We start from the raw sequence: 228433 nt of genomic DNA, 5'->3' as shown, positions 1-228433 counted from the left end.
TCACCAGCACTCTCAAATCTCTCTGCTGTATCATGTTGTGTAGAATTACACCTTTTACTGTAACCACTGATTATCATTTCCCAACCCCATAATATTGTACATTTACATAAAGTAGTCCCTGACAACATATTCCATTATTTTATAGGGTTCAGTGCTGATATTTTGTTTGATAATATTCTAGTGATGCAGCTTGGGATGTTTTACTATGTTAAAGGTGCTGTGTAAATGTTGCTACAAAATGAATATGCTAAGTTATAATGAGAAATTTACAACCAGCCAACCAAAATAATTCTGAATCAACAATTTTATTAGACATTTCATTTTAATATTGTTTCTTATTGCTTAAAGCATCTCAATTAGCAAGAATAAACTCTAAAAACCCACTTTACCCATTTTGTGCATTCCATTCAAAACACATGGCTTTTATTTATTATAAATTCAAATAATTCAAACACACTTAAGATTCTGTAAAGCGCATTGACAGCTGCTGTTTGCACAAAGGATACCAAGGCTGTATATCTCAGTTTCAATCCGGAATTCAAACCCACTAACAGGAAACAGTACCAGCTGATTGGCACTATGCCAGCCTTATACTTCCATACGGAAGTGCATTGCGTAGGCTTGCAACTTACTGCCAATTTACAGCACCTTTGAGCGAGGAAGCTCAGCGTAAGATAGCACACCTGTAGTGGAGCCCTGCTTCAATAAAAATTCAAGTACACGGACCGACTGAGTGAGACAATTCTGGAAATAGCACAGCACACGTGGATTGCAAAAGGAAAGTTGAATTATTATCCAACCAACACTAGAAACAAGGACATGATGCACATGGGTGGTGGCAGAGGGAACTTTCCCATTAGCTTCTCTCCCCTTTCAGCTATTCCCAACACATGTGCAACATTTTGTTCACATTAGCCTTGCAATGCTTCCCCGTCGTAGTAAATACACCTGAAATTATTTTCTCTGATGCAGCAGGCTAGAACAAGTGGGCAAAACCTTGAAGTTACACTTGGGCTGCTCTGGCGTGATGTCAGGAAGCACTTCTACAGAGTAGAGCCAATCTGGGATTCTCTCTCTTAGAGCTATTAGATTGGGAATCACTCAAACATTTCAATACAAGGACTGATAGTGCTGGTAGACAAGGGTATCGAGGTGGGGACCAAGCCACACCATTGAAGTTAAGGTGCATGTCAGCTGTGATCAAAATTAAAGCAGGAACAGACTAGAGTCCAAACGGTCTTCTTGTGTTCCTCTGTGAGAATGGGAACACACTCAGCCTTCAAGGTGCACCACAGACTCAAATAAACTTGGTCTCCTAGGGTTAGCCAAAGGTGTGTGGTCTTCGTATATTGGACAGAGACACAGTGATTACACTGCATCCGCCTCGTAGGGTCTTCCTGAAACCAGTCCTTTCCATTCTACGGAGACACAAGAGGCTGCAGATGCTGGAATCTGGACAACAAACGATCTGCTGGAGGAACCCAGCAGGTCGAGCAGCATCTGTGGGGGGAAAGGAATTGTCGGTGTTTCAGGTCAAAACTCTGTATCAGGATAGGTGTTCTGGGGTTTTGACCTGAAATGTCGACAATTCCTTTTCGACCATAATGCTGCTTGACCCTGAGTTCCTCCAGCAGATTTCATTGCTCCCTTCCATTCTATCTTGTTTACGTTGCAATTATATAATTAAATCTTTGCAACTCAACTACGACCTGTGGTATTCCCACTCTAAACTGGGACCAGATTTTTATTTTATTTCAAAGTGCTTCTGACATGAATTTAATGATGAATTGTAGTCAACTTAAAACTGACGTGGGGAAGTACCCTGTTAATCCTCAGCTTTCATCAGCTGTGACCAAAGGCACCTTCTGGTTCAGTCATTTTCAAAAAATTCCACTGACACACAAATACCTGTGTGACAGGTAACTGAATCTATCGAGCGGCTCCTACTGTATTGCAAATGGAAACAGAACTGTCAGCTCGGATACGTTAAAACTGATGGGAAACCAGGGGAGGACCTCAGAAAAAACACAAAAATTTACAAAAAGAAAATACCTCAACCGAGTGGAAGCTTTCACAAAACAAATCTTGTGATCACCTATTGTGAGGGCATATTCTAAACTTTAAATTGCTCCAAAAATTACTAGGAAATGAATCTTAAGCAAGAAATTGGTTATATCTGTCACATCTATTGAGCAACACTGTACTCAAACTTTACCAATCTGATAACCCAAGAGTTTGATTAGATAATATACAAATGAAAATCCCGCAATGTTGCAAATCAAGACCGAGTATAATTACAGAGGAAGCAGGATTGAGGAAAACTCAGTACCCATTTTAAAGGTGTACACTCTGTCCTTGTTTTGTTAAATACCCATACCCAGCCTTCTAATGAAAACTGCCAATGTAAACAACGTAATGTAATTATATCCCCTACAAGTGGTAGCACAGAAACATAAAAAGCTGCAGATATAACATGAGAAGTTTACTCATCCAGAGTTCATTGAGAGTATCAATAGAAGAATTTATAATAGAAAAAGAGCAAGCAGAAGCAAGATTTATAATATAAATATATTTTTTTAAATTTTGCAGATTCATTCACAAACACACCAAGTCCTGCATGTGTGAGCAAGCAGCCATAACCCCTGCTCTCAGGATTTCAATTTAAGGCTTTCATTGTATTCTGGAATATACACATATCTAATATAATAAAACCTTTAAAAATATACAAGAAACACTAGTAACAACTTTGTAACTTGAAGTAAAACTTCAAAGTGACAAATTTAAGAGGGTGTAAAGATCAGAAGACAAAGCACGGAGATAATGTTTGTAACAATCCCATCACATCATAACTTATGGGCTCAATGAAGAAATTTTATATTCACCTTGAAAAGGATTCCCATTATTAGGAAGCTACGATTGAATTTGTCAGCTGCCACTTGACTGTAGGAAGATGTTTAATCTGTGAGATACTAAATGTTTAACATTTGCCCATTTTCTTTGGGCTTTCTAGTTTATTTGCAGAATTCCTCTAAGTGCATATCACACTGCATTTTGTGCACGTGTCAAAAAGGATGAAGAACAGGTCTTGCAGAGCAGCCATTCTTCTATATTTGAACAGCGTTTCACCCAGTTGCACACTCACATCAGCCCGTAGGGCAATTCCAATCCATCAACAAGAGATGAGATCAAACAAAAAGCCCAACACTGGGAGCGTAGCCAAGCCATGGAAAAGAGATAATCCCAGTTCCAGATGGGACAGACAGTGTTAGAAAGGCTACAACACTTCCCAAACACTATAGAAACCCAGTACTTTTCTTAAATGAACTTCTTATTCCTGGTGGCATTCCTCCTTTCACTTTAAGTAGAAAGAATTTAGTTTGGCAGCAGATTGAAGTGAAACTGCAGTGAAGTGCATGCAGACAGTTGCTGGATAAGCAGGGCAGAAATTCTGCTACCAATGGCATACACCGATCAGCACGAAGGCGCCTCATTGTTGAAATGATGCAACTGCAGAACCTTGATGTGATATTCGTATATCTTTAGTGCTGGGCCCAGTTTAATTGCCAGTCCTGTCAAAACATCATTCCTCTTCATTAGAAGTAGGGACTTGCCGTCAATCTCCTGGAGTAAAGAAGATTAAAATTTGTCTGTTGGTATGATAATTTCAATACAAACACACAATAATGCATCTTATTGGAAGATGAGGTTCCTCGTGTTTACATTGAGCTTAAATGCTTATTCAATGGCCCAGTTTTCTGTTTCAGCTACAGCATCAACCAGAGTCTCTGAGTAAAAGTCCAACGTTCTCCTCAGTCATGGTGTGCAGCAGTTGGTGCTGCTGCTTCACAGTACTGTCAGTGCAGAGTTTGCACTTTCTCTCTGTGATCATGTCAGTTTGCTCCTTGTCCCCAATATCTGCTGGTAGGTTAATTGGTGACTGTAAATTATCACTCTTGCAGGCCAAAACAAGAACCAAAGGGGGACTATGTGAGAAAGAAAAAGCTGCAGGGATACAGGGAAATAAGGAAGGGGGAAATGGGATGGTTCCCTGGGAGGCAAGATGAACCCGGTGGGCTGACTGACCTCTTTCCATGTTTTTATCACATTACAGTGGTTTCCCTTGGTGTATGCAGCAGGGCAGCTTTAGGATTATTACCACCTGCCCATGGCTTTGAAAAACTGTTTTTATCATTTTATCAAGTCCCTTGGAAAAAAATGCCTGGGTCTCACCACCGGCCAATTAAACCATGGTCTATGGATTCATAGGGGCCAGTCTCTGTGCTCTTGGGACAATCAGCAGTTCAAGAGTTCGCTGCAGAGAAAACAAATGGCAGGAGGATTTGTAAAGGTCTGTGAAAACAAGTTACTTACAAAAGCTCAGCTTAAACAGAGTGCTGGTGTTTCAGAATCATTGCTATACAGCTCAGAGCAACAAAATGTTTGACGAGCCCACATTACACTGTGTGTACACGTTTACAAACAGCAACTGAACATCACACTTTTATCTCAGTTAGAGATGCTGTGCATGGCCAGTATCAGTAATAGATCATGAACTGGGAAAAGCAGAACACAGGCAGCGGCAGACAAATTCAGCCTGCATTCGGGAACAGTGACTCTCAAAGCTGCTTTCTGGGAGGTGTGCTGCAGTCGGTGGTACTCTGCAACTGCTGGGTTCACTATCTCTAGTTCTTGATGTGTGGGCCATGGGCAGGTGGTAATAATCCTAAAGCTGCCCTGCTGGATACACTAAGGGAAACTACAGTAATGATCTGTTTTTAAATAAATTGCTCCTCTTGACAGATGGATATGTTTATGCTGGAATCTGGGGTGTTCCCTTGCATATTTAGACTTGCACCCATTTTAATTAGTTATGAGCCAATTGTTTTGGTGGCACCCTCCTTGTTAAAGATTATTTTGCAGCAAACACTATTTACTGGTTTTAACAAAAATATAACAGCCCACACGTGGAATCCATTTAGCAAGAACAGTCGGTTGTAAATTAACTTAGACCTCCTTTGGGGAAGAATTCCATTGCATCTATTGGGAGCTCAGCAAGTGTTTTATGGTTAAAGGTAATTTACAGAGTTTATGTGCGTTCTTCAACATCTTGAAGAATTAATTCAGAAAACAGAAACACCTGCACCATTCTTAAATTTAATATAAAAATCAAGAGGTTCACACTCACTTGGTCCTCAAAAGCAACAGCCTGTTCTGGGAATCCTGCCTCTTTAAAATAATTCACCACGTCGGCGATGCTCCATTCAGTTGGGTCTACGGACTTCCCATCCTCTTCTAAGCTGCTAACAAAGAAGCCAAGAATAACTTCCTTCCTCATACCCTCCTGAGTTAGACTCCATCACAGTCTTACAGCTCTTGCTTCTCAACTAACTGAGAGGTGCAAGTGAAGGAGATGAGGAAGTGGTTAACATTGTGGAAGCAGAGATAAAAAGGATCCAAAGGTGATGGAAGGGGTTATCAATTAAAAAAATCTGTCCATGTTAATGATCCTAACCCTAATGCAGCACAGATAAAGAACTCAGAAGGTTCAGGGTTACTTCCCAGACACACATTCATAGCTCCCATGTGGCTGACAGTCTGTCTCTCGCTTGGATGTCACTCAAATATGCCAGTTGACACTGAATCAAACCCCAGATGTTCATTTGCATCTCCATCTGGCTCAGGGTCAGGTTTCAGACTTTCAGTCACAGCCTCCACTTGGATTAGGGTCAAACTCTAGATGTCAGGGCACATTCTCCATCAAGCTAAGGGTCCAAGGCCAAAGTGTTCAATCACAATCTCTGTGTGCTTTAAAGTGAGTAGTTCTGTTAACATCCATGAATTCCTTAGGAAAATCCAACAAGAAAGAGATACAGAAAACACAGAAACCATACAAAAGAGAAAGAAAAATATACAAAGTAACATTCAATAGAAATTGATTACAATTTGTGTAATATTAATTTAGATTACAATGTGGACCTCTCAAGTTGTTCATAGGATAAACCAAATTAATTATTTTACAAAAGGAATGCTTTTGTAAATTTGATTTATTGTATAATGTTTAGCATGACGTCTTTTTAAAGTGAATCTTCGATGTTAATTGGTGTTAATGAAGGAAGACCGTAAATTTCCTGTTGTTTTAAATATACCTTTACCCGTCCAAAGTACGATGGACTCAGTAATTCGATGTGGTTTACCACAAAAAACCAGGGACACTGCTCTGGCTGTTCAACTGTTCTCGACTCATTCACTGTTGAATTTACAGTGACAGAATATGCAATGTGTGGACAAATTTTTACTGGATTATAGATGGGGTAGTGGCATTGAGATAGGTAGCAGCAAAAGTACTGGGAACCCTGAAAACTCTGAGAGTGTGTTACTTACAGATGTCTGTCTGAGGGGCCATTCTCTTCAGGGACCATCTCTACAGGAGAAGCTGATGGCGTAAGCAGACACGAGGCCCCACCAACCTCAGGAACTGTCCAAGAGTAAAGTACAAATATCAGACACTATGCAGCAGACATCTGGTGAATCATAATGGTACACATCTCTGACTATAAAGCCTCAGGTAGTCCAGCAATGGGAGTGTGAACTGCCAGAGACAGCTGGGAAAGCCATCCACTGAACATGCCAGCTTAGATCAGGCAAGGACATTTATTGAAAGACTATGAGGGAGAAGGCATATTCAGATTTTGTTTCATTAAACTGAGTTGATTTAACTGTCTTTAAATGTTTTCTAGTCTTTTCAAATTTACTTAGCAAAATTTAAATATTTAGTGTAAATTTTGCGCTTTATGACTTGGTCTGACAGCTTTGACAACTGATAAGCTTTGTGATATGGCTTAGCTGAATGTCACAGGATTTTTCTGGGGAGATCTTGCTATGTACAATCAGATCAGGGCCAGGCAACACTGAAGAAGTTTGCACCAGAGTGGTTCAGCAAACAGCAAACCAGAACATGATTGCCAATAACTTGCAATGTATTGTAAAGTAACAAATAAATGGACAAACTACTAATCAGAACCACACAAATACAATATTTCAGATTCCCACTCCAGTGGAGATAACAGAAACTGGGTTTGCACTCCTCAGGACTGGGAAATCTAAGGGGAGATTTAATAGAAGGGTTCAAAAATATGAAGGATTTAGAGCAGGTAATGAATTTCAAGGCCATTTTCTCCTTTAGGGCAGGGCAGCATGCTGAAGGGTTATTGTGCAGTGCGTCAAAGAATGCTTTGGTTGTGGCCGTGCTGCAGCTGAACCCAGCACTGCCAGAGGTGCAGTAATGAATGTCAGCATCCTTGTATGTTTTGTTGGTGCATTGCACTATTGCAGTGTCCATGAAGAAATGTATCACATGGGTTTGTGGTGGGGTCAGGTACCGTGGGAGGACAGAAGTTTAGTAGGCATGTTGGTTAGGGACTACAGTGGGGAGTTGGGACCAGGCAGTCGGGGCGGAAAGGGGACAGCGTTGTGGTGACAGTGAGGGTTGGGGTGGGGGCTGAGGGAGGGAAGATAAATAAGTGATCCTACCTGTGGGGCTTTCAGTCCTGTGCTGGGACTTGCTCAGGGAGCAGAGCTTTGACATCATGGGTGCACTATAAGACCTAATTTCCTCATGATGATCTAAAGCACCCTTATACGGAGAGTTACGCAATACCACATGCATCTGACGTGGAAGGCACATCGATGGCACAAGTGCGACTTGAACCTGGAATTGTCCCATCAATTTTCTTAGGTGTTGCAATTCAACTTAGAAATCACCTGAATAGCATTTTGTACACATAACATTGAAAAGAACAGTGCTCTGCGTTCAAATTTCTAGTCCAATGTTTCCATTGTAGAAAATAACAGATACGTGAAAATGCTGGAAATACCGCATCGGTGAGAAGAGAAACAGAGCTGACGTTTCAGGTCAAAGACCCTTCATCAGAACTGGGAAGGAGACAAAGCTACTTGTTAAACAGCAGCCAGAGTGGTAGAAGGGGGAATGGGGTAAAACCAGGCTGACCATAGGAATAAGCTGTGAACAAGGTCATTTGGTCAATGAGTGAAGGAGTTGCGAAACGCAGAGCAGGAAATCGTGCCCGGCAGGTCCGTCTGGAGAAGCCACTTTAATTCTGCATCCCACTCCCACTCTGATCTATCGGTCTGTTTCCTCCCGCACTGTCACAACGAGGCCCAACGCAAGCTTGAGGAACAGCACCTCAGGGCAGGTCACAGCTTTCTGGACTCAAATTAATTCTACAACTTCAGATAACTTAACTCCTCAGTTCAGATGAAGGTCCCGACCCCAAACATTGACTGTCCATCTCCCTCCACAGATGCTGCCTGACCCACTGAGTTCCTCCAGCAGCTTGATTTTTTGCTCTAGATTCCGGTTTCTGCAGTTTCTTGTGTCTCCAACTTAATGTCTCTCTCAGTAGCAGCTGCCCATCTGTAATATGGTTCAGCTTGTTTGTTTTCTTCCCCCTTTTTTCCCTCTGGGAGTGGAGGACACGCCCAATTTGACCTGCCCGGTATGTCTTACTAAGTTCTTTTGTCTATGTTCTCACTCTCTAACTGGTCTAATTCACTCATTGAGCAGATGACCGTGTTTGCAGCTTACCCCCATGGTCAGCCCAATCTTACCCCATCAGAGACATCCCCTCCACCCCCACCATCTTTGCAGTATAACAAGCATCCGTGTCTGATGAAGGATCATTGACCTGAAAGACCCGTTTCTTTTCCCACTGATGCAGCCGGACCTGAGTATTTCCAGTATTTTCTGGTTTTATTTTAAATAACAGATACAGATTTAAGCTAATTGCTCAAGAGTAGGGGCCTTTACGCAGTGAGTTATGGTGATCAGGGATGCATTGGCTGGAAGTGTAAGGAAAGACTCAGTGTGAACTTTCAAAAGGGAATGGATATCTGTTGGGAAAATTTGCATAGTTTTTGGGAAAGGACATGAAGGTACTACTATGTTCTGCTACAAGGGGCCCCAGTGTTAGCAACCTGATGTGCAAAAGCACAATAACATACAATAATATATTAGATTTCAAAACATAAAAGAGGCATCAAGTCTAAGAACAAAGACATGAAGAAAAATGTTGATGAGTGGGTTTGCGCAGCTAATTATAAAGAAAGACTTGCACTTTACGACATTTTTCACAACCTCTTTAAGTCTCAAATGCTTTAGAAGCTATTAAGTGTTTTTTGAAGTGTAGCTACTATTCTAATGTCTGTTAAGTTATACACATTAAGATTTCACGAACAGCAATGTGAATAATGACCAGATCACCTTTCAGTGATATTGACTGATAGATAACATTGGCCTAGACAGTGGGGAAAAAGTCTTCAAACTGTGCAATGGGATCTTTTATGTCCACTTCAGAAGGTAGACTGGGCCTCACTTTAACATCCACCAGGAGGCACATCTGACAGTGCCAAGCTGGGGACAGCACTGGGGGCGATAAAGGAAACCAGGAGCAGGAGGACACTCAGCCCTTCAAGCCTCCCCAAACATTCAATGTGATCATGGCTGGTTCGCCCTCAGGCCTCATCTCCTCCTCTGTGCCAGTTCCCATCGCCCTCAATTCCCCCATCTTTCAAAAAGTTATTCAGTTCTTCTTTAAGTATCCCCAAGATCCGGCCAACACAACCCCTTGGGGTAGAGAATGCCAGAGATTCACCACCCTCTGCGAGAAGTTGTTCCTACAAAGCTCAGTCTTAAGTGACCAACTCCTAATCTTGTACCTATGTCCCCTTGTTCGATATTCTCTCACTAGTGGGAACATCTCGACATTATCATCTCCCCCTCAGCATCTTATGTGTTTCAATAAGATCATCAGTTATTCATCTGGACTTCAAAGAGCACAAATCTAATGTCTTTAGCTGCTTGCGATCGGACAACCCTTTCTTCCAAGGAATTAATCTCTTTTGAACTGTCTCCAATGCCAGTATATACTTTCTTAAATAAGAGGACCAAAATAAAAGTACTCTAGGTGTAGTCCCTGTAAAATTACATTAGGGTTAGGGTTAGACGGCATACATTTTTTTGCTCAAGTCTATGAAATGAGACACAAGTCACCTTCTGCTACACACTGACCTCAGGCTGGCACTATTGTAACTAGCAGAAGTGCCAGCCTCCAAACACTGTGCTCAAACTTAGCTGTGTCAAGGGGAGGAAAAACACCAAAGTCACCGGAAAGAATAATACCACGAATCATGATTTTTATTAACAGACGCCTCTACTTTGGAAGTAGCTACCTCCAAAACATTACCTAGGTAATGCCTCAGGCAGAGAACACTGTACTGCACTGGCGATGGTGAAAGAGGCACAACTTGCAGGGCATTAATCAAATTGATCAACTGGAAATCAAACTACTGCTCTGCACACATAATTCAGCCACAGTTTTTAAATCGATAGTTCAGATTATAAAAATCTTATAATTTCAGCCAAATATTTCTTCCCAACTCTCCTCCAATTGTCTACAATAGAATTAAACATGCCACTTTCTGTATTACTGTGCATATTAACGCAATTGAACTGCATCCAAAACTAATAAATTACATACTAGGGAGCAATGCCTGTCACTTTACAGAACATGCTACAGAAACACAGCTTTATTTTACTCTGCTACAAAGCTGTCTTTGGTAATCGGTGATTAACCCTCAGCTCCAACATCTGAAGAAGCAGGAAGTAAAAGATCAAAAACCATTAGGAGTTCAGAAGCTTCTAATAATAACAGGTGATCCACCATGCCCGAGGAGGCATTATGTGCAGCTGGCTATACATCACATTGAAATACCATCTAACACAGAAACACTGAGACCAGAAACAGCTGTGAAGAAAAGGACAAGAGGAAAACTGCCGAAAAATATAGCCCCTTTCAATGCAATTGTGGCGACTCACTGTCTAGCTGGGCGAAACCAGCTCGGGCAGTCGGGGCGCGCGGCGTCGGAGCGACGAGGCCCAAGATGGCGGCGGGCCTCGTCTTTCCGAGCGACGGGGAGAACCCACGCGCGGGAAAGTCCTGATGACGTAGGACTACGTCATTACCGGTTGTTTTGGGCTGGGAACAGTTTCTGTTTGGCAATCCTCGAGTAGAGTCTTGTTTTTATTCCGCGGTAGCAACCGCTACATTGGTGACCCCGACGGTCCAAACGGCTTTTGGACCCGCGAAATGAACGACAGCACAGCAGCCAACGCAGTGGCCCTCAAGCTGCCCACCTTTTGGACACTTCGGCCCAGCGTCTGGTTTGACCAGGCCGAAGCGCAATTCCACCTTCGGCAGATCACCTCCGACTCCACGAAGTACTACCATGTGGTTAGCTCTCTGGACCAGGAGACAGCCGCCCAGGTTGGAGACTTCAATCCAGTCGCCTCCAGAGGAAGATAAGTACTCAGCTTTCAAAGACCTTTTGATTCGGACCTTCGGCCCTCTCCGTCGTGAGCGCGCTGCACGCTCTGCTTCATCTGGACGGCCTGGGGAACAGATCCCCATCCGCCCTAATGAATGAGATGCTGGCATTGGCCGAGGGACACAAGCCATGCCTGATGTTCGAACAGGTCTTCCTCGAACAGCTTCCCGATGACATCCACTTGTTGTTAGCTGACGCCGACTTCAGCAACCCCCGTGAGGTGGCTGCCCGGGCAGATGTCCTGTGGAGGCCAAGCGCTGAGAGCGGCTGTCCGTCAGTCAAATCACCAGGCCGCGAGCCCAACGCCCGCCTCGCCCGGCCCCAGCAACCCGAGCAACCACGCCCCAGGAACGCAGACAACGACACGGGTGACCAGCTGTGCTTCTACCATCAGAGGGTGGGGGTGCGGGAGGCCCGTCCAATGCCGCCCACCCTGCAAGTTTCAGGGAAACGCCAGGGCCAGCTGCCACTGATGGCTACGGCGGCTGGCCGCCGACAGAGCCTCCTATTCGTTCAGGACAAGAAATCTGGACGGCGTTTCCTCGTTGATACTGGAGCGGAGGTCAGTTATTTTGCCCCCGACAGGCCGCGACACTCGTGACAGGCCACCAGGTCCTCTACTCAATGCCGCCAACCGGTACAACGATACGGTCTTTCGGCACCCGTACGCTTCAATTACACTTTGGCGTGCAGCTGTTTTACCTGGACCTTTACTCTTGCCACCGTCGCCCGAACCACTCCTAGGAGCCGATTTCCTTCGGGCCCACAGCCTGTAGTCGACCTGCGAAGGAAGCGGTTAGTCCACTCTAGCACTCTCCGGACCTATCCCCTGGGAGAAATCAGCCCACCAGCCCTGCGCCTGGACTCCATTTCCCTTTCTGGCGACGATTTCGCCCAAGCTCCTAGCCGAATTCCCATCGATTTTGGCACCTTCGTTACAAATTCTAGGCCCACACACGGGGTACGACACACACTCATTACCACAGGGCCACCCCTTCATGCCCGAGCACGACGATTACCTCCAGACAAGCTCTGCCTGGCAAAGGAAGAGTTCCGTCACATGGAGGAGCTGGGGATTGTTCGCAGGTCAGACAGCCCCTGGGCCTCCCCCCTGCACGTGGTCCCCAAAGCCACCGGAGGGTGGAGGCCCTGCGGCGACTACCGCAGGCTGAATGACGCCACCACCCCGGACCGCTATCCCATCCCTCACATCCAGGACTTTGCAGCGAACTTACACGGGGCCCGCATCTTTTCCAAAGTGGACCTCGTTAGGGGATACCACCAAATCCCGGTCCATCCGGATGACGTCCCCAAAACTGCGATTATCACCCCATTCGGCCTGTTCGAATTCCTTCGGATGCCGTTCGGCCGTAAGAACGCCGCGCCAGACCTTCCAGCGGCTGATGGACGTGGTAGGCCGAGACCTGGACTTCGTGTTCATTTACTTGGACGACATACTGATCGCCAGCCGTAACCGCCAGGAACACCTTTCCCACCTCCGTCAGCTGTATTCCCGTCTCCGTGATTTCGGCCTCACGATCAACCTGTCCAAGTGCCAATTCGGACTTGACTCTATCGATTCCTTGGCCACAAAATCACCAGCGACGGGGGCAACACCCCTACCCGCCAAGGTGGATGCTATCCGCCATTTTGCCCGCCCTGACACAGTCAAAGGCCATACAGGAATTCCTTGGATGGTCAACTTTTACCATCGTTTCATCCCTGCAGCAGCCCGTATCATGCGCCCTCTGTTCTTGCTGCTGGCTGGTAAGGGCAAGGACATCACCTGGACTGACGAGGCTGCGGCTGCTTAGTTAAGGCCAAAGACGCCCTGGCAGACGCCACGATGCTGGTACACCCCAGGACTGACGTCCCGACTGCCCTCACGGTAGACACATCCAACACCGCGGTGGGTGGGGTACTGGGAACAGCTACTCGAAGGCCGCTGGCAAACCCTTGGCATTTTTCAGCAAGCACCTTAGACCGCCCGAACTGAAGTACAGCGCTTTTGATCGGGAATTTCTAGCGCTGATCTGGCGGTCCGGCATTTCCGATACTTTCTAGAAGGCAGGCCTTTCGCTGCTTTCACCGATCATAAGCCTCTGTCCTTTGCCTTCTCCAAGTCTCCGATCCCTGGTCAGCTCGTCAGCAGAGACATTTATCCTACATTTCCGAGTTCACAACTGACATCCAACATGTCTCCGGAAAGGATAATGTCATTGCTGATGCACTTTCCAGGACCAACCATCCACAACCTATCCTTGGGTGTCGACTACACGGCCCTAGCTGACGCACAGCAAGCCGACGACGAACTGCCCAGCTACAGAACCGCAGTCTCGGGTCTGCAGCTCCGAGATTTCTTGGTTGGTCCAGGTCAGCGGACCCTACTTTGCGACGTTGCGACTGGTCAGCCCCGCCCTATAGTCCCGGCAGCCTGGCGGAGACGCGTTTTTGACTCGGTACATGGGTTGGCGCACCCGTTCATCAGATCTACTGTCCGACTGGTCGCCAGCAAGTTTGTCTGGCATGGCCTGCGCAAACAGGTCAGTGAGTGGGCCAGGACTTGTCCGCACTGCCAGACGTCAAAAATCCAGCGACACACCAAGGTCCCACCACAGCAGTTCGAGCCTACCCGTAGGAGGTTCGACCACATACACGTCGACCTTGTGGGCCCTCTGCCGGTTTCAAGAGGAGCTCGGTACCTCCTTATCGTCGTGGACCGGTTCACGAGGTGGCCTGAGGCAACCCCCCTGACTGACATCACCACTGATTCCTGCGCCCGGGCGCTGCTCACAACTTGGGTCTCATGTTTTGGTGTTCCAGCCCACATCACCTCAGACAGAGGCACCAAATTCACTTCCAGTCTCTGGGCTGCATTAGCGAACCTGCTAGGGACGCAGCTGCACACCACCACGGCCTACCATCCTCAATCAAACGGGTTGGTGGAACGTTTTCACCGCCATCTGAAATCGGCCTTGATGGCCCACCTGAAGGGTCCTAACTGGGTTGACGAGCTGCCTTGGGTCCTGCTCGGCATACGCACTGCCCCCCAAAGAAGACCCTCCGCACTTCGTCAGCATGAGCTTGTATACGGGGCGCCACTAGTTGTCCCCGGGGATTACATACCTGCCCTTCGGGGACCAAGGGGAACAACCGCCAGCAGTCCTACAAAGAACTGCGCGAGAAGCTTGGCGACTTGGCCCCGATTCCCACCTCACGGCACGGTCAAGCCCCATCCTGCTAGCCCAAGGAACTACGAGACTGTAAGTTTGTTTTCGTTCGCAGGGGCACACCTCGGGCGCCATTGCAACGACCATATGAGGGACCGTTCCGGGTCATATGCAATAATGGATCCACTTTTATTTTGGACATTGGAGGCAGGGAACAGGTTTTCATGGCGGACCGCCTCAAACCGGCCCATTTGGATCTGCAACAGCCTGTCGAGGTTGCCACGCCGCGACGCAGAGGCCGCCCCCCCTAAGCGGCAGCTGGCACAGCCCACGGGACCTTGGGGGACTGTATCGCCGGTTCTGGGGGGGGTTGTTGTGGCGACTCACCGTCTAGTCGGGCGAACCGACTCGGCAGTCGGGTTGCGCGGCGTCGGAGCGACGAGGCCCAAGATGGCGGCGGGCCTCGTCTTTCCAAGCGACGGGGAGAACCCGCGCGCGGGAAAGTCCTGATGACGTAAGACTTACGTCATTACCAGTTGTTTTGGGCGGGAACATTCTCCCTTAAAGGGCCCGCGCAAGGCGGGAAAATAAACCAGTTCTGTTTGGCAATCCTCCGAGTAGAGTCTTGTTTAATTCTGCGGTAGCAACCGCTACACAATAAAACATCTCAATGCACATCAAAGGAGTGTAATCAAACAAACTTACACCTAAGGAGAGATGGTCAAAATCTTAGCCAAGACATGGATTTTAAGAGGCTGCTTGAAAAGATGGGAGGAGTGGTGAGGTTTTCAGCTGCTTAAGACCTCAGTGGCATAAAGGAAGGCCACCAATGGTGCAGCAATGGAATGTGCTTGGGCCGAAATGGAGCAGGGCAGTGACCTTGGGAGGGGTTCTAGGAGGTTACAGAGATTAGGAGGGGATTTTGTAAAGGAGCAATTTGAAAATAAGGATAAGACATTTAGAAGTGAGTTTTCCATTCAACTACTCCCACCAGGGTTAACAGCTGCAAGTGCAGTCGACTATCAAATGAACTGACAAGGAGATCTACTCAGCAGGAGGCTTGCCTTTAGGTCAGGAGAATCTTCTATAGTTTCCTAATGTGAAAGGCAGTATTAGTTGTATCAGCATGGAAAGTTTCCTGACAGGTCTTCCAGCTTCACCCATTGCCTGAAGCTGGAATGACACTGTTGGGAAGGACCGGAAAAATTTGTCCATCCTGGGTCCTGTCTATATGGATATCAAGTTGGGTTGTTTGGGAGAAGGGGGTGGTGAAATGGCATGATTCAAGTCCTGGCAGAGCTGAGCTATGACTGGTTTATGCAAGGGCCACTGCCATTAAAAGGAGCAACAGGTGGGTCAGCCAAGGCACAGTGAATCCAATGGCTCAGTGAATTCTGACTGGCAGCATTGCCTGTCTGTTTGATTTGACCCCAAAAGTGAAGCACAAACTGAGATATAGTCTCTAATGTATATATAGACAACGGAGCAGCCAACTTAAACTGAAAACAAGAACTTCTGTGGTCTACTTTGACTGTGCAATATCTCACTTAAAATATGTTACCACAAGATATACGAGCAGAATTGGGCCATTTGGCCCATCGAGTATGCTTCGCCATTCAATCATGGCTGATTTTTTTTCACCCCATTCTCCCGCCTCCTCCCCATAACCCTTAACACCCTTACCAATCAAGAACCTATCAATCTCTACCTTAAGTACACCCAGTGATTTGGCTTCCACTGCCTTCTGTGGGAACGAATTCCACAAATTCACCATGCTCTGGCTGAAGAAATTCCTCTTCACCCTTCCCTGATATTGCACTGAAGTATTGACCTTAATTGAGTTGCAAACTCTATGTAAAAAAGATATGCTCAAGTTTCTGAATGAGGATTTCAACCTGCAATCTGGATGTTCTCAATCATCCTACAACAGAAAGGTGCCTCTCAAGCTTCAGCAACATCCACATCACAGCTAAGACAGATGTTATTCCAAGTGGAGGGATTAATTAACCTTTCAGACTCCACTGAATAGCTGGTTGCAGTCTAATCTTTCTCGCCTTCTGGTTTCTTGTTTGAAAATTGACTAAAAATTGCTGGTACAAATAATACCATTTACTGGGCAACAGGTGGCTGGGGGAGTGGCTGAAAGGATACGAATGAATCAAGCCAATGTATAGCATTAGAGCACCAACTGGTCTGAGGTGGTTCACTAGATGACAATGGTCAGTGATATCATTCCCACATTAATACCATCGACAACACACTGATAACATCAGTTGGCTGCTTTTTGTGCAATTTATACTTGGTACATTATTCCACTTCCAATATAATGACAACACTAGTGTTGTCCTTTTTAAAATGCCATGCCAGGTTTGTATTCCTCTCAATCATCATTATCAGAAACAGTAAACACACATTGAAAATTCATATACTCCTTTGGTTCAATGTCCCTCTATTTAGAATGAGTGGGATTGATCAAAACCAAACAAGTTATCACTGTACACAACATAACAAAAGCTAGCTTATTTGCCTGTGAGACAAAACATAAGCATGTTTCCCTCAATACTGCAATGCAAAGTAGAATGGAGGGATGTAGTTTCTTTGGAACTCACTTTATCTTGGACGGTGGCTACAGTTCAATCTTTGTTCCTCCAACACATATCCTGATATTACGCAATTACACAAGCAAATTCTGAGCTTTTTATTCTGTCAGGTGTGTTTTGCATAACCAAAGAGAATAACTACCCCAATCTATGGCAGCTCTTAACAACAATTAGCACAGGTTCATAGACATTAATTTCTGTTAACTCAGAAGATGCAAAAATAACCCTCACAGAAATACAATCAAATGCAAAACAGGGAGATTAAAAGTACAGCAAGTCAAAGATATATGAGAATAGTACCTTGCACAGAATTATGACTTTGGGCTGAGAGCATCCATCACACTCAGAATCGAATAATTTTATAGCTATGAAATATGACACAATCAAAGATGTGCGTTTCTCCAATAGTTATATCACACTTCTAACAGTAAAATGAACCAAGAAAGGTATTCCTTTCAAACAAAAATGATTTTTTATAGCACCTTTTGCATTTCCAGAATGTCCCACAGTGTTCTAAAGTTAATTAATTTCTTTGCCAGTGTAGTTATTTGTCTTTTGGGTAAACATTCAAACATTGTGACCAATTTGTGTGAAGGACAGAAATGTAAACAGCAATATAAAGAATGATTCCTTGTGTGACTGGCTGAAGGATCTGTGCTGGTCAGGCCAGTGGGACAACACCTCCAAGTGCTACCGTGGGTACCTAGACATTCAGCTAGGGTAACATCTCATCAAAAGGATTATCTGCCCAACAGTGCACCATTTCAGAGCACTACAGAGCAGTAACAACTTATATTTATATTACACCTTTAATATTGTATCCTGAGGCACATCTTAGGAGTGCTTTCAAATCAAAATTCACAGGGCCATAACACACTAAGGCAGATGACAAAAATTTTGATCGAAGTGGTAGATTTTATGGAGTAACTTAAAAGAGGAAAGAGAAATACAGAGGCAGACGGTTTAGGGCAGGAATTTCAGAACAGAGGGAGGCGCAGGATTAGAAGACCACAAAGATCTCACAAAGTAATGGGGCTGAAGGAGGTTACACAGATAGGGAGGACCAAGGCCACGCAGCAATTGGAAAACAAGGCTGAGAATTTTCAAAATCAATGGGTTACTTAACTTGGAGTCAATGCGACTCAACAAACTCAGAGTTAATGGGTAAACAACATTTGTCTCGAGTTAGGACATGGGCACCAGAGTTTACAGGAACAAATTTCCAGAAGGTAGAATGAGGCAGGCCAGTGTAGACTGGCTCATTATACCTTCTAGTCAAGCCTAGAGATAATAAGGGCTTGGACCAGTGTTTCATTGGCCGATAAGCAGAGATGTAGGTGGGCAATATTCCAGAGATCACCCTAGTCTTCTGCAACAGATGTCTAATAAAAGGTGGCCTTTGTCATGTGGCAAATGTATAATCAACAGTGTCAGCCACTGTTGTGTGTCCAAGCTCTGCAACAGAGATGAACTTTCTGACTTAGCACCAATAATTCTGCCCACTGCACATGGCTGATACTTTGATATTGAGCAATAAGTTAAAAAAAAATTATTAACTGTTGTTTTAAGCCTGAGATATTGTCAGCAAGGTTGGTGAAATCAGTGTCAAGCATAGAGCATTTGCAGCAGAATGCCTACAGCCCAATAATGCAGAATAGTCCATATATACATCGGTTGGTCATGTACTTAATCACTCAAAACAACTACAACATGGCAACAAACTAACAGCTGTTACCCATAATCATTGAGGGATCTCTCAATTGACCATCATAGATTTGATGGAAACTCATGAAATACCAATATGAATGTTGATATAAAAAGAGCAAAGATTAAAACTAATTGGTGAAACAAAAACAGCCACAACACAAGAAGAATCTTTTTCTATACAACAGCTGTTTACAGTTAGGAATGTACTGATAAGGTGGTGGATGATTTACTCCTTGCATTCAGAAAGTGAATTGCTTATGTATTTAAAGGAGAGAAGACTCGGTACCGAATTCGGTGGGCCAATTAACCTCCTTTTGTAACGTACTGTTTTATAATAACAGGGTTTTTAATCCAAGTAATGATTGGCAGTTGGCAGAATCCCCCACTTCCCAAAGGAACAAGCACAATGCTCACTATCAGATCAACAGTGAGCAATGGTATAGAGAACTGCAAGTCAAATACAGTAACAGTTCACATCACTGTAGTAGTCAATGGTAAAAATTATATTAAATACAAACTTAAGGTACAGAAAATCATGAGGGGCTTAGACAAGGTGGATGGTCACGGTCTTTTTCCCAGGGCAGGGGAACCTAAAACTAGAGAGCATAGATTTAAGGTGAAAGGGGAAAGATTTAAAAGGGACCTGAGGGGCAACTTTTCTTTTAGATGAGTATATGGAACGAGCTGCCAGAGGAAGTGGTAGAGGCGGGTACAATTACAATGTTTAGAGAGGTTGATGGATAGAAAAGGCCTAGAGAGATGTGGCCCAGATGCAGGCAAATGAGATGAGTTCAGATACAGTATGGACGAGTTGGGCCGAAGGGCCTGTTTCCATGCCGTATGACTGGGTTGATATCCAAAATGCATGGACAGCTTGGGTGGTGGCGAGACCTGAGTTAATCAACCTTATTCCACAAAAATCAGCCAGTGGTCACAACCACCGCACAATGTGAGCACCTCTGGTAATCTCACAGCTGGGAACATTCAACAGCATGCTCGTATGAGGAACAGCTCAGAAGGACAACTGGCAACAAAGTTTTCTGAAAAACAGGGTGGTCAGGAAATGATAAAAAAAATTAAGCGATATTTCATTTTAGAAGATCAATAGCTTTTCTGAACCTCCTTTACACAACGTTTTAGTAGCTATCAATGAGAGCTGTCGTTTAGAATGACTCTTAGATTTGAAATTTATTCATCGCTCAATTCTATATTGGTTGGTTTATTTGGGAATTTTGCGAAACAGAATTATGACATGCAGTTTGGTTGCTGTTCATTTGACAGAAGATCATAAGAACTAGGGGTGGGCCATTTGGTTCCACATGCTTGTTCACCAGTCAATGAGATCATGACTGATCTTTTAGCTCAGAACCACTTTCCTGCACTAACCCTACAACCCTGGATTTCCTTAATATCCAGAAATCTATCATTCTCCGAGTCTCCGCAGCCCTCTTGGGTAGAGAATTCCAATGATTTGCCAGCCTATGAGTGAAGAAAAATCTTCTCACCTCTGTCCAGAATGGCCAACCCTTGAGTTTGAGACTGAGAGCCTTGCTTCTACACATCCCAGACAGAGGAAATGTTATCCTCACACCTAAAATTCTGAATTTGTAAATTATCTGCTATTGTCACAAATTCAGAAAACACTTCTCAGAACTGTAAATAACAGCTATTAAACATAATAGAATCACCGACAGAGCAGAATGCTTCATTCAGCTTCTCAGAAAGGTTTCAGACAGTTTCACTTGCTCTGAGCACAATTTGTTTCTGATGGCATACCACTGTGCTGTGGGACACTGATTTGGAAACACTGAACCCGTGCTCACAGAAAGCCAGCCACCATTGTCAGATGAACTAGGGTGCCACAAATGTGATATCTATATTGTATAATTTGTAATTAAAAAGAACCGGTGTTTTCTGATATTGGGTCATATTAATTCATTTAAATTGCAAATACATCAATGTAAATGCTTTTCTTCTTTTTTGTCCATTGTGAGTACAGTAAAATTCCGATAACTGCTATCTGAACTATATGGTAATCCCAATGGTTTGGCATCTGGCTCACCAGGTGATGCATGTTGCACTCCCCTTCCACTTACCAGGGCTCCGGTTTGTGTGCTCCCTGGTTCTGGTTCCCACGCTCCTTTGAAACTTACTGGGGCCTTGTTTAGAACGCTTCCTTTAAACTTAACAGGTTCACTGGAAAATCTATCATTCTAGAACATAGAACAGTACAGCACAGTAACAGGTCCATTGCCCATGATGTTGTGTCAAACCAATTAAGCTAATGACACCTAATCCCTTCTGCCTGCACATGGTCTATATCCCTCCATTCTCTGCATATTCACATGCCTATCTGAGAGCCTCTTAAATGCCTCTATTGCATCTGCCTCCACCACCACCCCGGCAGCACATTTCAGGTACCCACCACTCTGTGTAAAAAAACTTGCCCCACACATTTCCTTTGAACTTTCCCCCCTCACCTTAAATGCATGCCCTTTAGTATTAGAATTTTAACCCTGGCAAAGATACCGGCTGCCTACTCTATGCCTCTCATAATTTCATAAACTTCTACCAGGTCTCCTCTTAGTTTCCGCCTCTCCAGAGAAGACAACTCAAGTTTGTCCAACCTCTCATTATAGCACATGCCCTCTAATTCAGGCAGCATCCTGGTGAACCTCTTCTGGACCCTCTCCACAGCCTCCACGTCCTTCCTATAATGGGGCGACCAGAATTGAATGCAATACAGATACAGCCTAGTTTTATAAAGCTGCAGCATATCTTCCTGACTCTCAAACTCAGTCCCTCAACTAATAAAGGCAAGCATGCCATATGCCTTCTTTTCCACCCTATTGACTTGTGTGGCCACTTTCAGGGAGCTGTAGACTTGGACCCCAAGATCCCTTGGTATATCAACACTGTTGAAGGTCCTGCCATTAACTTTCCCTTTACATTTGATCTCCCAAAGTGCAACACCTCACACTTACCCAGACTAAACTCCATCTGCCATTTCTCCACCCATATCTACAACTGATCTGTATCCTGCTGTATCCTTTGGCAACCTTCAACACTATTCACACTAACCCACCCATCCACATTTTCATCCAAGTCACTTATATATATCACAGATAGCTGAGGTCCCACTACGGTTCCCTGAGGAACACCACTAGTCAGGGACCTCCAGCCAAAATAAGACCCACTGATCACTACCTGACTTCTATGGGCCTTCCAATGGAGTTATCTATTATTGTGAGTGATTTGAGGTCATGGATTAACCCGGTTGGTTCGGGGTCATCAGTCACATTGGGGAGTCAGTGTCACTGGTCCCCATGGGTAAACCAGGCCACCAGTTAACCTGTGTAAGCTGAGGTCACTGGTCAGTGCGGGAGGATCAGGGTTGCTTCTTGTGCACAACTGAATATCCTGAATACATTGGCTGATTTAAGATGAATTCAACTGTGCTGAAACTTCACCATCCAAAGACTTCAGTCTGAGAAACGCAGGCAACCCCTCTGGCCACTCTGCAGCTTGGCCAACACTACTCAGCCAGTCCATGTGTGAGGAACAGCCGCAGGGTTGAGCTCTGATCTGGTAGCTTGCAGGATTCCATCCTGATGGCAGCATTTTTGTGCATCTGTTATTTAAATTTTACAAGCTCATACTCGTACTTAAGTCTGGAATAGCATTGGGAGGAACACATAATCTAGGCTGAAAGCAGTATAGTACTGAGGGAATATTATATACTTTTTGGATTAAATCAGACAATGCTGGAAGCTGTCAGCAGGTCAGGCAGCATTTGTGGAAAGAGAAATAAATTTAATGTTTCAGGTTGGAGACGCTTCAGCAGAACAAAGGGCCTTTGACCCAAAAGATTAACTCTGTTCCTCATTCAACAGATGCTGCCTAACATGCCAAGTGTTGCAACATTTTCAATTTTTATTTCAGACTTCTGGCATTTGCAGTTTATTTCCATCTTTTGTGTGAGTTATTAAACAGAGGCTAATGTTTATTCAGAGGGATGTAAAAATCTCATGGCAAAGAACAGAGTTTTTCCTGTGGCCTGGCCAACATTAATCTCTCAACCACTGCCACAAAAAATCCCAGATCCATTGGTCACCCACCTTACTTAATGTTTATGGTAGTTATGTGTAGTTATCTACCCTGTTTACATGTTAGTGTTTGCACTTGAGGAGGAGTATTTCATTTGGTGCAAAATGCTGAGAAACTAATAAAGTCCAAAATAAACTTGAACAACAAATTCAAAATGAGTTCATCCAATCAAAGCTCCTTATTTTTGGAGTTGGGCTCTTGGATGAATTTAAGAATCATTTAATTTGTAAATAATTTGGAGTTAGCTGTGGGGATGATTCTTTTTGTGCAAGTGTGGAGATCAACAGACAGGCAGCAGGACTATCCCTCTCTCTCCGCTGCCAAGAATTACTTTGTGCAACATGTGGTTTATTAGCTAATGTTTAACTAGATATACACAACTCAGGGACACACAGGACTTTGGTGTTGCCAGACTAGCAGATTTTCTGGACTAGAGAAACAGAGGACTGCAGATGCTGGAATCTAGATGAAAAACACAATGATGCTGGAGGAACTCAGCAGGCCAGGCAGCATTCGTGGAGAAAAGCAGGTGGTCAACGTTTCGGGTCAGGACCCTTCTTCAGGACTGAATCTAGGAAAAGGGGAAGCCCAATATATAGGAGAGAAAAGCAGAGCAGGGATAGGTGGACAAAAGAGGGGAGGTGGGGTGGGCACAAGGTGGTGATAGGTAGATGCGGGTAAGAGATAGTGATGGGAAGGTGCGGGGGAGGAGGGGAGAGCAGACCCACCGGGGGATGGGTCACAGGTAAGGAGAGGAAAAAAGGGTTAGAAAAAAAGAGTGAGAGCCTGGGAAAGGGAACAAAAGAAGAGGCGCGGTGAGGTGGGGAGGGTGTGGGTGTGGGGATTACCTAATGTGGGAGAATTCAGTGTTCATGCCGTTGGGCTGCAAGGTTCCAAGACGGAAAATGAAGTGCTATTCCTCCAGTTTGCGCTTGGAATTCCCCTGGCATTGGAGGAGGCCGAGGACTGACATATTGGTGATAGTGTGGGATGGGGAGTTGAAGTGATTTGAAGAGATTTTCTGGGCTATTGGACGTTATTCTGTTAATACTCCCAACAGACTTTTAATTCAATTTTTTTAAAGATGTTACACAGTAGAAGTTTTTCGAGGCTGTGACAAGGTGATTGAAGGTAGAGCAGTGGATGTTGCTTTTGTGGATTTTAGTAAGGCATTCAACAAGGTCCCTCATGGGAGGTTCATCCAGAAGATTAAGATGCACGGGATCCACAGTGACTTGGCCATTTGGATTTGGAATGGTGATTTCGGCAGTGCAAGAGAGGACTTGGCGAAAGTAGATGCGTGTGGGTAAAATAACATCTGACAAGTACAAGTCAATTAAAAGAGTTAGGAGTTCAGGGACAGCATGTTCTGGTAAGAGTGAAAGGAAAAGATGACAAGAGTACTGAATCTTGGATGACAAAGTTTATTGAACGTTTGGTCAGGGGGTAAGAAATGAAGCAAGTGATAGGTATGGGCAACTACAATCAAGTGAGTCCTTTAAGGAATATGTGTACGGGAGTACTTCAGAAAGAAATTAGGAGGGCAAAAAGAGGCCATGAAACATCCCTGGTAGGTAAGGTCAAGGAGAACCCCAAGTCGTTCTATATTAGGAGCAAGAGGGTAACTAGGGGAATAGTGGGTCCCTTTCTTGACCAAAGGGGCAATCAGTGTGTCGAGCCAGGGGATATGATAAGGTGCTAAGTTACAACCAGTACCAGAATGTGACCAATTTTAATAAGAATGAGTCTAATCAGGAAAAGAAAATAATCACAGACAAAAATGTAGTTGAGCCAAAGAAATTTAGCAGAGGAACCAGTGCAAAAAGCAGCACTTGGGCCACGGAGACAGGATAGATAACCAGCTTATTAAATTCACAGCACCTGCCCAAACTTTAAATTCCTAACTCAGTGGTTTCATGACAAGGGACCATTGAAACTGCTGAGATAAATTAACTCTTCACAGGCTAAGACTTTAATCTGAGATCTTCAAAATATGACACAAGGTGTGGCTGTCCTGTCTGCGATATGAAAAAATGCTATCAACTGAATCCTACAATTCTAAGGTTAAATATAAAACCTCATCGTTGAAACACAAATAAAAACTAGTACCTACATATTGCCCTTCACAACCTGAGCTTTCCACAGCTGATTATGTAATTAGTTTTTGCTTTATAATCACCATGGTAATGTTAGAAACACAGCAATAAAATTGTGTGCAGCAAGATTCCACAAACAACAATTTGACTACAGGCAGATATAGTTATGTTGATGCACAGTCAACAGGGAAGCACTTCCCCATTCTGCGTCATAACAACGTTACTGTCTCTTTTATATCCACATAAAAAGCAAGTCTCATCCAAAAGATAAACTTGACACTTCGGCAGTACAGCACTGGGAATATCAGCAGAAATCTCACACCCAAGTCTCTGAGGCAGGATTCGAGTGCCACAACCTTTTGACCCAGAATGAGCCCAATGTGTGTAAAAAAGATAACAAGGCCCATTTACCTGCTGGAGAAACAAGAGACTGCAGATGTTGGAACCTGGAGTAACAAACAGTCTGCTGAGGGAACTCAGGGGGTCGAGCAGCATCTATGGGAGGAAGGGAATTGTTGATGTTTCAAGATTTCGACCCAGAACGTCGACAATTCCTTTCCTCCCACAGATGCTGCTTGACCCGCTGAGTCCTATTTACCTTCTAGTGCATCAACCGTGAGTCATCTTGCAACTTTTTGTTCTGTCTTTCTTTAAAACAAGAGCAACTACAGCTAAAAAGAACTTTAGCATTCACTACTTATTTTAGACAGTCTGAAACCAGGGAAGGAATGATGTAAATGCAAGACACAAGAAAGACTGCAGATGCTGGAAATCTGGAGTAACACACAAAATGCTGGAGGAACTCAGCGGGTCAGGCAGCATCTGTGGAGGGAAATGGACAGTCGACGCTTTGGGCCGAGACCCTTCAAGGAACAGCTTCTACCCCACTGTGATAAGACTATTGAACGGTTCCCTTATACAATGAGATGGACTCTGACCTCACGATCTACCTTGATGTCAACTTGCACCTTATTGCACTGCACTTTCTGTAGCTGTGACATTTTACTCTGTACTGTTATTGTTTTTACCTGTACTACATCAACGCACTCTGTACTAACTCAATGTAACTACACTGTGTAATGAATTGACCTGTACGATTGGTATGCAAGACAAGTTTTTCACTGTACCTCAGTACAAGTGACAATAATAAATCAATACTAATAAAGACTGGCTGATGTAAATGGAATGATAGAAGTACAAGGCTCCCTTCCATTGCCCTTTAATGACACACTGTGCATGTACAATGGGGTTGAGGCAATGCAGACTCTTGCATTTCATCAAGTGCATTGAATAACCAGCAGCTTTGAAGAAAAGTCGTCCAGCTAAAGGATTAATGTCCCCGCAGGTGAGACATGGGTGCAGAGCATCTCCTGCCCACCTGTAGACACGCCCACTGCCCTTTGTCCCGCCCACAACCAGAGGGCGTAGCCCCGCCCCTTTGACGCGCACGTCCCGCCGCTCGCGATTGGCCGCTCAGGCTGCCACTCAAGCCATTCCCCTGCCCAGGTGGGACGATCGTCGCCAACCAACCCGGTCGCCGCTGCATGCGGGAGAAGCGGCCACTGACAGGCCGCCGTGAGGGCAGCTGGCCGCAGGTGAGCGGCTCCCGAGTCCACCGTTTACCTCATGTGGCGCCAGTGACCCTTCCCCGGACCCCGCAGCGCTGACCGCCCGCCCTCGGACCGTCCGTCCCGCTACCCGGCGTGCGCAGCGGCACCCCGCCATTTGCGCATGCGTGGGGAAGAAAACGCGGGCTTCTCCCACCACCGGCGTGATGACGCCGGGGTGGTGTTACGTCAGGACGCACTCAGCCGGATCGAAGGAGGGAGCGCGTCTCCCTGCCCCCCAGAGGAAGGGGACGGTACTGCAGCCCCACACTGCTGGGTCCTGGGGCCAGACACTTGGTGAACACCCAGCAGAATTACTGTAACCCTCGGCAATTTGGCCACAATTCTCCAAGTGTCATAGACTTTGCTGTGGTTCGGCAAAATATAACTGCAGTCAGGACACAGATAATGATTCCCACTCTTTTTTCCTAGACCGCTACTATTCAAAATAAATTCACTTTTATACAGCGGTCTCCAGCTACCTTTAAATATTTTACAAACATTGTCGCGTTTGACTGTAGGAAATGTGGCCCTAACCTCAACAAGCACCTTTGGTCTGATAAGTAAGTTTGCAGACAACACAAAAAATTGGTGGAGCTGTAGATAGCGAAGAAGGTTGCCTAAGGATAACAGCGGGATATGGATCAGCTGGGAGGTTGGGCAGAGCAGTGGCAGATGGAGTTTAATCCAGACAAGTGTAGATAGTGTGTTTTGGGAAGTCAAATTCTGTTAGGATGTATAAATGGCAGGGACCTTAGGAGCATTGATGTACAGGGAGACCTTGGGGCACAAGCTCCATACTTCCCTGAAAGTAGCGACACAGGTTGATAGGGTGGTGAAGAAAGCATTTGGTGTGCTTGCCTTCATAGGCTGAGACATCGAGTATAAGAGGTGGGACGTCATGTTACGGTTGTACAAAACGATGGCTAAACCACATTTGGAGTACTGTGTCCAGCTCTGGTCACCACATTACAGGGAAGATGTGGTAGCAATAGAGAGTGTGCAGAAGAGATTGACGAGGATGTTGTGTGGAACAGAGGGCTGTAATTATGAGATATTGGACAGGCTGGGTTTGTTCTCACTGCAACATAGGAGACTGAGGGGTGACCTTATGGAGGTTTATAAAATTATGAAGGGTAGAAAAAGGATAAAGTCTTCTTCCCAGGGCAGGGGAGTCTGAAACTGGAGGGCACACGTTTAAGATGAGAGGGAAGAAATCTGAAGGAGATCCGAGCAGTAAGCTTTTCCACGCAGAGGCTGGTGGTTATCTGGAACGAGCTGCCAGAGGAGGTGGTGGAGGCAGTTGTGATTACAATGTCTGAAAGGCATTTAGACAGGTATGGATCAGCATGGAGGGATACAAGCCTAATGCAGGCAAATGGTATGTGCGTAGATGGGCATCACAGCCAGCACAGACAAGATGGGCCAAACGGGCCAGTTTCTGTGCTGTACGGTTGAAACAGCAATTTGTTTTCAACTGTTGATTGAGAGAATGTCATCGGTCAGGACACCAAGGGCGATTCCCTTATTTTTTTTCTTTGAAATAGTGTCTTTGAATCTTCATCCCCACCTGGGAGAGTGGACAGGACCTTGGCTTATCACAGCATCTGAAAGACAGCATTTTCTGACCATGCAGCACACCTTCAGAGGTGCATTGGAGTAGCAAACTAGATTTTTTTTTAAGGCTTAAGCATCCAGTTTAGAGTTATAGAGTCATCCAGCACAGAAGTGGCCCTTTGGCCCACCATGTCCGTGCCGACCTCTTGCCCATCCACACTCATCCCATTTACCTGCATTAGGAACGGACCTCTCTGTGACTTGCCAATTTAAGTAGCTGTCGAAATGCCTCTTAAACATGGTAACTGTATCTGATTCCACCACCTCCTCTAGCAGGGAATTTTGGATAACAATGTTCTTTCACAAGAGGTTATTTGATGGGAAAGAGCAGACATATTCATTCAACATCCCAGTATTCTCAAGTACCAGCCATCCTCAATGGTGAAGGTGCCAGATGTGATGTCTGTCCAAACTGCACCAGGCCAAGAGACTGATTAATCGTTATGTCTGTGTGGGATTGAGAATTAGTGCCATTAATTTTGTCTCGATAATTCTTGTTATAATGAGCCCCTTGTGTGTGCACTGGTGAAGGTAGGCCTGAGAGGGAATATCAGTCCTTAAACCTTACAGTGTCAGTGAAGTAATGTCAATAAAACACAAAGCACTGGAGGAACTCAGCAGGTCGAGCAGCACCTGTGGGTGCGAAAGAATTGATGAGACCCTGCATCAGGACTGAGAGAGGAGAGGGGAGGTAGCCAGCATAAAGAGGAGAGGGGAGGGGTGAGACAGGGGCCAGGAGGTGATTGGTGGACCTAGGAGGGGTGAAGGATGACGGGCAGATGGAGCCAGGTGGAAGGAGCGGAGGGTGAAGATGGAGGCAGCTGCTGGAGGGAGAAGTGGGGACACAGAGGCACCCAGTGATGGAATCTGATGCAAAGGAGGTGATAATGGGAACCATGGGGGGGGGGGGGGGGGGGGAGGAAGGAAGGTGGGCAGATGGATCCAGGAGGGGGAGGGGGACAAAAGTGGATGATTTGGGGAGATGGAGAGGGGGTATCGGGAAGGGGAACAAGAGGCTGTTGTTCCATTTCCCATATCCCCTCTTCAGCCCCCCCCCGACAACAGGGACTGTTGAAACAATGTGGAGACTATTTCATCACAGTCCTGATGTGCCCTATAGGTGGCGGGAAGGCTCCATCTATGCGGCTGGTCTAAATTGAGGTTCCTGTCAGTGTTGAACCCAAGATATTGATGATGAGACTCTTGACATTCAATGGCATCACCATTGACAAGGGTAGGTCTTCAATGCCTGGCATTCATGCAACTATCAGCCCATGCCTGGACGCAGCCAAGGTCTTGCTGCATGCAGGCATCGACCGGTTCACTCACTGAACAGCTGCATGGGGAACTGAACATTGTGAAATCAACAGCAAACAACCTCACTTCCTACCTCACGATGGAAGGGAGGTCACTGATAACGGTTTGTGTGACTCAGCCTCCCACTTTCACATCAGTGACAGAGCGAAAGAGAAGACAGATAAGGGAGAAATAAAAATCTACTCATTACAGCTGAGAGTCTCTGACAGACGTTCCTTCTCCCAGTTTACTGGAGGCTGGATTACAGGGACAACTAGTCCACAGGAACAATCTGCACCACAGCAAAAGTAGGCAAGACATGGATCAATATTTTGGGGCTGGGGACACCTTGCCCCTGGGGCAGTCTGCACCCTCACTGACCGTCTGCCCCCTCCGTCCTTCAGGCTGCTTCAGCAGGCAGTGCTCTGCTTGCCGTACCTACCCCCCTTACTCCATCACCACCTCAGCTATTTTGTATGTTCGGTACATAGATTCATAGAGCAATACAGGCCCTTCGGCCCAACGAGTCGATACTGACCACGGTGCCCACCCGTCTTAAAACGTGCCAATAATTTTTCAGCTATTTAATCTTCTTCTGACTTCCATTTAAGGACTTTAGAGATCCTTTGACCACACTGTAACTGTTTTGCATTCTTCCCAACCCCAGTATCTGACGAAGGGTTTACACTAGATTTAATAATAACTTTCCTTCCGTATCAGCCAACTGTTCTTGGTATTTTTGGCATTTTCTCCTTCATTTCAAATGTTCAGCATCGTTTTTGGGGGGTGGGGGGAGGGGACGAGGTTGATAGCCGATGCTTTGCACGCAAGTCCTTCACAGGAGCAGAATCACAGAGAAAATGCTGTGGGATCCACAGGAACTGGAGCAGGTAGAAGCTTGGTCAAAGAGGTGGATCTTCAGGGAAGAAAGTCTGTGAGAGGAACTCCAGAGCGCAGGGCTCGGCAGTTGCTGGTAAAGCCAACAGCGAAGGAGCAACAGAATGAATTGGGTGAGTAAAGATGTGTTGAAGAGAGACTCAAGGCAATGGAGGGGATCTCAACACGGGAATGAAGACATTGCCTGAACAGGGAGTCAATGGGCACAGGGGTGACTGAAGGATGGACAAGAGGCAGCAGAGTTTCCAAAATGGAAGGGTGGTGGTACAGCACTGCATCAGTCAAGTCTGAAGGAAACAAAGGCAGCGATGAGGGATTCACTGGCGGGAGGGAGAGACGGGAGCGGAGACAAGAAATCACAGAATTATACAACACGGAAACAGGCCCTTCAATCCAAGTCATCCAAGCTGGCCCAGGTGACTTCCTGAGTTAGTCCCAGTTGCCTGCGTTTGGCCCATCTCCCTGCAAACCTTTCCTATCCATGAACCTGTCCAGATGGTCTTGTTTTAAACATAACTGTACCCATCTCTACCACTTCCTCCGGGCTGGTTCACATACCCACCACCCTCTGTGCGATAAAACTTGCCCTTCAGGTCCCCTTTAAATCTTTCCCCTCTCACCTTAAACCTGTGCTCGCTAGTTTTAACTCCCCTACCCTGGGAAAAGGTCTACGACCATCCACCTTTCAAGATTTTATAAACCTCCACAAGGTCACCCCTCAGCCTCCTTCACTCCAGGGAAAACAGTCCCAGCCCGTCCGCTCTCTCCTTATAGCTCAAGCCCTCCAGTCCCGGCAACATCCTGGTGAACCTTCTCTGCGCTCTCTCCAGCTGGAGATGGAAAAGAGGCAGAGTTTCCAAAATGGAAGGGTGGTCGGTCAGCCTGCATCAGTCATGTCTGAAGGAAGCAAAGGCAGGGATGAGGGATTCACCGCCGGGAGTGTGAGACGGGAGTGGAGACGAGAAGTACCCCCAAGGTGTAAACAGAAGGAGAATTAAGAGCAACCAGGAGGTCTACTCCACAAAGTCAGAGCATTGATTCCAAGCACCACTCCAGGATCTGGGAACAGCAGACTGAAGAGGTGTTGCATTGCCTGAGTGGCATCCACCGGCTGTCAGATTGGATTCCCCATTGCCCACTCAAGTGCGAATGGAAGATCCCTTCCTGTGTTTAGCAGTGGAGAAGGGAACTTCCAAGTGAGCAGAGCAACACGTCTCCCACAGTGAAATCCTCAAACCAGATTCAAAGGTCCGGAGGGGGGTGTTACAGAGACGGGGAGGGGCGTAGGGGCCGGAAGTGGTTACAGAGACAGGGAGGGACGTGGGGGCCGGAGGGGGTTACAGAGCCAGGGAGGGATGTGGGGGCCGGAGGGTGTTACAGAGTCAGGGAGGGGTGTAGGGGCTGGAGTGGGGGTTACAGAGCCAGGGAGAGGTGTAGGGGCCGGAGGGGGTTACAGAGACAGGGAGGGGTGTAGGGGCTGGGGGGGGGGGGGGTTACAGAGCCAGCGAGGGGTGTATCAATCACTACTGAATTTCTATGTGATGGTGACAAAGGTAATCCATCACTCCCTGTGATTTGTAACCTCCCAGAAGAATTTGACAGGGTTGGCCACAACATCCTGTCCGCTATCATCCTCCAGCTAAATACCGACACAGATAAGATGGCCCCAATAGCCTCCTCCTGTGACCATCCTACAGTCCTCGATTCTCCTTAAAACCTACCTTTTTGATGAAACTTTTGGTCAGCTGCCCTAATACCACCTTACCTGGGTCAGTGCCAATTCTCTGTCTAATGACCTTTCTGTGAAGCACCTTGTTTTTCTACAATGATGGCTCGATAAGTGACAACTACTAGTGTTGACATCGGATCTTGCTGTCACTGTAACAAATATTACCCCATTTCAAACAGTCGGGCTGATTTGGCATCAGAGATTTCAAACAAAGGGATTCAAATCCTTGTGTCAGGAGCTGCTTGTTGACAAACAGCTTTCCCCATCCCACCGCCAATTTGTCCAACACTGAAGGACAACTTGTGCATCAAGGGTTTAGGAAAACAAATTGAAGTCAATTCCACAGACTGAAGAGTTGATGGTCAGAGGAATGGAATTATGGTGAACTTGAAGCTGCAGAAGGCAAGTTTTTTTTTACCATGTAACCAGTGAACCTGGGGAATTCTCTACCACAGAAAGCAGTCGCAGTGGAAGTGTTAAATATGGAGTCGTGGAGTCGTACAGAACAGAAACAGGCCCTTCGGCCCACCAAATCCATGCCAACCGTTGTACCTACCTACACTGATCCCATTTACCTGGGTGACCCATCCAGTTAATCCCATCCTCCACTCATTCTCTGGATCCCTGCAAAATTTTACTCCTTCAGGTATCTACATTATGCTTTTAAAGACAGTGCATTTCATTTACAAACAACGTTTTTACGTAGAAACTTGGAAAGTTAGAGCAGGAGTGACCTCCTCTGCCTGGGTGATTTGAGTACTTGTCTCGACGCTTCTTAAATGTTGTGGGAGTCTCTGCCTCCACCACATTCCAGGCTTCAACCACCCTCTGTGCAGAAAATATCCCTCTCAGATCCCCTCTTTCCTCTCATCTTAAACCCACACCCTCTTGGCTGAGACACCCCAACCATGGGAATTATTTTTAAACTATCCATATATCCCCCTCATAATTTTATACAACTCCATCAGGTTCCCCCCTCAGCTCCAGGGAAAATACACCTGACCTTTCCTTATATCTGCAGTGCTCCAGTCCAGGCAACATCCTGCACTCCCTCCAGCACAATCACATCCTCTCCGGAGCGTAACGATCAGAACCGCACACAAATACTCCAGGTGTGGCCTAACCAAAGTTTTGGCTTCCCGGAGGTGTTAAGTATTGTTCACAGATCTAGAAGGACAAAGAGATTTGGGGAGAAAGCTGGAACAGGGCACTCAACTTGGATGATCAGCCATGGCAGAGCAGGCTGGAGGGATTGACCGTCCAACTCCTGCTCTAACTTTCCAAGTTTCTACGTAAAAATGTTGTTTGTAAATGAAGTGCACTGTCTTTAAAAGCATAATGTAGATACCTGAAGGAGTAAAATTTTGCAGGGATCCAGAGAATAAGTGGGGGATGGTATTAACTGGATGGGTCAAATGGATGCCTTCTGTGCTGCGCATGCTGATTCCACCACGACTGAGAGTTTAGTTCAGGGTCACGCCAGGAAGGAGCTGGCGTGATCCTGCTCGATGCCAGAATTTCAAGTGGGAACAACAACACGAAGCTGAAAGTGTCTCATCCCTCAATTAAAAGGTGATATAGAATTGGCCTCAGTTACGTTGCAGTTATTTAAGATGTTGGTGAGGCCGCACTTGGAGTATTGTGTACAGTCCTGGTCATCCTGCTATAGGAAAGATCTTATTAAACTAGAAAGAGCGCAGAGGAGATTTACCAGGATGTTGCCTGTACCTGGGGACCTGAGTTACAAGGAGAGGTTGCGTAGACTAGGAGTTTATTCCCTGCAATGTAGGAGATTGAGGGGTGACCTGATAGAGGTATACAAGATCATGAGGGGCATGGACCAGGTGAAAGCACATAGACTTTTTCCCCAGGGAGGGGGAGCTAAAAACAAAGAGGGCTTAGGTTCAAGATCAGAGATTTAAAAGGGACATCAGGGGCAGCTTCTTCACGCAAAGTGTGGTGCACATTTGGAATGAGCTGCCAGAAATAGCAGTTGATGCGGGCACATTAGCAACATTTAAAAGCCATCTAGATCAGTACGTGGATAGGAGAGGTTTAGAGGGCTATGGGCCAAATGCAGGCAGATGGGACTAGCTCACTGGGCAACATGGACGAGTTGGGCCGAAGGGCCTGTTCCCCTGCTGTATGATCTCCACTTATTGGTGACATCATCCTGCCCTTCTGAGAGACACCCGTGTGTCCACTGACATGGCACGCAAGTCTTTGCTCATATCTTAGCCCTGGCAAGACAGACGATTATGGGATGAAGGTCCCATGTTCCCTGCAAACCCAGTGCACAAGGTAGATTGAGGAGAACCATTCATTCAACAATCCCAATCGAACTCGTACACGGGAACTAATGACGGCTTGATGCAGTGAAAGGCCTCCCACACCACATCATTCTATTATTCCATACACCTCAAAAGAGAAGCAAAACGGTTACAGGTAGAAACAAGTTCAGTCGCTAGTCTAGGAGGCAAAGCCCCATCAACAGAGACACAGCCAATCATAACAGAGGTGAACCAACATCTGGACAAACTGTGCAAGTTCACTTCAAAAATAGTAGATCAGAACATTCTTGCCAGCTACAGCTTGCAATGTCCTTTGAGCGATAATATTCTATTTCCTGTAGTTAGTGGTTAACTTGTCTGCATGTCCATGGAAAATTAGACTTGGAAGATCTCAAGTCTAATACTTGTGTTGAAAACATTTGTCATGAAAAGTAGGGAGGATTCTCCAAATAGCAGGAGGCACTTGGTAGGGTTGTCAGTGTTACACAATGCCTCAGCCACCAAGTTGCACAGATTGGCACTGAAGATATTTAAGGTAAAGTGTAATTTTGAACACGTGACGTCAATAATGTGAAGATTAATTAATTTTAACTATAACAAGGCCTGCTGGGAACTTAAGCTGTTATGAAAACATAGGCATGAGATTAAAATTGAGAACATCTCTGGACCTCCTCCACTGTTGAGATTATCTGAAGTGGACAGTTACCGAACTGAAGACACACAGGGACAAAGTCCGAAAAGAAGGGCTGAGATTGCCACCATGCCTTTCAGGTTGGTAGATTGGAACCAGTGGCTCACCCTGAAAGCAAGAATGGAAGGACGTTCGCCACTGAGATAGTTAGAAATGTCACACCAAGTTCCTAACAGCAAATCTGGGTCCGAGGGTTGTGGCAAGGTTATGGGATTGGTCACTGACTGGTTATGTAACCTGTTCTGAACTGTGGTGTCTTGAGGGATGCGGAGAGGCTGGGCTGGTGGGAGATGGGAATTGGGAGCAATCTTGCAGAGAAACAGTGGACAGGTTCAGGAGGAATAGGAGCTGGAGGGTGGCAGGTATCTTCACCTTGCTCAGGGGAAATGATTCACCAGAGGCCAGAAAAGTGACATCTCAAGAATTTCCTACCTTCACTGGTCTGGGGTTCGAGCTGGTGGCAAGTCACCTGATCGTGTGCAGCAGGGGGTCTCTGTAAAGGAGAGATATTCCCGTCAGAACAAAGCCCAAATCAGCACCAGAGACAACACGTGGCAGAATTCTTATAACATTCTCAACTCAGGAGGCCATTTGGCCCATTGTGTCTGAACTACCCCACCCTAATCCCACCTTCCTGTTGCTCTGCAGGTCACAGCTCTTCTACTGCATAACCACACACTGTTCAAGTGTGACCAGGTTTCTTCCCTCCACCACCCTCTCCAGGACCCCCAGCTCCCTCTGGGGGGTGGGGGAGGGAATAACTTTCTTCATCTCCCCTCAAATCTTCCTACAAGTTAATTTAAATCTACACTCTCTTGGTTTCTGACTCTTTCCTGTTAAGGGAAACGGGACATTTCCATTTGCTCCATCCAGGTCTCACAGGTTTATACACCTCAGTTAAGTCTCCCCTTGGCTTTCTGTATTCCAGATATCACATGCAGCCTTTCCAATGTTTCTCCATATCCAGGACTCTCCAGTTCTGGCTATATCCTTGGACATCTCCTTTGCGGCCTCTCCAGTGCAGTCACACCTTTCTTGTAATGTGACCACATCTGTACACGGTACTCAAGCTATGGCCTAACTAGTTCACATTCGTATTTTGCGACCTTTTCATATGACATAGAAGAACGCCACTTTGGCCCATCAAGTCTATACTGACTCATGGAGCAATCCAATTCTCCTAATTTTCCGTAATGAACACATCTCCCCATTATAATATTGTAAACTTCCCCATATGCCTTTTAAACCATCTTATTCCCCTGCCCTGCTGCCTTTAAGGACCTGCGGACACACACTCCAAGGTCCTTTTATCCCTCCACACTTGACAGCGTGCTGCCATTTATCAGAAATCAAACAAAAAAACACTGCAGATACTGGAAATGAAACCAGAAAATGTTGGCAATGCTCAGCAGGTCAGGCTGCATCTGTGGGAAGAGGAAGTTCAGGTGAGTTAACAGTTCAGGTCGAAGACCCCGAGAATTCAGCCAGTTCTGACCGAGGGTCTTCAACCTGAAATGTTAACTCCGTTTCCCTTCCACACAGATGCGGTCAGACCTGCCGAGTGTTTCCAGTGTTTTCTCTTTTCATTTTGCTGCCACTTGTCGTACATTCCCTCACTCACTTGCACCTCCCCAAATCAAACACCTCACACTTCTCTGGATTAAATTCCACTGGCCGCTTTTCTGTCCAATTTACCATCTTCCTGCAGTCTAAATCTTTCCTCCTCACCGTCAACCACACCATCAGTTTTTGTATTGTCTGTAAACGCCTGCCATGCCCTCCGCTTTTAAGTCAAAATTATTAGAAAAAGTAACAACGTCTCCCCCCCCCCCCACCAAAGCATGGAAGCCCCAAGCTAACACTCCAACCCCGACACGACTCGTTGGGTTGGGGGTGGAGGTTGGGGGGGGAAATGGCAAAAGGACCCAGCGCTGGTCCCTGGCGCGGAAGGGGACCCCAATTTGCGACAGACACCGAACATTCTCTCAGAAGGTGAAGAGAAAAGCCATTCATTGTTTGGGAAGATCAGAGTGGGAGGGGCACACACAGTCCCAATCTCCCTCCTGTTAGGCTATCCAATGCCATGTCTCCCCCCTCCTGCACACTCCCTCCCCCTCCTCCCCCGTCAGGCAGCATGCACCTCACCATCCCGTGCCAGTCAGACACTGCCCACCCCCCTCCCTGCTGCATCCCACCGCCCCCTCCTCCCTCAACCCTGACCTCTCCTCCACAGCCATCAGGTGCCTTTGACCTTCTCCATCCCTCGCCGCTGCTGATGGCTCCCCCCGAACCGTGTCAATTGCCCTCTCCCCTGGAGGGAGCGAGAGCCGCAGAATCAGATAAAACACGGGAAGAAGTGCTGGAAATGATAGAAATGCACCCACAGTACTCACATTCTCCGTACACTGGGACAGTCCGACAGTATCACTGACCACCAGCCCGAGCTGATCGACTGTCTCCAGGTCGGCTTCTTCCTCACCTGTGATACAAAACAGGACACAAACCAGAATCCGAGTTAACATTTCAGTCCAATCTCCGCAAGTCTCAGTCGAACGAGTTTCAGTGATTGTGAGCTCTCTGCAGGTTCTCGACACAGAGCTCAAACAGGGCAACTGCAATGAATCCACTCTGAGACCTCAGCGCTATTGGGGATGAGCAGATCAGCCTCAAGTTCAACAGCACACTTGTTCAGTCACACAGTGGCTCAGCTGGTAGAGCCGCTGCCTCACAGCTCCAGGGACCTGGGTTCAAATCCTGACCTCCGACGCTATCTGCACGGACTTGGCACGTCCTCCCTGTGACCGTGCCAGCTTCCTCCCACATCCCACAGACGTGCAGGTTGGTGGGTTCATTGGCTGCTGTAAATTACCCCTTATGTATGGGTGAGTGGTAGAATCTGGGGGGAGTTGAATGGGAAGGTTGGGAGAATGAAATGGGATTGTTGATTGTTTTAGGATTAATGTCAATGGGTGCATGATGGCATGGATTTGGTGGGCTGAAGGGTCTGTTTCTATGCTGTACGAGTCCATTGATTCTGCACATTCTGAAGTCTAAAAATCAAGGGCCAGAAATGTAAGATCCTTCCTATTAAATGCACCACAATATGGAGTAATGGAGACTGATATCACAGGTATATCTAACATAGAACAGTACAGCACAGGAACAGGCCCTTCGGTTCACGATGTCTGTGCTGAACATGATGCCAAATTAAACTACAAGTCTGCTGCCTGCACACGATCCATATCTCTGCATTCCCTGCACGCCCAACAGCCTCTTAAACGCCACTATCGTACCTGCTTCCACCACCACCCCTGGCAGCCTGTTCCAGGCACCCACCACTCTGTGTAATAAACTTGCCCTGGACATCTCCTTTGAACTTTTCCTCCTCTCACCTTCAATGCATGTCCTGCAGTATTTGACATTTCTACCCTGGGAAGTGAAGGGGAATATTTAAGAGAGGAAAGAGTAGAAGGAAATGCATATGAAGCTTCAGTATACAGCATCCACCCACCCAACAGCGTCTCCCAAACCCCAGCCTCTATCAGCAGAAACATGATGGTGGCACCATTAGGATCTGGGACTCACTGTCAAGGCCAGCATTTAACTGCCCAGTGAGGAGATGGTGGTGAGCCACCTTCTTGAACTGCGATGCTTTGGCAGTGGATACGGAGTTCCAGAATTCAGGCACAGCAATAAACACAAAGGAACGGCGATACATTTCCTGCAGGATTGGGTGTGAATGGATAGGAACCCTTGTAAATATTTACAGTATGTACTTTCTCCAGTGCCTAAAACCTGCTTATAACAGAGACCAAATCCATGCACCGTATTCTAAGTACAGTCTAATCAAAGTTTGGTGCATACTTAAAATAACTTCATTAACCCAGGCTTGGATATGCATTTTTATGACTTTATTCACTTGCATGGCTAATTTACTCCCTGGCCCTACACTCATCTCTGGAGCATCTGGACAGTAAAGACCCCGATGTTAGACTATAGTTTATTGACTACAGCTCAGCCTTCAATACTATAATTCCAAGCAAACTCATCTCCAAACTCCAAGACCTGGGACTCAACACCTCCCTCTGCAACTGGATCTTTGACTTCCTGACCAACAGACTGCAATCTGCGAGAATAGGCAGCAACACCTCCACCACAATTATCCTCAACACTGGTGCCCCGAAGGCTGCGTCCTCAGCCCTCTACTCTACTCCCCATACGTGACTGTGTGGCCAGATTTTGCTCCAACTTCATCTACAAGTTTGCAGATGACACGACAGGAAGATAGCCTAATGGCATGGTGTCAGGACAACAACCTTTTCCTCAATGTCAGCAAAACAAAAGAGCTGGTCATTGACTTCAGGAAGGGGGGCAGTGTACATTCTCCTGTTTACATCAATGGTGTTGAAGTCGAGAGGGTTGAGAGCTTCAAGTTCCTAGGAGTGAACATCACCAATAGCCTGTCCTGCTCCAACCACGTAGACACCACGGCCAAGAAAGCTCACCAGTGCCTCTACTTCCTCAGGAGGCTAAAGAAATTTGGAATGTCCCTTTTGACCCTCACCAATTTTTATTGATACACCACAGAAAGCATCCTATCCGGATGCATCACACCTTGGTATGGCAACTGCTGTGCCTGAGACCGCAAGAAACTGCAGAGAGTTGTGGACACAGCTCAGCACAGAAACCAGCCTCTCCTCCATGGACTCTTGTCTACATTGCTCGCTGCCTCGGTAAAGCGGCCGACATAATCAAAGACCCCTCCCACCCTGAACATTCTCTCTTCTCCCCCCTCCCATTGGGCAGAAGATACAAAAGCCTGAAAGCACGTACCACCAAGCTCAAGGACAGCTTCTATCCCACTGTTACAAGACTATTGAATGGTTCCCTAGTATGATAAGATGGACTCTTGATCTCACAATCTACCTCGTTATGGCTCTGTACCTTATTGTCTGCCTGCACTGTACTTTCTCTGTAACTATAACACTTCTGCATTGTTATTATTTTCCCTTGTACTACCTCAGTGCACTGTTGTAATGAAATGATCTGCATGGATGGCATGCAAAACGTTTTTCACTGTACCTTGGTACATATGACAACAAGAAACCAATTTACAGGTATGTACAGGTGGAATGAAAAAGTACAAGCAAGTTTTTCATTGCACCTGTGCATACGTGTACAGGTGCAGATGGCAATAAAGTTGACTTTATGATTTGTGAATATATTTCCTGTGCCCCATTTGTCCTTCTACCCCAGTTAGAGCTTTATTTCCCAGGTAGTAAGTGACACACGTACTCCAGAGAAAAGGTACCACCAAAAACATTAGTTTCTAACAAAAGAGATTGCAGATACTGAAATCTGGAGCAACAAACAATGGAGGGACTCAGCGGTCGAGCAGCATCTGTGGCGGGGGGGAATGGAACTAAGATAAGGTATCTTTATTAGTCACATGTACATCAAAACACACAGTGGAATGCATCTCTTGCGTAGAGTGTTCTGGGGGCAGCCCGCAAGTGTCGCCATGCTTCTAGCGCCAACATAGCATGCCCACAGCTTCCTAACCCGTACGTCTTTGGAATGTGAGAGGAAACCGGAGCACCTGGAGGAAACCCACACAGACACGGGGAGAATGTACAAACTCCTTACAGACAGCGGCTGAATTGAACCGGGGTCACTGGTGCTGTAAAGCATTACGCTAACCACTACACTACTGTGCCTGCCCTCATGTTTCAGGTTGAAACCTTGCATCACCCAACATTTCCTTCCCCCTCCACAGACGCTGCTCGACCCGCCGAGTTCCTCCACCAGATTGTCTGTTGCTCCATCTGATGAAGAGTTGCGTAAATGTAAACTCCTTCCTTTTCACGTTCAAAACAACGCAACTGGTCCAATGTTGATGAGGAAGAGACTATCACTGGTGTGAGTAAAACTGAAATGTACTAAACATAGTGAACTGATTAAGAACCATGCGATCGGGTCTTTAAGGCAGCAGTGGGTGTTTGAGGAAGTGATTGGGTCCTAACCAGGTTATCTGGAGTCTTGCACTCTATGGAGATAGAGGGGGACTGGAACTAAACCGGGTGTGATTATATAGGGTGTGAAAGTGTAGGTAACTGAAATTGGACTGCAACTTAATCCTTAACATTATTTTTGAAAATGCAGATTTTTAGATGGTGTATTTTTCTTTTAAAAGCACACTTGTAAATAGCTGCCGTCTTCACAACCTCGCAGAGTCCCAAAGCATTTTACAGTCAAAGGACTTCCGAAGTACAGTCACTCCATGAGTGGCACACAGGTCAGACAAACAGCAATGTTATAATAGCTTAACTTTTCATCTCCAGACGGGGATCCAGAAAGTATTTGGTCTGTTTAGGTGAAGTCAACTGAGGGATGACTGTTGTCTAGAAGCCTGCACAGACCCTCAAGCCTACCTTGTGCTTCTGTGTGAATCCCCCACCTCAAATCCCCATCAGGGCTCAGAGTAATCGAGTGTTAAGCAAAAAACTCCAAACGGAAAATGTTAAAACTCAAAAGGCTGCCCTGAAAGGTTCCGACACTTAAGCTGTCCCTGGGTAATGAATAGGTTCCATTTTTACAGACTTCCATAAGTCAATTTTGTCCAAAGTTGGAAAATATACAAAAATCATGCGATATGGTAACCATATCTTCACAGTATTGTAATGAACGGCATCGAAAGCACACAAAACTGATAAGGAAGAGCAGTTACTAAAAGTGCAGATAGAGGGAAAACCAGTTCTACTGTTCGTAGGAACAAACATATGTACAGTACGTACATCGGAGTTTTGAATTTAACAATATTATGGGAGCTCGTTCGCATGTGAGGGTGTCCGTAAATCAGGAGTTCATAACAGCCTGTAACAGTGTGGGCCGATGCACCAATCTAGTTTTGCAACCAACGCAGCAATAGGTCCATGACACTGATTCACCCAAATACTTGTCAATCCACTCATTCTGTGAGTCTCACAGGTGCAGCTTATTTTGTAGTAAAAATGTTCAGCAGATTGAAAGCCAGGATGCCAATTTCAACAATAGGTTTTATAAACAGGGAAGCAACTGCCGTTTATTTTGTTCTTAAAATCTTTGGTATATTTTTTGAAGATTGATGGAATTGATTTGCTAATTCAGATTTTTCTGCTATATGTTGCCTATTACAAAGAGGATTACACTTAGAATGACCATTTACTGGTCTACTGTGATCTGGAATTAAGGCCAGATCTGGCTCGAAGCCCCACGAATCCCATTCCACGACGATCCAGTGTCAGACAGGATCCTCACTCCAGGGTTGGACAGCATCGGCATCGCACAGCCAAACTCGCTGTACTTTTACGGATTTAATTGGTGGTAGAGTGCAGAAGGTTGTCTAATGTTACAACAGGATCAGGATCAACTGGGAAAGTGGGCAAAGGAATGGCTGATGGAAATTAACTCAGACAAGTGCAAAGTGATACATTTTGGGAAGTTAGACCAGGCCAGGACATACACAACGGCAGGGCCCTGGGGAGTGTTGCGGAACAGAGAGACGTTGGGGTACAAGTACACAGTTCCCTGAAAATGGCAACACAGGGTGGTGAGGAATGTGTATCGCAGGCTTGCCTTCATTGGCTGAGGCATTGGGTTGGGATGTCATGTTACAGCTGTACAAAACGTTGGTTAGGCCACACTTGGAGTACTGAGTGCCGTTCTCGTCACCACACCACAGGAAAGATGTGATTAAGCTAGAATGCGTGTAGAAGAGATTCACAAGGATATTGCATAGATTGGAGGGCTTGAATTAGGAGAGACTGGAAAGGCTAGGTCTGTTTTCCAATGAGCAAAGGAAGCTGAGAGGTGGCAGGATAGAGGCATATAAAATATGAGAAGCATAGGTAGGGAAGGTAGCCAGTGTCTGGCTCCTATGGTGGGGGTGTCTAAAACTAGAAGGCATTGGTTTAAGGTGAGAGGGAGGAGGTTTAGAGGGGGTCTGAGGGGTAAATATTTCACACAAAGAGCAGTCGGTAACTGGATTGAGCTGCCAGACGAGGTGGTGGAGGCAGGAACAGTAACAACATTGAAGAGGCATCTGGACAGGCAGGTGAATGGGCAGGGCACAGAGGGAGATGGAATCAGTGCTGACAAGTGGGATTAGTATAGATAGACACGATGGTCAGGGCCTGTTTCTGTGCTGTACAACTCTATCTAAGTTACCTTGGTGGACACCAGGCTCCTGGGAACGCTCGTCACCACAGGCCTCCTCCACGGGGACAGGTCCATCAGAAGAACCAGCCTCCCCTGTGGTAGCTGGGCAGAGACGCACATCCACGCTCGCCCGCTCCTCCGCCTCATTTCCCATCTCAGCTTCGGTGATGGCCTTGGGCTCATCATCGGGGCAAGGCAAGGGGCTCCGCTCCACGGCCAAAGACACTTCAAGCTGCTCTTCAGTGGAGAGCTCCGCACCGACACCTTCGGTTGGGCGACCTTCAGCGGCAGGTGATTTGATGGGACTCCCTTCCTTATCATCATCCTCACTCCCACAGTCAGTGACGGCTTCCACCTCATTCTGTGCTTCACTCCGCGTCTGTCTCATCGACACCTGGTCTTTTGGTGGATCCACCTTTTCTTCATCACTTCCTTCACTGTCGGATGGGTCAGCTCCTTTCGTTCTCCTGGTCTTCTGTAGAAAGATAATGTAACAATATTAAGGGGAGAGAAGGATAGAGGAGCCCGATACTAACTGCCTGCACAGTAAATTAGTCACAAGCTACACTGAGCTACAAGCTTGACTGAAGTTTAAGGGGTGTCTTATTTAAGGTGTTTAAGGTGATTAGAGGATGACGATTGTTGGTGAGAACTTACTTCCTGTGGTAGGTGAACCAGAATGGGGCGTGGGATGGGGGAATAATTCTGGAATTAGATCTGGGGCATTCAGGAGCACACAGGATACTGGGAATCTGAAATAAGCTCTTTCTCAAAAAGCTGTTGCAATTGGTGGATTTTTAGTAGTCGAGAGTACAGTAGGGGATATAAAACCAAAAGAGGAAGCTGGAGTTTAAATACAAAGTGGCTCAGTGCTGTAGCTAGTAGAGCCACTGCCTCTCAGCTCCAGTGACTCAGGTTCAGTCCTGACCTCTGGTGCTGTTTGTGTGGAGTTTGCGCGTTCTTTCTGACTGCGCGAGTTCCTTCCTCTGTGTGGTTTCCTCCCACACCTCAAAGACGTGCGGGTCGGTGGGTTAGTTGGCCACTGTTAAATTGCCCCTGGTGTGTAGGTGAGTGGCAGAATGTGGGGAGAGTTGATGGGAACGTAGGGAGGATAGGTTTCCGGGTAAATTAGTGGGAGACCGGGAGCTGTCACAGACTCACCGGCCGAGACTGCATCCATATCATAAAGAAATACGGTGCAGATCACAGAACAAGGGGCGGAAGGGCCAATGCCTCTCTTATTTTCAAGCTAAAATGGTTTACCAATGCATGATCCTCCTCTCCACCCCATCGCCCCTGCTACTCATCCCCCCTCAAAACAACGTCATCACCCACAGCACATTACTGCTCAAACACTCAACAACATCATCAGCACCCATCTGAAACCCAGGAGACAGGACTGTAAATGACCAGAGACGGGTTTGCCCTCAATGTTCCTCGCTCATTAGATTCAGGGATCCAATTCTACTCGTCGTATTTGTATTACCAAATGATTTTCACAATTGAATTGGACGTTTTTTGAAAGTTTCAGCTCCCCAGCACTCGGCTCCTGATGAAGAAAACCTGGATACGGGGAGACAGGTTCATGCTTATCTCTCTGGCTCAGCACTAACCCTGATCTTGAGCCCTGTTAAACTCTAAACACAGTTTAGCTGAAGCCCACTGGGCCTAAAACAAATCTAAATCAGTTTAATAAAGTTCGACATTAATTAAATACAGTCCAGAATTAACTTCTCACTTGTGTGTGTACATCAGCAAGAAACATCTCAAACTATAAAAGTTTTCCTCTAGTGAGGAACATTAAAACACAGGACTATGAAAGCCTCTATTATATGTACATAAAAAGATTAGCAGAAGGGATGGGTCCCTTACAGAGTGTCGGACAAATTCAGACAAATCTGTGGTCTCGCTTTTCATGGAGGGCATAAAAACCTGCTCAAAATGATGGAGAACATCAGGTCTGGAGTGAATGGGGGCTGAAAGTGGTTGGAAGGTATTGATGAAATTAATGGGACTGAAAGCCAATAAATCCCCAGGATCTGCATCCCAAGGCTTTGGAAGAGGTGACTACAGGTGGATGCACTGGCAGTCATCTTCCAAAGTACCATCAGTTCTAGAAGATTGGGAGGCAGCAATTATAATCCCTCTATTCAGGAATGGAGAGAGACATAAAATGGGGAAGTTAGCCTGACATTAGTTGCAGGGAAAATAAGATATCTTTATTAGTCACATGTACATTGAAACACACAGTGAAACGCGTCTTTTGCGTAGAGTGTTCTGGGGGCCAGCCCGCAAGTGTCGCCACACTTCCGGCACCAACATAGCCTGCCCACAACTTCCTAAACTGTATGTCTTTGGAATGTGGGAGGAAACCGGAGCACCCGGAGGAAACCCATACAGACACGGGGAGAACGTACAAAATGGCCGGCCGGACAACGGCCGGAATTGAACCTGGGTCGCTGGCGCTGTGACAGAGTTATGCTAACTGCTACACTACCGTGGATCTATTACTTAGGAAGTGATAATGAAGTACTTAGAAATTAATAATACATGTGGGTAGAATTGATTTATAAAAGGGAACTAGTGTCTGTCTGAGGTTATAACTAGCAGAATAGATGAAGGGGGGACCTGTGGTTGTGGCCAATGCATTTTCAGAAGGCCTTTGATAAGGTGCCACATGAGAGGTTATTACACAAAACTAGAGTACATGGGTTTGCTATTAATACGTTGACACAGACTGACGATTGGTTAATGGACAGACACCAGTTAGTAGGACTAAACAGGCCACTTCTACTGTTGGGAGGCCGTGACTAGTGGGATGGGGCAGAGACAGGGGCTGGGTCTGCAGTTCCTCACAATTTGAGTCAAGCACTTGGATAAGGGGACCAAGCACAACGTATCCACATTCACTCACACGCCGGGTGGAAGTTGGGCTTGTGAGAAGGATGCAGGGGGACTTCAGAAGGACATAGCAGGCTTAGTGAACAGGCCAAGACACGGCAGATTGAATGTAATGTGGCAAATGTGAGATCATTCATTTTGGTAACAAAAACGGATAAACAGAGTATTTTATAAATGGTGAGAGATTGAAAGGTATTGGTGTTCCAAGGGACCCGAGTGTCTTTGTATGTAAATCACTGAAAGTTAATACGGATGTATAGCAAACAATTAGGTAAACAAACAGTGTGTGGGCCTTTACTGGAAGAGGATCTGAGTACAAGAACAAATACTTCTCACTGAGACCACACCAGAAATGCCATGTACACAAGGAAGGGCATATTTTTGATAGCGTACAAGCAAGGTTCACTGGATCGATTCCTGGGCTTGGGGGGGCAACGGGGGGGGATTGTTCTTTGACCAATGGTCTCTAGAGCTTAGAAGAATGAGAAGTGATCTTAAAATATCATTTTTTGGTACTGGCAGGGTAGAAGTGAAGTGAATGTTTGCACTGACTGAGATATCTAAAACTAGGGCTCAGACTCTCAAACTAAATAGTGAGCCATTCAGGAGAAACACGGGAAGAAACTCCTTCCTTCAGAGGAAAATGAATCTGGAGTTCTCTACCAAAGGGCTGCATGTATGTCCGAGACAGAGCAATGGATTTTTTGGATGTTAAAGGAATCAAGGGAAAGTGCCAGTGAAGTACAAGATTAGCCGTGATCTTACTGAATGGCAGAGCAGGTGCAGGGGGTGAAAGGCCTATTCCTGCTCGTTACATTGGAAGATTTTTCTACTGACGGTTAGGTCATTAACCTGAGCATAGAACAAAGATGACAGTTAACAAACGACGTGATGAAGGAGAAGTCTTTTTAATCCAATTTGGTCCAGCAGGGAGGGCCTTAAAGGACAGCTGAGTACGTTCAATAGCAACTCCCAAACGGAGAAGTGGACAGACCCTTGCAGATGTTCCTGTGAGAGGGCAGTGGGGAGGAACGAATGGAATAATTCCTTCACAGAACCAGCGTGGCTTTGGCGGGCGGGACATCCACATTGTCTGACTGTTCCTAAAATTAGTTTGATACAATCCCACTAACTCGTGGGCACAGTCCAACAATAATTAGCAGTCAGATGAAGTCCAACAATAACTACCAATCAGATACAGTCTAGTAGAGAGTAGGGTTTCCTACAATTTGTCCCAACCAGTGGGCCAGTTGTGGCTGTCGGCAAGGGTTTTACACAAACTAAGAGCATTAGTTAAATGTTAATCATTTGGTGCACACCGCTTGATACAAACAGGTGAATACAATCTGATACCAACCATTGGTCAGACACACTGTGATGTAGCCTTTACTTAGACACCGTTCACAGTTAGCGTCAGACCCACCACAACACTACCCATGAAACACACACTGACATTGACTACATTAACAATTGTTTAGAGATCTACAGACACCGACAGCTGGTTAGACTTGTTGCAAAGAATTCACCCACAAAAACAGGTCCACACCAATTGCCGACATGGCCCGTAACTAACCAAGGCATGACTAACCGTTGATAAATACGGTATAAATGAACACATAGACAATAAACTGACTAACCAGTGGGGACAGTTCATCACTACAGTCAGACACAAATTGGTTTTACAAGCACGCACGTTAACCAATTTGGAGACCAACTAACGGACAGAATCTGAGAGACAGATAAGGATCAGTGTTAGAAAGGATTTCACACTAATTATTAAAGATGGTCTGACAACAACTCATGGGCACAGGAATATTGATTATTAACAAGATAGAGCCTAACATGGACTGGTTGACACAATCCAATACTATTCGCTGGTAAGGTTTATTCTGGTGAGCACTGCCCATGACAAATTATTGGTCTCAGTCCAATACTGACCATCAGCCTGGCAGTAAACACTGAACACAGACAGGTACCGTGGACAGGGTCCTACACCCACCACTCATTATAGTTCACCCTACACCAACCAGTCAGGCAGCACTCAGCAGCAGCCATTTTCTAGTGAGGAATCTACACTAATTATCAGGAAGAATGCAGCACTGAACATTGGTCGGACAAAGCCCAACGATAACCGTGATGCAGGGAATTACCAACAAAACTTTGGTAAAACAAACTGTTGAACTCTGCCCAACAGCACAACGCAAACCATCGTTTAGACACAATTGTCAGTAATTAGTGGGCTCAGTCCATTGTAAATCATCAGACCGGCATCAGGCAAACCCAGAACCACCTAGTTCACAGCAGGTACACCTGCTCCCATCCACGCCCTCCGCGGGGGCACCCGCTCGCTCCTGCACCCTCCCCGGGGGCACCCACTTCCACCCCAGTGTGCTCACACTGCTGGCCATTCCCACTCACACTCAGCTGCACCCATACCAGGCACTCCTGGAGCAGGCAGCTCCCTCACACTCAAGCCCACACCCGGTCCATTCCCTCCTGCACACTCACTTCTTCAGCAGGCAGGCCTTCTCTCAACTGCTTCCAACTCATTACTTCCCGAGAGCTTCTGCGCATCGTCCCCTAGATCTGAGGATTCTGCAACCTCTCACCGGTTAAATACAAGTGACCCTTGCGTTACGAGGGACGGGGGAGCTCCCAAAAATGGTCCCTATTGCGATTTTCCGTATTGCAAAACCACGTCATCTGCCCACGCGCCAAGAAAGGAAAGTTGAAACAGAAGTGTTTATTTACTCTTTTCTCCACCTAATTTCCACAGGAGTGAATTTTATCCCGTATCTTAAATTTCTGTGCAGTGATTTGTGAATTCTGTCAGGGTGAAGCTCCGTTCCCCGACCGACCCTAACGCGAGGTCACCTGTCACACATTTTTGTGTTTACTTTTCCTGCCAACATGGATAATTTCACATTTCCTGACATTACGTCCCACTTGCCAGATCTTTGCCCACTCTTTTCATCTCCTTGTGTCCTCTTCGCAATTTATTTCCCTGCTTATCCTTTGTCATCAGCACATTCACCTTGGTCATTGATATAAACTGCTGGAACAGGCTGCAGCACTGCTCCCTGTACACACCACTTTCTATCCAGAGACCCACTTGTGCCGACTGTTTCGTCGGCCAGTAAAACCTCTACTTCTGCAATAATCATTGACGTGAGACACGCTTACAACCCCCATAGTGGGGATCTCATGCCCACCCAGCACACTGCACCCGCCGGCTCCTTGTACACCCACTCCCAGCTGTGCCGGGTGCATCTGCTCCCAGACTGGGCCCACCCTCTCCCATCTGCGCGCGTGCACACACACACATACTGGGTGCACCTGTTCCCCCATTAGGGTCCCGTGCATACCCCCCCCCCCCAATCCACACTGGGTGTGCTTCACTACAGCCCAGTCCCACCGGCATGCACCCCAAGTGCAGCCACTCTCACCCACATTCCCACCTGCACCCACGATGAGGGCACTTGCTCCCAAACAGCCATAGGAGCTCCACCCTTACCCCATGACGTGCCCTCACACCAGGCACGTCCACCCTGGGCACAGTACTCACGCCGCTGCCCACGTCAGACTGTCAGACTCCCAGCCCCACCCAGTCACCGATACCCCAACTCCTCCTGCACTGGGGCACCCAGTTCCCCACCCCCCCCTCCCCCCCCACCCCCCCCCCCCCCCCCACCCCCCCCCCTCCCCCACCCCCCACCCCCCCCCCCCCCCCCCCCCCCCTCCCCCCGCCCTCACCACCCCCCACCCCCCCCCTCCCCCCGGGGGCACCCAGTACCCCCCTCCCCTACCCCGGGGGCACCCAGTCCCCCCCCCCCTACCCCCAGGGCACCCAGTTCCCCCCCCCCAACTCCCTACCCCCGGGGCACCGGGTTCCCTCCCACCCCCGCTACCCCCAGGGCACCCAGTACCCCCCCCTCCCCTACCCCGGGGGCACCCAGTACCCACCTCTCCCCTACCCCGGGGGCACCCAGTCCCCGCCCCCGGACACCCACCTTGCGCTCGGGGCCGCTGTCAGTGACCGGGAGTCGCCTCCTCCTCTCGGCCGCCTCGCCCTCCGCCTCGGCCGGCGGCTTCCTGCTCCGGGCCCGGGCCACCTGCTGCTCCAGCACCTCCTTGTGCCGGGCCCGGGTCACCACCACGCTGGGCTGCTCGGCCGGGCTCCGGGGCTTGTCGCGGGCCGGGCCCCGCTGCCCGGAGCTCCTGTCGCGGGCCGTGCGGCCGCCGCTGCGCCCGGGCCCCGGGCCCGGCTCCGGCTGCCCCGGGACGGCGTTGCGGTACGAGTGCGAGCCCTTGTAGCGGACCCGCAGCACGGAGCGGGAGCGCAGCAGCCGGTCGAGCTGGCGCCGGGTGCGGCTCGGGGAGACGCCGTGCCGCCGCTGCACCATCTTGCAGATGCGCTCCTGGTCGGGCCGCGCCTTCCGCGACCGCAGCCACTCGATGGTCTCGGCGATCCAGCGCCTGCACTCGGCCTCCGACATCGCGCCGGCCCCGGTCCCCGGTCCCCGGTCCCGGTCCCGACCCGCCCGGCCTCCGACGGCGCGCAGGGCGGAAGCTGCGCTCCCTGCGCCCCGCCGGAGGGGCGGCCGGCGGGCGGGCGGCCGGGCGGGCTCGGGAGGCGCTCCCTCACCGCGGGGAGGGGAGGGGAGGGTTGGTGGGACGTATCCCGGGACCCCCCGAACTGGGGGCAACATTCCGGGACCCCAATCTGAGGCAATATCCCGGGGCGCCCGAAACTTGAGGGCAGATATCCTGGGACGCCCCCCTCCCCCCGCCAAAAGTAGGGGTAGATAACCCGGGACCCCCAGAACTGGGCAATATCCCGGGGTCCCCGAAAGTGGGTGGGCAGGTAACCCGGGACTCACTCCCCGAGAGCTGGGGCAACATTCCGGGACCCCAATCTGAGGCAATATCCTGGGACCCCCAAAATTGGGGACATATCCTGGGACCCCCGAAACGGGGGAGGGGGGGTGCGGGGAGGCAGATATCCTGGGATCCCCATAACTGGGTAAGATATCCTGGGACCCCCAAAACGGGGGCAGATATCACTGGATCCCCAAAAGTGGGCAAATAACTCGGGACCCCCAAAACTGGGACAACACTCTGGGACCCCAATCTGAGGCAATATCCTGGGACCCCCCCTGTAACTGGGGGCAGATATCACTGGACCCCAAAACTGGGCAATCTACAGGCACCCCTAGAACTTGGTGCAGATAACCTGGGGTCATCCCAGACTGGGGTAATATCCCCAGACCCTCAGGACTGGGGACAGATATCACTGGACCCCCAAAATGGGCAATAAACAGGGACCCCCAAAACTGGGGGCAGATAACCCAGGATCTTCAAAACTGGGATGATATCCCGGGGTCCCCTAAATATGGGGGCAGATACCTTGGATCCGCCAAAACTGGGAGGAGATATCCCAGGACCCGGAAAGGATCAAAAACGTTGGGGGTGCCAAACAAGGGTAAGTATCCAGAAACACCAAATATGGGGAGGTAGACAGGTGCCCTGACCAAGGGCAGACAGCCTGGAACACCTCCCAAGGGGAACACAAACAAGAGCAATTATCTTAGGTCCCTAAACCCAGCAGATATTAACTGTGTCCCCAAATGGGGACAAACAACCTGAGACTCCAAACAAATCCACACATGGGCAGAAATTAATTGAGAGCCAGAAAGGGGCAGATTGTGACTGGAATTAGTGGAGGGAGAGTTTTGGTGAGGAGAAATTGAGGGTAAAGGTCATACCAGGCAGTGAAATGGGCAAAGGCAACCAGTTTGTCCCCTTTGTAACTCCCTGGTCGACCTTCCATCTCCAAATGTTTCCCTTCTCACGGCACTATCCCAAGCAACTCAGGAGATGCAACAGCTCTGCTTTTACCCTGTCCGTTCCCACCATCCAGGGTTCCAAACACACCCTCCAGGTGAAGCAGTGATTCACTTGCATTTCTCCCAGCCCAGTGTCCTGCATTCACAATGTGGCCTCCTCGACACTTGAGGACCAAACGCAGATTGGGTGACCAGTTTGCAGAGCACCTGTGCGTGGTCCACAGGAGTGAACCTGAGCTTTTGGTTGTTTGGCACTTTAATTCACCATCCCACTCCCACTCTGATCTGCTGCTGTAGCCTCCTGCAAGGTCCAACAAAGGTTTGAGGAATGGCATCTCATCGTCCATCGGGAAACATCGCACTTCTTGGGATTCTATATCAAATTCAACATCTTCAGATAATTGAAATTCTGTTTGTATCAGAACTGGCCGGTTCTGCTGTAGGTTATCCATAGAACATAGAACAGTACAGCACAGGATCAGGCCCTTCGGCCCCCCATGTCTATGCCGACCATGATGCCAATCTAAACTAAGCTAAGCACAGCTCAAACGCTATCTATAAATTTGCGGATGACACCATTGTTGGTAAGATCTCAGGTGGCGATGAAGAGGTGTACAGGAGTGAGGTGGATCAGCTGGTGTTGGTAAGATCTCAGGTGGCAATGAGGAGGTGTACAGGAGTGAGATGGATCAGCTGGTTGAGTGGTGTCGCAACAACAACCTCGCACTTGGCGCCAGCAAGACTAAGGAATTGATTGTGGACTTCAGGAAGGGGAAGTTGGGAGAACACACACCAGTCCTCATAGAGCAGCTTCAAGTTCCTGGGCATCAACATCTCAGAGGATCTATCCTGGCCCCAACACATTGATGCAATCACGAAGAAGGCACACCAGCAGCTCTACCTCATTAGGAGTTTGAGGAGATTCTTTATGTCACCAAAGACTCTTGCAAATTTCTATAGATGTACGGTGGAGAACATTCTGACTGGTTGCATCACCGCCTGGTATGGAGGCTCCAATGCACAGGATTGCAAGAGGCTGCAGAGGGTTGTAGACTCAGCCAGCTCCATCACGGGCACAACCCTCCCCGCCATTGAGGACAACTTCAAGAGGCGGTGCCTCAAGGAGGCGGCATCCATCATTAAGCACCTTCACTATCTGGGACATGTCCCCTTCTCGTTACTACCATCGGGGAGGAGGTACAGGAGCCTGAAGACCCACACTCAATGTTTCAGGAACAGCTTCTTCCCCTCCACCATCAGATTTCTGAACAGACCATGAACACTCCCTAGTTATTCCTTTTTCTTGCACTATTTATTTATTTTTGTAATTTATAGTAATTTTTATGACTTTGAACATTTCACAACATATAAGTCACACATCATCATAATAAACCTGATTCTGATCTGAACTAATCCCATCTACCTCCACATGGTCTGTATCCCTCCATTCCCTGCCTGTTCAATGTGACTGTCTAAATGCCTTTTAGATGTTGCGTAGCTGCTTCACCCACCTCCCCGGCAACACATTCCGGGCACCGACCACTCTCTGTGTGAAAAAATTTATGCCCCATAAATCTCCTTTCAACTTTGCCCCTCTCACCTTAAACTGATGCCTCTGGTATTTGAAATTTCCACCCTGGGAAAAAGACTCTCATAATTCAGATACTTCGATCAGGTTCCACCTCAGCCTCCAATGCTCCAGAGAAAACAATCCAAGTTTGTCCACCCTCATAGTTAATACACTCCAGTCCAGGCAATATCCTGGTGAACCTCTTCTACACCTTCTCCAAAGCTTCCATAATCTTCCTGTATTGAGGTGACCAGAACTGCACACTCCAGATGTGGCCTAACCAAAGTTTTATACAGCTGCAATGTGACTTCCTAAATTTTAAATTTAACACCCTGACCGATGAAGGCAAGCATGCCACACTCCTCCTTTATCACTCTATCTACTTGTGTTGCTACATTCAGGGAACTGTGGACTTGCGGCCCAAGATGCCTCTGTACATCAATGTCCCTATGGGTCCTGCCATTTACTGTATACTTTACTCCTACAGTTGACCTCCCAAAATGCAACACCTCACACTTGTCGGGATTGAACTCCATCCGTCATTTTGCCGCTATCCACATCTCCAAATTTTGTGTCACCTGCAAACTTTCCTAGTCAGACCACCCACATTTTCATCCAAATCATTTTTGTATGTTACAGACAACAGAGGTCCAGCACTTATCCTTACAGAGCACTGCTGGTCACAGACCTCCAGCCAGAAAAACACCAGTAACCTCTGTCTTCCATGGCCAAGAAATTTTGGGTCCAATTTAGCAATTCACTGTGGATCCCATGTGACTTAATCTTCAGAACCAGCTTTCCACGAGGGACCTTGTCATATGCTTTACTAAAGTCCATGTAGACAACATCCACTGCCCTACCCTCATCTATCTTCTTTGTCTCTTCCTCGAAAAATTCAATCAGTTTTGTGAGACGGGATCTCCCCCACACGAAGCTATGCTGACTTTCCCTAATAACTCCATGCTTTTCCAAATGTGTACACATCCTATCCCTGCCAATCTTCCCCAATAATTTGCCTTTCACTGATGTAAGCCTCTCCGGCCTATAATTTCCTGGTTTGTCCCTGTTGCCCTTCTTAAACAAAAGGAACAACATTGGCTGTTCTCCATTTTTCTGGGACCTTGCCTGTGGCTAAAGAGGGTACAAAGATTTCAGTCAAGGACCCAGCAATCTCCTCCCATGCTTCCCTCTGTATTTTAGATAGATCCCACCAGGCCCTGAGGAATTATCCAGCTTAATGTTTTTCAAGAGACCCAACACCACCTCCTCCTTGATATGGACACAACCTTGAAAACCAGCTCCCTCCCTAATCCCATCGTCACCCATGTCCTTCCCTCTTGTGAATACAGATGTCAGGTACTCATTGAGGACCTCACCTTTTCATCTGAATCATTAATTTGATTGTTCTCTCTCAGACACTGCTTGACCTTCTGGACATTTCCAACATTCTCCTTTTGGTTATGTGTCTCAGTAAAGTCTCTGACCTGCATTGCATACGTATCCCTTTGTTCCCTCTCTCTCTCTCTCTCTCTCTGCCCTCAGTAACCTTACAACCAATGTCATCATTGACATCACTGCAACCTTTACCCTACCACAGATATTTCCTTTGCTCCATCTCTCTGCAATTTAATACTGAGTTGTTCTTCTCCTCTTCCCAGTTCTGATGAAAGGTCATTGACCTGAAACATTAACTCTGTTCCTCTCTCCACAGATGCTGCCTGACCCGCTCAGTGTTTCCAGCATTTTCTGTGTTTTTGTTTGGATTTCCGGTATCTGCAGTTTTATGATTTCCCACTCTTACTGATAATGAGAGTTGGTCAGGAAGGACGAGGGCATTCACACTTGTATAGATTCCTCTGGTCAGAGTCAGAACAGGGACAAGTGGTAAAAAGACAAAATTAAAAGTTCTTAATTTGAATGTAGAAGTCATTACAAAGTATGAGTTAGTGGCCCAGACAGAAATAAATGGCTACTATCTAATAGCCATTACAGAGGCATGGTGGCCAAGTGACCTAGACTGGGAATTAATTATTCCAGGATACCTGACCGGAGTATTGTCCTCTCTGAAGGGAGAGCAAAATGGAAAAGGAGATGGATCTTGATGATAAACTATAGCACAGTGGGACAGCTGGTCGAGGTGCTGCCTCACAGCTTCAGTGACCCAGGTTCGATCCTGACCTCCGGTGCTGCCTGTGTGGAGTTTGAACATTCTCCCTGTGACCAAGTGTTTTTTTCCTGAATGCTCTGGTTTCCTCCTGCATTCCAAAGGCGTGAAGGTTGATAGGTTAATTGGTTGCTGTAAATTTCCCCCTAGTGTGTGTGTGTGTGTGGGTGACTGGTAGAATCTGGGGGGGGGGTGAGTTGATGGGAATGTGGGGAGAATAAGATTAGTGTAAATGGGTGGTTGGTGACCAGCAAGGACTCGGTAGGCCGAGGGCCTTTTTCTGTGCTGTACGGCTCCATTGAAGACACAGTTGGAGCTTCCAATTCGCAGTGGGACTTGTCCATAGGCCCCCAAACCGCTGTAGTCATCTCGGGCATGGTACATGTCAGGAAATAGAAGAACACATAACCAGGGTATTGCTAATGTTACGGGGGGGGGATTTAATCTACGTACAGACCTGGCAAACCAAACCTGCGGTAGTGGTGCAGAGTGTGTAAGAGATGTTTTTTATATCATCGTTCTGAAAGAACAGGCTATTTTAGATCTAGTATTATGCGCTGAGGGAGAGTTAGTTAATAAGTGGTCTTTGGGGAAGAGTGATCATAATATGATAGAATTCCATATGAAGCTTGAAGGTGATTTAGTCATGGGATCATACCGCACAGGACCCTGTCCTTTAGCCACCCTGGCCATGCCACCATCAAGTGCCCATCTATACTAATCGCATTTACCAGCACATGGCCTGTTTCTATGCCCTGTGGTTCAATGAAAGACACAGCTGGAGCTAACAATTAGCAGCCTATGCCTTGACGATCCCTGTGTTCACCTATACACGTGTTAATTGTTGTCAGCGTGCCTGCTTCCATCACTCTCTCACGCAGTTCATTCCAAACTCCAACTATCCTCTGGCTGAAAATATTCTTCCTTATAACCCCTCTAAACCTCTTACTCCTGAGCTTAAAGCTATGCCCTCTGGTCATAGGCACCTCTGCTATGAGTGAAAGCTTACTACTGTCTACTATGCCCCTCATACTTTTGTACATCTTTCTCAGGTCCTCCCTCAGCCTCCTACACTCCAGGGAAAACAGAACCAGACTCTCCAGTCCCTACTGAGACGCTCCATCCCAGGCAACATCCTGGTGGAATCTCCTCCACACCCTCTCCAGAGCAGTCATGTCCTCAGTTCAATGTTAAAGCTAAACAAAGCAAAGTGAAGCTCTGAGGCATGAGCTGGCTGAGGTGGACTGGGAATGTACTCGACAAGGTGTGACGATAATTTAAATAATGAATTCACAGTTTACAAGAGAAGACAGTATGTGATCAAAGGAAAAGGCTGTTAAATTGCTCAAAACAGCAGTAAGCTAAGGACAGGGAGCAAGGAAGTGATAAGGAGAGGGAAGGATGAATAGAACAACACATGAAAACAGACTTAAAACATTTATAGATGCATCAAAAGGAAAACCATTGGCGACGGTTGGTGGTGGTGTTGATAGTCCAACACTACAGAATGATGATTAGCCGTAAATTGGGGAGGGCAACTCAGATGGAATTTAATCCTATTACATGTTCGGTGATGGACTTTGGAGAGGTCTAATAAGGGTAGGGTATACGCCATGAATGGTAGTGCCCCAGGGAAGACTGAAGAAGAGAGGGACCATGGTGTACAAGGATCCCTGAATGTGGCTGCACGGGTGGATAGGGTGGTGAAGAAGGTATACAGGATGCTGGGCTGTTTCTGTGCTGTACCGAGTTAATGTGTGTCCCTAACAGACTAAATCAGGAAAAAGTTGCATCAGGGAATAAAGTAGCAGTGTAAGTAAACAAATACCTTCCAAGGTGACTGTGGAGATCTTGGATCCTCCAAATCCCATGGATTCCGGACTGGTTCCCACAGATTGGAAAATAGTAAATGTAAGCCCAGTGTTTTAGAAAGTGAAGACTATTATTAAGAAAGCAGCGAGTGGTCACCTATTGGAGCAACATCTTCAAGTGGTGCTGCAGTAAGGCCATGCCCAAGGTCTCTCCCGTCAGACTTCTTAAATCAGTGGCCTCCACCCCATGGACAATGCCCGTGAATATCGCCATCCTCCCTGTGTTCCTTCAGCTTCATCAGATCAAAATCCTGGAAGTTTGGCAGGTTGTTTCAAAACCAGGTGTTCAGTAGTTGAAGAGAAGGCCTACCGACAGCTAACGTGTGCTCGGTCAATGACCACTGGCTTTAGTATTTTCTTGACACTGAATGAAGCTGCAATGAAAGATGGGAGGATATTTCTTAGATTGATTTTCAAGATCTTGGAGTCACCAGTAAGGCCAGAATTTATTTCCCATCCTTAACTGCCCTTGAGAAGGTGAGCCACTACAGTCCTTCTGGTGAAGATGCCTCTCTCAGTGCTGCTGGGGAGGGAGTTCCAGGATTTAGACCCAGTGAGGAGGAAGGAACGGCACTACAGAGTGCAGCAGTTTGGGAAATGTCTTCCACGATGCAGCAGTTAATTGCATCTACCAAAAATGTCTTAATGTGGAGCTCAAATAGCATTTAATATGCCAATGTAAATTGTTCGATTAGGTCTTGAGATGAAACATAATTAAGAGGTTATCAAATAATTATCAGGATAAGAGCATAGGGGAAGGTAGAAGAACATGACAGAACACTCAGAGTGCACCAAAGGTTGTGAAAACGGTGACATTGTTGGGGTGTACACTTTGATATAATATCACAGCCAACTTGGGTGCAGGAAGGGGAATGGCCAAGGAGATCGGTCTGAAATTGGTCCCCATTGTGCGTTATGCTTGTGCTGGGTTCAAGAGTCGCAGAAGGATCACAATCTTCAGTTGGGACTCCCATGCAGCTGTCATGGCCTACTGCAAACATCTGGAGCAACTTCACCCAGCTGCCAGCATGTTGCCCCACAGCTGTGAACTCAGCCCCGCAGCTGCTGCAGTGGTGCGGCGGCAGAAATGGCAGATCAGGTCCACCAGCCGACCAATATCATTCCATCACCTGAGACCACCATCGAAGCCACCACTGACCTTCGTGTCAGAGCGGCTGAAGGATGAAAACTGTTGGGTGGCCTTGGTGGGAGAGGGAGAGAGAGTTTACAGCTCTCGCCAGGGCAGCAGATCACAGTTTCCCCAGTGTGGCCCAGGAGCGCCTTCCTGGCCCCAAAGGGAAGCTTGACACTCATCCTGAATGGCGGCGGCTGGTCTGCGGATCTACCCCAGCTCGGTGGGCTCCCCGCTAAGAATGGAAATTGGGATCCAGGTGACAGAACCGAGCTGTCGTGCCTGAATAGACACCAATAGGAGAAATATCTCAAGGCAGCAAGTTGTTGTGATTGGAATGGGCTGGGAAAGCGGGTTGAAGAGTAACTTTCAACGAGTGAATAAGAGAAGTACTTGAACACTAGACAGGGCTGTGGGGAAAGAGCAGTGGTGTCAACTGGGTAACTCCTGGGACACCCTCAGTGGGCCAAACAACCTCCTTCCATGATTCTAAGTTATCTGGTGGTGTCTTTCGCCACTGACCGTAATGCAAAGCATTTGTAGTAGCTGTTCGCCTATTGGTCAAAGGGATGGAGTTTGAGGGAGGTGGTGATAGAGGGAGGTAGTTGGAGGACCTGATGAGGGGCAGAGGTACAGAGGGCATTGAGGGAACTGAACACAAGAATTAAGAACACAAGAAGCAATGCTTGACCAGCAGCCAATGTAACTCACGGATATTGGATCAATAGGGTGACAAGACATGGGATACAGGCATCAGTGTGTTTGAAAAGCTTTCATGTACAGTGTGGAAGATCATTGGACTCATCAGATCCGGAACTACCAGAAGCAAGGTTGAGGGTTTCACTGTCAATTGACGGGTGCTGCAACCCAATCCCGTGAGATATCTCTGTTCCTGTGGAGCAGTGATCTGCTCAGTCTGCAGTCTGGCTCACATTTAACCGAGCTCCGACAGACTCGGCCTCAGATACCACAGCAGCAGGACTTTGAATGGCCTCGGCCTGTGTCTCTGTGCAAGCGGAAACCTGACCCATTGGCTGCTGTGTTGTTGAAAGTTGTTGGTGGCTGTCACGGTGTGAACCATCTCCAGAGTACAAGTGAAACAGACCCCTCCATGTTCCTCTGTTTGACCTTGCAGCATGGGCAGTGGGTTGAGCACTGTCTGTGAATCTCCAACAACTCTCTCCTGATCACTCCTCTTCCATGGTCATCCAAACCATCCAAGGCTGTAGGGCTGTGTGGATTCACCCTCCTGTCAGCCAGCACTGTACATTTCCCCCCAACTGCACCCCTGAGGCACCAGCATGTGGCCTGGATTGGAGGACTTTAGTTCTGGGGAGGGATTGGGCTTGTGTTCCCCGAAATGAAGGAGGCTGAGGGGTGACCTGATGGAGAGATCATGAGAGGCACAGATAGGGTAGGGAGTCAAAATCTCTTCCCCATGGTAGGGGCATCAGAAACAAGAGGACATGGGTTTAAGGTGAGAGGAAGGAGTTTTAAAGGTGACCTGAGGGGAAAGTTTTTCTTTTACACAGACTGGTGTTGGAACCAATTACAACCACGATGTTTAAGAGGCATTTAGACAGATGCAAAGGGTATAAAGTGGGTGAATGGGTTTAGCGTAGATAGGCAAAATGGTTGGCATGGATATATGGGCCGAAGGGCCTGTATCTGCGCTGTACAACTCTATGGGTCACCTGTCCCTCCAATCACTGCCCCTCTGCCTACCTGCTCAGTGAGGACGGACACACAGAAAACTCCTTGTGTCCGTGACCCCCCAGGAGTGGTGTGAGGTCTTCACCTGGCCACCCTGCAGTGATAAGGACAAGAAATGACCCAGCTCCACCCTCCATCAGTGCGTTCTGAACCGTGAGGTCACTTCAGTAGCAAACGAGACTGGTGTTGAATACATAAGAATAAATGGAAAGCAGGGAGATGCTGCTCCTGCACTGCCCTCCCAGGACGTGGGTTTCAGCTGACTCACAGCCCATGAGGGAGAGGACCCTCTCCTCCTGACCATCAGTCTCCCAGGGTGAGGGACCCCCCTCTGCTCTCTGCACCACTTTGGTCTTTGAGATGACAAGTGGGATCAGTGAGATGGACAACTCACTTGATGTGGGCTTGTCGCTGTCAGGGAGGATGGGGAGGGAGAGGAGCCTGAATGTGAAATGGTGCTGGAGCCCAACAAAGCACCTCATGACAAGCCGGAGAGCCATGCAGCAGGGAAACTGGCCCTTTGGCCCACTATCCGTGCTGACCATCAAGCACCCACTTACATTGTTACATCCCAACTTCTGACACCCCTCCTCACCTGGATCCACCTATCACCTGCCAGCTCTTGGTCCACCCCTTCCCCCCACCTTTTTATACCAGCTCTCTCCCCTCTATCTTTCAGTCCAGACGAAGGGTCTGGACCCGAAACGTTGACTGTCCATTTCCCTCCACAGATGCTGCCCGACCCGCTGAGTTCCTGCAGTGCTTTCTGTGTTGACCCATTTACACTATTTCTACATCATTCTCCCCACATTCCCATCAACTCCCACCGCCCCCCCCCCCACCCCGCCAATTCTACCACTCACCTTCACACTGGGGGCAATTTACAGCAGTCAATTAAGCAACAGACCAGGACATGAGAAGAAACCAGAGCACCCGGGGGAAGCCCACACAGTCACAGGGAGAACATGCAAACTCCACACAGACGGCACCTGAGGTCAGGATTGAACCCCTGTCACTGGAGCTGTGAGGCAGCAGCACCACTGTAGGACGAAGCAGTCCCACCTTCACCAACCTTGAGCTCATGGGCTTTATCCCACCCCACACTGCAGGACACGTGGCCTCTTGGAGTTCCATGCGACTTCCTGCCAGGCACACCTGGCTGTTGCTCTGGATGGCTTCATGAATTCTGGTAAGATCAGATGGAATTTAATGCTGATCGGTGCGAGATGATTCATTTTGGGGGGGGTCCAACAAGATTAGGACAGGCACAATGAATGGTAGGGCCACAGGGAATGTTGAGGAACAAAGGGATCTTGGTGTACAAGTCCATAGATCTCTGAAGGTGGCAGCACAGCTAGATCAGATGGTTGAGAAAGCGTAGGGGATACTTACCTTCAATAGCCAGGGCACAGAACACAAGTACAGAAAGGTCTTAGTACAACTTTATAAATCTTTGGTCAGGCCACAGCTAGAGTATTGTGTGTAATTCTGGCCTCCACGCTATAGGGAGGACGTGATAGTGTGGAGAGGAGATTCTCCAGGATGTTGCCTGGGATGGAGTGTTTCAGTTATGAGGAGAGACTGGACAGGCAGGGTCTGTTCTCCCTGGAACAGGGGAAGCTGAGGGGACCTGACAGAGCTATAGAGAGGGTAGACATAAGAAAACTTTTCCCCATCGTAGAGTTGTCTAAGACCAGCTGGCGTAAACTTAAGCTGAGTAAGGGGTTTAGAGGGGATATGAGGAAGAATGTTTTTACCCAGAGGGTGGTTGGAATCTGGAACAAGCTGCCTGAGGTGGTGCTGGAGGCAAAGACTCTCACAGCATTTGGATGAACACCTGAGTGGTCGAGGCGTAGCAGGCTACAGACCAAGTGAGGGTCAATGGGATTAGTATAAATAGGTACTTGAGCTTCCAGAGGTGTATAAAATCATCTGGGGGTATAGACAGGGTGAATGCAGTCTAGGGCACAGGTTTAAGGTGAGGGGGGAGAGATTTATAGGGACCCAAGGGCAAACTTCTTTGCGCACAGGGTGGTACGTGTATGAACGAGCTGCCAAAGGAAGTGTTAAGGCAGGCACAATAACATTTAAAAGGCACATGGATAGGAAAGGTTTAGAGGGAATATGGGCCAAACACGGGCAAATGCGACTGGCTTGGTGGGCACCTTGGTCAGCATGGATGAATTGGGCTGAAGGACCTGTTTCCATACTGTATGACTCTATAACTCTATTTCCATCTGGACAAAACAGGAAATGAGTTACCAGCAAGTAAACACAGCCTGAAGTTGAAACACCCAACATTGAATTCAGCAAATGGAACTCACATTTCCCTGCCTGAAACTTAACTGTTTTTGTGTGCTGGAAAAGGTCAACAGACTGTTGTTAGGTTAAAGATGGAATATAAATGTGAATTATTATTGTTGTCTTTATCTTACACATTCTGTGTGTAGGATGAGTGGATGACTCTGTACCCAGTTCTGCGTGGGGGCCTTTGCTTTGAAGTGGTGAGAAAATCAATGGAGGGACTTGTGTAAAAGTGCTGGTGGATGGGAGACACTGTAATGCATGTACGTGCTTTCTGCTCACGTTTCTCTCCTCTAGTGTGTCTCATCCTCTATCTGCTGATCTTCTGTTGGGTGGAGAACGACTACATTGTCTTCACTCTCAGGACAGCCAGCTCTCCCATTAACCACTGCATTCCCTGCAAGCACATCCATGATCTGACCAACCAGAAATGGGTGAGATGGCTCCAGCATCTTACCTGCAAAAAGACTCAATGTCTCTTCCCTTGACTCAAGCTGCTAATTCCAAAAATGCATTGCAATTCCCTTAGAGATGCAGCAATAGTCTCCAGTAATGGAGCATGGCAGATCAATGCTTTTGAGCAGTGAATATCTTTGAAACTTGCATGTTTGTGAAATGTTGAGGATAATTTTGAAGTGGTTGATTGACTTGGTTTTGAAATGCCAGTAAGTCCACAGGAAGGCTGGTATCATCATCATCATCCGGGAAAAACTGCACTATTAGGTCAACCGTTGAACTTGTTTAGGAAGTCCAGAACATAAGCTCTAGTGGCCAGGATGGTCCAGAGACGTGTTCAAATCCCAAAGATGGACCAAAGCCACTCTAGTTCAGTACTCCTTCCATATCTGACCAATAAGTTGATTGACAGACTTTATCAGTGTCTAAACCCAATTGATAAAGGAATTATGGTGGAAGATAGTATCTGTGCTGCAGAATTCCCAGCCTCAGGATTTGTCCCCTAAGGAAGGACAAATGACCATGGCCTCAACATAAGGGATTTGAGGGTGTTGGATGGTACTGGGGGAGTGTAATAGGATCTCATGTCTGACAATGTGTCAACTTTGTCTCATTTGGTGGTAATTTTATATCTGAGTGAGAAAGGTTGAGAGTTTAAGCCTCATTTTGGATACAATCAAATAAGGGCCACGAGAAAATGTTGGAAATACTCAACAGGCCGGGCAGCATTTGTGGAGAGGGAAACAGAGTTAACGTTTCATGTCAGTGAAATTTCACTGATTCAAAATGTTAACTCTTTCTTTCTCCACGGATGCTGCCTGATCTGCTGAGAATTTCTGGCATTGTTCCGGTTTCAGTTTTCCAGTATCTGCATATTTTGCTTTTCCAATGATCAGGGCAGACTCTCCCATGCAGAACTCAGAGTGCTGAGGTGGGGAGGGGGGTGCTTTTCAGTAAAATGTTAGAGCTTTTGGCTAAATCATTGGTACATTCAGAAGACGTGAAAGACACTATGTAAATGTAAATCTCCTCTCTGCTACTGTGCCTTATGATGGAAGGTATGAAGTATTCTGTTAGTTGCAAACCAGAAGTGTCCTGAATTGAAAATATCTGTGTTGGGAGAACCTGCCATACAATTAACCATGTTTAGCCAATCCGTCCAATGACCAAGAGCCATTAAGTGATGCTGCAGCATCAGTGCTGGTATAATCATACAGACCTGGTTCTTAGCAGGTCATTAGAGAATCCTCAAGCTCTTCCTCGCTTAAAGATGGAGACTTTCTGTTCAACTAACTCTTGTACTCTGACTTGTGCCTAATACGTTAGAAAATAAATCCACCTAAGATTTGCTGGCAGCAAGCTTTACTTTATGGAACAAAAAGCTTAATGTAATTTGGTTTGGGGAATAATTGGAAACTGAAAATGTTGCAAATCCTCAGCAGGTCAGGCAGCACCTGTGGGAAGAGAAACAGACCTAATGTTTCAGGTCAGTATTATTTCATTATACTTTTACATATTTCTTATGCATCTTACAACAGGGAACAAGGCCATTTGGCCCATCATCTATGCCAGCTCTGAGTTATTTCCCTGCAACCTATTCTCTCTCATGTGCCCATCAGCTCCCTGTTTACACTGTAGGTTATTAATAATTACTGTAGACAATTCACAGTGGTCAATTAACCCACTGACCCACTCTTCTTTGAGGATGTGAGAGGAAACTGGAGCACCCAAGGGAAACCCACGTGTTCACAGGGTGAATGTTCACACAGACAGCACCGGAGGTCGGGATTGAACACAGGTCGTTGGAGCTGTGAGGCAGAGGCTCTGCCAGCTGTGCCATTTATTCAAACTTCAATCTTATTCCATCATTCATGGGTGATCGAGCCCTTAACTCGATCTACCAATCTTCTCAGCAACACTAAATACCATCACCTAACGAAAACCTCAGTTTTGCATTTTTTTTTAATGGGATAGCACAAGATTCTCAGCACATTTTGAGGGAATGTATTCCAGATTCCTACTGGCTTCAGTGGGATGAAGTGTTTCTTGACATCACCCCGAACAAGAAGGTAATAGGGGTAGGCACTGTAATGTAGCGATTAGCATAACACTATTACAGCGCCAGAGACCCAGGTTCAATTCCGGCCACTGTCTGTAAGGAGTTTGTACGTTCTCCCCGTGTCTGCGTGGGTTCCCTCCGGGTGCTCCAGTTTCCTCCCACATTCCAAAGACGTACGGGTTAGGAAGTTGTGGGCGTGCTATGTTGGCGCCAGAAGCGTGGCGTCACTTCCGGGCTGCCCCCAGAACACTCTACGCAAAAAGATGTGTTATACTGTGTGTTTCCATGTGCACGAGACCAATAAAGATCTTATCTCTTATCTCACACATCCTCATTCTCACATGTTCCCTGGATGAAGTTTGGAAATAATCAAAAGTATTGCAAATACTGACAGTTTGGAGAGAGTCCACTCTGAAATTATCCTTGGGGCTGTATCTGTTCTGAGGCTCAGAGGTGCCCGTTGCAAGTGGGTTCAGAGGCCAGCTTGTGAAAGCATCAGTAAAAAGGAGATTGCTCTACAGGAAGCAAACTATACCAACAAACATGACCTCCTTAACAATCACTGTTTTAAAGATATTGGCTTCTCCCCAAATCCAGTGCAATCACACTCCATTGTAGCACACCCTGTCTGGTGCTATTTCAGCACTATGCAATTAAAAATGCTCTTCGGACAGAAGACTCACTCCACAAATTGACTGCATCATTCCCAGAATTCGATTGGGCTCTTCCCAGCATGAATCCTGTTTGTGTGACTGGCTTAATTTCAGCATCAGATGTGCAACAAATGACATCATTTCCCTTTGGAACATTGCAAGTGAAATTAGTTGAGTTATTTCAGGAGTGGAGTTGGAGTGAAAGATGTGCTATCAACGATGGGATTCAAGTTTTAAGGGCATGATGGAGTGAAAGGCAGTTTGAACGGCTGTCTGAGGCAAGGTTTACGTGAAAGGTTATGGTAGCAGATCAAGTTCCTTTTTCTGAGGTTGCATAGTGAAGTTAACGAAAGATCTGGTGTTGGGTAATCGAACTCATTCCGTGCATGCAGCCTTGACTTAGAAAGCTACACAGAGCAAGTTGGTAGGTCCAGGGTAAATGGAATCCAAACAGGCAGGTCAATGAGTGCTGCAGCATTCTCCACACCCAGCAGAGCAGGTGACTGAGAATTCACACCTGAGGGTTTCTGAGAGCAGTGGACACCCCTGATATCAGGCCATTCCTTGATGGGTACAAATCCTACAATTCCCATGGCGCGTCTTCACTACATGGGCTGCAGCAGTTCAAGAAGGCAACTCACCACTGCCTTGCCAAGGGCAAGTACAGATGGAAATTAACCATTGACTGTATCAGCAATGTCCACATCCTATGAGACTATTTTAGAAAATGGTAATGCTAATATCATTCAGTTGGCAAGGGTTGCTTTCTGGTTTTTTAAGGCTTTGTGCTTATTTTGGTTTGATTTCACTCCAAGATTGTTTCTCCAATTGGCAGTGCTCTTAAAGGGGCAGGCACTTTATAGGTTCACGACAATAGCCCCAGGATGGAGTAGGAGAAACATCGGGTGGCACAGCTGGTAGAGACACTACCTCACAATGCCAGAGACACTGGTTCAGTCCTGACCTCTGGTGCTGCCTATATGGAGTCTGCATATTCTCCCCATGACCACGTGCATTTCCTCCAGGTACTCTGGTTTCTTTCTACATCCCAAAGACATGCAGGTAGGTAAGTTAACTGGCCACTGTAAATTGCCCCTAGTGTGTATGTGAGTGGTAGATTCTGGGGAGTTGATGGGAAGGTGTGGAGAATAATTGGATTGGTGTAAGTAAGCGTTTGATGGTCGGCGTGGTCTCATTGGTTGAAGGACCCGTTTCTGTGCCGTGTGAGTCTTTTTACTCTAAATCATTCAGCTCAGAACATTGTAAATCTTTGGAATTTTCTGTCCCAGAGACCTGTGGATGCTGAGTTCTTGAATATATTCAAGTCTGAGATGTTGAACCTTGAACAAGGGAGTAGAGGGATTAGGCAGGAAAGTGTAGTCATGGTAGATCAGTCGTGGTCTTGCTGAGTGCTGTTGCAAACTCAGTGGCTGGCTGGTCCATTCCTGCTCCTTTATCTAATGTTCTTAACTCCAACGTTTCTGTTCCTTTCATAACAGGAGGGAAATGCAACATCAAACACTTGACTTTGTTGAGAGATACCCAATGAATAGATGGACCCCATCCAGTTTAGCTTGCCACATTATATAGACCTTACCTCAATGTGGAATTTGTGTATATGGACTAAGGAATAGGATCTGAAGCAATTGTGTACTCTGGCTGTTCCCTAGCGTGAATTGTCTTCAATTCAAGGACTGAGCAACTCACTCACTGTGTGACACCACAGGATGCAAATCTGACGCAGCAACAAATGTAGTCTGAAATGTACCAAGTGGGTGTATTAGATTCCAAGGCACCGTTTAAACCTATCACACTTCAGCTTACAGAACAGGAGCTCCCTCACCTCCCAAATCTATTCATTAACAATCCCATGGGTTAAATGAACACTGCACACGAGCGTGAATCCAGCAAAGCACAGAGCTCTCTCCTAAACAAGTCAATTAAGTTCCAGCCATAATCCTAACAATTTTCACAAGATTCTAGCTGGCCATGATCAGCTCCAAGTTTCAGTAATTACTCTGTGCACACTGAAGTCTTTACACACATGTTGCTCAGCTCTTGTTTAATCCTTTTAAGGTGCACACTTCTGATTGCAATGAAAGTGATAAACTTACAAGCTTCATTGTGTAAGTAATTCTCTTAAGTTTTCTTTTAGGTTTCCTATCCATCTCACACTTTCAGCTGCCAATATCCTGATGCAGGATTTCATAGCTCTTCTTTTGGAAGGGTGCTAATCTCTCAAATGGCCCTGTTCTGCTTGGCTAACAATAACACGTAACAAAGTTGCAGTGAGGTTCAGTACCAGTTACTCCGCAGAGCAACACATTAAACATATGACAATACGGGCCAAACTAAAGTCCACATTATTATTTAGCTTGTTCTGTTAACACAATCACTGCATGGAAACAACATATTACGCCCAAAGGACGGGTGCCAGGAGCTACAGCTGCTTTAAATCCTACCCCATGCTTCGGTCCAGTTACCACTCAATTACACATCTGGAACACATCTGTAGCTCTCTTCTGTAGATGGCAGGAAATTCCTATGAACTAACAAGATGCTGTGTTTTTTCATGTTAAGTCACAGCAGGTAAATGAATTGAGGAATAGGAAGGATGTGCCCCCAGGCATGGTGCTTGCTGCACACATGTGGTGATCCATCCAACATTCGGTATCTTCCAATACTCACATAATGCAAAAAACAACAGTGAGTTTACCCAAGCAAACCTCCTTCCAGGGACTTCTGATTCAGGCAAAGGACAGATTGATCTGTGGGGTCAAGGGGACAGATGACCCACCTGCCTTTCTGGTTTTAAACCCAGTTGTCTGTCTACTTAAACAAGGCTGATTAAAACAGAGAATGTATCTGTGATTAGAATAGAAACAAAAAAGGCGAGTTCTCCTTTCACTAGGGTTGTTTCTCCTTGACCCAGGCATCACTCTGTGCTTTTCTTGGAAGGGGTTTTACCTGGAATCACTTTTGCAGTGACAGGACTCATTATAACTTGAGTCCCAAACATTTTTCCATTCAAAATGAAGGCTAATAACAAAAACTCAGACCCCTCCCCCCCCCATTTTAAACGTCACAGAGTTGCATTTAGATTACAGTGCAGGACCTCAGGGTCTATGGAATTTCTCATCAGGTAACTACATTTTTGTGAATGCAGTCACAGATGAGACACAGAAGATGACTACCCACAAGAGGTCCTACAAACAGCAGCGGGATAAGAACCAGACGATCTGGATAATGAATGTGATGTAGGAAGATGACACTTCCTAACTCAGAAAACCTTCTCCTTTCTCCCACATTTCTGAGTGACATCACTATTCATAGCAGATGTCCTCCCTTGAGTGCTAATTCCTGTTTTGACCATAATTTCTCAAGGGTTGGAGACTTAGTGAAAGTCAAAGTCTCCAACTCCAAGGATAACCTCACTGTGGCACAAATGGTAGCTGGTTTGTGAACACCAGGCATTATCTGATTCTGGCTCAGTTGATCCAAGGCTTATTCCAAACCCTTTGATGAGGTTTTCTCTTGGGGCAGAATCATCAGGATGTCGGGAAAATCGCTTTAGTCCTTGACAGGTCTGACTTCTCTTCACTGTACACAAGTACTGGTGTGAGACACTGCCTCACCAATCTATTCCCTTTACTCCCACTGGTGATACCTTCCTACTGTGGCCAGCGCATTCCAGATCTTCAAGATTTGTTGCCAACATAACCTTCCTTAAGATCTGATGAAAGGGTCACTAACATGAAACATTAACTCTGTTTCCCTCTCCACAGGTGCTGCCTGATCTGCTGAGTATCTCCAGAGTTTATTTTGGATTTCCAGCATCTGCAAGTTTTGATTTTCAACGAACATTCCTTAAGATTCAATAGTCACATCAGATTCACTTTTGGGTCTTCAAACACATGTCATCTCTTTGTAAGTAATACAGTGCAGGAAGGCAGTGCAAACAAATGTGATTTAGCTTCATTTGTACTCATAACAACACAAGAGGAAGCCATTGGGTCCATGGCAGCTCCTAACAGAGGCCCCCACTAGTCCCATTCCCCTCTCCTTATTGCCGGTAGCTCTGGAACTTATCTATCCCTCACACATGCCCATCAACTTCCCTTTGATCCCTTTTGCCATTAACCCACACTAAGGGGTAAATTACAGCAGCCAATTAACCTATCAACGCGTCTTTGCAGTGTGGGAGGAAACTGGAGCACCCGGGGGAAACCCACACATTGAAGGGTTAATGCATTCAAACCTTGCTGTCACTACAAACCAGAAAACAAAAATACACTGACGGAAAACTAACAGATGCAAGATCAGCAGATGAAGGGTCTCAGATTTGAAATGTTAACTCCGTTTCTCTCTCCACAGATGCTGCCTGACCTGCTGAGTGTTTGCAGCATTTTCAGGTTTTATTTCAGCAGGCTGAAGTACTTGTACTTCTATAAAGGTAGTATTTTCCAAGGTATGTGAAAAACTAACAATGCAGAAAATACAGCTTTTAACTATTTCCTTTGTCTGCTAAGGAACTATTGCCACTTTGAGAAGCATAATTTGCTAGTAAAGATGTGCAAAAAGAACTATCCTTTGGAATGAGGTTAGCAAAACAGCACTTTGCAGAGAGCCATCAGCACGTTTGAAGATTTAAAGGTACTGGTGGCTCCCTTCCCCTGCCTTGCAACCATCCTGGAGATTCATGACTTGAATTTCAATACTGAGCTTTCAGTACAGAGATTTATTATTCCTGACTGTTCCTGACAGATTGCACTTTCAGATCTGCCTATTTCTCATTTACATTTTTGCTCCTTCAGCTCACGCCTTCTTCAGCAGGGAACACAGCACAGATTGGAGCCACAACACTGAAGGTGAGATTTATGTGGGGAGGAAATGGAGCCAAATCCCTTCTAAAGTACATCTAATGCTTGGATCCATAAAACAGATCAGCACTGGGACACAGTGTCGGAGGGAGATGAAAATCATCAGAATGGAAAGGCATGGATGGGCCAAATCACTGGGACTTTATGTTCTTCAATGATGCATGTACTTTAATGAGAATTGTATCCCCTTATAAAGAAATAATTTGTATTTATATGCCATCCCAAGAAGCTTCAAAATGCTTTACAGGTGACACAGTACTTTTTGTAAGTGTGGTTACTGTTGCAATGTTTAGAAAAAAAAAGTTGGCTGCCTATTCCCTGCACCCAGGGTCTCACAATCAGCTAGGTGACGATGAACAGATAATCTGTTCAGTGAATTTGGCCAAATGAAAGTCAATGGCCAGTATACTGAGGAGAACACTCTATGAAACAGCACCTTGAAATTATCTACCTCTACTAGCAAACCCAAAGAACTTGTAACAGTCTAAAGAAGTACTTTACCCATACTGCTAAATAAATATGAATTCATCATTATTAACAGTCTGCACTGACAAAATACTATATTACCACATCTTCTGACCAATTGTAAATGCAGAGTTTAACAGTATTAAATGCAGAATCCTTTACTTTGCCATTCTTGAGTGAATGTGTGGGGGAAATCAATATGAGAGACTAATCCTTCCATGTTATGCCAGCTCTGAAGCTGCCTGAAATGAGCTGACCCAAAATGTAGGAAGTTCAAGCTCCCAGTTCAGCTATGTCAGGTCAGAAATGGAAAAGCATTCCCTTCACTCAGAGATACATTTTAGAAAAAAAAATTAAAGGGCTTTAATGTATAGGTAAAATATCTTTTAAAACACAGAACATATATAACATTCGGACACATTGAGATATAAATGGTTATCGAAGGTTGGCAAAAAAAAAGAGAGCAGTTTAGTGTGTCGTTGGTAGTAGTGACTATCTGGAGAACCTCAGGGTTTTCAGGAGGAGTCTGTTTATGGGAAAGAGGGCTAGGCCCTTCCAAGTCATGGCAAGATAGTACTCCACCTGGTGGAATGCACAAACTTAACATAAAAGCTTTCAGTAAATACAACTGTTTAGGCTCCCATCCAAACAGTGCCTCCTTTCTGTCCCAGCTGAGTATTAATTTCCCAGTCACTTCATTACTTCATCTCATTTCGTTCTCTAGAACTCAGCAAATTCTTTAGAATATTTCTCTGTGAGAGATATGCGGATTGGCTCCTCTTCATACTCATCAAAGTTGCTGGTGTCTCCTGGGCCTTTCATCTTGGGTTTAAATGGAGGTTCCTCCTGAAGAAAGCAGAAACTGATTAACTGCAACTCTGTACACTTCTCTGCAAATATAATGAGACCTATCTACTAAAATCCTCAGACTAATCACAGACATGGCACAGCAAGTGCTCCTCATCGCATGACCTAGGTAATTACACTGAATATGAGTCAGCCCCCCGACGTGCCACACACAATCAGTTCCAACATTCCAACAAAACACAACGGGTTCGACAATTTAATCCCACCTTTCTGCCAGGATGTGAACCTCACCACCCAGTGACGTGACACGCCACACACTCTTCACTATCAGAGCCTTAATACTAAAGTTCTGGAGACAGGTATTATTCCTTGCTCCCTTGTAATGTAGAAACACATTAACATCCCATTCCTGTACCCTGAGGAGTAATGTTACCCAAAAAATACATCAGTCCTTCAGTCATAAAGCACGAGAGTAACTTTGGATGCCTGAGTAACAAAACCGGCCTGAAGCAATAACAAGGCAGTGGGAAACTCCATTGGTGAGATTGGATTCTACATTGAAAGGAGTTTATATTGGGACATGTTTTAGTGAAGCCAGTGGACAGTGCAGTTTGAACTTGGTAAATGAACCTGTCTGTGCGTAAGAGTCTGCACATTCTTCGGCAAAAGAAAAATCCCCAACTGTCATGGAAACTCTCATACATGGAAGTAGATTTCCTCATGAATTAGGTGCCAAACTAGAAGAAAATACTGGAGGTGATCTGCATAAATACAGAGAAAGGAGCTGGGAACCATAGATGGTGGTAGGGGTATATCGAGAGAAACAAGATACAGTGGCAATGCCCGTCTGTGTGTCTGCCCATGTATATGTGTGCGCGCACACGTGTGCCCATCCATGTGTGTGCATGTCCATCTGTGTGTGTCTGTTTCAGTGTCCATGAGTGTCCGTTTGTGTGTGCGTGTGTGTGCCCATTTGTGTACGTGTGTCTCTCTGACTGAATTTTCAGAAGTGAGAGAAGTTTGAAGTTTCTGCTGACGTACACCACTGTGTGTGTAGCAAATAGCTGCAAAAAGTACTGTCACTGGACACCCCATCATCTGGTGAAATAGATCTTGACTGACTGGAGACACAGTACCGTTCTTTTGTAGATAGAGATCCAGTCTGTGTTGACGAACCACTTATGGTTTTTGATGTCGTTGACACCATTTCGGAGATTACCAAACCGTTTGGTCAGGTCCACCTGCAGCAGGTTCCGGAGCAGATCCTTCAAGTCTGTACTGAAATGTGACGGAAACCGCACCTGATAGGAAACATTGGTTTGGTACAGAGGTTCAGCTGAGAGGCAGAAATAATGAACTTTCTCATTCGGCATATGCATTGAGATATCACAATTAAATGCATCACATAAAAGGAAGTTACTCTCATGTTAATTCCTCACAGTCTAACTTATTAAACAGAAGTAGCTCATGTGGCCCATTGTACACACGTTGGTTCTTTGAGAGGGCTACCAGTCGGTCACACTCACCCACTCTTTCCACAAAACTCTGAAAATTTCCTCTCACAACTACTTATCCAATTCTCTTTTGAAAGTTGTTATTAAATTTGCTCTCACCATTTTTTCAGGTAGTCCATTACAGCTCAATTAGTCCTTCAGTTTATTAAGCACTGCGCCAAAATGTAAATTCTCAGCTAATTAAGGCAAATAGGATGTTGGCCTTCATTGTGAGAGGATTCGAGTACAGGAGCAGGGATGCTTGCTGCATTTGTACAGGGCCTTTGTGAAACCAGCCCTTCAGTATTGTGCACAGTCTTGTCTTTTTTTCTGAGGAAAGATGTTCTTACTATGGAGGAAGTTCACCAAACTGACAGCAGGACTGACATATGCAGAGAGATTGGGTCAGTTACACTTAAATTCCTAGAGTTTAGGAGAATGAGAGCTGGTCTGGGAGGTTAGGTCCCATGGAATCCAAGGAGCGCCAGTTGGGTGGATTCAAAATTGGCCCAGAGGTAGGAAGCAGAGGGTGGTGGTTGAAGGTTGTTTCCAGCCTGCCATGTGGGACCTTGGCGAAGGCCTAGCTAAAGTCCAAATAGACAACATCCACTGCCCTACCCTCATCTACTCTTTTGGTCACCTCTCCAAAAAACTCTAAAAGCTTCGTGACTAGTGATGTGCTGCAGGGCTTGGTGTTGGGGCGCTTGTTATTCATTATTTATATAACTGATTTGGAGGCGAATGCATAAGGCTTCATCGGTAAGTTTGCGGATGATATGAAATTAGGAGATGTTGTTGATAGTGAAGAAGGTTGTCGTAGGTTACAGGGGGATCTCGATCAGTGAGGGAAGTGGGCCGAGGAGTGGTAAATGGGTTTCAATACAGATAAGTGTGAGGTGATGCATTTTGGGAAGTCACACCAGTGTAGGACTTGTACCATGAATGGTAGGGCACTAGGGAGTGTAATGGAACAGAGGGATCCAGGAGTACAAGTGCATAGTTCATTGAAATCGGCGTCACAGGTAGACAGGGTGGTGAAAAAGGCGTTTGGCACGCTGGCCTTCATCAATCAGGGCATTGAGTATAGGAGTTGGGACATTGGTTTATTATTGTCACTTGTACCGAGGTACAGTGAAAAACGTGTCTTGCATACCGATCGTACAGATCAATTCATTACACAGTGCATTGAGGTAGCACAGGGTAAAATGAGTGAATCTGCAGAGAGCAGCTTGCAATGAGTTGTTTTGCTCTGGCGCCATCTTGCATTAAAAAAAATTGGGATATTATGTTGCAGTTGTGTCAGTCATTGGTGAGGCTGCACTTGGAGTACTGTGTACAGTTTTGGTCACCCTGTTATAGGAAAGATGTGGTTAAACTGGAAAGAGTGCAGAAAAGATTTACGAGGATGTTGCCAGGACTAGAGGGCCTGAGTTATAGGGAGAGGTTGGCCAGGTTAGGTCTTTAGGAGAATGAGGGGCGACCTTATAAAAGTCTTTACAATTATGAGAGGCATAGATAAGGTGGATGGTAACACACTTTTCCCCAGGGTGGGCAAGTCGAAAACTAGGGGGCATAGGTTTATGGTGAGAGGGGAAAGGTTTAAAAGGGACCTGAGGAGCAACTCTGGTTGGTGAATGGAGAGTGATGACTATGGGTGGTGAGTAAGTGGAATGAGCTGCAAGTGATGTATGGAAGTGGCTGAGGCAGGTACAATAGTATCATTTAAGAAGCACTTGGATGGGTACATGGAGGAGCGGGGCTTGGAGGGATATGGGCCGAACACAGAAAATTGGAACTAGCTGGGTGGGCACCATGGTTGGCATGGACTGGTTGGGCTGAATGGCCTGTATCCTTGCTGTATTGCTCTATGACTAAGATGAGAGGTGATCTCATTGAACATAAACAAAAATCCTTTGGGCTTGACTGGGTTGAAACTTTGCTGTCTGGGGTGCCTACATCCAGGACACCATCTCAAAATAAGGGGATGCCATTCAGGACAGAGATGAGGAGAAATTTCTTCACCCCAAAGGTGGTGAATCTTTGGAATTCTCTGCTCAACAGGCTCAGTTGCTGGGTATATTGACAAAAGAGATCATTAGTTTTTGAGATATTAAGGGAATCAAAAGATATGGGGCTAGTGGGACTGAGGGAAAAGATCAGCCATGACCTTACTGCATGGCAGCAGGAATCTCACCTTTTTCTTACCATGTTCGATGTGCTTACTCTTAAATGCCTTTGAAAGGCACTCAATGCAGGGACAATTAGGAATAAGCCTTGCCAGTGACACCCAGCTCTCAAAAATAAATAAAACAAACCTTTATAATGAAATGTACAACGTAATATCACTAACTTCCTTCTCTTCACATGGTCTCTAATTAGGGCCAGATTACCGTTATCAAAGTCTACAGCTGTGTCCTTATCAGAAACAGTGTGACATGGCTCATAGTATCATTCTTCAGTGCACAATATCAAGTGTAGCATAGGGCAGCACAGTGGCTCAGCTGGTAGAGCTGCTGCCTCACAGCTCCAGTGACCCAGGTTCAATCCTGACCTCTGGTGCTGCCTCTGTGGAGTTTGTTTACTGCAAATTATCCCTAGTGTAGGTGGTTGGTAGAAGAATTGGGGGGAATTGATGGGCATGTGAGAGAGAGTAGGTTATAGGGAAATAAATGGGGAACCTCCATCCTTTGTCCTCTGGTCCACTTGCTTCCCACCCAGATCCATGACACCTCTGATGCCCTCAGCTACTTTGACGGTTTCCAATTTCTTGCTCCCATCAGCTCATCTTTACCATGAATGTATGATCCCTCAACAACAGGATGGTCTGAGGCCCCTCTGCTTCTTCCAGTCAGATTGAACCGCAGTCCAGTCCAGATGAAGGGTCTCGACCAAAACATCCATTTCCCTCCATAGATGCTGCCTGACTTGCTGATTCCTCCAGCATTTTAGTGTGTTGCTCACTTTAATTGTCTATCCAACTTCCACTTCTGAGATCCCACCACCAGCCACATCTTCTCCTCCCCACCCCTTTCTGTCTTCCGCAGGGACCATTGCCTCTGTGACTCCTTGGTCCGCTCATCCTTCCACACCTACTCTCCCTTACCCCTGGTACTTTCCCTGCCCCCACAGTAGATGTAACACGTGTCCTTACACCTCCTCCCTCACCGCTGTCCAGGGACCTAAACAGTCCTTCCAGGTGAGGCAAAGGTTCACATGCATCTCCTCCAACCTTGGCTATTGTATTCAATGATCCTGATGTGGGCTCCCCTACGTCGGCAAGACCAAGTGCAGACTGGGTGACCATTTCACAGAACACCTATGCTCGGTCTGCAACGGCCATCCCGAACTCCCAGTTGCACGCCATTGCAATTCCCCTTCCCATTCCTACACCAAGCTGTCCATCCTTGGCCTTCTCTGCTGCCAGGATAAGGCCCAACACAAATTGGAGGAACAAAACCTTATATTCCACCTGGGTAGTCTATGAATATTGAGTTTTCCCAATTTGAAGTAACCCCTTTTTTTTCCTCTTCCCTCTCCTTCTGATCCTCTTCTGGTCCTCCCATTTTGTCCCCTTTCCACACACCCCTGAGCCCCCCTTCACCCATCTTCATCCCCCTCCTGGTTCCATCCACTCACTTTGCACACAGGACCCACCCCCAATCTGGTTCCAACTGCCATTCACCTCTCCCCTAACGGTTCCCATTCTCACCTCCTTTACTTCTCCGAATCCAGCTCTGGTAGTGCTTTGTGTTCCTGCTTATCTCCCTCCAGCCGCTGTCTCCTAGCTTCACACTCCCTCCCAACCTTGTTCCATCTGTTTCCTTCCCCTTTTTCCTCTCTCTGTCTGCCTCTATCATTCATCCCCCTCACCTCCCCTACCTGCCTGTCATCTCGCACCCCTCCTCAGTCCACCAATCGCCCCGGCATCCTTTCTCATCACACCCCTTCCTGCCTTTAATACTCTTTTTCCCAGACTGATGTAGGATTTTCAACCTGAAATGTTAACTTTGCTTCTCTCTCTACAGGTGCTGAGTGACCTGCTGAGAGTTTCCAGCACTTTCTATTTTTATTTCAGATTTCAAACATCTGCAGCTTTTTGACTTTAAAGTGGGAGGAAGGCATTGGTGGGACTTCTCTGAGAGCTGGCATTGTCTCAATTTCACCCAGAGAGTCGTCAGTGTATGGAACAAGCTACTAGAGGAAATGGTTGAGGCAGGTACATTAATAACATTTAAATGGCACTTGGGCAGGTACAGGGATGGGAAGGTTTAGCGGGATATGGGCCAAATGTGGGCAAATGGGACTAGCTTAGATGGGAATCTTGCTCGGCATGGACCAGCTGGTGCCGTATGACTCTGTAATGCCTTTCTTTTATGTTGTAAGAAAATATGAAAACTGAACGATCTAGCCAGATACTCTACTGCAATTCTGAAGGACTGCCGCATTGCGCCAACAAATTTCATGACATATATCAGTGATAATAAACCTGATTCTGATTCACCTTAAAGTAATACTAAACCTACCCCTGCAGTTCCAGAGGTTTGGCACAGGGACTTCAGCCAAAGTACCACCCTACCCTATCCCAACAACACTGGAAACAGAAAACTTGTCAGCCATCTGTCTTTCTGGGATGTTAGTTTGCATAAAACAGTCACCACCTGTGCTTACTATACTTCATACTAACTCATTGTAGGGATGTTTATGATGTTGAAGTGTGTTAATGTACTGATGTATACTGTATAAATTCTAACCTTACTTTCATTACACAGGAACAGAATCACTTGTCCTTGAACAAGCTGCTTACCTTTCCAGAGACTATTTTCTCATAAATCTGAATGGGCTGGTCTGCAAAAAATGGAGGATACCCAGCAGACATTTCATAGATTAGGACCCCCAGCGCCCACCAATCCACAGCTTTGTTATAACCCTGAAAAAAAGAGAATGTGTGGATGAGTAACACAGATTCAGCTCACATCGCTAGTGAATTAGCTAACATTAACCAGAGCAATAGTTGGGTTCTACAATTGACTTTGAAGGGCTGGTGTGGGACCGCTGGAAGGATATAGGTGCAAACGTTACTTGAGGATTGGGTGAACTCAGCCATGACAGGTTCTACAGAGGATTATCACAAATGCAAGGGCGATCAGTGCCTACACTACATTTCCCAGGCAAGTGTCAACAACCTTTGGAATAGGGATGGGGAAAATTCAGTCTAGGAAAATGGCAATTCTCTTCACTGCAGGTGCTGTAGCGCCATTACGGTCGGGTTGATATAATTCTCGACTAATCCCTTTAGGCAGTTTCATTTATAAAAATTTACATAAGATTTCCTAAAGGAAACTCATTAAAAAGATGTCAACCCCAAATCAGTAACCAGATTAAAGGCGCATCCTTTGGTGTAATCATCCTTTCCCACTAGTGTCACAGTGTCTGAAACTAGCACCTAGATTTGACCCTGATTTACAATACCATGGAAAATGAATAAGCATGTTATTAAAATTCCTGCATTGGGCACACACATTCAGCTACCAAATGTAATTCATGATGGCAGAGATCTTGGTTAAACTTTTCTTCAACACAATTAAATATCCATGAAGTGACAGGGATGTTGCAAATATCCACTGATTCACTGGTGTCCTTGAGGGAAGGAAATCTGCTGTCCTTACCCTGTCTGACCTGCATGCAACTCCCAACAAACTAATGTTTTCACCATCGTCTGAAATGACCTAACAGACCAAAGCGCTTAGGGGCAGTTAGAGATGTTCAATAAATGGTGGCCTTGCTAGCAATGACTGCATCCCATGAATAGACTAAAAAGATGTCAACACTTTCCGTTCAGCTTTGCTCTGTCAATAATTGTAAAATGACAATTAATTAAATCTCAGTGCACAAGACACAATGGATCTCCTAAATCATCTGATACTTGCACTTCAGATTCTAATCACTTCCTAGTGCATCACAGAGCCTCACTTCTGTAAATATCACCCCCATATGTGTAATAAAAATATTCTAAAATCATTTTAGGTAGTGACGTAAATTGTTTATGTCGTTGTACAGCTCTGTGTACATTTCTGTCTACAGTGAAATACGTGATTGTAATTGTAAAGTAAATAGGAACCTCATGACATGGTTACTATATATATATAACTCCAGCACAATGTTGATTTTACTCATTTTCAAGAAAAGTTTTGTAAATTATCAACCATAGCTGTGATGCTGCATTAATAGAACAATGTCTGAGAAATAAAGATATCAGAAACAGCAAATTTTGTAGAGTAATTTGGGGAAAATTTCTGGCGAGTTGGAAGGAGTCAGAAGATGCTGCAGTTTGTAAGGGAATATTAGCTGCTCCTTACCTTGCTAAGGATGATCTCAGGAGCTAGATATTCAGGAGTTCCGCACAGTGTCCAAGTTCTGCCCTTTACTCTCTTAGCAAAGCCAAAATCCGTCACCTAGAGATGAAACAGATTTTAAGATTTGCTCAGACAAAACATTCTGGAGCAGTTGCATGCATCTCTCTTCACCCCTTATTAACAAACTTAGATCCATTTTAAAAATTAGCCTTTTTGGACCAGATCCTCTTTTTAGCAGGATCATCACAATGTATATATCACCATAAAGTTTGCGCTGCCTTGCTATAGAATTCCATTGGCTTACTTGACAGGATTCACTTATTTTATGTTTACATTCCCATGTTCAAGGTTTGCTACCTTACTTTTTCCACATTAAAATCCCACTTGCTTCTCCTTAGCCGTATCCATTCAATTTGTTCTGCTGTGGAATTTCCTTACCTTTGGCATTTAGGACCAAATTTCTGCAATGAACAAATCTGATGAATGATAAAACCTACCCCGTTTCTCCCATCCCAATATGGCTGACAAACAAAGTATGATGGATTAACCAGTTCCTCCATCTCAATCTTTACTACAAACATTGTAGAGATGCAGAAAGGGAAGTATAACCTGTCCATCTCGTGACACATATAAACCTATCTTAACAGGATTGCAATTTTTTTTGTCTGTAAGTTCCAGCACAGTCTAAGTGGCACACTGATACTCTGGCAGTCTCCTTTTGTGTGTATGGGGGGTGGGGGGGGGGGGGGAGGTGGAGTGGAGTGCTCGATCTTCACTGGCTTATATATGTGTGTGGTGGGGAAGGGGGAATGGATTGTGTCTTCAACAGTATATGTGTGGTTGTGGGCTTGGGTTGGCACGGGTGTGGGGTTAGTGGAGGGACTGGGGGCCTCCATCAAACTGTGTTTGGTAAGTGAGTGGGGTGTACATTTAATGGGGTGGCAGGATTTAGGTACAGGCGTCATTTCCTTCCACATTAGCACTGCAACGGTAAAAGTTAGTTGTGCTGGAACTTGCAGAGAGGGGTAAGCACAGCCTAGTCCATCACAGGCTCGTCACTTCCTTCCATCCAGTCCATAGAACGTAGAACAGTGCTGCACTGGAACAGGCCTTTCAGCCCTTGATGTTGTGCCCAACTAACTAAACTAGTAATTAGATGCCTTAACTAAACTAATCCCTTCTCCCTACACAGTGTCCGTATCCCTCCATTCTCTGCACATTCATGTGCCTACCTAAGAGCCTCTTAAACACCCCTGTCATATTTCCCTCCACTACCACTCCTCACATTCCAAGCACCCACCACTCTCTGTGTAAAACACTTGTCCCACACACCTCTTTTGAACTTACCTCCTCTCACCTTAAATGCATGCCCTCTGGTATTAGATATTTCAACCCTGGGAAAAACATACCGGCTGTCTACTCTATCCATGCCCCTCATAATCTTATAAATTTCTATCAGGTCTCCCCTCAGCCTCCGCTGCTCCAGAGAGATTCCATCTTCAGGAAGTCTAACAGTATTGTCAAGGATGCCTGCCACCCTGGCTATTCCCTTTTCTCTCTTCTACATTCTGAGAGGAGGTACAGGAGCTTGAAAGCCTGGGTGTCCAGACTAAAGAACAGCTTTGTTCCCCCACTGCTGTCAGACTCCTCTCACATCCCCTTCCCAGTGGTGCAGCCACATTCTTTGACTCCTAATTCTACTTCTCTCTCGGTTATACTGTTATTGTCACTTTGACATTCTTTTTGCACTACCTCAGTTTGCACTACAATCTTTGCACCATTCTGCTATTTTGCACTTGTCATTGTATTCATTCTTGCATTTATTATTACCATGAACTCTGTGAGCTTTAGGCGAGCAAGGAATTTCATTGTATTGACTTATACACCAGGCTGCAAACTGAAATCTGACCCACCAACAGGCACCCCAGGATCCCCTAGGAATCCTGTCATCCCATGCAGCCCTGAGGTAGAAACCATGTTGGGATTGCAAGGGTGACTCGAGACACGGAATATCTTATAAAATATCTCAAGAGATGCAAACTGATTGGAAATTGATAATGCTTAAAAAAATGAATTGTGCAATTTAATTTCTAGGCCATACAAATATACCACATCCTCTGTTATCATCTGAGACAATACTTCCTGAATTTTACTTTATCAGACCTTTACGTTGGTTCACGAGTTGTAAACAATGGTTCATTTTGCCTGCTTTACATTTGCCGTTGTATTAACTGACACGGATCATTTCTGTTTTCAGAGATCATGTGCAGCACTAAAAACAGTTTGTCCACAGAGGAAGGGGAAGTAATGCATAGAGAATGCTGTTTGGAGAGGAACTATCCTTGGTGGGTAACAGAAGGTCCAATGACGTTCACTATATTTGTAAAACAGCACTGGGCATAGTTTGGTTTCAAAGGTCTGAAACTGACTAAATGTGCGATCATTACCCCTTGGTTGCATTCACGACTCTTGGTATGTCAGCTGAGTCAAGGTCCCAGCGCTTGGCTCTTAAAGCCTCTAGTGAGAGCTGGGTGAGCTGTGAGGAACTAAGCTGGTCAAACTACCTTTTTGCATTGTTAATCACACACATGGGTGCCACTTTTAGGGTGTACTCTATACCCATTTGGGCCCATCATCACTGAATTAACCGATGTGAATCTATTAACAGTACTAAAAAAAGTAGCACCAAAAAATAATGATCAAATCTGGGCCCTGTCATCCATACACATAGGTAGTTAACAACAGAAAGGACAGCAAAGGCATTCCAAGGACTGAAATCCTTTTAGCAGATACAAGAACACAGATGTATTAATATCTGTCAATGTTTACAGAAAAATGTAATAGAAAATGTGCAAATTATTTAACAAATCTCATTAAACAGGAAGCAGAAATGATTGCAGGAAGTTAACTACAGGTAGGGGGCTGACCACTGTGTAGAGTTGTGAAACAATGATAAAATTCATCAACTGTTAATCCCATTGTAAAAGTGGATTAGAATTGTTCTAACACAGCAGCAAACCTTTGATCTTTTATTTTTTGACCTTAATTCACCACAGGGAATGGTTAGGTCTTTTAACATCACCTTGCACAGGTCCTATCCACCCAAAGCACACATTGTGGGCTGCTGTAAACCCACATCTCCCAGTCACACAGGTGAATGTTACAGAAAGTATTGAACTTATCAGACCAACACTTTCACACCCAAATCGCACCAAACATCTTTTGCCTAACAGTGTACAGTAAAACCCCAATAATCCAGCACTCTCAGGACCTTTGGTGCTACTGGATTATCAGATTTGGATATCTTGTTGGACGTTACTCATATTAATACCCAAATACATTTTTAATCCTTTTTGATACATTACGCAGTATTATAATACATTTTCCAGTGAACCTGGTAAGTTTAAAGGGAGCATGGGAAATGGGAACCAGATCAGTTGAACTGCAGCCTTTGAGTTGAGTGGTAGCATGGGAACCAGGGCCCCAGTGAATCAGGTATGTGGGAGCTGGGGCCTCGGGGAGTTGGAAAGGAGAATGGCAAATATTACCTGGTGATCCGGATGCTGAACAGTTGGCTAGCCGATTATCGGAGTTTTACTGTACTCCACTCCTTTCCAGTGATTGCTCTTTGACACAGAGCTCCTGTGTGCAGTGTTATTTACACTGTTACTCTGAGTGCTTCCCTCCCTTGTTCAAATACTTCGGAGTGCACTCCATACCAGGTCTTTGTACTGTACCTAGGCTGAACAGAGTATTGCAGATACTCCATTTTCAAGGTGTTCTCTGTACTTGATGCACGAGCCACGTGCAGGCCACAAACAAGGCATTCCGCCATACCTGGATGTAGCCGGTTTGGTCAATCAGTATGTTTTCCGGTTTCAGGTCTCTGTACAGGAGATCTAGCGAGTGAAGGTATTCGAAGGCGAGGACAATCTGTGCTGCATAAAATCGTGAGTGAGCTTCACTGGAAATAAGAAAGAGGTAATTAGATTCAGTCTTGACAGCAGCGGGGTGACAACAGCCTTGTTCAATACGGTGGGTCTCAGAGAGAGGTAAGAAACCGAGTGCACACTGGTGTCCAAGCTTTGTCAACTGAAGAAAACCTCTGGAAGAAAAAGAGTGTAAAATAGAAGGGCGAGAAGAAACGGAAGTGGCTGCATTAAGGATAATCCTTTGTCCAGCAGAATTTATTTAGAGATGAGCTATGTAATGCGCTGTATGGATAATGACTGTCAAGCTTTTGTGGACATTTCAACAAGGCCATGTAATTCTCACGTACTGTGTACCCATTAACATTTGAGCATGTTACCTGCCAAAGCAACCCTTCGTTAGTTGTACTGTAACTGACAGTGCTGTCTGGTTTTTGCAGCTGCAGATAAAGGGACCACCTCCATTTCAAATTACAAGAAAACTCATTCCTATTTTTATCATATTCATTTCCTATTCATTACTCGTCAACTTCCAGCTTGCTGCATGTCTTGGGGCTAACTGGAGCAACACGGTTAGAACATTTTAAGATTAGGTACTTCTGGAAAGGAATAAGCATGAGAGTTGTACAGAGTCAATCAAAGATGGTGGGGTGGGGCTTTGGGAGGGAGAGGAGGGTGGAGGAGAGTGAGTGGAGGTGATTGGAGAGAGAGTGTGGTGATGAGGGGGGAGATTAAATACAGGCAAAAAAAAGACATGAAAAGAGTGAGATGGAGAAAAAGAATGGGACCTCAACGGGAATAATGTGCAAAGAGTGAGAGCCACTCAGTGAAGTGGAGAAAGGAAAAGGACGAGAGAGAGCAGGGGGCTGCAACAAAAATTAGAATGGGAAGGAAGCAGAGAAACAATAGCAGGAAAGATAGAATTCTACTCACACGCACCCATGTTACTGAGCTTCAAAGTGTTCCACACTGTGAATTTTTAAGTTTGTTGGCACAGTTGTGGCAGTTAATTTGGAGGCTTTCTGCTCCACCATTGCCCTACAAAAGTCTTGATTTGAACTTATTTGTTGGTTCCAATGAAACATGATCAGACTGAAACATCATTAAACTGAAAGGTTAACTCTGGTTTTCTTTCCTCAGATGCTGCCTGACCTGCTGAGTACATCCAGCACTCTCTGTTTCGGTTTTCCAACATTTCCACTTATTTTTTGTACGTTTTATAATTGGCAGCTTTGGCCAGTTCACCAGGTGGAGCCCCCACTCCTTTCCCAATAGTATCTTTAGATAATTAATGTCTCTCTCAACCAACTGAATGAGAAAACAGAAGATAAATCCAACCTCTCCCTTAAAGGACGGCACCTCTGGCAAAGGCAGAGAAGAAACATGAAACCACGAGAGACAGCAGCATCAAATGGAACACTAAGTGATATAAAAGATGACAGTGAATTAGCAACTCACTTTCGACATTTATCAATTTCTTTTCCACAGGCAGATGATTCTCCTATACTTGTCTTTGGGTCAATAATAAAAGTTAACATGCTGATTAGGGAAGGGATCTAGTGTAATAGTAGGTAAATCACTGTAACCATGAGCACAACACTTGTTGTAAAAGAAAGTGTCAGGCAGTAATTGCAATATTGTCTGCAGCTCTAGCTAGCTTTTCTTAGTGGGCAAACATATCAAGCCTTGTACCTTTATGTTAAACATTTGTCAATTTGGTTTTAAAAGTGAAATGTCTCATGTGTGAAGAGGAAGAACCAGCTTCACTGACAGATTTTGGTTACCATGCTGAACATCCAGCCACTGTTACACATCAAATATCTGTTTCACTTGGGGAAAACAATAACAGGCAAGTGCCTTTATCAATAATTTTGATTTAAAAGTGCATGGAAATATAAAATCGAAACAGAAAGTGCTGGAAATACTCAACAGCTCAACAGACCAGCATCTGTAGAAAAATCTCCGTGGCCTCCTGAGTATTTCCAGCATTTTCTGTTTCGATTTTATATTTCCCTGCTCTTTTTATATCAAAATTATTGATAATGGCGCTTGCCTGTTGTTGTTTTCCCCGGCATTTTCCATTTTTATTTTAGGTTTACAGCATTTGCAGGAAATACATTTTAATCCTGTTAGCATCAGAGAAGGAAACCGGAGGTTAGTTGTTCCTGATGCTCAACGTGAGTGCATACTGTGCTGTCAGTACTTGACACAGAGGAAGGAGTCTCACTGCTTGCTTCTGTGGTCAGTTTCAACACTGGTATTTGATTTATGGGCATAACATCAGTGTTGAAGAGCAGAGAGACCTTTGGGTGCAATTCCATGGCTCATTGAAAGTGGTTGCACAGGTAGATCGAGTGGTTAAGAAGGCTTATGGAATGCTTGCTTTCATTAATCAAGGTATTGAGTATCAGAGTCAAGAAGTTATGATGCACCTCTATGGAACTCTGGTTAGGCCGCATTTAGAGTATTGCGTACAATTCTGGTCACCTCATGATAGGAAGGATGTTGAGGCTTGAGAGAGGGAGCAGAGGAGGTTTACTCGGATGCTGCCTGGAATAGAGGGCATGTGCTATCAGCAGAGGCTGGACAAACTTGGGATCTTCTCTCTGGAGCGGCGGAGATCGAAGGGTGATCTTTGGAGGTGTATAGAATTATGAGGGGCATAGATAGGGTGGACAAGCAATATCTTTTTCCCATTATTGAGCGATCGAATACCAGAGGGCATGCATTTAAGGTGAGAGGGAGTAGGTTCAGAAGAGACATGAGGGGTAAATTTTTTGCTCAGAGAGTGGTGAATGCCTGGAATGAGTTACCTGATAGGGTGGTGGAGGCAAATTCATTGGGAGCTTTTAAGAGGGGCTTGGATTGGCACATGAATGAGAGGAAAATGGAGGGATGTGGGCATTCTGTAGGTAGGAGGAATTAGCTATGTCGGCATAACATTGTGGGCCGAAGGTCCTGTTCTGTGCTGTACTGTTCTATGTTCTTGTTCTAACGCAACTCAGACTGAATTATGCACCATTATTTACATATGCTGCTGTGCATTTCTGTTTTTAGTTTTAACTTGAATTCTGTTTATTTCAGGGATTTCATTTTACCACAGAGCTCTCAGTCAAAGTGCAGTAGGAACTAAATTTGAATTTTTAATTTCTTGGAAAAAATAGCAAAGCCCTTTTCTCTGATTCTATACAGCCTGTGACCAACCCACCATCATCCTGCTCAATTCTTAATTTTGCCTTTAATCCCTCCTCTGTCACAGATTTCTCACAAGCTTCAACGTGTCTGCTTCAACTGTCAGCTGAGCTTGCATGCCTTTGTGTCAACTGCCTGAAATTCCTTCAAAGTTGACATTAGATATGGTAGGAATCAATTCCAGTATCTTTAAAAATACAAGAGAGAGCAAACAATCTGACAGATTGATATTACAGAATGTATTCTAAAAGCCATAAACTAAAATAACTAAATAAATAGATTACAACAGGATCTAGATCAGCTGGGAAAGTGGGGTAAGGAACGGCAGAATTTAACTCACACAAGTGAGAGGTATTATATTTTGATAAGTTAATCCAGGGTAGGCCCTCACAGTAAATTGCAGGGCCCTGGAGAGTGTTGTAGAACAGAGTGACTAAGAGACACAAGTACATAGTTCCCTGAAAGTAGTGACACATGTAGACAGGGCGGTGAAGGTGTATGACACGGTTGCCTTCGTTGGTCAGGGTATTGAGTGCAGGAATTGCAACAACATGTTACAACTGTACAATACATTGGTGAGACCACACTTGGTGTGCAGTTCTGGTCACCTAGCTATAGGTAGGATGTCATTAAGCTGGAAAGGTTGGAGCAAAGATTCACTAGGATGTTACCGGGACTGGAGGACTTGAGATGTAAGAAGAGACTGGATAGGCTGGGTTCCACTGCCACCCACCTCCCCCCCACCCACCCACCACCCCCACCCCCCCAACCCACCCCCCTCAGAGCATAGAAGACTTGAGGGGGTGACTTTATCGAGGTATATAAAATCATGAAGAGCATAGATAGGATGAATGGTCACAGTCCTTTTTCCCTGGATAGGGGAGTCTAAGACTAGAAGGCATTTAAATTGAGAGTGGAAAGATTTAAAGGGGACCTGAGGGGCAAGTTTTTCCACACAGAGGGCAGTGGGTATGTGTAAGCAGCTGCTAAAGGAAGTGATAGAGACAGGTACAATTACAACATTTAAAAGACATTTGGACAGGTATGTGGATAGAGAAGGTTTAGAGGGATATGGGCTAAATGGGACTAGATCTTGGCAACCTGGCATGGACGAATTGGACAGAATGGCCTGTTTCCATGCTGTATAACTATATGACTATGACTCCAAATAAATCAGCTAAGCAATTCAGGAATAAGTTCTTTAATCGAAGCTTAGCAATTTGGAAAAATATGATGTGGCAAAAAAAATTAGTGGCACGGTTGAATACAAGGAGAAGCTAAAATACAAAAGGCAGAAAGGAACAATTGAATATGGGGATAGAATATACTACACAAGGTGAAAAGAGGCTTACATGCAACATAAACGCTATTGTTAACCTACTGAGCTAAATGACCTGTTCCTGTGAATCGATAACCTTTTATAGAAACTTGGTTTCCTAAAGTGTAGGTCCTAAAGTGGAAAGACTATACCATATTTCTTCTAAAACTGCTAGTGAGCAGACTGAAAAAGGGTGCAGTGGAGATTCACCAGGATGTTGTCTAGGATGCACAGACTAGGTTTGTTTCCTTTGGAGCAGAGAAGTCTGAAGGAGGAATTGAGATATACAAAATTATAAGGGGCATAGACAGGGTCGATAATAGGTGACTTTTCTCCATAATAGAGGCATCTAAAACTAGTGGGCACTATTTTAGGATAACGGGTAAGAGGTTTAGAGTGGATATGAGGAGGAATTTTATCACCCAGGGGGTGGCGAGAATCTGGAATGCACTCCCAGAAAGGGTGGTGGAGGCAGAGACTCTCATAACATTTAATAAGTATCTAGACAAGAACTCAAATCCTCAAGGTGTACAAGACTACAGACCAAGTGCTGGCAAATGGGATGAGTATAGCTGGGCACTGGGCTGGTCAGCATGGATATAAATTTTAAAATTAAATTTTACTTACAGCGTGGTAACAGGCCCTTCTGGCCCAACGAGTCCACGACGCCCATTTTAAACCCATATTAACCTACCCGTATGTCTTTGGAATGTGGGAGAAAACCCACGCATTGGGTCAAAGGGCCTGCTTCTGTCCTGTATGACCCTAAGACTTGATGACAGACGTCATAACTCTCATGGAGACATGAAAGTACTGATGCAGAGTCTTGACCCAACACACTGCCCATCTCTCTGGCTCCACAGATGCTGCCTGACCCACTGAGTACCTCCAGCAGTTTGTTTTTTGCATCATAGCCCTCACCTTTCTCTGACTTCTGCTCTTTATGACACATGCTTTAACTTGCAAAGCCTAAAATGTCAAATTGATATTAATTGATATCAAAAAGCTAATTCAGTGTCTGATCAACTTGTAACTCCTAACTGCTTACATAATAAGGACTGAATGATCCAGCTGTAGTAGATCAAATGTTATAAACAGGAAAAATATTTGCTGCTTGTTAGTCACCTGACTAGTGCTTAGTCACAGTTTGAAGTCTGTTTAACTTTGTACATTCTGTCATATGAACTGGATGTGTTTTAACACAGAGGTGTCGTGCAATATTCAACTAATCAGAATCCTTCGTGATGAATTCATTGCATAATTTCTTACAGGTTCATGACACTAACCTGAACCTCCCGCTCCTCCTTAAATGTGAAAACATCTCGCCGCCCTGAATATATTCCATCACCATATACAAATTAGTGTTATCCTGAAAAGGAAAAGAATACAGATTAAAAACAAATCCATCAAAGCACATACATTGTGGATGAATTCACTCCTCCTCTTTGCTAACGAGACACAAATTAGCAAAGCATCCTGATGGCAGCACTGTGGTGCAGCTAGTAGAGCTGCTGCCTCGTAGCTTCAGTAACCTGGGTTCAATCCCGACCTCTGGTACGGTCTGTGTGGAGTTTGCATGTTCTCCCTGTCTCCATGTGGGTTTCCCCTGGGTGCTCTAGTTTCCTCCCACATCCTAAAGACGTGTTGCTTGTTAGGTTAAAGACCACTGTAACTTCTAGTGTGTAGGTGAGTGGTAGAATCTGGGTGGGATCAATGGGAACGTAGGGAGAATAAAAAAATAGTGTAGATGGATGCTTGTTGGCTAGCATAGACTTGGAGGGCTGAAGGGCCTGTTTTTGTGCTGTATGATCCTATGACATCCATGTAGCCTTTTCCTTGCTAACAGCATGAGAATAGTCCTGATGAAAGGTCTTGGCCCGAAACATCGACTGTTTATTTCCCTCCACAGATGCTGCCTGACCTGCTGAGTTCCTCCAGCACTTTTTGTGTATTGCTCCAGATTCCAGCATCTACAGAATTTCTTGTATCTCCAGCATGAGAGTAGGGTAGGAATGAGATGTTAGAAGACCCACACCTACAGCAGTCACTTGGATTATAAAAAATATTACTATGGTGGAAGTGGTCAGGTGTGGAACTGGACAGTTGTGCAAAGTGAATTAACTCAATGGACTCTTCATGGTCTTCAAGTGTTGGTTTGCATACATTTTAGGATAACGGGTTAGATTAATTGGTAAATTGGTTTATTATGTCACGAACTGGGGTACAATGAAAAAATGTTTTGCATGCCATCTATACAGATCATTTCATCACATCAGTGCATTGAGGTAGTACAAGGGAAAACAATAACAATGCAGAACATCGTGTTACAGTTACAAAGAAGGTGCAGTGCAGGCAGGCAATGAGTTGCAAGGCCATGATGAGGTAGATTGTGAGGTCAAGAGTCCATCTTATCATATAAGAGGTCCGTTCAATAGTCTTATAACAGTGGGACAGAAGCTTTCCTTGAACCTGGTGGTACGAGCTTTTGTATCCTCTGCCCAATTGTGGGGTGGGGTGGTGGAGAAGAGAGAATGTCTGAGGTGGGAGGGGTTTTTGATTACGTTGGCTGCTTTACCGAGGCAGCGAGATGTGTAGATATGGAGGGGAGGCTGGTTTCTGTGATGTGCTGAGCTGTGTCCACAACTCTCTGCAGTTGCCATACCAAACCGTGATACATCCAGATAGGATGCTTTCTATGGTGCATCTATAAAAATTGGTGAGGGTCAATGCAGACATGCGGAATTTCCTTAGCCTTCTGAGGAAGTAGAGGTGCTGGTGCACTTTCTTGGCCTTGGTGTCTACGTGGTTGGACCAGGACAGGCTATCAGTGACGTTTATTCCTAGGAACTTGAAGCTCTTAACCATCTCCACCTCAGCACCACTGATTTAAACGGGAGTATGTGCATGCCCTGCTTCCTAAAGTCAATGACCAGCTCTTTTGTTTTGCTGACATTGAGGGAAAGATTGTTGTCATGATACCATGCCATTAGGTTCTCTATCTTCTTCCTGTACTCCGACTCATCGTTATTTGAGATTCAGCCCACTATGGTGGTGTCATCTGCTAACTTGGAGTTAGATCAGAACCCGACCACACAGTCATGAGCGTATAGGGAGTAAAGTAGGGGGCTGAAGATGCAGCCTTGTGGGGCACTAGTGTTGCTGCCTATCCTTACTGATTGCGGTCTGTTGGTTAGGAAGTCAAGGATTCAGTTGCAAAGGGAGGTGTTGAGTCCCAGGTTTGAGTTTGGAGAGGAGTTTGTTTGGAACTATGGTACTGAATGCGGAGTTATAGTCAATAAATAGTAGTCTGACGTAGGTGTCTTTGTTATCCAGATGCTCCAGAGATGAGTGTAGGGCCAGGGAGATGGCGTCTGCCGTGGACCTGTTTCGGCGGAGGTGAATTGCCATGACCAGCCTCTCGAAGCACTTCATGAAGGTGGATGTCAGAGCCACCAGGCAATAGTCATTAAGGCATGTTACCTTATTTTTCTTTGGTACTGGGATGATGGTACTATTCTTAAAGCAAGTGGGAACAGATTGAAGTAGGGAGAGGTTAAAAAATGTCTGCAAATACCCCCACCAGCTGATCTGCGCAGGATCTATGGACACAGCCAGGGACACCATCCAGGCCGGATGTTTTAATAATTGTTTGGGCATAGTTTCTATAAATCTTCATAGAATATGTCCCACTCATTTCATTAGAGTACCTACTAAATGGCAACAATAAACACATAGGCTGGAATGTTGAGCCAGCTCACGAGAAACCCACTGGCTCTGTCCAGTCCCTGGGTCAGTGCATTCATAACTTCCATGTCCATGCATCGCAACACTAAAGTACTGAATGTGCCGGAGATGATATATCAATGCACATGACCTCCTGTAGCGGGACCCATCACTGACTCCAGGAACTGATCCAGATGGGCAACACTGGATGCACTTTGTACCTGGGTTTACCCTAGTCATGGATGAAGTACCTACCGTGGCCCCATTCGATTGAATGGAGTTACCAACCTTCATTAACAAAGTTTTCTGTCTTTTTTCTAATTCACTTTATGTTTTCAATTGATTTTCTATGGGCTAATATATTTTAAGTACATTTATTTTCCCTTCATTATATGTTTTTAAAAAAATATTAAATATATTTCAAATGTTTTTGAATGGCTTGATTTTCAGTGACATTTAGAGGCAGCTGAAAAGGCTTTTAACAGCACCAGGTGACAACGTGCTGTCAGTGCAATCCATGGGCAAGAAGAAAGTGCTAAAACAGGACCTGTGCACTTCTGGAGGGGATCAGACTCAAACACAGACAAGGGTTAGGCCTTGAAAGCATTCTCCCCACCGTAGTCAGGCACCTCGTGCTTGGGGTCTGGTTACCGCTTGCACACCACTCTGCTTTGTGGAAGTCAGACCCTGAGAACATTGGGAGTCCCACAAAAGGGAAGAGTGACTATGGGAGTAGTGCTGGGAGTGTACCCGAGATGCATCTTGAGTACAGTTTGTGTTATTACATCAGATTATTAAGTATGGACATAACATGTGTATGTTTGATGGTGGCCCAGATGCTCTGGTGAAAATAACAAAGGAAGTTTCACAGCAACTTTCAGAGTCTGCACATGTGGAATTCAATGCAGAAATTCAGAGGTGCCTGACAGCAATCTCCTGTTCTTCTCGAGGAAGTGTTATTGTTTTCAGTATTTTCATTCTTATTAGGGAAAGCAGTAAACTGAGGAGAATATCATCATCTAGAAATTAGATTTCACCTATTATTCTGCTGTTTTAAGAGCAAGCTTCAAACTGCACCCCCTGAAAAAAATAGTCAAAAACATGTTTTAACCAGGGCGGTACATCCAGAAAGAAGCACTAAAACAGGAACTGCATAACTGTGGGCGAGGCGAGGCTCAGATCAATAGAGTGATCACCTTTAAAGCCACACTGCACGTGGCAGATGGATACCTGTAAAACAACAATCACTACCAGTGGACCACAGATGAGAGGGAAAGAGCTCCTAGATTTTCACAAAGAAATCTATAAGTCCTGCTGTAGAAAATATATTCCAAGAGGGAGTTCTTCTCTGCAGAAGAGTTGATAGGAGACTTGCCTGGGCCACTGATAGGCAGAAGAGGGCTGGAGCTGCCTCCCCCAGGAGTGGGAATCTATGCACCACGGACCAATGCCAAAGGAAATCTCATAGCCTCACAATAAGCATCAAGATGAGTTGTACACCACTTAAAAATGCTGCTTTTATGTAGACATGCTTATCCACACACACACACACACACACACACACACACACACACACACACACACACACACACACACACACACACACAGAGGTCAAACCTCTAAAAGGTAGGATAAGGAAGATGTTACTCAATATCATTCATTTCCTCTGTTTAGGTTAAGGTAGCGAATTGGAGAAAAGCTGCCAGATGGGAGTGTGGGGTAGATGCAGAGGGCACTGCGCGGTCAGTTTCTCAGTGCTGGAGGAGACCACCTTCCTTCTCATGGGCAGAAGAGCCACAGATGTGCAAAGCATCTCACACACTGAGGCTCGGGAGAAATCTGCCAGGTGGGATCACTAATCATGCTTCTTTGATGCATCCGGCTTGATTTGATTTAAGCAGACGCTGTCAGTGCTGCTGGATCACCATAAAGATGATTTGATTGCAGCCTATGTGCAACTATCTTCTGCTTGGACCTGCAGATTATCAGGAAAGGCTCTCACAAGTGGAGGAGACAGAAGAGGAGGAGTGGTGGAGGAAGAGAAGGAGACAGAGAAGAAGGAAGCACAAAAGGAGAACCAGTGGAGGAAGAGGAAGGGAACGAGGATGATGATGATGAAAGTGTGTCATTGTGCCTGACACTCTGTAGCACCGCATGGAATGAACAGATATTGTCAGAGGGGCATGCTTCATAAGAGATATACCAGGCATTGGTGCACTGCAGACTGGCATCTGGTATAGGGAACCTAGTCTAGGGGTTCACCAGAGTAAATATCTCCACATCCATAGTGTCCCAATGGACTCAGATTAGTAACCAGATAGGGAGGTTTTCTTGACAAGGCTGACTCAGAGGCACGAGATGGTGAGCACCAGGGCTGCCGCATTTTACTGTCAAATAACAGTGCCCACAATGCTACTTGCTCTTCGGTGAAATCAAAATGAACAAAATCATTCTCCAGAATACAATGAAAGGATGACTTCTCTGATGCAGCGCTGAGCATCAAATTGGGAGTTTCAGCAGAGATCCTGGGGTGAGGACGTTGAGAGTCAAAGTGATCTTCAGCTCCATGAAGAGGGCTATCTAGGCTTGGAAAGCCTCAGCCTGCAAGTATGTTGCTCATTGAAGAAATCCATATAAGACATGTCAATTCTGAGGACTCTGAGGGAATAGGGTCTGTGTTGAAGGGCATGGGTGTGCCTCCTGACCTAAGATCTGGGACTCATGCCCAGCACTGGACTAGTGCAATCAGTGTCACCACTGAAGACACCATGGAATGAGTGCTTCAGCAGGTAATTGCTGGAAAATAAACTTCATAATCCATTGTAGCACAGTCTTTACACTTTTGAAGATGTTTTACAAGTCTGCAGTCCATTGGGAAGCTGCCTAGTCATGTTTCCCAACATTAACAAAATGTCATTTTTAAATACCAAGAAAAGCAACAAACTAATGCAATGTGCTCCTTGTTGAAGTGCAATGGCTTCACAACCATCATAATTTGGAGCCCAAAGCTCCAGACCATGTTGGTATGGAGATTCTACTGATGTTGACATCATGTGTATGACCTGGTGCAGGGAGAAGGTTAGGTACACTATGAAGACCTCGATCACAACTGCCCACTCCAACTTTGCGAATGGCATGATTTCACCCAGGAGTGAGTGTTAGTGTGATTAATCCAAGGTAAAGTAGAAACTGAATAAAGAGAGTGCTACAGGAGGTTGTTTCCACTGGTAGGTGAGACTAGAACTAGGGGACATAGCCTCAAGATTCGGGGGAATAGATTTAGGATGGAGATGAGGAGAAACTGATTTTCCCAGAGGGTATTGAATCTGTGGAATTCTCTGTCCATGGAAGCAGTAGAGGCTACCTCATTAAATATATTTAAGACACAGTTAAATAGATTTTTGCATAGTAGGGGAATTAAGGGTTATGGGGAAAAGGCAAGTAGGTGGATCTGAGTCCACGGCCAGATCAGCCATGATCTTATTGAATGGCAGAGCAGGCTCGACAGGCCAGATGGCCGACTCCTGCTCCTATTTCTTATGTTCTTATGTACATGATTGAACTTCTACGCCCAGGCATTTACAGATTACCCTTGCTGCAAAATATCCCAAAAATGTTATGCTTTGTTACATGAGATCTAACCAAGTTCTTAATGACATACTAAGCCAGAATTATGGTTTGAGGCAATTTTAAATTTTATAATTCTCATTCTTGCTTTCAAATGGTACCATTCCCTCTCCCTCTCTATCTTTTTTATCTCCTGTAACTGAGCAACCCTTTGAAATAGTTGTGCTATTCCAATTCTTCTCTGTTTGTAAACCCCCTATGTCAACCACAGAACAAAAGATGACCATGTCTTCAGCTGCTTAGGTTCTAAATTCTGGTCTCTCTTAACTTTCCTCCCTTAAGATACTGCTGAAAATCAATCCCTCTCATCAAGCTCCTTCCCAATATCTCAAGTGGCTTTGTGTCAAACATGGTTTGGCAACACTTCTGTGAAGCCTCTTGCAAGATTTACAAGGCACTATATAGATGCAAGGTGACATTTATTCTCTAGCATTTTCTAGTCAACATCTTATGACAAGATTCTAACAGATTACAATCTGATTTCTTTAAACTGGCTAATCATATCCATAATCATGATATAGCTATGAGTTCAAAGATTTGATAGGTTCATTCAGGCTTGCTTATGCTCCAATATCTATAACCACTACCCATTACCTATTTCTTTAATTGCCCTTTCTTCAGTTGAAATATAACTGCACATTCTTTCCCTCATGTGTGAATGCAGGATGCCTTAATGATCGCCTCTGAATGTTTCTTTTTGTTGACTTCCACATATACATCAGGCTCATCTCCTGCTCTTTATATTTTAATTTGCCTACTCTTGCCTTAGTATCATCAACTTGTATCCCTAATCACATTCCTCTCCTTAATTCTTTATCTGGCACTGTCCAGTTCCCAACAATCTAAGGCTGTAGTGAAAGAATGCAGCACTGTTATACATGATACTCATCACCTTGACAAAAATATTGTGAAGTCCTGATGAAGGATCATTGACTTGACACTAACTGTCTTTCACTCTATGCTGCCTGGCCTGCTGAGTGTTTCCAGCATTGTCTGTTTTCATTTCAGATTTCCAGCGTCTAGTTTTTATGCCATTAAATTACTGTCAGAGATCCTGCAGGACAGAAGAGATATTAAACCAAGGCACTCTGATCGTGCAATGTGATCTTAATCATTCCTGTTAATCATGTGAAGAAAAACATGGAGTTCTTCAAGTGGACTGGTCAATATCTTCCAACTAACCAATGCCACCAATAAATCTGTTCATTATTGTTTGTGGAATACAACTGGCATAGAATTGGTGTTACTTGTAAATACATGACAATCACTGCAATCCAAAAATATTCAAATGGTTAAAATATTTGAGGTAATTTCAATGTGAACCAGACTAAGTTACGTTATCTTATTATTATTACATGGTAATTTTTCTGTCCCTTTTTTCAGTAGCAATCTTAAGGTCATTGAAACCTGAACATATCTGAAGACTTCTCTTCTCAGCAGTACCCCATTGTAATCCCTCCCCTCCCATTGCTTATTCCAACTGTTATTCTATGGTCCCTGCAGAAGCCCCAAGTTTATCAGTACTAGAGAGAATTAGAAAAGCAGAATAGTTCACACATGACACTCAACACTCACCTTGAACGAAAATACTAGCCGCACCAGAAAAGGGAACCTGACAGCTTGAAGAATCCTTTTCTCATTGAGCGTGTGCTCGATCTGTTTCAGTTTGACCACCTGGGTAACAAAGAAATGCAATTACTGTATCAGCTAAAAACACAACCATTCTAATCTGATGTAGTAAGTTTATGAAGGAAAAAAATGCACTTGTCACCTTGTTTACCAGATTAGAAAACAGGGTAGTTGGGTGGGGGAGCACATTGATTTGGCAGATAACCATTTGAGCTTAATTTATTTTAATTCTATTAAAGAGTCGGTTCTAGCCACTAATGGACAAACTAAATATGCTGAATTGATGGTCTCTTAACACAACTACCAACATCTGGGTCTCCTAAATCTTCCTTTTTTTAAACACAGAGGACTTTACATTATTGGGGCAACTCACCTTCTGCTTCCCATCATGGTTAATGTAGATTAACAAACTTATACCTGTTCATGGCCTTTGGGATACACGCCTGTGTTTATGTAGCATCCGTTCAAAACAGCTCTATCTATGTACGTATGCTTCATATTTAGGTCATGAATAAATTGGTGTATATAGGTACATCTACATAGTGTGCTGAGTCTTGGATTTGCTTGAGAATTTGTTACGATTTGCTATGGGAGGTAGGAACTGAAGCTCTCGGCTGTGAGAGACGCCCAAAGTCCTATAGTTGCCCTTCTGTCTTCCTTCAATTTGAGGATGAATGTGTAGCATTGATTGGGACAACACACCAAACTAGTTGGCCATAATCAGCCTGTGACCTTCAGTATCACATGGAGTGCAATGCAACAATGACAGTGGCTTGCAAAGCAAGACAACTAATAAATATTTCCAAAAGCAGAATACCACATGGACTAGAAACCTGAAAAAGAGAAAATAATTGAAATATTCAGCCAATCAGGCACATCAGTAGAAAGAGAAAACAAGTTAGTGTTTTACGTTCAAGATCTTACATAAGAACTAGGTTACTGACTTGAAATGTTAACTTGTTTCTTCCTCCAAAAATGCTGCCTGACCTGCTGAGTATTTCCAGCATTTTCAGTGTTGATAGTAAATATTTTCCCCTCTGACTGGGGAGTGAATCAGTAAGTGTGCTTCCTGTATACTGCACAGTCAATCCTCACAATACCTCACACATTCCTTCCCAAATGCAATTTCCCATCTTGTTTGTGGTGAATCTGCTTGCTGCTGAAGTGTTTGTATGAAATGTGCATGCTGTTATATAGCTCAAATCTAGGTCATGCGCTTTCATTTTCCGTACAGCATCGAGTAAATACAACATTATCAAAGTAACTTTGAAACGCAAAACACAATACTCCATTTCGCTGTCACCATAGACTCATAGAACAATACAGCACAATACAGGCCCTTCGGCCCATCAAGTTGCGCTGACCTTTAAACCACACCTAAGACTATCTAACCCCTTCCTCTCACATATCCCCCTATTTTAAATTCCTCCATATGCTTATCTAACAATCTTTTGATCAGCCTCCACCACCACCTCAGGCAGCGCATTCCACGCACCAACCACTTTCTGGGTGGAAAAACCTCCCTCTGATATCTCCCTTGAACTTCTCACCCATTAAAGCCACGCCCTCTTGTATTGTTACGAATTGTTCATACAGAATCTACTCAATCCAGCCAAATCTTGGTGGCTTGCTTTGCCATTCATCATCTAACACTATTCCTCAGTACTTCAGCATCCTTCTTACATTTATGCTTTCCCCATCTTGTCTTATTGAACCTCTCACCTGCCTATCTGTCATGCTCAGCCCAACTCCATCCATGTACTTTTCCTCTTATGCCTGTTCTCAGTCTTACAGCTGGACAAGGAGTGCAAGAAGGAACAGAAACTGCTCTGTTCCTCAATTTCATGCTACCTATCAATGCCTACCATGTAGAGCATCCTTACACTGCCAACTACGTGACGTACAAGGCAGGAGGACGACAACTTAAGAGTAAATTCAATGTCATATCTCTGTGAAGTATAGGAGAGGAAACTTTCTAGTGCATTAATCAAGCTCAAAATTATATTCTGCAGCTCGGATTTCTCTCCAGGCAGACACCTTAACAGTGGATCATGACTTTTACACCTCTTCTAACTAAACCAGACTAATGAAAGGATATTAAGCTACCTTGGAGACCTTCATGGACTAATGTTTCTGCAATGTAAATAAACAGATATCAGGTAATAATTGCATTCAGTATGAAGCTAGATAGAAAGAACTAATTCAAGAACCCAAACTGTCTTGTACAATAATTGCTATTTGAGAATGAACGGCAGGCTATGGTCTAATCATAGGAATTATCTCTCCTTTAACCCCTTGAATAGTAAGATGAAGTTATCAGTCTATGTACGTGTTGACAGCTTGTAGTTCTCAATGTCCATGAATCCGATTCACAAAAGAATGATTTATTCAACCTTGTCTCTACAATTTATTTCAATATTCTTTTGATATGAATTGTGTCTATATTGTTGCTGTTCTCACCCTAACAACAGCATTTGTACATTAGTGGAGAGGCTAGATGAACATAGTGGCCATCCAAGCTGAACCTCCCTGGCTGTAGTGCTCCAATTCTTCGAGTTAATGAAAAAAGGTAAATTCAATCTGTTCACCTTCTGTTTGTCCAGTATCTTCATTGCATAGTGCTCCTTTGTAGCTTTGTGTTTCACCAACATCACTCTGCCAAAGGACCCTGTACCAAGCGTTTTTGTTCTTTCAAAGTCATCCAAACATGCCGTGTTCTGCAACATAAGCAAAGGCAGTCAGTGATCACTTCCAAGTCTAATGCTCCTTGTTACTTTCCAGCATCCCACTCCTACTCTGCACATGATCTCCTGCACAATGGGCCTGCTGGGTAGGGCGTTTGTGACTCAGAAACAATGCCAACAATGTTAGAAGAACTGAAACATATTATTGAAACAGTTAACACATGTGCAACTGGGAAATCGTAACATTTACCAACTTTGAGAAATACTAGACACTTTCAGTTTGTGAGTTACACGTTAGATAATAAAAATGTGCAGTTCTGTCAAAGTAAGATTGAAAATGTAGCTATAGGGATTCAAGGGACTTTTTCCCCCAGAGCTGGATATAGAAAGAAGTAGTGCTGAGAAAGGGAATAATCGTGTAAAGCATTAAAAAGAAATGATAAGAGATTGCCTTATCAGTGATACTGACTACGGAAGCAGCAAAGTCACATGAGTTAGCAAGATCTGGTGGCCACAAATATGTTGGCAGCATATGGTGACCACAAATATGGGTGTGAGTTCACATGTAGAGATATGTTTAGAGAGGAAAGGAAGGTGTAAATTCGGGACAGAGGGCAAATGTTGAGATGAAGGCACATTCACTGAGCATGACTAACTGCTCAGTGTAGAAGCTGAGAGAGGAAAGCAGAGATCTCATTGAGAACAATTTAAACATTTAATATGTGAAAAGATACGATATAGGTTGCAGGAGCAAATTCTGTCTTATTTTTCCTAGTTTTAACTTCTATCTTCTGTGGTTTGTTTTTTTATTTACATCCTGTTCATTAATCGAATGGTTTGTTCTCCTGATACACCAGCAGATGGCTGCTCTGCATCAATATATGCTGCTTATTGTTTCATTTCCTCTTCATTTTTTTTCAATTTAATTTTAAGAAATTAAAGAAAAATAGGGTTAAAAATGACTTTGTTTGCTAAAAAAAGCATCAGTTTTCCTATCCTATGTGTCTCATTAAATAGTGACTTCACTGATACAAAGAGGTGTGCACCAGGCCATAGAATCCGAGTTGTACAGCACAGAAATGGGCGCTTCAGCCACCACGTTCACGTCAACCCTTTTGCCCATCTATGCCAATTCCACTTGCCCACATTAGGACCGTATCCTTCTATTGCTCTGAAATTATCAAGGATTCCCCTATAATAGCATCATACAAAAAGCACGACTATGCAAGGCATTATAAAGATGAACCCTTTTGCTACCACTGTAGCCTTTACTTCCTCTCTTGGCCATTTTGCCGTCCACCCTCAACAAAAAGCAGACATTCAAATTACAAGGACATCAAGGGGTATGGGGAGAGAGGGAGAATATGGTGGTGAGGGCAAAGCTGGATTGGCCATGATCTTATTGAATGGCAGAGCAGGCCTTCATGACTCCTGTTTCTTATGTTCCTTTGTGGGTTTTACTGAAACCCAGCCAATCTTGCTCCTTCTCAGCGAAGCTTAAAACATCTCCCACCATTATATGGCCAGCATAAGAGACTTTCGTTTAATGACTTCACTGTTTACTATTCCTTAAACCCAATCCTAAGATCCTTCATGAGACTGCCAAAATACATTCCTCCCCTGAACTGCCTGAAGTGAATCCTCAGTCTCAGTGACAGCATCCAACTCAAATCCCCTTATCTATCTTGTCTGATTTTACTGCAGTCCTTAAACCTCTTGGTCACATAAACACTTGTCCTTATTCAGATACGATTGTGCTATCTTTTGTGGAATCCATAAATCCAGGATTACAATCAATGAGAAAGTTGTATCTGACTGCTTCCTTAATCCTTTCATCCTCCCACACTCTCCTACAGCTTCCAAGCTCACACCCCATATCTGTCCTGTGGCGGGGAGTGTGGTTGGGGGTGAAGGGTTCTCAATCAAATCAATTAGACCTGCACTTTTCCGTTCTAGCTGACTACCAACTGGACCTTATTCACTGCAACATCTCTGCAGCTGTCTATCTGCTTAGCCACTGGATTCTGCCCTTCTGGTTAATGCCAGTGGCTTGAAATAATCCCCCAAGTGTGTACCCTTGCTACCAACAGCTGAGTTTTAAAATCTCTCCAGTTTTACATTCTAAAGACCTGAAACTAGTCAAAATTATCATCACATGACCATAGTCTTGTTGCATTATCCTTCCTCACTTCAAGGACCACCTCCCTTTCAATAGCTCACTTGTTTTCAGGTGTTAAAAAACTGTTGCTTGTCATCCTAACGTTGCTTTAGAAAGCTCTAAAAATATGGCAAAATTCAACAGTACCATTTGAAAAACAGGGTTATTAGGTTCCCTTATGTAATACCATGCTGTTTCAGAAACAGTGGGTGTTACTGAAAAGCTCTAATTGAATTTCGCACAGCTTCTGGCACCCAGACATGCAGCTGTGACATCATCAGCCAGCTCTCAAAGGCACTTGTGCACAATGTCACCAACTCTCTCCCAGCTGTTGGAGATTACTGTTTCAATCAGCATGGCTAGAGTATTCCCGAGGACAGGCAGCAGGCACCCAGGTTTACTAGTGGGGACTTTGACAGGTTTGTGAATCACATCACCCACAAGAGGATGTATTGTACAAGGGGGCCTTCCAATGCTACCTGCAGTCAATACTGGCAGGAATTGCCAGGGAGGTCCCTACTGGGATCAATGTTCCCTTCACTGCTGACCAGTAACACAAAAATATCATAACCTCATGATATTGGTAAGAGTCCACATAACTCCAGACTTCATCACATCTACAGCTCTTGCCCGTACCTCCATTCACATTCTGTGAAAACCTTATGTTTTGCAATATACTCATTCTCTCATTCACACAAGTTGCGTCTTTATTTCCCTCCTCCCATTCCCTCTGCCTCTATACCATGTCCCTGCAGTTCTGTCTGATTCTCTCTTTCACTGCTGCTCTGTTTGATTCTCTCCCTCCCTGCTGCTTTGGCCTTTCTCTTTTCTTCTCTTCCTTTCTTTGCTGCTCTGTCTCCCTCTACCCTTCTCTCTCCTTCCCTGCTGCTCTGGATGCCTCTTCCCCTCTTTCCCTGACTCCATCACTGACCCCACTCACTCACACACAGTGACAAAGCAATGCGCTTAGTCCCTCACTCCATTATTCCCCTCTACACCTACACACTTGCACTCACTTCCAAGACTATTCTACACAAACATCCAAGAAGGCCACAACATCATGTCTACCCAACTGTCATGTCGTAGTTGTCCTCTACTGGAGATGAAGGTCACCAGGAACAGGTGAAATGTGCTCCAGACCCAGAGGGGTATCCCCCTTGGCCACAGCAGATTGAGTCCTTTGGAGGAGAAAGCGTGGAGCTGATGGATGGCAGGACAGGTGAGCCCCAGGAGATGTAGAGCTTGTCCAAGATCTGCCGGGTATGATTTCACTGCATCTTAGCACATCACTCATTGGTATAGGTGTCTTTACTTGCACGGGCTGTATTTATAACCAGAGGCTCATTTCCAACCACACTCAAATAACAGCCCCTTCACACATCAGTAGGCCATGAAATGGGGACAGTCATCAAGTTCAAACAATGGCCCATTGTGCACACATCACTGAGGGGCATTTGGACCAGCAGTCACCCTAATAGTCAAAAGTTTATACATTCTAGCATTACAGTGTCCATATATCCATACCTCCCTCACAGCCCAACATTCCTTCTCAAATGGACATACTACATTCTGGGTCTTACATCAACACAAAACTTTACATGCATACAGTCCTACGTAAACCTGTTTAACATAGACATTACTGCATGTGTTCAGATCTTATTCTCATACAAATATCATAAGGAAGCAATAGCTGAGGATGCTTGTGGAATGCCAGGCAAGGCTCAGGAAGCAAGGGGCTCCAACACTGGGAGAACTCCTTCTGTTTGGCTGCATTAATGTTTGCGATCAGGTGCATACTCATAGCCATAGGTGACTTCAGCCTGCCTTGAACATTCTTAGCTCTCGCAAACTTGTCCAGTCGTGTCAGCCAATCCTGGTTTATAAGGTTCATCATGATTTCATCACTCTGACACAATTAAAGATTGGCTTCAAACATTTGGCTTCCTAGCCAAACAATTGGCATCCTATCTGGATGCATCATGGCTTAGTATGGCAATTGTTCTGCCCAGGACTGCAAGAAACTGCAGAGAGTTGTGGACACAGCTCAGCACATCATGGAAACCAGCCTCCCCTCCATGTCCGTACCTCTCGCTGTCTTGGTGAAGCAGCCAGCATAATCAAAGACCCGACCCACCTGGGTCATTCTCTCTTCTCTCCTCTCCCATCAGGCAGAAGATACAGGAGCCTGACGGCACATACCACCAGGCTTAAGGACAGTTTTTATCCCATGGTGATAAGACTATTGAACGGTTCCCTTATACAATGAGATGGACTCTTGACCTCACAATCTACCTTGCTTGACCTTGCACCTTATTGATACCTGCAATGCACTTCCCTGTAGCTGTGACACTTTACTCTGTACTCTGTTATTGTTTTTACCCTGTACTACCTCAATGCACTGTGTAATAAATTGATCTGTACAAAAGGTATGCAAGACAAGTTTTCACTGTAGCTCGGTACAAGTGACAATAATAAAGCAATACCAATAAATATCCAGAAATCAACGTTTACAAAAAAAATGTAGGCTGCAGTTCACAGCAAGTGTTCTCATTGGAGTTACGAGGGTTGCTTGGTGATGGCATCTAATAGTACGGCTAATGTTCCCGCAGGACCACTAAATGTAAACAGCATTCCTTCTCTTTTCAGGTTCTCCTCAAAGAGGCAAAAGAGGGCACCCTGAGTTCCAACTTGCTGTCCCAAAGGAACGGCCAGACTGAGGTGAAGAACAGGAGGAGGAGATTATGGCACCAGTGCAGAAGCCATTGCAATCTGGGCAATCCCAATCCTACTGTGTGCCCTGTCCCATGAGAGTCCAGTTGACAGTGCAAGAACTGAGACTCCTGTCCTCTCCCAGGATGTCAAGGTCTCTCCTGTAGATACTAGCTCAAGCCCACTTCCCCAGACTGCAGGCACATCGGCTGATAGCTCGGAGACTGGAGCAGACCCACCAAGGTGGATATCCTGAGTGGAGATATGCATGTCTGAGCCAAGAACAGTATGGTGGTAGCTGGAAATGCACAAGAACTAAGAGGCACTAGTAGCGTGGAGTCTTTGATTCATTGCTTCAGTCTATTTCCTTTGTACCCAATACAATAAAACTCCGTTAATCTGGCATGTTCAGGAATTTGGTGGAGCCAAACTTTTAATTAACACTTTTAACAGATGTTGCACAGTAACATTTCAGTGCAGCCGGTAAGTTTAAAGGGAACGTGGTAAACAGAACTAGGTAAGCTTCGAGGAAAGTTGGCCAAAAGACCCAGGTGACTACAGGCACTGGGGCCCAGTGAGTGGTCAGGCAGCACAGAAACAGGAGACCCGGTAAGTGGAAGAGAGCATGGGAAGCAGGGCGTGGGCGAGGAGGAAGTGCAAATGAGGAATCATCGGGATTTCCAAATGGTCAGATAGCAGATTATCAGAGTCTTATTATACTTTGTTCCATTGTTCCATTTGTGCACCTCATTCTGAGTGAAGGTACTTAACTGACGGTAGATCCTGCTCACCTTTCAGTTCTTAACCCCAACTTAACCAAGGTAAGTCAACCAGAGGCCCTGGAGTGTTTGTGCATCTGTTACTTCAAAACACAAAATGAATGTCTATGCAAACAGATGCAACTTGCACCTTATTATCATGTTCTACAATAGTATAGAGTTCTTGTGAGCTGTTTGCCCATTCCATTAATAACTTTGGCATAATGATTCAAAGGAGAGTGTAATGATCCTAGGTGTGCAAAGCCAACCTTGGGACCATATCATGAGGCCACATGGAGTGACCCAGTTACTTTAAGGAATCTGGGAGAGCAATCAATACCATCAATGGTAGCTTGCTGTAATTGGGCTCCCTTGCAGCATAATGAATTCATGTTAGCAATAATAGGACACTCATACAAATGGTTCAAAGACTTATTACAGAGATAGGGTGCCCTCCAAATTGTACAGTAATACAAAGTGATGCCATGAATAGTACAAACCCAACAGCTTTGGAAATGCGAGAAGAACCTTGTTAATGACCAACCGACAGATGCCAAGCACCTGAAAGCCAGGCCATGTCTCAAGTCCTTCTGTTTGAGAACTGTCTGCTGTTGTAAAGACATTTTTTGAAGAATCACAGAATGATAGAAGTAGATACACATGTTTGGAATACATCATTGCACATATGCAATGTCCTGTGCCTTTTTCAAAACCTTTGTGGATGGATTGTTATCTGAGTGTGCCTGACAATCTATGAAGATGGGTCTGCAATTGAATAGACTGCTATGCCCAACAGACTGAAATGTTAGAGATAGGCTGCAACTTCAAATGAATCCATGAGACTGCCCAGTGTACGTCGCAGTCAGATGGAATACTGACATTTGCAGCCACTTCCCAAGTATTCCACTGAATCAGGAGGAGATTAATGAGTGCTCTTATAAGCTCATTGAGTAGCTCTGGTGCTATGTATTGTTCTGCTCCTCAACACCATTAGTGCACTTGATTGCAAATGTTCTTAAATGAAACATTTAAGTAAAGTTTGTAAATAAGAAGAGCTACTTGCCATGAAGGTATTCTCAGCCTAAGATTAATTCACAATGCAGCAGCTGTTTGATGATGATAAATGGACTTATTCAATTAAGGCATTATTTTTTCTTTTAAAAAAAATCCTTGTTACAATTCCTGGCAGAGATTGAGAACTGACATAGTAGCTTGAGCCTGCTATTAATGGGATAGGAAATGTGCGTCCAATTTAGGCTAAGTAACTTTTTGGAAATCATTTATAGTTGCAGCATGGCTGCAGTGTAAGCGGGCAGTAATTGATTATGTTACATGGACTGAAGACAATTCTTAAAATACTCTAGTGACTTAAATGACCTTGCATATGCATGAATGATCAGAGAACAAGTATATAGAAGGGGTGAATGTTATCTAGTTTATGAGATCTAAAGAATTCTCTTTGGGCTCTTGTTAAATTTGGGAATGAGTGACTCATCACCTTCCTTTTTCTATTTATTCCAGCTCCTGATGTTCTGAGTCTTGGCTGTTGGTCCTCCCCTTGTCCAACTTTGCAAGTAATGTCTGAGCTCGTCTGGCAGCCAGATATATGCAGACACAGCCGGCCACAACAGTGTACAAGATCCTAGTTGGTGAAAGGGAGCTCAAAATGCAACTTGCCATGGTCACCACAGAACTCCTGGTCATTTACAATGCATTTATTTACAGTATTGTTTACTGGTGTGTTTTGGAGCTCCTCAGTGAAGTGCATAGCCATTTGAGCAGGGAACAGCCCTTGCCCCACAACAGATTCCATCCTTCAGGACAGCGTGGCTCCTGAAGGATGAAAGAGCGTTTTGACTGGCTGAATTGTGAGCTACAAACAAGATGCTGAAGGAACTCAGTGGGTCAGGTAGCACCTGTGGAGGGAAATGGACAGTCAACGTCTTGGGTCAATGAAGGGTCTTCCTAAGACCTCAAGTTCTTTCCCTAAGCCCTCTTACCTCACATTTTGCCAAGGCCCTTCTTAAAACACACCGCAATTTTTGATTACTTCTACCAAACAGCTCTTCCCTTGGCCTGTCCTTCAGTTTTTCCTCATTCCCGTGAAAAACTAATTATAAAATGTTGTCCCTGACACCTTATGGCTCATTTTCATGGAAGTCTGCCCAGATTTGGATGTTCAAAGAAACCATCACTGGCCCTTGTACCTGACCTTGCTTACACTGGTATATCTGCAGGTTAGCAAGTTGATGCTTGCACAAAATACTAAGTACATTTTCCTTTTTTACATGGATCCCCATAGCTGGTGCTAATGAGCTGCCTCCGGTTGCTATCAATGTTCCAACGGGTCTCTCAGGCCTTCAGAGAAGGCTGGCTTTCTTTGGTCAATACATTCAGCTTACGTTGGGTGCATGCTGTGTTTTTCCGCAATGAACCAAAGGTTAAAATCCAGACAGAGGTCAGATAAACTGCAGCACGTATCTGGGGCATTCATACCCAGTTAAATCTAGTGCCAGAGGGGAGGGCAATTCGAAGCATTGTATCTTTCCCTCCTCTCTGATTCTGAGCTCTGATTTGATGGACGTGGGGTGGGTCTAGTCTTACGAATGTTTCTGTTTGCTTTTCTTTTCCAATCATGCCATCTTGGAGATGTAACCAAACACGGAGGTAGGTTTTAAGAAGGGTTTTGGCAGAAAGAGAGGCAGAAGGATCTAGGGAGAGAATCTGTGGTACCTTTACAGCTGAATGCACAGAAACTAAAGGTGAACAAAGGGAGTAAAGATCGGAGAAAAGTGCCATCAGTCATCTTCTTCATCTCAGTCAGAGAAGAGTTGCTGGTGAGCAATGAAGGTCTGGGCCACCTGTCTGGCTACAAAGCAAGTGGAAAGGACTTGTTCCAGTTACAGTGGTGTGATGAGGATGGTTATTAATGGTCCAGATCAAGTAGTCAGAATCTACTCCTTTGCCTATCCCCTAGCCTACAATACAACATATTTTTAGCAGGTCAGCTGGTCCAGATTGCCTGTGGTCATCTGTGGCCCTGTACCCAGTGCCTGGCAGCCAAAGGTATATCAAGGCTTACAAACATGACCAATAGAAAGCTTTGTTGATGCTACAGCATGAATCTCTTTCAGGAACTGTATAATTAACAAAGCATTTAAGAAACCCTATTGGCTGAGCATAGGCTGAGAAAGAACATCAAGCCACTTATCCATAGTGCCAAGAGGTTGAGCTATGTAACATTAAAAATATTGTTATAAATTTATGCTTGTCTGTCAAGTTTTCCTCTCATTTTGTTTGATTTTCTTTAACAGCTACCATTCCACATATCCAGGTTCACATTCATCATTAATCTGTAATGCTAGTAGTCATCAGACCTGGCCACGAGGCATTTTTCTGAAGATACTAGTTCCATTGCTGCAACTCCAATATTATGATCATTGACTAACTTCAAACAAAAGCCGTAGAGAACAGCATTTATTTGCACATATGGGCTCCTCTTCCTCCCCACTGCCTATTTCTTGCTGACATTTTTGGATATCTACTTTAGTCATTTTGTTGCCTTTCCTGTAAATCAACTCCTCTAGTTTATCTTAAAATATTTCTGCCTGGGGTATTTTCCAACCCGCTTATTAACTCACCATACTCTACATCCTGCTGGGTTCCTCCAGCAAAGTATACTATTCTTATCCAGTGTAATAGGCTTAACTGTGGTATTTTCTATTTCCATCTCATTTCCAAATTTTTCTTAATACTCTCAGCTCCTTGTTCTTAGTGGTTTGACAACATATTAAGTCAGAAATAACTTGCATTTGAAAGGGGCCTTTTGCATATACAGAAAGTACCAAAGCACTCTACCACAAATGAAGAACTGCACTTTGGAAGTATAGTAACTTTTGTAAGAAAATAGGAAAGTTGTATGAAAGCAACTAAGATAATTTGCCAGTTTATCCATTTTCATTGTGTAGATTGAAGGATAAATTGGGCACAACATCAGAAAATGGAAATACAAAATGGAATCATTTACATCTGCCTGACTTGCATGTGAAGCTTCAAGTCCCATTTCAAGGACCACATACACTGAGAGTGGAATATTTTCTATCATCATTTTCAAATCTCAGTCTAATGGGTGTGTGCAAACCTAGAGCGAGGCTTGGAACCCTAATAAGGTGACTGGAGGCAAGCCCTTCCAGTGAGAGAGGCTAAAATTTATGTTTCTAACAAATGCTGATGGATTGCTCATCACAAAATCCAGTGCAAGGCCAGGATTTAGTGCACATCCCTATGTGACCCTCTGAAGGTGGTGAGCAACCACCTTGAACTGCTGTGGTCCATCAGGTAAACGTATTCTCAAAGTACAACAGAGTTCCAGGATTTAGACCCAGTGATGCTGAAGAGCTGGTAACATACTTCCAAGTCAGAATATTATGGGAATTAAAGGAGAATTTGTAGGTGATGGTTTCCTATGCTCCTGCTGTCCTTGACCTTGGTGGTAATTACTGTATATTAAGGAGGTGCTGTTGAAGGTTAGATGAATTGCTGTACAATACTTTGCAAATGGCAGACATTGCACCAATGGTGCATCGCTAGCAGACTGACTGATTGCTCATAAAATCATATTTTTATGGTACAGAAGGAAGCCTCCTTCTTACTCATGAAACAACTTGCTTTTACAAATGCCCAAACCCTTGAAATAGTGCTATTCAAAGGGACAACACCCAAACCGCATTCCGTGATCTGCAACTTCTAATACCATTTCATGAGTGTCTTAGTTGCTTTGCCTATGGAGTTCATGGTCATGCTCGTGCTCTGTTTCCCAGCCTTGGATTCATTCTAGGTTGTTGCTGATCTATGCATCATCTCTGTTTGTTGCTCACTGCTACATTAATGAGCTAACTCAAACCCAACCTGAAAGAGAAAAGATGTTCATTTGTTTTCTCCTTCAGCCAGGAGCAAGCAGAATGGGCATGAGCACTGCACTGCCCAATCTGCAGACATTCATAGACTGCACCTATGTCATAACATAGTCTGCCAGAGTGCCTGGCTGTGGCCTCAGAGGATTTCTGTGGTCCTCTTGCACACGGATTATACCTCCTGCAAACACTGTGCTGTACCAGCTGACCTGCTGGAAATTTGTTGCATTATTTAAGGAAGCGGCAAAGGAGTAGATGATGATTGCTTGATGTGGGCCACTAATAAGAGCCTGTCCCTCCAATTCCCGTGGAAGCACTCTCCTGTCATGCCTCAATGATTGCAGCATTCTTTAATTCAGTAGCAAAGCTGCCCTATAGTTGGAAGTGTGCTGCTTGTGGTATGGCCCTCCAAGAGTCATTGACCTGTACAGCATGGAAACAGGCTCTTCGCCCAAACTCATCCATGCCGACTAAGACCTCCTGTATGCCTCCTCATCACCATCTGAGATGACACCACTGTTGTTGGGAGAATCTCAGATGGTGATGAGGCAGCGTACAAGAGTGAGGTAGATCAGCTGGTTGAGTGGTGTCGCAACAACAACCTCGCACCCAACGTCAGCAAGACCAAGAAACTGATTGTGGACTTCAGGAAGGGGAAGTCAGGAGAAGACACACCAGTCCTCATTGAGGAGTCAGTGGTGGAAAGGGTGAGCAGCTTCAAGTTCCTGAGCATCAACATCTCAGAGGATCTATCCTGGCCCCAGCACATTGATGCAATCACAAAGAAGGCATGCCAGCAGCTTTACTTCATTAGGAGGTTGAGGAAATTTGGTATGTCACCAAAGACTATTGCAAATTTCTACAGATGGAAGGTGGAGAGCATTCTGACTGGTTGCATCACCACCTGGCATGGAGGCTCCAATGTGCAAGATTGAGAGAAGCTGCAGAGGGTTGTAGACTCAGCCAGCTCCATCACGGGCACGACCCTCCCCACCATTGAGGACATCTTCAAGAGGCGGTGCCTCAAGAAGGCAGTATCCACCATTTAGGACCCTCACCGTCTGGGACATGCCCTCTTCACGTTACTATCATCGGGGAGAAGGTACAGGAGCCTCAAGACCCGCACCAAACATTTCAGAAACAGCTTTTTCTCCTCTGCCATCAGATTTCTGAACGGTCCATGAACACTACCTCGTTATTCCTCTTTTGCACTATTTATTTATTTTTGTAACTTATAGTAATTTTTATGTCTTGCACTGTACTGCTGCCGCAAAACAACATATTTCGCAACATATGTCAGTGATGATAAACCTGATTGATTCTGAAGTTGCCTAACTGAGCTAGTCCCATTTGCCTGCATTTGGCCCATATCCTGCTAAATCTTTCTTTTCCATGTATCTGTCCAATGTCTTTTAAATGTCATAATGGTACCTGCCTCTACCACTTCCTCTGGTAGCTAATTCCATATACGTATTACCCTCTGTGAGATAAAGTTGCCCCTAAGGTACATTTTAAATCTTTCTCCTCTCACTTTAAACCTATGCTCTCTAGTTTTGGACTCTCCTACCCTGGGGAAAAGAGACTGTAACTATTGACCTTATCCATGCTCCTCATGATTTTATAAACCTCTATAAAGTCGCCCCTCAGCCTCCTATGCTGCAGGGAAAAAACTACTATCCTATGCAGTCTCTCCTTATAACTCAAACCCTCCAGTCCCGTAACATCCCTGTAAATCTTTTTTGCACCCCTTCCAGTTTAATGACATCCTTCCTACAGCAAGGTGACCAGAACTGTACGCAATACTCCAACTGTGGCCTTACCAACATCTTGTACAGTTGTAACATGAAGTTCCAACTCCTTTATCAATATCCTGACCGATGAAGGCAAGTGCGCCAAACGCCTTCTTCCCCATCCTGTGTTGCCACTTTCAAGAGCTGTGTGATGTGCTATAAACTGTGTGAATTTCCAACGCTTCAATAAGGAACACTGTGTTGAAACTGACAATGTCAGTGGCAACCTGGCTTTACACAGGATAAAATAACAGCACTGTTTTTTGTACCCTACTACTGAATTTCTTGCTTGATGTCACTTCCACAAACAGCATTTGCAACACTCATAAACCTGTTTTAACATCACAAAAGTGAAGGGAAGCGATTTCCAGGTCCTCCTACTCTACCTCAGTCACCGCTATAGCATTTCAGGCATCCATCTTTCTCCAATTACAAAGAATACGAGTGCTCCAGATAGGATTTAGAAATTGCCATGACTGGTGAATTATAGTTTGGTGGGGGGGTGGGGTGGGGTGGGGTGCGGAGGTGGAAGACTGGCTCAGCTGGTTGGTGTTACTTTGGAAAGGTGGAGGCAGAGGGGATATTTAATGAGGTATATAAAATTGACAGACAGGTCGAGTAGGTAGGACATATTTTTCTTGGCATAGAGGTTAATAACCATCATAACAGATTAAGACAGGCATGTGGAACTCACAGGTTGAGACAGAAACCTTCACTGCATTTAAAGTACCCAGATGAGCATTTAATGTGCTCTAACCTACAAAATTACAAACCAAAAGATACAAAGTGGGATTAGTCTCACAAGCTCTCAAATGGCAGCCTCCTCGGCTATAAATTTCCATGAATTTTGATCGTCCCAATACAGTACCAAGAATGTAACTCCTTCAGAAATGTCATCCTTCAGCTGAGAAGCTACAACAGAGGCTTATTTACCTACTTCTTGATTCAGATGAATGGTAAAGACCCAGTGTTAATCTCTAACTTGGGAGTTCTTAAGAGAACTAGCAAACATTCCTCTCTCAACCAACAACTTCAGGAGAACAAAACAGGTGCACTGATGACTCATTTTGTGCTGTTCATGAAATGCCACAATTGCAACAACATTCTGCAATTAATTATTTGTGTAAGACAATTTAATGTTTTGATATGACTGTTATTAAATACAAGTTTTAATACACACAAAGTAGAGACTTTCCAGTTGACCAGAAAGTGGGTGTAACTTGTGAAAAATAGGTGGTGAATAATTCCATCAGATTTCCACTTAACATCAATTTTTCACAAGTCTTGAACTAAAAGCAGGTTACACTTCACCAAACTGAAAATCAGGTACTAATGATATATTTGGACGCCAGTTTTTAAATGGCATTAGTGTGTTCAGTTCTTTAATTAACTGTATAAAATGTGTGCATGGATTTGCTAAAGGATTCATTTCACAAAAAAATGTATTTAAAAAAGTTTCTGGTAAGATTTGTACTAGTAATGAAGCTTCTTCTGATCCCCCTATTTTTCTGTTTTAACTTGATTAGGCTGGAGGCTTTGTTCCAGTGTTTCAAGAATGCCACTTTTAGGCAGCTCCATAATAGTGATCCAGTGGGTTTTCATTTGAAAGGAGAGTAGCGGCAACAGAAATGGCAGGCAGATCTGGTTGGAGTATAGGCAGATTGTGCCCACATGCCAGCATCCTCTCACCAATTTCTGAAGGAAGAGTCACTATATCTGGCTCTGCTTAAATTCTTCAGTATATTGGTTTAATAGTGATCCTTACTTTCTGCCTCTCTTGGATCAGTTCATTCAACATAAATAGAAAGCAGGCTCCTGGAGAAGTATCACCATTCAATACAACCTTAGCTGGCCCTCTACCTCAAGTCCACAATTCCACCCAACTCCATAGCTCTTGATTCCCTTACTGTCCTCAGCCTTGACTGTACTCCATGACCATCAATCCACAGGTTTTGGGACAGAGAATTCCCACAGATTCAGAACCCTCATCTTCATCTCAGGCTTAAGAGGCCGAACCCCCTTCCTCAGCCAATCCCCCTTGCTCTATATTGTCCAGTCAAGGGGCACAGATACTCAGCTTCAACTTGTTAGTTTCTCTCAGAATTTTATTTTGTTTCTTTGAAATGAATTATCTAAATTCCTTTGGAGCCATCTCAGGAATCAATTTAGTAGATGTAAACAGCATTGCTGCCAAGGGAAATATATCCCTCAGTGTGGAAACCAAGTCTACACACACTACCCCAGGGGTGGATACATCACAGTCTAAACTTCCATTTGTATAGATTACAAATCTGTATAGATTACAAAGAGGAACATCCAGCACTGATGCTCACTTGTACCAAACTACCAAGCTGAAAATGGCCCCTTTGTTCTTACTCTCTTCTGTTCTCTATCCATGCTCATATGTTGCTCCCAACCTGTAAGTTCTTATTTTGCATTTCATCTTACCAAATCACTTTCAAAAATATGGACACATCATATCCACTGCTTTCCCTTTTCTAACCTACTGGTTATATCTGCGTGGAACCCTATTAGATTCCTCAAACAAGACTAACCTTTCATAACAAAATATTCATTCTGCCAAATCATATTTGATTTCCTAAATGTTCTGTTATCCAGGCCTTAGGAGATTCTTGAATTTTCCCGACAACTGATATCAGAATTACTCGCCTTTCCTTCATTCCTTCTGTATTCTTGAATAGATGTACAATATTTGCTTCCAATTCATTGGGTCCATTTTGGAAGACTACCAATTACCTTGCAGCTACTTCTCTGGATCACAGGATGCAGGTCATATGGAGATTTTTTTAAGCTTTTAGTTCCCTTAATTTCTCTTTGTTAATATTTATTTATCTTAAAAATTTCTTTACCAGTAGAAGTACCAGGAAGCAGTAGAGACTACCTCATTAGATATATTTAAGACACAGTTAGATAGATTTTTGCATAGTAGGGGAATTAAGGGTTATGGGGAAAAGGTAGGTAGATGGAGCTGAATCCATGGCCATATCAACCATGATCTTATTGAATGGCGGAGCAGACTCGACAGGCCAAATGGCCTCCTCCTGCTCCTATTTCTTATGTTACGTGCACCCTCAGTTGACCTCTGGCTTACAATTCCCAGTATATTCTTTGTATCTTCTACCATGAAGATAGGTGCAAAGTATTTGTTTAATATCTCATCTAGAATGCTAAAACCCATTGCTTAATGATTAGGAATGTTCCAACAACCTCCACATTTAGTCAAAGCACCAACATCCTGATCCTATTGCACTGATAGCCCACAGTGATTACCGATTAATAGTCCCTGGCGAGCTCACGATGTTGGGAGTAATTTGATCTTTCCCTTTTCAAAAGAATTTTTTGTTGCTCAGTCACAGGAAAGTACCTATATATATATATCTCATTCTGTAGCAGTTTCCTGTTTGACATGCTGAGCAGGAACAATTAAACACTACCCCTATTCATAGAAACAACCAGCAGGTAAAAGATATCAGTATTTAAGGGAAGCGATTTTTTAAGGATTGTAAACACGTGTACAATTTTATGCAACAACCAACAAAAAGCAGTTGCATGGCCTATTAGTTTGTATAAATATTAAATATTCCCATTAGTATCAATGAACTATGTATATAGGTCTGCCTGCATTTTTCATCCACTTCCTCATACTACAATTCCTCTGTCAATTGGAGACAGATCATACATGCATTTTTTTTTAATGCTAACAGGAAATCTGATGTCTTAAGTATTGGACTGAACTTTAGTCCTATTTACTGAAACTCAGCTCACTGCTGCAAAACAATGGTCCTCAAAAAGAGCTCACCAAATGTGCAGCACACAGCACCAAATTCTACACATTGCCATTGATTATGTAATGTTGTGCACTGATGACCAGGATTTCTGAAACAGCTAACCCAGTATTTCTGCAGGCAGTGGTAACTGGCAAACAGTGACACACAGCACACTTCCAAAGCTAAAGTGTTCAATATCTGTGGATATTTGCTGTAATTATTGCATGGTTCAGGATCTGGAGTATGGACTTTGATCCTCACTGCAATCCCATTGTAGTCTTAAATGTATTAGTGATGCAGCAAGTTTCTTGAATAGCATATCACATTGCCGATTCGATAAGTACTATTGTGTTTACAAAAACTGTACAAAGAGGCAGGAAAATCAAATGAGCAAAAGCTCTTAATGGCCAGAAGATTGGGCAGGCTTCCCTCCACACACTGCCCCTGTCCATTATTCTACAGTCCCTCTACCAAGCAGTGCCTCAGAAATTTATCTCATAATATTTGTAGCTGTTTTGTTTTACAGATCTTACTTAGGATGCAAGCAACACCTGGCTCTTCCTTTTAACTCATTTTATTCTGCTAGTTACTCCTATTCAGTAGATCTTTAAGATTGCTCTTAGCTAATGTGCAGTCTGGAGTCATCTTGTATTCCGCCACTAACCTGATTTGTGTGCACTTTAAGCTATTGCTTTTATGGCCCCAGTGCGAATTCAGGTCCTGGGAGTATTTTCTGCTTACAATTTAGTCTGATATGTTTAAGTTTGTGTGCACAAGAAGTGTGCTATCGTGAAGCATTACTTACAGTGACGACCTTGAAATAGAATCACCCTTGCCTTTAAGTCAGGGGGTCATAGATTCAAGTCACACTCCATAAAGTACATATAGTTACTGAGAGAGTGCTGCACTCTCAGAGGTTCTGCCTTTTGATGAGATGTTAAGCTTTGTCCTGTGCCCTCTGAAGTATGCATAAAAATCTAGACACACTATTTGAAGAGCAAGGGAGGTTCTCTCCTGGTGTTTTGGTTAATAATTTTTCCACACTCAAAATCATAAAGAAAATTACCTGGTCATGTACATCACTGCTGTGCATAAATTGGCTGCCATATGTCCCTATTATGCAACTGGACTGTTTGGAGGTCATGAAAGCTCAATATAAAAGAAAAAGGCTTGCATTTACAAGGGGATACCGTCATATCCTAATCACAATCAATGTCAGTGAAATTGACCATCATTATAGAAACGATGTAAATAACAAAGGAGTAGGAAGCACTTAATTTTTCCCCTTCAATACTTAGGCCAAATACACCAAATGGGACACCAAGATTCTAGTGCCCTGCAGGGGAGGCACCCCAGTGGCAGTGCTTATGAGATGGACTTGCACCAGCATGGTGTCTTTGACCCAGGCAGTTAAATGAATGGAAGTCCTGCCCCAGTATACTTCTGGGAGCAGAATAGGGGACTAGGAATCTCCAAACTGGGACTATTAAAAATTATTTTGTATGAAATGGACATCAACGTGGCTACCTTTTTTTTAGATACACATTTCTCTATGGCATGAGCCTTCTAAGTTCTGTCAGGATAATTCCCAGAGAATGATAGCACTAGCCAATAAGCAGCCAGAGCAAGTGAGAATTGGATTTGGTGCCAAGCATCACATATAAATATTGTCTGCATTCCCCTACTTCATTCTGCATTACAACAGAAAATGTATTACTCCAATTTAGTTTGCTTATTGTGTACCAGAGAATATCTGAATTATTGTGAAGTACATGACCTACCCATGTTAAGCTCTCTTGAAATAGATCTGTGACTTACCTGTGCTGGGGACTCCCATTTCAGTAAGAATTCCTCTCTTGCTTTTTCTAAGTAATCTCTCACTGCAATAAAAGAACAAAAATATTTCACTTTGTTCAAATGTCATAATTTACACAGCTGCTGGCCTTCAGGATCAATAATTTAAGTGCAGGTTCTAGTAAATCAGAATGATAATTAACAAGAATTGGCTGAGTATTTATTTTTAAGAACCCACATATAGTCTCAATCCCAGATCTCATGAACGTGGCTCTGGCTAAGAATGACTTTAAACAATCAAATGCAGATCACTGTTGTTGAGGAATATGGTGACATTTCAATGCACTGGCGTCACTGAGTGATAATAAAAAATTCCCAAAGTGTGTTGTACCAGCGAATTAAAGCAACAACTTTGAATGTGAATAAGCCAGCCCGCCCTTTGTGCCAACCTGGAACAGATCCAATTACAGAGGAGTGTGAGAACCTGCAGAATTGAAGAGTACTTGATCAATTCCACTGAAAGACCAGTCATGACCCGATTTTAGAGCAGGTTAAAGTAATTGCAGCAAATCATGCAATGCAATTCATACCAAATCAGAGAAGACAACACTGGTTAATCCAACACCAAAGGCGGGAGACCTCAAGATTTAATAAAATTACCTTATTTACTTCTACAAGGAAACATCTTATTTACTTCTACAAAGAGAATTCCCAGAACTCGCCACACATAAGATGAATCATGAAAGACACCGAACCCCACCCTGAGACCTTGGGTAATACATGGATTTCAATGCAGCTATGAGATTGAGGATATACATTAAGACAAATTCCATTCAAAATCCACTCTTAGTGGAACTTATCAGTCAGAGGTTGGCCATCCAGGGCAAGAGGTCCACATGGACATCAATTTCCCCTCACTCACCACCAAGTGGAAGGGGCAGCCTTCTAGCAGCCATAGGAATAGAGCCATGAAACCACCATGGAGGGCAACACAATTTGCAAGCACTAAAGTGTTTAAAATTTACTATGAATTATGCAATAAATGCAATTTCATTATATTAACATTGTTCTAGATGAAGAGCCTTCATCAGTAATTTTATCTGCAATTACTATCAGTAATTTTCATTTCATTTTTGTACTGAAGAAAGCATTTTTGTTTAACATTTACATTCCATTTGGAGGAAGAATATTGCAGAGCAGTGGGGATACGCATTAAAGATAGAATTGTTAACTAATGCCTAGATTCAAGCAAATTTGGAGCTCATATATAGGGAGATGAAAAATCAATGTAACACAATTGCTAAGTTGCTTTCTATCATCAAAATTAAAGACCATCTCAGACCTGGGGAGAAATTATGGGTGGAGAAATTACCATCTCCCATTGAGGATACTCGAGATTAACCACACACATAAAATGCAACGTACACTGCCTCCTCTGCCTCCAACGGTCAGAGGCTTTCATTACAGTTAGAACTTTCATGATTGACATATGAATGTAATAATAATGTATAATGAATGTATAAACATATGACTTTTGTATCATTACAGAAACTAGGGAGCCTAAATTTAGACCTAAGCATACTATTCACATAGTGAGGGAATCCCATGCAGTGGCATCTCACATCTGCAGAGCCCCTTACCAATGGAACAATTGGGTTACAGAAATCAGACCCCCGTAATCCATGGTCCATTAGTCATTAAATGGCATCATTCTCAATGCTGTTCCATTAGTCTTTTCCTGAAGTAATGGTCAGGCACTTGGATATTAGTGTCAGCAGTGCCCACACACCAGTGAATCATTGATGTATCACTTTTAAAAAGTACCCTAAATGTGCATTAGGTTACAAGGTTTGACTCCTCCCTTCCCTTGGATCACATTACTTCTGTGGCTGCCTCTCAGGTGCAAATCCCAAATAAAAGTCCATCGTTCAAAAAACTTGTAAGCTCACCTCTAAGTCTGAATGATCCCATGTCACCATTAAGGTTAAGTATTCTACAACCGAAAGGATCAGCATTATCTCTTCATACTTTGGCACAGCACATTAAATAACAGAAAGTACCATTAGGTCACACCTTATGCAGGTGATCAGAATCTTCAGGGCAGTTTAGAGCCTTAGAGATACAGCATGGAAACAGGTCTTTAATCCCATCGAGTCTGCACTGACCATCAACACTAATCCTACATTAATTCCATTTTTTTAATCCTCCCCACATTCCCATCACGTCCCCCCAGATTCTATCACTCACCTACACACTAGGGGTAATTTACAGTAATAAACTAACCTACCAACCTGCATATTTTTGGGATGTGGGAGGAAATCCATGCAGTCACAGGGAGAACATGCAAACTCCACACAGACAGCGCCCAAGGTCAGAGCTGAACCCGGGTCTCTGGCGCTGTGAGTGGCGCTATGAGTCTGCAGCTCTGTTAGCTGCTCTGCCCATTTAATGAAAGAGCAAAAATATTGCAGATGCTGGAAATCAGAAATAAAACAAAAAGTGCTGGAAATACTCAGGAGGTCAGGAAAGACTGCTGAGGGGGATATAGAGTTAACTTTCCATGATCTGATGTCATTATTAAAATCTTGAACCTCAAAGACTACTTCTGTTTCGCCTGCTACAGATGCTATTTCGAGCATTTAGTGATTCATTTGCTTAACAGTAGAGCTGTATACCGTGAGGGGGCTGACTCTGTCTGGAGAATGATTAAAACGGGAGGTGAGATGTGCCTAGGCTGATGTTCATGTAGCCTGACGTATTAAACAGCCATCACTGAGGGTTCTGTACAGAACTGACAGAATATTGAGACAAAACAAAATGAACACATGCTGTAGATTCTTTTAGCAGTAGATGTTTGGATCTAGAACTGATAAATATACACTGGGAAAAATGTGTGTCAGATCATGAACATTTCTGTAATTTCAGGCTTGTGCTAGTGTGGTCACTTGGACAATAGAAGAATGCAGCTGATTCTTTGAGATATGGGCCACGACTACTTATCAGTAACAAAAGTGTTTGTTGTATAGCAGGTTACCCATGATTAGGCTGGAAACTGTATTTTTAATAATTTTTCAGAAATAGTCTTTGCTGGCAAGGCTAGCATTTATTGCCCTTCAGGACTGGTGGTGAGAGCCACTTTCTGGAATCCTTACAGTCCTCTTGGTAAAGCTACTGCCAAAGTGTTGCTGGGCAGGTAATGTCAGGATTGAGACCCTACAACAACAACAAAGGAATAGCAACACTTAGTGTTATGTCAGGATGGTGAGTGCTTAGAGGGGAACCCACAGGTAGCAGTGTTCCCTTATCCCTCTTGGAGGTAGAGGTCATGGGTTTTGGAAGCATTGTCAGCATACCCTAAGTGAGTAATAGAAATGCATTTTGTAGACAGTACACTCTGCAGTTACTGTGTGCTGTTGCTGGAAGGAATGATTGGTTAGGATGGTGAATGTGGTGTTGATCAGGTGGGCTGCTTTGTCCTGGATGATGTTGAGCTTCTTGTGTCTTGTCACAGCTGCACTCAGGCAGGCAAATGGAGAGTACTCCATCATGTTCCTGATGTGTCTTGTAGATGGTAGAAAGATCTTGAGGCTACAGGATGCAAGTTGTTTGCCACAGGATAGCCAGCCTGTTGTGGCTGCAGTATTTATCTGGATGGTCCAGTTCAGTTTTGGGTCAATGGTGACGTCCCTCCCAGGGTACAATATTCAGGGACTCTGGGATTGTTTTGCCATCAAATGGCAAAGTTAGTTGGCTGGAATCTGTTACAGATTGTCATTGATTGGCATGTGTGGTGTGAATGTTACCACTTTTCAGTCCTTGCCTGAATGTTGTTGAGGTCTTGCTGCATGCAGTTTCATGTTCTGAGGAGTTGTGACTGGAATTGAACTTTGTGTAATTATGAGTGAACACCCCATTTCTGAATCTCATGATGGAAAGAATGTCATTGCTGAAGCAGCGGAAGATGCTTGGGTCTACGACTCCACTCGGAGCAACTCCAGTGGTGATATCCTGAAGGATTGATTCACTTTCAACAGCACACGCATCTTTCTTTGTGACAAGAATAAGTTGAACCATTGGAGTGTTTTTCCCCTTTATGCCCATTGACCCAAGTCTAACCTATGGACTTTGAAGCCACATTCAGTCAAATGCTTCCTTGATGTTTGGGGCAATAACTCACTTCACCTCTGGAATTCAGTTCTTTAGTCCATGTTTGGACAATGTCTGTGATGAAGTCTGGAGCAAATGGTCCTGGCAAAACCTGAAGTGAACACCAGTGAGTAGGTTATTGGTGATTAAGTATCTCTTCATAGTACTGTTGACAACATTTTCCAACACTTTGCTGTTGATTCTGTGCAGACTGATTAGCCTGATGAGATTTGGCTTGTATTTTTGTAGACAGGACATACCTGGATGACTTTTCACGTTGCCAGGTTGATGTTAGTGCTATAACTGTACTAGAACAGCTCAACTAGAGGCATGGCTTGTTCTGGATCAGGAGTCATCAGTGCTACAACCAAAATGTTGACTGGTACCACAGCCTTTGCTGTATCCAGTGTTTTTATCTGTTGCTTTGGTATTACATGGGAAACATCAAATTTACTGAAGACAGGCTTTGGTGGTAGTGGGATCTCAGGAGAACGTCAAGGTGGATAAAGCACTCAGTCCCCTGGCTGAACATGGTTGCAACTGCTTCAGCTTTGACACTAATGTGAAGGGCCCCACCATCACAATGAATGCGAATGTACTTGGACCTGGCTTTGCCTGATAGCTGTTTAATTGCCCATAATCATTCTCGGCTTGATCTGGCACTACTGCAATGCTGTGAACTGATCTGTTGCTTGTGGGATCTCTTGGCCCTGTCTTTTGCACAGCACTTAGCACACATGTAAACTTTTGTTGCAGTTTCTATTATAACTAATAGTCAACCTCACTGCTATTGCTCTGGAGTCACATGTCGATCAGAATGGATATGGGTAGCAGATTTCCTCGTCTTAAGATCATTAGTAGGCTGGATGAGTTTAAGGACAATGCAGTAATTTCAATGTCATCACTTCTGAGACTATCCAGATTATTTAACTAACTGAATTTAAATTCCATATCTGCAGTGATGAGATTACAATTCACATTTCTGGATTATTAGGCTGGTAAGCACTGCCCTGCCAATGCTGTACATCATGAAAATCTGTTAAGTGGTACCTTGCAGTAAATCCAGGTAGAACCACCCCGCCATGGAGTTCTTCCACATGTACCTGATTCATGCTGATATTGTTGGCCCAGATGCTGTGTTGCTGTCCTGTTCTTCTCCTGATTCTCTTGTATTCCCCTGTTGCTCCTCCTCATGCTGTTTACCCTCAGCTCACCGATTTGCCAAGTTGTGTAGATGGAGTAGAAGGCTCCATCTGTTAAATACTGGAGGGTGTCATTGGAGTGTTACAGAGAGTGAATTTTATCTTGAGCAGCCCCATAATAGTTTCCATTAAGCTCTTTGTGCTGCTGTGGTTGGTGAGTATAAAGGGTTGAGAAGCTAGGCAAGCATAGGATAGCCCTTATCCTCCCATAGCCACCCACTGGAGCAGTGTGGGTACTGAAAGTTGATTGTCTGTTGTGACTGGAATGAAGGACTCGTGTGAGCTCATTAATCATGAACAAGTTCCTCTGAGAGCCGATGGCAACCAGAGTGTTATGGATCTGAATGCAAAAGTTGCGAGCGAGTGTGGGTGGTTCTTCAAACTGTTCAACTGTACAGCAAATGGCATTATGAAAACCCTGAATTAGTTTGTGGGGGACTGATGACAAAGCTTTGAAAAAACATGACTGAATTTCAACCAGCAACGCTAAAATATGGTGCTAGTTAGGACTTGACACCTTTAGGTGCATGTTCAATGCCAGAAAATGCGTCATTCATGCAAAATCTGAATCACTCGAGGAAGTGCCTAGTTTAATTTCTAGAGTGAAACAAATCAACCCGGAAAAATTATTTCCAGTTGGATTATACTGCAAAAAAAAGCTTTATGAAATTGAATTTCTGTGTTATCACTAGTGATATGAAGAAGTTGTCTGCCTAATCTTGGATAACATGAGCAACTATTCTCATACCCAGACTCTAGGTAATACCTCTGACACCTTTTGTTCAAGCTGGTAATGTTTTCGTTCCCCAGTCAGATGATGATTGGTTCAAATCCCATTCTAAAAATTGTCTACATAACCTAGAAGGTGCAATAGTGAGGGACTGCTGCTTTGTCACGTACCTGGATGAGATCAAGCTTACAAACCTCTGATTTAGTTAGATGCTAGAGTTCCTTATTGAAAAGGAGGATCAAATATTTAAATTTTGGTGGGTAGGGGAGCAAACTGAGGAGCATCAAGAAAGCAGGTACAATCTAGGAAATACACAGTCAAGACATCCAGCAGGACTCATTTACTTCCACTACAAGCTTTGGTTTTCATCAGAGTTGACAAGTACTATAGGCTCAAATTCTCAGCATCCAAAACTTTAGGAAGCCTTTGGAAGACACCACTACTCAGACACTGTTACTGCGAAAGGGACTGACAAGGAAGATGCTGCTTTTTCTAGCTACAGAGTCTCAAGCTAGGGACATGTGTCTCAGTATAAGGGGTCGGCCATTAGGACTGGGATGAAATTGTCTCTTACAGTGTAGTTCGTAAATGTTTGAGATTCTATACGTTGGGGGGCTTTTGATGCTCAGTAATTAATTGGCTGAGATTGACAGATACAAAGGAAATCAGAGGGTCTGGAAATTTGGGAACAATGTGAACTTTAGGCAAAGCATGAACCATGATTTTATGAATGCAGGAAAGAAGATCAAGGGGCTTTATGACCAATAGCTGCTTCAATTCTTTGAACTACACCCAATAGCTAATGTTAACTTTCTTCCAATTGCCACCTTTATTGCTAGGTTATAGCCACAACAGATGAGGTAAAATAACAAAAACTTCCTCGATAACACACACATCAATTAATTGTAAAATAGAACAACTATCATTTATATAGCACCTTTAAAGTAGGAAGTATCAGTGTGTCACACAAATAATCCACACCCCCTCCACCCCCACAGACACTGCTGCATAGCTATGCTGCAGCATAAGTAGGATTGAATATGCAGGCAAAGGAAGAGAAAAGATTTGTTTCTTTCCTCTTTTGCAGGTGGCCTCCTACAGTAGCAGCTTTTGAGCAATGTGCAGTGTGTATTCAGTAAAGCAGCAGGGATCACAGTGACAACTACAGCAAATCACTAGAGAGGTCATTGCACATCTAAAATTAGAACATTTGAACTGAAATCCATCCAAAAGCTTTGACTCAGTAAACAGTTCCCAGCGCACAGCGACAGAAGACATCAAAACTCTACTGATCTCACACCACCCACTTGGGAATTAACACAAACCTGGGAAAGCAGCCACCACACTGATTGCAAGAAGCATTGAGTTCATTAAATAGGCCAGTCATGTACTTTCAGGGAAAAGCAAGTGGATCAGAAATTTTCAAAGCTCCCACAGGATTAAACAATAAGATTTAATTTGGGGCAAAAAGAAACTATTCCCATTCTCCGTCTCAGAAATACACCTCCAGTCAGAATGTTTGAAGCCAGGAATATCCCAGGAAGCAAGTCCCTCAAACAAGGCAGTGCTGCTGCTTACACTGTATACAATATTTCCAATTAATTGGTAATTGGCTTATTATTGTCACGTATACCGAGATACAGTGATAAGCTTTTGTTTGGATATCATCCAGACAGATCACTCTATACATAGGTACATCAAAAGGAAAACAAAACAGAATGGAGAATTTAGTGCTACAGTAACAGAAAAAGTGCAGTGCAGGTAGACAAATAAAGGGCAAGGGTCATGAGGAGGTAGATTGAGAGATTAAGAGTTCATCTTTATTGTATAAGAGGTCCATTCAAAAGTCTACAACAGCGGGATAGAAGCTGTCCTTGAGCCTGGTGGTATGTGTTCTCAAGCTTTTATATCTTCTGCCTGATGGGAGAGGGGAGGAGTAAGTGTGGGAGGGGTCCTTGATTATGTTGGCTGCTTTCACAAGGCTGTGGGAAATGTAGACGGAGTCAATGGAGAGGAGGCTGGTTTCATGATGGGATCTCTGTAATTTCTTGTTGTCTTGTGCTGAGCAGTTGCCACACCGTGATGCATTACATAATGGATTTCATGTGTTTTGAGTCTTTGGCAAAATAAAAAGGGCAACAGCTTGAATAGACAGAATAGGATGGGAACCAGAAGCTAGGGAGTTCCAAAGTGGGTGAGTAATTTTGCAAGATGAAAGGATCTGGGAAGAGGATCTCAGGGAGCAGTTGAATGGGAGATCATTGACAGAAGTGAGGGAAGTAAAGATTTGGAGGGAGAGAGCAGAGATGCTCAGTGGACCAGAACTGGAAGTAAGTTCTGAAGTATCCACTGTTCAGGTTCAGGAAAAAGTCTGTTAAGGAAAAGTCTAGGAAACGGTGAATGAAATTTGGGGATGGGTAGGAAGTGGGGCAGTTTATTGTCAGAGCATTCAGGTTTACATTGACAATTTGCTTTTCTGTGAAAATGGGAGTTTGCAATTGCAAAGATTTTGGCAAGGACAAAGTGATGGTTGGTTCAAATTAAACTACCTGCGGTATGCAGGAGATCGGAAGATTTAAGTCTGCTGATGTGTTGGAAGAAACAGTTACAGATGGTCCATTACCTGAGAGATTCACTTCCATCTTTAAGTATCGGAACGCTTCATCCCGTATTGAATGCCAAGCCTCACTCTAATTGCAGCTTCCATTGAGTTTGTGCTACCAGTTTTTGTCTGAACCTTGATGCAAACAGGCTTGCACCAATGTTAAAAGATAAAGGATATTTCCTTTCAAGCCCCTTGGTAAATCCTAGTTAGTTCAAGCAACCTGATTAATGTCATTTTTTCGCTCAAGATGATTCTTATACCTGCCCAGCCCAGGAACAATTTAAGAAGTTCTGTAAATCAGTATTCACCATATGAACTGGCAACTTGTTTACTATTCTCTGAAAAAAGAACCTTCCCCTGATATGTAATCTAGTTATGGCCATTCATAAATTGGGATTGGGATTCCCCAGTCCTCCGTAACAGGTAGTTGATACAAGGTGTTCACAACTTAATCAGTGATGGAATAAATGACTTGTTCAGGGCATGGATCATTTTTACTTCCAGAAGAATTTCACCTTGTATTTTATTTGATTCCACTTTCCACTGTAGATGTCTCTTTCGTCCCCACCCTAAGTATTCTATTCAAAAGGGAAGTAAAAACTTTCCCTGTGCCACCACTTAGAATGGAGCAATGCCCCTGTGTTCTGCTCTACAAACATTGCAAAATTTATCTTTTATTAATAGTTAAGTCTCAAGTGAGATAAATGACTGAGCTGCAGAGCACAAGATATTCACAAAGCACAGCATGGAGCAGGAATTATGGAAATTCAATCACAACTGAACTTCTGTGCTTTGCTTAAGCTGTCCTTTGAGGCAACTCCCAGGAGCAAATCTTAGTCCCATTTTGATGTTTCTACAAAGTGTTTTACTAAATTACTTGGCCCTACCATTTTCAACTGCAACTGTTCATGAAATGGATATTTCAGCTGCTGTTATAAACACTGAGCACACATCGCAAGAGGATTCTGGCATTGCTGCCATCTGGTAGTCAGTAGCACCAGCAAGGCACAAACTGCAATATAAAAGCAACTTTACTGTGCAGGAAGTAGCATTCAGCAGAAATATTAGGAGCAAGTTGCCTGATAAAAGGAAAAAAAATTGTACATATGAACAGTCAGCATCATTATTAACCCTAGCAATAAAGTCATCAAATTATACAGCATGGAAACAGGCCCTTCGGCCCAACTCATCCATGCTGAGCAAGTTGTCCACTTCAGCTAGTCCCATATTCCTCTAAACCTTTTCTATCCATGTAGCTGTCAAAATGTCTTTTAGACGTCGTAATTATAGTGATCTCTACCATCTCCTCTGGCAGCTTGTTCCATATACCTGGCACCCTATGTGCGAAAAAGTTGACCCTCAGATCCCTTTTAAATCTTTCCCCTCTCACCTTAAACCTGTGCCCTCCAGTTTTAGACTCCCCTACCCAGGGAAAAAGACTGTGACCATTCACCTCATCTGTGCCCCTCATGGTTTTATAAACCTCTATAAAGTCACCCCTCAGCCTTCTATGCGCCAATCCAGTCTCTCCTTATAGCTCAAGCCCTCCAGTCCTGGTAACGCCCTCTTGAATCTTTTCTGTACCCTTTCTAGCCTAATGACTTCCTTCCTATGCCCAGGTGACCAGGACTGCTCACAGTACTCCAACTGTGCGAATGACGGTGGGCCTATGCTGAGCAATAGCAGGACCTTTCATGTGAGTGCCAACGTTAAGGCTGAAGCATTGGCAACCATATTATGTTTCCATATCTCCTTACAACATAGGTGGTGGCTATTTGGCCCATTGAGTTTATGCTGGGGCTCACAGAGGAATCTATTTTCCCCCACCAATTTTCCCTGCAATCTATTTTCCCCACTTTCCTGTCAATTCTACCACACACTAGGGGCTACTTACAGTGGTCAATTAGCCTACCAATCCACACATTCTTAAGATATTCGAGGAAACTGGAATAGTCAGAGGAAACCCATGTGGTGACAGGAGGAACATGGAAATTCCATGTGGATGGTGCAGGAAGTCAAGATCAAATCTAGATAAATGAGAGAGACAAAGGACTGCAGATGCTGGAATCTAGATGAAAAACACGATGATGCTGGAGGAACTCAGCAGACCAGGCAGCATCCTTGGAGAAAAGCAGGCAGTCAACGTCTCAGGTCAGGACCCTTCTTCAGGATGGATTAAATCGAGATCACTGGAGCTGTGAGACAGTAGTTCCATCAGCTGTGTCACTCTACAGCCCTATATTAAGCCTGAGATCAAGTTGATGATCCATCTTGGCTGTCCTGAGATCCCCATCATCACAGAAGCCAGTCATCAGTCAATTCAATTTGCTCCAAATGATACCAAGTAATGGCTGAGGGCAATGGATATAGCAAGACAATATTCTGGATGTAGATCAGAAGACCAGCACTCCAGAGCTACATATTTTCCCATACATTTACAACAGTGGCATTTATTTGACAATATGGAAAATTGCCCAGGTATGTCCTATCCACAAAATGCAGGACAACACAGTCTAATTCACTTCTGCCTAACCTGCCAATGTTCCATCAGTGAAGTGATAGATGGTCTTGTCTGCAGTGCTACCAAGTACAGGCGAACCCCGTGTTATAGCTGTTGGGTTACGGAAATTCAGCCGAACAGAATTCACAAGTCATTACCAAAAAATTTGAGATATGGAATCAAATTTGATCTCACTGAATTTGTGTGAAAAAAAGTAAATCAACACAAAATTTTTTTTTCAACTTGAGTTTCTTGAAGTATGCACAGATGACACAGTTTTGCATTACAGAAAATCGCCACGTGAACCGTTATCTAGGAATGTAACTTGCTGTAACGTGGTGGTGGCCTGTGTCACTTGTTGATAATCTGGTCATCAGTGCCCAGTGTGGGTTTTACAAGGAGACCTCAAGTCCAGACTTCACCACAGGCTTGGTCTAAAGCTGAACTAAAGGGCTGAATTTCAGAGGGGAAGCGAGACTAACCGCTTTTGACATCAAGGCAGCATTTGACCCTGTGTGGCTTCAGGGATGCCTGGATAATGGGGAACCAAGGGAAAACATCCTAAAGATTGAAGACATACCTCACACAAATAAAAATATTAGTTGTTAGAATTCATAATCACAGAATTATTATGGCACAGAAGGATGCTGTTCGCCCCTTTGCCAGGTCCCAGTAGAGAAATCGCATCTACTCACCATTCTGAGCATTCTGAATGGTCCCACCACCCTGCACGGTAAATTCCTGGTGATTTTCACTTCATGTAAAACAGTCTCCTTGTACAGTTCTGCCCAAAATTTAAATCTGAGCCACCTAGTCCATGAACCATGTACTGGATTCATGGAAGCTGGAACAGCTTTTCTTTATTTACCCGATCTAATCCAGTCACGATCTTCCATACTTCAACCAAATCTCCTCCCGATCTTCTTTGCTCCCATGGAGAACAATCTCAGTTTATCCAGGAGACGAAATCCCTGTTCCTTCAAACTATTCTCGTAAATCTTCTGTGCATTTTCTTTCGGCTTTCACAACCTTTCTGAAGTGGGAGGTCCAGAACTGAATGTGATGTTCTGTGTACAGTTTCAACAAAGTTCCCGGCATTTGTACTTTATGCACTACTTATGAATCCCCAGATCCTGTATGCTTTACTCACCACTCTCTCAATATGCCCGGCCATTTTCAAAGATTCATGAGCATATATACCCAGGTCCCTTTGCTCCTGCACATTCTTTAGGACTGCACCATTTTGGTAGCTTGTTCTTTCTGCCTGTGCATCATTTCACACTTCCCTACATTAAATTTCATCTTCCACTAGCTTGCTCATTCTATTAACCTACATCTCTTGCAGTCTATTATGATCGCCTACTGCTTACTATACTTCCAAGCTTTGTGTCATTTGCAAATTTTACCTTGCACATGTTTGCCATTCATATGTCTCATTAAAAAGGGGTTTGAACATTCATCCCGGGTATAATCTGGTCTACCTCTAGCTTCTGAGTTCTGTCTTTTAGCCAACTCCATTGATACTGGGCTCCTCAGTTTTGCTAACCAACTTCATATGGAACTTCATCCAATATCTTTTTGGAAATTCAGGTAAACAATGGATTCCCTTTATCAGCCTTCTCTGGCAACTTATCAAAAATTCAATCAGGTTAGTTGAAAATGATTTCCCTTTGAAAAATACGTGCTTGTATTCCTTAATTAGCTCAAACTTTTTAAAATGTCTATTAATTTTCCCTCTGTGTTTCCTCCACCATAATCAAGTTTAAAAGTGACTAGTCTATAGTTGCCAAGGATGTCCATTTTCAACAAGGGGAGGAAGGGTATTACACCTGCCATTTCCCAACCCTCTGGCAATCACTGCTGGGTTGCTGAGGATTTGGAAGGTTATGGAAAGGCCTTCCCTCAACCTCTACTCTCTATCCTTCAATAACCTAGGATGCACCCTATCCAGATCAAGTGACTTGTTTATTTTAGGCTTAATCAGCCTTTCTAGCATTTACCCCAATTTCTACCTCATCCATTACCAAGGAAGAGGATACGGACAAAATCTCAATGAAGGAAAGGTAATAGCAGTAAAGGCTGATATCTATCCTTAATACTCATCAAATATTCCAGCTATGCCTTTTGACCCAATACACATATCATTTAACATGCCTAATTGGCCCACCCTTCCTCCTTCTACCTGCCTACAAATATTTGTTGGAAGGTAATCATTCCAATCCCAGGACACAGCATCATCAATCAACTGCTTCATCATTGGCCTTCCTTCTACAAGTTTGGTGAAGATTGTACAATGTTCAATTGTTCACACTTCCTTGAAAAATGATGCTGCCCATGCCTGCATGCAGAAAGACCTGGACAAAATTCAGGCATGAACGGATAAGTGGCAAGTAACATTCACACCACACAAGTGCTAGGCAATGACCATCTCAACAAGAGAGCCCCTGCCCCTAACCACCTTATCCTGACATTCAAGGACATCATGATCATCGAGTTCCCCACCATTAATATCTTGGGGGGTTACTGTTGACAAGAACCTCAACCAGCCACCTAAGCACTGTGGCTTCAAGGACAGGCCAGAGGCTTGGTATCCAATGGAAGAACTCACCTCCTGATACCCTAAGACCATTCCACCATCTACAAAGCACAAGTGTGGAGTGTCTTGGAATACTCTTCGCTTACCTAGATGAGTGTAGCTTCAAAAACATTTAAAAAGTTCAAAATCATCCAAGACAAAACACCGTACTTGATTGACATCCCATGAAAATTCCTAAACATTAGTCCCCCAACACTGGTGCAATTGGCTACAATTCCTCCCACTCTGCCGCTTGCAAGGACACCATCCCATTTTCACATTCCTCCATCTCTGCCACATCTGTTCTCGAGAGGCCTTCCTCTCCAGGACATCTGAGATGGCATCCTCTTTCAGAAAATAGGGCTTCTCCCCACTGTTATTCATGGAGCCCTCACCCACATCTCCTCTATTTCCCGAACTTCTTCCCTCCACCCATTTCCTCCCTGCTCCTCGCTCCCCCCCCCCAGCAGAATAGGAATAAAGTTCCCCTAGTCTTCACCTACCACCCCACCAGCCTACGCATCCAACATATCATTCTTCACAACTTACGCCATCTACAATGGGGTCCCACCTCTAACCACATCTTCCTCTCCCTCCCTCACCCCCGCCCTCCCACGGCTTTCTGCAGGACATTCTCTCTGTGACTCCCTGGTCTGTTCATCCTTCCCCATGCACTCTCCCCTGTAACTGCAAAAGGAATAACACCTGCCCCTACACCTCCCTCATAAACACCCCTTCCAGGAGAGGCAATCCTTCACATGCGAATCCCCGGCGTTACTTACTGCATCCGGTGCTCCCATTGCGGCCTCTCCTACATCGGTGAGATCGGACACAGATTGGGTGACTGCTTCGCCGAGCACCTTTGCTCCGTTTGCCGTAGCCAACTGGATCTCCTGGTTCCCAAGCCATTTTAACTCCCCTTTCCATTCTCACACCGACATGTTTTTCCTTGGCCTCCTCTATTGCCAAGTTGAGGCTAAATGCAAACTAAAGAAACAGCACCTCATATTCTGCGTGGGTGGTCTACAACCTGACAGTATGAATATTGAATTTTCCAACTTCCAGTAACTGCTCCCCCTCTATCCCCTTTTCTCCTGCCTCCTGATCCACCTGTTAACGTCACCATACCTTTTTCTCCTCCCCCACCCTCTCCATCTGCCTGTCACCCAGGCACTCCTTCCACTGGTTCCCCACTTCCCTCCCTTTATTCAATGCTTCAGCTTCCCCTCTTATCAGATTCCATCATCTTCAGCCCTTTGTCACTTCCACCTTTCAGCTCCCAGCTTCTGATGCTATTCCCACTCTCCCCCCTCTCCCATTTGACTATCACCCCCTCGCCTGGATCCACCTATCACCTGACAGCTCTTACTCCATCCATTCCCTCCACCTTTTTATTCTGGCTATCTTCCCTCCATCTTTCAGTGCAGATGAAGGGTCTTGACCTGAAACATCAACTGTCCATTTCCCTCCATAGATGCTGCCTGACCTGCTGAGTTCCTCCAGCGCTTGTGATGTTGGAATACTCCAGATTCCAACATCTGCAGTCTCTTGTCTCTCCATTTGGCCACAATTTACACCATCTGGACAATGCACCACAGTTACTTGCCCTAATTTCTCTGACAGCACCTCTGAAACCAGCAACCTTTACCAGCAAGGAGAACAAATGCAGTTGGTCAATGAGAAGACTACCACCTACAAGTTCCCCTCCAAATCACACCCAGAACTGGAAGTTTATCGCTGTTTCTTCTTCACTTCTGGGTTCGTATTTTGGAGTACCCTACCCAACAATAACATTGAAGTACTATCATCAGATGGGCTACTAACCTTTGCAGGGGTATTTAGGAATGAGTTGCCTGTGATGCTCAAACGAGAAATGTAATTGTTTAAAAACTGGAGCAGTTAGGGGCTCTTTTAAATACTTCATTTCCAAAGAGTTTCATAAATGGTTGATGTAGAATTGGAGAAGAGGAGAAACAGAAAGGTTACCAAAGCATTGTTTTTGACAAGAGAGATGGAGAGGTAATAGGATACAGAGATGGAATTCCAGAGAACAGGATCAGATAGCTGAAGACCAGATCATAAAGATATGGGGAAGGAGAATGTGGGAAGAGCTGCCCTAAGGAGCATATGGAAGATTATGATTTTGACAAAGAAAAATATTGAGTGAGCGGTGTACATGAACCTGTCTACATCAACGGTGCTGAGGTCGAGAGGGCTGAGAGCTTCAAGTTCCTGGGCATGAACATCACCAACAGCCTGTCCTGGTCAAATCACATAGATGCTATGGCCAAGAAAGCTCACCAGCGCCTCTACTTCCTCAGGAGGCTAAAGAAATTTGGTTTGTCCCCTTTGACTCTCACCAACTTTTATTGATGCACCATAGAAAGCATCCTATCTGGATACATCACGGCTTGGTACGGCAACTGCTCTGCCCAGGACCACAAGAAACTGCAGAGGGTTGTGGACACAGGCCAGCGCATCACGGAAACCAGCCTCCCCTCCTTGGACTCTGCCTTTACCTCTTGCTGTCTTGGTGAAGCAGCCAGCATAATCAAAGACCCCACCCATCCAGGTCATTTTCTCTTCTCTCTTCCATCAGGTAGAAGATACAGGAGCCTGAGGGCACGTACCACCAGACTTAAGGACAGCTTCTACCCCACTGTGATAAGACTATTGAACGGTTCCCTTATACAATAAGATGGACTATGACCTCACGATCTACCTTGTTGTGACCTTGCACTTGATTGCACTGCACTTTCTCTGTAGCTGTGACACTTTACTCTGCACTGTTACTGTTCTTACCTGTACTACATCAATGCATTCTGTACTAACCCAATGTAACTGCACTGTGTAATGAATTGACCTCTATGATCGGTATGCAAGACAAGTTTTTCACTGTACCTCGGTACAAGTGACAATAATAAACCAATACCAGTCTGTTCAATTATTAAGCCCACTCTTCTGAGAGATCACATACAATCTATCTTGCTTATTTAAACTCCTAAGACTCCTAAATTTCATCTTGCAATCTCATGACCCAACGTACATCTTGGAAAGCTCCAGACCATCATATGTCTCAGATTATTTCTGTGCACCTGTCATTTCTGTGGTCCCAGAATCTCAGAGACCACCACTACCCACACACGATTCAGTTACATCCAACTATATCTTCACACATTACAACTTATCCATTCCCTAGCCAGATGGTTGTCAAGATTTATATGAAGATATTAACACCCCATTAAACTGGTTTACAAGGAGGATGCTCACTGTACCCTTGACTTTATTCACCTTAAGTCTTGCTTTAAACTAATTTACAGATGCTACAATCAATGCAGCCAACAAAGCTCCTTACATAGCCTTTGACCCACTATACCCAGGCTCCTAGAGTAATTGTTAAGCCGCAAAGATTTGCTTTATCTCTATCATAAATTCCTCTCAACAATTTAACGACTGGAATCTTTGGGCTCCTTACTTACTCCATAGTCAGAAATCGGTTTGCTGCTTGTGAGTGACAACATAAATTTCAACCATGTGTAGTTCTTTTTTTAGTACAGCAGTTATCTGGCAACACAATTAACTAATAACAACACACTATTATTTATCTGTGTTTCACTGATGTTACAAAGAGTCATACCACATGAAAACTTAGGCCTACTGAGTCCATGCCAACCATAAAGCACCTGTTTATACTAATACTACACTGATCCCATTTTATTCTCCCCACATTTCCATCCATTCCCCCCATATTCTACTACTCACCTACACACTAGGGACAATTTACAGTGGCTAATCTATCAATCTTCATGTCTTCAAGATGTGGGAGGAAACCCACACGGTCACAGGGAGAATGTGCAAATTCTGGACACTGGAGATCAGGATTGAATCTGGGTCGCTAGAGCTGTGAGGCAGCAGCTCTGCTAGCTGCACCACTGTGCCGCCATAATCCACTAGATTTCACAAATTCCTTTGTCACCAAACGTGAAACTACCTGAAGCAACATTAAGGCAATTAGTAATTGTGATGTAACCTGGGGTGGGTGGGCTTCTGTGTAGCAAATGCAGGCCCTCTGCTCAGATAGAGCTCAACCAAGTGGCTCATGCTCTGAACAAATTATCTAAAACATTTTGCTGAGATTCATCTTATAGTGGAGGGATCTTTTTTTAAATTGGAGGCCTGTAACCAGTGGTGTACCTCAGAGAGGGGCGCTGGGTCCTCTGTTCTTTGTCATATTTATTAATGATGAGAACGTAGGTGATGTGAAAGTTTGTAGATGAAACCAAAATTGGTGGTATAGTGGACAGCACAGAAGGTTGTCCAAGGTTACAACAAGATATAGATTATCTGGGAAAGTGGACAAGGGAAAGGCCAATGAAATTTAACTCAGACAAGTGCAAAGTGATGCATTTTGGGAAGCTAAACCAGAGCAGGACATACACAGTGAATGGCAGGGCCTTGGGAAGTGTTGTTGGACAGAGAGGCCTTGGGATACAATTACATAGTTCCCTGAAAGTGTCAACACAGACAAGGTGATGAAGTTGGTATATGGCATGCTTGCCTTCATTGACTGAGGCATTGTGTACAGGAGTTACAGTTGTACAAAATGTTGGTCAGGCTGCACATGGAGTATTGTGTACAGTTCTGGTCACCACGCTCTAGGAAGAATGTGATTAAGCTAGAGAGGGTGTAGAAACTCTTCACAAGAATGTTGCCTGGATTAGAGGGCTTAAATTCTCAGGAGAGATGGGATGGGCTAGGTTTGCTTTTCCTGGTGCACAGGGGGCTGAGAAGTGACAGAATAGAGATATATAAAATTATGAAAGGTACAGATCGGATAGATAGCCATGCTGGCGGTGTCTCATACTAGAGAGCACAGGTTTAAAGTGAGAGGGAGGAGGTTTAAAAGGAATCTGAGGGATAAAATTTTCACTCAAAGGTTAGTTGGTATTTGGAATGAGCTGCCAGAGGAGGTGGTGAAGGTAGGAACAGTAACAACATTTAAGAGGCATTTGGATAGGTACCTGAATGAGAGGGATATGGAATTAATGCATGCAAATGGAATTAGAATAGATAGGCATGATGGTCAGCATAGACACAATGGACTGAAGGGCCTCTTCCTATGCTGTACAACTATATGACTCGATAGCTCTATGACCATCTGGACTACTGATCAGGACTTACAGTATTGATCAATATTACAGTCTGTGCCTAAGGGTGCAAATGCCACAATATGTTAACTGCATTCTAACTTAGCTGATGATCTAAATTCATCCTTACAGGGAAACACTGAACATCTTTTTCCAAATGTTCACTGAAGATCAGAGATCTGTCAGATGCAATCACAATGTGATACTGATTATTAAACTATCCTTTTGAAGTGGAACGTACTATGCACAAAATATGAAGATGTACATGGGCAGTGGCAGACAAATGGTTTTCTTCAATGATGAGACGGCCGAGGCAACAATTCTGTCAGGAACAAACGATGATAATGTCACTTTCACCCTGTAGTTACAAAATCAAGTCCTTGGTTTAGTTCTCAGTTCTGCTGGAATAGTTATGGTTCCTGGATATGTTTGGAAGTAAAATAGAAATCCTCTGGAATGTTCAGTTCTACTTGTCAACACCTTCAACGCTTAATACAATACCGCAGCACTGTTTAGTAGCTGAAAAGAAAACCTTTATTGACTATGGGGTTCAAGACTACGCAAGAACAGAGGAGTATGTTTAGTTCACACCAATGCCCTTTCTTATGGTCCTGAAGTGTTGCAGTTAGACTGTTATGACAGATGCCACAGAATTATAAATACTTTTGCAGACCTTCTTGATGATTCCAGAAATTAGTTCCTGTAGCTGTTTTGCAAGACTCCCAATTAGCCAAAAAAACACTTGCAATACCAAAGTGAAAGATTCACAAGCTTATGGAACTCTCCCAGTGTGTGGTTAACAAGTGAAGCTACAATCCAAAACGCTCTCCCTTAAATGCAGAATTTCAAACAAAGTCCTATTAGCATCTGATGAACTAGTGCATGAATAATGTACAACTTGCCAAATGCCTAATTCAAAACTCAAAAAAAACTTCTGACCTGAAACATTAACTCTCTCTTCCCACAGATGCTGCCAGACTTGCTGAATGATTCCAGCTTTTTCTGTTTTTATTTCATAATGCCCGATTCAATTGTCTGCCTCCACCCTTTCGCTATATCAGAAAATATATAAAACCTAAACTCAGGAGACCACAGTACACCCAGCTTATTATGCTAACTACCAAGTGAAATACAGAATCATTCAAACCAATAAAGCAAACAGGCACCGTGAGTATTTCGCACTATGGGAAATCAAAGGAAATTAAGAAACTAAATTAACTTCTCTTTAATTCAGTTTTTCAGCTAAATCATGTGGTTTGAAAACTGAAGCAGAAAATAATCACAGCACAGGTTACAACCGATTGCTCTCATTCAAAGTCTCATTATTAGTACTATAATTAAATGGCAAATTGCTGTCCATGTTTTTCATTCCAATCACTCTTCTAGTCACTGAACTGAGGAGGTGGGGGGGGGGGGAGCGGGGTGTTAAACTTTCCTGTTGAGAACAGTGTACACCACTCCACCTTAACATAACTGATGTGTTTTAATTATTGTCCCTGGACTCTTTCTTTTGAATGTCTCCCAATGCCAAGATTTTCATTGGAAGTCCTGCCTATTCTATACTATCTCAGCACATCAAGGAAGGATGGAAGAGAATGCTTTTCAAAATGGAATATAGTCGCATGGAAAATGCTGCCTCTCGTGTTTGACTTGATGTGGCTACATGTTGGAGATTTGACAAGGCAGTACCATCCCAATATAACATTCTTGGATACCAAGACTAACATGTTGAAAACTGATTATGGGAATCAGTAAAGAAATGAAATAAATGGGCAATATGAATATCTTCAGAGAGAGGTACTCTGGCAATGAAATTTATAGCTGAACAGCAGTAATCTAAGAGGAGGAAGTGCGTGATGAGGGAATCAGTGAAGAAAACAATGGGTAGTTATGACATGAATAAATAAAGATGTAATTCTCAAGCAAAACTTTAACAAACATTCAATGGTCAGTGAAGATGTTTATGTCAACCTCCTTTGTCCTATTATACAAGTGCATACCAAGTTATCAGTACAGTAATGAGCACTCCAAAAATTGCCACCTGGCTTTTGTTTTGGCAATGAGACGTTTTAGTAACAACATGGCTGCTGACTTTTTTTTCTTACGCATATACATAACTTGACTTTTTGCAATGCCTCTCCTACTGTCCTGGCTAATATCCTATTTACTTTCCAATGGGTAACGCAATATGTTTAATGCTTAAAGTAAGTAAACAAACACAAATATTTGTAAAAGCCCAATCAGAAGCTGAATGAACTGATAAAACATTCAACTTATCAGTTCCAGGAAAATAAATTAAAAAGTGTATAATAATCTGAATCCATTACAGGTGTCAGATTAAGTAGCCCTTGAAACAGCTCTCCTCTTGGGCTTCAGCAAGCAATCTGGACTGATACTGCAGTACAGTATTTTGGGAGCATATTATCCTGGATGTCAGCTTACATTAAAGATGCTACAAAATACAAGTTATAGTTGCTGTTACGAGCAGATTGTGTGGAAATTGAGACATACCCATGTTACGGCAGCGTATGCAATTCAAAATAATTTGCAATGTCATGTGTTTTGAGCCAACCTGAGAGATGTGATAAAGCACTGTTGTAAGTACAATTTTTTTTCTTCTTTATCTTGGAGCAGCACAGCTGCATGATAGGATCTTGGCTACAGGTTATGTTTTAAACTCCAATATTGTTTATTTATTGATGTTCCAAAGTCAATGCAGACTCTTGTCAATTCAGACGTACCACGAACGAGCATCATAAAAACATAAGAAAGAGAAGCAGCAATAGGCCACTGGGCCTAAGTGCCTAACCCACTATTCAATAAGATCATCACTGTTCTTTCATTCAGCACCATTTCCCTGCTCTAACTCACTATCCCTCAATTCCCTTAATATCTAAAGGACCTGTTCATCTCCATCTTCAGTAGAGAATTCCAAGGAACAGAGATCTTTAAGAAGGGGTTCCATTTTACACTAGAAAAAAATTAAAAAGGTAAATATATCATAATGCTAGAATAGCTTCAATGGATCATCAACGAAGGGATGACAAATTATGATAGCTTCTCAATTTCTTATTTTGCTTAGAGTTTCAATAACAATGTAGTTCAATCAAACATGGCAAAGAATGGAACAAATACATTTTGAAAGCGAGAACTTCTTTAACATAAAACTCTCAAAACAAAATCGAACAGCTGATGGCATTGTAGGATATATTTCCTGAATCCTAATTCCAGTGCAATGCAGCAGAGGAATAAATCAACTAACAAGAACCACAAACAAGAAACAATAGCTTTAACATTAGAAGGCAAGATCCAACCTTTCTGTATTCAGATGGTGTACACTGTGCTCACTCAACAGGAACATTCAACTAACTGACAAGTCAACAGGGAAGGTACAAGTGTGGGAGGAATAACGTTGTTTATTAAAAGTATGATACCAGCACAGGGGTTATAACTAACAAGAAAGACTGAACAGGCTGGAGCTCTTTCAGATAGAAAAGTGAAACCTGTGGTGTTTAAATTTATCAAGGGGTTTGATCATGAATATGGAGAGAATACAATTCCACTTGCAGGGAAATCCAAACTTACGTGTTTGAAATATAAGACGGTCAGCACCGATTCCACAGTGGAATTTGGGAGAAACTTCGTTACTCAGAGAGTGATTAGATGCAGAACTTGCAATCATACGGAGCTGACCTGAACAGCACAGATGTATTTAAGATGAAGCCAAGAGCATGAGTGATAAAGGAGTAGAAGGCCATTTTGATGAGATGATATGAGACTGCAAGAGGAGGCTCACATGAATATAAATGCCAACATAGAGCAAGTTCACTTGAATGGTTATTTCTGTGCTGTAAGTTATGTTGCTTTGCTTGGGGCAGTTATTGTTAGGTCAGTTCCCATCATTTCACAACTCTGCCCAAAATCACTGCCTGCGGTCTTCCCATGCTGGTAGTTAACTGATGGAGAAGCACTCTCTTGCTAACCCAGAGCATCCCAGACTCCAGCACCATGGTCTGGACAATGGGAGGGCCTCTGACAGTGTCGCGGGGAAGCCTTGATCTTCAAAACTTTGACACCTGGCAAAGCCCCAAATCTGCTTGACTGTCAAAATTGTGAGGGTTATTTAACAATGTTTATATGTTCAGAAACATTTAAAAACCATTAAAATTGAAGTCAATAATTTTAAAAATAAAAATAACTAAAAACACATGAATAACCTGGCATAGAATCCAAGAGGCAATTCTCCAGCATTACTGCTGAGGAATCTCAGTGTGACTAGGCTCTTCCCATTGGACTCCACATGGTTCAGTGCGCAACAAGCTGACAGGTCGAAATTGCTAATCTTGAAGTCCAGGACTTCTGCATTTGGCAGTACTTGTGCATAAATCCCAAACTTGTGGCTGTTTAGGTAGATGCCAGCAGCTCTGTTTCTTCTACTGTAGCAAAGGTTCTCAATATTATTTCTGTTTGCTGAGACCCCCTCAGAATTCCATGTTCTCTACACAAATATATTAGCAAATTGAGTGTATGAGGAAAAAAGTTTCTTTTTTTTAAAAAAAGGCTCACATATTGTTCAAGCCCTTTTGTACATCCCAATTGCTTTGCAAAAGACAGCTTGCCCCCAAAATTGCAAAGCCATAACACTTTGCTCTCAACTTAGGTTAGTTCAGAAGCAATCAATATTTTGTTCCTCAGGAAACATTATGGGATCCTCCTGCTGATTTAGTTAATTTTAATTTAGTTGATTTTCTGGTACCCAAGATACATTTTCCTTTTTGAAGAGATGGCGCCATATTTGGATAGAAACATTTCTTGCTATAAGGTTGAAACTATGAGGGAAAAACTACCTAAAATCTCATAGGCACATTTCCTCTGAAATTCTACGCTTCATCACTTAGAGCCCCTTGAATGAAACAGTTCTCATAATGACAAAAAAAAATCTAATTTTTTTCATTACAATGAAAGAACTTGAAGATCCACCATTGTGTAAGCTTTATCCAAATATTTTAAACCAGGAGACATTTAAAACTTAAGACAGAGACAGCAGATTGTTAACTCAGAAGCTTCCTTCCTTTCAATACCATTAACCAGTTAACATTGCACTATTTTTCGAATATGTAGAAGTAGGCCACTGGTGCTTGCTCCATCATTCAACAAGATCTTTTCCCTCTGTGCCCTTTTCCTGCACTAACTCCAATTCCCTTTTCATATTCTTCTTAAAGAGATGGTTGCCATTTGGCCCATTGAGTCTATACTAGCTTACAGAGCAATACCATCATTTTTCTCTCACAAGCCCAACGATTCCCCCTTGACTGCTCCTTCTATTGATCTCCATCTTTAACATACTCAGAGTCAGAGAGTCAATACCCTCTTGGACAGTGAATTCCAAAGATTCATCATCTTCTGGTGAAGAAATTTCTTCTCATCTGTCTTGAACGGCCAATCAGAGTCTGCCTCTGGTTTTAGCCACTACTTTATGTATGCCAATTCAAAAATTCCATGTGTTGCTTAATGAATTCTTTCAGAGACCATGCATTGTAGTGATCTCTTAAACCCAAATTCACTATGAACCAGGAAGGCTCCATACCTTGTTGACCTATTCTTGCAAAGTGTTATGGGGAGTGGCACTGTTGATCAGAGATAGTGTCACGGCTGCAGAAAAGGTGGACATCATGGAGGGACTGTCTACAGAGTCTCTGTGGGTGGAGGTTAGGAACAGGAAGGGGTCAATAACTTTACTGGGTGTTTTTTATAGGCCACCTAATAGTAACAGGGATATCGAGGAGCAGATAGGGAAGCAGATCCTAGAAAGGTGTGATAATAACAGAGTTGCTGTGATGGGAGATTTTAATTTCCCAAATATCGATTGGCATCTCCATACAGCGAGGGGTTTAGATAGGGTGGAGTTTGTTAAGCGTTTTCAGGAAGGATTCTCGACACAATATGTAGATAAGCCTACAAGAGGAGAGGCTGTGCTTGATTTGGTATTGGGAAATGAACCTGGTCAGGTGTCAGATCACTCAGTGGGAGAACACTTTGGAGATAGTGATCATAATTCTATCTCCTTTACAATAGCATTGGAGAGAGATAGGAACAGACAGACTAGAAAGGCGTTTACTTGGAGTAAAGGGAATTTTGAGGATCTCAGGCAGGAAATTGGAAGCTTAAATTGGGAACAAATGTTCTCAGGGAAAGGTACAGAAGAAATGTGGCAAATATTCAGGGGATATTTGTGTGGAGTTCTGCATAGGCATGTTCCAACGAGACAGGGCAGTCACGGTAGGATGCAGGAACCGTGGTGTACAAAGGCTATAATAAGTCTAGTCAAAAGGAAAAGAAAAGCTTATAAAAGGTTCAGAGAGCTAGGTAACATTAGAGATCTGGAAGAGTATAAGGCTAACAGGAAGGAGCTTAAGAAGGAAATTAGGAGAGCCAGAAGGGGACATGAGAAGGCCTTGGTGGGCAGGATTAAGGAAAACCCGAAGGCAATCTACAAGTATGTGAAGAACAAGAGGATAAGATGTCAATGAATAGGTCCTATGAAGTGCAGCGGTGGGAAAGTGTGTATGGATCTGGAAGAAATAGTGGAGGTACTTAATGAATACTTTACATCAGTATTCACTACGGAAAAAGATCTTGGTGATTGTAGTGAGGACTTGCAGCAGACTGAAAAGCTTGAGCATGTAGATATTAAGAAAGAGGAGGTGCTGGAACTTTTGGAAAGCATCAAGTTGGATAAGTCACCGGGACTGGATGAGACGTACCCAAGGCTGCTGTGGGAGGCGAGGGAGAAGATTGCGGAGACTCTGACAATGATCTTTGCATCATCCATGGAGACAGGAGAGGTTCCAGAAGATTGGAGGGTTGCGGATGTTGTTCCCTTACTCAAGAAAGGGAATAGAGATAGCCCAGGAACTTATAGACCAGTGAGTCTTACCTCAGTGGTTGGTAAGCTGATGGAGATCTTGAGAGGCAGGATTTATGAACATTTGGAGAGGTGTAATATGATTAGGAATAGTCAGCATGGCTTTGTCAAGGGCAGGTCCTGCCTTACAAGACTGATGGAATTTTTTGAGGATGTGACTAAACACATCGATGGAGAGTAGTAGATGTAGTGTATATGGATTTCAGCAAGGTATTTGATAAGGTACCCCATGCAAGGCTTATTGAGAAAGTAAGGAGGCATGGTATCCAAGGGGACATTGCATTGTGGATCCAGAACTGGCTGGCCCACAGTAGGCAAGGAGTGGTTGTTGAAGGGTCGTATTCTGCATGGAGGTTGGTGACCAGTGGTGTACCTCAGGGATCTGTTCTGGGACCCTTACTCTTTGTGATTTTTATAAACGACCTGGATGAGGGAGGGATGGGTTAGTAAGTTTGCAGATGACACAAAGGTTGGATGTGTTGTGGATAGTATAGAGGGCTGTCAGAGGTTACAGTGGGACATAGATAGGATGCAAAGCTGGGCTGAGAAGTGGCAGATGCAGTTCAACCCAGATAAGTGTGAAGTGGTTCATTTTAGTAGGTCAAATATGATGGCAGAGTATAGTATTAATGGTAGGACTCTAGGCAGTGTGGAGGATCAGAGGGATCTTGGGATCTGAGTCCATAGGACGCTCAAAGCAGCTACACAGGTTGACTCTGTGGTTAAGTCGGCATATGGTGTATTGCCCTTCATCAATCATGGAATCGAATTTAGGAGCCGATAGGTAATGTTGCAGCTATATTGGACCCTGGTCAGACCCCACTTGGAGTACTATGCTCTGTTCTGGTCACCTCACTACAGGAAGGATGTGGAAGCCATAGAAAGGATGCAGAGGAGATTTACAAGGATGCTGCTTGGAATGCAGAGCATGCCTTATGAAAGCAGGTTGAGGGAACTCGGCCTTTTCTCCTTGGAGTGATGGAGGATGAGAGGTGACCTGACAGAGGTATATATGATAAGAGGCATTGATCGGGTAGATAGTCAGAGGCTTTTCCCCAGGGCTGAAATGGTTGCCACAAGAGGACACAGGTTTAAGGTGCTGGGGAGTAGGTATAGAGGAGATGTCAGGAGTAAGTTTTTTTACTCAGAGAGTGGTGAGTGCATGGAATGGACTACTGGCAACGGTGGTGGAGGCGGATATGATAGGGTCTTTTAAGAGACTTTTGGATAGGTACACGGAGCTTAGAAAAATAGAGGGCTATGGGTAAGCGTAGTAATTTCTAAGGTAGGGACATGTTCGGCATAGCTTTGTGGGCCGAAGAGCCTGAATTGTGCTGTAGGTTTTCTATGTTCTATGTTCTATACCCAGGTCAGAACAGAATAATATATTCCAGGCTCCTCTTAACTTCAATGATATGACTTTCTACTTCATATAAGAGCTTGAAAACAAATTGATAATTTTGAGAAAATCATGCAATTTTGCATGTTACATTGTGATGTCAAGGATGGGAAATGATTCATATTGCATCCTTTAAAATTCTGGAAGCTGTGTAATGGCACCTGAAATTAGGAAAAACCAAGGAATTAAAAGCACTAGACTCTGCAGGGTTAGAGGATATGCTTGTGATGTGTGAAAGCAGTATTTTGTTTCAAGACCGAAACTATGGCAAGTAATTTCCACCAATGACCACCTTCCACATGTCACAGTAATTACCTAGGAAAAGGAGGCCACCTTCAGAAGGGGCAGCAATCTTTCACGTGCATAGGCATATCTAAAAAAGCTCTAATAGGCACGTTCTTTCAAGTGTAATATTAGATGACTCCCAACTCTCTTCAGGATGGATACAAAAGATCCTATGGCATAGAGGAAGAGCAGGGGAGTCCTCCAGGTACAAAGGGCTACATTTATTCTTCAAACAATGCCTAAAAACAGCTGGTTATTACCTCAATGCTTTTGTGCGACTTTGCTGCATACAAATTAGATGCTATGTTTACTCCATTACAATAATGGCTACATTTCATCTGCTATAATGTGCTTTGGGAGGTCTTGAGGTACGAATGCCATTATGTAATATCCTTTATATGAAAACTACAATTTCAATTCGAGTCAATTGTAGACATTTCAGAGCTTAAGTTCCTAACAAATTGCATTAATAGCACACCCTAACAGGGACACTAACAAAATTTTATATGAATAGATTACTTAAAACTAATTTCAAATAAATTCTGACACTCCGGGATCTGAAAATGTTCTAGAGTCAGTCTTGCTGCCCTCAGTGCTAGGTGGCAGAGATGCATGATGAACCTTGACTCCTTCCTTCAGCTCTCTATTAATTATCATTAAGCATCATTGGTAATTGCAGGGAAGACTACACAAAGACTACACAAAGGCAACTATTTTAGACCCAGAAATCGGAATGATCAGAGAAGTGGGAGATCTCCAAAAAGACCGTTAATTAACTAGGTTCAGTTGAAGTGATACAGCAGGTAAGATTTCAAGAAGCATGAAGATAAAAGTGGCCTTAGCACAAAATACTTCAAACAATCTTTGCCTGGAATTCATGACCTCTCCCTGCTGAGAGAAAATCAATTTTTAAAGCACAGTGAACTGGTCTGAACAGATAAATCCTTGCTGGGGAGTACAAAACACTGCTCCTTAAAACGTTCCGATTTCTCCTTGGTTTAAAGCTTTAACAATGATCAGAACTGAAACTGTTGTTCAGATGGCTTTACTGCATTTGCAGAATCTCACTTTGGAACTCCTCCTCGAATTGTGGTAATAGTACATTTAGGGTCATCTACTTGGCTCTTGGCTCAGTTGAAAATAAATGAGGCTTCCAAGGAGCCTGTGGCAAAAGACAAAATATACAAATAAACAAAAGCTAATAATAGGGTAGTTTTGTATGCGAGGAATTTAAAGACGCAAGCTTGAAGATCAATCATGAATTGACACTGCTGCAATTTGCCCATTAATAGAAATGGGTTTTTAAACTAATTTCAGGACTAAGGAATATTTTGCAGCAGCAACTTTATGCTCCGAACTTTAATCTGCAGAATTTATGGCAGTAAAACAGAATGCATTTTTTGTATCTTTAATAGCCAACCAGTTCAGTGACCCAAATAACCCTAGGATTATCATGTCCAGTTGAACTACATTAATAATTTCAGATTCAATGTTGGTTATGGAGTTCTTGTTTTTCATGAATTACTAAGTAGCAGAGATTACTCTTTGGAGTTTTGGACGTTGATGCTTCATTCATTTTAAATAGCCTGAATTGTAACAATAGGGCAGGTTTTTGTCTTTTGTTTATGTAATTCCAGATTTTCAGAATGTTTTTCTTTTAAATTGGCTTCAGGCAACTTTATCCAGGGAAGGCTTCCCTAATATTCCATGCTTCTGGGACAAAGTAGACCTGTCTTAGTTTGTCTTATACAGGGATGGACATTGATCAATGGAAAGACCAGCTTTTATTGCCTGTGGCTAAGTTTTTTCAGGGAGATGGTACTAAGTAGTATTCTTGAACTGCTATGGTCTATATAGTGAAGATACTCTCACAATGCTGTTACACACAGAGTTCAAAGAACTTAATAGTGTAACAACAAACAAACAAACCACAATTTTCCTGTCGGCAACATGGAGGAGAACTTGGCAGTGATAGTGTTCATATTTACCCGTTCCCCTGGTCCTTATGAGTGGAGGTTATATGCTTAAGAGGTTCTGTTACAGAAGCCTTTCAGAGTGGCTGCTCTGTACCTTCTACACACTGCAACCACAGTGCACAAGAAATGGAAAAGGTTAATATTTAAGGTAGTGGGTGGAATACCTATCAAGTGGTTTGCAGTCTTCTGGATGTGTTGAATTTCCTGAGTGTTTATGGAGTAGTACTCATCCAAGCAATAGCAACTCTCAATCCTGATGTGCTTTGTAGATGGTAGGAAGGATCTCAAAAGTTAAGAAGTGGGTGAACTGCTGAAAGAGAGCCAGCCTCTGACTAGTTCTTGTAAACACAATGTTTACGTGGCTGGTCCAGTTAATTGCCAGGTCGTGATGGTCCTCCACGATTGCTGATGGTGAGGGATTTGCTAACGGTAATGTTGAATATCAAAATGAGTTTGTAAGACTCATTCTTGTTAGGGATGGTTATCCCCTGTATGGTGTACATGCTACACTTACTTATCAGTTCATGTTTGAATGCTGTTCAGATCTTGCTGCATTACGAGCACGATTGCTTCACGTGCTGCTAAACATGCCCACCTTAGATCTTATGACGAACAGCAAGTCACTTCTCAAGCAGTTTAACTTGATGTACGTGATCAATGCACAAAACTGGATCGAACCAATAGACCTAGCTGCCAGGCTAAGAGAATGGAGGATGCTTATCCAAAGTTTCCTTGGTGCTTTTTTTTGGGCTACATTAACCATAAAACAAAATGAGAAATCTGCTATAGGAGTAATATTCCTTTTAGTTGGTAATTGCAAGCCACACACAATTCTCCAAAACTGAGAATGCAGCTATGTTAAGAAGTTAATGGAGTTTTGTATTTGGGAAGTCAGGGTATGCAATCTTGAAGAAATAATGGATTTACACAAAACTCTTAATAGAAGTCAGTTAAACTTCCATGATAAAGAACATTAAAACACTGACAACAAACAGCATAATTTCATCAAGATGATGCCAGGGTTGGAATACTATACTTGCAATAAATTCCATTAAACAAGGGAAAGCTAAAAGACGAATACAATTTTTTTAAACAATTATACAGAGTTTGATAAATAGGGAAAGGTTACTTCTTCTACTGTGGAGCCAATGACGATGGATCATTAATTGTCATTAAGGAAGCAAAGACAGAACTCTGAAACATATTTTGAAGAGCAAAAATAAAACAAATGCTGCAAATTTAAAATAAAAACAAGAAATCCTGGATATATTCAGCAGGACTGGCAGCATTCTGAAAAGAGAGAAGAAGAGTTAATGTTTCAGGTCAATGACCTTTCATCAGAAACATGCATGGAGTGTTCTTGGACGACAGAATGCTTTCTCACAGACAGTGGTTCAGGCCAACAGTACTGTATTCCATTTTTTCCCCCAGAGTAAACTGGAAATATATCTGAAGCTGCAGTGGGGGAAATGTGAAGAAAAGCCTTTTTTTAAAACTAAAAAGCACAGAGTGAGTTAATAATCTGAAAATCACTATCTGTAAGAACTGTGGAAACAAGGCTTTCAAAAGAGAACTGGATAGGGTATAGAGAAAGAACATGGGGAAATGGGACTGGATAGATTGTTCCCTAGTGCATGAGGGGCCAAATGGCTGCCTCCTATGCCATAACAATACCATGCTGTGTGATTCAAGTGAAAATACAAGGATATGGCAAGGAGGTAGGGCAATGAGTCTGCATTTTGAAATGTTCTAGCACAGCTTTGCCTCTTCCTGTGCTGTAAACTTCAATACTTTAAAGATGAAAGGAGTAACAATCTGGTTGCTAGGTTTAATCCCACATAAGCAAGAACTCCACAGATGAAAAGCAAGCCATAACATCCAAATATAAGAGCTTAGTTTGTAGGTTTACCAAGTCCGTCATCTTGGAGCAAAAGCTTCTGTTGTTTACAAGGCTTTAAAGAATACCATTCTGGAATAAATCTAGCTGCACTGATTTCCAAATTTGTACCGTTACATTAACTTGATGTCCATTTAACTTCTATTGTACACCTAAGCCGTAGATCCAACTGAACAATTTTTATCAGCATTTACTGGTGTAAAGGAATATTCTCAGTTTCTGGAATCAATGGGGTAACTGATGGACATGCCATGCATACTTCAATGAGCAACATACAGATATTAGGGATTAATTGATATATATATATAAGCAAAAGAACAAGAGCAAAGCGCACAAAGATCCAGGTACCGTTCTACAAGAGAATTTTAGCTTAAAAAATTGAGACTTATTTAGCAGTTTAAAATGTTGGAAACAACCTGAACTGTAAAACTGATTATCTCACAAAAGGGTAATTTTCAAGTCCCATGCATTTCAAGTGACATTCTTTCTGCAAGGAAATGAACCTTCCTCCACCTGGGTCATGAGTAAGCTGGATTTACTCTTCTTCTTAGACAGTCCCTTGGGATTGAGGATGAGTTGCTTCCACTCAGTTTTCAGGTGACTGTTGAGGCCAATGTGGGAACTGAAGACTCTTCTACAGATGGGACAGGTAGTACCTGTGAGGTGTGCTCTCCTTCCTCCACTTCGGCAGGGATTCTCTATGTTCCCAATGCAGACATTCCAAAGCACAGGCTGCAGAGAGTAGTGGACACAGCCTGGTCCATCAAAGGCACAGCCCCCCCCCCCCCCCCCCCCCACCACTGGCAGCATTTACAGGAGGCACTACCTCAAGAAGACAGGATCTATAATCAAGGATTCCTACCATCCAGGTCATGCCTTCTCCTCGCTACTACTGTCCAACAGGAGGTACAGAAGCCTGAAGTCCCACACCACCAGGTTCAGGAATAGCTACTTTCCTACAACAATCAGGTTCTTGAACTGACCTGCACAACCCTAACCCTACCTCAGCAACGGAACACTGCAGATGACCTCTTATACTATTATGGACTTACCTCCGATTTTTTCTGCATTAATGTCATGTTTTGCACATAGTGTTTTTTCCCCACTGTAGGGTAATAATTTTATGCATAACTTATGTCTAATTTATACTCTGTGTGTAGTCTTACTTACGTGCCTGTGATGCTGCTGCAAGATTTTTCATTGTATCTGTATCTCACCGTACTTGTGCACATGACAATAACATCAACTTGATTTGACTTGAGGTTCCTAATATCAGCCCCAATGCTCTTTCTCCACTCTGAATGGTAATGAGACAGAGATTCCCAGGAGCCTATAGTGATGTTGCAATTTTTTTTCTCCAAGGAGGTGTTGAGCATATTTCTTGAACCACTTCCTCTGCCGGCCAGGTAATATCTTCCTGTGGCAATGCTTGGAATGCAATGTCTGTTATTGGAGACTGAAGTCAGGTATGTGAACAACGTGGCCTGCACAATGAAGCCAAATGAGCGTCATTAGGGCCTTAATGCAGAGTATGCTGGCCTGGAAGAGGACACTGACATGGCTTCAGTTATCCATCCAATGAATATGGAGCATTTTGCAGAGACAGCATAGGTTGTATCTTTCCAGTGCCTTGAAGTGCCTGCTGTAGGTAACCAGGTCTCAGAAGCATGTAGTAAGGTAGGGATCATTGCTGCCTGGTACACCATGAGTTTTATGCTAGGACTGAGACCTTGATCTTCAGACACCCTTTCCCTCAATCGACCAAAGTCTTTCCTGGTGCACTGAAGATGATGGTGAATTTCATTACTGATGTCTGTCTTTGCTGAGAGGTGGCTCACACGATATGAGAAGTGGTCCATGTTTTCTAGGGTCTTGTCGTGAATCCTCATGTCAGAGGATGGCGTTTTATAGTGGGGTTGGGTTAATAGAGGATGTTTGATTTGTAGATGTTCAGTATGAGATCTATCCTATGTTATGTTTCAGTAAACGAGTTGATGATGCCTTGGAGCTCAGCCTCTCTGTGCATACAAACATGAGTGCAGTCTGCTTATTGCAGCTTGACTACTGAGCTTCAGGTGGCCTTGGTTTTGTAATATAGTCACCACAGGTTGAATAGTTTCTCTTTAATTCTTAAGATGAGCTCCACTCCCACAGGAGGTTTTTTTGGAGGTCAGGTGCAGTATTATGGTGAGAAAGATCGAAGCATGTGCTGGGGCAATGGCACAACCTTGTTTAACGCCAGTGTCTTTACTGAGACTGGCTCTGTTGCAGACCCACTGGTAAGGACCATGACTTGGATCCAATTAGGAAGCAAACATAAGCAGCTGAATTTGAGTGCTCCTTGGTCCCCCTCAGCTGATGGACTCAGCTTTACTGAGATCAAGGAAGGTAATGTACAGTGGTTGGAGCTGCTTCCTGCATTTTACTCAGTGTTATCACACAGTGAAGACCATGTCCACTGTGCCTCCAGTGGGACAGAATTCACACTACGGTTCGGGGAACAGCAAGGATGAGACAATTTAGAAGAACCCAGCACTGTGCTTCCTGCTCTCTGTTACATTTCTTGCAGCAAGAGAGCAGGGAGGTCCCTCTGTGGTTGCTACAGTCAGACTTGTCTTCTTTCTCTAAGATGGTCACAACTTTGGCATCATTCAAGCCCCCTGGTACACCCTCTTCTTCCCAGATGTGGAAGATGACATTGTGAAATCGGTGGCATTTCAATGCCTATCATTAGAACTTCAGTGCTAATAACAAAGCCTCAGGACAACATGGTGTTCTTTAATTGAGATATTGCCCTGTAACTTTTTGTTGATTAGGAGTGGCAGCAAGGGATTTACTGCACACTTTACCAATGTACAATGTATTAATGCAGCACACTGCTATTTACCCTACAGTTATTTTGTCTTCTAAGCAGGGACTGGAATAGCTCAGGGGATCCTTCACTTGCATGTCAAGGCTTCTTCTGTTCTCTAAGACATCCTGTAGAAAACAAAGATAATGCTGCCCACCAGTTATGCAAATACACCTTCTCTTAAGTTCCTTATTTCTGGTACTAAGTGGTAGGAGAAAAGGAAGTGATTTCTGAATAACTCTGCATTCTTAACTGGAATGTCCTGAACTCTATTTATGTAGCAGTTGCACACCAGGTGCAACTAATGTATAGCTATTAACGCTATGAGCTTTAAAGGGCAGATGCTGTGAAAATAACTGAAGTCATCCACCTAGGTCTCTCTGGTTTTACCTCTTTCTCCTCCTTTTAAGAATCACCTGAAAACCTCTCTCTGATCAAGTTGTTGGTCTCCTGCATTAATGTCTATTCTGGTTCAGTGTCAAATTTTCTTTAACGCGACTGTGAAATGCCTCGTGACTTTTTCTGCATTTATCTAGAGCATCTAGTGTAAACTAATTGTTGAAATGTCCCAAGGTACTTGACAAAAGGAGTGAAGGAGAAAAAAAATACTGCTTCTTTCTCTCAGATTCCATTCTCAGTAAGAACAGGCACAATTACTAGATCATTTCAAACAGGAGCTTCACATGCACAATCCTGTGATTTTTCACAAACCTCTGCAAAATGCAGCAGTAGTAGTACTCAAAGTTAAATTAGTTTTATCCTTTGTACATGATTCACACCTTTGTGAAAAACAGTCAGAATTCATTATCGCTTTTGATCGGGGCCTTTCTCCAGCTGGAGAAATGGGCGGGGCAGCTCAGCCCTCAGCAGGCTTCCACCCTTGGACCAAAATTAAATATCAGTGGCAATCATTAAACATTAGCCCAGCTGTGCTATGGTAAATAGCACATAGCCAGCTCTTCAACCTGTAGTCTGACAAACCACTCCATTATAAATTTGGAGATTTGTATCCTGTACTTTTGAAATGAGCTGATTTCCAGGTAATTCTATAGTCAATGACAATCTCTGAATGAAGCCTCTATTTAGAAGGCAGCATCGTGCCCACATTGACAGCTGGACTGGTAATTCCATTAAATTGTGTCGACAGTCAGCAAACACCCACTGTACATTACGGGACTGACTTCTGGATTACTTTACATGCTGCACTGCGCTAATGTGCCTGGGGCCTATGGTAAAGCTCTATGTTGCAAGTAGCTCACACTATAACCACTGTGAATGTCTTGCAAGTACTATTAATTTTCTTGAAAAATAGGGATACAGGAGAAGGATCTTTGTCTCCCTACTCTCCTGTTCACATTGAAAAATAGGGTAGTAGGAGACAAAATACATTGGGGGTGGGGAACTCTTTGGTTACCTCACTTATATATTAGATACAGCTTAAAACAAATGGCCAGTACTCCTGTTTAGAACAGGCAGCTGCCTTACTTAAATTGGAATTTTATGCCGATTGTAGGTACAAGATATAGTTTGGTATCTTGTATATTAATTGTTGACATCCAGAACCATGTGGGTTCAATTCCACTGGCAACTCTCAGAAATTGAGACAGTCCATGCCTGCATGTAGGTAGACTCTAAACAGTCAGGCATGTGTTGGTAAGTGGCAACTAACATTTCTGCCATGTAATGTTCAGGCAACAACCACCTCCAGTCGAGTATAACTATCCACCCTTCATATTCACAGGCATTACCTTCACCAAGTCTCTCACCATCAAAATCTTGTGTCACCATTGATTAAAAACTCAATGAAACCAATCACAAATGCCACGGCAGCAGGAGAAAGCAAGAGGCTAAGTACCTAATGGCACGTGACTCAACTCTTGACACCTGACAGCCTTTCCAGCATGTGTAAGGCACGTCAAGAGTATGATGCAATACTTTCCACTTGCCTAGATGGCTGCAGCTCCAACAGTGTTTACGCTCAGCACTATCCAGTTCCCTTGATTGGCACCAGTCCACCATCCTAAATATTCATTCCCTTCATCATCAACGCACGGTGGCTACAATGTGCACTACGTACAACGTGCATTGCCGCTACTCAGCTCAGCTAACGCGAATACACTTGCCAAGCCCACAACCGTTACCACTAAGGACAAAGATGGTAGACATATGCACTTGCTGGTTCACCTCCAAACTGCGCACAATCTTGTTGGGAGTATATCACTATTCCTTAATCATCCATTAAATCCTGCAACTCCCAACCGAACAGTACTGTGGAAGGTCTTACAGATGGCTTCAGGATCTTCACGGCTTCAGTTCAAGAAGCTGCCACACCACTTTCTTGAAAATAATTTATGTTAGGCAATAAATGCCAGGCCTGCCAACAATGACTAAATCCTATGACACTGAATTATAAAAAATTCTGATCAGCAGTTCTTAAAGAATCACTGCAGCTTGCTCAGAGAAAGGCCCACAGAATTTTGAGGAACCTGGAAGAGCTCAAGCAATAATAACAACTTGTATTTAATGTAGTAAAATGCCCTAATACACAGCATACACATGCTATCAAACAAAATTCAACTCCAACTGCCATAACGATATGCTAAAACAACCAATAGCTTTGTCAAAGAGATAGGCTTTAAGGAGTACCCTATAGGAAAATAAAGTTGAGAGGTTAAGTGTTTCAAGGTGTTCCAGAGCTATGGGCAGCTGAAGGCAAAGTCACCAACGGTAAAATAGTTAAAGTCAGAGATGCTCAAGATGCCATAATGGAGAAGCCCAGATTATCTTGGAGACCTCTAGAGCTACCGACTGCAGAGATTGGGAGGTGTGAGATCACGAAGCTATCTGAACATGAGTATTTTGAAACCAAGTCATTGCAGAACCAGACGTCAACATAGTTCAAGAGTTGAATTGAGGCTAAACTGAACTTGGTCAGAGATAGGGCAGAGACAGCAGACACCTGGATGACAACAGCCTTACAGAGGGATGAAACAAAAAAGGCCAGTCAGGAGAGTGTTGGAATAATCCAGACAAGAAGCACACAGGCAATGCCAACCATTCAGTGACTCCACCCCTCAAAACAGTTACACCACGCCCCCCACTCCCAAAACAACACTCGCACAACAACACACAAAAAAAGCTGCATATTTATGCTTTAACTTTCAGCTTGGTGCTGCAGAGAAGGTGCTGGATTCACTCACACCCAACCTCCGTACGATAAGCCATCTGTTAGCACTTGTTCAGCATACACGGTTCACTGAATAAATCCAAATGAGTCCCCTCCAAGAAAACCCACCCTACCAAGGATTGGATGATGCAATCACTCTTGTGATGGCTCGTCATACCATCAGATACAAGTCCTACACTACAGCAACATTGAAAACAACTTACCAAGTAACAGAAAGAAAAATGGAAATGCCAGGATAGATTCAGAGGGATTGGCAAAGGCTAAGGAACAAAAAAAATTTTTTAAAGTGTTTTTAAAGTAGAGAGAAGTGGCAAGGTACTATGTGGGGTGATTTTGCAGTGGAGCTGTAGAGAGGAAGTTCTAGGGAGCTTAGTTCAGTGGACCCTTTTCTGCAGAGGCTACAATGACTCACTAAGGAATGTTGGATAAGCTAGTTTTATTAATTCAATTTGATGGCCTTGGTGGGAACGATTCAATAGTGGCAGAGAAAATGAAAGATTAGAGGATGTAGCAAACAGAAATGGTAGTTTTGGAGGACCAGGGGTTGGGTGGTGGTGGGGTGTTGCAGGGAATGGTGGTAGGTGAAGTTGAAGACGTGGATTTTAAATCTAACATACTACATGCCAAGAACTCAAAGGGATCAATAAAAGTAGAGGCTGGCTGTACTGGGAAATCTGAGTGCATTGCCTAGACAATGTCAGAAAGAAGAGCGTTGGATTTTCTGAATGTGAAGGTAACAAGGGCACGACTGAAGTGTCAGATCAAGTGGCAGATTTTATCATGAAAACCGACAATGATGGATTTGGTCTTCCTAATGTTTAAGTTAAGGAGATTGTTAAGATGATGATATAACTTGCATAAATCTGTGGGTGGATAACCATTTGGGTGGATACAAAGCATATTTTTCTAGTTGATGAATCTATGGAAAGAGGGCATGATCTTCAAATTAGAGCTAGGTCACTTGAGCTTTCACCAATTTTACAGTGGGTGTATTGGAAATCAGGAACTCTCGACACCAAATGGGTGTGAAAAGTGGGTCAATTATAATTTTTCCAACACTATCATCAAATAGTTTGACCTTATCAAGCAATGCAAAGCAAGAACAATCATCCATGATGTAACTGAGAGGCAGAGAAGGCTTTATGGGATGAACTTTCCTTGCCTATTTCTATTGCCATGTTGTGTCCTTTGAGTTTCAGGACCAAGATCCTGGATGTATCAATCCCCATCATAGTTCTGGAGGCTACAAAGAATAAAGGACTCAAATCGTGAATCATCCCAGGCAGTAATAATGACTTCCACAATTCCAGCAGTCATCAGGATCTCAGCCTTGTTCGTGAGTATATCTTGAGGGTAAACCTGGACATCTGTCCTTTCTAAAGACAAAATGGCTACTGGGTTCTGAGGTTTTTCCATGCTAGACTATTGAACTTGGATGTAACAAAGGCAAGATTCTCTCCTGTCAATTAAGCACCTTAAGTAAGGCTAGATGCAGAGAATCATCGAATGAAACTGAAGACAGGCATATTGGGTATCAATCATGAGGAAACACTGTGGTATCAGACCAAAATTCATTCTACCAGCACCAGATTATCTTATAAACTTTTCATGAAGATACTTTTATTTAATAAACTAACAGCTGAAGTAGAATAAAAAAGCTGCTATGCAGTCCCTCTTGTATAAGGTGACTGCTATACTCCTAAGTAGATGTACCAGACTGAAATGTACCATGACCACAGCTGACAGGTTTTGACAATAGAACACAACAAAAGCTTCAAATACTACAGGAACAAGGCTTGGGATCAGAAATGTAAGAACATATTAACTCTTAAAATAATCCAAGGAACTCAGATTACAGTTGCTGAAGTTTGCAGTGGGTTAGAAATGGACAAGGAACATGCAGTGATTATTTACCAATATGAGCTGTATAACCAACCCACCTAATGAGGAAAACATACTCAAACATTACAACACCACATTCTTCAGGCTAGAAACTGGATTAGCAAAATAAAACTGTGCCCTATTTTAGGCATAAATAATGCAGAAGACACAGTATTTGAATTCCTGCCAAATGGGAAATTAGTTAAGGTATTTCCCGTCACAATTCACCCTGATGGTGACATCATTTGCCCGTCGTATTTCATGCATGTGGTTCCTCAACATGAACAGCAGCCATTAATTACTTATTCACATAAAATGGATCAAAAGCCCACTTCTTATGACCTTTTTAACTAATTTGCATTTCAACAAGGGGACATTGGGCTAAAATTGGTGAAAGCAGAGTGATTTCAATTATCCCCCCGGATATCATTCCTGAACTGAAAATCTCCCTCTGTAGTTTTTATTCACATGATACTCTGTTGCTGGGAGCTCTTGGTAAGGATCAAAGCTTCTGCAGACTTTGTTGAGTGAGTATGGAATCATCTATGGCCATGCAACTGCTCCATGCTCAAGAGGGAGAGGTGAGGGCTCCCAGGAGCTTACATGCCATTATCACCTCCCACCCAAGTCATTTGCAATTCCTCCTTCCCAGCATACACCAACCACCCAAACCTCAGGGTTTGACGTCACCTCCATGGCAGCCTCTGTACATCAGTCTAAATTGTGCTGACCCATTTCCCAAAGGTCGGCACATGAACGCTATTGCTGCTGCCTGCTCAGCAAGCAGCAGTGTATGTGAAACACCTAGGTCTCTTACAAGGGAGTAAACTATGATAATAGATAAATGATTTCTTAAAGCAATAGTGTATGTGAAACACCTAGGTCTCTTACAAGGGAGTAAACTATGATAATAGATAAATGATTTCTTAAAGCAATACTGTTTCAAACATACAATTTTTTTGATGAATTTTGAATTAGCACAAGGACAAAAGGTAGCCCCTACTCAGTACATTGAAAATAGTTTCAAACCAATTTTTATGCAATTGTTCATTCACAATGTTGCACCTAACTCAACTGGCACTGGACCTGATTTAAAGATAATAAAAGGAATTGTTGGAAGTAAAAGTTAACGTAAAAGATATCCCAGATACAATCAGTACACAAGTGCAATGCATGATTTATAAAAATAAAGAGTTTATATTTCTGCGTGTGAGAAATTGCCAGAACTACAAGTTTACGAAACTTTCAGAAAGAACCACCCATCATCGACTCTCATACACAGGAGAATTTGTGTCACAATTGGCTTCAGCTTTGGTACATTTCACCATTAAGCACATGCTGAGATGTACAGCGTATACATTTCAGCCATATCAACATGTGATTTTAATTAGGAGTCAGTCATACAATGACGTATATTGAGAGACACCAATTTGAAGAGAGACCGGAAATGCCACTCGTTCTAAAGTATTTCAAAAAGCTTCCCCACAAAATTAGTCCAACAATTCTACGCCAGCTTCAGTATTTATGGTCCTGCTTCCTGAAATGCAAAAACGAACAATTACCACTCAACTGACATAGACTGCTCAGCTGGATACTTGCTTACCAAATGAACAATCTTCAGCCATCCCGCCTTTCTGTCTTGCCTTTAAGAATGAATGGTGAGAGATGTACCCTATCGTCAGCTCCCGAATTTTGTCTTGTCGATAGCTCTGCAGCTTGCTCAAGGGCTGAGCTGCAAGAGTTTACTTCACAACAATGCAAACATTGATTTGTGCACAGCTCCAGCTTGTGCGAGCTAACCCACTCCACAAGTCGCACCTGGAAATCAGTGAAATCCAGCCTCGGTCACAGCAGAATTTACTGAGATCAGCTACTTCAAACTTTCTCAATACAAGCAAATCACAGCAGGAAATGGAAAGCTGGTAAACAGTTAATAACACTTCGGCAATTAGCTTTGCGCCATCCCTTAAGAGACTATATCAGGGTCAATGTAAAGTACTCTCCAAAGACAAGGAGCTGTCACAATGCAGGGGCCCCTGCTTCACCAGTAAATGCAGAGAGGGCAGCACAAATCAGCTCACGTGATATAACCACCCAAGGACGTCAACCTTCTACAATCCACAAGCTGTGCTGGATATTCACATGGCAACACTGATAGAGTTACTATATTTACACTGGACTTCCTGGCTCTGTACAGCACTGCAGGCTGTCTGAAGCAAAAAGGAAGAGTGAGGGTGGTCTTGTAGCAACCAACTCTGTTAAATCTCATGTAATTATTGTACTTTTTCAAATAAAGGCTACTAAATAAACTTTTGACAGACACTCACATTTCTGTTTTTCTGGTAGAGAACTGAAAACTTACATTGTGAGATGCTGAGACAATCACCTCTCATGGCAATGACACTGGAACAGCAAGCTTTACTCTGTATCTGCCCTGGGAGTGATTGATGGGACTGAGAAAGCGGAACTTTACTCTGTATTGAACCCATGCTGCAGCTGATCTGGAACTACTGGAAAGGACAAGATAGATGGAGGTTTACTCAGTATCTTGCACAATTTGTAAACTTGGGCCCATCCAATATTCTGCTGTGCCCAGATTCTAATTCAAACCAAGTCTTGTTCTTCCATTATTCATGCATAGTCTTAACTACATTGGCTCCCTTCCAATCAATTTAAAAACTTTTTCTTTATTTTCCAAGCTCTTCATAGCCTTGCCTCTCCCCACCTCTGTGATTTCCTCCAATTCTACAATCTTCAGAGATCTCGGTTCTTCTGGTTATGGCTTCTTGTGATGATCCATTTTCTCTGCTTCACCAACTGGCTCCATGCTCTCTCCTTCCTCCAGTAACCCTTAACCCCTTTACCAATCAAGAGCCTATCAATCTCTGTCAAATCCACCCAGTGACTTGGGCTGCACAGCCCTCTGTGGCAATGAATTCCACAGATTCACCATCCCCTGGCTGAAGAAATTTCTCCTTGTCTCAATTTAAAGGGACATCCCTTTATTTGGAGAATGTACACTCGGATCCTAGACTCTCCTACTAATGGAAACGTTCTCTCCACGTCCACTCTATCCAGGCCTTTCATTAGCCAGTAGGTTTCAATGAGATCCCCCCTCATCCTTCTGAACTCCATCAACTACAGGCCCAAAGACATCAAACACTCCTCATTCATTAAGCCTTTCATACCTGGGATCATTCTTGCACATCCTTCCTCAGATACAGGGCCCAGAATTGCTCATAATATTCCAAATGCGGTATAGGGTTAGGGTTCTTAACTCAGTTTTTAATTCAGAAGTTGCCTGTTTTTCTCACTAGCTTTTTAACAAACTAAATTAAAATGGTGAGCTAGTGCAGTTTTGACAATAATGACCTCCCACAGTAAATATTCTATCCAAGTTAACATACAATGACGTAAGGTTTCTCAGACCTTCAGTCAAGTTTACTATGGAGAATGGAAAACTCACAACTGTCGATTTCAATGGGTTGAAGGAGGAAGTCCAAACGTAGACAAGAACATGACTGCCCATCATTAAGGGAGCAGACAAATGCCGCTTGCAAATCATAGGAACGTGCCAATTTTTTGTTACACTCCAAGGAACACAAGTAGGCCATTTAGCACTTTGTAACTTTTTGGCCAATCAGAAAGCTTAGCAGATCTGCAACTTAATTTCATATTTCTGCCTATGGCCCATAAAACTTTGGGTGGAAGAGAGCTCAAAACTTCCATCACCCTTTGCAAAACAACTTTTAGAATATGCCCCCTAGATCTGGACTCCTCAGTCAGAGAAGGAAGAGTTCACCCACTATTCACTCTACCACATCAATAATTTGCCATCAATCCTTAAGCTTCAACCATTGTAGCATTCTTTGAGGAACTGGAAATCCATAGAAGTAACATCCAATGGATTAGCCTTTCTGTAATCTTGGTCATCTTTTCAAAAAAATTCAACCAGGTTTATCAGGCTTGACCGACCCTTTACAACTCCAGGCTTATCCTGTATGATCAGCTGAAAATTTCTGAGCAACAGATGTTAAGATAACTCATCAGTATTCCCTGGGTTCCCCACCTTATCTTCCTTAGGTAGCTAAATGACACGTGCAATTATTTTTCAATCTTTAGAAGCTATGCCCAAATGAAGAGAACTGGAAGTTACAGCATCTGCAGTGTTCCCACCTTGGATAGAAACTATCTGTTACTGAGAATTTGTCACTCTTCATGACATTATTTTCTTCATCTGCCATAAACATTATGGCAGATGTTTAATAATTACTTAGTCAGTATTTACACTAGAAGATGAGAACAGACATTCCAAGGAGTTAAATTAAGGACAAATACAGCAAAATTAACCAATATTAATGTGGCCGTATTTGTCCTTGATTTGTACTAAAGGCATACCTTTCAGTTCCATTAACTTCTCCAATACTGTTTTTTCACTCTGAACCTATTTCCTTAAAGTTTGTCTTCTTCCAGTTTAATTTCAGTCATGTCCTTATTCCTAAAGTATATTTTCTGCATCTCAATCTGTAAAGGGCCTCATAACTTTTGCTAATTATTTTCCTTCTTAATTATCTATAGTCTGCTTTTAAATTTTGTTAGCCTATTTTTTTAAATTCTACTTTACATTCCCTTATCCTCCTTTGCTGAATTATGATTATTTTCATAATCCTCAAACTCTTTACTTGGTAACATTAAACACTTTTTTCTTTCACCTAAAACTGTCTTTAACTTTCCTTGATAGCCACAGCTTAAGCTCTTTTCCTGATGCTTTGTTTTGCCTTAAGAGGGATATATAGTATTTGTAAGCTGTGCATTAATTCTTTAAATGTTAGCTATCACATATTTCCTGTTATATCGTTTAATGCAGTTTCCTAATATACCATAGCATACTACCAACCACCACTTTTCCCCACCTGTTGTTGTCCTTTATACCTATATCAGGAACAGTACCAAATGCTGCATTTTTATATACATTTTCATTTACCTTTTTATTGTACAATAGAGATAAGAGGAAAGCTCTTTTTGGGCAATTAGAGAGAACTCTTACATTCCTTAGGGGTATAAATGTAACTGTATCACAGAACAGTATTTGCTGATCTTCCCCACCCAGCTTCCCCCAAACTAATTAGATTTCGGATAAACTATGCAAATGAGTTTGTTATTTTACACTTCTTCCTCTCAACCACCATACTGAACTAATCACATTATAATCGCTGTTAGATAAAGATTCACATACGATACGTTACTAAATTTACTATGGCACGTCCTTGTGGTTCTAGGATGTTCTGATACATAAAACTACCTTGAACACAATCTGGAGAGTTAGCATCTTTCTGACATAGTCAGAGGCTTTTCCCCAGGGCTGAATTGGTGGCCACAAGAGGACATAGGTTTAAGGTGCTGGGGAGTAGGTATAGAGGAGATGTCAGGGGTAAGTTTTTTACTCAGAGAGTGGTGAGTGCGTGGAATGGGCTGCCGGAAACGGTGGTGGAGGCGGATACGATAGGGTCTTTCAAGAGACTGTTGGATAGGTACATGGAGCTGAGTAAAATAGAGGGCCATGGGTAAGCCTAGTAATTTCTAGGGTAGGGACATGATTGGCACAGCTTTGTGGGCCGAAGGGCCTGAATTGTGCTGTAGTTTTTCTATGTTCTATGACATGAGGAAATGTATTTATCTTGTTTCAAATGAAAATAAAAATTCCCAGTTAAAGTACTGTGCCTTTGCTATATCCTCATTTAATCTCCACAGTTATGTATTCTGTCTACTTCATAGATGATACTAGGGATGCACTGACAACTCCCACTAGAGAGTTAACTGCTTTATATATTTTAATTCGATCAATATAGATTGTACTGCTTTCATTTTCTAGTCTCTCATAATTAAACAGATTCAAACCTGAAGAACTATGGCTCCCACCCACTGAATAATTTTCCTTAACTTCCCTGCAGACTTTATTATTTGGTATATTTAATTCCCAGTCATGATAATCTTGCCACCAAGTCTCCGTAACAGTTACCACGTCATACCTTCCAGACTGAATTTGTGCATGTAATTCATTTAATCTGTTCTTTATGGTTCACAAAGAATGCTCAGTTGAGTTCAAATGCCTTGGAAGAGTGCTGCAGTCATCGGGAGGTCTGGATAGTCACCACCTTTAGCGCTTTGCACACTTCAGATTGCTGTAAAATGAGGGTTATTCAGATTCTAATGTCAAGGAGAGCAACAAGACTAACAACAAGAGCCCTCTTCACTTCTTTGGGGAGAAGATCCCCTGTGATGTCTTGGTAGGACTAAGATGGTTGATGTCTTGATCCGAGACATTCACCATCCCCCTGCCACTGTAGATGCTGCCTGACCCACTGAGTAGCTTGTTCATTCTCTAGATTACAGCATCTGCAGTCCCTTGTGTCACCATTGCTTAGTCTTTGAAATTCGTGATTTTGTTCCTTCTTCACTGGCATGTCAAAGGCTAAATTCACTTATTTTTATAAGGGCTGCTTCAGCAATAATCATTATGCTTGTCAAAGTGCCCCACTTAATTGGACCCCATTCACAACTATAAATGTCCACTTCCTCCACCACCACATCATGGCCTTCTCCAAATTACATTGCAATGACTTGTCCAGGCCTCTCTGACAGCACCTAACAGACACTGACGTTTAGCACCAAGGAAAAGGGCAGCGGACACATGGGAACATCAGCATCTGCAAACTCCCCTTCAATGAACTCACCATCTTAGCTTGGATATATATTGCTGTTTGCTCATTGTCACTGGGTCCAATCTCTGGAAATGCATATTCCACAGCTCTACACTAGAATGACTGTAGCAGTTCAAGAGGCTGGTGCATTACCACCACCTCAGACAATTAGGGATGGGCAATAAACCCTGGCCTTGCTGGTAATGTGCGCATCCTGAAAAAATATCTTGTACTTTTCCTCCTTTTAGCTGGTTGGTTAATGTTTTGCATCTTTTTGTTTTCCCTTTACCTGGAATGCTTAAGTACAATCATTGCTGTTTCGTTGACAAGCATGGCAGACAATGTACACAGCACTGTCCACAGAAATACGATGAGTGACTAGATTACTTAATTAGCTGTTGTTGCGGTAAGAACATTGACCAGGATGAACAGTCATTTCTTTTTGAACAGTCCCTTGGGATCTTCTATATCCATGTGAACAAACTGTAACATCACCGCTAAAAGTGGAACACCTCCTTAGTATTGTATTGAACCGCCAGCCTAAATTGTGTATTTGTGTTCTAAGTAATTTACCAATTCAGAGGCAATCGAGTTATACTGTGTTAGTCAAGCAGTGAAAGCAAGTGACAGACTGCAATGAAACCTTTGGGTCAACATGAAATACTGCCACATTCCTACAGTTCCAACATCACTGATAAATTGAAAAACATGACGATGCTGGAGGGATTCAGCAGGCCAGGCAGCATCCACGGAGAAAAGCAAGTGGTCAACGTTTCGGGTCAGGAATCTTCTTCAGGACACTGAGAAATTATTTGATGCATAGCTTTTATTACCTATAGTTCAATCAAATTTTTGGAAACAAGGTGGTCATGGACTTGGCCAGGATATCATTCTCTACAGAAGATCCAGGAGGAACTAAAACAATAGCAGCCTATAAAATAATCTTTAAATGTTAGGACAGTCCTCCAAAATAAGTTGTCCACACAGAAACACAAGAGACTGCAGATGCTGGAATCTGGAGCAACAAACAATCTGCTGGAGGAACACCGCAGGTCGAGCAGAAACTCTGAGGGGGGAGGAATTGTTGACGTTTCAGGACTGATGCAGGGTTTTGACCCGAAACGTCGACAATTCCTTTCCCCTCAGAGTTGCTGCTTGACCCGCTGAGTTACCCCAGCAGATTGTTTATTATCCACACAGGTCTTGCTGATAGGGAAAAGCTTCAAGGTAGGGACCAAGCAATTGTACTCTAGGTTTCAAGAGAGTAGCAGTACCAAGTGCCACAATTCTTTTTTTACATTTTTACAAATTTGCTTTAAAATTTAGATTAGTTTCTTCAAAAGAAGAACACATCATCCAGACCTCTGCACATGATTTGGTTTAGACAGAAGTTTTTTGCAGCTGTTTCAATATAGTGCATGAATACCAACTCTGTAGATCAAATTTCAATAAAATAGCTTCTCACCGCACATGCAATGTGAAATCACTTTCTACTTTTCAATAATGTTGATATAGCTGATAGAGACAGCTCTAAGTTCCCTGAACATGACGTTCCTGGTGCCTCAGTTGCTCATTGCACTGCTCGGTATTGGAATAGTCAAACTGTGAAGGTCCCAGGTTCAGTGCAAAATTAGGTACTGTTAGCCAGGATTGTAAGTAGAGCACTATAATTGACCTTGGTGTGCCCGAGTTCAGGAAAGCAGAAAATACACCAAGGCTCCTGCTACTGTTCACTGTTCAATGGCTGTAGCTTCAACTGGGCATGGGGTGTTGGTTGGTGGAGGTGATGCAGGGTGGGAAAAGGAAAGAACTTATTAGTTTCACTCAACTGTGATGTTCTCCACTGTTCAATAGTCTGGAATTCTGTTGATGCCCATACTGGCATGAATCAGTGCTTCTGAGGTGACAAATTAAAATTAAAAAAAAACAAAATAGAACCTAGCATGCAGCTCTCCTACCATGTTTTCCACCGAGATCACAAGGAAAGGCAACGGTATCCACCCATGAAAGCATGTGGCTGATTCACCACATTCAGTGGAACCCCATTATGGTGATTGAACTGGTCAGTAGCCCAACTGATTTGAACCACACTTAAAACATTATTAGGCATCCAACAAATTAAAAGTGTCAAATAATCAGCCCTATACCAGCACACAGAGTGGCTCAGCTGTTTAAAGTGCTTGTAATGATATGCCTTTCAAATAGATAATCCAAATGAGTTTCCGTCAGTGTTAAATCAGAGTAGAAATATTGCTGCCAGGAATGCATGCTTAGGAGGAGGATATACAGAAGATATATTGTTGTACAATTTTGGAATTTTCCTAAAATACCAGGATGGAATTAAAATAATCTGATAAAAGACAAGATAGTCACTTCAATACCAACGTAAGTTTTAAAGGTTTATTGAAGGACTGATTCCCCTTTAGACTCCCAAAATTTTCAGGAGCTGGAAAATAATTGGTTAGGTTTGGAGCTGGTGCAGCGAGGTTCAATTTCATCAGAAAGAATATAATAAAGGTCTCAAAGTGAGAGAGAGGAGGATTGCTGTCACATTTGGCAAAGCTTTTCTAGGTATGAAAAAGCACCGTATTCAACTATAGGAGATACAGGACTGTTTCATGAAGAACTGAGAGCTGTTGAAGTGTACGACTCTGCTTCGTCGGGCAACAATTAAAATGGAGATGGGAGATGTTGCATGAGCAAATGTTAACTGGTATCTGTAACCAACAGTAGTTACTATTTAGCTGTGCTGAACTATTAACACAATTTCAAGCTCTTTTGAATTCCACTTTCAGAACTGTATTGAAGATAAAATGCATGCTGCCCGGTGCTTTTGTTTGTTGAAGTCCCAGCAACATTCATGAAAATTGTAAAAATAAAACAAGTGATTGTCTTCTTTCTGGAAAATGTATGGTAGCTTTGCTAATCAGGTTGCCAGGTTAGATTTTGTGCTCTGTTACTATTGGTAAGGTGGAGATGTTGTAAGTTTGTACCATACAAGTTCACTTTGAATCACAAGTTTCCTGCACAAGGTTCATCATCACGAAACATTAAAATCAAAAGCAATTTTGTTGGTTTAATATATTAAAATCGATTAACTAATAAATACAAAGGAATTTGGGTTCTCCCAAATTTGAAAAATCATTCATTGTATTTTTTTTCCCTTGGAAAATATAAAGTTCCTTTTGGAGAATGTTCTTCTGCTTGTTTTCTTCAAATAATGAACAAACGTTGGGCTTATGTCCATCTCTTGCTCAATTCCTTTACAGGCTCTCTGACGTGTCACATATTTTACATAAAATTCTCAAGCTAAGGGATACAGCTTAGAACGACATTTTAAGAGCCACTGTAATGGTTTTCATTTTCAGTACTTTGTTTTACTGAAATGAGCAAATCCTTTGTCTCTGGAAATGGGTTGACAAAAGCTTCTATGAAATTGTGCCCATAAATTCCAGTTACCTTCTTTCAACTGAATTCTCTTCATTTTGTAACTACTTTAGACAGCAAGTCTGACAAATTGCTTTAACCCATACAGTTTCCAGCCCATGTGGAATATTTTCCATCTGTACAAAGTGGTCTGGTGAGCAGTGCCAAAAACTTAAGACCAGTTATGCAAAGAGGTCAAAGGCCAAGTATTCTTCAGTGTGTACATCATCTCCTGATCTCCCAAAGTCCACCAGTTAGAAGACATGAGTCAGGACTGGGATGGAATAGATGGATGAATGTAACTGCAATAACGTGAGAAGCTGAACATCACCCAAGACAAATCACCCTAAACATCCATCTCCCTCTCCACTATCCACTATCTACAGATCAGACAGTAACAACAAGCCAATGTTCCTTGGATAGAACCCAATGACTCTCATCTCCAAAAAGAACAAGGGCAGTAGAATCATAGGAATATTACAATAAAATGTTTCCTTCACATCACACACCATGCTGGTCCTTCTTCCCTGCTGGTCAAAGTTCTGGAATTGCTCATCCAATGCCACTATGGGAATACATCACCAGCAGTTCCCAAGAGACCAGAACAGAGCAAAAGGATATCTACCAAGTACTAATGTTAAGTTACAGTACTGAAACATCCCATTGCCTCTATGGATGTTTGTACTCCATGTAACTTTCTTTTCACTCTTTATTGGCTAAAATTCAAATAGTAAATATAACTGCCAAGATTCATTCTGCAAAACTGATGAGCCACTGAATGAAAATACAATGCACAGCACTCAAACAGTAACATGTATAGAACGTCCAAATCCTGCGGAACAGGAAACTTAAATTCATAGTGAGAAAATTGGAGGAGCTTACTGATATAACTTACCAAATGAAATAAACAAGTTAGGTCAAGAGATTATCATAACCAGTTGCTGCAATTAAAACATGATATATTGTGAAATGTCTCAAACACTTCACAAACTGCTGCCGTGAGTGCAAGCTGTATTTTATCACTTCAAAAGAAATCCAGCAAAGTGGGATCAGAGAACAAATTTGAAAGTCAAAGGATGTAGAATGTTTGGAATAATCCACCTTGCAATAAAGCAGATATAAGAACACTTGTGTTATTCATAATGTAATTGGACGCCATGACATCAAACAAATTTTGTGCCAAACAAACTCTTATTTCTTGATTTTCCTTGCAATATGGTTTAAGGTCTATTACTATCTGAAAACCACCAAAAATCTGTTTGTCAGCTATATTTATGGTCACAAGACAAAGGTTGCCATTACCCTCAACAAATTCATTCTTTTTTTCACAGAGCAACCCACCTCCCCACCCCATTCCTCAATCCCTTTTCTAAGAGGCCTTCAACATCTTTGAACTTATGTTCAAATGTTTGTGACATTATTCTTTCTTAGTAACTTGATACTCGCTACTTGGCTTTGGGTGAAGAAAAACCAGCAAACTTTCTTTCTCACTCTCAACTTTAGTTGAGGCAGGATTTTGGTATTTCAAGCTTTTTACAAGGGATAGTAAAGATTATAAATGGCCATGCATTCTGTCTCCACAGAATGCTCTGGTACCAAAGTGTCATCACTGTCTGGCACAGAAATGCAAACAATTCCTGGAATACTAGTTATCCTGCATCCACATAAATTCTTGTGAAATGTGTGGGATGAACTGTTCTATGGTCCTAGTGATCTTGTGTACTGTATTTGTTCTTACAGGTTAGGTAATGCATTGAGAATTTCACTGTGCACCAACTCAAGTCTTCTCCTCAATGCTCCTCTCATGGTCCCCATTTGAATCCTTGGCACAGTATTTGCATATGGATCACCCTCCGGCTAACCAGCACACCACCTTTGTATAACCTTTTGCCTATTAGTGCCAAGGGTCTCCTTCTGTGCAACATAGAACATTACAGCATAGTACAGGCCCTTCGGCACACGATGTTGTGCCAACATTTTACCCTACCCTAAGATCTATCTAACCCTTCCCCCCCCCCCCCCCCCCACATAGCCCTCCATTTTTCTATCATTCATGTGCCTAAGAGTCTCTTAAATGTCCCTTATGTATCTACCTCCACCACCTCTGCTGGCAGTGCGTTCCACGCACCCACCACTTTCTGTGTAAAAAACTTACCTGTGACATCCCCCTATACCTTCCTCCAATCATCTTAAAATTATGCCCCCTTGTGTTAGCCATTTTCACCCTCGGAAAAAGTCTCTGACTGTCCACTCGATCTATGCCTCCTATCATCTTGTACACCTCTATGAAGTCACCTCTCATCCTCCTTCTCTCCAAAGAGAAAAGCCCTAGCTCATAAGACATCAATCCAGGCAGCATCCTGGTAAATCTCCTCTGCACCCTCTCTAAAGCTTCCACATCCATCCTGAGGTGACCAGAACTGAACACAATACTCCAAGTGTGGTCTAACCTGAGCTTTATAGAGCTGCAACATTACCTCACAGCTCTTGAATTCAATACCCTGACTAATGAAGGCCAACATACCATACGCCTTCTTAACAACCCTATCAACCTGCGTGGCAACCTTGAGGGATCCATGGACCTGGACCCCAAGACACCTCTGTTCTTCCACACTGCTAAGAGTGCTGTCATTAACTTTGTATTCTACCTTCAAATTCAATCTTCCAAAGTGTATCACTTCACACTTTTCCAGGCTGAACTCCATCTGCCACTTCTCAGACCAGGTCTGCATCCTATCAATGTCCTGTTGTAACCTACAGCACTACACTATCCACAATGCCACCAACCTTTGTCTCATCTGCAAACTTACTAACCCATCCTTCCACATCCTCATCCAAGTCATTTATAAAAATCACATAGAGCGGGGGTCACAGAACAGATCCCTGTGGAACACCACTGGTCACCGACCTCCAGGCAGAATACGTTACCCTCGTGTTCTATGGGTGAACCAATTTTGAATCTGTACAGCCAAGTTTCCCTGGATCTCATGCCTCCTGACTTTCTGAATAAGTCTTCCATGAGGAACCTTATCAAACGCCTTACTAAAATCCATGTACACCACATCCACTGCTCTACCTTCATCAATGTGCTTTGTCACATCCTCAAAGAATTCAATCAGGCTCGTAAGGCATGACCTGCCCGTCACAAAGCCATGCTGACTGTCCTTAATCAGCCTGTGCTTCTCCAAATGCCCATAAATCCTGTCTCTAAGAATCTTCTCCAGTAATTTGCCCACCACTGAAGTAAGACTAACTGGTCTGTAATTCCCAGGGTTATCCCTACTCCCTTTCTTGAACAAAGGAACAACATTTGCCACCCTCCAATCATCTGGCACTACTCCTGTGGCCAGTGAGGACGCAAAGATCATCGACAAAGGTGAAGCAATCTCTTCCCTCGCTTCCTGTAATAACCTTGGATATATCCCGTTCGGCCCCAGTGACTTATCTATCCTAAGGTTTTTCAAAAGTTCCAGCACATCCCTGTTCCTCATGTTGACATGCCCTAGCATATCAGCCTTTTGTACACCATCCTCACAAACGTCAAGTAAAGTATTCAAGGACCTCCCCTACCTCTTCCAACTCCAGGCACATTTCCCCTTTTATCCCTGATCGGTCCTACCCTCTCTCTAGTCATCCTCCTATTCTTCACATACGTGTACAATGCCTTGGGGTTTTCCTTGATCCTACTCACCAAGGCCTTCTCATGCCCCCTTCTAGCTCTCCTAAGTCCATTCTTAAGCTCCCTGCTGGCTACCTTGTAACTCTCAAGAGACGTGTCTGATCCTTGCATTCTAAACCTTAGGTAAGCTTCTTTCTTCCTCTTGACAAGATATTCTACGTCTCTTGTCAACCATGGTTCCTTCACTCTACCATCCTGACCCTGCCTCAGTAGGACAAACTAGAACACCATGCAAGTACTCCCTAAACAACCTCCACACTTCCGTTGTGCACTTCCCCAAGAACACCTATTCCCAATGTATGCTCCCAAGTTCCTGCCTAATAGCATCATAATCCCTCCTCCCCCAGTTAAATACTTTCCCATCTCGTCTGCTCCTGTCCCTCTCCAAGGCTCTGGTAAAGGTCTAGGAGTTATGGTCACTATCTCCAAAATGCTCTCCCACCGAGAGATCTGAAACCTGATCAGGCTCATTGCCTAGTACCAGGTCCAATATGGCCTCTCCTCTAGTTGGCCTGTCCACATACTGTGTCAGGAATCCTTCCTGGACACACCTAACAAACTGTGCCCATCCATCCCCTTTACACTAAGGAGCTGCCAGTCAATATTAGGTAAGTTGAAAAAACATGCCTCTTTTAATTATACTCTGCACGTATGGTGACAGCAACTGAGTTATACTTAAAGGGATAGAAGTCATGGGGTGTAGAACGTCCCTTTGCCATGCATGAGCCATAAGCTCAGCACCTTCTCCAGTTATCCTCCAGGGCCTCATCTCTAGTGGTCCCCAGTGAACCCTTGACTTAGAGCCTAGTTACTCGACCCAAGCCTGAGGAACCCAACCATATTGGTTTTTTTTGATCCCCAACCCAAAGCAAGTCCTCAGGTTCAGGTGGGATCGAGGTTCAGTAACGTTCACTGAGGTTCGGTACTATGGGACACAATAGGCTTGACCACCTGCAAATAACAAGGAGAATGCAGGTAGCAAAGAAAGTAGTTCTTTTTCTCAATGAATTGCCCAATGAACATCTTATACAAGTGAATGAACACTTGCACATTGGCCTCTCAGAGACTACTTCAATTTTCATTTTGTGCAAAGGAGCTGGTGTTGCCCAGCAGGTATGGAGAGGTCAAAATAGCTATTGCCGAGTTATAGAATTATAGAGTTATAGAGCCATACAGCACAGAAACAGGTCCTTCGGCCCACCACATCCATGCTGACATTCTTGCCGATCTACACATTTGTCTACATTAGGACTAAATAGCTTGTCTATTTAAGTGTCAGTCTAAATGCCTCTTAAACATCGTAATTGTAGCCAATTCCACCACCTCCTCCGGCAGTGCATTCCAGATAACAACGTTCTCTGTGTAAAAAAAACTTACCCCTCAGTTGCCCTTGAAAACGCCTTCCTCTCATCTTTCACCAAGGCCATCTTGTTTTTGATATCCCTACCACGGGAAAAAGATTCTGACTACCTACTCTATCTATGCCTTTCATAAGTCTTACATACTTCTATCAGGTCACCCCTCAGCCGACTTCACTCCAGAGAAGTCAAGCCCAACCTATCTAATCCTTCCCCAAAACTAAATTCCTCCAATCCAGACGACATCCTGGTGAATCTTCTCTGCACTCTCTCAAGCACAACCACATCCTTCCTATAGTGTGGTGACCAGAACTGCAGATGATACTCTAAGTGCAGCTTGACCAGTGTTTTGTAAAGTTGTAACATAACATTCCAACTCTTATATCCTATGCCCCGACCTATGAAGGCAAGCTTGCCATATGCCCTCACCTCCCTATCCATCTGTGCTTCCACTTTTAGGAAACTATGAACTTGGACCGCTAGGTCTCTCTGTTTATCAACATTCCTTAGTGCCCTGCTATTTACTGTATATGTCCTACCCCTTTGACTTCCCAAACTGCATCATCGCACACTTGTCAAGATTAAATTCCATCTGCCAACGCACTGTGAAACTTTTCATCTGATCTATAGCCTTAGACAACCTTCCTCGCCATCCACACAACTAGCAATTTATCTGTCATCCACAAACTTACTAATCATAGCTCCTACATTCACACCCAAATTGTTAATATAGTTGTTGTCAAACAGTTTGTTAAATATGTCTGATCTGCACAGTTTCGAGTTAACTGGTCAAAGTAGTGCAAAAACTACTGTCAGAAAATGAGACTGAATTTATGAAGTAAAAATAGATTATCTGATATGAGTAAGCATTACTGCTTCATATTTAAAAGGAATGTTTGAAAATGAAATGTTGTCAGTGTTTTTGAAAGGCATAATTTTCCAAATTAATGCACAGCCTTGTAAAATTAGTGTAATTTTATTAAGGATTTGAAAATGGGATTTTAGTTGTACAGAACAAATGAGGAATGACAACGCAATTTTTTTTTGTGTAATTAAACTATTCAGCATGTGAAAAGACAAAGAATACTGGAAATGTGTGGCTGGTTTGGCAGCGTGTGTGGAGGGATAACTAGGTCATCAGAACCGAGTACAGCTGGAAACCAAGCATTGTTTAAGTTGCAGGGAAGGGACAGGGGTGGAGAGAAAAAAGGTTTTGTGATAAGGTGGAGGCCACAAGAGACTGAATAACACAAGTGGTGGTGATGCTGGCCAAGAGGGGGTGGTTAACTGCAAATAATCAAGCCTTCATTAACTTCTATCAGCCCGCACAATCTATGCCACACAGTCTCTTAGCCTCCGTGCTATCACAGACATTTGCTTTGACTCTACACTTCCCCTCTCAGCATATTTTAACATGCTTGTTTTTTCACTTTTTCAGTTCTAGCAAAGGATTTTTGTCAAAAAATCAGAAATGGACTTGATGTTTCCAATCAAAGAGTATTGCCAGCATTGTTTTTACTTCCGATTTCTTACATCTGCAGTTGTTTGGGTTTTCAGCACAGCACGGAAAGTTGTTTTAGAAATATACTTGCACTTGCTTAGAAATATACTTGCACCAACAATAAAATATCTTTCATGGTCTCTCATTACAATTTCTCATCTTTACTCACTACAAACTCCATTTTTTCTCCATATTTTCCATCAATCTCCTCAGGATGCACTGAGCATCTCCCCTCTGGGCCCATTCAAGAGTTGGGTGTGCTCATTCCCTTCTTCTGATGGTGCATGGCTCAGCGTTTGCGTTGACATTCTTCCCTTCAATCAGAAAATTCTCTCCAGCCCTTTATACCTCCGTTGTGCTCTATCTCTGTTAAACTCAGACTTTATTTGTACTTACTGTTAGCTTTTCTTTTCAATTCCCCCTTCAGCTATGCTCCTTTATAATTTATTTCTGCATGCAAAGGGGAATCACAACAGAGAAATCAGTTGCTTGGCTCTTTGGTAGAGATCATCTGATAAATTATGGTAAAAATACATTGTTTTCCAGCAGCCTTTGTAATGTGCTGTTGCTTAGAAGAAAGAAATTACAATTATTTTAAAAGCCAAAGAATAAAAGAATAATCACAAAGCTGTTGCAAGAGACCATCAAAAATTCACCCAACTACCGCCAAAAAAGGTCTACGGTGGACACCATCTCCCTGGCCCTACACTCATCTCTGGAGCATCTGGACAATAAAGACACCTATGTTAGACTATTGTTTATTGACTACAGCTCTGCCTTCAATACTATAATTCCAAGCAAACTCGTCACCAAACTCCGACACCTGGGACTCAACACCTCCATTTGCAATTGGATCCTTGACTTCCAACCAACAGACCACAATCAGTAAGCATAGGCAGTAACACCTCTGCCAAGATTATTCTCAACACTGATGCCCCGCAAAGCCGCATCCTCAGCCCCCCTACTCTACTCCCTATACACTCATGACTGCATGGCCAGATTCTGCTCTAACTCCATCAACAAGTTTGCAGATGACACCACCGTTGTAGGCCGTATCTCAAATAGCAATGAGTCGGTGTACAGGAAGGAGATAGAGCGCTTAGTGACATGGTGTCATGACAACAACCTTTTCCTCAATATCAGCAAAACAAAAGAGCTGGTCATTGACTTCAGGAAGGTGGGTGGTGCACATGAACCTGTCTACATCAACGGTGTTGAGATTGAGAGGGTTGAAAGCTTCAAGTTCCTAGGAGTGAACATCACCAGTAGCCTGTTCTGGTCCAACCACATAGACACCACAGCCAAGAAAGCTCACCAGCACCTCTACTTCCTCAGGAGGCAAAAGAAATTTGGCATGTCCCCTTTGACCCTCACCAACTTTTATTGATGCACCACAGAAAGCATCCTATTCAGATGCATCACGGCTTGGTAAGCAACTACTCTGCCCGTGACTGCAGGAAACTGCAGAGAGTTGTGGACACAGCTCAGCACATCACGGAAACCAGCCTCCCCTCCATGGACTCTTGTCTATACTTTATGCTGCCTCGGTAAAGCAGCCAGCATAATCAAAGATTCCACCCATCCCAGACATTCTTCTCGCCTCTCCCATTGAGTAGAAGATACAAAAACCTGAAAGCACGTACCACCAGGCTCAAGGACAGCTTCTATCCCACTGTTATATGACTATTGAATGGTTCTCTAGTATGATAAGATGGACTCTTGACCTCACAATCTACCTCACTATGACATTGCACCTTATTTTCTGCCTGGAATGTTATAGAAAAAGCAGCAATGGCTTTGCTTTTCTGATGTTGTAATGTTTGAGGCAAAATGAAAAAGACATACTATTTTGATAAAGAATGATGCATTGTCTTCCTCATTAAAATAAACTAAAGCTTTTCCTTCTATTATCTAAAGTATGAAGGTTATCTATTTGTTTTGTTAATTGGAGAAAGCCCAAACCATCAAAGTTTCAGAGTTTTAGGGAAATGCAAATGCTTGTGCACTGCACAATGAAATTTCACCTAAAATCTAACAGCTGAATCTGTTGCACATAATGTACTTCTGGAAATTCCATTGCTGTCGTCCTGTATGATACTGGTTTCCCCAAGAGTTTACTGAACATATTGAATGATGGAGCAGACATGAGGGGCTGAGTGGTCTACCTTGCTTCTTTGTTCTTATGGGGCCATGCAGCTCACACAAGACCTGCCAGGACCACTGATCTAACTCAGCATACTTAATGGTGAGATATTGATGCTGATGCAATAGATGTTGTAGAGACGTTGACTACAAATAAAGTTAAGATGGAGAATGGAAGCCCCAACTAAAGCTACAGAGCCACCTACAGGAAATGTAAATTGCCCAGAGGGTTGGACAGGACAAAAAAGGAGTAAAACTACAAATATTCTCAAGTGATAAGTAATATCAAGAGAGACCAGAATGATAGATCAAAGAAGAAATTGAACTTGGGTAACTGAAATAAGAATATGGGGCCTCAGGAGCTCAAGAAAGCAAAGCAAGAGTACACCATACTTTGTGAATACAGAAATCCTGTAGCAATTACATAACTACTATGAATCTAGGACACATTTTAATCAATAAAAACTTTGATAATATCAGTGTAAAGGAATAATGAGATGGTGTTCATGAGTTCATGGATCATTCAGAAATCTGATGGCGGAGGGGAAGAAGCTGTTCCTGAGTTGTTGAGTTTGGGTGTTCAGGCTCCTGTACCTCCTCTCTGATGGTAGTAATGAGAAGAGGACATGTCCTGGATAGTGAGGGTCCTTAATGATGGATGCCGCCTTCTTGAGGCACCGCCTCTTAAAGATGTCCTCGATGGTGGGGAGGGTTGTGCCCGTGATGGAGCTGCCTGAGTCTATAACCCTCTGCAGCCTCTTGCAATCCTGTGCATTGGAGGTTCCATACCAGGCTGTGATGTAAACAGTCAGGATGCTCTCCACTGTACATCTTGGTATTGGTATTGGTTTATGATTGTCACTTGTACTGAGGTACAGTGAAAAGCTTGTCTTACAAACCGATCATACAGGTCAATTCATTACACAGTGCAGTTACATTGAGTTAGTACAAAGTGCATTGATGTAGTACAGGTAAAAACAGTAACGGTATAGAGTAAAGTGTCACAGCTACAGAGAAAGTGCAGTGCAATAAGGTGCAAGGTCACAACAAGGTAGATCGTGAGGTCATAGTCCATCTCATTGTATAAGGGAACCGTTCTATAGTCTTATTACAGTGGGGTAGAAGCTGTCCTTAAGTCTGGTGGTACGTGCCCTCAGGCACCTGTATCTTCTACCCGATGGAAGAGGAGAGAAGAGAGAATGTCCTAGGTGGGTGGGGTCTTTGATTATGCTGGCTGCTACACCAAGACAACGAGAGTCCAAGGAGGGGAGACTGGTGTCCGTGATGCGCTGGGCTGTGTCCATAACTCTCTGCAGATTCTTGCAGTCCTGGGCAGAGCAGTTGCCGTACCAAGCCGTGATACATCCAGATAGGATGCTTTCTATGGTGCATCGGTAAAAGTTGGTGAGAGTCAAAGGGGACAAACCAAATTTCTTTAGCCTCCTGAAGAAGTAGAGGCACTGGTGAGCTTTCTTGGCTGTGGCATCTACGTGATTTGACCAGGACAGGCTGTTGGTGATGTTCACACCCAGGAACTTGAAGCTCTCGATCCTCTCGACCTCAGCACCATTGATGTAGACAGGTGCGTGTACATGACCATGACCAGCTCTTTTGTTTTGTTGACACTGAGGGAAAGGTTGTTGTCATGACACCATTCCACAAAGCTCTCTATCTCCTTCCTGTGCTCCGACTCATCGCTGTTTCAGATATGGCCTACAACAGTGGTATCACCTGCAAACTTGTAGATGGAGTCAGAGCAGAATCTGGCCACACAGTCGTGTGTATAGGGAGTAAAGGGCTGAGGACGCAGCCTTGTGGGGCACCAGTGTTGAGAATAATCGTACCAGAGATATTGCTGCCTATAGAAATTTGCAAGACTTTTTGGTGACGTACCAAATCTCCTCAAACTCCTAACGAAGTAGAGCCACTGGCGTGCCTTCTTCATGATTGCATCAATGTGTTGGGCCCAGGATAGATCCTCTGAGATGTTGACACCCAGGAACTTGAAGCTGCTCATCCTTCCCACTGCTGACCCCTCAATGAGGACTAGTGTGTGTTCTCCCGACTTCCCCTTCCTGAAGTCCACAATCAGTTCCTTGGTCTTGTTGACTCTGAGTGCAAGGTTGTTGTTGTGACACCACTCAGCCAGCCGATCTATCTCACTCCTGTAAGCCTCCTCATCACCATCTGAGATTCTATCAACAACAGTGATGTCATCGGCAAATTTATAGATGGTGTTTGAGCTGTGCTTAGCCACATAGTCATGAGTGTAGAGAGGGTAGAGCAGTGGGCTAAGCACACATCCTTGAGGTGCGCCTGTGTTGATAGTCAGTGAGGAGGAGATGTTATTGCCAATCCGCACTGACTGTAATCTCCCTATAAGGAAGTCTTGTTGTATTGTTGGAACTGTGCCTGTCCAAACACATAGATGTGATTTCATCATAATTCTGATGTGCCTTGTAAATGGGCAGTCAGAAGATCAATCATTTGCCACAAAATGCTGGCCTCTACGAAACCACAAAAGCTTGTGGCAGATTTAATTAAATTTCTGGGTGGCCCCCAGAGCTTTACAGGGTGGGATTTGGTAATGGTGCCCCCAATGGGTGTCGAGTTAGTTCCGTCTGTGTAAAATGCATGTTACTTACCACCATTTTTCTAAGCCTGTGTTATTTAGGTCTTGATGCATGCAAGCTTGCCTCATTAACTTCAACTTAGCTGGGTCTACATACTGGAATCCCCTATCAATAGTTCTGTGAAAATTAAAGGGCTCCATTCTATAAGAGACATGACTGGAGAATGCAAATATCCATTTTCCTCCACCTATATTTGTTCTTTAACTTTCCATTATTATGGCCACCACAGTGCCAATGTCCTCTGCCTTATCACCTACCCCTCCAAATCATCTGGCCAACATCCCATTCCTTGCCCACCCCCTTCAATTAACCACCCAATTCAAAACCTGCCTCTGCAATCCTTTCCCAAATCATTTGTAACCTTGCCACTCCCAATCATCTACACCCCCTGATATTCTGCCCGGCAGAAGCAATTCTTCTCTCCCTCCATGTGATCACTTTCCTAATTCACTACCGTGATTTCCACTCGGGCCTCACACAATAGAATATCCAAGCTTCCCCTTCAGCTTCTATTACTCCCCTTCAATGGGCTCAGCCAAGAACTGCCACAGGCTGTAGCTTCCTGACAGTCAAGCAATCCACCCGGCAATGAATCAGTACAATTTGAATGTAAATTATCTAGTAATTTTAATTTTAAAACTTTTTGTTAAGAGTCATCTGTAATATTCCTGTACATGCTTAGAATGATCTACCATTTCAGAGATTGGTTGCACTGGTCAGCTCTGGTTGAATACCTTCATCACACAGGTTGCAGCAATTAGAAAGCTCACTGCCACAAAAACTGCAAGGGATGGTCAATAAATTCTGAGTATCCAACTGAAACCCACATCCAGAGAATGAATGAAACAGAAGTATCTTTCATGAAATATAAAGGTAATTGGTCAACATCCAACTTAAGGACAGAATTAACAAAAAGCAGCACGCTGATGACTATTGATCAACATAGTACCAACTACTGGAAAAACGTGAACCTGTTGAGTGTCAGTCTTGAGTGCACTTCAGTTTCAGACAGACAAGTTGCTGATTTACATTGATCTCTGCTGATATCCAAGCTCCATTTCAGATTTCCAACATCTAGAGTCAAAGTTATACAGCACCTGAGCCCAACTCGTCCACCCTAACCAAGGTGCCTAGTTGAACTAGGCCTGTATCCCTCTAAACCTTTCCTATCCACGTACCTGTCCAAATGTCTTTTAAAAGTTGTAATTGTACCTGCTTCCACCACCTCCTCTAGCAGCTTGTTCCATATACCCACTACTCTGAGTGGAAAAACTTGCCCCTCAGGTCCCCTTTAAATCTTTTGCCACTCACCTTAAACCTATGCCCTCTAGTTTTAGACTTCCCTATCCTGTGGAAAAAAAACTGTGACCATTCATCCTATCCATGCTCTTCATGATTTTATGCACTTCTACAAGGTTGCCCCTCAGACTCCTTTGCTCCAGGGAAAACAGTCTCAGCCTATCCAGTCCCTCCAGTCCCGGCATCCAAGCCCTCCAGTTCCTTTTGAATCTTTTCTGCACCCTCTCTAAAACTTAATCACATCCTTACTACAGTGTGGCGATCAAAACTGTACATAATACTCCCAAGTGCAGTCTCACCGATGTCTTGTACAGCTGTTACATGACGTCCCAACTCTTGTACTCAATGCCCCTACTGATGAATGCAAGCATGCCAAACGCCTCTTCATCACCCTGTCTAGCTGTTTCACCACTTTCAGGGAACTATGTACTTGCACCCCTCAGCCTCTGTTCTACAACACTCGCCAGGGTCCTGCCATTCACAGTATATGTCATGGTCAGGTGTAGGTTTTCAAAATTCATCACCTTGCATCTGTCTGCCTCGACTTCCATCTGCCATTCCTTTGCCCATTTTCCCAGTTGATCTTGATCCTGTTGTAACCTTAGGCAACCTGCTACACTATAACTTTTGTGTCATCTGCATATTTACATGCCAATTGCTTTCACATCCAAATTGTTAATATATATGACATACAATAGGGGACACAGCACCAATCCCTGTGGCATACCACTGGTCAAAGTCCTCCAATCTGAAAAACCCTCCAGTACCACCCTCTACCACCTCCCACCAAGCCAAGTTTGTATCCAATTTGCTAGCTCACGCTGGCTACCATGTGATCTAACCTTCCAGACGAGCCTTCCATGTGGAACTTTGTCATCGGCCTTGCTTGAGTTCATGTAGACAACATGCCCTCGTCATTCCCCTTGGTCACCTCTTCAAAAAACTCAATCAAATTCATAAGACATGATTCCCCACGAAGAAAGCCATGCTGACTATCCCTAATCAGTCCTCACCTTGCCAAATGCAGTTGGGCCTCAACCTGAAATGTCAACTGTCCATTTCCCTCCATAGATGCTGCCTGACCCACTGAGTTCCTCCAGCATTTTGTGTGTTGCTCCAGTTTTTCAGGATCTGTAGTCTCTCTTGTGTGAGCAGATCATTCTTCCAGTAACTTTCCCATCACTGATGTTAAGCTCATTGACCTGTAGTTCCCTGGGATTGTCCTTGCAGTCCCGTGGGCACCTCACCCACGGCTAACAAATGTAAAAATTCTCTGCCGGAGCCCCAGCAATCTTCTCCCTTGCTTCCCATACCATGCTAGGATATATCTGGTTAGGCCTCGGGAGATTTGTCTACTTTTATTCGCTTCAAGACTGTCAACACGTCCTCTTTTGCAATGTTGAATTTTTCAGGATATCACCTTTCTCTTCCCTGAACTCACTAGCTTCAATGACCTTCTCCATGGCAAATACAGATGAGAAGTATCTATTTAAGACCTTGCCCATCTCCCTTGGCTCCACACATTGATGACCACAGTGATCCTTAAGGGGGCCTATTTTCTTCTTTGATACCCTTTTGCTCTTAATATACTTACAGAATCTGTTAGGATTCCCCTTTACCTTATCTGACAAGGATACCTCATATCCTCTTATTGCCTCCCTGATTTTCTTCTTGTGTACTCTTATATCCCTTATACTCCCCAAGGGACTTACTTGATCTCGGCTGCCTATACCTGACATACATGTCTCCTTTTTCCTGACCAGAGCCTCAATATCCCTTGTCAACCAAGGTTCCTTAATCCTGCCAGCCTTGCTCTTCGCTCTAACAGGGACATATGTTTATAACTTTTCTATAACCGTGACAAATTCTGATTACATTTCTGTAAGTAAATACATGGGTGCAGTTTTAATTCAAATAAAAACAGAAAATACCAGAGATATGTTACCTGGCCTGCTGAGTATCTATAGAGCATTTCCACCAGTCCCTTTTATTTCAGATTTCCAGAAACTGCTGTGTTCTGCACAGCACAATTCCAGCATGTTTTATTTTCTTTGCTATTGCTCTCAGTTATCTCCCTCTATTTATAATCCTTCAGAGTTATCAGTTAAGATAAATAAGCATCCATTACCCTCTCTTAGATGCCACCAACAACACTTCAACACTTGGACAATCTTGGGTCTCCATCCTATCACAGATATTCACTTTGTTCTTTCCAACCCCCTTTCTCTCTGCAACTTAAAACATGTTTTTTTCAATTTTCCAGTTTCTGCCTGACCTGTTGAGTTCTCCAACATTTTATGTTTTTATTTTGGATTTCCAACATCTGCAAGTTCTTTTTCCTTGTTCATTAGTTTTAACTGAAGTTGCTCAACAAGAAAATAGTTGGATTGGATTGGATTGGATTGGATTAGACGCTCACTTGGTTAATGTGGATTTTAAAAAATACCAGGTAATGAATGGATATATTGTCATGGTTGACATATGGCATACACGGTTTTAAATGAGAATACAAACAGACATTTTAGCTGCAACAAACAGAATCCAGTATCTGCAGTCTCTTCTGTTTTCTCAAACCTGACGGACACCAAGCAAAGGGAAGGGTTGAAGGCGGGCATAGACAGACTTGTGTAGCTTGTGTAATTTGAGATTTCATTCATAGCTGGAACAGCTACACTTAATTGAGCTTTCACAGTAGAGATCCCGAGCACGAAGGCCAACAAGAGTCAACATTTTGCTAGCAATTAACATTGCTTAAGAATCGGAAACCAATATGCACATGCCCACAGAGTTTCCACCAACATTACAAACTTCATTTTGATGTAGGCACATAAGGAAGGTTTCTGATGACAAATTAAGAAGCACTGCAAACAATGAAAAATTCAGTAGACTTCAGGATGGTTGCTGATACAGGAGATAGATGTAATTCAAAGTGGAAAATTATCAAGTTAGTGCCCTTTGGAAAAATAATAACAAAATCAATAACAAGATGTTGCTTTAAAAGGTGGCAATGCAAAATATAATCATCTGGCATTTTGTATTTTATACACAAACATCAAATATCAATGCAAGTAAGTGATAATGAAGTGGTATAAGACTGTTGTTATTCCGTGGATACAGAATAGAAAAGTACTTGAGCAATGGAAAGAGAACACCTAGGATTAACTGGATTGATACCACAAATAAGAGATTTTAGTTCCTAGGAGACACTCAAAAACATTTAGACCATCTTTATCAGAACAAGAAAGATTAAGAATTTATGTCTAACAGCTTTTCAAAATTACAAACTACTTTCAGAATAAATAATGCAAGGTTGTCTTTAGTGATTAAAAATAAGTAAATCGGCACCAGACAATATTATCCTAAAAACTGGAGAGGAGTGTTGAGAAGATTTTTCAGCTGGAATGTCAAATAGTGTTTTACCATAAAACACTATTGAAGTGAATACAATTTACAGTCAATTGGAAGAGGGTTTGAAGATGAAAAGTTAAAAAATACAGAATTTAAATCAGTTGGCTAGCGCTGGCAAAGACATAAATAGCCTCCTCCTGTGCTCTAATTTCCCGAACACAAGACAACTGTACAGGAAAGAACTATGTAAATATATTTGGCCACTGTCCAATTTGTGCACTTCTGTATTTTTCCCTTTGATTCCTTCCATTGTCAGATATCAATCAAGATTCCCTTTAAATGACTGACAATACCCAATATCTAGGGCATGTATTCTCCAATGCTTAAGCAAAGTTGATATATTTATGTCTTCTCTTCAGCTCAGCTGTGGTACTTTATTGTAGAGTTTGTGATCAATTAAAACAAAGCTACGTATACATTTTAAGAATCTTAACATCTCCACTAGGGTTTCTTTAACATAATACTTTGAGAACTTGGTGCCTAATCTAAAGTAACAGCTTAACTGTCAAAGTTGTACCTTCTCCAATTCCACATCAGCTCCAGCGCATCATGGTCACTAACAGAAATTCTCAATATTAATAACAAAGCTGAGGATTTCTAAGAATACGCCCAAAAAATGCCAAAGCAGCTCCTTACACAGTTGCTCCTGGTGCATCTAACTCAAACAATTTCCAATCCACTTCTCAAGCAACCCTGCTTCTCGTAACTCCTATTCTATATTTACAAAAGAGACTTCAGATGCTGGAATCTGGAACAAAAAACAGAATGCTGGAAGAAAACAGCAATTCAAGCAGCATCTGTGGAGGCAAAAGATTTATGTCGACATTTCAAGTCAAGACCCTGCAACAGGACCAGTCCATCTTGGTTCCTTCTCCCCTTTCCTATTCCTATTTGCTCTGACCTGCTCCAATTCTATATCTATTTTCTTGGTGACCTTACTAGCTATGTGTGTAATATTTCCTATGTCCACCAAGTACAGTGCTTGTCCTCAAATAAGAACGTAAGAAATAGCATTGGCAGTAGGCAGTACAGCCCCTCAAGCCTGCTCTGCCATTTAATGAGTTCCTGGTTGAACTGATCTTGGGCTCAACTCCATTTTCCTTCATGTTCCCCATAACACCAGGCTTACCTTTATTTCAGAAGTATTTTCATGGTTGAAATAAACAATGACACAGGCTCCACCCCTCTCTGGCACAGAACATTCAAACCACGATTCTGTGAGGGAAGAAATTACCCCTTACCTTTACCTTAAATGAATGAGCCCTTGTTCTGAACCTGCATTCAATAGGTCCAGATTCTCAGGAGGGAGAAGCATCCTCTCAGCAGCTACCTTGTCTTCCCTCACTCTTCTGAATTCCAATGAACACAGGCCCAACCCACTCAACTGTTCTTCAAAGGAAACTCTTCAACTCAGTTAATCTCCAAACGACTTCCAATATCTATCCTTAAATAAGATCAGATGTGTACGCAGTATTTGTGTGGTTTCAACACTGTAGAGTTTTAACAAAACTTCTCCATTTTCAAACCTCATCCCCCTTGCAATAAAGGCCAATGTTCAATTTTTCTTAATTATTTCTATATATTGATACTAACTTTGTTTTTCATAACATCCAGATCGCTCTGTGTGGCAACACTCCTCATTTACGCAATGCACTAAAACTCTGATAATCTGGAATCGGATTGTTTGGAAATCCCAATGGTTTGGCATCTGGCTTGCCTATGATTACACTAACTCCTGGTATGCATGAACCAGCATGCCTTCATACTTGTGTATTGCTGAGAGTATGGGCCAGGTATGCCTATATTAGGGTTGGGACCATGATGCGGGCCTGGTGGGCAACCAGAGCCAGGTATGGAGCATGGGCAGAGTACATGGCTAGAACATGGGCGAGAAACATATAAACTGAAATACAGCAGGGCCCTGCTTCCTTTAAACTCAATGGGTTCATTGGAAAAGTTATGATATAACTGAGTAATATGTAAAAAATAAACAGGGAAATGTGTGTGTGTTTGGGTACTAACAGTAGTAACACAGAACACAGCACAGTACGGGCTTTTTGGCCCTCAATGTTGTGCTGACCAATAGCCTGGATGTTAATAGACAGTCCAGCACCACCAATGTCCTGAGAGTTTTAATGCAATGTGATTTCTCAGACCACTGGCCTATATACCTTTTCAGGTGTTTCATTATTGCCCTTCTCAAGATCTTTCTAATAATTTACCTGCTGTAAATGACAGGCTCAGTGGCCTTAAACTTCCACTTCATAAACTTTCTAGTTTACTCTATTCTCTTACCTTCAGAACTTATCTTACTGAACTTTCTGCATTGCTCTGGTTCTATCTGGTTACCCTAAAACTACATTACACTGTTCGCCCTCTTTAAAAAGTGTTTGATCATTACTTGAGGTCTTTTTTCCTTCCATTAATTTTAATGAGTTACTTTTTTAAAAAAAAACTTTCTTGTATGGCACAAATACTTAAAACTTCTTAGCATTACATTTACAACAGAGCATTTATCTCTTTTAAATGACATTTCCCACAAGTTAATGCATCCAACATAAATTCAAATTGTTAGTTCAACCCTGTTAATTTGGTCTGAATGTGTTACCCTTGCACATTTTCATTGTCATATGAATGTTTACATGTTACTACAATTGCACCTCTTTACTTCTTATGCTCTTCAACTGTCAATCAATAATTTATTTACAAAATCGTATCCTGGTTAATATTGCCTCATTGCAGCCTGAACATTCTATTTCTCTCCTGGGATCCATGTTATTTAAGATATTGTCTGCTATTGTGTTTACATTTGTTCTGAATGAAGTTTGGTGGGGGTTTGATTTTAGTCACTGGCTTTCAGTTCCTTCTGCAGCAACCTCAGAAAAGTTAATTGGCTTCAAGACCAACCACGAAGAACATCCAATTAAAATAACAACAGTGCCAGCCCACCAAGGACAATATAAATGCAACAGAAGTCACCTGATGTGCCACCCTAAGAACCCTTAAAAGATTCAATTGTTTTCTTAACTGCCTATTTTGCTACAGGTATATTTTTAGAACCCTTTTATATTAAGCTTCCTATTTTGTGCTCTTTTAACAGTATGTACCATTTCATTTAACCTCCCCTGATCAACGTTCTTGTTTACTTGACTTTCCTATATTACATACAGCTTGTAACTCACTTGTAGATTTTCTCCTGTGGTCAATCTTGCTCCCTCTGTGTGTCCTCCACATAATTCACTTTCTGATCACCCTCATCTGCCGTACTTACTTCCCAGTGCAAGTGTGGTTACTATGTAAAATCAGTAATGCAACCTATCCTACTTACGCCTTTTTTATATGTCACACTTCTTCCTTAATTCCTTTCTCACCCCCTCAAATTCTATCAATCTACATTGTTCACCCTATTTCTAATGACACTGTGGTGATTTTCCCAAGTTGTTCCCATTCATTACACCCTCTGTATATTCCCATTCTTCTCAGGCAGTTGCTTATAATTCTGTTCCATTTCTGAGCGTACGGACGTGGACCCACAGACTCTGCTGGAGTGGGTCGTTCAGTAGTTTGGTATACCATGTGCCTCTTCCACTGGTGCACACCCTCCATTTGCTCCCATCATAGAGACTGAGAAGCTTAGCTCTTTCCCTAGATGCTCCTTCTCAATGTTGAGTAGTCACGGGTGAAGTTTTTTCACAAATTGGTGTGGATATTATGTATTTTTAAAGAGATTTTGAGAATATCCTTGTAGCATTTTCTCTATCCTCTTGGAAATCGCTTCCTGTGAAAGAGTGTAGAGTGCTAATCCTGAGAGTCTAATGACAGGCATGTGGATAATGTGGCCCACCCACTGGAGCTGGTTGAGCCTGGGCGAAGACACTGAGACTGATTCACCTTTACTGACTACAGGTTTGGAGAATTTTGTAGCAACAATGTTGGTGCTATTTCTACATTGTTTTCAGGTTAACCATAGCTTCAAAGCACACAGGAGGACAGGGAATCATCATGGTTAAGTAGACCACGAACTTGGTATTGCAGTTGAGGCCTTTGAACATCTTTTTTCCTCAGCTGGCTGAAGGTTGAGCTTAATGGTGAATTTTGTCACTGATGTTTGCCTCTGCTGAAAGATAGCTCCCAAGATGTGAGAAGACACTCAGTTTCCAGTAACTAGCTATGGACCTAGATTATAAGTGGTGGTGCTCTGCAGGAGGGGCAGTTTGGTCAATGCCTTCCAGATTTTCAGTGCAAAGCCCTTCCTTTCATACGCTCCACTGAAGGAGTCGACAATGACTTGGAGCTCAGCCTATAAGTGTTTACATATTAATCCAATGAGAGAACTTGGGGTGATCTTGGTTTGAGTGGTGATGATAAAGTTTCCTTCCTGTCCTGAAAACACCATTGGAACTGAGGTGCAGTGTTGTCATCATGTAGCAGAAATTCATTACAATTCTATATGTCCTATGGTATTTACTCTTGCACAGTAATGCTCTCTTCCCCTGCGGGTTACTTAACCATTTTTGACACACATCCCATCTAGAAACATAATTTTACATTTTTATAATTTAATTTTAATCAATCCAAATTATTCCACACAAATTGAATATATCCAGAATGATTATGCAGCCACCACACGTTGCATCCTTTGAGCAAACCATTTCAGATTCAATCCATCTTCCTCACCAGGCATCCAGAAAAACGGCTGCCTCTTTCCCCTTGATACCACCTACCTGATGCACAATCTTTTCAGTGCTTCCAACCTTACAGACTTCTCAATCTCAGTTGTTACATGCTTCAAATAAAGAGCCTCATTACACCTACTTTATATGTTTTCTAACCCCACAGAAAATTTACATTCCTGTAGCTTCACCCTCTAATTGATTTACCCCTTTAGTCATGCATTTGTGATGCTGTTAGTGTAGACTGGAAGATCTCTAAATTTTTCCTTTTGGACTACCCCAGACTACTGATGTGAAGAATTCTCAGATATCCTTTTGTGCTCCCAACCAACTACCCCACCCCCTCATCCCTCTAGCCATTAGACTGAACTCTCCATTTCTTCTTATCTTACTTCTCCTTGTAGTCTTAGCTTATGCTTTGCCAAATTAATCTCTATCAGTGCCTTGTGTTCTTTCACTTTTTCACTGCATTCATCTTTTATTTATTTAGGCTTTACCATTTTCTCATTTTCATTGCATCGCCGACAAGTCATAGAACTACAATAATTCACACCAGAGATTTCTGTTGCTTAGCCTCATAAACGTCGCTCAGGTGTCCAACAGCAGACTCCTGAAACAAACACTCTACTCGGAGATCCGTTGTGGGAAGCGATTATTAGGCCAACAGAGAAAAAAGATTCAAGGATGTGCCTAAAGCTTCCATGAGGAAGTGCAACATTTCCACTAACTCCTAGGAACCTTTGGCCCATGACCGCTCAAGGGGAGAAGGAGCACTGAGGATGATATTGAGAATGGGAGCACTCAGAAGTCCTGCTTAAGGGTTGGAAGGTGCACATCGCCTCCAAAACCCATCTACCCACCTCGTCAACCACACCTACATCATCTGTGGAAGAGGGCACAGTTCCCACATTGTGAGTTCTGAGTGGTTGAAGAGGCCAAAATCAGACTGGAAGCAAGTCACCCTTGACCCTGAGGATCTGCCTAAGAAGAAACCCCATAAAACAGGAGATGGTTCACCCTGCCCACTCTGCTCAGAGACTTTGATTACCTGGATGCCAGATGCAATGGTCTATGCAATCTCATATCAAACTGGTGTGATATATCTGGAAAAATCAACAGGAAACCTATTCATGGATATTATATTGTGATCTGTTACCATGGAAAGCATCTATGCTAAAGGTGTTTCAGAAAGTTTAAATGTATAATAAAAAACTGTAAAGAAGAGGCAGCCTGATATATATGTTGCTACACTAGCAACCCAGAGACTGAGAGCTCAAAGGCCCCAGTAAAATACACATTAAGGTGAAATTAACAAAATCTGGTAAAGTTCAGGACTGGAACCAGGGAAATTTGATGCTTGATAGATTGCAATAAAAACCTCCATAGTTCATAAATGTCTCCTGACAACCCTACCTTGTGTGGCCTACATTTAACTCCAAACTCATAGTACTTGCTTATCTCTTAATGCTGTCACAGCAATTATGGTTCATATGCATTGTACTTGTAACAATCTGTGTTGTGAGAGTACTTTAAGAATATGAGGACCTTGCGTTGTAATCCTGTCATTATCAACATCCTCTTGTGCAGTGATTCTTATATTGGGCCACATGGCTATTCTCAATGTGATACAGGGGCTGCACCCATACAGCTCACTTGTACCCATTTAAAATATGTTTTGCATGGATGGGCCACCATAGTATGATGACTGAGCCACATGCAGGCCACAGGTTGAGAACTGCCGTTCTAGTGGATGAAAGCACTAAAGAAAAATAGCCATAAATGCAGAGCTCCATGGTTTTAAATGCTGAATTGTGACTGTTCTTTGAATTCAGTGTTTGAATATATTAAATAATTTTGTTATAGTAATGGATGATAAAGCTGAAAGACTAACTGGAATGTTTCCAGGAATAACTGCTGCTTGCTTTTTGTGAAATTTTGTATTCTTTCCCTGGAACTGTGGAGCAGTATGTTTACTGAGACCAAGCTAGCTTTTACCTGTTTAATTTTTGTGCTTAAATCAGTTGTCTCATGGTATAGTTAAGATAAGAATACTAGGTACATCAGATTCCTTGAGTAGCTCGATCACTTCATGGATTGAATATTTAGGAAGACTGGATGACTTTTTTACTGCACATGATGATGCAGAAAGGAACTCGTCCATTTTGCTTGCATCTGCAAGTTCTAAGATACTAGTCTATAAATATCTTGCTAGATCAAACCAAACCGGAAGGAGACATTTGAACAGCATGAATGCTCCACCATTGTTCAAATGTACACTCAACAGCCAAAACATGCATCCAGTTGAAACTGTTGCAGAGCTGGTCACAGATTTGCGACAGATTGCTGAACACTGACAATGGTTTAAACTCGGAGAAGCTGTGGGATGGCAGAGTTTGTGGAATCCTAGATTTGAGTACTCAAATGAAGCTTCTCAGTGAAAAGAAGCTGAATTTCAAGCAAGTGTTTGATATTAACCAGGCAATGGAAACAGGAGTCAAGCAAGCATAGGATTTGCAACAAGTCTCAGAGTCTTAACAAGTTGGGGCTGAGCCCTTCAGCCAATTGGGAAAAAGGGAAGGAAGCAATAACCTGAAGGAAAGATATCCATCATTGTGCATCAAGTGCAGCACACATCATTGAACTAAAGGGGACAGACACAAAGTGCCTGCTCACCATAATTCTGGCTTGAAAGCAAAGCATGACACAATAAAGTTTATCACTTAAGCAGTGTGGTGGCTATTGGGAAGTTAAGGACACTGTAGACATGAGTGGGTGATGCTGGTGATCTACATGGATCATCTAGACTGATCATGTTCAGTCAGAATTCTACTGAACTTGTTTCTTCTTCAGGACACATTGAAGAAAGTGTTTATGGAAGTTGACACTGGTTTTGCAGCATTGCTGATTTATGAACTTAAACACTGGCCAGGTAGTACACTGAAGCTCAAGGAATCGTCCAACATCATTTGTACCTACACAACACGGGAAGAAAATCAAGCTGATAGGGATACGCAAGATTGTGGTGTAAAGCTCCCTCCTTTGATTATTCCTGGAGAAAAATCTAAATTTGACAGACCAGAACTGGTTTTCAAAGCTGAAGCCATATTGGGGCAAGATCGAGAGCATGAACAAATTGCCTGCATTGCACCCCAAAGTGCTCATGATGAATTTGGAAGAATTCACGTTATGAAAAAAAGATTCATCCAAAAGAGAACGCTTTATCTATGTTCTTCAAAGCACGGCCTGGATCCTACAGCGTACAGGGAAATATTGGGGAAGAGCTGAAAAGAACACGAGCAGATATCATTGAACCAGTTGAGTCTTCTGACTAATCACTCGTGTAGTGAAAAAGGATGGCACCATTAGGAACTTCAGCAGGTTCACATCTCTTGACATGTCATGCTCACCAACAGTGCTACCACTTCAAAGTAGGTGATTGTACAAGATATCACAAGGTTACAGGAAAAACAAAATCACGGATTGCACTGCACCAGTTGCATTTGTGGTTTGTCTAGATGGTATTTATGTGATGAAGCATGATCAAGATCTGAGATATCAGCTCAACCGTATGAGGATATGGCAGAACCAGAAGTTTCCTTACCCTCTACTAAAAGCTATTTCAACATCTTATGTGACAATTCAGCAGATTTTCTTTGTAAACATGGAAATGTTTGTTTTAACATTGGACTGTAATTTATGTACTATTTTATGTATGCAATAACTTGTTATAAGAGACTTTGAAGAATGTGGAAACCTTGTTGTAATCCTCCCTGCTAGATGACTACACCCATAAAAATGGCTTCTTGAATTGAGCTCCACTTGTTTAGAACTGTTAAACCACTGAAGTGGTTTGTAGTTGCTGTTGGAATATATTAATTGCTGCCATTATAATACGGTGCAGATATCACCCACCATGGGCATTATGGGCACTATTCACCATTATTGATGGGAAGGTGATAAAGTACAGGCTGCCTAACATAAACCACTACCAGCATGAAGTTCAAAGGCAGAAGGCAAAATCAGGCACCACCACCTGGTTCCCCAAACTACACTAATCTGATTTAGAAATGTATCACTATGCTATTGCCCGGGGTCTGAATCCTGGCACTCCCCACCCAACAGCACTGTGGGAGCACCTTTACATTAGCATTTCTGGTGATTAAATCAAGACTCACCTTCCAGGTGATTTATTCCCACACTTATGCATTCCCCAACAAAAAAATGTCCTCTTAACCTTCCATTAGAGGCTTCACATGGAACTATATTGTCCTATTGTTAAAAGGAGGCTCACATTTATTTATTTATTCATTTTTCAGGATGTGGCCACCACTGGCAAGGCCAGCATTTACTGCCCATCCCTAATTTCATCAAGAAGTGCTGGCCAGCAGCCTTCTTGGACCACTGCAGTCCTTGTAGTGAAGGTGCTCCCACAGTGCTGTTGGGCGGGGAGTGCCAGGATTCAGACCCAGGGTGATAGAATGGTGATACATTTCCAAATCATATTAGTGTAGTTGGGGGAACCAGGAGGTGGTGGCGCCTGATTTTACTTTCTGCCTTTGAACTTCTTGGTGGTCGTGGTTGCGGGTTTGGAGGTGCTGTCAGAGTATGCTGGGTGAGTAAGTGCCACTATGGTTGATCCTGCTTTATCCTGGATGTTGTCAAGCTTCTTGACAGTTGCACTCTTCCAGGCAGTGGAGAGGGTTCCATTGCACTCGTTGACTTGTGCCTTGGAGATGGCGGAAAGGCTTTGGGGTGTCAGGGGGCAAATCACATGCACCATGATAATCAGCCTCTAACTTGCTCTTGTAGCTAAGGTCTTTACGTGGCTGGTCAAATTGAGTTTTTGATCAGCGGTGACCCCAGAAGGTTGTTGCAGGGGGGCTTTGTAATGATAATGTCAAGGTGATTATACTCTCTCTTGACGAAAATGGTCATTGCCTGGCATTCAGCTGTGCAAATTTTAACAGCCACTTATCAGCTCATGTCCGAATGATGACCAAGTCTTGCTGCATACAGTCATGGACTGCTTCACTGGCTGAGTTGCAAACAGAATCAAACATTGTGCAATCACTGTTGAACAACCAAACTGTGGATCTTATGATGGAAAGTAGGTCATTGATGAAGCAGCTGTTGATGGATGGACCCAGGACACTGCCCTGAGGAACTCCTGCAGTGATGTCCTGAGGCCAACGTCACTGACGTCCAACATCCACAACCATATTTCTTTGTGCTGTGTATGACTTCAGTTGTTGAAATGTTTTCCTCTTGATGCCCATTGACTTCATCGATGTTACACTCTGTCAAATGCAAACCTGACGTTAACCGCAGTTCACCTCACCTCTGGAATTCAGTTTTTTGGACCAAAGAGCTGTGATGAGGTCTGGACTGAGTGGTCATGGTGAAATACAAACTGGGCATCAATGGGCAGATTATTGGTGAGAAAATGCTACAGAATCATGTGGAAACAAGCCTTTCAATTTACTGCTAACCATCAAGCATCAATTTACAATAATCTGCTTGATTTGTTGATAATATCTTCCAACAATTGTTACTGATTGCGTAGTCTGATTGGGTGGTAATTCACTGGGTTGGAATTGTCCTTTTTTTTTTGTAAACAGGACATTACTGGGCAATTTTCCACATTGTCAGGTAGATGCCAGTGTTGCAAATGAATTGGAACAGTTTAGCTAGAGCACAACTAGTTCCAGAGTTCAGGCTTAGCTTTTTTTTCCAAAGGACAATACACATTCCAGCAATAAACTTTAAAAATAAGTACTTGTTTAGGTATTGCACCATCACATTTCTCAGCCACGTCTCAATCCATTTCACATCACATTATGTTCAAGTGACTATTACATGGAACGAAAAGTTGACATTGCTGGTTGAGGTGGGCTGTTGGTTCCATGAGAAGTTTTAGAGGCTCATTATTAATGGACTGTCTGATGAGATTTATGCTGCAGCTGACAAAGTCAGATATGTAGAGTTCACAGCTCAGAAGTTTGGTGTGGTAGGTGAAGGAATTCAATTTAAAACCTAATTGCTTTCTTAGTGGACTCGTTGCAGAGTTTAGTGAAATTGTTCTGCAAACTCCTCTGTCTATGACATCTATTCACAGAGGTCCTGTATATTTGCAGACATGTCAAATGGTGTGTAATGCACATTCTGACATCACACGCACAAAATCCATTTGCACATCAGTGGTCCGTGAATGATGCAGATAGCTCACATCTGATCTGTCCTTAACAAGGAAGGCGAGGACTGCTTTTCCGTTACTTTAAGGAGACCACCTTTAATTGGTCTGTGCCAGTCAGTATGACATTTAGTATTCAGTTATGTCCCCCTAGCATACAGCCAGCCCAACCTGATTGCTGCTGACATCACTGAGGCTCCTAACTGGTTCTCTACCCTTACTGCATATCAAAGCCCAGCCCCCAAACTGGACCTCAGCTTCAGCACTTCTCCAGTGTTGAGTAACTCTAATGGCCAACTTAACCTTAACCCTGACCCATCACCCCCAATTTCCTATCCTGAATCAAAGGTCCTGACTGACCCCATTTTCCTGACCGAAGCCCCCACCAACCCAAATATTCAGAGTCTGATTCTCTAAGTGTCCGTATCCATGTCGATCCTGGGTCTCAAATATTAATGTTAGCATGCCATTCTATAATGGTAAGCTTACTGCCAAGAGTGCTCACATTTTCAACCAACAACTACGAATACAAATTCCCACCCATAGTCACGCAAAGGCTATCTGGAGCAGGCATCTTGGTTAACTTTCCATCAATCCAATGATGGATAATTGTAGCAGTGTCCACTGTTGTCCAACTGTGATCAGCTAACACTGCACAGTCCCAAAGCAGTTTAGGAGCTGCTTAATCCATTGGCTCAGCTACTCACTGGTTAAACTGACCCAAGCCATCAGAACTTGTTTGACATATACGCTGTACAACAGACATTAGCAAAACTAAAGCCCATGGGATTAAAGAGGCAGCTGCTGCAAGAATACAAAAGCCTAAACAAAAAAATTGCTTTACTGCATTTTAAAAGGCATTAACACAGTGTTGTAGGCCATCCTAATGCCATTTGTGAAAGTTGCATATTGCCAGAGATCTTCAATTGCAAAACTCAAAGGACAGCGTTTCAGGTATCCTTGTGTGTTAGGCAGCTCTGTGTCAGTTCACATCAGTGTACCCTATTGATCATTTGCAAGTTCTTGCAGATGACATCATTTATCCATGCAGGTGCACTCTTGCAGCCAGCTCTAAGGAGTCAAAATATAACAATAGCAGCAAATCTCCAGCTAGATGCTGCAATGAGGGAGTGGATTCTTGGGGGTCAGGAAGACCCAGCTAATGAAGAACTGTGACTGCAGGAAACATTCTTTATTCCAGGAGGCCACAGGGAGACTCCAGATCTACAGCCAGGTGCCCCCAACAGGAGGTTGCTGGAAGATATCTCAAGGACTAAGATGGCTAGAGTGTGGTCACTAGTATCTGCACTGCTCCCTCTGTCTGCATCTACTATCCCTTCAGCTCATAGAAGTCTCTTCTGGAGTTTGAGACTTGGGTGACCCCTTCAATACAGCAGTGAACAGTAAACAGTAAGATATGGAAAAGATGGCCATTAGAAACATCGAAAGAACCTGACATTAGGAAGCAGGAAGTGAATGTAGCCTTGACTTCCATGGACAAAGCAGTTTAGGCATATGTGAACTTCTATTTGAAATTGCAGCATACACAGATCTCGAAGAAAGCACTTTGAGTTTTGACCCTTTAAAAAGCACAGTTTCAAGGAGGATAAATGGATAGGAATACTTGGTTTGGGTCTTAAATTATGCTGGAGACAAATTTTGTATATTGCATTGCAGTTGATGTTATCTGGGGGAGTTCTATTGAAAAAGATCTCTCGGAAATTGTGGGAATTGAATTTCCCCACGGATGCAAGACACTTAGGAATGAGCATAATATTTCTCTACTCCAGTTTTAGCCAATTTTCAATGAAACATCTTTTGTTTGACTTGCCTGAAGGAATTGAGGTCAAAAGCTCGCAAGCGACAAACAGCATAGAAGCAGTGAGAGAAAAATTTACAATGATGCTCCCCACTGTATTTGAACCTGGGTATACAAGGTATCATTTCAAATTCTGAAGACAATAGAAAAACTTGTAAATGAATTAATCAGTGAAGAGTTAGTAGACTTCACAAAGACCTGCACACACTGGTGAAATGGGCAGATGTGACATTTGCAACTTAACACAACGAAACAGGGTGATGCATTTTGGCAAGAAGCATAGAGCCATACAGCATTGAAACACGCCCTTTGGCACACTGAGTTTGTGCCAATCAATACCCATCTACACTAATTACCCTACATCAACCACATTTTATTGTCCCTACATTCCCATCAACTCTCCCCAGATTCTGCCACTCATTGCACTAAGGGCATTTTACAGCAACCATTTAACCTACCCAATCCACGCGCTTTAGAGACATGAGAGGAAACTGGAGCACCCGGAGGAAACCCACACTATCACAGGGAAAATGTGCAAACTCCATACGGACAGCACAAGAGGTCAGGATTGAATCCAGATCACTGGAGCTGTGAGACAGTGGCTCTCAGCCACCCATGTGAACGTGCAATATACAAAAATAGTGCCACAATTTTACAAAAGGCAGTTGCAAGTGCAAAGAGACAGGGGATGAGAGAGAGGAGGAACACTCAAAAATCTTTGAAGGTGCTGAACAAATTAACAAAACTATTAGAACATTGAGGGGGTTTGAAGGAGTTATAAGGAGAAAGAGTTCCACTGCAGGGTAAGTGACTGCAGATCCAAGACAACTAAGCAAAGATTCACGAGGATGTAACCGGGACCGAAGGGTTTGGGTTATAAGGAGAGGCTGCATAGGTTGGGACTTTTATCCCTGGAGTGTAGGAGGCTGAGGGGTGACCTTATAGAGCTATATAAAATCATGAGGGGCACAGACAGGCTGAATAGCCAAAATCTTTTCCCCAGGGTAGGGGAGACCAAAACTAGAGGCAGAGGTTTAAAGTGACAGGGAGAAGTTGAAAAGAGACCTGAGGGGCAACTTGTTCCACGCAGAGGGTGGTGGGTATATGGGACGAGCTGCCACAGGAAGTGGTAGAGGTGGATACAATTACAATATTTAAAAGGCATTTGGACAATTACATGGATAGGAAAGGTTTGGAGCGATATGGGCCAAATGCAGGCAAATGGGACTAGCTTAGATGGGAATCCTGGTCTGCACGCACGAGTTGGGCCAAAGGGCCTGTTTCCATGCTGTATAGCTCTATGACTCTATAACCAAATAGGAGATTTTTGTTTTAAATGACTTGACCTGTTATGATTTAAAATTCGCTTTGTGAAAGGATGGTGGGTGCAGATTCATTGGTAACTTCTTTAAAGTGAATTAGATATACAATTGAAAAGGACATCACTGCACTTATGGTGAAAGAGATAACACGGATGAAATGGGGCAAATGGCCTCATGCCGTGCTGGATGCTTCTATAATTTTCAGTGCAGACAATCAATACCAGCATCAAACATTCCCAAGGTCAAAGGAATATTCAAGGGGAGTAAAGCACCCATTCTTCTATCTTAACCTCAGAGGAACACACCTATTTCCCCAGCAGCAGTTTTGTGCTTAAAGCCAAAATGTAAGACAAGCTGGTCTGATGCCGACCAAAATCAATCTATAGGATCCTTGCTCATAGGAAGCACAGAGATTGAACACCATTTCTTGCAATGAATTAAAAACCCAAGTCCCAGGGACAAAAAAACCACAATGCAATATTCCATTCGAAAGCATTTTAAGAAGAAACCAAGATGACAAGTTATAACCATATTGTTTTATTCACAGAGAGCAGCTGAGTAAACTGGCAAACCTACTGCTGCACTAAATTCAACACGGCCTTTTCATTGGCAGGACTGAAATATAAATGCTACCAAGAGCAGCTTAGTCCTGACATATATTCAAATGAGAACATGTTCTGTGATAAACCGTTGGGTTCTCTGCACAAAGAGCTGCAGCACCTGCACTTGGACCTGAAGTGCAAGGGTCCCTGAGCTTTTCCATCAAAGCACTGCATAGTAAATTAAGCAAACAGATTTTCACCATGCCCTTAATTCAGACATTTCGTTACAGCTCAAACCCCTCCAGCTATAAGCAAATATTCAAATGCACTGCAATTAAGAAATGATACCACATTGAGCATTTAATTAACAGTAGCTTGGGAATTCAGTCAAGCATTAAATTGGTCAAAAAAAAGGAGAAAGCTTTTAGTATATAAATAGACACTCACTGTGCAAGTTCCAGGCTATACAGTGTTCCGATTCCTGTCTGGTGTCACTTTCTGAACCTGTCGTTTCAAAGTCCTGTGAGGACCCCCTTGTATTCCTGTTAAAGAGCCTTATGGCCAAGTTCTCAAGTTTTTGAAAAGCAGAGGACATTTTTGACCCTTTGCGATCAGCAGCTCGTTGACAGGTCACCTCTGAACATTGATTCATGATTTTAAAACATAGATCCGTAGGATTCTTCTTGCTTTGTCTCGTGTCATCAACAGTCACAGCAGAGAAAAAAAGAGCTAATTTTATCTGCGAGATTCAAACAACATCCTGGCTTCACTCAGCAAATGGAACTAATGCACAGGCTAGCCAAGCAATCTGCAGTAAACCGCACACCTTCCTGATCATACACATTAAAGAGCAGCAGCCCACAGCAGCACTGATACTGATACACACTGCTTCCAGCTGGTTACTTAAAGACAGCAAGAACACAAAAAAACTTTCTTCTGGCTTCAGGCCAACGATGTGATAAGTTTAAGCATATTGCTCACAGTAAACCTTTGGAAATTCAGGCAGAACACGTTCAGAGCATTGCTTCTACCGTCTGCTTCGCACAATTACCAAAGCAACTGTGAGGCAGCAGACAGCAAAGCTTGTAATATGAGTCGGAAGGCACACTTTGCAGAGATTAGCAAACATGTCAATCTACATTTGGTACACACCTTTCAAACATATTTAGTCATACTTCTAAGCATCTACTGCCACCAACAAGCACCCCCCCTCCAAACACCCACCTCAATCAGTATTTCAATCTGCCAGAGACTGGGTGGCAGTGCAGTATAGAAAACTAACAAGGGGGTTGAAGAAAAGACTTGGAGTTCATATCACCGTAAACAAGCAGAACAATAGCGACTAAATCTCTCAGTACCAGCAGCTGCTCAATTCCACTATGAAACAAGATAATTTTGAGATTTGCTACTTCACTGATATATGTAATGAAGTAGTCACAAGAACAAGAGCCTCTTGTCACCCGTAATGGGCAAACTAAAAGTCAAAAAGCAATGATAATGAGGATGACTAATTTTTAATTTTGTACACAGGAATCTATTTTAGGTGGGCAGTCTAATGTAATGTTACGCTAGTGTCCCAGTTTCATGGATTTCTTGCTCTGTTCCATATGAACACTGATCCACCCCCCTCCTCTGAACGATTGGTTGAGGGCAGCAATTTAGAGTAGACCAGACCATGGTGGGGACACAGAGGGAGATAGGGCAATGGGGATTAGGAACAAGTCTTATCACAAAGTAAGGTAAGAGCAAAACCAATAGAGCAGAAACACAAACAGAATACAGGGAATAAGATGATTTACTACGTTTTATTTGTGCATATCCCAATATTTTGGAATACAACATTGAGATCAGATTTATTTATTCATTTCTTTTTCTCAGGATCCGGGCAAGGCACGCATTTATTCCCCATGCTTAATCGCCCTTGTTTAGCTGCTTTCCTGGATAGCTGGAGTCCTTTTGGTGAGGTTGGGGAGTTGTTGGGCAGAGAATTTCAAGGTTTAGACCCAGTAACAATAAAGGGTCTGCTTTACATTTCCAAATCAGGATGGTGTGCAACTTGAAAGGAAACTTGCAGGTAGTGGTGTTCCCATGCTCCTGCCTCTCTTGTCCTTCTTAGTGGTAGAGGTCACAGGTTCAGGAAGTGCTCTAGCTTAACTGATGATGTATGCACTACTTCATGCTAATTAGTCATGTGATTATTTTTAGCATAAATGCTGAAACTGATAATGATCACAGGCACCCTCATTTACATGTCTACTGTCATGCCTTGTTTTAGAGATGGTGAAAAATAATTGTGTTCATTTTAAAAATCCTTCAGAGCAAAAAAAGAGCCAACAAAGAATTCTACACTCACATGAATATTTCTCATAACATGAGAGAAAGAAATAACCGGGGGGGTGGGGGGGGGTGCGGGAGTGAAGACAATCAGATATTTGAAATGCGATCTCTTTCTGCAAGGGCTTTCGTTCCCCACATCTTTCTTTCCCACTTATTATGACAGAAGGTGGTCATTCATCCCACGTGATCCATGCTGGCTTCCAGCAAACCAATTCCATCAGTCCCAGATTCCGTCTTATTTCCCTGTCACTCTACAAATTATTCTCTCTCACATGTCCATCAACTCCTCTGTGGTTCATTTACCACTTATCTACACCGAGGGGAATTTATCTGCTTGGTTAACAAAGCAATTAACCTACTAACACATCCTTAGGATGCAAGAGGAAACCATAAGACCTAATGGAAACTCCTGCAGTCACAGGAAGAATATGCAAACTCCACACAAACAGCAGCAGAGCTCAGGATCGAACCTGGGTCTCTGGAGCCGTGAGGCAGCAGCATTAACTGCTGTGCTGTTACACCAACCTTACTTTTCAGTATATTCTTTTAAATAAAAGTTTTCTTTTAAAAAAACAGAATTTAAAAAAAACAATCAGAAGTTCTACTTAAGTAGCTCACAAAAGTCTCCTACTTTTAAAAAAATCCCACACAGCAAATGTGTAACTATTACTCACAAGAAATAGGACGTAAGAAAGAAATTACACAGAACTGCATTCAAGAGGCTTTTGGATAGACACATGAATATGCAGGGAATGGAGGGATATGGATCATGTGCAGGCAGAATAGATTAGTTTAATTTGGCATCATGCTCGGCACAGACATCGTGGGCCGAAGGTCCTGTCCCTGTGCTCTACTGTTTTATGTTAACCAACTAAGAGTCATTTCCTAGTTTCCTTGTCTGCGTTATTATAAATGTCTTTATTCCATCCTTGCTATGCAAGGGTTTTTATTTCAGAAATATGTTCAGAAAGAGAGAGGGAAAAAAAATCACCTCTTAATGTGAAACTTTTAAAAAATCGTCAGCTTAAAACATGAGCTGCAAGAACGAGCTGTCAATTCACACTGAATAATGTTTCAACTTCATTTAATGTGAACACATGGCATTAAATGAGAAAGTAAGGAATTGAAGCCATTCCACATGGCAACTTTGGCACTGAAATGATCAAAATGTGCTCCGCATCGACCACCATCGCGACCACCCCCCACCATCCACTTCCACATTACGTTGGTAAATAAGGCACAATTGGAAAGTTGTGCCTTTCCACTTTACGAAATAGAATATTATACAAAAGTGAGTGAGACATTCTGAACATCACTGTAGTATTGGTGATAGCCTAGTTCAGAATCAGAATCAAAAATAGGTTTATCACTGATTTGTATGTCATGAAATTCATTGTTTTGCAGCAGCAGTACAGTGCAAAGACATAAAGTTACTATAAATTATAAAATAAATAAATAGTGCAAAAAAAGGGATAACAAACTAGTGTTCATGGGTTCATGGACTGTTAAGAAATCTGATGGTGGAGGGGAAGGAACTGTTCCTAAATCATTGAGTGTGGGTCTTCAGGCTTCTGTATTTGTTTACAACCCAGCAAGGCTCCTAAATTGTAGGAGATAATAAGGAGTTTCAGCCATGGAGGAGACATCAAAAGTCTCCATGATTCAGCAACAAAAATAACTGATGTACCCACATCAGAGGTGGCAGGGGTCACTTTACATGGAGCAGGCAAGCAGGTTAGGCCTGTACTCATTGGGGTTTAAAAGGACGATGAATGGTCTAATTGAAACATGGAAGATTCTGAGAGGTCTGTGCTGTTGTAGAGCAAGAGAGCTCTCGGTTATGGTCTAGAAGAACAATGAATAGCCACGTGCCATCCATTAACCGTAACATCTCCAAAGCTCTACTTGCTAAATCTCAACTCACACTAAATTCCATTCACACATCACCCACTGTCCATACTGACCTGCATTGGCTCCTATGCCAGCACCATCCTCAATTTTTAAAATTCTCATTTCATTTTCAAATCTTTTCATGGCTGTCTCTTGCTCCTTAATATCACTACTCTCCAAAACCTCTCAGACCTGGTTGATTAGCCACTGTAAATTGCTTCTGGTGTGAAGTGGTAGATCTGGGGCAAGTTGATGGGAATGTGGGGAGAATAAAAAATGGGATTAATGTAGGATTACTGTAAATGGGTGGCTGATGGCTGGTAAAAGGGATGTACAACTCCACAGCCTCTGGTGCTCCTCCAATTCTGGCCTTTCACACACTGCTGATATCCATTCCCCAATCACTGGAGCACATTTTTCAACCCCCAAGGCTCTGAGATTCCCTCCATTTATCTCTCCAACCTATTGTCCTTTAAGATAGTCCTTAAAATCCCTGCTTCCTTAGGTGGATAGAACATAGAACAGTACAGCACAGCACAGCACAGGAACAGGCCCTTTGGCCCACAATGTCTGCACCAAACACAATACTGAATTAAACTAAATCTCTTCTGCCTGCACATGATCCAGATCCATCCAATCCCTGCATATTCATGTGTCTACCCAACAGCCTCTTGCACAACACTTCCACCACTACCCCTGGCAGCCTGCTCCAGGCACTTATCATTCTCTGTGTAAAAAACTTTCCCCCTCTCACATCCAGTGCATGTCCTCTGACATTTCTACCCTGGGAAAAGGATTCTGACAGTCTACTTTATCTATGAGTCCCATCATTTTATAAATTTCTATCAGGTCTCCCCTTAGCTTCCGATGCTCCAGAGAAAACAACGTGAATTTGTCCAAACTCTCCTTATCACTCATACCCTCTAATCCAGGCAGCAGCTTGGTAAATCTCTTCTGCACCCTTTCCAAAGGCTTCACATCCTTCCTGTAATGGGGTGACCAGAATTGCACACAATGTATGTGAACTTTTGTTTGATAATGTTCCTATAGGACGGTTCACTAAATAAAAAGGTGCTGTGCAAGCAAAACTGTTCTGTCAGCTAGACGTGGAAGATAAGAACACACCAGTCATACTTGAAATGGAAGCAGGAATGTGTTCGACCTACAGTGAACTCCAAAGGTAAGTGAGAATTCCTGCATGTGTCCATTGTGTACTTTATAGACACATTTCTTCTGAATCCTGCTGTTCCAAGAATAACACTTTAACTTAGTCAACATTATTCCATCTCATGCAACATAAAGGAAACAAGATCAATGATGAATTCAAACAGGATCTAAGAAAGAACAAAAAGCAGGATGCTCCATATGCTGCAGGTCTGAAATAGAAGCAGGAAGGACTTGAAATACTGAGCAGATAAGACAGCATCCAATAAGAGGACTACCTACTTGATGTTTTAAGACATGGATCCATAAGTTTGTCAGAACCGTTTTTTCACAATTAAAATGGAGTTCCATGTCACCTTGATATAAAAAGCTCTTAAGAGAGAGAAAAGTTGCAAATACTCCACATTGCCATTTGAATAACAGTGTTGTCAGATTCCCTTGTGTAACTCCATACTGGATGTTACTAAAAAGCTTTAATTCAGTATCTTGCAACTGTGACCTAATCCACAAGTCCTTAATGACACAGGCACACAACAGCTGCAGCACTCTTCCAGCTGCTGGAGAGTGCTGTTTACATGCAGATGGCTACATCAGTTAATCTCTGAGGGCATGCTCCCAGGTTTACAGAGATCCTGAAAGGCTCATGGATCATGTTACCCACTGGAAGAATGTCCTCTGTTCCACGAGGCCACAGATGTCTCACAGTGTCCTCCGGGTGCTCCAGTTTCCTCCCACGTTCCATAGACGTACGGGTTAGGCGGTTGTGGGCATGCTATATTGGTGCCAGAAGTGTGGTGACACTTGCAGGCTGCCTCCAGAACAATCTACACAAAAGATGTATTTCACTGTGTGTTTCGATGTACATGTGACTAATAAAGATTTCTTATCTTATCTTAGATGCTTTCTAGGCAAACCTGCAGGAGATAGCCAAAAAAAAAAATTTAAGGATCAATAATGCCTGAACTGAGTACAATTGCTGAAAAAAGTGTGACCTAATAGCTGGTAAAGGTGAAGCTTCACAACAAGATTTTTTCAATACACTTGCTCCTGGCTTAGGACTATCCTGCAGAGTGCTGATTCATCATAGCTTCCTTACTTCTCCAGTCCGAAAACTCACTAGTACATACTTGCTGTAAGGCATCCTCTCAGGCTGCGCTGGAAATCTGGCACAAACCCTTGTTCTCCCTGTTGCTAAGTGCTATTGTACCATGAATCCTTGCCACCAGCTTAGGCTCTGGCAGCAATAAATCATCCACAGCTCAGTATGGTAAGGCTGCTTGTTAGGGCTAGTGTTCAGTTGGGTTGGGGCGAGCAATATGGGCACTTGGTACTCAGATGCAGAGCTCAGGGTTGCACCTAGGCCAGCACAGTGAGTATAGGCCACTGCTGAGGACTGGCAGTACCTGTTCCATGTCTTGACAGACTGCCCAGATCACTGATCTCTTTGGCTGCAGAAGCCTTAAGGTCAGCAACTATCACAGTTACCACAGAAATCTCCTTGCTGGGGTGGGGGGGGGGGGGTGCAGCTAAATAAAGATTGGGAGACAGCTCCTACTGTCATATCCAACAGTAGTCGACCACAGGGTCCAGGCAGTCTGTCAACACATAGAGAAAGTACTACCAGTCCTCAGCAATGGCCTTCATCCAGCAAGTCTGGGTGCAGCCCTGAGCCCCCTATCTCAGCGCTGAGCGGCCAGGCAGCTCAAACTGGCTTACCCAACACCAGTCCTCAGATAGCCTCTCCACACAGAGCCATGGGCAATTCTTAGCTGGATTCACCCCAGGTTCCTGGCACCCAGGCTTCCAGCACAGCAGTGAGCAGGGCAGGGGTTTGTGCCAGGCTCCTACAACAGGAATGCAATAAGGTATCTTTACATATATTATAATAACCCATTTTAGCAACAATTCCATTGGAGTTCATGTCCCTGGGAACAGATCCTGAGGAGCTAAGTGTATACCTGCAGCTCAGGTTCATCACCGTTCACATACTCTGCACTTTTCCTTACAATACTCCCACTCAACACTCTTACCTTTCAGATTTCCCTGTACAAACTTCCTCATGCTCTGTCCTTGTCCATCACTCTTGCTCTGTCCCTCTGTCTTATTCACACTCAAGCTACTTCTGCCCTCCACCCTTGTTCAAATCTTACTGTCTCACGCATGTGAACCATGAGGGCAAAATGTTCCGAGGGCACAGCCTCAGAGTAAGGGGACGTCCCTTTAAAACTGAGATGAGGAGGAATTTCTTCAGCCAGAGGGTGGTGAATCTGTGGAATTTGTTGCCATAGAGGGCGATGGAGGCCAAGTCACTGGGTGTATTTAAGGCAGAAATTGATCGGTTCTTGATTGGTAAAGGAGTTAAGGGTTATAAGGAGAAGGGGGCGAGAATGGGGGTTGAAACAAAATCAGCCACGATTGAATGGCGGAGCAGACCCAATGGACTGAATGGCCTAATTCTGCTCTTATATCTTATGACTCCAGCACCGTTCACACACCAACTCAGCTGTACACTTTGTTCCTCACTCCCCCACATTCACTCCACTGATTATTCCACAAGCTCATTCATTGCAGCCAAAGCGTCACATCTACGCAAACATCTTGTGCAAATGGTATCTATTGTAGTTGAAAATCACCAAGAACATGCCGGTGTAATTCCACGCTCAAGGGGGACGTCACCACGGCGGGTCGACACCTTTGGAGAAGCAAATGTGCAGGACCTGACGGCACTGGGACAGGCGAGCTCCAGGCACTTACAGAAGTTGAGCTTGTCTGAGATCCACTGGGAAAAACCGAAATGCATCTTAGGACAATCTCAATTATCAGTTCAGGTGTCCCTGCCAGAAAGCATGGACTACAACTATAACCTACAGGGTTCATTTCTAATTACTCTCAATTAATGAATCTTTCACACACCAGTAAACTGGTTCTAACAATAGTCTGCAGCACAAAATATCATTGAAGTGCACTTGGACAAGCACTCCGAAGAGTCAAAAGGTTTCTGCATTGCACCAAGTACACTTATCAGTACATCCATCACAATCCAACACACCACGTCAAGAGGACACCAGCACATGCCTGAGGCATACCATTAGCACACTTTACATACATATAATGCAACAAAAACATGTTTACCAGATCTGAGGGAGTCATTACCACATATGTTTTTAAGCACACCAAAGGAATCAGGCTGTCCGAGGGTTCTATTTTGTGAACTGTTAGCACTGCAGGATTACAGATATGTGTTCAAAACTCATCACATTAATCTTGGATAGCTAAGGCTTTCACTGAAAATTCTTAAGCGTCAGCTGCTTAAATCAAAGAGCACTCCATTGCGTTTGATGGTCTGTCCCTGCTAAGCACCAGCTCAGTAACTGGAACCTCAGGGAGCAGATTAGAGGGCTATCAGGCAGAAGGGGAGAGAGGGCTGCTGCCTCGGGCCCACAGAAGGCAAGTCCAGTCAGTAATGGCCACATGAGCCCCATGATCTGGAAGTATATAGGAGGCAGATCTTGGGTAGGCTCTCGATAATGCTTGGAGCAGGATCCTGGCCTCAGAGTGGCTCAGTGAGACAAGGAAGTGTGGAGGAAGACGGGTGTACATTCTCTCAGCAGGGCATCACTTCCACATCAAACAATATCAATGCTGAACAGACAACAGCTGAGGGAGCAGGTTTCTGCCTCAGAGGACCCATGCCAGGCCTCCAAAGCTCTGATAACCCTAGGCCAGCAGCAGGCCAATTCTCAAGACATCAGCACTTCCATCAAGGACTAGGCAGTCATCTTCCAAGGTCTAGCTGCTGGCCTTGGCAGGGTCCCGGAGGCTAGAAAGTCATGCAATCACCATTCCCAAGGATGTTAAGATCTCCTCTGAAATTGTTGGCTCCCAAGCCTGGAACCGCCCCCCACATGCCTAGGGACCAGGCATGGGTGCATTGGCAAGGATAGTGCATTACGCACTTCACAATCAAGAGCCAGCCATCAAGGGTACACTGACTGAAAAATCCCAAGAGGACAGCTTTCCAGCAGAACCTTAGAAATAGCAGTAACCAAATATTTTGTTCCATTAATATTTGTTGTTGATCCATTTGTGCCAATCAGGCTGAGTGAAACTATTTAACTTAATTGACTGCATACTATACACCACCCTGTTCTTTACCCTTCCTTATCCAAATCAGCCACATGCAAGTGACTCTTATTTTATTTGTTATTTCAAAGCACCAGATGTGCCTATGTAAATGGATGCATTAAGTCCCATTCTTGTGTGATGTTAGTCCATTGATTTACTTACTACAACACAGAAGACTTTGGTATATTAGATAATGCTGATACATCACAGCTCCAGCAACCCAAGTTCAATCCTGACTTCCAGTGCTATCTGTGAGGAGTTTGCACATTGTCCTGTGCATTTCCTCCTAGATCCCAAAGATTGGCTGGTTGGTAGTTTGTTACTGAAAATTACATCTAGTGTGGGTTAGTGGCTGGAGAATCGGGGTGATAATCATATGAGAGACCAGGTTACGGGGAAAAACTTGGGGAATAGGATTGATGGGATTGCTCTGCAAGCCAGCTCAGACTCAATGGACTGAATGGCCTCCATCTATGCCCAGAGTCTATGGCTACTCTCGGCAGAGAAATCCCATCAGTCCATTTTCTCAATTCTCTTTCACATGTCCATTTACTCCTATGATTCTATTGCCATCCACCTGCTCATTTACAGTAAGCAATTTACCTTCCTAGCTTATCTACAGGAAGTAACCAGAGCACCTGGGGAAAACCCATGCAATCACAGGAAGAACATGTAAACTCCACATAGACAGCACCAGAGTTCTGGATCGAACCTGGGCTGCTGCGGCTGTGACACTGCACCACTGCCTATCTAATCATAGAGTAATACAGCACAGAAACAGGCCCTTCAGCGCAACTTGTCCATTCCAACCAAGTTGCCCATCTAAGTTGGTCCAACTTGTTCGCGTTTGGCCCACATCCCTCTAGATCTTTCTTATCCATTTGATTGGTAAAGGGGTTAAGGTGGGAGAATGGGGTTGAAAAGAAAGTCAGCCATGATTGAATGATGGAGCAGACTTGATGGACTGTAATGGCCTAATTCTGCTCCTACATCTTATGATCCATATTCTCATAGCCTATTTCTACCATTGCTACCATTCAAAGAGGAAGACATTGAGCCTAGATAGGGCAAGATGAGATACCACAAACTGCAGCCAGGTGAAGTTATGCAGGTCCTTTGCGAAGTATGGCATCAGATCCATGCTGCCAGTGGCAGCCTGTTATTATTATTGGGATGCCTTGGAGCACAATGATTTAATGCTGACAATAATAGTGAACTCTTACAGATGGTTCAAAGGCTTATAATGGTAACTTTAAAATGTGGCACTATGTAAACATGATCCTCTGGGGAGTAGCCAGTGATCTGAGATGCCTTTGGAAATGTGCAGTTGATCTCAATGTTGCAATAACACTGCAAAATGTCAAACAGGAGCAGGGCGATCTATGTTTCAAGCTGTGTCGGTTAAGAAGTCATCATTGGGAAAAGGATCACAGGAGGGCGAGGACAGACGTCTCTCAAAGTCGATGGTTGCACAAGTCCACAGAAACTTCATGGGAACAGTAGGACCCAAGAGTAGCTGTCAAAAAGTATGACATTAGATCTATAATTGTAAATTACTATGCCAAATATGCTACCATGTTAAGAGGACTGGCTGTATGGACTGTCATTTCACTTGATCAAGATATACAATTTGTAGCTGCTGTCCAGGTATTCTATCAAATCAAGAGACCAAGGTCAGAAATGCACTTATTGACTAGCCCGTTACTTTGCACTTTTCTGATCCTAAACTTTCATCAGTGTATTTGACTGAATGTGCTTAAATGGGACATTTGATGAGCACCTACACGGTTTGTAAACGGGAAGAGCTGCTTACTACGAAGGCATTCAGCCTCTGTGATGAATTCAAAACTGAAGTGGGAGTTAGATTTGAAGAGTGAAGGAAGTTGCTGGAAAAGTGAGGCATAACATTCATATTTTTCCTCCCCCAAGGACTCATAACAGTGACAATTGAATTTACTCAACTATATTTCTGAGTAAGCTCTTGTGAAATGTCTCACCGAAACTAAGAACTGAACTGGGAGCTTCAGCCTGTTTACAAGAGACACAGCCTCACCCATATTAAGCTAACTTCTTGAAAATTATTATTAGCTGTGGCGTGGCTGCATTGCATCATGCTGACTAAATACTACTCCCATTGGTGTAACTTGCAAATAGTTTGAGAAGAAACGTATGGGAAAGAGGAAATGTTATGGGATTTATGATTATCTTTGTAGGTTCAAACGCTTCCTCACTGAACGTACAGAAATCTGCTGTCTTCAGAAAAATCCAACGTGGGGCTTCTGTTGACCATGGTGTGGACTGAGTTGCTGCCCCCCCCCCCACTTCTTTTGGTTGCTGTAGCTTCTCATGGCTGCCCAAAAGTGTGCACCTTCACCCTGTTGCTTTGCCTGCTTATTCAACCCTTGCTCCATCTTGGCAGGCATGTTGGTCAAATTATAACAGTGCAAAGAATGGCAGCTTGGCTGCTAAGTACTCTACAGCACTGCCCATGTGGTGCAGGCAGGGAGATTGTCATTTTAAGCAACCCATTTGGGATCTCTACCAATCATCTGGCAGTGACCGTGATTGTAGCATTGTTCATCTGGAGGGCTTGGGGCTGAAAGCTGATGGTTTAGCCAGTTGAGTGGGGACTGCCCTTGTTGTTCAAAATGCAGCCTTCAGGACAGGATGGCATCCAACAAGAGGCAGCTGCAACTGAGCACAAGTTGTAGGAGCTTTCAGCATTGCTGGAACTGACCACATTGAGAATATGGTCCCTTGCCATTAATTAATATTTGTGTTGATAAAGGGAGATATAATGGCCACGACTGCAGTATAGAGAGCCTATGATAACCATTGCTGGTTTCACTACTGCTGGAAACTTAAATGAAGCCTAGTCTTGGAGCCAAAGAGCACGAGTGACTTGTGTAATAAAGCAGTGAGTAGCAAATAGTGATACACAGCATACATCAGCTGTTGCTGGATGGAATGAGCCCAAGCCTAGGAAGCTGAGAGCAAGAGTGACCTTGACTGCAAGAACAGTGCAGGCTTGTACTTTGTGTTTTAGGAGGTCAGATATAAATGAAGGCTAACTAGTGGAAGAATAGCCTGTGTAGAGATTGCTCCTGGGAAGTGTGGCACCTTGTGAAACCTGGGTGGACAAAGTATTAGTTCCTGAGCTTCTGTACACCTCCTGAGTTCACGGCTGTCTGGGAAGCATCTTTGGTCATCCATAAAGAGGTTAAGTCACTGCGAACAGGCAGTATAAGTCACTCTTGGTTGAGTCAGTCTTTAGTACGAGTAATGTGCACAATAAGATGCATGTAGTGTGCAGAGTCAGGTTTTGAATGCTGGTTTAATGTGATTGGCCATTTGTATAACATCTGTGCCTTCAGCTTTAACAAAAGCTGGAATATCTAAGTGAACAAGGTCTGGCACTTTTCAGACTGATAGGTTTGAAAATCTTACCGACAGAGATTGGGAATTGTCAAGCTTGCTTGAATGTCAACAAGTGTGCAATGGAAAAGAGCAAGACTAATACGCACGAGCAGTGTTACCAGCTGGTACTAAGACAGTAATAACTGTGTAAAATTCTTTCATTCCATCTAATTGTAATTTCCATCCAAAGGCACTTTGAAACATCACGAGACACAACTGCTCTATCATGCTCTTGTCGTTATATCCTTGTTAATGGCATTCAGAAAACTTACTCCCAAGCCAAATAACATGCACAAAGTTCTATTGTGCAGTTTGTCAAGGCTAAGGGCAAGTTGCTGTTACTAGTTCTGTGGGTATTGAGGTGATAAGATAGGGTAGATGGTGCATTGTGGGGAGAGAGAGTAGATGACTTGAGATGTTATATACTCCTTCCACTATTTGCACTTGACCTTTGCATGCTCCATCCATAGAAACTACAGGTGCTTGATAGCTTTTGAAGCATTTTGAGCAGTCACAGACAAGGGATTCCCAGCAGTCAGTGTAAATGTTACAATTTCTCCCCTTCTCCACCCCCCCCCACCCCTCCCCTCCCTACCTCCCAAAAAGGACTTCTGAGAATATCCTTGAAGCATTTTCAGTCCCACTAACTCTTGCCATGACAACATTTAGTGTGTTTGCTTCAGGTGTCTAGTGTCAGACATACATATAAAGCAGTGTGGGCAAACTGACCAACCCATCAGACCTGATCAGGTTGATCCTGATCAGAGCCTGGTTGCTGACCTGGGAGAGTACACTGACAGTTTCACCAATACCATTGATAGATTTGGAGCCAGCAGCATTGGTTATACTTGAAGCATTGGAGAAGGTGATCACTGTAGGCTGTCTCCATCTCCAAAGCATGCAGAAGGCCAGGAATTACTATAAGCATGGGGCTAGTTTGAAGTCAAGCCTTGTTAGACCACAATCTGCACTGGAATCAAGTCTGTGATGGACCCATTGGTTAGAAATACAGCTTGCATACATCATGCAACAAAAAAAAAGTTTCAGAACTGTCAAATTTGGGTATAACTGAGAATTCTCCCCATTTGTTAATGGAATTGAAGGCTTCTCCATGATCAAAGGGCATGCACAGTGTTGTTTCTGATACCTTTCTTCCATTTTTGCTCAGTGAAGCTAGAGCACATTTTCTCTCTTGAAATGGACAAAAATACACATTACGATTCTGGGAGGATTTCTTCAGCCACTGGGAGAAGGCAGTTGCAATGACTTTCCCTGTGGCAGACAGCAGAGACACCACCCTAATTACTACAATCAGACTTGTCTCCTTTTATGAAGACAGTCACAATTTCAACGTCTGACATCCTCTGGCATGTCCTTCTTCCAGGTGAGGGTGAGGAGATAGTGAATTTGTGCCAGAATACTTTCCCACCATGTTTTAGTATTTTCAGCAAGAATTTCATCTGCTCCAGAGATAGTTTTTCAGCAGTTTTAATGGCCTTCTCAACCTCTTGTACCACCAGGTTTGTACCCACTTTGCTGCGGGATGCTCACACCAAATACAGAGTTAAGGTTAAGATGATCTTCAAAATACTTCTCCCTCCCTCCCTCCCTCCCCCCTCCCCCCCCCACACAGTATTACATTTTGATATCATGTTTTGCTTTCTGTAAAGGCCATTACAGGAATGCTGTTTTATTTTGGTGTGTTATATTAAAAAAAAATCAACAATTGATGAGATCACCATATAGTTAGAGAGCAACATGACCCTCAACCTCCAAGGCAATGGTATCGCCTCCTGCCTCAAAATCCTACAGAAATATCCAGGCCCTTAATTTCATTTTTTTAAAAAAAGTATACTAGGTTGTCCCTTTAGTCCTTGGAAAAAAGTAAACATTAATTCTGATATATATATGTATCACTGTCAGAAATTAAACATGGAATTAAAAACTGCATCATATCCTCCATAAAGCTTGTATAGCTGTGTGTTTCAGTTTTCAATGTCATCCAGAGGATATGCACTGCATTACGAGGAAACGGCTTTCAGTATCAGTTCATTAAAAGCAGACAGGCATGAGAATAATCAGAAAGACATTAAAGTCATTCAGCAAGCTCACAGTTCCACCCCACTATCACTGGAACATCTAAAGTTCTAAACCTAGACGTTCACTCAAACACGAATACCAACTTCACCGGAATAACGGTGACACCCACCGGACAGTAGGAGTCATGCTCCTTCCCGACTTGGAAGAGGAGCCCTCACCAACCCTTTGCAATGGAAGCACCATCCCAACACTCTCAGTGGAACTTGTCAGAGGGAGAAGGCTCCTGCTGTGCTCTAATGGCACTCACCAGACAAGGGGAGCATTTTACCCTCGCCTGCACTCTGCGCAGGCACCAGTTGGAGAATGGGAGCTCTATAGGGACTCTTCTTCTTTGTCACTGACTAAAATATGGGAATATTAAACTTCCAGTGTGTGCAGTACTTTTTTTTTAATGCTCAGACACTTAGAAGTCAGTGACAATATTCCCACAGATACTCATCACTGGACTGAGGGTGTACTCCAAGGCAAACGTGTAGCCTAACTATGGTATATTTCAGTTAGAATAACGGTAATTAAACACTGGGTTGAGGATTCATTTGGCATACATTGCAGGCTTTAATAACATTTTAGTCACTTTGGTGTTATATTGATCTGACTAGTTCAAATGTCAAAATCTTAAGATGTCAATAAATACCAATTAAAAATAAGCAACATTTTCATAAAAAATTTGGAATGAAAGTTAAGAGATGTCAAACCAACAGAATACTCTGCATTTTTAGAAATTACCCACTCACTACTGCAAAAAAGATTGTAACAGCATAATTACAAATACTACTAAAACTACTTTGTTTCAAAATTCCTATAACTAGGCTGTCAGACATTTATGCCTGACTTGGACTTTAAAGAATGCCAAGACTATTGGGGAAAGTAGGCATCAGCTCCATTAGGAGCATCTTTGCTCTAACAACCTACCTCTACCTGACTTAATGCAAATGTGTCTACAAATTCAATTACAGCAATTCTGATAGTACCTGACTGAAGATTACACGCCAGGGCAAAATGTACCAATTTTAAGGGCTCTGGAAGTAAATATACTGAAAACTTTAAAACTCCTCTTACTTTCGGTAAAGTAAATAGAGAAAATCAATACTAGCACACATGACAGTAGTTATTTATGCAACTTTGCATTCTTCATCCAAGCATGACTATCTCCCCTTTAGATAGTGTGTGTGGAGGAAGAGGGGGGCAGAAGTTGAACGCTTCAGGTCATTGATCTGACATCAGGTCTGCCACTATGAGAAACTACATACATTTTAAATTGCAGCAGGGAGTGGAGGAAGAATATCTGTGATAGGGTGGAGACAAGGTTGTCCTGGCAATGTAATTACTTTCAGTGCCAGCAGGTAGAGAGAAAAGAAACAAAAGAACACGTTGGCAGGGAATCAAATATATGCATTCTGGATACACCCAGTAGATCAGGCTACATCTGTGGAAAGGTTAAAAACTGAGTTAATGTTAGAGGTGGATGACCTTGCATCAGAATTGGCCAGTACTGGCACAAACAGGAAAAACCATGCACCTGAAATTGTTGAATTCAATACTGCAATATCTAGACAGAAGCTGAGGTGCAGAACTATTTGGATGCCAGGTCTTGACTCCTGGATAGCAATCACTATACCAGTTTTGACTCTTCCCACAACATCTCCCCCCACCCCTGGCCCCAACTGCCGCAGTTAAATCAAAGTTTTAATCCCTTTCCCCCATTGTGCTTCTTTCTTGATGTTCACCATTTTTCCTGCCTTGAAATGTTTTACAGTTTCAGCTGATAATTGGTGCATCACTCCCAAAATGTTTTTGATTTATGAGAATCTTGCAGATACAGTAACACATATGTGCTCTGAACCAGAAAGAGAAAGGAATCGTGGACAACCATTAAAGAGAACATTTTGATTGATCGAGGGGGAAAGTTTCATTTCAATTTGTCAAACCACTTAGCCACGTCCATGCAAAATCTTTCTGGAATTGTGGCACTGCTCCTCAGTAAACTCTACCAAATACATTTCCAACTACTGCACTAGTTTTCTCTAGATCAAAGCACACTGTGGGAAGAGTTCTACAAATGCACATATGCAGGATGTTGCCTAATCATCAAGCACCCAAAGTGATGCGACTTAAAATTGTTCAGATATGGTATTGCAGCCAAATCCAATCCTGCACCCTCAGGCAATCACACATCACATTACAGGATAACAGTCACTGAAAAGAGATAAGGGTCACTCATACCAATCTATTTCCTTCCCAATGCCTTGGGACATGGAGGCTAACACTGGCAATCCTTCAATGCAATCTGCCATTTTCTTAATGACAAATACAAACACACCCACTTGACGGGAAATCCTTGAGGCTCTTACCAAAACAAAAAAAGTCTCAATGTGCTCACTAACCCATTGGTTTCAGAAGCACACAGTGATTTGTGGTTTATCACTTGGCGTCAGTGAAGGTGCTTACCCAGAGAAGTGCAACATCTTCTTTACATATCCTGTCCTGCTTTGCTACATCAGTGCGGAGCTAATAGAATTATAGAATACAATTTTTTGTATCAAGTGGTCAACTTCCTTTCAATCATTATTAGTAGGGTGTTATTAAAGGATGAACCTCAAACCAAATCATTAGATTTCTGGATATTAAGAGAACCATGAGACTGGTGCGGGAAAATGGCACCGAGATGAGGGGTCAGCTACGATTTTGAGCTAAATGGCCTACTGGTCTTTATTTCTTATGTTCCTATGTACAAGATCCACATGCAACCAAACATGCAGTAGTGGGAAAGTCACTTGAATGTCCTTTAAGAGACTACTGTCATAGACTATGGCAATAAGAATGCACAGGGTTATTCGATTATTCTTTGTAGTTATTAGCTTTAATGTATTAAGTTCAAAGGCAATAGCATTATCAAATAAACAACAAAGATACTGGAACTTAATGGCCACCTTCTGTGCTGTAATGAATCTACATGGCCAAAACTTGGTCAAGGTAGCAGATTTGAAGAGCATCTTAAAAAGAGGAGATATTGGGAGGGAACTTCAGGCCATGGGGTCTACTCAGTTCAAGATACATTCATCAACACTGGAGTGATGCATCCCCTCTAGGTGTAGGACTTATAGAGGGATGAAGTTATTTATTCCTCTACTAAAGATATCTTGCATCAGATTTTCCTCCTCCACATATAGGAAATAACAAAAAAAATGCACTGCTGCATAATGTGCAAGAGACATGACTTAAAAAGTCAATTCAATGTAGGAACCAAGGTGGAACAGAGCTTAAACACAAAGGAATTTAAGACAAGCATCCTTGTTCAGGAGGGCATGAAGCTTGACGTTGTGAAGTGAAGAACTTTGTCAGTACAAGAGGAAAATAAGATCTGTGCTCCTGTCTGTGGAGAGAGAAAAGATTGATCCCCATTATGTCTATCATTCATAAACAAATGGATCGTCAACACAACAGTGCCACGGGAAGCAATAACAGACATTAATTCTCGGTCGTCAAAGTAGACAGCACTGATTGCTGGGAAAGATCTTGGGTACATTACACAAATCACAAAAGAAGGAATCACAAATGGTTGTGAATGTGATTGATTTGTAAGAATGTGGCCTTCCTCTCGGAGATACATCAGCCACAAGACAGAAATGGCATAATGCCTTTTACGTCATTTCCAAATGACCACCAGGGAAGCTAACTACTAAGGAGCAACCCCAAATCTGGGTCTGGAGCTCTGAAGGAGTCAATTGAGTATTAAATCAATGGGATACCCTGATCAACCTGAAATTTCCAGGCAGGAAATCTTAAGATTACAGGCGAAAGATTCATCTGGAGCCTCGTGAAATTAACCATAGAAACAAGCTTGTTGATAAGCTAGATGCAAGCTTTACAAAATACAGAGACCTTATCAAATCCATAAACATCTTCCTGGATGGTAGGGAATAAGAAGCTGGATTCCTGCTTTCAACAAATTGATTGTCAAACTACTGCTAAGCCACTAATTGGATATGGAAGCAACAGAACAGGTGGTGATGGCTGGGATTTGAGCTGGATGCTAAAGATATGGCTTCACTTGCCTAGAGTTAGGTGGAGGAAATCGCAGTCCATCAAGAATCAGATGTTTAGGGCAATCAACTGATGGAGGAGTGGCTGTCGGTGATAATGTGGACTACTCAATGTCTGCAGATGGGGTCATTTGGAGAGCCAGCAGATACATGAGACCATTGATCCCTGGATGGAATCCAAGGTGAAGATGGTAAGAAGGATAAAGAAGCCATTGGTAGAGATGTTCTAACTAGGGGAAGGATAGAGAAGACTCTTGACAAAAGAGGCAAATGGCTTGGCTGACTATTGTCAGCTGTAAAAGTCAGGATTATGTACCATGCTTGGGAAGCTAAAGATTATCTTTGTGTGCTAGTGATATTAGGATACAGTAAAAGATAGCAAGACCTGGTAGAATTTGATGTGGAAACTGCATTGTACATAGCCAAATCTATATTCATTATTCTCTCCTAATCTAGCCCTCAATGTCATGCCACGTCTACGCATTTCTCTTTCTCCCCCACCCCCTTACCATCCCTGCCAATTCCTGCTCCAAATTCATAAAACATTACTGCACAGTACAGGCCCTTCAGCCCACAATGTTCTGATGACATTTTATCCTGCTCTAAGATCTATCTAACCCTTCCCTCCCATATAGCCCCCCATTTCTCTATTATTCATGTCTATCAAGAGACTCTTAAATATCTCTAATGTATCTGCCCCCACAACCTCTGCCAGCAGTGTGTTCCACACACCCACCATGTGTAAAAAGAAACTTACCTCCAACATCCCCCTTATACCTTCCTCCAATCACCTTAAAATTATGTCCCCTCGTGTTAGCCATTGTTGCCCTGGGAAAAAGTCTCTGACTGTCCACTCGATCTATGCCCCTTATCATCTTGTACACCTCTATCAAGTCACCTCTCATCCTCCTCCTCTCCAAAGACACAAGCCCTAGCTCACTCAACCTATCCTCATCTTGTCCTTTTTATATCATCTGCTGAACCCTCAACTCCAATTGCCACAAAATTGCTGACTTCTAAGCTGCCTGAGGGAGAAAAGACAGAGAATGAATAGTGTAGGAGACACAAGTCTTGCTGAGGATAAGACCATCAAACAATAGCGTTAATGCGGCAAGTGGAAGGCAAAAAATAGATTACTGAATCTCTAAAATGCAATTGTAAAAAAAGTATTTTCTAACCCTGGTTGCAGAAGGATATGGGGTTGAAAATGTTTATGGGAATGTACATGGTAATAATGTGGATGCAGTCAATGATCAAGACTATGAAGTAGAGTTGTCACAGGAGTTATAAACAACATACAAACAAACACCCACTGTTCAGTCTATCCCACAAGACTATATTCAATACCCCATCCCAGAGGTTGCAATCTCCTGGAAAATATACACAAGCCAAGTTGTGGGGAAAAAAAAATAGGGAAATTCCTCTGATTCACCACTCAAGAATTCAAAATTTCTCCAGCTTTGACAATTTTCTCCAGTACCTACTTTTACGCAAGACTGGGACCATCTCCGCCCTGGACAACAGATTGTTCTCTCATTGAGGAATTTAGTAAACCAGCATTGTCATCAATCACAAAGAACCTAATTTACTTGTACAGTATTTTCTGGGAAGGCTTACTTACTGACACTTAAACCACTTCTGTTCACTTAAACACATATTTTTCCCCTTCACTAACATTTAACAATCCAATAAATATATGGACCTTTAAAGAAATAGCCCGCCTTACTATTTCAAATGGGGATGGGCAATTAAATGCCGGCTTCGTCTGCAAAGCCCACATCCCTTGAATGAATTTTTTTAAAAAAACTAGGAATTAATCTAGTGGTTGCTCCCTGCACCCATTCCTAAACTTCAGTATCACTCTGTACTCTATGATGCAGTGGGTATTTTAATTTAAAAAGCAGAAAAAAACTGCAGATGCTGGAAACCTAAAATAAAAACAAACTGCCAGACATACTCACAGTTAGTCAGGCAGCATCTGCGGAGAGAGAAATACAGTTGATGTTTCAGGTCAATAGTTGTTCAGCAGAACAGTTCTGGTCTAAGATCAAACATTAATTATGTTTTTCTCTCCACAGATGCTGCCCAACTACTTTAATTTACAGACCAAGGGTTTTCGTAGAAGGACAAGACTTTGCTGTATCTTGTATTCTATTGTTATATAAACTAGCTCTACATCCCATTCACTCCTGGATGAGCTACTTACTATCTCATACCTGCTCTGACATTGAATAAGATCCTCCAGATCTGTGGCCTAACTACAAATCTGTCTTTTCCCCATATCGCTTAATACCGTTTTTTGGTACAAATTCTAGCTATCACTTCACAACACTGCTCATGAATCTGAGACACCCCAGGTACCAAAAAGCAGATTGCTCTTTTCCATGCATGTTTTATTTTTCCCCAAGAAGCTTATGTTTAGCATTTCTATACCCAAATGAATAACACTGCACTTTTCCATTAACATTATTTGTCATTCACCAAGTCAAGATGGTTATAAATGTGGTTAAGAAATGTTATATTCAAAAAGTTGTGGAGGATATTGAGTGAGAAGGGTAAGAAGACTAAGGTGCACATTTCAAAAGGGTGAGAAGTTGCTCAGGAGAGAGAAATGTTTTGATAGATCCCAGTTGGCAAGGATATTAATGAAGAGACTTCAGCATAGAACTGATACTAGAAACTAGATTTCACTTTTTTTCATGCCAGTGTTGCAGTAGCACTATATAAAGTCCCTACAAAGATTACAAAAAAAAGGTAAAAACAAGTGTGTCCCAGTGTTAGGGCAGTTTCCACCTCAAAAGATGTACTGAAACAGGACTTTCCATGGGAGAAGCATCATTCTACTGCACTTTGCCAAGCAGTACTCAGAGGAGATCATACACCTGCAAAGACAATCCTTATGGCAGCCAAACAGCAGGAGCATACAAACTGCCACAGACAAGAGGATGACTAGAGAGGAGAGTATTTTAAGAGTTTTGAGGAAACTGGGATTTATTTTCCTCACAAAGTGGTGCAAGTGTTAGATTTGCTGTCATATGGTGTGAACATCAAGTATTTTGATCAGCCCAGCAAGGTGAAATTGATGTAACTATTTCCCAGTAACATCAGTTGAAAGACTCCATCGGTTGCATCCCCAAATCACTAATAAGGTTTGAAGATCCATTTGATGAGCAATTACTGAAAAGAATTAATCAGCATGATAAAAAACAAATAATTTTTTTAAAAAACTGGATTTCAGTGTTACTGCTGCAAAGCCACTTACTTCCCCACCCCCCACAGGAAACAGTTGGCCAATAGCAAGTTTATGATGCTTAGTTGGAGTTCTGAACACTGTGATAATCACAAGTGGTACCTCCCAGCCCAATAGGAGAGGGCAATGACATCACATGCACCCAAGCCCAGCTCATATCCTTGCTCATTGTCACATATGCTCTACTTTGTTCAGCCTGCAATGAGAAATACACAAACACAGCATTCTAAAGTTCCACAGAACACTTGTCCTGGCTCCTACTTAAAAGGTTTGCATAATCTTTCTCTGTACTTAAATTTGACTTTGATGTACCCCAATTCCTCATTTAAGGAAACTGGAATAAACATCAAGGAATTAGACTACTGTTCCCAACCCAAGGTCCCAGATGACCCATGGCCCTTGCCAAATTGCTAGCAGCTTGGAGAAAACACTAGAAACTTGGAGAAAATAGAGATGGGGGAGAAAATTTAACAAACAATGCATTGTTAAGATAATCAATAGGGCATGCAAGCAACAAACATTACAAGCAGTGCGGATAACGCGATCCCCTATGACTTCAGTGGCAGACTGGACAAACAGCAGTGTCAAGTTTCAAATAAGAGAGAATGCCTTACATCTCCATTCTATTTAATCCAGCAAGCAGCTTTCTAATATCAAAGGCCAACATGCTAGACATTTTCTCATGAGATGAATACTCTTGCTCTCTATTACTGGGCAACATTTGTTCAGTTCAGTATCAGTGCTAAAGCTAACTTGGTAGATGTCATAATGGCTGAAACTGGCATCATTGGCCCTCCCATTTTGCAAATAATTATCAGCTCTCCAGAGACAAACACAACCTTTGAGATGGTAACACAAACGCAATCAGGGTATTCTGAATGAATGGACTATAATGAGTTGGGTGGTATGGTGCAGTACAGTACTAAGTGATCTGGGAGAGTCTGATGTCCAGGCAGTCAGAAACAAAAAGTAAATCTATCAAAGTCAAAACAACTGCAAATCTTGGAAACCCGATTTAAAAAAAACACAACTCTGCAAAAACTCTGGTCTGGCAGCATCTGTAGGAGAAAGAGTCAATACTTTGGGTCTGAAACCCTTGGCCAGAACTACCAATCATTCTATTAAAAGTAGCATCCTAAAATGAAAATATTTTCACTTTGCATCCTGGCAATTTAAGTGTAGACGCTTCATGAAATTAAAGACACCTTCAGAACATAAATAGCAATCACAGATTAATTAGATATTTATACACAAAAGCACAACTCCAAAAAAAAAATTCCCAACAATTTAAATATTTCAGACGCCGTTATTTTTTTAAAAAAAGCAGTTTACCAGGCTACATTATTCTATTGATTACATAGTGCATAAATAAGGCAACTCATACATTATATTTGTACAAGTCTTCTGCTAGTTTCTGAATGAAAAATGGAATGGAAATTTGATAAAAGGCCTTAAAAAGGTGCAACTTAAATAACTAAAAATATTTAAAACTATGATGTCCCATCTATGAAAAGCAAATTTAATTCACAATTCCAGAAAGATGTCATGAAACAGGATAGATTTGAAAAAGGTGGACGAACTTTGGAACAAGACCACCACCTACAGGGCATCATGCGTCAAAGCCAACTATTTCCTGTTAGCACAAACTTACCTTCTTTATTACTTGCAGTCAAACCACTTTGCCAAATACACCCAACAAATATACACCCAAATAATAATCAACACAAATTTTACATTATCTACAGATTAAGTAACACCGGCAAATGAGTAAAAGATGCAACGTGTCAGTTGCAGCTTAGGTAGCAGGATTTTTGCCATGGATTCCGCAGGCTGTGGGTTTCAAATTCCACTCCAAAGACTTGCACTTACAGTTCAGACTGTTACTACATTACAGCACCAAGTCAGCAAGTTTGAGGTACACAATAAAGGGCCACGAGGACTGGTCACAGAATAACAAAAATAAAAATACACCTTTAACCATGAAAATAGAATGTGTATTTAAACAATAATAGGATCACTGGTTCACAATATGCCAAGACTGGCCAAAATGAAAGTTAAGTGCAAAATTAAATGTGAGCACATATGAAAACACTAGATTCATTAAAGGGGTAAGTGAATAGTATGGTAAACCTCATCTTATGAACATCGGAATTTACCAAGATTTTGAGTAACTTTACAATCCACAAGCCACAGACCTTGAGAAAACTACAATATCAGCAAGATGATCATGTGCACAGATAGCAAAGAGATAATATTGTTCTTTAGAGCCATTTGCAATCATTAAATTAATAATACAAACTAATCCCAAAGTCCTCATGATGACTAGTTCATAAAAGATCTGCCATATCCCCAGAAAGAGCTTAAGTGGAACTTAATAAAAAAACAGCGAACTGTTTAGGAGATAAAACAAGTAACTTTTTTTTTAAAAAGTGCTTTTAACAAGGAATGTAATGTAAAAAGCCATACAAGTTAGGCAAATAAAAAAAGTGTCAATGTTTAGCACCCGGACAGCATAGCCAACATAGATGTACAAATCAGCAATATGCAGAGGCCAGAACTGAGGAATGCAGAGATCTGGAGCAGAATACAGAAATAGGAAACTGCAAGACCAAAAGATGCAAACACAACACTGAAGTCCTGCTAGACTGAGCAAATGTAGGTCAAGACTGAGGTATTGAAGGGTCAACAATGGTTCACACATGCAAGAATACGAGAAGCAGAGTTTATAAAGGCCGAAGTAATATAGATGAGGGTTTCAGCTGCAGACAAGCTGAAGGCTTTACATTGGAGGTGGGTGGAGACAAGGACAATTCAAGTGATGGAGAGAGCGTGGGGTTAGACACTCAACTCAGGGTTAGCTAGGGCACAGAACTTACACAGTTTGGCTTAGTGTTGGATTTGCTAGGGGAGAGGAATAGACCCAGTGGGTGAGAAAATAAGTTGGTGGGATACACTGAGCTTTGCAATATTTAATTGAATGACATTTCCACTCAACTTGTACTGAATGCCCACAAGTATTTTGACAAACCAAAAAGCATCAGACAACTACCACCACAAATGAATGTTATCTTTTCTCAAAGTTCTGGAGCACACTGACTTCTACGAATCTCCAGGTTTGTTTATAAAAGATTAAACCAGGACATTTTGATGCAAAAAGCATTACTTGCACTTGCAAGTAATGGTAGTATTGTAAACACATGCACTTAAAATTCATGACTTTGGGCTCATCCAACTCCAAATTGAGGATATTTAACTTCAATATTAATTTTATGAAATGACAATGAGACTCAAATTTCAATTTGCATCACATCCACTTTAGTCAGAAAAATCCTCTGATTACCTGTTGGTTCACCTTGTTAAACTAACAAGGAGCCACCATGACTAAAGAAAGAATTGGTTTAATTCTTGAAGTGCTGAGCTAACTGAACGTAATTTGGTGACAATAAAGGGACAATTCCTGAATCTCTGATTAGTGAAGTTGATAATGAGCCAGTGTATCTACTACCAAGCCTGTTGGGAAATGCACTTGTGAATGTTGATAGCTGGACTGAGTTGAGCAACATTTCCCTGGCCCATGGTCGCCTGTCCTATTGTTTCTCATGGGCTAGGTTCACAAATGAAAAATGAACAGTTGGATAAGATATCAAAGGACAACAAGCACCAGTCACACTGCACCCTAACAGGCAACAACTGAGCAGATATGAAAGTCCTCATTCAACCCTTCACACCATTGCTCAAAACTGAATCAAGAAAACTAGACAGCGAAACACAGACAACCAAAGCCCAAAATGGGCCACTAAGAACAAGTTGTCTTGCAGAAGACAAAATCTTCAGCTCAACCTTTAAAGCAGACTCTCCCATCTGCCCCCATCCACCAACTCCTATCAATAGCTTTGTTCTTCCAAAAGCAGTTTTATGGATTAAAAATTGAAAAATCAGGGCAAATAACATGCTTCAAGACAAGAGGCAAGCCTTTGTGACCATTTTTTGGCCAATATATAAAAACACTGATATTGTACAAATTCCTGTAAACAAATGCAGCGGTTGAAAACTTCTCAATAGATTCTGTAATTTTATTTGAATTATTTTAATTAAAGTCATCCAATGCCTTTTTTTTCTTCATGTTAACTTTATAGAAGTCATTTTGAGCCTTTCTCCCAATGTCAGCTGTGAGATTTTTTCCATTTGGAATGGGAAACATTCATTTAAACAATATTACTCCTTTTACTGTCACCATTCTTCTTTCACTCTGGCGGACATGAGGTTCCAGTCCAAGCCATCGACAGCTTTCATGTTGTTCCACCTTCAAAGGAGAAACAAAAGAAATATCCACAGGGCTAGAAACAAGGGGAGCCCTGTAGGTGTCTGATTAAGAAAATATTGCCACACAATAAATACAAGCTCTGAAGCACTCACTGCAGAGTGTTGATACAAGGAGAAGAAGCACTGCACACAATTAAAACCCTAGTGAAGGGTTTGAAAATGAAGTCAACTACAGAAAAGAGCCAGAAGCTAAAGTTTTTAAGAATGCAAATGGTAAAGAAATGCATCTAAAAGCAGCCAGATCCACTCAGCGAGAGAAACACCATAGTTAGAAGAAAATCTCAAACTAAACATGCACAATTGAATTAAAACTAGAAATCAACAAAAAGTAGCAGCAGTAAGACTCTTTCCAAACAGGTTGCATATACAAATCAACACCCACCTCATACAGAACCTGTAGGCATCCCTGCAGAGTACAATGGTTTCCAAGGCATATCTTAAAAGTCACCTAGAGAGGATGACACGGAGTATCCCCAAACTGTGGGCCAAGGAGCACATTGTCCTCAGATCAAAGATAAATGGAATTACATTTTCACCAGTTTGTCCAGGTGAAACGTTTGGGTAAGAGCTTTGGAAAGAACCACTCTTATCATTTTTTGCTGATGGCTGCATGTCTGTAATCAGAAGTCAAAAAATCTGTGAATGTCAGTAATTAAAATAGCTGAAAATATGGATTTTAATTTTATGCACAATTCCCCGCCTACTGTCACCTCCCTAGTGAGAACGTACATAACCATATTTTTAAAAAAAACATTCTGGTATTATGTGGTTAAACATTCTTTCATTCCTGGAATATTTCAAATCTAGCTCAATGGAATAAAAATGTGCCTGAATCCTCTGCAAAACAAGTTTGAATCACTTCAATCTTGCAGGCACAGATCAAGGTATCTACATCTGCATTGTTTGTTCATCCCTCAAAATCTCATCTCTCAACTGCCGTGCATTGCAAACACTGTGTTCTGACTAGCTCAGAGGAAGAAAAAGAATGAATGATTGACCCTGACTACTGGGACCCCCTCCCACACTCATTAATATTAGACAGCATAAATTTATGAGAGTAATGCAGCTGCAGAATAAAGGTTACCAAGATCACTGACCATACTGTAAAAGTGAATATAAAAGACAGTTAGCTTCAGTTCCAGGGAAATAAAATTTTGATGGATTTGGTGAATGCAGAAAATCAGATTTGGAGCATGCAAGAAGTAACCGTGTTGTTAGAACACGAGAAATAGCAGGCCATTCAGCCGCTCACACCTGACCCACCATTCAATACCATCACAACTAATCTTTTCCCTCAGTGCCACTTTCTTGCACCAAACCCTTATCCATGGAATCTCTGAACATCCAAATATAGATTTATTTCTGTCCTAACACATTCAGCAACTGAATTCAATACCTTCTAGGTAAATAAAATTTCTTTTTATCTGTTCTGAATGATTAACTCCCTTATTTTGTTCTAGACACCCCAAACCCAGGGAACATCATCCTCAAAAGTTTTTTTCAAATATACTGTATATGTTTCAATGAGATTGCCTCATTCTTCTAAAAATTGAGACTCCAATTTCCCTCTGCTTAATCTGTAGTAACCTTCATTGCACTCCCTTTTTTGCAAGTATATCTTTCCGTAGATTAAGAGACCAGATGTGTATACTATATTATAGGTGCTGCCTTACTGAAATCATGCAGATCCCTGGTGAGATGGAGTCAAATCCTCTTGCAGCAAAGGCTAACATACCATTTACCTTCCAAATAGCTTGCTGTACCTGCACAGTAATGCTCAATGATCCACCTACAAGGAAACCCAAGTCCCCCTGATCACCAACATCAATTTCTTGCTATTTAAGAAATACTCTACATTTCTATTTTTCTACTTAAATGGATGCCCACACTTTTCCTCATATTTCATCTGCTTAGCCTGTCTGTATCCTCCTGAAGCCCCTCTACCTCTACATCCTTCCAAATTCTTATGGCTACCAGCTTTGGCTCAGCCAACTTGGATATATTGCACTTGATCCCTCATTCAAATCACTGACTATAGATTGTAAATTAGCAAGGTCTCAGCAGTAATTCATGCAGCATCCCACCAGACGCAACTAACCAAATCAAAAATGAGCATTTCTTTTCTTACTCTTGTGTCTGTTAGGCAGTCCTCACACCACACCAGTATATTATCGCCAATCCTATGTGCTCTAATTTTCTTACTTGAATGTGCCACCTTAACAAAGGCCTCGTGCTGAAAGTCCTCATCCAAGCTCCTCCTTATTCCACTCCATACAACCTCAAAGAAACTAACAATTATCAAACAGGATTTCTGCCATATAAATTCACATTGACACTACATACCCTTGACCTTTTTCCTGCCCTGTAGGCACATCCTGAGTGAAAGATGCTAGCATTTTCCTTATCATTGATGTCAGAGTATCTGGTCTGTAGCCCTCCGACTCTCTCCTTCAAAGAGTGTTACAATTGCTATGTGCCAATCTGTGGGAACCATTCTAGAATCCATGTAATCTTGGAAGATGACAACTAGCAGATCCATTATCTCCATCCCTTTCCAGATCTTTGAATGTAGATTATCAGTTCACTGGCTGCCATAACCACTAAATTCTCCAAAACACTTTTATACAAAAAATTATTTCTTGCAATTCCTCATTTAAGACTACTCTCCATCACCTCCACTTTTTCTGCCTCTTCATTACAATGACAGATAAAGTATTTAATTTTACCTTAAGGGCTACTACCTCCTCCTACTAAAATGTCTAATGGTCCTTAATCTAAATATCCTTTTCCACACAGTGTGTGGGTTCTCCTCCCACACTAATCACTGGAGCACAAGGAGTGCTGCTTTGTCAGAGATGCAGCCTTCACCAAGAGATATTAAGCCCCCCAGTCTCTGCCCATCCTCCCAGATGGGGGGGGGGGGGGGGGGCACTTGATGGGGAAACCAAGTTGTGCCTGGGACAGTGTCAGCCAGTGGGATCTTTCTGTGCACAGGTCGGCTGCCTCCCATTTTACTTGTATTGGTGATGAACACAGTTCAGTGACTGGGGAGGCCTGCGGTGGGGACAGAGGCCTTTCCTTAGAGGGAGCCCACCCGCCCAACATCAACCCCAGCACGCACCGCTCTCCAGCTCCTGACTCCTCGTCATGTGCTCCTTGTAGGCGACGGTACTGGTGGTGCTGCTGTTGCTCTCCTTGGCCCACTCGCGGCTCGTTAGCCGCCAGAGCTTCATCTCACCGCCACCCCGCGCCCCCTCCACCTCAGCGCGGCACCAAACCACGGCCGGCAGCAGCCCGCCTCTCCGCGCCACCGATTGGCTACGGTTGACGGATTGACGGGCGGGGCGGGCCACCGATTGGCGAGCGGCGCGTTCCGAGTGGAGACGCCGGGCCCATCCCCGCGGCGCCGATCCCTCCCCGGCGCCCACTCAGGCGACCGGCCCCCCACCCGCAGGCCGCACAATGGCAGCCGTCAACATGACGGCTCCGTCAACCGCTCATAGAGGCTGAGATGCTGCGGCGTCACCAGAGCTCCCAAATCCCCTTCATGGATTGGCTGGACATCTGTCAATAACAAAGATCCCGCCTCCTGCTGGAGAGATCACGTGATCCCATCGCCCTGCCTCTGCTGAGCGACGGGGTAAGGCCGCACCTTCCGCTTGTGATTGACGTGCTGGCAAGATATTTTGATGTTTTAAT

General features: G+C 43.3%; 2 protein-coding genes across 6 annotated transcripts; both read right to left on the bottom strand.

Annotated features, from left to right (window-relative positions):
• Positions 1-292: 292 nt before the first annotated feature.
• Positions 293-50938, bottom strand: LOC127585012 (atherin-like). 2 transcript variants are annotated; one of them, XM_052042117.1, is made up of 7 exons: positions 50319-50938; positions 43417-43882; positions 37605-37690; positions 35644-35704; positions 6382-6475; positions 5186-5300; positions 293-3621 (listed from the first exon to the last, which is right to left on the bottom strand). In XM_052042117.1, exons 1-7 carry the CDS (start codon positions 50802-50804, stop codon positions 3472-3474), a joined length of 1458 nt encoding a protein of 485 aa, XP_051898077.1. In that variant the 5' UTR covers positions 50805-50938; the 3' UTR covers positions 293-3471. The 2 variants fall into 2 exon arrangements, with proteins under 2 accessions (XP_051898077.1, XP_051898078.1); XM_052042118.1 differs by having other exon boundaries at positions 5186-5297.
• Positions 50939-71755: 20817 nt separating this feature from the next.
• Positions 71756-228210, bottom strand: LOC127584904 (cAMP-dependent protein kinase catalytic subunit alpha-like). 4 transcript variants are annotated; one of them, XM_052041894.1, is made up of 11 exons: positions 227856-228210; positions 118111-118172; positions 100081-100209; positions 97439-97537; positions 89800-89882; positions 85342-85422; positions 83912-84038; positions 80078-80173; positions 78526-78648; positions 73365-73529; positions 71756-72267 (listed from the first exon to the last, which is right to left on the bottom strand). In XM_052041894.1, the coding sequence occupies exons 1-11, from the start codon at positions 227965-227967 to the stop codon at positions 72142-72144; spliced, it is 1203 nt and encodes a 400-aa protein (XP_051897854.1). In that variant the 5' UTR covers positions 227968-228210; the 3' UTR covers positions 71756-72141. The 4 variants fall into 4 exon arrangements, with proteins under 4 accessions (XP_051897854.1, XP_051897851.1, XP_051897855.1 ...); XM_052041891.1 differs by lacking the exon at positions 227856-228210 and adding an exon at positions 198533-199139; XM_052041895.1 differs by lacking the exon at positions 227856-228210 and adding an exon at positions 158996-159194.
• Between the last annotated feature and the right edge of the window lie 223 nt (positions 228211-228433).

This window comes from Pristis pectinata, chromosome 31 (genome assembly GCF_009764475.1).
Source record: "Pristis pectinata isolate sPriPec2 chromosome 31, sPriPec2.1.pri, whole genome shotgun sequence".
Taxonomy (NCBI): Eukaryota; Metazoa; Chordata; class Chondrichthyes; order Rhinopristiformes; family Pristidae; genus Pristis; species Pristis pectinata.
This window is presented reverse-complemented; position numbering and strand designations above follow the sequence as displayed.

What these genes read in the sequence shown, in the direction of transcription:
- LOC127584904 (XM_052041891.1), bottom strand. Translation starts at nt 198,737, where the DNA reads ATGAATCAATGTTCAGAGGTGACCTGTCAACGAGCTGCTGATCGCAAA. An exon ending in GGCTAGTATTTTCGTTCAAG is followed by an intron (nt 89,883 to 97,438) that starts GTGAGTGTTGAG and finishes TTTCCTTTTCAG; the next exon opens with GATAACACTAATTTGTATAT. An exon ending in AGGAGGAGCGGGAGGTTCAG is followed by an intron (nt 85,423 to 89,799) that starts GTTAGTGTCATG and finishes TATATCACTTAG; the next exon opens with TGTTCCATTTGATGCTGCTG.
- LOC127585012 (XM_052042117.1), bottom strand. Translation starts at nt 50,804, where the DNA reads ATGTCGGAGGCCGAGTGCAGGCGCTGGATCGCCGAGACCATCGAGTGG. An exon ending in TGTCCCAGTGTACGGAGAAT is followed by an intron (nt 35,705 to 37,604) that starts GTGAGTACTGTG and finishes TCTCCTTTACAG; the next exon opens with AGACCCCCTGCTGCACACGA. An exon ending in CGAACCCCAGACCAGTGAAG is followed by an intron (nt 6,476 to 35,643) that starts GTAGGAAATTCT and finishes ACTCTTGGACAG; the next exon opens with TTCCTGAGGTTGGTGGGGCC.